Source organism: Cottoperca gobio, chromosome 11 (genome assembly GCF_900634415.1).
Source record: "Cottoperca gobio chromosome 11, fCotGob3.1, whole genome shotgun sequence".
Taxonomy (NCBI): Eukaryota; Metazoa; Chordata; class Actinopteri; order Perciformes; family Bovichtidae; genus Cottoperca; species Cottoperca gobio.
The window spans coordinates 4,745,674-4,974,242 of NC_041365.1; the positions used below are offsets into that span (position 1 = coordinate 4,745,674).

The following is a 228,569-nucleotide window of genomic DNA, read 5'->3' on the forward strand; positions in this document are numbered from 1 at the left end:
TGGCGGAATTGCTGTGAAATTGCTGTGAGGATGAATCCTAATGACTTCCTCTAGCGCCACCAGCGAGTTGGCATATTTGTGGTGTCCCCTGCAGGATGTTTAATCCAGCTACATACTTTGGTATATGACCAAATACCTGACGTTCCCATCAGCTGCACTTTGTTTTAACGCTTATTATCGAATGTTAGCGTGCTAACACGCTAAAATAAGATGGTAAACAATAAACATTGTCATTGTGAGTTGGTTAGCATGCTGAAGTTAGCATTCAGCTGTGACAATCACAGAGTTGTATGCATGTGGCATAGAAGTGTGCTTTCAAACTCACACAGCCCAGGAGGAACCTGCTCAATCCTTACAACAATTATGTCTTTTTTAAAGGTTGATTTACATTTTTGTAATCTGACTGTACTGTTGTGTGTAAACTAATGTTCGAGAGACAGTTTGCACCACTAGAATAAAAGATACATGACCTAAACAGCCTTAATCCTGTTTAGTTAAGTCAGAGCATGTTGGTTGTTGAAGGGTTAAGCTAAGCTCAGTTAGGGTGAGTGGAGGGGAGAGCGCAGAAATCTTTTCCATATTACGGCACACATGAGGAACACATTTAAGTGAGTTCAGCTGTCTGGAGTCTCTCTCTCTCTCTCTCTCTCTCTCTCTCTCTCTCTCTCTCTCTCTCTCTCTCTCTCTCTCTCTCTCTCTCTCTCTCTCTCTCTCTCTCGCTGGTTGGCTGGTTAGGGGCGAGCTCAACACAGCAGTATATCATTACAACATCTGGGAAAATTCTCTCAGAGCCCCGGATGACACACCAGAGAAAAGAGAGACAATGCACTGCATCTGTAACTAACCTCTGTGGTGAAGGATGGAGAGTTTGAAAAGGAAACAAAATGGGCAAAGAGAGTAGATTTACATAATTAAAGGTGAACAAAGGGTCTCTAATAAAACAGCATGCAACATAAAACTACCACTTTGTTCACAAACGAGATGGAACAGAGAACATCAGGGTTATACCCTCAAAGAAAAAGCAGCAAAGCCCTGTGAAAGATGTGAACACGACACACAGTGGCACTGACATTACCACGGATGGATATCTGAGACATTTCTCTCGTCCCGTAACTCCACCTCTCTCAAATTGCTACAGTTCCTGCAATTTTATTTTGGTAAGATGGATGTAGACTGGCCAAGCTTTCGAGAGGGAGGAATCTTACAGTTCTTTTTTTCCAGTATGGAAACTGTTGTTTTCCTTCAGTCCCAGGTCCACATACCACCATAATATCACTTCCATTACTTCAGCTGCCTCTGTGTAGTTCTCTTTGCAGATACTATTTGGTCAAATAAACACAATGTGCTTTCTTCCTGCTTTCTTCTTCTTCTTCTTTCCACCCTGTTTCTGTCTTCCTCTAACACACACAGAGGGTCGGGTCCCTGCAGTGAGAATGATGGGTGGCAAACAAGAGTTATAGAGGTGAGGTCAAAGTTGAGGAGAAAAAAACCCTCCACGCATCACTTAAAGTCCCACATATGCCACCCCCTTCATGCCTGACCTCAACCCTTCCATGTCCTGTAAAGGAACAGGAGGCTTTTCAGGGAACCCAAACTAGAAACACACATTTGTTCATCTTTTGTTACTATTACTTCTTGTTTTCTCTTATCTATCAGTTTTGGATTCCTTCATCAACTATCACAAAACCATTTGGAGTGTTTCAAATGTTATGGAAATCACACACATGTCATAATCAACCTAATTTCAAGGGAAGCAAAACCATTCAACACTTTACATTGAAAAGTCTGCACCTTTTTCCATCACTGTATCCCAGAGTCTGTGAGTTTTTGTCAGGAGAAACTCCAGCGCCCTGGCCTCTCTGGCTTTATGGTTGCAAGTCGGTGTGACAACAAGGAAGTAAAATGACTCCTCCAGACCGCACTTGAATGATTTCACAGATGGGATGGGAAGGAGGGGAACGGTCTAGAAAACCGTTGGATCTTGTAAAGCCAGGCGAGGCTTCTGATGCAGAAAAAAAAAAAGCTTTTACGTGTCTTTACTTTTCTTTCAATCATTTTGCTGTACAAACCTCTAGGTGGGATATTTGAAAACGCCTCTAATAATTACAACTTGATTAGTTTCTTTAAGTCTTACAGTAATGATAAATATCCCAAAAGACTGGAACCATAAAAAATGCTAAACTTCAAAACTTTTGAATGAATATTTCCAATGAGCTGATGAGTGAAGGAGACTTTATCTAACAGTAACACCAACTCTAGAAGAGTAAGTAGACCGGTGCTTGGGGTTAAAGTAGGACAATATGTAAAGGAACTTTCCCTCTAAGAAAGTACAAACTATAAATCACACGTACGGATTTTACTAAAGGCTTCTTCTTTCTATAGTTGAAGGTGTCAACCTAGTATAGTCTTTGGTTGTAATAGAAGTTTGCCTATTCTTCCATGGCACCATTGGACACCAAAAGCTTGGAGGAAGTCGGTTGACATGACAAACACGTGCCTATTTACACACGTGATTTCCTTTCTCTTGTCTCGTTAGCCCTACAGAGATATCAGGTAGATGGGTGTTACGACTGAGAATATAGTGAGAGTTATGAGCCTATATGAAGGTTATTCGGTTTGTTGGTTTGTTTTTTTGTTTGTCAGCAAGATTTTTAGGAAAATACTCCCCCAATTGTCATGAAACTTGGTGGAGAGTGCATCATGGGCCAAAGACAAACCTATTACATTTTGGAGCGGATCTGAATCACGGGACGGATACACGCATTATTTCTCGTAGTTTCAAAATACCTTTGTTTCAAGTTTCTGTCTTGTAACATAACAAAAACGAAAAACCATAACCACAAGTCCAAACTCTCCACACCAGTGGCGGGCCGTGCATGTCACACCTCGGCCTTCAGTGATGTCCTACACAGTCCTACCTGAATTATTCCACCTCTTAATACCATCATTATGACGCCATGGCTTTAGGAACTATACATTTACACAGAAACGCAGTATAACTGGGCGTTGCATCACCCTAACAACAGAGTTATATTAATATTTCCGAAACATTTAGTTGTAAATAGCAGGCATTCCCAGCAGTACAATGTGCAGTGCCTCTCAGGAGGCTGTGAGCCGGGGGTGCCGCTCGTAGTAGATTTGAAAGTGGCGGACAAACCATTTTCCCAGCTGTGATAGGCTCTCTAGCGTCGGGGTTGGCCGTTCTCTTCTCACGATGTCTATCTTTTCTTGAAAATGCCGTTGTAATTATATCTGCGACCAAATCGATCTCTTCTCCTCCTTCAGCCATTGTGGGTTGAAAAAACAGCTTGTAGAAATCTACACAAATTAGCTCGCTCAAAGTTTGCTAGCTCTGCATAGCTCTGCCTCTCAATAGTGCGTATCCAATCAAAAGACGTGGACGTGCTGACGTTATCGTACGCCTGCTAGCTGGCCCCGGTGTCCCCAACTCGAAATCTGATTGGTTAACGCCACAGTTTTGTCTCCGTTCACTTTAAGCGACAGGCGCCTGCACTGTTGATTCTGAAGGCCTCAGGGCAGATCTCTTGGACCCTGGCAACACATGATGGCTGAAATATGATTGGATAAAAGCTCTAACATAAAGGCCAGACCTCCAAATCTCCATCTGAGGCTGGAAGCAGCGCAACCAAGAGGAAAGCTATGACATGAAGAGAATAAACTATGGGGAATAATTTAATACATATTGGTGGAAAAAATATATAAAAATTAAATTTATATTCTGATGATGTTTAGGCCAGCAGAGAAGGCCTTGCTGGCCCTGACGGCCCACCACTGCTCTACACTATATATATATATATATATATATATATATATATATATATATATATATACATATATGTACGACACCAACTCATTGACCCATTTACAACCTTGTAGAATGAAACTCAATGAAACTTATATCTGGACTGAGACCAACTGGATGCACCGTATCGTGCTTCCCTTTGATTCAGTCCACTGTGCAGAGATTTGTTGGTGTTAGTCAACCACTAAATTAGATTGTGCCCTTTTCTGGTTTATGGGCTTAACTGAGCACTTGAACTGTCTGCCACCTGCTACCAATCAAACCTCCACCTGCCACATAAAACACCTGGTGGATGCTCGCTGAGGGCAATCAGCCTCCTAAGCCCCCCCCCCCCCCCCCACCCCAGCTTGTGGTTAAAACGATGTGGCCTGGGGACCGGGAGAGAGCTACTGTCACAGCTGATTTTACATGTTTATCTCGTCAGGTTGAGAAATCGTATAGTTGTTTTACCACATGCTTTGTAATTTCTTTGAAATGTATTTTTGTCTGATGCTTTAAATATTTGTCAAAATTTTGAACATGAAAAGATTGGTTGTAGACTGTTGCGCTAACATGGCTGGCACATGTAATCTGTAAACTTTTAAACTCTTTGAAAGGTTTCGGTTCAGAGCAGAGACTGTGTGAGTGTGTGTGAGTGTGCGTGCGTGTGTGTGTGTGTGTGTGTGTGTGTGTGTGTGTGTGTGTGTGTGTGTGTGTGTTTTTGGGGGGTTGGGAATACCAGCAACATCCGTCTCCACAATTGAACGTGTTCCATATGTTGTTGTCTGTAACTACACACTGTAGATAAACTTCTGTGTTGTACAATGAACAAATTCACTTTCTTCCACATCTTTGATTGGTGTTCATTAGATTAATGTTTCTTTATCCTGAATAAATCCTGCAAAAGTAAGTCAGGTTCTGAGATCTTTATTGTCTCCATTTCATCCCTCTGTCTGGGAGCAGCGTTACCTCTTGCATTTTATTCAGCTGCTGTGTCATTTTTTCCACTCGCTCAGCCAGTGGGAGGAGGGCCGCTGCAGTAAAAAGCTAAAGTGTTGGGTGGAAGACATCTCCTATCGGCAGCAGGAAAACCAGCCAGCGTTAAATCCAAGACCTCGGCAGTGTGTGAGGCAAACCTGCTTATTTGGGGGACGTGTGTAGCTTACTGCTTTTGTTGAAAAACTATTCTACATCAAACTTAGACTGAAACTTTAAAGCACCAAAAGGTTTTTGACTCACTACAGAGGCCGAAAGGACAGACTACGTAGGACTGTTTGCTGGAAATGCCTTATGCTACTGAAGACGAGTGAGGAGTCAGCAGACAACGTCAATAAAATATGTTTTTCAAAAGTGTAGAATCACAGCAACCACGGGAGGTTCTTGAGCATACAGTCATAAATGAGCACAACAAATGTTACGCTGTTGGGTCCAGTAGCATTAGATTAGATTAGCTGCGGACAGGCAGCAGAAAGATACACACGCACTTACACCTGGCGGAGATAACGAATACAAAACGTCACAACTGTAGAAGAAGTACAGTACATGTAGTCCGGACAACAGAAAGAACATCTTTCACACAAAGAGACAGATTAGAAACACTAATACAAGAAATAGACAAACATCATCTCTATGTTAGTGGGTTAAGCATCATGTATGACGTGGAATGGGGAAGGGGACATGTACAATAAGGGACACGGATCTACAAAGAGGGGGATCTTAAAGAAAGCATTATCTTCACATAACGAATCTTTGACTTTCTTGGTATCTTGTACCCGTTTGTTCACATATAACAGATCTCACAGCTCTGATGTTGCACATAGAACATGTATGATTAGTGTTTGGCGTTAATTGTCAAGGTCTTGAGGTCTTGAGGCCTACACTTGGTCACAGCAGGAGGAGCTTTTACATCAAGACCCCCAATGTTATCATGCAAGGAGGAGCTGCGACGAAGAGGATGCTGATGATGAGGAAGCCAGGAGCCCAGCAAAACATATGAAGTCTAAAGGAGAAGCCTGCAGGGAGATAATGAAGAGGAATATAAAAGAGAAAGCGGTACATAAAAGACAACACCTCCGATATCAAACAAGAGTTCGTTAATTGATGTTTAATGTAATTAAGAGACTCTTAATTACATTGATTTAATTAAACTATGTTAGTCAAGCATTATAGTTCATGATGAGGTTTGTGACAATACTAATGAACACATTAATTATTCTTTAAACTGCCTTCTGGTGCGTCTCTATTACTGAAAGACATGAACTCACACACAATGGCGTGCTCATCCCTTTTTCTTCCCTCTCCCTTTTTCAAAAAGAATTCCTCCTCAATCTGACTATATTCTAGTTTCACAAGCTCCACATCATCACTTCTCCTCCTCCTCCTCCTCCTCCTCCTCCTCCCCCAGTGCTCCTCTTGGGCTCTTTTCTTCTCTGCCTGTAGCACAGCTTGTCTGGATCCATGGTTTTGGATCACAGTCCAAATGTTAGGGTTTGCTGTCCAGAGCAAACACAGCGCAGAGCCAAACAAAAGGAGAAAAAAATAAAAGGAAGTTACTGCAGGGAGCAGTTTTCTGTGTCCTGTGATACCGTTAAGAGAGATGTGAAGCTCTGCTGTTTGTATCTGATATGGGTTCACGCTGCTTTCTCTCAAAGCTCGGAAAAAGCGCATGTATGTGCATGTATTTTAAATCAAAGTATATTTTGGAGTAATGTTTCCCTAATAACCAAAAGTGCACGAGGTGTTCAGATATTTTACTTAAGTGCAAGTATTTTACAATGTAAAAAAACTCATTAGATCCACTTAAGATTCATACAGTATATATTATATCACTATATATGTTATTTTGATGTAATAATGTGTACATAATTGATAAAGGTGGGGCTAATTTGAAATACTTTACATACTGCTGGATAGCTACATATATTATATTGTACTTGATTAGTTGAAAAGTAGCTAGTAACTATAAGCTATCAAATAAATGTAGTGCATTAAAAAGTACAATATTACATTGCAGTGGTGTAGAAGTAGAAAGTAGCATGAAATGGAAAAACTCAAGTAAAGTACAAGTACCTCAAAATTGTACTTAAGTGTGTTAAAAAGCCCCCGTTGTTTAACTGACAAAGGTACGTTTCTACAAAATACTCACAGTAAGGTTATTATATCTGAGATGACGGCGCTAGAAGAAAATACTTATGCTATTTTGCTTATTGTATCCCTGCAGTCCCTGGGCAGCAGTATCATTTAAAGAATTATTACTATATAAAACACAGCACAAAATAAAATCAAGATAAGAAAAGATACATCTATGTTGATGCACAGAGGGCACATTTGGTAAAAATAATCAATCTATTAATTAAAAAGCATTTTGAACATTTAGGAGACTTCAGTACACTAATTGGTGAAACTGTGGCTTGCTTCAGGAAATCTCCAGGTGAGTTCCTGCTGAGCAGCTGTAAACTCAGGTACTTTGTTTGGAAGTTAGTGGCCGACCAAGTATGTTTATTACCGTCCTCACAGACAGCCTGGCCTCGTGGTGGCTTTGTGGTTTGTGCAGGTGAGGACGGTCACACGTCACTACAGCACAGCGCTGCCTTCACAACTACACAAATGAAAGAGAGCAGGTATTGCACTGATAATGTAAACATGAGAAAACCACAAGCAGTATTAAATGTCGAGCCTTTAATTATCTCCTTCATGTGTCGCCTCTTATATACTTAAAAAAAAAACCCCACTGAAGTAATTAGAAACATTTATAATGTCCGTCTATATGAATAACAGACCTGCAGGTAAGTCTTTATGAAATGAAGGCACCAGGAACAGCAGGACGTCCATTGAATGGGATCATGTTTAACTTGCTAATTAACAAATTTACAGTTTATGTGAGTTACAGACTGCTCTGCAGGAGCTTGTAGAAATGCTTTATGTTTCCTGTACAGGCCCTAAATGTGTTGCGTTGCACAGCTGTGAAAAACGGTTTACTTTAAATATATTAAATGTATCTGACAAACTCACTGCGTTTGTGTCTGTCTGGCTGTATGCATGTTTGTCGTGGAGACGTGCGACGCAGTGCTGCTGGTCACGGTCGGTAAGGGCCTCGAATAATTGTATCTGTGTGCAGAAGCTTGTGTTTGTTTGTGTATACATGTATGTGTGTGACAGAGCGAACGTATTTGAATATGAACTCAAGTCCCTATGTAAAAAACAAACACACAAACTCTGCCACACCTGGAGTACATTACATCCTTATGGAGCCATGTGGAGGGCACTTGAGCCTTAAAGTGGCAGGGGTAGTCTTTCCCACATTACAGTCATTAGTGAAGTCCGCGCCCCCCCGCCAGCCTGGCCGTTTGGACTGCTCCGAGGAAATTATCACAAGCTGGGTGAGGTGGACGCCTGATTTAATACCTTCAGCTGCCTTTCTGCCCCCAGTTACTGGTTGAGATGTCATCTAAGGAGAAGAAGTGAAACATAAGACACTTGTCTTTATCTTTCTGAATTAGGATTTTTAATCGTGAGAAAGTTCTGATTTTCTCCCAGTGCATATCAAATACAACCAACTCCAGAATTAGCTCAAGTAGTTTTGGTTTTAGGAAGTCGTCGTAATTTAAGTATAGGAGGGGTTTGTGTCGCTCTACAGTGTATATAGGCCACTAGTTCCACCAGACGTTGTGTGTGTGTGTGTGTGTGTGTGTGTGTGTGTGTGTGTGTGTGTGTGTGTGTGTGTGTGTGTGTGTGTCTGTGTGTGTGTGTGTGTGTGTGTGTGTGTGTGTGTGTGTGTGTGTGTGTGTGTGTGTGTGATGACCTCCTCTGCTGGTTACATTTGGAGGTTTGGCTTGCGATGGAAGAAATTCCATTTGAGAATTACAGAGGGTTTTATTTTTTTTTCCAGTTTCTTTTGTCTGGTCCCTCCCTCTCCCTCTCCCTCTCTCTCTCTCTCTCTCTCTCTCTCTCTCTCTCTCTCTCTCTCTCTCTCTCTCTCTCTCTCTCTCTCTCGTTTCTTGAGTGCTCAATGGAAAATCACCATCATAGCAAAAGCTAGCCTGCGCGTCTGTTTAAACTCACTTAGTCAGACAAAAATCTTATACTGTAGCGGGGGTTTCATGGAACCAGTTGTTGCATTTTGAAGCCATGTCCTTTGAATGTGCCACCCTACTTATTACCAAGACTAGACAAAATACATGACCGGCATTTATCACGAAGATACACAGTCCACGTCCCCCCTTTTGTCAGACGTCTGTTTATGCAGTATGTGGATGAGTCACAGCATGAAGGAAAAAAAGGGAGATAAAGAGAGAGAGGGCTTAACATTGGGTTTAGTGAGGTTGAGGGAAGAGGGCTACGTGAGAGAGAGGTTAAAAAAAATAGAGAGAGAGGGAGAAAGTAGAGGAAGGGGGAGGTTTAAGGGTAGAGCAGGCAGCCCATGACATAGCTAAAGCATGAGTACATGCCTGTTGGCTGACGTCCACTGTGAAAGTTCTGCATCTGGTAAAAATCTACTGCCTCTGCTTTCCTCTCTCTACTTCCCTGCTTCTTCTTCTTCTGCTTCTTCTACTGCTTCTTCTTCTGCTGCTTCTTCTTCTTCTTCTGCTTCTTCTACTGCTTCTTCTTCTGCTTCTTCTTCTTCTGCTGCTTCTTCTTCTTCTTCTTCTTCTTCTTCTTCTTCTTCTTCTTCTTCTTCTGCTTCTTCTTCTTCTTCTTCTTCTTCTTCTTCTTCTTCTTCTTCTTCTTCTTCTTTATTGAGAGAAACTGCGGCGTAATTACAACAGCAGCTGCAAAGTAAAGTGTGAATAGTTCATCATTTTTTGCTTTCTTGCTGAAAGATTGATATCAATCTCATGTCTGCAGGCTAAATATGATTCTACCGCCAGCAGCCTGCTAGCTTAGCATAGCACAAAGACTTCACAACAGGGACAAACTCACCAATAGACACAATGCTCACGATATCGTTTGTTTAATCTGTACAAAAAGTGTAAAAACAGAACAGTGCATTAGGGTTAAGACTAAACAGGATTAAGCAAACAAGATTTTAAAAAATGTGTTTGGACAGAGCCAAGCTAGCTTTTCCCCCCAGCCTTTATGCTAAGCTAGGCTTCCTTGCTGCTGTTGGTAGCTTTATATGTACTGTACAATGTGTATGAATATTTCAATCTCACAGTTCTGTGAATTTATTCCACGGTTTCAAAGTATTTCCCAAAATGTTGAACTATTTCTTTAACATGGAAATGGTTATATAAATAATAAATCAGAAATAAATGAGAGGAAGAGCATGAAAATTAGCTTAACCCTGTAAATGTGCAGATACACTCGTCTTTTAAAGCCAATTGTTCCTTATCATCATGTGACCGTATATAAGGAAGTGTCCCTTCCACTATCAGCTGACTAACTCCAGAGTTTTCCTTGTAATGCAGGAAAGTGTTATCTCTTTTGTAGCGTATCTTTCTCAATAGATCATTTACAAAGAAAAGGAGAAAAACACTTGAATTATGCTTGAGAATTTACAAGTTAGCACAAAATGTTCACCATAGCTGACCAAACTTGCATGAATTTTGCCCAATAGTGCAATTTTTAAATGAATCAGTGTCATTTCTTTTATCTACAATAAAGCCTTAAGGTGGACACTACTTACAACAATGAATATTTTCTGCACAGCTCAGCAGGCGCTTTTGCTTTTCGGCCTCCAGATGGTGAATTAATGACATTCAGATTCTGCAGGAAAATTATGTTAATGTGTTTAATTACTTCTCACTACAGGTATTATGGTTCTGCGTCCTGCATCGAGCAAATAGCAAAATAATGAGGTGTTTGGTGAGAATGAGTTGAGCGCTGGTTTTATAACGACAGTAAAGACTAATGGATGGGACCCCTTGTTAAAACAATGTGTGGTCCTGACTCGTAGTGACTCCATTCCAGGGTTTGTGTGGGACAGTGGGACAGGTAGGAGCTCGTCTCACTCTCTCTCACACACACATACACACACTTCTCTACAGCTATCTTGACTCTGACAAGCTAAATGGAAACGGCAAAATAACAAGAATCCTCTATTCTGAATCTTTTAGCTTTTCTTAAGGTTGTTACACATTTTTAATGCTCAATTTTCCCTCTTTGTCATCTCTCTTTTATTATAATCTTTGTTTCTTTTTGCCTGTAATACAAACACACACATGCCACACACACTTCATAGCTTCAGGGCGTGTCTGCACGTCCCCTCTTCACCCAGTTCAGTTTGTAATGTGGAGGCGGAGTCTGCATTGCCATTAAAAAAAAAACCTTTTCTTTTCCCTCCTCTACAGTGCTGCTTTGCCTTTTTTTGTTTTTTTTTCCTGCTGAGCCCAAAACTTCATGATGACCAGAAAATTATTCCACGTGTCCACTGCTGAATTTGGATGGAGGAGGGGAGGAAGCGAACACGTCTGGTTTTCCTGCAGTTTTTTTTATTTCTCCTCTCCATAAATCCAAGTTCTGAAATATTAACAGTTGTGTTTTTGATGCTCGTAGCTAAATATCTATTTAGATGGGATGCACATTTACACACACACACACACACACACACACACACACACACACACACACACACACACACACACACACACACACACACACACACACACACACACACACACACACACACACACACACACTCACACTGCAACTTGCAGAAAGGCAGATAGAAAACACAGCTGACTGGCTGAGAAATAACTGATAAGATTTGTTGGTTTACAACAAAATGAATTTCATGAAACGCAGAAGATAAAAAAGGAAATGAGGTTTGAGTTTACTGTAGGAAAGTGTGAAGGGCGGAGAAAGGGTTGTAATACACATGGGAAACTGCGTGCAATATATCTAAAACAAAACACATCCAATAAGACAAAGCTGGAAAAGTTGTTAAAGGAGCATTCAAACAATTATAATTGTTGCCCAAGTGAAGAACTTTGTCACAAGTCAACCTTTTGTCAGTTTATTAATGTGACAAAGATACCAGATGCTAGTTTCAACTCCACTGTACTGTTGTGTCCTGAGTAACCTGGGCTCTGAGAGTTTGAAGGTGGAGAGAGACTCTGAGCTGAAGAGGACAGGCCCCGACTGGTGAGAGAGAGAGGGAGAGAGAGGGAGAGAGAGAGAGAAAACAGAAACATATTACAAGTAGAAATTGATAAACTCTTGTTTGCATGTGAGAATCCTATTTGTATGCAAATGTGAGATGTATTGTCATATTTGGGATTTGTAAGATGAACCTGAAGTGAGCAGTGCACTTTTATTAACACGATTCTCTTTGATTGCATGTGACTAGTATATAATGTCGTCAACAAAATAAAAGGCACATTTTGTCTAATGAGTTTATGTTCATGCTGTGTCTTTATTTTGGCACTCACAGGTCTGTGTTTGATCAGTTTCCTGTCACTACAGGCGAATAACAACCACACGCTCTCTTCATCACATCTATGAATGGTTACTTTTCAGCAATGGAAGTTTGAATGTGAAAGTCTGTTTTAAGGAATAAAGACTGAAATAAGGAGTTTGTTACGCCTTTGAAATACAACTGCAGTTATTTATCAAAAGGTTCATACCTGTCTGTAATCAGAAATAGCCCCGGGCTCTATTTTCATCTCATCTTCCGATTGGATTAAAAGACAGAGGAAAGGACTTTGAAGGTTTAGAAGAAGAAAAAAAAAACTGTATCTCCAAAAGGATGGCTCTGTATGATGATCTAAATAAGGAAATAATAACACTGTAACTGATGGTGGGCAAAGCTCTACAAAGCTCTGAGCTCAGTCAGGTTGATATTTCTTTGCTAATTTTGAAGTGTAGAGCTACTTAGGTACTGTACACACACACACACACACACACACACACACACACACACACACACACACACACGTATATATATTTAAAAATATATATTTTATAAGGATTTGCAACTTTTAAACTGAAATCTCATCTCCTTTTTTGTAAATTACCCCTATCTCCCATGGATCCCGGACCATCATATGCCCAGTATTCATTTCTTCTTCTGTTACCTTGATGGTTGGCATCCTGACTGATAGCCTGTAACTCCTGACCAGGGTGAGATTAGAGATGTGCTGGGACTTGTTATTTGCTGTGAAATCTGACTCCTTTCCTTCCCTCGGGGATAAAAGCACAAAAAAGGATCAACCATCCTCTTTCCTTCCAAAACATACACACACACCGACGTATCTCATTATATTTCCATCTTTAATTCTAATTGATGAGTACAAGTAGTCAGTAGGACTATCCCACTTAAATACCAATTTAAGCTTTTTCTTTTTGCCACACCAAAGTTTCTAACTCTCAAAGACACATTCAATATTGGTGGCCGTGTGAACACATGTACATAAGTATAATCTATTTCTCAATTTGGAATTAGTTACCTTAATCTGTAGCGATTACTGATCTGCTCTACCACTTGAGCTACAGATGCTGTGTCAAGATATATGAGATAACTTATTTAGAAACTACTCCATGTGCAATATTCATTTAATTATCGTGCACTTTACTTCATACTTCTTTTGCTCTTTTGCTCAAATGTTCTTTGCTGTAACAAGGTAAAGTTCCCCATCGTGGGACTAATAAAGGATTTCTGATTCTCATTTCTCATAATCTTATTTTTGTCGATATTTTCTTCTTCTTTTTTCTTCTCTTTCCTCTTCAAAGTATGTTGACCACTCCCTCTGTGGCAATCATTTTCATCTGAAACAAAGAGCATTCCCCATTAGGATTCAAGGTGTTTTCTGTGCACATTGGTCCTTTTCTCAAGGGAAACTATTAGATGAGCATCCTGCGGATTAACCAGTTATTATAAACTCAAAGTATGTTCAAACCTTTATTTATTTGTTCAAGCTTTATTCCACATTTCAGGACAAATCCCGAAGTTTCCAAAGATACCATATCTGACTGCTGAATGTTGGGGAAATTAGTTATAAGTTATGCACATTTCCATTTGATCGAAGGGTAAAGCCATAAAAAACATGGATTCTTTGGTTTTGATATGATGTGGAACCAGCCAATACTCAACATAAACCGTCACAGAGATGATTTTAATAACCTTAACGGGAAACAAAGGGTTAAGTATGTTAAGGGGTTAAAACAGTCTCGAAAAGGAATGTAGATTCGTTCCTCCTTTGATGAAATAACCTTTTTTTTTTATAATGATGTGATGCACAGTGATCCTTTGCCTTCGCAGATCTGTAGATGACGTGGCTGGGGCTCCTAAAACGGTGTCTGCTGCTCGTGGCGAAAACCGATTTCTAAAAGGGAACATGAAAAAAAATCTTAATGACAAGCCCTAGAGACCAAAGTAAATGAAGAGCTGGCAGCGTTTGCATTTCTCTGCGTCTGCCTGCCTATTGTGGAGAACAGTCAGTGTTTAGGGAGGGACGTCTCCAGCTTAGAATAACATGACATTAAACTTACAATTCACAGTATCATTGTTTTCAGATTTTCTACTCATCTGTCACTGTGCAAACTTTCTGCTCATTTATATTTGCTTCACCTTTCCTATTTCTCATTTATTTTTCATTACTAGTTTATTCTAGAGGCACATGACGTTTCACTCGCTGGGTCACACATTCAAGGTACTTTTCAAACTAGCCCTGTACTCCTTCTAACTGTACTGAAGGAAATGTGTTTTCTGCTCTTTTCTCAAACCTATTCTTCTCTTTTTTCTTCCTAACCAGATGTGTTTCTCCTCTGGATCTCCCCCTGTGCAGGCCCCCATGATTCATTTTCCACAGACATCTTAAAAGGTCCAAAACTATCCCCTCCCCCATGCCTTTTTCCCTCTTCCCTCTCTGTCTTTCCCTGAGCTCAGACTCCCACTGCTGGATTGTTTCAGCCTGCAGTGCTTGTCAGTAACAGTGGAACCAAAACTCAACACAGGGAAGGAATGAAGCTTATGTGGAATCTCCTTAGCCAAAGGGTTTGTGTTTGTCTTTCTCTCCCACCCTGGTGGTCAGAGGGGGGGGGAGGTGGGACGGGCCTGCCCAGGTGCTGCTGTGAGTGTAGGTGGGTGTATTCACTACACCCTTCGGAAGGTAAACCCACCTCCAGTATGAGGTGAAGTGATAAAGTAGGCGGACCGTTGTTCTTCTGGCCTGCATTACTTTCACTGATGGGAGAAAAAAGTGGAGAGGGAGAAACCTGCATGCGCTTGCAGCCACTCCTCATCCTCCTCCCTCGTTCCTTTAGCTGCCCCGCCACATTCCCACCCTTCCCCACTCCTCCCTATCCCACCCAGACACACTCTCTGCTCCCTAGCTCCTCACCCGCTCCCTCTTGCTATTCCTATCACTTCGCAAAGGAGGATTGGTGGAGGGACTTTGCTTGTGATTGGTGGAGGGATATTCTGGCTTGAAGCTGATAGGTTTAACACTTTTTGTCTGGTTGATAATGCACTAAGAAAGTGACACGTTTGGAATATTTGCTTTCTTGCAGAGAGTTTGAGGAGAAAATCGATACGACTCTCACATCATTTGGTTTCATATGAAGGAGACAGTTAACTTAGCTTAGCATAAAACCTGGAATCGTTGGGAAAACAGCTAGCCCTGCTCTGTCCAAAGATAAAAAGAATCACACTAAGCACTAGTTATGTCTCGTGTAAAAATGACAAGTTGTAGTTTTACTGTGCCGGACTATTTCTTGGCCGGTTATATTGAGCTGGTTTCTCCGGCGGCTGCTTGGCAACCTTGTGAGCGATGACAAGACTCCAGGAACAATTAAACAGTATATATATATATATATACATTTAGATATAATGTTTATTAGTGGGCTTTAGAGATGTTGGTTGGTGCATTTAAATACCTTCAGACAGAACCAGGCTAACTGTTTCCCTCTGTTTCTAGTCATCTTGCTAAGCTATGCTAATCGGCTGATGGTTAAAGTATTTCATAATGTAGCACTGTTCCTTTAAATATATGTTTAAAGTGACAATACGCTGAAATGTTAACAGAGGAAAAGAGAGGGGGAGAAAGACACAATTAACTTTTTGTAATTATATAAACACGGTGTTGCTGTTCTTATGATTTACACAAGTACAGCAACTTACATAGGTTGAACTTTCATTGCACCGAAGGGACAGCAGTTACACACACACACACACCTGCAAATCCCAGGTCTGCTTTTTTGAGGTGAAGTGTGTGAAGTGAGTGTGAGAGTGAGGTAGCCATACCTTGTCTTTAAAGGCACGTGGCCTGTGATTGCATGTTAAGAGAATCTCCCCATTTAAACAGCAATAAAGTGTAAACTGAAAGGTGGGCCAGGGAGAGGTGATTACCTGCCGCCCGCTCTGCAGTGCATCTCTATTGCCTCAGTGTCACAAACAGTCACTTTTTCTTTTAAATGTGTTGAGTAGCAAGCGTTTTTACATTTTATAATCGAGTCTTCCCTACATTAGCACCCGGGTGCCCAAAGAATGTGAGTTTTTTAGGCTTTATTCCCTTAAAATATGATTTTATAATGATTTCTCTTCTTGGTATAACCAGGTTTTCTCTCAGGGTGAAAGCCAACATTGATAAAAAGTCGGGAACTATGACCAACAAGAGTCAAACAAGTAATATCGCAGAGGTCAAACTGCTTAAATCAAGCCCTTCTTTCACTTTTTAGCAAATATTGTATACACCATAGAGGCTCCTGATTATTCCACAGCCAAATTGTCCTTTCTTGGGGGTAAACAGGAAGTTCCATTTTAATAGAGCAGCCTGATCATTGTGATAAAGTCTGACTACAAGGAGAAAATACGAAGACGGAAGAGCTTTGGAAACACAATAAGTTTAAGCAAACCAAGCGAGCCTCCTCTATAATACTGCTATTACATAGAGACTATGTTAATGTTGCCCTATATTAAACTGTATTTAATGCTGTGTAGTATAGCACAAATAGATAGTGAAAACTAAATTGCATGATGCAAAAAGTCCCATCAGGCAAAGTGCAAACAGCAGTTAAAGGCGTTTGAAAGTTAATGACTGTTTAGCACACTTATGAATGGGTAGAGCTTTCTTCCAGCGCACATCCTCAGATGAACCCAGAGTCCTATCATCTCATCCAAGGACTACATCGGACGAAACCTCCTGCCACGTTGTCTCTCCTGTTCTCCCCTCCCTGTCTCTCTCTCTCTTCTCTCCCAGTCTCTCCGTCTCTTCCTCATTCCCTCCCTCTACATTTCTCACTGTAATTTTTTCATTTATTTGACCATAGTCTGCTTCTGCTGTTTCTTTCTGCCTCTCTCTCCGTCTTTCACCTTTCTATCCTTCTTTCTTTCTTTCTTTCTTTCTTTCTTTCTTTCTTCTTTCTTTCTTTCTTTCTTTCTTTCTTACTTACCTTCTTTCATATGATGTGGTTCTTGCAGGGACGAAGGGAGGGTCAGTCCAGTCGACTTACTGCACTTCCTGTGCTCTGTGCAGTCTAAATGCCAGCTTGGTGACCACACAGAAATGCATGATGGGTGCAGTGATAGTTCAGCTGCTTCACCTCAGTTACAGGCCATTTTCCCCAAACTGCACTCTCTCATTTTGTCAAGACTCTCAGACTGACACAGAGTTCAATCCCATCAACACAACATTCACGCTGAATGCTTGATAAAGGTGCAGCTGACTTGGAAAAGCAGTCTCGCAGTATTGTGCAGCAACAATCTGCAGTTAGATATTTCATGTATCTATGCACACACTGGGTTGTATCAATATCATATTTCCATGTACAGTGCTTGATTTGATTGGGTTCAAATGAATTATTAATTTCCTGGTGTACAGCTGTGTCGCAGTTTAAGGGCTTGTTCCAAAAAGGTGGCTCCGTCAGAGCACCTGAAGGCCAGACTGAGCCTCCTCCACAGATGAGACAGTGTAGCCTCATACAGACTAAAACTCATAGTTAGATTTGGGCGCTCCACTTTGACTCATACAGTAAAAACTATGTCCAGATTCATCACTAGAGAAGCTATTCTTAAAAAAAAGCAAAGTGAGGTTTGATGTTTGGCTTCAACACATAGTGGAGAACTGGTGCATCGTGTTTATAATACATCAATAAAGTTATTTCCCAACTTATTAAGTAAATGCATAATGACTTGATATACATACACAGCTTTAATAAACTAGTTCATCTCTGTCTCCAGCGTCTGGACTGCAGTCTCTCAGTAAAGCTCCAGCAGGCTACAGTGATCTAAACTGTACTTCTTCCTACTCCTGCTCATTTCAACATTTCAACATATTTTAGAGAATCACCTCAAACGCCTTTGGCAACAATGTGAGAGACGTGAAGCAGTCTGAACGCCTCCTACAATCCTTTCTAGGGGACCGCCCTGATCATCTGCAGAGAGAGAGAGAGAGAAGAGGAAAAATAACTGCTTCTCCCAAAATAAATGGTGGAAAGAAAACAAAAAAAGTGGCAACCATTTGTCCAAGATTTTTAACATCAATATCAACTTTTCTTTTGAAATACCATCCAATAGAAATGTGTTGCTTTAAAAAAAAAAAGCATTATGTTCAACTTCCACTGGATTTCGGCTCATATAAACAGTTCATACTGTGCACCACAATGTTCTCTTTCCCTGCTTGTTTCTGTGACTGTCAGACAAAGACTTTTCTCTTCTGTTAAATCCAGCGTTGGACTTCTACTAGTTTGTTTCCATCTCTTCATGAGTGAGAGAGCAGCATCCTCTTCTGGTTAAAATGCTCAACAAACAAGACACTCCCCATGCTCGGATTTCTCTCCCTCTTTCTTCTTCTGCAGTTTCTACAGAGCTCATTGGAACTGCCACGACGAATGCTGCCGTCATTTGTGCAAATAATATTTTTTGCGTATGATTGCTTCAACTCCTTTAATGCAACATGGATGGAATACCTGTTGCATATGCACATTTTGCAGGAAATATAAAATCAAACTACTGCATGAAGCATTATCTTAGTGTCCTCCTTACACAAAGCAGCCGTGGAACAGCACTGTGACGTTATCCACTGGAGGGTGCTACTGCATCACATTCTGTACCATCAGCTACTGTAATTTCTTCCACTGTCTGATCTGCTGGTCACTATATCTCCGTGGAGCAGCTGGAGATTTAGTATCTTGCTAAAGGATACCAAAGATTTATTCTGCCAATTCAGGGACGGCACTTCATATCTTTCACAACAAACCTGCTGTGATCACATAACAACCTGTATTTACCCACTCCTGTGAGATCTTCTTACGTCTAATCTCCTCTGGGCAGTAGAGTACAGTCATTTTGTTTGAAGGAAAAACAAAACTCTGCCAAGAGTGCTCGATTCATCTTGTTTCTCCACTTTCAACTCAAACGACCCCAGCGTGTTAAAACCCTTCAACGCATTATGCATGATACAAATAATTTTACACCAGAAAATTGTGCAATTCTTTCTGCTGGGTTTGTCTGTTTCCACCTGACTCATCTGCTGACCACGGCTCCACGTTCTGTACCAGATGCAGCATTTTCACTCTCCCCTACTTGCAGTCTCTACTAACAGTCACAGTCACATTTCTCTGCAAGCTTCGTGAACTCTTTGTGACCATCACAAGAAATAAATTAAACTTCTGAGTGCAGGGTGACCTGGCTGACACACAGCCAAATGCATTTTTTTTCAGATTTTCTCCCGCGGCTCTGCATTTCTCTAAAGACGCAGGATGACAGACGGATTGTCGAAACTGTCAGCCCTCGTTTATGAGTAACAATATAGCAGCCATAAATCACAAAAAGCAGTTTGAGATGAATTACTTGAGCAGTCATGCTGCTGTTGACATGCTCAGTCTGTCGAAGCACTTTAAAACATTACGATGGCTACCTGATAAATAAAGCAACATCTGTAAGCGACAGACAGAAGGGGAGTGGAGACGAAGTAAATGAAGCACGGAAACTTATCTTTACAAACACATCAGGGGTAGAAGAAGTATTCAGATTCTTCACTTAAATAAAAGTAGCAACAGTACATTTTCATTTGCATTACAGTGTATTAAATGACAAGGTGAAAAGGGCTTCATGGTGAGTTTCAGCTCGTTGTTTGGCAACTATATCGGTTAACTCTCATCGCTCTATTAATGTCGTTTTCGGAGGCAGCAGGCAGCTGTTTTTCAGCAACAACAAAACAAAAGCTCTAAATACCCCCTGCACACGTCACAAACCCAGTGCCAAGCAGACACAGTTAGTGACTAGCTGGTGAACACAGTGGAGCATTTAGCAGCTGAAGAGACAGATATTTCCCTCAGGAGTTGCTGGAGACCAGAACAGAATCAAAAGAGTGTGAATGTTTGATTCACATTCAGAAACAGCACTCCAAATAATAATGATAATGATAATGTCGCTCCATCACGGCTGCATGTGTAAACAGGCAACTGTTTGCGAACATGTGTTCACACCACTGACACACATTATGGCCTTATGATCATGGCACCTGCTCAATTTAGATTGATTGATATGTACATTCTATTAAATGGATGTTAATAAATAGTACAGCGCAGGGACATGTTGCTTTTTCCATGTCTTACTGAAGCTCTCCTTTCATTACAGCACACTGTGCATCTTACCTGACTCGCTCCCTCTTTTTCTTGGTGTCCATTGTACAGCATGACATTGATTGACACTGGTTTAATGACATCTTCCCTGAAGCAATGCCTCGGAGGGTTCTCTCAGAACTTATTTCTAAGCTTTTTTTTAATAAGTGCAATATTCTGCAATATTCTCACCTAATATCCTAAAACCTCCAAATAATCCTACTGATCGGGCTGCTTCTCTTTGTCGAATAACACTATACCAATATAGAGCAAGTGGCATATCAGTTTATTGATACTGATTCACCAAAAGAAGCCACATGTAGTCTGTGATGTTAGAAGTCTTTTGAAAGCAGAATGAACAGTCTCTGACCTTATTTTAGTTTCACTTCTCTGGAAGAGCTCCTCTCCAGTCTGACATGTGATATGTTTGCTTCTTCTGTCCCGGCTGACGTACCCACTAAAGGTTATGTTCAGTCATTCAAGGGTCACCAGGGGGCTCAATAAGGAAATGAAAGCTCCATCTGCATACATTAGAATTGTAGATGCAGTCAGCTGCTTCCGACAGCATCCATACATAAAGATTAGTTTTGAAAAGTGACGGAACTTCACACACAAGCGTAAGAGAGGAGTAAGGCATAGGTCAATGGAGTAGAGACAGGTGGGCCATCAGGACACTTAGATCATCATGAATATGAAAATTAGCTCTGTTAACTGAAAATGTGCCCTTGAGGAGAAATAAAGAATTGTGAGGCTCTAAAGATTTTATTTAAATTGCTGGGTAATGGGCACTTTAGTAGATGTGTTGCCTAGTTAACAAGCAGGGGAACAGCAGTGCAGCACGGTGTAAAATCTTCTATGTTCAAAGAATATGAATTCATTTTCTGTTACAAACTAATAGTCATTTACAGCATTTTACATTATGTGTGACAGATTATAATTTTGTCTGTTTGATTATCAGCAGTTGGAGATATTATATTGTCGGTACTGTTATTAATGTGGATTAATGTGGGTCTTAGAGAGACATTGTGACTTCTATTACCAATCAAAACATGTCAAACATACGTTTGGGCTGAAAAAGGTTTACATTTTAAAAGCTTTGTGACGTTATCCAACAGTCAGCACAGTTGATTGACAAAATTATGAATGTGAATCTCCTTAAAATATATTATTTCTGCTGACAAAGTTAGCATTAGCTTGCTAATATGAATTTAAGAGTAAAGAGGTCGACATATCTGACCTGAGAGTTTATTTAAATGTTGTGTAATTATGTAAACTGTGAAGATTTCAAATGACATTGTGCTCCAAAACACAACATATAATGGCAGTTATGTTAGCGTAATCACATTTCTCCCACTGGTTTTTAACTTACTCCATGGATGCACATATAGGTAGGGTGCAAACACGTGACAAAACTGTGTGACGTATGCGTGCGACGCCATGTTGGTTGGAAAACAAATCAACAATGCCGTCTAAAGCGAACAACAACAACTCCGACTTCTTTAAAGTATTGTGACTCTCTGGAGTCCTCTGCAAAGGCAAGATTCAGAGAAAAAGTCCAAACTTGCGGCCGTGACCCGTACACGCTAAAGCCGTCGGATTATATTGAGGATTTAGATTCATTACCGCCGATTGAATATCCGGATATTGTGAACTACCTTGTGCTACAAACATCGTGGGCAACCAACGCACAAATGAAGGCATACAAGAGCTTAGATGCTTATAATGTCTTTGTTTCTGGCTGGGTTGGTAGTTCTTACCAAACCACTGAAAGATGACAGGGTGCTCGTCCATGCCCGTGTAAATCACTCTCAAAGATCTCGAGATACACCGCTCAAGCCGTGGTTTGTGAGTGAGAAGAGCGGCGATGTTATCCTCGCACACTGTGATTGTATGGCTGGAGTAAGCGAAGCATGTTCTCACATTGGTGCTTTGCTTTTTGCAAGTGAAGTAGGCTCAAGAATAAGCAAAACAAAAACATGCACAGAAGAAAAGAGCAAATGGCTGCCATCACATGTAAAGAAAGTGCCTTATTTACCAGTCAGCGATATGGAGAAGTAAGGTCTTACAGTGTTCGGGTATATCATAAGCACACATGTTTAATGTAAACATTGAAAACATAGCTTTAGCATGAGCTCTTACCAGATATAAAGTGGACGCCACACACACGGGTGAATTGTGCTTTTTCTTCTGTTAAATCCTTTACGAGTTATGTTGCTAAACCAGCTTACGGCGTTCGGTAGACAGCAATTCATCCCTCTTTTGTGGATCGTTGTTTTTGATGATTGTGGCAGTGGGGTGTGGTTAAGGCGTCTGCTGCTGGGGAGAGACAGGAGTGTCCCAGCTGGAGGCCAGACAGCTGAACAGAATCAGGTAATCAGTCACATAATAAATGCATGGTGATGGCCTGGTTCTGGTCTCTTGCAGTAGGCTGGGTTCCAGAGAAGACGGAGACGCTTCTTCAGCCAGGACGCAGCGCAGCCTGGAGAGCAGCGGAAAGCAGAGCGACCGACAGGATAGCGACCTGTCAGCTGTGCCTGTGATATACGCTTACCTGTGTGTGTGACACTACACGTCCTCTCTGTCATCATTATCCCTGACTGTGGACAAGAGGGTCCACAATGATTGTAGGAAATCTAAAGAACCGTTTCTCTGGGTCTTAGACGATTAAATCCAAAGAAAATTACGGAGCGTTGCAGCAACTCACGCGTGAACGGCCGCCGTCTTGGTTGTGTATTCCAACCAACATGGCTGACTTCCGGGTTGGGAAATAAGCGTGACGTCACATGCACGCGATCTATAGAATATAAAGAAAAGTCAGACCTGCATTTACAATGAGTATAATAAGATAAGATAAGAGAATAAGTTTAATATATTGTTTGGCCTCTTAAAACTGTTATTTTGAAATGAATTGTGATGCTACAGTTACTTCCTGTTTAGACTGTTCATTGCGTTTGATTGGACTGTGCTTCATATGTTCCCTAGCAATTGATTTACACATTTCTTTACTAGTTAACTTACTTCCCAAGTTTTAACGGTGCAACCCCATTTAGTAAAACGCTAGTTTGAAATTGGCTATTAAGAACTTAGTAATTATGAATCTGGCGGACACTCAGATCAGTAGTGTTAATGTTTGCCTCACATTTTTTATTTGTTTTTGAGAACATTTGTGTTTTTCCCCATGTAAATTCACGTCCTAGAGGAAGACATGAAGACCTTGTGTTTTAAACACAGCATGGGGTTAGAAAACATGTACGCAAATGTGTTTGGAAACTGACTCAAGTTAGGTCACCAACTCATTAGAAGCCTCTGCCAACAACATTCATTAAAAGCTTGTAAATGTGTTACGATCATGTGTTCCAACCATCTTCAGCAGTAATACAAACAAAGAGAGACATTCAAATGCTCAATTATTTACCTAACTGAATCAATCATGGGGTTTTACAGTTTCCCCCCCGAAGTCGCTTCATCCTGCAGAGATGATGTTTTTTTCATGAATTTACGAAATCCGGCAACCGACGGTGAACAATCTCAGCCTTCTCTGACATCCGGCACTGACCTGAATACAACCTAAGTAGTGAAGATAAGGAGCCGGTAAATTACCTTCCAAGTGTAGATCAGCACACTATCACAGGAGGAAAATGACGCAGCTACAGTCCATTAAAACAGCTCAAAATCTCAATTAAACGTAAACTATTTACAACTAGGCTTCATATCTTCCCTGGGTTTGGATTGGAGCTCTTGTTATTGTCAGCAAACATTATTATTTCTCTTGATTTGGCTGAAGAGGTTTTTCACGTTGATTGAAAAGCACGTATGACAGATTTGAACAAACCCACAGAATGTTTCACTAATCACTTTAATATCCTTGTTTCTCTGTTTCAGTGATCACAGGATAATCCTGTCAGTCAGAACCAACCTTATAGAGTTTTCCTTTGGCTATATGCAAAAGCTGTGATTGCTGATGATGTCATATTGTGTTTGTATAATAGCTTGCATGTTTCTGTTTTGCTGTTATTCTTCATGTGCATTGTCTTGTGCAGCTGCCTTATATGCAAGATTTAACTTCAAAGCAGGGATTGTGTGCACATTTGAATGAGAATCCATTGACTGAATCCCAGAGACAAGGACATCAGATTAGATACAGTGGCTTTGGTGACAATATATGGAAAAGGCCTTGGATTGAACTGTTTCTCACACTATGGCTTCAGCAGCATCTGCCTGCACCTTGTTTTCTAATGTTATTACCATCAACCTCACTGTGACTCCTCTGACCAGAGCCTCACCTCAACTTCACCATCCGTGCCTTTAAACAAAGCTCTCCTGAGCTCCCGAGCCTGCAGATCTGAACGTTTGAACGTAATGCGACAAAGAAGTTGAGGAAAACCTCCACGGTGGAGAAGAGTGTCGCCAAAATCAGGGGGGAAATTAAATAAGGATGGAAGGTACGAGCGCTGAAGAGAACGTGCGTCTGAATTCAAAGCTTGTGTTTGTGGTGGAACAACTCAAGGCTAAGGGAACAAAGAGAAACCTTTACGTCATCAGTGTCCAAAAACCATGCTGATTGAAATACTCAAACAAGTAATAAGAGAGACAACTCACTAATCTGCCAATAAATAAAAGTCTGGAACTAAATCACTCTCACTTATGCATAAATAGATTGGTGTGCATTTGTTTGGGGGGTCTTCAGGACACACATTAAGCCTGTTTAGTTTGCCTGAGAGTTATTAACAGCTGAAAATGGACCCAGGAGGCCAACGTACACTGTGTGCATGCTGAGAACTGAATGAAACGATTGGACCTGCCTCATTTCACTAGTACTGATTGGAAAATGCATGACTCTGTGGCATTTATTGTCATCATGGAGTTGCATGATAAACGGCACATTGTGTTTTTGTGGTGATGCCAGCTGACATTGACCTTGTTGTTCTTGTTAATCTTCTACAACTTGACTAAAATCTCTCTCTCTTTTGGCATATACAGGACTGTCTCAGAAAATTAGTATATTGTGATAAAGTTCTTTATTTTCTGTAATGCAATTAAAAAAACAAAAATGTCATACATTCTGGATTCATTACAAATCAACTGAAATATTGCAAGCCTTTTATTATTTTAATATTGCTGATTATGGCATTACAGCTTAAGAAAACTCAAATATCCTATCTCAAAAAATTAGAATAGTTCCTCAGACCAAGTAAAAAAAAAGATTTATAACAGCAAAACAAAATCAAACATTTGAAAATGTCCATTAATGCACTCAGTACTTGGTTGGGAATCCTTTTGCACGGATTACTGCATCAATGCGGCGTGGCATGGAGGCAATCAGCCTGTGGCATTGCTGAGGTGTTATGGATGCCCAGGATGCTTCAATAGCGGCCTTTAGCTCATTAGCATTGTTGGGTCTGGTGTCTTTCAGCTTCTTCTTCACAATACCCCACATATTCTCTATAGGGTTCAGGTCAGGGGAATTGGCAGGCCAATCGAGGACAGTAATGCCATGGTCAGTACACCAGTTACTGGTGGTTTTGGCACTGTGGGCAGGTGCCAGATCATGCTGGAAAATGAATTCCTCATCTCCATAGAGCTTTTCAGCAGACGGAAGCATGTAGTGCTCTAAAATCTCTTGGTACACAGCTGCATTTACTCTGGGCTTGATGAAACACAGTGGACCAACACCAGCAGCTGACATGGCTCCCCAAACCATCGCTGACTGTGGGAACTTCACACTGGATTTCAAGCAACTTGGATTTTGCTCCTCTCCAGCCTTTCTCCAGACTCTGGCGCCTTGACTTCCAAATGAAATACAAAACTTGCTTTCGTCTGAAAAGAGGACTTTGGACCACTCTGCAACTGTCCAGTGCTTCTTTTCCATAGCCCAAGTCAGACGTGGCTTGACCATGGGAATACGGCTATTGTAGCCCATTTCCCGGACACGTCTGTGAACAGTGACTTTTGATACCTGGACTCCAGCTTCAGTCCACTGTCTTTGAAGCTCCCCCAAATTCTGGAAGCGACTCTTCTTCACAATGCTGTTAAGGCTGCGGTCATCTCTCTTGGTTGTGCAGCGTTTCCTGCCACATTTCCCCCTTCCAACAGACTTTTTGTGGATGTGCTTTGAAACTTCACTCTGTGAACAGCTTGCTCTTTGAGACATTTCTTTTTGTGTCTTACCCTCCTGATGGAGGGTGTCAATGATGGTCCTCTGGACAGCAGTCAGATCAGCAGTCTTCCCCATACTTGTGATTTAGTTTACTGAACCAAGCTGAGTGTTTTTCAAGGCTCAGGAAACCCTTGCAGGTGTTTCGAGTTAATTAGACGATTCAAGTGATTCGTTGAACACCCTACTAGTATACTTTTTCATGATATTCTAATATTTAGAGATAGGATATTTGAGTTTTCTTAAGCTGTATGCCATAATCAGCAATATTAAAATAATAAAAGGCTTGCAATATTTCAGTTGATTTGTAATGAATCCAGAATGTATGACATTTTTGTTTTTTTAATTGCATTACAGAAAATAAAGAACTTTATCACAATATTCTAATTTTCTGAGACAGTCCTGTACGGGCATTTGTGAGTTAAAACAATGTTATGTATATCAATCAATTTTCCTCTTTGGAGTTCTCTCTTTGAACTAACTGTTCAAACTGTTTCCTTGAAGTGCTTTCAAATATTCATAAATGCTGCATGTGCATTATAAGCAGAAAGAAACTCTCACATTTCAAAGCAAGAATTTCCTCGACAGTAAAATGACTTTCAAAGATGATGGTTCTTGCCGGAAATTATCTTATTTGAAAATGTTCTCCATTTCCCTGGACTGTATAAAAGCCTATCCATGAGGGTTCAGCGTTTTCTTATCTGTTATGTCTTTTAATCTGCGTGGGCCATACTTTCCACTTTAAAATGTTTTAAATAATTCTCTGGGACTTTCTGTGTTGGTTTAATGTTTAAGTCAAAAGATGCAAAAAAAGACTTTGTCTCTGTCGCAGACGAGACAGAAACTAACGACAACATGCAAAACATTTGCTTGAAAAAAATGACATATGATTGTGATTGTGTCATAGGAAGAACAGACCAAGACACACCTGATCTGATACTTAAACAGAGGGAACCCAAACGCAGGACGCAAACTTCACCTGTGGATTGAAAAAGGAAGGTTTTGTAAAGGTGCAAAGAATGAGGATGGTTGTGTGGATGGGAATCCGACTGGGTGAGGCAGAGGTAGAGGGAGCTAGTGAAGGCAAACTGAGGCAGGGTAATGGAGACAGCAGGTTTTGAAGGTGGCCCAACACCAGACGGGAAAGCAGAGATTCTAGAAGACAGAGAAGTAGGTTAGCAGCAAACCAGAATAAACACACCATTCAGCCTCTAAGGACAGACATGCAAAAGATGCCATGTGGACAGATTAACCATGATAATAAAATGACAGTATTAGACAGCAGGATAAAGAGGAAAACAAAAATGAATCCGGGAAAATGTCAAGCAGCTTCAAGGTGTCGACAAACAGCTGGAGCCTAAGCCACAAGCATTTCTGACTGTACGTGTCAGAAGAGCTCAACATGTCAGAAATACACTTAACACACTGCATGAACAGCCAGGAATTAACTTCTAGCCTCTAAATTTCCCATTAGACTCCTTTCACCATGCATAGAAGGAGAATAAATGCCACACTGAAAGCTTCCATCTGAAATGCTGCTATTTGATCCAAAAAGAAACCCCAGACAATATTCTCATCAAACCAGGCTGACTTGTGTTTGTCTTGAATCCCAATGACAGACAAAGTAAAGAGTGAGATTGTTTTTGCCACCGTTCATTTTACTTTGTTTTCCCTCCTGATAGGACTGTGATGACTCATTGTTCGAGGTGAGCGAGGGATGCTGGGAAAACATCATTTGCATGCAATCCGAGGAATTAACAAGCCTGTGAAGAGCTGACCTAAGTCTAATTAGGATGTGTCTGTCTAAATAAAGCCTTTCCATGTGCATGTGTCACACTTTCCACACATATTTATCAGCAAAGAAATATTAGTGAAGGTCACGCCTAATGTATTCCTGACAGCATTATGTTGTTGTGATCTTCTCTGCACTGACACAGCAGGAGCAGACAGACTGAGCCACTCACTCATTATGTCAATCAATCTTAATACACACACTATCTAATTATATGCCTTGCCATTAAGGGGGAATGTTCCTTTAGAGCTTGGACTGTGAAGAAGATCGCTCTCATACATTAAACTAGGGGGCGCTGTTGCTCTTCCTCCAGTCTTGCTACTGTGAGAGAGAGAGAAAGCACCATTGACTTTAATACTACAGCATTGTGAGATCATCTCAAAATCAATCCTGATTAAAGATATCAGAAGCACTAGTGATTTTATAGTGCCGTGACCTTTTCAATAAAAGTAGCGAGTCATTAAACCCTGTGATCTTACACAGTGCTTTACAATAATAGTTGTGTTGCGATTATGCTGCATTAGTTAAAAGATAAATCCTCTTCTGTGTCATGGCTTCCAGCTTTAGATTTCCATCTGAGCTATGACAAATTTCAGAGGTTCACGGTCGCTCTGTTGGGAAAACGCTGGCGCACTAATACCTTTGCTGGTTTTATAATCAGATTACAATTCATATAGTCTGGAAAGTGGGTCAGGGTGTTATAGAATGAAACAGGCAGCATGGGATCTGACTGCTCCTCCCACACGTATTTTCTCTTTTTTGAAGATACCGGGTGTCTTCAGAGGGTCGTGGTGTGAACTCAACGTCACCCGTGTAACTAAAGTGAAACTTCAGAAAACAACAGCTTACCCTCTCCCTTATGAAAGCTGCTACTTTGATAACAGGCTTAGGCTCAGATATGATATGTAAAGCTATTAAAAGAATGAACACCAAGGCTTCATTGAGGGCTGTAATTAACAGCAGAATGCAAGTGTTTAGCTTAGTGCTCAGTGTATAAGTGAGATTAGTGTTTCTGTCCAGTCAATATATCAATAGCTCTGTTCTTTATGTGCAACATGAGTCATCACGCCTGGTTGAAACCCCTCGTTGAGTGTCCAAGCAACATGTTAGCATTAAAGTTGCCGTTGTTATTTATTGATCATCCTTGACTCCAATGAAGTTAGAACATTTAGTGTCATGGTTTTACTCTAGCTGCTCTAAAAAGATAATTACAAATCAACAATGGATATAATTACTGTGTTTAATGTGAAAGGGAAATAAGATCAAATCAGACAAGATTAAATCAAATAAACTCAATTAATCCAGAAGGAAATTAAGACTGATGTGACGTGCAATAAATAACCAGGCTTCCTTGGCTTTGTCTCAGCTGTGTGGCTTGCTCTTTTGAACATAATGGACATTAGCTATTCTAGAGCAGCACTATAATCTGTGGCCGTGTGTCATAAGCAGAACAGTTATGCAGGTCACAGAGCGCCGGGACAATATTAGCACTAGTGTTGCGAGAATAATGTATAATAATAATAATAAACAGGCTGTAGTTTAATCGTTGCAATAGCAAACATTGCCAAATTGAACAGATTGCTATGCTCTTCCCTGTGTGAAATTTGCAAACAAACCTCATTATGTCTACCATATGGTTCCTTCATTGCTATGCACATGTGCTACTGCAGTAATTCAGCGGGGATTCGCTCTCCAAACACTGCCCAAACCCTCTACTGCCTGGACATAAATGCATAAACTGTACCTGGGCCAGACCAGCTTCAGTCACAATAAGTATTCTACAAGCGCAACAAAGCAGGAGGTTTGACAGTATGCCACATCCCTGAAGGGAGATTACCGTATAGTAATTCATAGCACTACTCAGCAAACTATGAATTACTTGTCAAAGCTTGTCATGCCGAGCAGGAGGGTGCTGGAATAGAGCCGCGGTGATACTCAATTATAGCAGGACAAAGGCAAGCAGTGCGGTGACACATTGCAGTAAGGAGAAATGCAGCAGACCAGAGCTTTGGTCACATAAGGCACACAGCAGTGCATACATTTGTGATTCTGTTTTTGGTGTGTTGGAAAGCCTTTTAAATGGAATTCACATCAGGCTAGGCTTTGTCTGGTTTGGTCTGTTGCTGAGAGAAGATAAATCCTATTCATGACAGTTAATAGAAAGCTGTCGGGCCTGTGGTAGCAGCAAATGATTCAGCGGTGTATCAGCACGTCTGTGTGGTCAGTTCCAGGACTTTCACCACCATTAAATTGAGAGTAGGAGACGACCATATGAAATTGAGGCCAGAGCAAAACAAGCTTGCACATTAATGCTCTTCGTCCGACCGCGTTGGAATGAAAGAGCTCAATTTGGCTGCAGGAGCGAAAAGCGATGACAGAAATGTTTTTTTTTCCTCTCAATATGTTCAAAAGACATCAAGTTCAATCTGCTCCTGGCTGGTTTATTACTCACTCAGCTGAGCTGCGCCTCTTCGTCTTGCAAACTTTCATCCTTCAAGTGAACAAACAGGAAAAGTGAATTAGCGCCTTACATGACGTTTCATCATTATGTTTCATTATCTGTGTGTGCCTCCTTGACCCTGAACAGTCTAAACATTTTAGAGGATGGATGGATGGACTCCCACACCTTTATAAGCTGCAAAAAAAACAAAAACGAAACACTTCCTTCCTCCTATTCTGTTTTTCTTGGATGACTCTCAAACAAATGCAATCACCTAGTTTATTGGATTTGCTTAAGTAAGTGAATTTGTTTTTACCCAACCCTGTTCTTTTCTGAGACTTTGTAAACAAGTCAAAGTGAGTTATAAAGCTCCGGGAAACTCAGACCTGCAGTTGTGTGTGTGGGCGTCTTCAAACACCATGCGTGATCCTGCAGACAGGGGAGACCAATCGAAACCAATAAATGCTATAGCTTTTATTGATGCGGCCCACACTGTAGCTGTGCAGCTGAGTTTGTGCTTTGTGTGATGGCTCCGACCTCAATATGTGGGAGCAGTAAAAGAAAGAGAATACAGCAAAGGACACATTTGTATTTTACCAACAAACACAGACAGAGTAGAAAAGGCTGTACCCTTTGTGGGGGGGATGTTGCATTGCTTCGTAGTTAATAATAAACATACAGCTTTAACAGATTTAAAGATTAAATTAAAAAAGCCAAAAGGACAGCTGCACAATAAATATTCTTGGGAGGTCCTGAATGAAAAAACAAATGTTTTTTTAAGAGTTTAGAAAAAGAGTAAAAGAGCAGCAAACATTAGAAGCCCCTGTAACCGAGCACACTCATGCTGTAGTGAGCATTTGTCCCATTATATGCATGTGTATTGATTTTTAAAGAATCAGCTGTTTGTGTACTTTATTAAATATATCAGTTATGTGTATATATTTATATATTTGCAAACATGATTTCAGTGTAGCATCCTCTTTCTGTTTGAGGCAGTGGACCAAAAAGAATTCTTGGACATCACATTTGTTATGTCTACAAATGTTGATGGCTGGAAGTGTTTCCCGAAACAGGCTGTGATAATCAAACATCCCGTTTGGCTGAATCAAGGAAATAACTACTTGTTATGAAAATGACTCACATCAGTGGTAGGATGTAACTAAATACATTTACTGAACTACTTAAGTGCAGTTTGAGCTACTTTATACTTCTACTCCTCTACATTGTTGAATGAATCATTCATTGTTTATTGTATTTATAATTAAATACAAATATATACTTTTAAAAAGTATTTTAAAGTTTATGTGACAAGAATGTACTCCAGTTGTTGACTTGGTTACTTTTCACATCTGCGCTGGAGCAATCAGCTGCTCACTGGATGATGCAAGGTGAGGAGGTATTTCAACCTGATTACCATAATGCAAGATAATTACCACCAGGTGTGGATCTGCTTGCATTCTGTTACATCATGTGTTGAGGTAAACAGCAGCGGGCTTCAATCTCAATGCATCTGTGTTTGGACATACGAGTGTGTCCGGCAAAACACCGTCGGTCGGGGGAGTGCAGTCGCTGACCAAGCGCACTTTGCCAGATGAAGATGTGCAGTAAAAAAGATAGAAGGGCTTAAAACAATATTTACATTTTTTGTATAAAAATGATTTAAATAAGCAATTTTCAAAATGATTGCCGATTACTTTTCTCTGTATCAACTTGCAGCTGTGTTGAAGATAATGCAACTAATACACTAAACAACTAATACGAATGCATTTTTCATTATGTGGCGTCATCGTTTCATTTCATAGCTGAACCATAGCGATGGCCAACATCAGTGTAAACACACAGCTCACGTCTCTTCACTTTGTCTCCCAGCCGCTGTTCATTCAGCACACTGATAACATATTAAATGAAGTGTAGATAGAGAAGGAAAGGTTGACTGTTAGAGGTGTGTGTGTGTGTGTGTGTGTGTGTGTGTGTGTGTGTGTGTGTGTGTGTGTGCGTGCGTGCGTGTGTGTGTGTGTGTGTGTGCACGTTTGAAAGAGAGTGAGAGGATGAAAGGAAAAAACCTGCGAGTCAGATGATGTTACATCAAAGGTCAGATTAGTAGACAGTGATGTAATCTGCCATCAGACTTGTATGACATTCATTGATAACATGGCATGTGTTAGAAAAGGACCAAAGTCTTGTGTAGCCAATATCGTAATATGAATGAAAAACAAAGCCACTTGAGTGGGGTCAGCAAAAATAATCAATATTTAATTTAATTTATAAATGGTGTTGCATCTCTTCTGCCAAGGGAATCAGTGTTAGTGCCACACACACACACACACACACACACACACACACACACACACACACACACACACACACACACACACACACACACACACACACACACACACAGATGAGACGAGTGACTAATAACATGGATCCAACAGGGTGACAACTTACTTTAGTCTGAGTAATAGTCTTGTTCATGAGGAGGGACGTGGGGTCCACTCAAGGAATTCAGCAGCACGGTATATAGCCATGAAGCTAAAAACGTAAGCTTTTAAACAGAAGAATTTGAGAAAGGATCGTCTCTGCGCTGACCCTGCCCCGATGTCAATTTTCTATTTCACTTGTGCTTTATTTGTAGAAATGTTTTTTAGCTAATAATGCAAAAACAATTGACAAATTGTGATGAAACAGAATAATGCTAGATGACAATACACAAGATATACAATGATTAAATGATGAAATGGGGAACCTGAAAAAATACACATTGTATATGCATATATACACACACACAGACACACACATATCTGCAGCTGTTCATAAGATAATGCATTTAGACAAGGTTTAACAGAGAGCTATGTTCTCACAGGCGTGACGGCAGATGTCGTCATGTGTTTTAAAACAGCTTCTCCTTAATCTTTTATTTTCATGGAAAATGAAGAAGTCTGGTATTTATGAAGCTGCAGAACATTTTACCTAATGTGCTTCACACATGTACACAGAATCTACACCGATTCCTCCTAAGTTTCCCAGTGGACACCGGCCTTTCAGATCTCAGGAAAGTCACGATATCCCACTCTCATCTTCATGCTGATCAAGAGTTTGGATAGTTTCTCTCAGATTAGAGCCATGTGGTGTAATCTCCGTCCTTATGTACTCAAAGCTGCATACTTTCCCTCTTCTCACAGCCTTTTTTATTTTAGATTTGGCTTTGACTGTGTGATAAACAAATGCAACTATTTGAATATATACAACCAATAAATTGTGAATAATTGAATATGTTCTTAAAACTCAATTAATTATTTTTGAAAACCAAAGAAATTTGGGATGTTTGGTAATGGCAATTTCCCCATCACATGAGCCCTGAAACTCACCAACTAGCCACTAGCTCCTTTTAGAATGGATCTGGCTGGATTGCAGGCCTGTGGTTGGCCTGCTTGGAGGCTAAGAGTGCAGGTGATTGGCTGAGAGGAGAGGGGGGTGGGCACGGATAACAACTCCACTGTCATGAAAGGCGAGACTAAAATCATTGGGAATAAAGGTATTATGAAAAAATGTATAAGTGAAATAAATAATAATGATAATTATTATTATTATTATTATTATTATTATTATTATTATTAATAATGATAATAATAATAATATTAATAATTCACTGAGGTTTAGTATTTTTTTAAATAATTAAATAATATATATTTTTAAATAGCTAATATTTTTTTTATGTATTAATGTGATTATCTAATTCATAATGCATTATTCATTTATTTAATATTGAACACTTTGGGGCTCCATTGGCTGCTAGTTTTCGCCTCCATCCTCTCTTTCTCAAGTCTCTCACTGTCTTCCACTTCACCCAGAAATCAGAGTTTTATTCTACTCCACATCTCATTAAAACTCATTTAGTAATTCAGGATCCAAATAACGATTTAAAAGCCAGAGAATTTTGAGCATGACTAATGTGCTGCTAGAGTTCTTTTAACTGCGGTTCAAGTGTGGGAATCCAAATAGTTTCTCCTGAGACTAATAGTAGGAAGCACAATAGCATCCTCTTGATCTTTCCTGCGGCACGTCTTCCTCTACACTGCTACTCCTCCGTCATCTGACTCATCTATTGCTCCTTTCTCTGGAGAAATTATGCTAATCAGGACGAGCCAGATATTGTTAAGCATCAGCAGTATGAATAAACATTTCTCATTTCAAACTAATTACAGCCCCCTCTCGCCAAATGGCAGCATACTTTACTGACTGGGGAGCATCTCTTGGCTCCTGATTCATCATAGATCATTTATTGGAACAATATTTTCCAAAGTGTATGTGTAGAGTTGCAACTCCGTAAGTCCTCCATCAATCACTAATCTTTTTCTGACATTTCTTTTGCCGATAGTTATTAAATACAAATCAATGATTCTTGATCATTCAAATGAAAGGAATCATCATTCGACATTTTTGGGAAATAACCTTATTTAATTTCTTATGAGAGTTAGACGAAAAGATTGATACCACTCTTCGTGTTTGTTAAATATAACCAGCAGCACGGTTACCGTAGCTTAGCTTAGCATAAAGACTGGAAACAGCTCCCATATGGTCTAGTGGTTAGGATTCCTGGTATTCACCCAGGTGGCCTGGGTTCGATTCCCGGTATGGGAACAGTAGCTTTAGGGTACAAGTCTACCTGAGATTTAGTCAAGACATTCATAAAAGCAAAGAGATTCTAACAAAACTCTAAACACCTCTTCACAACAGTTGTATGTCTATGAATCCTATGTGTGTAAAATAACAAGATAGTGAATAGAAATGTATTCATATTCTCCAAAGAGTGGTATCAATCCTCTCACTTTCCCCAAATGTCAAACCATTTGTTTAGTTATCCCTAATATAACAAGAAATGGCTCTGAGAAAGTATTGTGTGTCTGGTAAATATAGATAGATCTGGTAGATATATAATTGTCTTCACTGCAGAAAACACATGTTATTGACCACATGAGCTTACTGTGTGTACACAGGACTCCTTAGGCATATGTGCATGTGCGTGCATTGAAGCCAAAGTGTGTGTGTGTGTGTGTGTAGATCATTGCAGCAGGAGTGTTCTGGATACACAAAGTTTCAATGAAGATTAAGATCAGTTTCAAAACGTCCAAATGCCATTCTCCACTCGAAAGACCCATCTGATAAATCCAATTCTCTCACATCCACAAAGGCGGAGATGCACACACAGTTCAATCAATATCCTCTGTTTCTTTGACAGGCCTGTCAAGGTCATGCATACAACAAAGCCTGTGGGAGATACATAAAAAGATGAGAAGCTCAGGCATTGAAATGCATTACGGTAGATAGGAGCTTAAAGTTGTATTTATTTATAAGATATTGAACTGGAATAAATTAACATCATGAAAGTCATTTTAATCTCCTATATCATATTAGCTGTCTCTTGCAATATTGGCACAAAGCTAGGTGAGAGGTGATGTATGAGGAGATAAGGAAAGCTAATCACTGCTAAATAGCACCTCTAGGATTTTGGAAATATTGCAAAACTCTTTTCTATCCTACACAGCAAAGACAGATGTGTCCGTAAGCCCCGTTATTAAATCCAAAAAGGATATTTGTCTCCATTTTGCGGTGGTCACATTTCAAAATGTTCAAAGGGAACAATCTGTCTGTGTCTAAAAAGGAACATCATAGCAATTTTCTCTTTATAATAATATGTTTCTCCCTCTCCCACTGTTTGTCGCTTTGGGATCTGTGTTTCAAAGATGAGAAAATTGATTGTTTTCTTCTTAACTACGGTACTTTGTCTTGTTAATTATATTTGATTGTATATGTAAATCAAGCGTTGGCCCAGTGGTGTTTGAAAAACTGGGCCTGTTTGTTTTGTTAAGGAGGAGCAACTGTTACAAGCCTGGCAACCAGTTGTATGAATGATGTGACCATTATACACCTTTTTTTGGACCAGACAATAGATTGGGTATACCCCTGCATGTGCACACACAAAAACACAATTACATGTTTCAGAAATACATTTGGATATTCTCACCTCAATATGAGGAAACCGTGGAATAGTTATTATATTGAGAAAACAAAAATCTGGCAAATTTAAAAAGAATATTTGGACTTTGTTGACAACTTGTGATATTACTCCCGTAGCACAGAATCTATACTATCTTTTCAGTGATCTGATTTGTCACATTAATTGGAAAAGATTATGCAATGTTTACTGTTGACCCGTAATAATTAGCGTAATATAAATATTAATGTGGAGCCATTAATGTTGTCAGTACAGAATACATATGAGGCACAATCAGTAGGGACTGGTGGGTTTGCTGATGAGTGTAGTTTGTCTCCTCACATGCTAATTTGTTGTGATTTCAAGGTGAATATAGATTGCCCTTTATTCCCTATAGGCATACACACAAACAAGACAATCACAAACTTTTTTTTTTACATTAATATAAGGTAGGTACCCTCCATAGGAACACATTTTTTCTTATAGCAATTAAAATAGGAAATAACATACAACAAGCAATGTTCTTAGTTTGCATGAATGTATCACTTATTGCATTACGCGGTTTTGTCACAGAATGATTGTCCTCGTCGGCCACCGTATGATGTCGTGGCGTTCACTATCTTGTCATAGATACTCGATTATCGTGAGCTGTTGTTTCCAGCTGTTTAGTCTAAATTAGTTTACTGACACGTTACATAAAACACCGGACAGTGTTACCGTCAGTGGTTCAAGATGAGGCGCGCCGGTTTGGGTAAGAGACAGGCGTACATCTTGATTTTAAGCTCATACTTAGCCCGCTTGCTAGCTTGCTAACAGCTAGCTAACGTTAGGTAATGTTGTTACCTAACGCGAATGAATGGTCGTTGTTGTGTTATTGTGCAACATTACACTCGTTCATGTCCAAGTCTTCACAACTCTACAAGCTCTACGGGGCTAACATAACACAGACACAATAGCTAACTAACGGTGTATTAATTATTGTTGTTTCCTAAAGGTGAAGGACCCCCTGGGAACTATGTAGCAAGTGGCTACAGTGTGTATGAAGAAGAAAATGAACACCTACAGGAAGGACTGAGGGCTAAAGTCAGCGCTTTGAAAAGTGTAAGTAACTATTGACGAAATATTGTTGTTAAATGTTATTATTGGTGAATACTACAGATAAATCTGCACAACACGGTTCTGTGTTGTCCGTCTGTCCACTCTGAAATAGGTTTGGCTGATTTAAAATGTAATAAACTAATTGATTTATGGTGTTTTACTTAAATAATGATATTTATACATCGTTGCTTTACATTTACAGCTGTCTATCGACATTGGAACAGAAGTCAAGTACCAGAATAAAATGCTGGACGATATGGTGAGTTACACTTCATAAACACTATTACAATATAACTGGTGGTGGAAGAGGCATTCAGATGCTTTACTTAAAGTAAAAGTAGTCATACCAAAATGTAAGTTTTACAAGTAAAAGACCTGGATTAAGATCCTACATATGGTAAGTACAGAAGTATTGGCAACAAAATGCACTTAAAAGAATAAACATTGCATTTATTATGAATGTTGCAGCTGGAGAGGAGGGAGCTTCTTTTAACTTCTTTATACTGTTGGGTATTTTGATATTTAAAAAACTCATGTCATATTTTATAAGTAAAATCAAACTGTCGAATGAAGTGGATTAAAAATAACTATTTCCCTCTCAAATTTAGGGGAGTAGAATACTTGCATAGTGCCTCGCACTTGTACTTAAACTCAGTATTTGAGTAAATGCATTTGGTTACATTCAACCACCGTCAGATACAATATTATTATCTAGGACCTGTGTATGACAGCATGTTTGTTTCCTGCTGGCCTGGACTTTAAACGTTCTATCCCTCTTTCCCACACTAGGACACAGACTTTGATTCAACAGGCGGCCTGCTTGGTGCCACGATCGGCAGAGTCAAGCAGCTTTCCAGAGGCAGTCAGACCAAACTGCTGTGCTACATGCTGCTCTTCTGCCTTTTCGTCTTCTTCGTCCTGTACTGGTTCATCAAGCTGAGGTGATAGGGACCCCGTTGGACTTGACTTCTTAACGCCACATCCCCAGTCTGCGCAATGCTGATGAGGAAAGGCAGGGATTTTTTTTTCTCAGCTTTACATGTGCCCGTGTCTCTTGAGTATTTCAAAATTCCAAAATGTACTCTTGAAAGTACTCGTGATGGAACCCCCCCCCCAAAAAAAATAAAAGGGGGGGTCTGAGATGAATAATGTGAAGTAGGAATCATGTATGTATAGCTGAAGTAGTCACTACCAGTATGTATGTATTTGCTATGAAGATATTTCCCTGGTTGAGAGATAACACTGAACATGTAACAACTGTATAACATACTGTGTCAAAAGCCTTACTGCAGTCATGGGCACATTAAACATGATGAGATGGCAAATCTGTCCATAAAGCCCCAGTTGTGTTACAAGTGATTTAAATTATAGAATGCTCCTTGAAGCAAATAATCTAGTGCATTTGCTTTTAAGAATAAATACATATATTTGGCATCCATACAAAAATTGATAGCAGTATTATTCATTGTTTTATGTTGTTGTAAAAAATACTTTTTTAATGTAAATAAACACATTTTATGCTCTGAATTGACCATGAATATAAGTGTGTGCTACTTACATGCATAGAGAATGTGCTGAGAACAAAAAAAGATTCATTTAAACTTTATTGTTTTTATAAATGTGTCAATTTTCTTATTTTACATAAGTCATTTTTGTGCACATTATTTAGCTTAGTCTATTCTAAAAAAACAAAAATAGAATTTGAATGAACTCGTTAACAATTATACATTCCAGTACAATTAGGCTGTTCACATTTGTAAGTTCATGAAAAACAAGAACACAGGAGCTTCATAGTTCTGTGTGTTTCAAACCATTACAGTACATTTTAAACAATTAGCTTCCTTGTATATGTCAAGCATTCTAACATACTGCCTAATACAACAGCACTTAGGTGATTGTGTTTAGCAATTCATCCTGAATGATTAGCACATTATTAGCAGCAAACGTCAGACCTCCGGTTCAGGTGGTAACATCACTTCTTGGGGAGTGTGTCCATGTACTTGCAGATGATTCCCAGCATGACCTCATCAGCCCCTCCCCCAATCGAAATTAACCTGGAATCTCTGCGGAAAAGGACGAGATAAATACAAACGCTGTGTGTTGGAAGTGCTGCAGCTCTGAAGGGACTTTTCTTCACCTACTCTTTCCCATGATTCAGAACTACTGGCTAATATATGTTCTCAGTGATCCACAAATGACATCTCACTGTGGAGCCACACACTAGAAAAGTGGGAAAGCAAATTATAATGAGAAACTGGAAGAACCCAGGGGTGCGCTCTTTTCAGGAATGGTTCACAGCTTTGGAAAAAGTGGCATCATAACCTATTTTCTTTCAGCTTGGAGGACAGGACTGACAAATACCTGGCATAGTGGAGAGACTAATTGGACTAATGAATTAATAATTAATGTGCACAGATCTTGTAAAGCACACACCATGTACATATATTTGTTGCTTGTAAATTAGATACGATTATAGTGCGTATTAATGTAGGAGTATACATTGGATTTTTGTGTTTATTTTTATTATTTAGGAGTAATTTGGTTTGTTAACCAAAATGTGATAATATTTATTAAAAAAAAACAATAAAATACTAATTAGCAAAACATTTTTTTGACTAACTTAAATAATGGCAGCAATAATTGTTTTCTCTCACAACTAAAGCAGCCCCTTGTTCAGCTGCATTATTTACTCCATCAGTAGATGTCAGCACAGCATAAAATAAAGGTCAAGAGAATCCGAATCAAACACAGTGTTACTTGATTATTCACTGAATAAATGAGGAGACTTGCAGCCAAACAGTGCACAACAGGAAACCAAGCCTAATTGCGTGCCTTCAAAAAATATTATTACTTGATCACAGGCTATGTTCATGTAGAAGCCATCAATCAATCTGATTCCAACCATCTGGTTCAAGTTCCTTTTAAAAATACATCGACCACAAGCTTTATCTAGCTCCTGCCAACTGGTGAGGCTGCTCTTACCATAGACACATTATACCCTCTCAAAAAGCATTGTTGGCAGCCAAATATAACCAGAAGTTGGACAGCAACTAGTGTTAGTGACTGGTGCTGCTATGTCATGGTTTTGCAGTCAGATATATTATTAGATTTCTTGCAAAAAAAAGTGCACAGGGTGGGGAAAATAATCAAAGATTGTGGTGTACGCTATAAATCACTGTGATGGAGGAAACAGAAAACAAAGTTTCAAAACAAGATCACTGAACAGAACACATTACCAGCCTCACCTGTAAAATCTGCTGACCAGCACATCACTGGTGAAGCCCATTCCTCCCCAATACTGGAGACAGCTGTCGGCCACTTCCCTGGCCAGGCGGCCCCCCTTTAATTTGGCCATGGATGCCAGCTTGGTGACATCATTGCCTTTAATGTACAATGCTGCAAGAAAAAATAAGGAAGGACAGAAGTATTGACACAATCATAGGACATGTGAAAATGTCCAGGTGGATAAAAAGGCATAATAAACATGTCGAGGGGGGGGGAAAGAACGACAACAAACAAATGTGGTTCAGCATCAGAGTCACCGTTGGCTCATCAATAGAGGTGCCCTCCAGAGGAACATGTGTGAGCTGCATGGTTGTTCCTGTTTCAATGTGTAAAGAAGTTTGTGTGTGTGTGTGTGTGTGTGTGTGTGTGTGTGTGTGTGTTTATCTACTTGTGCCAAACAGATGCAAAAGCTTTGATCTGTTTCTGGGCAAGCGAATCGGACCAGCTAGATGAATTCATTCGAAGCTGCTTGCCACTGGTAACAAACACAACAAGAAAATCACTATACCTTGAACACCCGCCTGCCAGATGCAACCACATATTCAAATCATAAACACTGCAGTGTAAAGCACTTGGGATGTATTTTTGAAAGGAGGTGGGTATGTGGCAGTTTGTCAGCTGGGTTTTGAAGTTATGCCAGCACACACACACACACACACACACACACACACACACACACACACACACACACACACACACACACACACACACACACACACACACACACACACACACACAGTAGTGTGGTAAACCCCGGCTCCTCGTGTCCATGATGACAGAAAAGGCAACATAAGCATAGCTCTTGAATGCCGGTGACATATAATTTAAAAAATAAATAAAACCCTTTAAGTAGGACAGAATGTAACTTCAGCCAAACATGGAATGAAGATCATCAGCTTCAGTCAAAGCATTTTGGCGTTAAGCAATCACTGTTCCATCTATAGCCAGCCAACCATATTGTTCACTGCTAACTCATCACTACTAAGCGAGCACATTATTCAGCACTGTGCTCTGTATCTTTTAAAACAACCTGCTGCATTGTACGGGGACAAATGAACAACCCAAGGCTAGTTTGGCATTCACATCATTCTTGCAGAGCGAAGTCAACGGTGGCCTTCGCTACTGAAGCCTCGCTCTTATCTGTGGTAGTGTAAGGACAGCTGCATGCAGCTATTTGGTACGATCGTACTAAAACACTGCACATGCAAATCCAAGCATGTGTGTTCCTAGTTCTGCCGTTGGCTTTAAGGGTATTTTGGATATGCAATATCTGTTAAGTTAAATAATCACATCTAAAAAGGAAACCTCATCTAGAAAAGGTGGATGTTGCATGAGAATACATTTTATTTATACTAAAATAATAATTAGTCAATGTTGTTATGTCATGTCTGGATATAAAGCGACCCCACCTGTAGCACTGTGGAGGAGGGCGCGGAGCAGCTCGATCTCCGTCTGCAGCTCAGCCAACCTGAAGTGAACTGACTGGTGGTAGAGGACAGGCTGCTTGAAGATCTTCCTCTGCCGGGTGTACTGGATGGTCTCCTGAATGATGATGTCCATCGTGGTCAAGACTGGAGGTGGTTACGATAGAGAGACAGAGATGTGACCTTAATACTGCTGCTGCTTCCAGCTGCACTGCATGCTGGTACTGCGAGCGCTTGTCAGTTTACCAGGCCAGACGCCTCAGACTGAGTAATCACATGTCCACTTTCACTTCTCCTAAATAGTTTCTCACAAGTTCTTCCCCTTAAATTAAAAATATTGATGCACTCTTGCTACTCAAAAACACAAAGCAAACAACTACTTGACAGAAGATTAATGGAATGAACTATGTACCTGAACTCCCTAATTCTTGGAAACTGAAACGGAAATGATCCCCTAATACGATAAACTGTGCAATTTACAGTCAGATCTGTGGGAGGAGGGTGACTTTTAGTAGAGTGAAGGATGAAATGAAAAGTAAAGAAAGCTAGGAAAGATGACGTCTGATTACTGGACATTGCTCGGGGAGAGATGAAGAACTTTAAGAAAGGCTCACTTACCATTGGCCACTGCCCAGAGCCTCTCTTCCTGGAACTGAAGCATCTGATAGGTGAAGCCCATGCCTTCCTGGCCGATGATGTTCTTGCAGGGCACACGGACGTCATCGAAAAACACTTCAGCTGTGTCCGATGACCACATACCGAGTTTCTCAATCTTGCGGGCAATTTGTACTCCTACAGTGGGAAAGAGGGGGAAAAATAAATAAATGTCATCATGCATCTGGGCAAAGGCACACTCATATATAAATCCTCATGATAGAACGGATACAGACATTCTGCAGAGAGGGTAATACTCTCATGTGGGAATCAAATCTTACATTTGAAGGCTGTTTTTAGATGTACTTGAATCCCAGATGATGATGCCAAATAATGAATGTTAAAAGGCCTTCTGCTTTCACAGGAAAATCAACACACAAATAATAAACAGACTCCTACCAGGGAGGTTCATGGGCAAACAGATGAGGGATTTGTTCCTGTGTGGGGGCCCGTCGCTTGTGTTAGCGAGGAGACAGATCCAGTCAGCCTGGGTACCGTTGGTGGTCCACATTTTCCCCCCGTTGATCACATATTCATCCCCTTCCCTCACTGCCTTGGTCATGATACCTGAATCGACGTGTGGTGGATGTGTGTAAGTGGATGGAGAGAGGGAGAACATTGGGAGGATAAGTGTCAGGACAGAAGGTTAAATACAAAGTTTCAACGGATAAATAATCCAAGAAATACAATTTTTGGCAGTCAAATGAAAATGACTTAAGAGCACAGAGTTTCACTACAGATATTACTTTAGTGTCAAACTTAAAACGTACTAATCCAGAAAAAAAGAAGCCTAAAAGTGGTGAAATATGATTGGCGGTGAATTTGGCCTATATGCAGTATGTGGCGTTCTGCATCCCACCCTTCTCTCCTGAGTGATACGAGCCAAATAGATTTTAAAAACTGCTGATTTCTGGCTCCTCAATCATCCCTGCAGCGTGAGTTTATTTAAAAATGGTCCGTCAGGAGCTAAAAAGGAAAATGATATGATAAATGACCAGAGGACGATGAGGAGACGTACTTGAGACATCAGAGCCGGCTCCGACTTCACTAACACCGAGGCATGCCACTTTGTCTCCCATGATGGAGGGAAGGAGGAACTCTTTCTTTAGCTCGTCTGAGCCAAACCTGCAGAGACACACATATATAAAAAGATATGTAAACATAATGCTAACTATTTAATTAACTAAAGGCCCTGTCACACATATCCGTATGACAGAAACGTATGACGGCGTATATGAAGATTTGTCGGAGTCCAGATACGTCCAACTTTCCATCGGATCGGAAAAGTGAACATATACAGATACGCATGTCTAACCTGTTGATATCGAATCACTTAGTAATACAAAATGTATCAGACGAATGCCCAACGAATGCATAACGTATACAAAAATATGGGCAATACGCTGGTTTACGTAGATATAAGGTAAGGTACAAGTAGTATTCGTTAAGAGCAGGCGGTGTTACGCTGGGGGGTTACGCTGGGGTACGTTGTTGAACGCTGATGTTTTGAGCATGTTCAAAATTACCGGACGTAACCGACGTGTGCTTCATAAGATATGCAGACGTTACACATAAGTTACGTTACGTTAGACATACGTGAATACGGAATATGTACATACAGTACGTAAATACCTACGTGACTACGTTAGAGGTACGTTAGATATAGGCTACGTCGGCTGACGGTGAATCCTACAGACAATGTATTGATACCGAGTGGATAACCTATTCCTACCCTATGTTAAGATGATGCCTGACGATGGAGTAACTTATTAAACGTGTTTCTACAGTACAGCTAGCGTTCAGCATGTTAGTCGTTCTCTAGCATCAGCATGACGTGAACCAGATGGCACTTTTCCAGCTCCGTTTTCCAGACGCTCTGATACGTTTTGTATAAGTAAGTGATACGCTATCAATGTTTGATATACGTATAAATAATTAGTTATGTGTACGTCAGCTACAACATATTCAACGTATTGCCGATATTTCATATACACCAGCATATGTATATGTGTGACAGGGCCTTAAAAGACAATACAGTACTTTCTATAACTATGGACGTGATTGTCAGGCTACCGTCTAATACAAGTGTGAAACTCTTTGACTGTACTGTGCAACTGTAGAAAACAGAGCTGTAGATTGTGTGCTTTAAAACAACACTGCCATGTTTGAGGCAATTACAGTTGGAGTGAGACAGAGGAGGGAGTCTTATCCTGAAGGTATTTCTTTGCTGCTCTCTTAGCACTTAGACCTCTTTCAAGATAGTGTAGATCCTCTAATTAAGCCTCTGAGACTCAAACAGTCTGTTTCACTGAGCTCTGTCTTGTGTCACCAGCTGTTTCAAAGCAGAATGATATCACACAACAAGCCAAGGACCTACATGGGTGAGACAAAGAACTACCAAACATATGATAAGGGGCTGCACAACAGGCTGTATTTGCAAGCGTAACCATAATAATCCCCACGAAGATACCTGGCGTCACGGTTAAAAAGGGCCTGGAACATAAGAAATGCGGCCAATATATCAGAGGGCTAACATTCTTGGCTTATTTATGAAAGAAACAAGAAAATATTTGACCCATAATGCAATAAAAAGCACATGAGATGACCCTTAGTTTCTGCAGCAGTGAACGTCAGTTTCAATTGTTTATAATACTCTGCAGCTGCTGTGCTGGCAGAACAGCACCGCAGCCACAACTGAGGAATCCTTGTAGAAATGTGTTTCTTTTATTTAGCTGAGGTCAGTATAACCAATACAAACAGTAGGGATGTGGATAATAGTATATCAAAGATTCTAGCTGCATCACATCCATTGCAATCAGTGCAAATCACTACTTTTTAACGAGTGCAGCTGTTAAAGTAATCGTCCACAGGACAATAGAAATGCACCAAAAATAAACATAAGATAAGGAAAGCGAGGGGGGGAAGCAGGAGACAGATATTGCTGCAGATATGGAGCAGATAATAAAGAAAATGTCTGAAATAAAGCTGCTTCTTCCATTGATTAAACATTGGTTTGGTTTGAACTCAAACTGGAACACACTATAATAACTGCAGGTTATTCAGCCGGAGACGGCAAAAGCAACCTTTTATAGCCTCAAAATGAAACACAGCCATGTAGGGAGAATGTACTCCAGCTCTCACACACGTGGCTCTGAGTTGTCACGGATTAGTTGTTGTCCTTTTGATAAGAAAATGCAGAAATGGAGGGACATTAGTAGAGCAAGCAAAATGTGCATTTACATAAAGACATGTGTTTCACTGTCGGGAGCTGCTTTTAGGGAACAGTAAACACTGGATTTAGAGTACGTAATACTAAACTGCAAGACTTTCACGTGAGACAAATATCAACAGATTTATCAATGCATTGAATATCATCGTTTGTGGGGTTGTACCTGGCCAGTGCAGGAGTAGCCATGTCCGTCTGTACACCGATGGCCATGGGGATGCCTCCACAGCGGATGTTGCCGAGCTCCTCTGAAACTGCCACGCTGTAGCTGAAGTCAAGACCCAAGCCTCCATACTCTGCACGGGACAAAAACACACACTCCTTCAACGACTGTTCAATTTACTTTGTGTTGTTATAGTGTTTCTTATGCATGGACATTGTACAATAGATGTGGAACTTTACTGAATTAAAAGAGGAAGAAAGAATGTCCCTTTGGATAAATATACCCCATCACTACATTAGTCCGCTTAAACTAGCTTTGCACCCACCTTCCCTGCTCCCTTCCATCTTCCCCGTTATCTCTGTAATAAAACCACTGCCTAACATGTTTCTGCACACACACACACACACACACACACACACACACACACACACACACACACACACACACACACACACACACACACACACACACACACACACACACACACACACACACACACACACACACACACACACACACACACACACGGGTACATCATATTCTGAACTGATCTGTTGGCACCTGAGCATGCACTCAAATTAATCACAGGATGTTATCATTAATTGCACTCTCTGTAATTAAGTGTAAAAAGCACTGCTGAGAGATCGGCAGCATGGTGCAGATAAGGGTCACTGTCATCGCATCGGTTCTGCTTAGTATATCAAACTTCTGTTCTTTAAACAACCCATTTACTGAAGAAAAGAGTCAGATATGGATGTCTATTTCCTTCATTCTTGCAGTGGAGGCATTTGCAAAGACCTTAGGTCCTTAATGGCGATGACCAGTGCTTTATAAACCGTGTTTAAAACACCACTTTCTGTCAGTTATCCTCACAAAGAGCCATCTTTTCTCCTTTTCCTTTCATCATCAGTCGCAGCATCTATTATGAACTAATATACTTAATGCTAAAGGCCCATTTTGGGCGCTCGCTTTTATACTGCGTTTCTCTTTAAGTAGTTGGTGTCAAACATACACCCATTCAGATCCTTTCTAAGTAAAACAATATGAAAGTGATTTCTCTCTGCAGTGCAAAAAATTGGACATCATCATCCCATGCTGGTCTAGCAAATGTAACGTGACAGTTTTTCATTTAGGACAAACCTCTTGATGATAACGTCCAGTCGGCCGAAAGTAACAAGACGGAGCTTTTTCCATGACTGAATACAGTGTGCCAGCCACTGGATGATGATGGATACGAGAACTGACTGACAATGAGTAATAATCAGCACATTTACCACATGGAGGCTTGCACTCTTGCAAAGTGGTTTACTATCACCTGTCAGACTAGTTATCGAATAATGGAAAGTGTGGCAGACCGTCAGAGAGAGAGACGGGAAGAAAGAAAAAAGAGCTCAATAAATGAGGACAGAGAAAGAGGGAGATATATTAGTGGGACAAGCAAACAAGGGAGTGGGGGAGCCTAAAATAAGAGGAAGCAGGTGCAGCGATAAGTCTCTGCACACTGGAAACCCTGCGGTGGATAATGTGGACTAAGGGAAGCACCAAGGTTTATCCCACTTTAAGCAAAACAGCAGGCCGTCTGGTTGAACAAGCAAGCAGAAGAAAAACAAACACGATTCTGCCACAAATGTCAATCCTATACACATGTCTCTTCTGAACACCAGATGTTCCTCAAGCGTAGGACACATTAAAGGGTAAAGATTAAGAGAATTTAGGTGCGGACACTACAATGTGGAGTAGTTTTGTATTCTATGTGCTCAGCATCACGAGTTACCTGACAATAAAACCCACCTCTCCCTGGAGGACGACAGCATGGCAAAGAGGTCCAATGAATCACTGTCGAAGGCTCAGATCCATGACCATTCTGCAGCAATTACTACAATAGACATACGTGTAATTGCACTATTACTCAACCCCCGAATGCATGCTTCACCATCACGGATGATGTACTATACAGCTGAAAAGTCACTGTTAGTAATGTTTTTGAACAGAAACATAAGTCTTGTGTAATGCATGCATCATACTAAAGTAGTAACTGAAAGGAAACAGCCTGAACACACAAGTCTCTCCAGGAGGTTATTTATCTAAACATTAGTAGCAAAACTATTCAGTTAAAGGAAAAAGTGGTCAAGGCTGCCAGGTTCTATCTGTCAGGCAGGAGACAAGAGGCCATTGCCATGGTGTGCACTGCGGATACTCGTCTCTCGGAGCAGAGGAAAACAGGCAGGGAGCCAAGGGTCATCCCTGTCTTCTCCCTCAACGTGGCTGCCTTAGGAAAACTTCCTGTTCTCGTGTTTTTAAGTTAATAGTGCCTTGTGCATGGAAACAGAGCGGAAAATAAGTGTTGAGTGTTCTTGTCAGTGGATTAAATAAACGGACATGCTGTATCGCTCCAAAAGATGTAAACAGGAGCGTTAAATTTTGTTGCTTGGCATAAATCCATTAAGTCCACTCCCAGTGTTTTCCCGGGTTTTTTAAATCATCGATGCCCGCAGAGGAGCACTAAGGAATAACAAGAATTACCGCCAACCAGTCAAGTTGCAGTGTACATCCATGTCTGTCCTAAAGGTCATTGGGTCTTTGTGTTCCTGGAGACACCTACTGTAGCAGGTTTGAGAACTTTGCGAGGTGTTTATTCTTTTGTCTATGGACGTGGTCCGAGCAAGGGGTTCAAGGGGCCATTGATCCCCCGCACCAATTTACGCCTCTAGCCAGATTTGGTGTTGAGGTTGCTGTGATCCCATCACAAGAGCGTGTCTAGGTTTATCCCAAGAAACTATAAAGTGAGATCTTTTCACTTGTTCCACATGTTTACCCTTTCCCCTGAAACGAGACACAAGAGGTTAGAGAGGGTACACCTCAAGACAATATCACTCTGTTCTGGATCATTCTTGAACTAAGGTTATTTATATTGTGAGATTGTTTTTAGAGTTGAGTTCTTCTCTCATTCAACCCGATTAATCATTTCTCCATTGACCGGACTCTTAAATGGCCATTTCCCAGTCGTGAAATGCAAGCCTATAAATCAATTACCCCCGTGCAGAATGCTTTGAGAGTCTGCTCCATTAGTCAGCACTGCAGTAAAGGGACACGTCTAGTTGTAGTTTCTCCAACTGCACACTTTCTCGAAGACACATAAACCATGGCAACTTCGATTACTCCTAATATTATTACAAATATAAAGCCAAACGTAGCAAGAACGATCAGAAGGAGCCAGAGTCCACAGTGTGGTTACTGAGCAGCAGTCTTTCTGAATACAGAAATATTACCCTTCAGAAGAGGCTTTTCCATTTTCAGTTGTAAAGAATCAGTGACTGTTCTGCAAGTTTGTGAGCTTAATTTAAATACTGAATACTGAAACATGTCAACCGACAGTTGCTTCTATATATTTACCCCAGGTAATCTAACACCTGATAATGCCGTCGTGACACAGTCTTCAGCTGGGCCGCTCCTCCACTCTAATCCTGCCAACTAATGCTTTAGACTTGTGTACTCGGCACATTGTAATTCCCTCGCCCTCCCGTCTATGACCTACAGACCTGTGGTGCAATCGTCTTCTCAGAGCTCAGTGCTCAACATTATTGTTCAAAGATGTGTTCTATAACAGCATCTAACAGTAATCTATTGAATCTATTACTGTGGGAAATGATAACTGAATATGGCACAACTGTGAAACTTAAGATCCTGGCAATTAATTCTCCAACATTTCCCACAAATCTCTTAATATATTCAGAATGAATTCGCAAACCACAACTATTTTCGAGGTCCTGTACTGTGCGGTACTTATTCCGCTCCCTCTTCCACCAAAGCAGTGACACAGCTGGGTACACATCTGGAAATGGGATGTATAATAAAGCAGACAGCTGTTGTGGGATGTTGCTGTGACACCAGCGGCCATCATCACAGTGGGAACATTTTTTTTTAAAGCAGACCGACTGTAATGTATGGCTGTCAAACAAAGAGAAAATGAATGGAAAGAGAATTCAGCTGTGAAAAAGAAATGCCACATGATCTTTGAAGCGGAGATGGTCAGGCGGGACACTCTTTGATCCACATATCCCTTCAGACAAATTCTAACCGCAAGTTAAATTATGATGCTGAGTGACTGTTATTCATGTGTTCTTGGATTAAAAAGTGATCCATAAAAGCAAGGCCTTTTCAATTCACAGATATGTTACTGATTTGCAACGGCAACAGAAACAGCATGTCCCAAAAAAACACATCATTTAGAGTGAGGCACAGACTATCAATCAGTTGTTATATTTGTATTATTTGTACGAAAAAAAGCCCTAGACTACAAATGGAACCAAGAAAGTGCCCTTAAAACACTTCCAGAGCCATTTTTATGTCAAAGATAGAAATTCTGCAAACACAAGCCAAACATCTTTTTCCAACAGTTTTGTGCTCTTGACTTCTCCATTTAAGGTATCATGGTTATCTAAAAAAAGCAGGAAGAAAAGTTAAAAGCAGGGCAATTACTCAAATGGCTTTGGTTTCCAAACAGCACGGAAGGTGCACTGAGTTTGGCATCTTGATATGAAGGTTATTGTCATTTCCCTGCAGGCTTATTATCTCATTTTTCACAGAACTTCACAGAAAACAAACCTCCTCCAAAATAAAAAGGCTTCTGGGTCTCTAAATCAAACACACCTTTTCCCCCAATCGCTGTGCTCCAGATGATGCACCAACACCCACTAGATTCATTGAAAATAAATGTCATTTGTCTCCGATTTAAAAACTCACTCACATTTAGGCAATCCTAAATTCCCTTTCAGAGTCTCATGAGCTGGAACTTATCCCAACATGAACCGTTAGTCAATTACACACCTGACAAAGATACAGGAAGGCACACACACAGTAAATGTCATGCCAAACTCAACAACAAACAGAAGAGAACTTTATCTTGGAGTCACAGTCACTGCATCCCCCGAACGATGTGTGTACGAAAATTAATGTTCAACTTTTGTTGGCTTCTGAATGCGGTAATCTAACACTCGTACCAACTGGTTTGTTGACTCCGAGGAATCCGGCACTTCCTAAAATCTTAAAGACTTTATGGGCTGGAAACGTCCCTTCGGCTTCCCACTGATCCACATGGGGGTTGATCTCCTGATCGATGATCTAGAGCACAAACACAACAGGGGAGAGATATTATATGGTATTGTGCGTTTCTAATAGTGTGCATGAAATCATCATTATGGGGAATTTTAAGCATAACTGTACAAGCACAGATTCTTTACAACAAATGACAGCTTTGCTATTGTATCTCCCGCCACATAACTAACACCAAGCAGATACACATTATGAGTGCACACACACACAATGACTGTTATACATACATGGATTTCCTGCTGTGCGGTGCACATCTCTACTTAAGTCTATGTAATCTATCTCTAGCAGACAGCGAGGTAAGGTATTATTTGTCAATGAATAGAGAGCAGGCTGGAAAAATGTAATACTTGGTGAATCTATAATGATGACAAACATGGCATGCCATTTCCTACATATACATGTTATCAGTCCCATACTGATACGGCTTGGCTTGTGACACAATATTACAGCTGCAGGCTCATAAAACAATGGCAGGGGTTTGGCCTCAGTCTCAATCTATGCATTTGGGAGAAGAAAATGGAGCTAAAAACACAGAATTCAGTGACAATGTTGGTAACACGAGATCCAACAAGGTCCAAATCAACTTCCTGTGCGAATTACACTGAGGGTTTTAAGGGAGGACACTGATGGGGATGACCGAAGAACTTTGCATTCAACCGATCCAAAGCCAATTTTTAAATGACTCAGTTTTTTCCTCCACCATTTTATTCTTGGCAGGGGAGAAAAACCGCAGAAGTAATATTTAGAACAAAATGTAAAAATAAAGTTCCAGCCACTGCATCTATTCAGACACAAAGACCGGGACACACATCTGCCTGAAAAGGAAGGGTGACTTTATTATATGCATCTGACTTTAATAACTTATATATCTCCAAACGTACCAGCTTTGTGCTAATTTGATTCAGAACTAATTACAAAAAAATATTTATTTATAAGGGAGGAACAGATACATTCTGGTAATCTTGTCGCAATCATTTTACAAAACAGTGAGAGGAGCTTTTGTCTCACGACACTAAATTCAATTGCGTTTATCACGAGTGACTGGTTTTGTGAGTCATGTCCGAAATGTCCACAGGAAGTGAGAAGTGTGTTCTCTACAGTCTACGGTCGAAATGACTAATTTCGAGCACCTAGAAGTGGCTCACAGCTGGAGAAGCACTTATGAATCTATTGAGACGGTCATGCGGAGCTATTTGTGCGAGAACTCACAGAGGATATCTAGGATAGATCTATAGTATGGATTACAGTTCATGGTGTATATTGTTGCCAATTATTTTGACCAGTCTAGGCTGAAGAGCAAACATGACGTTTTAGTGCACAGGATTTCAACAACTGTTGTTTCTGCAAAATAGTGTTGGTATTAAGTGCTGTACCTGCCATTTAAACCAAATAAATTAACAAATAAATGTCAAAAATAAAGATATATGAGCAGTGACGTTTCTTGTTTACTTCTTGCTGAATGTTCTTCAATTAAAATTAAAATGTCCTCCGATCAAATGGGTTTGCACTTGTTAACCAGAATATTCTAAACCACGACAACAGCTTTGCTATTCACTTAACATTTTAATGGGCCATGGTTTCCCATAATAATCTGCTCCACAAATGCATTTCTCTGCTCAGTACAATATTCTCTAAACGATGGGTAAAGCCAATGAAAAGTAATGATTAAAACAAAAGAGGTATTTAATGGAAATAGGAAACATCAAATTCAAGACTCGGCCAATGAAAGGAGTTTAATGAGCCATGTGCACTTCAAGTGGATTGTGAAAAATAAAAAGCTATTTGACTATTCATTCATGCAGCTTTGGTTAAATGTCTGCCTGAGAGTAAAAGTACGACCAGCAATAAGTCGCTGTGTTTTACCATTCAAAAAATAAATTGAAAAAAAGCACTGAAGAAGAATTCACAGGTTTTTTTCCAGGATTGCAAAATGTGGTGCACTCTCATTTTGTCCTTCCAAAAAACACACACACACCCACCCAAACCAGCTAACCACTCGACCAGCCAAGAAAAACATATTGGCTGAGGAACATCTGAATACGAGGCAGACAGAAAACATGGACATCATGTTTTTACTGCTCAAAACAGAAAACCGAAACTACTTGCAACAGATATACGAGGCGCATGCATTGGCCTGTCTAAATTTGTGAAAATCAGGATAACTTAACATTAAACACACGACCAAGCAGTCAAAAAAAACCTCAGGTACTGGGTACAGGTCCCCTTTAACCTGCAATAAACTCATCCATGTTCAAAGTTAAAATCCTGAGGAGGGAAAGGGAGGGATGACTAGCTGCTGGAAAGGGAAACAAAAGGGTCATCAGGGAGAGATGTTACATCTCTATTGTGGACTATTTGTGTTGCATACCAGAACAATTTCACATCATCGTGCAGTCAAGTAGTAGGACGGGGTCGAGAACATTGCATAAGGTCATACAACATGTGCCGTCTGGAGTGTTTTTCCCCTGGCACACATTAGGATTGGGCTTCTCTGTCCAAACCTAACGGTTGTGTTAACTTGGGTTTACTTTTTTAATTTTTTAGAATGTTTTTAAATATATATATATTTTAAATAATATACTGTGGTGACCCACTGGGAACATAGACATTCACTGAACACTATGAGAGGAGATACGTCTCCTTTAAGACAGGTAACCCAGGAGCTTGCTGGGAGATGTTAAGAGTTAACGGAAGTGAGAAATGGAGGAGTTGTTATTGTTTTACCTGTCGTGACTGTTGTGGTTGGAGGCTTGACTACTGCCGCTGTATCGCTATTCATGTTGGGAAGCAAACGTTCGACTTGACAACTTGTCTATCGTCTCCTCGTTACTACGCACACCCACATTATCACGTCAGGGTCACCAATCTGAGCGTGAATAGTAACGAGGAGACGATAGACAAGTTGTGGGTTACCTGTCTTAAAGGAGACGTATCTCCTCTCATAGTGTTCAGTGAATATCTATGTTCCCAGTGGGTCACCACAATACTGTATATATTTGTTATTATTATTATAATATATATATATATATATATATATATATATATATATATGATATAGTATTTACTATACTATACGTTGACTGTGACTCACATCTTTACTGAAGATATGATATTAACAACACATTTTGTCATTTAGGTTCGGTAAATATGCAACATTGCCGTATACTGTGAGGTGATAGAAATGCCGAGGTTTTGCTACACCATTTCAATCCCTTTAAAATCTTAAATTGATATCTCTGGTTGTATATTTATATTTTCTAATATCAGGCAATGTTGAAAATTATTAACAGGGCTGCCAAGTTCTGTATTTACAAAATATTGTATTTAATGTGAAGCACATGTTTTTACATATATTGTCATTAATTCGCTAGATTAGCAACAGACCCATCCGGTTATTATATCATGATATGAAATCAATAATAACTGCGGTATTAGCAAGGAGGAAATTCATGCCAAACAGTCAGTCAGTCAGTGTCTAGGATACATCAGAATACATATGTGTAAATGAAGTACAAAAGCATACTTCTAAAGCAGGACTCAAACGCATAATGTATCAAATCACTGCTTGTTAAAGTGTCTGCAGTTTCAGAGCTTTATAGCAGGGATGAAACACAGCGACATCACCGTTTCAATCCAATTTCGTAGGACGAAAACATATAAAGGCCATTTGTTGTTGGTCTCGCACACACACACACACACACACACACACACACACACACACACACACACACACACACACACACACACACACACACACACACACACACACACACACACACACACACACACAACAGTGTGTGTGATCCGAGGCCCCCCACCCATTAACAGAAAATTGGTAGTGGAAACATTGGCACTATGAACGTCTGACCTTGGACAGTCATTAAAGGATTTCCTATAACCCTGTTTGTATACAATCTATAAACACACATTATCCTACAGTGCATTCTTTTAATAAACCAAGCTGCCTCAAGTTCCCTTTCCTGAACTGCCAACATATTGTTCTGCATTTCCTTTTCACATTTTCGTGCTTCCCATTATTCCCAGTGCTCGTTTATTTTCAACCTCCAAGCATCCTTTTGAAGGTTTAGTCACACAACAAGCTTCCCTCAATTTACCGCAACATTTCTGTTTGCTGCCTTAAATTAGGCACTTGTTATTTTTGCAGTCTCTGTCTCCAAAGTCTGTGGAGTAATATGCATCCTAAATGAGTCATACTGATTACTAATGCTTGCTTTGAATTTTGAACTATAATTTGCAGCTGCTGATATTTAGCTTTTCAAATATAAAAGCTCTGCATGTCAGAAATCAGTAACTATAGCAGAAAAAGGCAAAGCAGACTGAGTTTAATTGGAAGAAGCACACAAGTGGGAGACAGAAAACATCTTTCTGAAAGAGGAGTAAGACCTCGAATATTTAAACAGTCTTTGAAACATTTGCTTAAGCAAAGAGCAAATAACCTGCTGTTTAACCCAATTAACAATTACTATATATTACTGCAGAAATCAGAGTAAATACTAAATAAACAATCCTGCCTAGGCTTCCAGAATTTTGAGACAAAATTAGCAAACACATTTTAACACATTAGAATTAAACAGCCATTTCCAATTTGGATAATCACGGTTTTAGTGAGCAATTTTATAAGGAAATTGACATTCCTAAATCATTATGGTGTGTACTGTACGGGAGAAAGTGGAACTCACTTTCCACTTTTTCCCATATTACACCATCTGTTTTCCTACTGAATATTTTTGAATCTGCCAAACTCCATGGCCAGAGGAGGAAAAACAAACTCGCAAATGTGCAAATACAGATATTTGGCTTCTATTTAAGAGAGATGTAAGATACGATTCAGTGACAGATATGCATTTGATACAAATACACATTAGATCTGCTTTGGCTAAACTACATTTGCCAGCCCTACTGGCTTGATAGGCAATTTGATCTGAATGCCACGGCCACCCCTCAGTTGTCGAGCCACCATCAATGTTTAGCTAGTTATTACAAGCAGCCACCAATTAGCAAACACTCTGGTATCAGAAACACATTAATTCTGTACACTGAACTGTCTTACAAAGGAAAACAATGATTTTAACATGGAAGTCTATCACACACATTCAATACTGTCCTCCGAAGCAAGCTAATACTGTTTAGTCTCAGAGACATGTGTTAAAAGCTGATAAATGTCTCTCCACTTAGTGTGTGCATCCAGACCATCATTCACACAATGACTCCTGGCACACAACACCAGATGCTAGAAATCTCAATCTGAATTTACACACGTAACCACAGTTTTAGATAATCTCAGTGCAAGAGCAGAGATACTGCACATGTTGGCAAGAGCAGAGATACTGCACATGTTGGCAAGAGCAGAGATACTGCACATGTTGGCAAGAGCAGAGATACTGCACATGTTGGCAAGAGCAGATCTGACCTCAACCAGGTAGGATGTGTGGGAGTGTAGGACAGGTCATGAAAACACACTTAAGCCAGATGCTGTGTTTGGTATTATAAACCAGTGCACCTGGCGCTCTGCCTTGCTATCCTTATTCACCATAACATAGGACAGAAAGAAAGAAATGTGGGCTTGTGCAGCCTTTTAAAGATGTAAACAGATACATTAGCATAGCTTTCCAGCAGTAGTAGCAACTTGTTATTGGTGAAGCTACAGTACAGAGCCGCTTCTGCAACACAGTTCAGTGTAGGGTAACTATATAACAAGCTAGCAAAGTGACCTCTCACCCACTTTCATTATACTGCCCCTCCGCCGCTTCTTAAAGTTACATTAAACGGAATAACACTGCTGCTTGCTAGCAACACATTTGGGTAGTAACATATCCAACATATTGCCTTGTTTTCATGGTAACGTCAACCTTGCTATGATGTTAGCAGTTATGTTACCTTTCTGAGGGACTCCTTTAATGCAAAGTGCTCTTGTGTGTAGATTAAATGGTCACTCGCGGTCTCTATGGCACTGGACGTTACGGGTTTAGATGACACATTGTTAGACAACGACCGGACACCGACAAATGACGTGAACTTGTAGAAATTACGGTTGTTGGCTAGCAGGTTCAAACGGAGAGCTCCTTCGCGCAGCGCCATCTCTGTTTGACAGCAGCTTGTGTGTGCGCATGCGCGTGACTGTAACCGTAACTCACTCAATGAACTTTTGGGTTTCTCCCCAGATAAAACATTAACCCCAGTGGAAAGATTTTATGTTGATAGTGTTTGATTTCCCGTCGGCTTCAATCATTTGGGGAAATACCACCAAATAGAAATTTAAAATAGAATACAAATAGAAAATAGAAAATGGGTAACCCAGTAGATTTGAAAAAAAAAAGCTTCTACCACTTACAGTATCACCTCTATTGAAGCAGGTTGCCAACACAGGGGTCAGGAACTTTCAAAGGGTCATAATATAAATATTTTGGGTATCAGAATAGGAAAGGAGGGGGAAAAACACAATAAGATATTTGTATTCTTTTCTCTAACCGTTGCTATTTTCTTGTAAAATACTAGAAAGTTTTAAAGTCTTAAAACTACAAAAATGAAATCACTGAATGAATCCCGGTTAAATTAAATAATAATCGAAAATCATTCTTTGATGGAAGTACTTACACTTGCAATGCAATGTGTGACAAAGAGTCACAAATGCTTAATTTCACGGGATCATAAGGCAAAACAGTTGAAAACAATCATCTTAATGGATCATAATAGTGTTTTTTCCCTTTTACAGAAAAAGAATAATGTTCTTTTTCGTTTATTCCTAAAAATGTAACACAGAAGAGGAGCAGAAGAAGAGCTCAAATTACAGACTATGGTCCTTTAAGTATGCCACAAAATGCTAATGATCTTATAAAGATTTATGAGAAAAAGCTGTGTAAACTGTAAAGTGAGTTATGAAGATGTATCTGTTTTTCTACTCTGTCTGAAACCTTCCCACAGTGAATGATGGAGACAGGCGGAGGTATACACAAGCACATTTAATGACAGTTGCTCCTGTATATGAAACAACTCATGGGCCCATTTGCTCAGACTATACACCACATGAAAGAAGCATTACATAAACATGCCAAATACAACTTTTATTTATTGCATCTTTTCAAAGAATAATATTATAAGGCTATACATCTGGCCAGAAGATGGGGAATCGTTTACATGGGAACTCATGAAGTTTTATCATTTGTTTCTTTATTGTGTCCCTCTAGTCTTCTCAGTCTGCAAATCCATTGTATGAGGGGAAGGAGAATGTCGTTGGGTGCTAATCTGAGGTATGAAAAGCTCCTCGGGTTAAGTCTAGCCGATGACACAGCCACCTTTCTCCTTGAAGGGGTTCTTGTCCTCTGAAATGCCTTTGACGAGGGTGTCCGCCTCCTCTACAGACTGAATGTAGTCCTTCATTTCCTCACAGCATTTAGATGTCTAAAGAAATGTATTTCAGTTTTAAGTGACGTTCCCGGTAGAATTAATTCATAAAATATATATTAATTTGTATAATTACATTCAAACAGGTTGACTATTATCATTTTTTGCTTGTCTAGAACAAAAGTTTGAAAATGTGACATGGTATGTTTAAAAACAGTAAAAACATATTCATCACATTATTGGGAGAGAAAAACAACTTACCAACCACCTCTCAAGTTTCACTTCAGTTTTAAGTTGGTTTACTTCCATCACAGCTTTGTCCTTGTCCGTCAGCTCGTCTATGTTTATGTACGGCATTGTCTGTCAAAAAAGGAAACAGTCAGCATTTCTTTGAAAAACATTCACCGCCATTTATATGTCAGATAAAATATCTCAAAGGATTCTAACTCGGACTCCACGTAACTTAATTGAAAGTACTTACGGTTGCTTACAGGGAGCAGTCCTTCACCACCGAAATCCTGTTTAAGAATCCGTCTCCTCTCCCTCAATCTGGGTTATAAAGTAATCCGCAAAAACAATCCTAATCCGCTAATCTCATTAAAACAAGGCTCCACTGATGATCAAGCCAGTATCTGAAGTACGCTATCAAACAGGACGGTGAATCACTCAATGTCCTCAAATGAAATGGGTCAAAGGGTGTTGCTTCATGTATCAGGTCACTTTGATAAAACAGCTAATCCGTATTTAGCCTCCACCTCTCAAGGTGGAGACACACCATTGTTCTTAACATGACTGCACGGCAGTTTTCTAATAACACCCTAGCTGCAACAAACCAGTGGGAAATAACTATATGGATATGCGACACCAAAAGGCTATGTTTTATTCTTCCTAAAATTTCAGATAATGCTGCTTTCACATCTAAGAATGGAGACCTTGAGTGTTTAGTGGTGCAAGACAGTTTTCTTGAAAGAATGTTGGAGGCGGCTGCAATTATTAGGAAAAACAAAAGATAACAGCACAAGGCTGGAAATGTAGGTGACCGTGAGGCTTTCAGGGGAAGTTTGTGTGTGTGTGTGTGTGTGTGTGTGTGTGTGTGTGTGTGTGTGTGTGTGTGTGTGTGTGTGTGTGTCATATCCAGTCAGACAGGTATATGATGGGAACTTGGCAAAAATTGATCAGACAAGTAAAAGGTGTTAATGTTTCACAACAGTGTATGTCGCTTAGAGACAACACAATATTTTGGTTTACAGAACAATTCGTTGTAAAAAAATGCTCTGGGGTTACTGGATCTGTGTACATCATCATCATCGTCACCATCATCCTCATCCTCCGGTCACTTCGTGACCAGTGAAAGCAGAGGGGATTACACTTCCTCCCTTGTTGGGTTGAATATGCCATTAGTCATTAAAATACGCAATATTTCGTCGTACAAACGAACTTCTCTGATGTCATAAATTAATTCATCACCCCTGTAATCTGGTTGCGCTGTAGTTTGAAAATGAGTCATTAGATCCCCGCCCCACAAGTCCCTGGAAATACTTCACTGAGCTATAAAACTGGATGTGCCTGGGATGGTTGGCAAAGCGGAAAAGACCGGAGTTGGAGCAAAAGTCGTAGGCTACAATGGAGTTTTGCATATTAGCGCTGTTTACTCTTTTTTCCTCATTTTACAACGTTTTGGCGTTGTCACCTAAAGGTAACCTGACCGCATGCTTTGAACGTTTTCTTCAGTGTTTTACCGAACTCTTTAAACACTTTAAAGTCTTGTTGTTGTTGGCCATTATATGACCTCCTGCGGACGACATAAATTGCAGGTCGCCAGTTTAGCAGCTGTTACGCGCAGCAATGTTTAAAGCTTCATTACCGTGTTTCCGTGTTTCACTAACAATGTCTTTGCTGCTTTCAGCCGTGTGTCTCCTTCAAGTGGACGAGGGACCTTGCAGAGGAGATATTGAGCGCTACCACTACAACACTATCACCCAAAAGTGCGAGATTTTCTACTATGGAGGGTGCCAAGGGAATGCCAATAACTTCAGGAGTTATCTGGAGTGCCAGAAAACATGTTTCAGAATCCCAAGTAGGTTCTCAACGTGATGAGCATACACTTAAGATGATGGTGACCTGTTCCCACTTCTGAAATGTATTGAATGTGTACTACAGGGTGTGGTTTTACTCTTTGTATTCTCTATCTGAATAATGTACCTCGACTACTAAGAGAAATATATTATATTTGACTATAGACTGGTTAAAGGGAGTTTTTTTTCAGGATGCCACTTCATCTAATCCCAACCTCAAATTCTGTTATTCTTCCCCACAGAGGTTCCCCAAATCTGCAGGTTTCCCAAAGAGGAGGGACCCTGCCGGGCCATGTTTCGCAGCTACTTCTTCAACATGACCACCATGCAGTGTGAGTCCTTTTATTACGGGGGCTGCCAGGGCAATTCCAATCGCTTCCAAGACCTTTCCTCCTGCAAGGAGTACTGCAGTCCACATAAAAGTAAGTTTAAACAAAGGGTCAATTTCGTGGCACCAATGAGAGAGAACGTAATGCATGCAGTATGTGTGAAAATAAGGCTTCGTCATACTGTTGTGATCATGCACAATGGAGAAAGATGTTTCAGTTATAAGGAAATGGTTCAACAGTGATTTTACTTTTGAAAAAAAAGCAATCAAAAACTCTGGTTCTCCTCTTCAAAGATGACGCGGGCTTATTGTGCTTGGTGTCCTATTTTTACAGCTGTCCCCGTGCTCTGCCTGGACCCTCTGGACAAAGGGAGGTGTTCAGCCTCCATTCCTCGTTTTTACTACAACACAGCCAGCAAGATGTGCGAGGAGTTCATCTACTCCGGCTGCGGAGGGAGCAGCAACAACTTTGTCTCGAGGCAGAGCTGCAAGGACGTGTGTGCTAAAGGTGTGTAAGTGTGGACAGTGTCTCTCTGGCCACAATGCCAGTCTGTAACTGAGGGGGATTATTTGAGGAGAATTTCAGTGATGACAGTATTTGGGATTTCAAGTTTGAGCTCAAGAATAAGAATCAGAGCAAAACAAGGAAAATCTAATTTTAGAAAAATATATTTGCTTAATTATGAGTATATTATAGCCATTATCATTATAGGTTATCATACTAATCCGTTGTTTTACACATTTCTTTGTTCCAGGAGGGAAAAAACACACAGGCCAAAGAAAAGGCCGTCGCATGAGACGGAATAGAAATAATCGCATCACTTTCTTGCAGGCGTAGACGTCTGAAACTCAGGGACTCTCGATTGGACAAGCCCTCAATGGAAACTAACATTTATTAAACTGAATTATTTTAATGCCAAAATGACGACTAGCTCTCCTTTGTTGTTACTGGAAGAGTTATAGTGGCACATACACTCATTTACACTGTATTTGTATGCAATGCTTTATGAGCAATTTCAAATGTGATTTCGATGAAGTTTGTTACTACTGCACTTATGTTCCCTGATTGTGTGTTGTGACACTGTACAGTATATATGTTTTGTATGAGTAATACATTGTGACAATGAACATTTCATATTGTTTTATAAGCAGATGTTTTGATAAAAATATACAGATTTCTATGAAGTATTGTGTAATTCTTTTGTACTTGTATGCTGCTCATTGTGTTATTTTAAAAATGTACTCAAAATATGTTTCTTGCAACTTCTTTAACGGCCACAGTTTTTTGCATAAGAACCTCAAGGAGTTCTTTATTAACACTGCAGGGAGAAGAAAAACAGTCTTTGCTGGTTCCTTCACTTTCTCACAGTCACAGTCACTTTATCTCGAGGCTTCTTACATTCTTTATTAATGCTGCTGTCTTCCCTCCTTATCTGGTAATACTTCGCAAGGCACTCAAGCCTATCTCCGTTGCTTCGGCGTAGCCTTGAATCAGGAAGAAAGCAATCAGCGCAGCAAATGTGACCATGGCAGGTTCATTAGAAGGTTTCTCGACAATTATAGTATAATTGTATTGAAATACACACAATTGTAAGTGCAAACGGGAATGCACACATGCACAAAGCATGGTCAACTAATGCATGCACACACGTTTTCTCCAAAGCTCAATTATAGAATAATTACTTATTTTCTTTGATCAATAATAGTTTTCTCAGATATTATACTTTATGTATCACAGGATAAATCAAATTGCTTCACAACCCTATTAAGGGCAAGATGCTATGAAATCAAAGTATTCTGTGTTTGGAGAATATCCTGACTGTCCTAAATCTCCGCTTTGTTCCATCTCCTATAATAGAAACCGTTGAAGCGCTGTGTGATTTTTTTTTTTTCCAGACAATAAATATTTATGGAAGATATCAAAGGAAACGGTTCACCCATCTGGCTTGGCTATAAATAGCAATAAAAAGGTAATACATCTGGCTCAGCCCTTTGCTATTAAGAACCAAAGCTAAATCATCAACTCAATAGCGTCATGAGAGCGGATGTCATTCTGCTTTTGGAGGATTGAGGTTCTTACTGCTCTTTGAGGGAAACTTTCCTTCCCTGCCTGAACTTTTCAATCAATAAATACAAGTAATAGTATATTTAAATATGTTAAAGGGTGTAGAAAGCAGACAAGCACATCTCCACTGGTACAGGTCAGTGATAGTTCATTACATTCAGCATGATGAAGGTCTGCTGCAGAGGATACTAAAACTGACTATTATGATAACAAATCTTTAGTTTTAAGTTCAATTACACCTCGGAGCAACATATTCCTTCGGTTTCTTTTAATCACCAAGATGCATGACAAATGTGTGACATGGACACAGCTGGTTAACTTTTAATTATAACAAAGCTCTGTCTTGGACCATTAATGGGGGAGCATTATAATACTGACTGCAAAAGATCTGGTGTAGTTTAGAGGGCTCGAGATGAATTGATCCTGTTCTGGTTATTTCATTAGCTACAGTGCATTAGGCAGCGTCATTTTGTCTCTCATTTTAAATGGTGATTAATGGATGTTGAAACATGCTTCTCATTTTAAAATTAGATTAATTCCATGTAGGGGATGCTTTGACCTTTTGTCAGACAGCAATATTGTTTTGTATTTGTGATTTTAAAAGTTGTAATCAAATTTAAATACGGATTTTGAAGTAGTTACATGTATAATGTCTGTTTTCTATAAAGTACTAAATACTTTCTGGAGATAAAGTATGCTCATTTAACATTCAAATTAACATACTGCTCTTAAAAGACGTCAACATGATGATGGGGAGTATCTAAGACGCCCCCTGGTGGCAGGTTCACATATCTAACAACAGCCAAAAAAAGCAGCTTTGACACTTCTACTTTGGGGTACAAGCACATGGGCATATCCTCTATTTATAAAAAAAAAAACATGTTCTGATTACATAGTTTTCTGACTGCTTTCATTAAACTAGTAAACTGCAGATTCAACAGATTTTCACTGAATGTTTCAGAATATTGGAGCAGCCCACGCCATGCAGCTCAGGTGTTGACTCAGCAGCATTTTATTCTATTTCAATTTGGTTCTGTGGGTGGATCTGGTTTGCTGAATTGAGCTCCGGCTTCAGAGTGCTCTCACAGCTCGGGCTGTATGGGAGAGTAAAGACCACCGGATGGAGGTCCAGCTTCACAGTTTACACGTTTCCTCAGTTTATTTGGCACAGAACCAACTCATCTTGTGTTTCTCATTTAAGAAAATTGCCATTGGGAGTTTTATTTTAAAGACACAGTTTCTCAGAAGAGAACTATAAGCTGCTTGTTTTTTGCTTTCGACAAACCAATCTTTTTCAATGTGCCACTGTCCCCAAAGCCAAAAACAGGAAATCCATCATAGCTATTTGTGCTTTTACCAGCAAATAAAACAGCTACTGTCTACAGATTGATGGCTAACTGTGTTATTGCTCATGAAAAGTCCTCAGCTAATATAATACGATGTAAGCACCACAGTTTATAAATGTTGTTGCTGAATGGAAACACATGTGTAAATATTCCCTTCTATGTCCTATGAGTCCACTAAATCAGAGGTTCCTCTTCCAGTTTAAACAAAACCTTTTTTCTTTCACAGTTTAAAAAAGTTAATTTACAGGAAAATTCAAAGTATTTTACAAAAGTCTCGCAGAAATATGTTTTTCTGCTTTATTATCAGACTGACCAGATTTACCTTACAATACACTGCTGCATTAAATCAGCAGTAAACGTGCGTTAGAAGACTGCAACTGCTGAACTTGAACTCTGACCACAGGGGTAACAAAATGCACGCACATGGAAGTATTTTAAGGATGTATTTCTTCTCAGAGTTTGGTCTTTGTAAACTGTATACCAATCATGTCCGAGTACCCCCCCCCGGCCCCTCCCTTAACACACCTGAGATTGATGCATCTGGTTGATGTCAATCTGGGCTGTTGATCACTCTCTGGCTGCCAAACACACGTAGCTGATAATTAGCCGGCTTCTCAGATACTCGCCTTCACGGATTATCAATTGATTCCCAGAGAAATGCCAGCAGAACGATGAATCTGTCAACATGTGTGTTGCACGCGTGCACATGCATGTAGTCGAGGTTTCTAAAGTCCTCATGTAATGTCAGCCTGCCATGGCTCTGGTAGTGGTGCAGTAATTGATTTTTTTGAGGTGAATACTAATTCCAACAGTTTCTATGACCTATTGCATAAGAGTTCAACATTCTCTCGTCACAAAATATTCATCCAACCCTCCGTCCACAGGTCTTCACAGTTACAACCACACTGTGCTTCTGTTGTTCAACATTACCATCTATTTCACAACAGATGACTCGTAGATTTAAATAAATCTACTGTTTCCCCCTCCTGCAAATGTGCCAGAATCCATTTTCGTCAAGGTTGGAAAGATTAAAAGCGATTTGAGCAGAACTAACAAATACAGATTCCTATCCCCCCCCCCTTCCGGCACAGTTGAAAAACGCTGAAATAAAAAAATAAAAAAATAAAGATTTCAATCTGTGCAGGAGCTTCTTCCTCTTCGCCTGCATGCTTCAGTCACCAACTTCCCAGAGGTTAAAGACTTTATATCAAGCTCCCTTTCAGCACTTCTCTCACCGTGACACATTGGCACAATTTAATTTGCGTATTAATAATAGGTTTTTAATATTTATCACATTTAGGGAAGCTGATCCACCACATGCTGCCAAAGAGAAGGTCGAGCAGGAGAGCTGGACGTTCCCTGAATACTGAAGACTGGAGGTAAGGAACAATCTGTCTTTTGTGATTCCTGCTGCAAACTTGATATAACGTATCAATTATCAACGTAGTGCTCTCAAACCGATGCTACCTGAAACAATTGCTGACACATGTAAAGTTGAAATGGCAAACTTTAGTAAACTCAGGTACACATCCAGCAGATACAGCAACATCATCATTCATTTGGAGTTGTGTTTCCATCTGTTGAATGTAATTATAATATTCATACTTCTCTTAGTTCTGTTTTGCTATACATCAACCCCTGAGGGAAATATCTGGCTCCACGCTGCACTACTTTGTCTGCTGTTTAGCTGCAGGACAGGTAGCATACGGTGGGTTAATGAGTTAAAAACAGTGAAAGTGGTCATTGTTAAAACTAAAATATTGATTATAGCAGCTTTAATTTTCAAAGAAATGACCCTGCTTCAATAATACTGCTGAACAGCTGAGTCATTCTGTGAATCTAGAGACAAATTGAAAGCAAACATGGTTATTTTACTGGGATGTGGGCACATTTATGGATTCACTGCTGGAAACCTACATAAAAAAGAAGACATTTATGATTGAAAGGTTCCAGACAAACCCACAGATTCAGTCAAGAATTAAGTTTCCCATTAATGAGATGGTTGGAGTTTACATTGTGTGTCTCGTTGGATATTCAGTAATCATTGTTGAAAAGATATAAAAACATGTATAGTTGAAATGTTTAAATAAAGCATTATGAGAAGAAGCGCACCACCGTCTTTAACCTTCAGCGCTAACGATCTTTCCAGCCTTATTTGTTGCTCCTAAGTTTTCCAAAGTTGAACAATAATCACATCCCTTCATGCCAGAATGTGATGCAGTGACATTCTATTAAATTCAGTACACAGCCAACACTGGCACCAAACTCACATGGCCTTCTGCTCTGTCATCATTATCCTCACATCACATCATGACCCACAAAACAGGCGTCCCTCCAGCTCCATTTTCCTCACCCCCAACCCCCCCCCCCCCCCCCCCACCTCAACCTTCCATCACTGACCATAATGAGGGGATTCAGTAAAGAGGACTTGCTTTTTCGTGGAAGTGTCCTCTCACCGCAATACCTTCTGCAGGCCTGACTTCAAATGACTTTAATCCAGGTGTGTGGATGGGTGGAGAGAGAAAAAAAGCACCACATTTATCACTGACAAGCGAGAAATTAATTCTCTTTCTTTCTTCAGAAACGACTACAAAGTCACGTTCTTGGCTGTATCGCAGGATTTAGGGTTAATCTGATATGTGTGTGTGGACGTGCCTGTCAAATGTAGCTGACAAGGGCAACGTTGTTTTCAGCTTGGGAAGATGACTAACATATCCAGCACATTGTCTTTGTCCACTCCTCTCCTCCTCTCCTCCTCTCCTCCTCCCGTCTTTTCTGCTGGTTTGTTTCCAGATCTTCTGGATTTAGAGATGACAGCCTCATCATTTGTTTCACCGTTACCTTGTGCTATAAGTATGCAGCAGCATGTACGGACTTGTCTGTGAGTGTTTGTGTATGCGTGAGATGAAGGACAAATGTGTGTTCAATTTGTGATGGTGAGAACTGTGAACAATCAGCTGACTGGTACTCCCAAAAGTGTTTAGTTACCAGATACCATCTAAATGGAAAGTCTGACGATCAGGACTCAAATTGCCAGGCCACCTGTGAGGTGAGTGCTTTATGCTCTCAGTGGTTTTGATTTCTTTGCCTCATCATACAACATACGTACCTTCTTGATAAAGTAATTATTAGATCCCCACTTCAAGAGTAAATAGACTTGTCCATCTCAACATGTAAAGAGGATTATTGGATATTGGACAACATTGGTCTGAAGCTTTGCTGAATAAAGAAAGAGCATCCATGTTGCTGATATGAATGATCATAAAAAGCAGAAATGAAATAAAGCATGATGAATTTGAGGTTCATTCTTAGATATCACTTATTGTTACAACATTTAAGAAATACTTGTGTAACAATATTTTTGGAGCTGCTTATACAGCTGATTATCCTGCCACTACTCACAGTCATTCACAAAGTCATTCACAAAAGCAGATTGTAAGTATTCAGCGTGTTGTTTAGGGTCACTCTAAGCTGAGTTCAGTCCCCCTCCACTCAAAAACACACAGTTTGACACCAAAGACTTCACTTTGATCTGCAGAAGGGGGAAAGTTCCTCTGTGCTCCCCTTGTAGGTGCCCCTGTGGAGCTTTCCTTTAAAGCAACACAAGTTATGTTTACATTCAGTGTTACTCACCAACATGCATTGTGTGTATCCTTGAGATCTAACATGTCGAGTGCATTTCCTTCCTCATAAAACATTTGAACAGCTGAGTTTGTTTTTACTTTAAATTCAGCATTGTTTACATCCATGTTTAATAGCTTGCGGTCTTCTTCTTCTTCCCCGTCTTTGCTGGTTCACTGCAGCATATCTTGGCGTGTTACTGCCACCTGGTGATCATAGTGTGACTCCATTGGTAGGACTGTATTTTACCTGCGTGGATGCATTTGCATGAGTTAAACAAAATAGGGACCCAGTCATAGAAAAACAGCTCCATAATGCTACTGGATGTCTGAAACTCCACAGGGAACCTTTGAATCTGAGTTTAAGATGTGTGCGAACAAGCATGATGTTGTGACATCACAACTGGAAGCCAATCATGGTCCAATATGCAATTTAGACAAGTGTGATAGGAGAATAGATTATTCAGTGAAGTTGGAGACATCTTGTGAACAAAGCGGAAAAAGTTCACATTTTATTTTGTTGTTTCTTTATGAGGGAAAAGGAGACATTTTAAAGATATGATTTAGCTTTTTAGTGGGAGATAAAAACGTATACCAGACACATTATAATACCATCTTATTATTTTATGTGTCTTAACATATGTCTTGAAGGTTATCTGTAGAGAGACAGAGAGTATCAAGTGACACAATCTAAGGTTTATCACCTGATAGTGTCCCTGCTGGACTAAGTGTGAAGGATGGATTTAATAAGCCTATGGTGATTAAACAATCAGTTTGATCACCACACAATTTATTATGTGATTTTAGACAATTAGTTATAGGCCGTTATATTAATGATAACAACATGTATGATATGAGAAGATGATAAATAATGTACAAAGAGGTCATTTTAAAGTCACTGTTGACCTTCACAAAATTCTAGTCTATAACTTCTCGTTATGATGTTTGTTTATTTTTTAATACCTGTGTCCAGAAGTGTCCAAACCGAGTGCACACACGCTGTGGAGAGGCTGCCTCCCCTCGCTGTACGTGTCTGTAACAAACAGACAGAGATAAGGCGAGGAGGAGCTCCACCGCACACGCTCGTCCGCGTAAACGGGAGGCAGTTAGACGCACTTGGATTACCGGGCAGTCAACTGTCACCGCTCATAACGGCTACAGACCGGCGCCCTGCCCAGCGCTCCTCTACCGCGCGCACCGCCGGTCATTAATTACTCTCATAAAAAGGCAGACACCTGGGCAAACCGTGGCAGTAAGCAGCATTTGATACATTTTTATTATGGGTTTTATCTCCGTGGATGCAAAAAAAAAGTTTTTATTGACGCTGCGTTAAATAGGAGCGCAGAAGCAGCGAGTCAGTCTCCGAGGGAGGACAGCACCGGGCTTCTCTGAACCTCCTCAGCATCTGCTTCTTTCACTGGGGCTGCTGTTTCTAAGATCTGTTGAAGTAAGGTAAGTCACTGACTGAGGTCTAACTTCTTTAAATCACTGCTGGTGTAAAGATTAGTCAGCTAAATCGGGGGATTGCTTTTTCAGCTTTCCTGTCAATCAATTTAAATCCCAATGCTTTATTTTGTGTCACAGTTTTTAGGATTGATGAAGTAGAATGCGCTCCTCTTTGCATGGGATGAGCATTGATCAATGATTATCATTCTGTGTTTATGCTGTAAAATGATTATTAATATTATGTAGCCTGTAAAACAGCTGTTTAAATCTAAACATCAGTTTAGCTCAAGATTATTTTAAGCAAGGGGGAAAATGCAGAATGTGACTCATACTCATGTGCTGTACAGTTGTCTATGATGCTCTATTTATATGGCTGAACATTTTAAATGAAGGCATTCTGGGAAATCCACAGATCCACAGGCTATTTAAAATACACGCATGCTAATCTGCAAATTGTGGCGCAGATTAAATACTTCTTGGTGAATCAATGCACATTTATTGAGGTATTTTCAATAGTGGGGTACAGACTGCGCACACAAGGCAGCTTGGCTTCTTCTAAATGTGTGCTCCTCTTTGCAACCAAAGAGATGCGATTCCTGTACGTCTCACACACACATACACACACTCACGATTTACACGTACACACACACACACACACACACACACACACACACACACACACACACACACACATATATATGCTTGCCGTGTATCAACACAGGCTCCTGCTTGTCTTCAAGAAGAATTAACAGAACAAAAATGGAGAGCCATCTGTTATTTTCCCATCAACAAATATAATTTTACAAGCTAATAAATACACACTAAGACACACACAAACAAGCCATCCCGCAGAATGCAACGCACAGAGGTAGACATGCAGACACAGATTAAAGGTCAATGCATGCAACCTTTCTGCACTCCCTGCATTAATCCTAATACCACATTAAAAGGACGCAGCGTCTGTGTAGAGGTGAGGCTATAGCTGTTTTTTGCTTTGGTCCCAGAAAGAACTGTTGACTTTGCTTAATTTCAACAAGCCAAATCCACCCAAGACTTCTTCTCACTTCTCATCTCCGTGAGAATTTTTGACCCCGCTTTAAACCACCCTCATTCAACCTCATATTGATTATATTAGCACATTTGTGGAAAGGGAAAATAAGCATTCCTTCATGGACCCACTGGCCCGCAAGCCGGAAACGAAATAAGCCAAAATCATCTGCAAATGCTGCGTACTTCTGTTCAGTCTCCAGTTGTGGCAGAAACAGAGCAGAAAGCTGAAGTGTCTGCCTTGAAGATGTCTGCGGCTACATTGGGATTCTTCTTTTGGGGGATTCCTTTGTGTTTAGAGTAATGGCATGTGTCATCTCGGGGTTTGTAAAAGGCAATGGTGAGTGGAGCTGATATTACTGCGAGGAACAACAGCTTCTCAGCCCATACTGATATACACATACTGTGCAAGACAGACAAAGACAAGAATAGCAGCAGACGCTTAGTGAGGCTGTCAAAGAAAGAGAGAGAAACAGAAACAGCACAGCGAAGAAGAAATACGTGCAGACAGGCAGCTTGAGAGGCGTACGGAGCCCTGCAGTGAGTTGGGCTGGGTTGGCATTGCGTTTGGCTGCTTTCTGAGTCTCAGAGATAAGTTTGTCATTCATCATACCACACGCTGTCTGTTGTACTGGTCAGAGACGGCTGAGCGGGCAAGCCAGCAAGCGACACATTTGCACCACGTTTGAAGGGACAGCAGCGAGAGATCTGCATGAGCAGATGAAAAAAGGAAAGACGGGCCTTTAGAGGGACATTGTGCCTCGAATTCAAAAAACATGAATGTGAGATATCAATGGTGTCCAAGTGCTTTTAAAGCTTTGCGGACAACTCAAAGAGAAATGGATGAATGAGGGAGATGCACACTTATGTAGCGTCTTTGTGCTTTTGTACCATTTTTGGGGTTTTGAACCGCCATAGTCCTGCAATTGTGTGCCGCTGAGGCCAATTGCCATGGGAAAACACTGCACAAATGAAAATACACGGCTGTACACACTTGCACACACAGCTTTTGTCTCACTCTCACTCTCACACACACAAACACAAACACACATATGCACACACACACACACACACACACACACACACACACACACACACACACACACACACACACACACACACACACACTCTGAATCAGGGAAGGTCAGCAGACTTCCTTCTGCTTGTTCTTCTGCCTCGATATTAATCACCCCAATGCCCCATGTTTTATTCATAGATACATGCAATGACCCAAAATGTCACTCTCTCTCCGCCTGGTCATTGTAATTGTCGTGTTCATGAACAAGACGCTCAATTAACTCCTCAGGACTGACAGTGATACTTCTGCCTTGCCATATCAGAGCAATCAAAATCATGTGAATTAACATGACTGTGGTTCATTGTTGCCAATGTGCAAAAAGCTCTCTCCTTCGACCCCAAGCTGTCTTAAGCCTGTTTGATGATGTGGACAATTTTGCTGTCACGGCATTAACTACTTACATTGGCCGTGATTCAAACCTTGAAAGACGAGCCATTTGGAAATGTTCAGAGAAACTGCATAATTTGGACTAACGCTGAAATGTCACACTTTAGTGTTCCCATGCTAGCAGGCCATATATCAGGCCCTTGACAGATCCAAGGGTGTGGTTTACCCTTTTCCATTAGGACTGTGTTGTCAGAGCCAGAGGTCAGGCTTTACTTCATCATTAAACACTGCCATAGTAGACGTACAGCAGTGCACAGCTGCGTGAAATAATAAACACAATAAAAAGGAGCAAGAGACACTCAACTGGACTTATTTGAAACTATTGGGCAAGCTGGACTAGTTATAGGCTGCGATTAGAGTTAAGTGTTTCAATATGTGCAGCACAGCTGGAGCCGTTCTGCACAACTCCGTCCATCCTTCACGTTAGGCTCTCAGCATGAGTCAGATATGAACTTTATTCAGGGAAATGCTCTTGTTAATGATTTTCCATGCAGACAAAGCGATCTGCTGTTGTAAAATTCAATTTCACAGTCATCTGTTGCAGTTATCTCTGCCCCGTTAAGCTGTTTACCAAGTGCATGCTGGATGAGCAGTCTAGAGGAATAGAGGATTGCAACATTTTATTTGTGTTCACTGAAGACTCCAGAAAAGAGACGCAGAAGAAATGTGAAAGACGTGTATTTTATGCTGTTTTATGCTCTTGTAAATAATGCTGTATCTGCAACACTTCATTTAGTTCTATCAATAGGTGGTGCTAGAATAGAGTGAATGGCCGATGGCTCAGTTAACAGTCACAACTGAGACGGCGTGTGTGTGTGTGTGTGTGTGTGTGTGTGTGTGTGTGTGTGTGTGTGTGTGTGTGTGTGTGACACAGAGATACACACAGATACATTTCTGAGGGTTTAACATATTCATAAAAATGTCTTTGTGTCTCTGACATGTGATATCTTCCCCTCCTCTAATACCTGAATTAAATTTGCGGCAGCGCTGCTCAAGACGCTTCAGCTGCACAGCTAATGGTCAAACGTGATCCCTTGCCTCCTTGATCGATCGATGTGTTAGCAGAGCCGAGGAGCGTGCAGTCCCATATCACACTTTTATTATGTTACAGGTTTACTTTATGGTCATACAAATCCCATTATAGGTTATGAAACAAAAACGGATATAACTCATTTTGCTGGGGTTATTATAACGTAATTGATTGTTGCTGTTAAATGGTGAGGTAGCGTGTTGTGAAATAGTTGTTAGTCTGTGATAAAGACTGATTAAAGCTTCCTTACAGCTTTTGAATTGGACTCATTCAATTCTACAGATTGTTTTCTTAATTTTCACCAGACTCAGAAAGCAGAAAACCCTCCTACGCATCTAAAATCTTCTATTTAGGCGTAGTGACTTCTTGCAAACAACAATGCTAAATACGCTAAGAGTGAGCTCATTTGCTTTTCAAATGTCTCCATTGAGTATGAAAGCAGAGGTGCGTCACGGCAGCAGCCAAATGTCATTGCAGTTTCCTTTGGGTAAGATCATTAATATACTTTGTCATAGACACATCTACATCCATCTGAATGACATTGACACAAAATAGGACAAACACGTCTGTATAAAAGAACAAGTTAGCACGCTAATGTCCATACACTTCTCACGTCCAACAAGAAATGACGTGCACATGTCTAATTTGTTTCTCTTTATCTCTTTGGTATTTGCTTTCAGGGCAAGTTCCCCCAATATGTACTTTGCTCGTCTGTGCTAGAATTTTTTGTTCAGATGTACTTCCGAGCTCTCTCATTCGTCTTCATAGTGTCTCCTGTCTCATGTCTTAGTTCTTTTTTTTTCTTTTACCATTTCCTAGTTGTTGATGAGAAGCCAGACCGATACACCGGCCTGCCTTCTCCTATTTGATTACATTTTTCGCTGTCTCTGTCTATCTTCTCGTGTCTTCATCTCTGTCCTCTGTTTATGTCCTTTAACTCTACATCTGTCACAGTTAATTGCATTCTCAGTCTCTCCTGTTTTTATGCTCATTTCTCTTTTCCTTCCATCCTCCCACTTTCACTCTCAATCTTTTCACCTTCTCCCTCCCGTGTTTGGTTGGATAACGCTTCCTTGTTCCAGTGTCAATCCCTGATAGCTTTATGTCGCTTGACTCAAAGTCACACAGAGGGCATACCATTTGGACACACTGACACAGGTGTGATGAGGGATGAAATCTTCAAAAAACAAATTCAGCGTTCCATGTCGGTCTGGTTAAAAATTCAACGTCCTACATTTTAGAGCAACGAGGATTCAACCTTTTTATAATGTCCTTATCTCCATTTCGATAAGCTGATGCTTCCCTTCACCTTCACTTTAGAGCTTTCTTGCTGTTATGCCAGCCAGGTGTCCAGATTATTGCTCCAGATATGCCCATGCTTTTTTTTTCTTAAACACTGACATTTAGAGTGACGCACTGGTATATTTTTGGCTCCGGTTCTCCAGATTTGGCGCTCTCGCACAGCGCTGATGCATCTGTCTGCATGCGTGACTGCAATCTGTCACGACGATGGCATGGATAGTGATCTTTTTTAGTAATGAGAACTTGCATTTCTCACTACATACAGTAGAAGATTTAACATGTGAAAACAAACATGGAAAGGTCATCCAAATATATGCCATCACGTCTATTTACGGCTTATTATTAGCATAAAGACTGGAAACAGGGGAAAGTAGCCTGTCCAAAGGTGACACACTTTACTTACTTATCCCTCTAAAGACACATTTTTTTGCTCTTATCGAAGAAATAATAAATAAACAATATATAACGTGTTAATTAGTGAGCTTCAGAGATGCTAGTATGCAGATTTTGACTTAGTGATTGAGAAATCCTTGAGGCCCAGCAAGAGCATTAGAGGCACGCCAGGCCCATCGACAAGACCCCTGCTGTTCAACATCGAAGCCTCACTCTCAACGGGGCTGAAAGCAAAGCCCTGTGTGGTTGGCAGGAATTAATGTAGCTTACTTTTCCCCTCCAAGGGCAGTACCGTGTGTGCTGTGAGACATTGGTGATTCTGACTTATAGCAATATCCCTAGTATACCAGACCACTCATTGATTTCCTTTGCTGTTCAACTCTTTTTCATCCTCATTTTGGGTCCCACTTCAAGCCTCTCTATGACTAACAGGGTCGGCTATAGTACCAGGTGTAATCACCCCCCATTAAGCTTTCCTTGATTGATTGGTGGCTCCCAGGGAAATCCGTTACGCTGACTTTGGAGGTTGTAGCCAATGATTTTCTCCTCTTTCAAACACATTCACTTTCTTTTGGTTGGTTTCTGCATTTTGTCTGGAAATTTGGAGGTGCATTTTCAAGTTGGATGCGACCTTGATGCTGTTGGAAAAGCACCGAAATGTGACTATTTATTTCCATGCCATTTGTCATCACAAGAGGTATTTGCACAATCATACTCTCTGCGTAATGTTTGTGAAACTTCCTCAGCAACAATGTCTTTGGTGTTGGTTATCGTTACACACGGGTGCCCTGTTCTCCTTCATCTATACTGGATTCTTCCTAAACACACAAATGGTATGGTTCTGACGTCCGCAAACTCCAGAGCCAGGTATTGAAATGCAACTCCTGCTGTTTGCCATTAAGGACCCTGCTTTGAGTGGCAAACATGCCCTTTAATGTTACAGTAACAGTGAGTCAGAGCAGTAGAGAGCTGGACTCTTTCTGACGGTCTGAGATGCATTCAGGGGCTTCAGAATGAGGCTCAGGGGCTTGTAGTGCAACGTGAGAGGGAGCTGCAGCACAACCACTTTGTTCTTGTTTTTTTCCTCCTATTTGTTCCTCTCTTATCGCTCCTAATGTTAATAGAATTTTTATTGCATTGTTTATTTCAACTTCATTCAAATTATTTCAATTTTTACCATCTGGTCACAATATTAAAGCTTTCTCTCTCTCTCTCTCTCTCTCTCTCTCTCTCTCTCTCTCTCTCTCTCTCTCTCTCTCTCTCTCTCTCTCTCTCTCTCTCTCTCTCTCTCTCTCTCTCTCTCTCTCTCTCTCTCTCTCTCTCTCTCTCGGCCTGTTTACTGCTTGTAGCACCCAAACACAGCCTGCTCCCTGACCAAACAGAGCGTACTAAGAACACTGTGCCCAGAAGGGAATTGTAGTTAATGCCTTTCGGCTTAAGTCCAGCGACAAAATACTTCTTTAATTGCTTCCCAGTACCCTTAGCTGCAGTGTGCTTCCTCTCCAATTGCCTACTGGTGCAAGCGGGAGTTAGCAATTTAGGACAAAAGGCAGTACCCTGATGGGATTTGGATTGCATGCAGATATCCATCTTTGCAAAGAAGTTTGTTGTGATCTTTAGTAGCATTTTATCAATCTTGGCCTAATCTGATATTCTATTATGATGAGTTAATATCATCTTTTATACTGATTTTATCTATTTTACCTAGAAAGTAATATTTGAAGTATTAAGCAGACTTGATGTAAAGAAAAAACTAATTACAAAAATCTGCAGCCTCCAGTTTGACGCTGCGGCTTTCTGCACGGTTGTTGATACGTTAAATGCCGGCTGCCTTCATTTCTCTTTTTGCTGCTAGGTCGGCTCAGAGACCGACTGATTTAAATTCTTTTGAAAAACACTTGAAGGTTGGGGGGAATGGAAGAACTGTGGAAGAATGTGCACTTTTTCTATTTCTCTGGAGTTGAAAAAGCAAGGTTATCTTTAAGATGTGAATTATGATCTGCAGATGGAGAGGGGGGATGGAGAGTGCTGTAATGTAAGTCACCTAGATGACAGCGCAGGCCTCGGCTCAGCCCATCTGTCCCGCTCTTCACTTCACTTTGAACTGGCTCTTAAGATCTTGAGGGGGGTGTTTTCCTGTTAATGCAAATTCAAAATTCTTAGACATTTGGCATATATTTGAGAAAGTTATCGTCGAATAATCGGAACAACATTAAATTCAGATGACACTAAATGATTTTGAAAATAAGGAGAGGAGTTTAGGAACATTTCTGCTATATTACACTATGAATATGTTTATCATGTCTTAGGACAGCATAAAAGTTCTTATTGTGACTTATTTTGTAGTTTTTTAATTGTATTTGTTCACCCTTATGTATGTTTTTCTGTTAAATAAAAAGTGTCTGTACAACCCACAGTTGTGATATTTATATTAAGATCTATTCATGTGCTTTTGTTTGCCTGTCTGAAATCCCTACTGATTTATAAATGGCTACTTTTAGCTAGTTGAACCATAATAGATATTATATAACAAGTAATTATTTTCAAAAACTTGTTTTAATGTACAAAAGGGGCAATTGGGAGAAGTTTTAATTACACCATAAAGTTTTGAATGTAACCCCAAAAACTGTGGACGTGTTAATATAATTAATTATACTGTATATTGGTTATTTACAGATATATAATGGGCAATTAACAACTTAAAAAAAACAATAACAGGAATCGTTAAGTAATAAAAATAATACTTATACAATAAGTATAATGAATAATGATTAAATAATAAGTTAATTATAAGTCATAAGTCATATAAATTAGAACAAATCAGTAATGTGTAAAATTAGTGGACAGTAAATTCTGTAAGCAAATTGACTGAAATTAATTTATTATACATTTTTATTTTATCTATATATTATAATTATTTATATATTAAGTTATGCTCATAGTTTGTGACAACTACTTGAAGTTTTACTTAAAATATGTATTATGTACACACACAATGTAATTCCCATTTAATTGTATAAAGATTGTATTTTTAAGCTTTATGTCTTTAACATATTATTTCCTCAATTGTAGGAAAATAAGTTAACCTCTTTCCTTAAAATGAACAACAGCGTGTAATACCTCATAAATCACTATTCAACTCAACAAAGAAAAATAACTTCAAGGAAAAGAAATAAAACGCAATATTTCCAAGAATCCACATGTGGCATGTTGGCCCTGAATGAATCTCTATATTAATGATTAAGTACTTATTCAGTCAGTCACATCTTAATTACAGTGAACTGTCTGAACACAAAGCAGTGTGGGGGTGGAAGCACTTTGTACGAGTACGTCTTTATGCCAAAACTCCATTTTGATCGTTCTAATGGGTTAATATGAGGCTGACTGTGATAGTAACGGTGCAGAACATCAGGCGCTTCACTCTACATCTACCCATTGATTAGTTAATCGTGGGGCAATTTGCAGTGTACTTTGCTGCACGGCCAGACTCTTCCTTGCGCTCTAAATGGTTGCCATGAGCATGGCACAGGTAATGGTAATGGTATCAGACAGAGGGAAAATAGGAGAATCTCTGCACCTCTGTTAATATATCTGACCGTGTGTGTGTGTGTGTGTGTGTGTGTGTGTGTGTGTGTGTGTGTGTGTGTGTGTGTTAATACAGGAGCATGTGGATTGGCATGAAGCCAGCAGCACACATTTCCTCTCTACCCACATGTGCGAGTGTATACCGCCAGACGCTGATAAAGTCTTGTGTTTTGATATAAACTACTTTGAACTCTTCAACCAAATGATTGCAGAGGCAGATCAAGTCTATGTTGAAAGATATGAAACAGATCCACCTGCTTTCCATTTTATCAGTCTTGGATATAAAACTCAAAGACAGAATATTGAAGCCAAGCCTGAAATAAAGAGTGATTATCTCATTTTGAGTTATTTTTAGAGCGGGGATGCCAATCCTCAGCAGACGTTTGTATTAATGACCTTTTTAACATACTGCATAACAATGACTTTTGATTAAATGTCGTTTTTCCAGTCCTTACATCCATCACTTCTTGAAGTCTTTAGCTGATACCACGTGTACTAAAATGTCCTCAAAGCAACATGATTGATGAATTTAGATAGTAACGGGCTGCCTGCATGCACCAATCAAAGTTTTGTATTTGTATGATAGGTAGCACACCATCGTCCGAGTGTCATGTGTGACGTGTTTCTTTAAGTTTGGAGTTTAGTATTTCATGTAGCTACAAAGACTTGACTGTTTTTGTTGATTCATTTCATTGTTTAAAGAAAAGCCTTATAGGTTATATACTGTATATACTGTAATGTAACCCCAAAATCTAAATGAATAATTGGCCGTTTTGGGAAATTCACAAAAAAAAAAAGAAGTAAACTTTGTTTTTTGTGGTAAACAAACACTATGTAAGACAATACTGAGCTTCAGAAGGGCTTGTAGGCAGATGTTGTCAGCTTCAGACACAGCCAGGCTAGCTGTCTAATTGAACTATCTCCTGCCTGGAGCTTCACATTTAACATACAGACATGAGAGTGTTATCGACCTTCTCATCTAACTTTTAGCAACATGAAATAAAGAAACATCTTTCCTAAAATGTCTTGCTTTTACTTTAATGCATTGCTACATTCCCAAAACATTTGGAGGTTTGTGCTAAATATCAGCACGGTGTATTATGACCTGCTGTTTTTCTCTTTGAATGTTGAACTTGAATGTAAATCTTTCCTCCCACATGAAAATGTTCCTGAAGTTGAGGAGTCGGCTACTTGCACATGAAACGGAGGAGTTTCGTTATCGCTACTGCTCTGAACTGCAGTCAATAATCCATACTCTGCTGAAGCCAGCTTAATGTGGTTTAGCTGTAGGAGCCAGGGCATGACCAATCACAGGGTGTGCAGGAATTGCAGCAGCCACTTGTCGATTAGGATTTGCAAATGTAGGCAATTCGGGGAAAATATTGCATTTGGCAGAATGCAAGGCATAATTCAAACGGTAAAAAAAAGAATAATTCTCCTTTAATCAATGTTATAGATACATTTTGCAGGCTCTCAACATGAAAGTATGAAGAAAGCCTAGCATGAGGCCACAGCTACAGCAGCGAGGAAACGTGTGTCTTTGTGAGAGAAAAGATCGTCCTCCTCATGTCTGCGAATGATTTGGGAACCTTATCAACTGAGCTTGGTTTCATTCCAGGCAGCACTCAGGCCTGTCGTTATCTGCTGCCACCAATCAAAGAACATTTCCAGCCTTGTTTTTCTCCCCCTTCTCTTGCCAAACAAATACATTCTGACTAAAACATACAGTTAGAAATGTCTCACTGAGGTGGTTGTTACTGCGGGAGACATTTATATGCAGTTGGATACACGCAGTGAAGTCAGTGGAAGTGTGAGCGTGTGTGTGTGTGTGTGTGTGTGTGTGTGTGTGTGTGTGTGTGTGTGTGTGTGTGTGTGTGTGTGTGTGTGTGGCTCGGGTTAGTGCTGCTTTGTGTGAACAATTTGCAGAAGAATAACAGTTAAGAGATCTGCTCTGGTCTTCAACAGATTATTGTTCTTTGGCTGAAAATATCTGGTGGTCTACTGCGAGAGGAAGTTAGAGTGTGTGTGTGTGTGTGTGTGTGTGTGTGTGTGTGTGTGTGTGTGTGTGTGTGTGTGTGTGTGTGTGTGTGTGTGTGTGTGTGTGTGTGTGTGTGAACTCAATAGGGATGAGTTAATTATTTCTCTCTTTTCCTCCAGGTTTCCTAATGTTCCCAAACAGGAAATTAGAGTCTAACCCTTTTGCTGTTATTTTGCTATTACCAGTTTGCATCTGTAAAGGTTATGCTTTGTTTTAGTCAATACTAAATAAAAATAAATCTTTATCTGCTTTATCTATTATAGAATGTGAAAGAAAATGATTTTTCTGTCATGATGACACTTTACCTGTTGATATGTTTCCTGAGTTGTTATTTTCTCCCCCTCTTGTGTTGGATAATAAGAGTTGACATTTCATAATGACACTTTAACAACAGTATTGTTGTCTCTTCATCAATACAAGCAGGATGGAATTGGTCATGGGGATTGGTTACTCATTCATTCAGCATCGACTAAAACAAGATGAGTTTCAGGTCAAAGCAGAAAGCAGTGCTTCACGTTGCGAACATGCCACAACAAAACATGTGTTGTCTCTTTGTGGCAAGTGTTAATTTGCTATGAAGTACCTCGAGGTGCTTCTAGTGTTTAAAGGGTGTCAACGTGTTCAGGTATGATAAAAAGAGAAATCATATATAACAATTACAGAAAGGTCACAGTCTTTAATAGTTGGAAGTCTTCATCAGGACAGGATTAGTGCTAACATTCAATCATATACCAATGTATTTATTCACATGAATTATACATTAAGAAGAAGTTTCTGTAAATCGTACATACTTTTTAAATACTTATATTTTGGCATTTTTAAAAAATTATTTGTATTACTATTTATAATTTCATTTGTCGTGAAGGAACTTTCATGTATGTTGTTTTCATACATGATGTCCTCCATATGCATTATGTTCAGAGTATACACACACACACACACACTCACACACACACGCACGCACACACACGGACACGCACACGCACACACACGCACACACACACACACACGCACACACACACGCACACGCACACACACGCACATGCACACACACGCACACACACACACACACACACGCACACACGCACACACACACGCACACACACACACACACACACACACACACACACACACACACACACACACTGGCAGCACCAATGTGTTTATATGAGTGTTAAGTAGGTTCTAACACTTTGGAATTTAATCACACACAAATGCAGCCAGTAATACATTTAGAAGTGCATAATTATAGATACACTTATGTTTTTACAGCCACATACACACACACACACACACACACACACACACACACACACACACACACACACACACACACACACACACACACACACACACACACACACACACACACACACAGAATATAATCCCTCTCATCATTCACACTCGCTGGAACTTGATAATGCTCCATCGTCCTCCTCCCCTCTCCTGTTTTTCAGCTGCTTCTCTTTCATCTGAAGTCATTTGCATGTAGTTTACGTGAGATGTTTTGCGGTTTGCGTGGGCGTGAACTGTGTATTTTTACAGAGAAATGCTTCCTGGGTTTCTTGTTAAAGTGTTTCCATATCTGTTTAATATTTTCCTACGATGAAAACATGGTTGTAAAAAGGTTACAGAGAGCTACAGTATTGTGTATCCATTAAATGGGATTCTTTCAGTGTGTCTGTGTGCATGCATCCTTATTTTGCAGTCTTGTTGGATCATGCAGGAGTGATATGCCCTCTGAGCCGCGACCGAAATGACTGTGCTGTGTGTCTCTCATGTGCTTTTGCTGTGCCTGCTGAAAAAGGAGCTTATTCTATCAACCTCTTTTTCTAATTTCCTCCCACCTAGTCAGATTTATCGTCAAGAATGGCTGCTCCATTCACATCTCTGAGCTATCAGTTGTTCCAATAGGTGCCAATCAATTTCCTTGGGAATAATCCCCTTTGTCTGTGATGCTTTTTGAACTGTCTTGTTTAAGTTTGAGATTGAGTAGCGGGATTAAGTTGCATCTCTGCCTTCGTTCCTCTGATCTCGTCCTCTGGGATCAATTTTGTGTCGGATTGCGACCCTTGATCCAGAGTGGCTTATCTTCTACTTTTGATTTGTAGCACCTCTTCTCTGCTAATGGTTCTACAAGCCGCTCCCCACAACCATATTATACCCAGTGTCCGCTCTTCTTCCATACAGCCTTCTGCACTTACGGTTGCATTTTGATCCCTTTTTATCATTTAGTAATGCCTTTGATGTGACGCACTAGAGTGAAGATATAACATTTGACCTTCTTCAAGCAAAGAGCCTCTAGAGGGCTTAACTTGCAAAGCCAAGCGTGGGCTTTTAATGTCTCCAATAGGAAGGGGAAACTGTGGGAAAAATTAGCATTCAAAAGAATGTCCAGATGGATATCAAAAGTTTTTCAGTCCATATTCACTTACAATCAGTATGCATATTGATAGAAACATCAGTTCTCCTGAAATATCTTTAAATGTATCAAATTTAAAGACATGTTTTGAAATTTGGGGAGTTACCCCTCTTTATTTCCTTGCCGAGAGTTGCTCCTTTCACGAGCGTATGGTAAATGTAAAGCCACAACCAGCAGCCGGTTAACATAAAGACTGGAAATGGGGAGAACAGCTAGCCCGGCTCTGTCCAAAAGTAACACAACTCAGTAATTAGCACATCATACTTTTTTGCTCCAGCAAGAAAGTTAAAACTAAGATGAACTGAACAAAATGTTTTTGGGGGTATTTGTTGACTTGAAATAAACCTGGGAGAGGTCACACAGCACTCACCATCTGTCCTCTGCGATCTGCTTTTGGGAAATGAGACAAACAAACGTCATTGGTGAGTTGACAGATGAGATGCGCACTCAGTGGAATGTCACGAGGAAAGGAAGAGGCTGAGAGGAGGAAAGGTTGCGAGATGAAAGCACTTTGATCCCTTGAAAAATACCCTCCATTCAGTGGCAGATGTCATTAAGCACCTGAAGCTGTCCACACTGCCTCTGAGAGTATAAAGTGCCCCCTAATCGGTTCAGGAAATAAACAAGAACTTTGTGGGAAGATTTCAGTGTGAGGGAGGAAGCTGCTCAATAGACGGAACAAAGCCTGCACTCGTTAACAGACTCCTTTGTTTTCCGGTATCAGGAGGAGAAAATGTTATTCAGGGGATTATATAACAGCTGAGGGGTCTCTGTACTTATTGGAAATCCTGTCATGTTTAGTGACAGTCTGAACTGTAGGTATTCAGTTGTAAATGAGCTTCATAAATTATGCAGCACAGAAAGTATACTAATACGCTTAAAATATGCAGTTGTATAATGCAGACCTTGTTACTATTGATCTAAGATTTCAATGTGCAGTGTTTCTACAAGTCAAAAAGTTACCTAATACACCTACTAATGCCATTCCGCTCCAGATACAAAGCAAGTAAATTGTCTGAAACTAGATCTTTAACCAAACACTATCTCATTAGCGACCCTTGGGATGCGGTGACATTAGCATGAATTAATCACTTGTATGCAAATCAGCTAAAGCTTTGAAAAGCACCAATCACACAAGTGTTTTTCTTTTGTTAGCCAGGCTGGTAGCGTGGCAGACACTGTTTAACATTTGATTATTATGTTGTGTAATGATGTAGTTCTGTTGATTTGCAGCTTCTGGAATAGTCAAAGCAGGTGAATGTGTCCCAAAATAGAGTAGTAACACGCTTTTCCAAAGCAAAGGAGAATGAGGTTGTGTGAGCCTGAAATAAATCTCTTGTGTGGAAACAGCAGCAGCATCTGAACTAACATTTTTTATTTTGTTGAAAAGTTGCAGATTTAAATTATAAGGTGATTTTTTTAATGCTGTATTTTGTCATAGAGATGTATTTAAATGGTGCACTGTTTTAGTACTGCACTTCCATAAAGTTCCCCAACTTCATGGAAGTGCAGTACTAAAACATGTATGAGCTGCAGTTTAAAGCTGCAATAATTAATCAATTAGCTGATAGGTAAAGCAATTATTTTCAGATTAACTTTAAGCAAAAATACCAAACATTTGCTAGTTATAACTTCTCAAATGTGAGGATCTTTGTCTTATATGTACACTGAATATCTTATCTTATATTTAGACCTCATCTAACTACATTTCCCATAATGCAACCTCAGAGCATCTTTCTTTCAACCCTCCCTGGCTCCTACTGTAAATGCAAACTGAAGTCTCAAACCCGAGCAGAGCACGTCACATATGGAACCTTTATTATTGAATATGGAAAGGTGATTGACCGTATAGTGATATATCTTATTCTTATGTGCACATGTTTGTTTTGTATGGTGCAAAGACCATTGCTTCATGGCTTTTTCCAAAGAGAAAATAAGAAATGTGTGTGAATGAACAAAAGCTGGTCAGACAGTGGGGTGACTGATGTTACATGGTTAGGCTGTAAATTGGTCTGAGGCAGATGGGGAATACTCTGTATCCTGGTGGTCCCTCCACAGATTAATAAAAAGACCACCATGACTGTAACCTTGAAAGACAAACAGAGAAAGAGCAGAGGGTATGAGGAGTGGAAGGCGTTTGCAAAAAGCAGAGAATATAGTGGCAGGGCCTGCCAGGACGCATATGAAGCATGTAATTGAGTGCAGGGAGGAGTTCGCTTTTGGTATGATTCTTCCTCTTTATTATTATTATAACTCGGCTATATTCACTTATTCACAATGGAACACATGGCTACTTGTGTCGGAGATCCTTTCAGCTCTACAGAGTTTTGTTTTTTTTACGTCTTTCAAGTCATTGTTTTGGTTTTACGGTTATTTTACTGATTCTCAACTCTCTAATAGAGTTTTTGGCCGCAACAGGCAGCTGTTTTTTAATGTACGCTACATCAAAACGTCACAAAGCTTGTTGACATAACGGAGCATTTTTCTGGATATTTCCTTCAGTAGTTGGTGGAGACCAAAATCAGAGTAAAAATATTGGCCTTTACTTCCACTGATGAGGTGACCAGAAAGACAGCTCCAAATAAAAGCTGCATCAGCGTCTGCTGGATTTGTAAAGAGGCAACTGTTTGCTAACAAGTTCACTTTATCACCTTAAAATGTTACATGCAAATGCACATCTGTTTCTTTGCAGGAGGAGGACTGCACACAAATGTGTTTGTTCCATCAATATCTCTTCATTTCAGCAACAAAGTGCTGAAACGCAACATTTCGGAGCTACTGTAAACACTGTAGAAATGTAGACTCATTTAGGGAAGTTAGAGAAATGGAAAAACCATGTTCACTTTGGGATGTCACCTCAGAGTAAAAAAAACACAGTTCACCTAAGATGCATGGGCACACCTAAGACTGTTAACCGCAGTTGAATTATTAGCTGTTGGAATTGAAGAGTGGCTCCGAAGGCTCAAACCTGTTTCCATGTAGTCATACTGTAAGTGGAGAGAAGGAAACGGCTCCCATCAGTCTGCCTGGCAAACACTGAATAACACCATTTTAGATATGTATGTTTTCAAGTACTTGAAAGGAGTCCATACCAGTGAGAAGAGAAATGAGGCTAATGTATCTGGATGAAGTCTAGACTATGACGAGACGATATCCACCAGACTTTTGATACCCTGCTATCCACGTTTCCCTTCATTACCCCCCCCCCCCCCTTACGATCCCTGTCTCCCCCATGTCTGCCCCTGCAGCTTCTTTCTGGCGTGCCAGAGGAAGTGTGTGGGATGTCATGGTGTTAGAGATTAGGTATAAATCCACTGAGTCCTCTTATTACAGGAGGCTTGATTTGAACAGTTAGAACACTGGAGCACACAATGCTCTCTGGCTTCAGCGCCCTGAAACATATTCCTGCCACTTCACCGGTGGAAAACAGGCGAGTGTTTGAGAGAGGTGCTTGAGCTCGAATGCTGGAAGGCATTATAGATCCTTTAAGGTGAGCTTTTACAGAGCTTGTATTCAAGGGTGGAAGAAGGTGACCTCTGGCGTAACTTCAGAAGCGACTTAAGAATCAATTTTGTCCTCACCAGAGGGTAATCATTGCTTAAAATTGTGAGAACAATATGGCTTAAGAATGCAAAACATGTAACTAGGAAGAAGGTGTCTGCAATGAAATACTCTGAGGATGAATCACATTGAAGGAGATAACGGTCCAATCAATCCACACTATGAAGGCTTTATGTATTGAGATGCATCTTGATTTGTTTACTCATCATGCAGATGAATTTCCCCGTCATAATCTGTTTAGTCTTCCACTGGTCAACCAGAAACATATTCTTGGACTGTTTGGGATGCCAAGACAGTAACTCAGACTTCAGCAATCCTTCACTGAAAGCAGGTAACCTCGTTGTAATGTTCGCTCCACTCAATGAGCCTCTTCGTCTCGGGCTTTTACAAAGAAAACCAACAGAGACTGCATTAATATCCAATTACTTTCCTCATATTAAAAGCATTAGCAAACAATAACATCGACTGATGGACCGTGAGTGTCGTTGTTTTGTTCCAGTGCTGAGACATTGCGGCGATTTGATGAGCACTTGTTATCGAGGCCTGATAATAGCTCAGACTGAAACGCATCAGCAATTCAACATCCGAAGTAAAAAATAAATGAAGGCAGAAATCAAGTCATAAATTGCCTCAATTGGAAAAAATATGGGGAATTAATTTAGATTTTTTTAGAAGTTGACAAAGCAAAACATGTGTTCTTCTGAATGAACAGATGTTATTTTAACACTTCTAATTCTTTATTTATTTTCACTGTTGAGGGTTTTCAGCCTCCCACAATTTATAATCCTCTGTGTGCGTATTTTCTCTTCAAACACAAATATCTATATATATATCGCATCTATTTTTCTTTTACCAAATCATTATTTCTATTCTTCTCAAATTAGCCACTCGACCATCTTTTGTCAATCTCTCATATTGTCAACTGCACACGACCCTCCTGTAAGTGCCGCTGGTTGGGGATCCACAGATCTCTAACTTTGGACCACACAGTTCGCCATCTTCACATCCCAAGCTGGAGGACTATTACTGTCCAAAAACAATATGAAGCTTAACAATCATATATACTTTGATTTTCTGTTAAGCTGTAATATATTATATATATATATATATATATAATGAGTGTTGTGTCTGCTCTGATTACATATACAGTAGAACAGGGAATGGGACTGCGATACACTAGTGCGATAGATTAGTTGAAAATATGTTGTGTCACCATAATGGGAACCTGTTTAATGTTTAAAGGATGTGCCAGCTGATGAATCTGCTGGGTCTGCCCAGAGAGCCAGAAAGACAGCCTTAAAAATGTATTCTGAGAGGTGGGAAAGAAGCGGCTGGAGAGGGAAGGAGGGCAGAGCTTTTAAAAAGCGGGAGAAAGGAGAGGGGAAGTCCGAGCAAAGATAGGACGGGGAGGGTGCGGGGGGGGGGGGGGGGGGGGTGATCGGATGAGAGAAATGTAGAGAAACGAGGTGAGAGTGGAAATAGATTAAAGGAGCAGAAGATATATGGAAGTGAAAAGAGAAAAGAAGCCAGAGAAGAAATGAAAATGCAGAGAAAAGTGGGATTTGGGTAAGGAGGTAGAGGCGGAGGTTGAGGTAAATGCATGTGAGGAAACGACCCAAGCGTGTTATTTTTACCTTAACTGGAGAGACTGGTATTCTGTATATCTTTAAATGGATCATGAAGCCAAAAAAACACAAAAAAAAACACCAGAAGAAGCGCTGTTTACATGAACAACATGAAAAATGTTTGCTTGAAGACTTGCTGACAACAGACTGACTGATCAGATAAGAAAACTGTCCTCGTTGGTGCTTCAAGCTCCGAAAAACCCCTCGGCTAAATTATTGGATGCAATAAAAAGGATGTGCATGAGGCTTAAGACTTTTAAGAACAGTCCCTGCTTGCAACTGGGCACTATGACGACGTGACTGTCTAATAAGAAAACAATTAAATAAAGATGAAACATCTCTAATGTAATAGGATTGTAGGAGTGGGAACTATGATGTTATATAACATACGATGATGTGTGAGCTGCAGATACATTTAGCTCTACCGTTTATACCGCAGTAGCTTTCCTTTTAATTAATCTGGTTCTATTAGTCAATTGTGGGAAATGATGCAAATCATTTCAGCATGGAAATTGATTTTTCATATGATTTTCCCATCAGTAGCTTGATTTGCCAAGTACTAAATTAGCATAAGAACAGACATTCCTGGCTGTTATTTAATCATTCATTTATTAATGCACTAGAAAGTGTCCCATATAAATATTGATTAATGATATGAATTACATACTCAATAGCAATAACTTTCATAGGACTGAACGTGGTCCCGCCTCAAAGGCTGTATCCCGTTCTCTTTATGGTACACACATCATGATATAATTATTCCTTCATTGTGTGTATTCCCAGAATGCCACATAGATATCCACCTGATGCTTTCCCTGGAGTCTTTGACTGCACAGCCAGGAGGCCATGACTTGTTGTGCATTAAATTACTGAACAGGAAGTGTGATTATGGATGTGTTGCTGTAGAGCAGTTAAACCCTCTGTCATAGTAAGGAGAGTCCTTTAACATTGGTAGTAGATCATGTAGATCAGTAAAAAAATATTTTGCTCTTGTACACTCTTGACTTATATGACTGCCTTGTGCGTAAAGTCCACAGTCTGTCCATTTGTCAAACTAATTCACCTGAGCTTGCATTGTAATCCAGCTCATTTGTCGACGCCAAATCACGTCCGTGTGTCTGCAACCTTTCAGACTGAGTGATGGGCTCTGAAGTGGTGAGACGTTGTGGTGTGGGGGGGCTGCTGCGTCCTCCATCACCTATGTGATGTCAGCGCAGATCTGTGTTGTCACCGTGCCTGAGATCGCTCACTGCAAACGGAAAGAGTAGAGATGGGTGTCACCGTCTGCTGCTGTCAGAGTGATGTAATGATGACGAGAAGAGAAGGAGAATACAGGATGAGGGGTGAACTGAGGAGGGAAGTAAGACAAAGAGCTGGGAGAGAAGAGACTGAGGATCTGATCAAGGACAAAACACAAGATTAATAATACTGATAACATCTGAAAAATAGTATTCAATTATTGTGGAGATTCTGGAAACAACTAAAGAAAGAAAATGAAATGTATAAATTCTTTCAAACTCAAAATTATACATGTTTTGTGTCAGACTTGTCAAAGAGATGAGAGATAATGGAGGCAGATGATGGATGGAATACACAATGAGATCAGATATTGTCAGTTTAAATGTCATCTTAAATGTCAGTACATTTGTAAAGTATAGTTATTCCAGGAAAACAGACGCTTTTCAAACTAAAGCAATGTTTGTTCAAGGGCACTAATTCAAGAGTAAAAACTAACCTTCTTTTCACAGTCAGTGCTTACTTAGTCACCACCACACATGAACAAACGCAGATTCTTTCAAATCCCTATTAACAGATGGACTTTTCACTTGATCTACAAAAGATTTAATGCAAAACAATATTCCTGCAGACCGCTTTACATGTATATTATGCACTCATTCTGTTAGAGCGCTTTTCCATGTCTTCTCTATATGGGGTCTTGTCTCTTTAATGAGCTACACACGCTTCAAGCCTTACTGATCATATCACATTGGAGCTGATTGCCTACAAAACTGCTCTGGGGTCTATGTTTGCAGACGTTTAAAGCGCTAATGGGGAAGGCAGAAAGACATCGTTGTAGAAAAACACCTCCCGCTGCTGGTCATTTTTGAGTTTGCGCTAACTGTCACATTTGCAGAGATATTAAAATGTGAAACTTGCTGTTGGCAAATGTATTATTGATGGACTGAGAGTTATTTATAATGTTGAAATATTCCAGAGAGGTGGCTCAAAATATATCAAATGCTACAACAATGTAACCACACAGACACATTTCCCACCACATGTAAATGACTTGCCAGTGTCGGTGCTTCCAAAAGCATTCATACGAGTGTATTTTTGATCTGCATGAGTCTTGTCGTTACCGTTGGAGGAGGTGTTTCGTTTTTTTTAACCTTTGGACAGAGTCTGGATAGCTGTTCCCCCTTGTGTCCAGTCTTTATGCTAACCTTGTTACAGTTTGGAGTGCAGGTAGCAGGAGAAGGACCCAGCAAGGAGGCAGCTTGAATAATTCAATGGCTTATTTGAAATAGGAGGCAGGGAAACAAAAACAGGCAAGGACAAGGGCAAACAGGTCTGGGCTAGTATAAATAGCGATTGACTGATGGAGGGTTAATGCGGTATCTTTATTCATGCATGGGTAAACGAGCGACAGGTGGAAACTAATCAGGGAGGTGCACACAATGAAAAATTGCGGGAAAACACACAAATGCAGGAAGTTAAGTGATCTAGAATGACAGATGAGTAGCAAAATAAAACAGGAATGAACAAAGAAAGAAAGAAAGAAAGAGGGAAATAAATGGAGCAGGGCAGATATGAAAGAAGCTTTATCTTTAGTGTGCAGACATCAGCGTAGACATCAATCTTCTCATCTAACGCTCGGCAAGGAAGTGAATAAGCACATGTCCCAAGATGTTGAACTGTTCCTTTAAGACCACACACTTTTACTTGTCAGCATTCACCTTCATTCTCCCCGTAACCAACAGTCAGCTAGTGAAATATAGGAAATCTCTAAATTGACAGCCAGTTGTACCAATTGGCCTGATTTGTCTCTACTGTTACTCTATCAGAATGTCACACTTTTAGATAAATCCACACGCTCATGCACACCCAGAGGTGATTAGCTGATAATAGACTGGTGTGAATTCTCTGCTCTGGCATGATGATTCTTTTTATAGATCTTCTCTTCCTAGAGGCCATCTTGGGATCTATTCTTTCCCTCCTCTACCTTCTGTTATCACTTTGTCTTTGAATGGTGTTTTTGTGTGATCCTCTGTGATCCTTCTCTATTTCTTTTCAAAGCAGAGATTTGGAGCAGAGTGTTTACTGTGTCCTTAACTTCCCAGCATGTTGGATCCTCATACATTACAGTTTTTTCCATCCATCCATCGTCTACCGGCTTATCCGGGGTCGGGTCACGGGGGGCAGCAGCAAGGAACCCCAAACTTCCCTTCTCCGGGCCACATCCTCCAGCTTCAACTGGGGGATCTCGAGGCGCTCCCAGGCCAGTGAGGAGATATAATCTCTCCATTGAGTCCTGGGTCTTCCCGGGGGTCTCCTCCCAGCTGAGTTGAGCTGATTGAGTTGAAAATGGCTGAATAGACAGAGATTCAGATTGAATCTGGGGTTTGAGATTTACAGTGAGAAGGAACTAAAGCTGTTGGTGTAACAATGTATCTGTCGATACATCTGTATAGGAAAATGCCAACCATGTCTTCAGATTGATTTTGTCCTACAAACAATATATATTCAGTTTACCATCACGTAATACACATTCCTAACATTAATGGTAATCATCATCCTCATATCTACTGCTAATTATGACATTTGAGGTAAATAAAGGGTCCGAGATCAGAACTCCTAGCCTTAAATTCTTGGCAGATGCAGTTCCAGGTTTATTTGTCATCTTAAAGCTTAGTAGCCTATCATCAGTGGGCGTCTGAAAGCCAAAACAAATAGGCCTACTAGCCACCAACCTTTCATAGTGACAAATTGGATGCATGTCTATCTGCTAAAAAGCCTAAAACCCTGTAGGTCAATCCTAACTGTTTGAACTGCGGAGGGATGGGCTTCCAACAGAGACTCTGTGAGCCAAAGCAAAGAGAACTGAAGTGAATTTTAATCTCACATGCACTCAGTTACTCACCTGGCAGATCTGCTGCTGCCGTCCTGCAGGAGTGGAGGCTCAGCGCAGCATGATTAATGACCATCATCTATTTCTGTCTGACTGTGTCACACAATATAACGTTGCTCTTTCATGTTGTATCACGTATCGACACGGATACACAGGAACATTGTGAAATGCCAGTATTTTGCATTTCAGATGAATGATTGCTGACGCCGGTTCCTCCTGAGAGGACATAATCCTGATAGAAACAGCCATCTGTTTACTCAGTCAGTCACTTTCACGGTAGTCAACTTGTTTTCTGATAGTTGTAACTTGTCGTTCTTTTCTCTCTCTCTCTCTAGGGATTCGCCTGTGAGAGGAAGATATGAAGTTAGCGGGCTCCCTTTGGATCCTTTGCTTTCTCCTTGTGGTAAGCTTTCATTATTTAATTCAAGGAATGCTGTAAGGTAAACACACTCTTCTCTTTTTTGCCCATTATGTATGCTGCACACGTGTGTTTAAACATAGGATTCAATTTTCATTAAATGGACATGTAATGTGTTGTGGTCTAGTGGTTTACTTTTCACCAGCAGAAAATCTGATTAACTTTTCACTTGGCATTTATAATTGATAATTATAGTTTATAGTTAGCTCAGCTTGTTCATTACAAACTTGAATGACCCAAAAGAAAGAAAATGGGATTCATAACTGCACGTGTCTGTATGTTCTCATAACGGAGCCTTTTTATCACACAGTGTCGATGCATTTTACCTGTATCTAAACTTGTTTTGGATATAAACACAAAAGGAAGATGTTATACCTGTAAAGCTCATTGTGCATGTGCAGTGGACCTATAACTCTGAATTGTGTTGTATTGTGGTCAAACTTATCGTTTGCAAGGCATCAGACATGGCAACAGCATAACCTCCCTGCTCTCTGTGCCTGTTAAAACTATTAATAGAGTTGCAAAATGCCCCACGATGGTCACAACAGTGCACTGTAGTGATGCAAGCTAAAAGACAACCCTGCTACACACATACTTTAACAAATGCATGTTCTAATTAATGCCAAAAATGCAAAATGATATGTTTACTTTACACTTGTTTAAAGTATCTTAGCGCCACACATATAGCAACAATTCCAAAATAAACTTTCCTAGAGAAAAGTCCAGAGCATAACATTCATAAAATAAAACAAAAGCTACATTATATATCTACTCCCATAAAAATATATCCAAAAATGTGAAATATTCAAAATAGAAATTGGGAATGTAACACTGACAGTGTTCTGACAGTGTTCATCTGTAGCCTTCAAGACAAAAGTCTCTGCCGAGTCCACGTCAGATGTTAGAGTTTTTTACTGTGCTTCATCACTTATAACAAAAACATATACAGTTCCTCACATTCCTGCGATATTATGCCACAATCCCGCACATAAAGCATACAGCATGTGAGTTTACATAATTTATTCTCGGGGTGTTGAGGGTTGGAGTGGACATCATCCCATTTAAATCAGCTTTAAGAGTCATTTCCACAGTGTGCTCGAGTGTTTGAGAAATGACATCAATGGGCTGAATGGGGGGTGTTGCAATCATCTTTTAAAGATGTCGACGCAAATGTGATAGCTCACATTTTGGCACTATCTTTAAAAATATACTGATTTGCCTAATGAAGGGGTTATAGTTAAATAAATCGAACGTCATAATGTCCTTTTGATGCACTTGCGGTTCTCCTTACAAATTACAGCACCACCAGTTAGCTTAATGAGGGTTGTATGATAAATACATATGGTAGTTTCAACACCATGGCTCTAAACATTGGAAAGCTCGGAGAAGATATTCGTCTTGTTTTAGACAGGCTGAAGCTTTTACTGCAGAAGAATAGAGATCTTTCATGAGTCATTGTCCGCCACTTCTGTGTCAGTGTGAAATGGAAGTTTCCATTTCCTTTGCTGTTTTGCATCAAGCTTGACATTGAGGTCCAGAATAGTATACCTGCCAAATGTTTTATGCCTGATGTACCTACGCTGTTCTGCTTTATGTTTCTCTACTTTCTCTCTTGAGTGGTTTTGTCGTGTTGATTTAGGAAGATGAATGAATTGTATTAGACGATGACATCTTTTTTCTCATCTGTTGATATTGGTGGTGGCCTGGTGGTCGTATGTATGACGTCATTTACTTCAATGTTTGGAGTGACATCATATGTACGGCTGCTAAACTGCTACATGGGACATCGCCATTCTCACAAAAGTCACAGTTTGAGTGTTTTGCCTTTTACAAGCCTTTATCAGACAGGTAAGAATATATTTTGGTCTAATGAGAGTTAATTTTGCCTCCACAAAGACATAGGGTTACGAGGTTTGCATCTCAATTGTGATAAGACATGTGGAGACAATCTCCCAGGCAAAGTCTTAAAGTTCTTTAAATAATTCAGAAAATGCAAGTGCATGAGCCTGGTAGTCTCAGAAGCTTAATTTTCAGTCTCAAAATGTGGGAGATAAATCACACCAAATTGGGCTTTTTATCCTTCAGTAAGCAGCATTTTTAAAATCAGCGTTTCACAGTCCAGGATTCTTCATTTTTAATGCTACGTCCAAAAACGAACAATAGAGCGGAGATAAGATTAATTTGGCGGAAATCAGATGCTTAAATTATCTCCTAAACACACTTTAATGAGTTATATGCATCGTGAGAAGATAGAGCCTCATCAGATCCGCTTTGAAGATACTTCAAACACTTTGCATGCTTATTCTTCCATTTAATTCTTTTTTATCTTTATATAATGATGCGTGTCTCTATCTAAGCATGATAAAACTGTGATGTTTTACAAATTTAGCTAACATCATCATGCAAAATGTTATTTATGTTTTATCTTTGACGGCCGAGGGACTGTAGATCAGAGCAGCAACCAGGAAACAAACACACTAACAACTCCTTTACTGTGTTCCAAGTCAAACATGTTTTCTCCCCCGTTCCTCTCACCCCTTGTGTCGTGTTGTCTCCACAGCGCAGGGTAGCTGGAGGTGCTGAGTCAATCTCAGATCCATCACTCAGGCCTGGACATAGCATGACAGATGGACAGGGCCAGGCGGTGAGCCAGGGTCAATATAAATGTCTTAAGCTGTCCAACAAAGACCACCAAGAAAACAGAACCGGTGAGAGGCCCAAATCATTTTCAGACCTCTTGAGGCCAAATCGATTACCTGTGGGAGAGCATCACAGGTGTAATGATATTGTAAGGTGGTGGATTGGAGCAGATCACAGATGTTATTCTTGTTCAAGGTCGTGGTAGTGTTGCCAGAAGGGGTACAACTGAGGGCTTTTGGAGTGGAAGCTGTAGAGAACTTATGTTACAACTAAAGAATCATTACACTTTTTTCCTTTTCCTTTTCCTTTTCAAGGTGCGTTCTGTGGGCGTATGTGGGATGGCTCTCTGTGCTGGGATGAGACACCGGCTGGGACATCGGTAACACAAAACTGTCCAGATCACCTTGACCTGGATCCGACTGGTAAGAAAGATGTGCACTTCTTACACCAATAGACGACAACAAGATCCTTGAACCTTTTAATCCCAGTTCAGCAGGCAACACAGAAAAGAATCCAATCTTCTGTGGGATTGAGGTCATGGGGCTGATCGAATGACCAAAGGTCCACTGGCCAGCATGGGGCTGATCGAATGACCAAAGGTCCACTGGCCAGCATGGAGCTTCAGGAAGCACAAAGATTTTATTTTTGATTGCATGTGTGCCAGTCAGGGGAAAGTAGGTTTATTATTAGGCTGTGCTCTGACTTTTGAACTCATATTGCAAGAACTACAGGTATAGGTAACAGTAGAATAATATCATATTATGATTTTAAAATGGAAGGAAACTCATTGGCATCAGCTGTTTTAGACATGCTTCGCAATCACTGGCTCATTCGTCAGCTATGTGGCTACCAGCCGATTAGGAACATCCAATGAAATCTTTTCTATATTACTCTAGCTGTTGAGCAGTAAGTAGATATTTAATTTAAAGGATGATGCTGTGATAAATCATTACAGAAAGTGGTAACCTGCTAAATTATCTGTATTTATCAACAACTGTATTTTTTCATCTTTCTCTTTCTGAAGTTACATTTGAACACGTCATGATAACATTATAATGTACCTTTGCCTAATACTAATCTTTACTGAATACTTCTCGTGACACCCTAATAGTGCCTAATATGCTAAACTAAGATTGTGAGCAGAACATGTTAAACATTAAACCCGCAATATTGGCAAGTTAGCATTATCTTTCAGCATGTTAGCAAGCTGACGCTAGCATTTAGCTCAAAGCACTATTGTGCCTGTGATTACAGCCTAACAGAGCCGCTACCATGGCTGTACACTCTAGTCTCCTAACAAAGAAATCACTGTTGCTTCTGTGTGCTTCAATGGAGGAAGACCTCATTTACACAACAGTGAGTGCAAAGGACAGCTTGTATAATATATTGACTGGATACAAGATACATAATTTGCCTATTGTGTTTTATCACTTAGACTGAAGTAAAACAGACGTGTATTTATATTGAAAATGACAGTGGGAATAATATGTAAGCTCTCATACTGTTCGGGTTGCGCTATACTACAGTGTGAACAATCTTTACGTTGTGAGAAAATGCACGGCTCATGTCTAGTTGAAGAAATCCAGAGTAGAGTCACGTCTGATTTAGGAGATGCTATATGATGGAGGGTTGCGGTGGGGGGTGTTGGGGTGAGGAAGAGGACAGAGAGGACTGAAGGGTATATATATAGAGAAAAAGAGAACACCAAGAGAAGAAGGATTACAAGAAAGGACAGAGTCGGAGAGATGGATGGGGAGAGATGATGTGAATGAGAAGAGAGAGAAGGTGTTTTTGTAGGCTCATAAAGGATCTCCCTAAAATGCCTGCGACGTTAAGTGTCCCCTTATGGCTCCTTATTTGAAAGCCGATGCTGCTGATATAAGGCTTCAGGGGGAGACGTACAGTTGGAAGTGGAGGCTGAACAGTTGATGAGCTGTCGGAGAAGACTTAGCACTCAGGCTACGGTTGTTGTTGTCAGGACCAATGTGATCTCATCCTCGGCCCAGTCATGGGTCTACAGTACATGTGGTTTTAAGCCCGACCCGACATTTGAGAATTTGCCATAAAAAGAGTAAATTTTCTGTTTGACATAACGTTTGATGATGCCTGCCAAGTTAAATTAATCGTAGTTGTTCAGCAATGTCAAGATTTAGAGTCCAATTTATGTGTTTGGCTTGATAAAGACAGAACAAAGAACATAAGAGCTTCTCTGCTGGACTTGAACCTCAAACAGAAGCATTAATGTGCCTATTAGTAATTTGATATGGTTTAAGCTTTCAGGATAATCAATGATATATTATTCCAAGGGTGTCAAACTCATTTCAGTTCAGGGGCCACATGCAGCACAATTTGATCTCAAGTGGGACCAGTAAAATCAGAGCATAATAACCTATAAATAACAACAACTCCAAATGTTTCCCTTCGTTTTAGTGCAAAAAACTACAAGTACGTTCTGAAAATGTTCACATTTTATTTTTTTACAAAACATTATGAACAACCTGAAATTTCTTAAGAACAAAAGTTGCAATTTCAACAATATTATGCTTCAGTTTATCATTCACACATGTGCGTTACAACTTACAGATCACAGTGTATCTACAAAAGGCACAAAACATTTTGTCACAGGTATCTGACTGGAACTGGAAGTCATCCTGCGGGCCGGATTGGACCCTCTGGCGGGCTGGTTTTGGCCCCCGGGCCACATGTTTGACACCCCTATATTATTCTGTTGTCAAGCTGCTCTCCAGTCTTTTCATGTTTGTTTTTCTTTACAGAAAAAGTGACCAAATATTGTGCTGAACTGGGTAACTGGGTCCAGACTGCCTTCACTTGTCAACCAGCTTCAGAGAACAAATTAGAGGTATTTGTGTTCTTATCTTTTCCCCTGTAAGTAAAGGAAGAATGAGATGAAGATAGCTTTAGCTCCTCTGTGCACTTATTTTCCCACTGAACTACATTTCTTTTTCTTAGAAGGAAGTTCCCCATTTGTTAAGGGATGCTGCTGGAGAGCCGACAACAGACTCCACAGGGGTTAAATCAGAAAAAGGTGGTGCTGTGGAGAAAATGATCCTCGCAAACCAAAAGAAATGCTTGGAGAAAATAAAGCAAGATCCGCCTTATAACAAAACAGGTAAGCGGTAATGTGTAATCCTCGTTTACCAACAAAATTATTGTCCTTATCAATCAACAAGTTTTGTATGTGATGAGATTTTACATTGGACAAACGTATGAAGTAGCCTGTAAACTCTTCTTTGTTGGTGTTGCAGGGCTGCACTGCAGTCGTAACTGGGACGGCTGGCTGTGCTGGGACAACACTCCGGCGGGAACTTACACTTCTCAAAACTGCCCTAATTACTTTGGCGACTTTGACCCGACGGGTGAGCAGAGAGCGTTTGATATTCTGCTGATATCTTGTTACCCTCACATGACGAATACACCTATAATCCTCTGTTGACTGTATTTAAGAAATTGGACTTAATCCCATAATTGTTCTTTCCAGTAAAGGTAACAAAGTACTGTGCAGAGGATGGCCAGTGGTCTCACCATCCAGAGTCCAGTATGACTTGGACCAACTATACACTCTGTGCAACCACCCATAACAAGAGACTGAGGGTAAAGTATTGTTAAAGAAATAAACTATCCATTGTGTATTTATTGTACAGATTATGCGCACAACTTCAATACTGCTGGGTCTTCCTGCAAGTTCAGGACATGTGGCCCCCTCTGAAATCGTGCGTGTGTGTGTGTGTGTGTGTGTGTGTGTGTGTGTGTGTGTGTGTGTGTGCGTGTGCGTGTGCGTGTGCGTGTGTGTGTGTGTGTGTGTGTCACTAAAATAAAGGCAGCCGCCCAGCTCTCGGGGGACACTGAGGTGCTGCCTGCTGGTGAGGCAACAGTCAGCCCCATGGTTAACCCCCAAGAAGAGGAAATTGTGAGAAAGAAAATCCTCGACAGCCAGTACAAATGCTTTGAGAAAATGAATCGAGATGTATCTTATAACAAATCAGGTAGAGATATTATTTACCGAGACTGATTATGGCTACTTTCTTATCCTCTCCGGATGTTTCACTCTCTCTGTTGCTGTGTTGCAGGGCTGCACTGCAGTCGTAACTGGGACGGCTGGCTGTGCTGGGACGACACTCCAGCGGGAACCATCACATCGCAGAACTGCCCAGATTATCTGTTTGACTTTGACTCCACAGGTGAGCAGTGTGTCTGAAGAATATGTCCCTCTGTTGACCATATTGTCCCGTATGTAAAGAAGATATAAAGGATTCATTAGTACATCTAATGGGACCAAGGTTTATGCACAGATTTATAGAGGGGTGGAATGTTTTGAGGATGTGTAACACTCAGTATATTTATCACATAATTGTTCATTTTAGAAAAGGCAACTAGGTACTGTGGAGAAGATGGGCAGTGGTTTCACCATCCAGAGAGCAACAGGACTTGGACCAACTATACAGTCTGTGCTGTCAGCACTAAGGAGAGGTTGAAGGTAATGGATCCTGATTTACTGTAATAAGCGTTATTGTACAGATTATGCATAGAGATTAATACATTTACCAATACTGGTGTGGTTTTCTGCAAGTTCGGAACAAAATCATACAAATGCAGTGTATAGCCTATATCATAGTCTCGTCATCTTACAGGGTCAACCATACATAAAGGTATTAACGATGTGAAACACAGAGCCTGATAGGAAGATGTGCAAATACTAGCTAAATAATAATAATAAATAAAATATGTCAAAATGTTTTTTTTGTGTATTTCTCTCTTTCTTTCTTAACAAAAGAGACACAGGACAAGCATATTCTTGCACGTAAAAGTATAATTTCTTCTCACTGCTTATTGCTCACTCCTGAATGATCATGACTCTGTGTATGTGTGTGTGTGTGTGTGTGTGTGCGTGCGTAAAGGCAGCTGCCCAGCTCTCGGGGGATACTGAGGTGCTGCCTGCTGGTGAGGCAACAGTCAGCCCCATGGTTAACCCCCAAGAAGAGGAGATTGTGAGAAAGAAAATCCTCGACAGCCAGTACAAATGCTTTGAGAAAATGAATCGAGATGTATCTTATAACAAATCAGGTAGAGATATTATTTACCGAGACTCAGTATGGCTACTTTCTTATCCTCTCTGGATGTTTCACTCTCTCTGTTGCTGTGTTGCAGGGCTGCACTGCAGTCGTAACTGGGACGGCTGGCTGTGCTGGGACGACACTCCAGCGGGAATTTACGCCTCTCATAACTGCCCCAATTATTTTGTCGACTTTGACCCGACAGGTGAGCCGCAAGACTCAAGAGAGTCACTCATTTAAAGGTCCTCTAATGCACGAGGAAATCACCTCTGACACTCTGTTGACTGTTTTTCAGGAACTATAAAATATTAATTGCTATGAGGATGAATTATTCACCAAGGCTATCAGAACCTGAATATATGGACACAACCAATGTGTATGCATTTATTACTTCATTGTTACTTTCAGAAAAGGCAACTAAGTACTGTGGGGACGATGGGCAGTGGTTTCGTCACCCGGATACCAACAGGACTTGGTCCAACTACACACTCTGCAACGAAAACACTAAGGCAAAGTTGAAGGTAATATATTTAAGATGATTTGCTATCATAGATCTACTGCATCACAGTGTGATGGGTCAGCATAATCTTTTCTTTTTTTGTTGTTGCATGGAGTCTTCTGGTATTTAGAGTGTGGGCAGATAATATATAGTCTGACGTAGTTGGCCATAAATATCGTACCAGACACCAATATTAACAGGCGTTTTATTTCCAAAAGACATTACTCACCAAAACTGAGCTCCACAGAAATATTTTAGAGATGAAAAGTAACATGCAAGCCCTCCGTCCCTCAGGCTTAACAGTTGTCATAAAGCAGAGGTGTCTCCCTACGAATAATCACATATTAACTACCTTCTCATCGCCAACAGCACTAAGCCACTAACAACGTTTTCCACATGGAAACCAGATCAGGAAACCACAGAGCTCATTCCAGGATTCTGCTAAAAAGGACATCAGGGACACGTTAATTTACTCACATGCCTTTTAATCTGCACTGCAACTCATTTATACATGCACAGAGTTGTTATACTGTACAACTCAATCGACACTGCTGTAATGTTTGCTAGAGGTTGGTTTGTTCACTGTCATCATGGTACTACAAGTTACTTAATAGTTATTTTAGTTAAACAAGATATTTATAAGATATATATATATAGTTATATAGTTTCTTAGTAATTTATGAAGCTATAATTTGTGTTATTTTAACAGTTTATTGTTGCCCATATATAATTGTATATACGATATTAAGTGATGATCACAAATATTCCTTCTTTTATAGATCATTAATGTAAGATTTAATGAGGCCAAATAAATTTTTCTTTAAGCTTTATAAACCAATCTTTATGTAATTATTATACTCATTAGTTACAACTTTATAATAGCCATTTGAATAATATTTATAGATGATTTACAAACCAATTATTAACTATTAACAAAGTTAAACATATGTATCTATGTAATGTTTAAATATGTTTTACAAACGAATTTAACAAATACTTAATACACTGTAGTATACTAAATGTTATAATGTGTTCAAGAATAAATTGTTAATAAATTGTTTACTAATTATAATTTAATTGTTTTCACCTCTTATACAATATATAACTTATAAACTAATTATTTAATTCATCACAAACTAATGATGAAATATTATAGCATTACTTATAGTAAATTGACATTATTATTTATTATTTTAATGATTTTTCACAGCAAAATGAGTTCTAACTAAAGTTTAATTAACTATCAATTCACCATAAAATTAAAATTAAATCTTAAAAAGAAATAAATAAAATCTTAAAAAGAAATAATAGTCAATATGAAATAACGACATCTTGTAATGAAAACAACAGCAAAAAGCTCTGTCTTGTCTCCCTGCAGGCAGCGTACTGCAGCTGTCCGGCAGAAACCTGGGAGAAAGACTCAAAGACTGCTGATCGATCAGAACCACAGAAACCTGATCTTTGTTGGCTCAGTCTCCCAGCTTTAGGAAACGTCTTTAAACAAACAGCCTCAGCAGGACGATCCCAAAGACAAATAAAGCAAAATAAACTTTCAACGATTATCTGATAAGATTATTTGATGCCAACTTAAGATCTTAATTATTTCTTTCACAAGCAAAGGACGACACGACCAGCTGAGATGTGTAGTTCATAATATAATTTTACGTTCGCCAACAGCAGATTATCAATGTTTCTTTATTCCGTCTCTATTTGTTGTGTCCACCATAAAAATGTCAACATTGATGTCCATTTTGAAGACTTGATTTGGGCGTTCCATCGGCCACACGTGACACTTCACAGGGTTCACATTTCTTCTCTACACGCTACACATGTTTTCTCTATCTTTTTCTCTTTGTTACAGTCAGCGTACATCCTGTTTTACATGGCAATTGTGGGTCACGCTTTATCCATAGCCTCCCTGCTGATCTCTCTGGCCATCTTCTTCTACTTCAGGTAATCAATTCAATGATTATTTAGCTGCAATGGCAGTTTGATGACGCGTACTGTAATGTGAATGAATATTCAGGATGTCTTTACTAAGATGGAAGCTGATACGGTTTGTCAGAATTCTTGGATGACTAACCGACGGTTGCTTTGCCCTTAAAGGTTCAATCATCACAGTCACTATAATCAGTGGATCTGACAGGCACACAGATGGTTTTGAGCTTTTACTACAGCCTCATACAACCATTTCATTACTCATCATGGCCGGTAATTTAGTCTCAATATTATGTGCTGTCAGTGAAATCTCCATTCTGCCTTTGTCCACACCAGCAGAGTGAATTTTACATTTTATAAACACTTGCCCCAGAGCCACACAGAAGATCTCTCAGTGTTAATGAGTTTTGATATCACATTTTATAATATAATCAAAAGTGCTGATTGTTTATTCACTCGTATTGATTCTCTGGGGCAAGTGACATCGAAAAGATCATAAGATCTAAAAGTGTCAAAAAATGAATTAGCACCGTGTTGAATTAAAACTGAAGACTAATTAGAAAAGTATTACTACCTCAGCTGCTGCCACAAATTAATGCAAACTATTGACCTGAAAATACTTCTGCCGCTTCACTGAGTGTAATTTATACGCAACTTAACTGTCACTAATTTCATGCCAACTTGTTCTGCACATTTAGTTCATGGATATTTAGGATTCAAAACCGGAGAGCTGTGACATCCATTGAATGTGTCTTTTATTACAAACATGTGCATTGCTCATTAAGGTTATTCGTCCCGATGAACTGCTTAATCCCAGAGGGAAAAAAGTGCACAATTAAAGGAGATACTGCAGCTTAAATCCAACCAGAGAAGAGTTAAAAATAACAAAGCAGGTAAAGCGAAGGGAGGTATAATATTCAGAGTGGGAAATTTGGAGGTGATGAAGCCTGAGAAAAAGTTAGCAGACTGCACATTGTTGAAACTTTATGATTTATCTTTAGGAAGGAAGGAACTTAATCTGCATTATTTGTAATCATGCACAAAGGTTGATAGTTCTACAGATATCTGTGAAGAGACCTGATTACGAAGCTAGGGGGGGGGGGGGGATTAACTTTATGTTCCGTAACAATATTTGGAAACGTTTATTTGTTGACCCTGTTGTTCATGAACGCTGCAGTTGTAAGAATTGTTGCAGGGTGTTGACGTCTTAAACACAGCTGTTATCCAGAACAGATCTTGTCCCCTCTGTTTGCTGCAATGTTTAGTACACACTCGTAAATCTAGCGGCCATGTTTAGGGCAGGTGCATTGTTGCAAAACACCATGACCCGCTGAGTGTCAAACTCTTAATTCAGCTACACAGAAACAACTCATCAAGATCCAAGTCCTGACCAATTAATATCTCCACAAAGCAATAAAGATATTATCTTTGAAAACATTTTTGTCTTTAACCAAGACTTACACTATTTATAGCCACTTTAAATATCGTATTAGATCCAGATGTGAAGCTTACAGTGGTATGCGATAGTGTACAGCTGCACTCCTCTGTTATTTACAACTTTACATCAACACTGTCAGGATTCCCAGATAAAAATACTCACGATTGCCGGGGGGAAAACAGACGGCCGACCCTGAAGATGTTAAGATCTGTCACAGCCCGAACGTCGCCGCCATAAGGATTCAGCCTGTGTTTTGACCGTGCTTCTAGATAAAACCCCTTGTACATAAGCATTCAGCAGCTTCTGCATTTCCTTTTATGTCTGAAGCCGAAGAGAGATGTTTTTGTGTCGGAGAAAGCCACAGCCTCCAGATAGGACGGTGGAAATGTAGCGTGCTTCTTGTTTCTCATGAGTGTCTGGGGGGTTTTATGGCTCAACAAAGATACATAGCCAATAAAATTATATAACTTCTTAAACGGGAGAGGACATTTTTATAGGAGGCTATAATCTGCAAAAATATATTTGGTGTATTGTTCCATTCAGATTTAAACACTATATGAGCTGCAGCACATTTAATAGCTGCCCTGAAATAAAACAGTACTTAACCATAACCAACTGTAAACCTACTGGATAAAAATAATGTGTAATGATTTTGATTATAATAGATACTGTATTATAACTTTGCCCGGCAAGCATTTCATTATGCTTTTAATGCTACGGTAATGAGGACCACCCTTGGGATCCATTTTGCATTATTTAACAGTGTTTATAGCATGTACAGTACACAGCATTTAAAGGGAATACAGCTCATTTATCCCAGAATATTTAACCAACCACAAGATGTAATATCCCAATTATTTGATAGTTTACAGACTGTAGCAACATCTTACAACAAATTAAATATTAGCCAGTTTAGCCTCTTTTTCTAAATTGTTCATAATTGTGTCTTCTTTAATATTATTTATATATATATATATATGTGTCAGAAGATGACTGTATTCCCACATCAAGTCCTGGTATGTTAGGCTACAAAGTGAATCATGGCATCCTTCTTCACACAGGAGTATGAGCTGCCAAAGGATCACCCTTCACAAGAACCTCTTCTGCTCGTATGTGCTCAATTCAGCCCTCACCATCATCTCCCTCGTAGCGGTGGTCAATAATCCTGAAGTAGTGGGCAGAAACCCGGTGAGTACAGCCTCTGTCACCACCAGGACCACCGCATCTTCCTGTTAGCACTGCCATACATCCACAGTGGGGACGTGTCACTGTCTGTTAGACTAGCTGAATGCTAACATGTTCACAACATCAATGCTAACAGGTAAGTGTACTGTGCAGGCTGCACCACCTGAGTTTAGCATGTCAGCATGCTATAATGTGCTAATTGGCACAAAACACAAATAAAGTTTAATCTTATCTTATCAAAGTATAGTTGAGTCTGACGGGAATGGCATTTTTACAGGTATTTATTATGTTATTATGTTAACATGCTAATATTTACTAATTAGTCAAAATGTAGAGGCCACTCACTAGATTACCATTGTTTTTTTGGAGGGGGAGTAATACAAATCTACTAGCCACTTGCATATTTTACCTGCATTTGACTGATATTGGTGCTAATTTTGTGTCCTGATTACAATTTATCATTGCCAAAACTTAGTCCACAATAGTCCAATATCCGTCAATCTGGACCAAAACGCAGATTCTAGCATGACTTTAAAAAAGAAGACATTTAGCAGGATTCAGTCGTGGGAGGAGGGTTAGTTCCACTGTCTTGAAAGGAGATACAAATGCATTCACAATGTATGCTAAACCAGATACAAATGCAAGAAAGTATTTCCATGAACCTTTTAAAATGATTTGCATATGCAAGGCCAAGCAATGCGGGGAAGCTAAATTCAAATGGAGTTGCTCTATATTTTATAAAAGTGTGTACAACAGTCTTTTAAGTACATCCTAATTAGTATTTAATCTCTCTGTGCCATATCTTGGCAGTGTTACACGTTTTTGCTCTTTTCAACATTCTCCTGTCAAGAGTTTTGGAGCCACACCGAATGCATTATGTGAATTCTTTGAAACCCCGAGGTCTGCTTTGGTAGAGATGATAAATCTGTCTTGTAGGAATGCCTCACTATCAGGACTAAACATAGATTTATGTGTTACTTTTCAAGAAACACTCCTTTTGGAAATAATAACAAAGAAAACTAAAACTAACTCGAAAGTTGTTATTGCAGAGTTTTTATAACTCATATGTTTCCTTTTATGTAGAACTGAATACAATTAAATACGTTCAAAGTGCCATACAGAAACAGCAGATAGGATTGTAGAAGTTGGCTCACAGTGCATACAATCTCATTAGAGCCCAGCCAGCTCTCAGCTGGAGCATCTGCGGCCCGACAGAGAACTAGAAACAACCAGGAGACAGCGGAGGACTTAGCTGGGTTTGTGTTTGATTCTTTATCCTGCTGCTGCTCCTTTTTTTTTATGCATTCACCAAATCTGTCTGGCTCATCCTGAGTGCCGTTTTTTATCCACATCTCATCTCTGAATATATCCAAGAAGCAGCCAGGCATGACTGCCATTATCATCAATGTCAAGCAATATATGTATTTTCGTGCAATGGCCAGCTTTCAAAGCTCTTCCTCCTTGCTATTTGTCAAGAGGGTTTGTGTCGAATCTGCTACTTTCCGACGTAGAACTGTCAAGTTGTGCTAACTCGCGGCAGCATGTCAGGGCAAAATTAGTCAACGTGGCCCCGTTTTTCAAGAGGATGCAGAAAAGTAAATCTCAAGCGCCATTGGTTGGAGTTCACAAGTGTCTGTTGGGAAACATTTTTGAAATTTACAGCTGCCAACGTAAGACTTATAAACCTGTTTTTCTCCACTGGTTAGATAGGAAAGGTGGATCGTGGTGGAGATTTGCTCTCACAGAGAATACAAACTCTTTTAATTCTCTCTAGTGTGGCCATACATAGTCTGGTTTAGCCTGCCAGCAGTGCGGGGGAGTGAATCCCCAAAGCGTATGTCAAACCAGGGAGGAGGCACATTAGAAACATCTACAGGATGTGTAGCAGCTTAATTTGTTAACCAGAACGTCGTCGGTAACTTCAGACAAACCTCTGTTAGCTGCAACGCAAAACACTTGTGAATTAGTGAAAAGTGAGAGACCTAACTCTCTGCATACGAGTCCATGTCTGCTAGAGTGAAATGTCCTCAAGTGGAAAGGGAATTGAAGAAAGTGAGGGAGAGACATATGGCTAAAAGTTTAGGAATGAATGAGTGTTGTGTATTTTGAAGAAGACCCCTGAGAGCAGCAGTTAATAGCAATGCCAGCAACTTTGAATTATACTGTGGCTGCACGCATGCTCTTTTAACACAGGACTACGATCCAGATATCCTGATGTGAATTATTTCTTTCTTGAAAGGTATTTGTGCAAAGGTTTCTTCCATCTATGTTCTCCATATACAGTATTTGTTTCAGGGAAAACAATATAGTACTTGTTTCAAACTTCAAATGTCTCAAACTTTGGTAATATTACATAGTGTTTAATTAAAAAACTATAGTGTGATTTGGTGTCGTGGTTCATCACTTCACACTAAGCAAAGGATTCTAATCTCAGCGATTTAGATTGTAAAGTCTTGTGTTGAAAGGAGAAATAAACTGACATGAGAATCCAATTATCTGTCGTCTTCAAACTATGTTCTGTGCTGTGCTGCATCGATTAGATTTTCATTGATAGTACGGATCAGAGAACGAACGTCAAGAGTTTGTGCTCGTGTGAAATGCGTACATTTTCTCTTTTTTTAATTTAAATGAATGAGAGAGGCACAGAAAATAAGTCTGGTTCGGGGTACAGTCAATGGCATACACAATGATATCGTCAGCATAAAAAAGGACATTACAATGTACAGTTGGAAATGGGGGTATAGTGTTGTGTAGTATTGATCTTTGTGGGATTTAAAACCATCTGCAACAGCAACAACCAGTTGTAAACAGAATCAGCAAAATAAGAAAATAAGATTAATTACCAAAATGTTATTCTGTATGATTTAGTGCTTTACAGTATGATATTGTGCTTTTTGAATAGTAACCATAGACTGAAGAGAAACATTGTTGTTACATTACACACACGTTTCTAGAGAGATTTCTGATTTATTTTTACCACTTGCAGCCATCTTGGATTTTATTGGAGCAACATAATCCAAATATGAGGAAGCCATCTGAGAACGGATGAGCAAGCAGCAGCCAACAATTAAACAGTCCAAATACATGTCTCCTTAACAAATCTCCTAAGCAATGAAACAATAAGTCTAAATATTCCTAGAGGTACACATAAATAATGTGTTATGAACTTATTATGAACTTTAGTGGAAGTATTCAAAAAGTCCCGGCAAAAAAAAAAAAAGAGAAGTTGGAACTTCTTGTCAAGTTCCTTATGGCCAGTGTTCAGCAGGCATGAGCAGAAACACAGCTTATGGCACACCAACAGGCACCTTGGTTATTAGTAATGTAGCAATTGTATTAAGGATTCAATCAAAATAATTTAAAACAATCGCACTATGCTGGATGCATAAATATAAAATTGCATTGTGCTGTATAAGGTACTGAAATGCACTTGCAGAACAAGGTGTTTTCTCACTTCCTTGTTCAAATTGAGACAAACACAATCAAAGAGCACTCAAAATACATCGTTAAAGCATCCCTTCCATCTCAGCTCACCTCCAGAGGGGGTAAACGATCCTCTCTGTCTGCAGAGGGTAATACTGGCTAATGATTTCGTGCCACGCGTGCAGAAACATCCTCTTAGTGTCCTGCTGAGATGATGTCAGGAGTGTTTTAACTGAATCAACGTAATGAGTATTTTTATATTGAAAGTCAAAAACAGACAAAACAATTTATATTGTTTTGGCTCTCCTCTGCAGGTTGGCTGTAAGGTGTTGCAATTCTTCCACATGTACATGCTGGGCTGCAATTATTTCTGGATGCTGTGTGAAGGCATCTACCTGCACACGCTCATCGTGGTGGCTGTTTTTGCAGAAGAGCAGCATCTGCATTGGTACTACCTCCTGGGCTGGGGTGAGTCTGTCTGCATTTGATCCAAAACATATTTGTTGTGTTCTTTTCTATGTATGTATTCTGGGGTTAGGGTTAGGTATTCTATATTGTGCATCTTCAACTTATTTGTTTTATGTCTTTGTTGGACAGCTTAAAAACTCATTTCAACAAGACAGATCACAATCTAGAAGCCACAATTTACTTGTATGCGCCCCATCCTTGCACAGTGTTTCAACCAGGACAGGCTGACAGCTTTATTGGCCCTCCTGTCGCTTAATGTTGTCCTGTTTTTCACCTTGTTCTAAACAGGAATAATGTGTTCAGTCTGTCAAACGAGTAGGCGATGAAACTAAATGGATGGTGATCATTAAAAATTGGAGGACATCCTTGAGTGTGTGTGTGTGTGTGTGTGTGTGTGTGTGTGTGTGTGTGTGTGTGTGTGTGTGTGCGTGTGCGTGTGCGTGTGCGTGGAAGGCAGACAGTTACTCAGGTTCATCTGTGGCCAATATGCTGCAGAGCCTCAATGGTGCCTGAAAATGGACCGTACTTGCATTTATCATGAGTTTCTCTCTAAATAAGTAAAAAGCTAATCTGAGCCCAGCCTCCTATTACACAGGACTGTTACATGAAATGAATCATGTAGTGTTGTTTTTTGGGTTGGAGCAATGCAATTGCAATAGAGTTTCAGCCTTTCCAAGAATATATACACTGATATTTGGAATCGTTTACGTGATGAGGAAGTCTAACAGCAGACCAAGCTAGCCACTCTTTTTACTGTTGCATAAATGACAAATGAATTTCCCTAAATTCACTGAAGACCTCATATGGCTGCCATCTTTTTCCCATCAAAGGCTTTCCTCTAGTGCCTGCATCCATCCACGCCGTGGCAAGGAAAAAGTATTTTGATGACAAGTGAGTAATGTTCCAGAAACTTCTACAAATAAACAGGAGGTGTTTACATACGTGCTCGTCTGTGTATGGCAGAGAGCGAAATCGTGCAGATCCCTACACGTGCATGTTTTTGCATGTGTGTGTGCATGTGTATTTTGGGCCGCAGACGGCACTGACTGATATGTTTTTCCTTGTAGCTGTTGGATGAGTGTGGAAACCCATCTGCTCTACGCGGTCCATGGTCCTATAGTGGCAGCGCTTCTTGTAAGTCTGCTAATCTACTGTTTCCGCACAATATAAGAGAAATTCATGGATCTCAGAGTGAAAGTATTTGGTTTGTTATTTATTTTGGTTGGATTTTTACTTCTTAAAACATAAAAAAAAAAAAAATGTGTTTACTTTCTGCAGGTGAACCTCTTCTTCTTACTAAATATTATAAGAGTGTTGGTGACCAAGTTGAGAGACACTCACCGGGCAGAGTCCAACATGTACATGAAGGCAGTGAGAGCCACCCTGATCCTGGTGCCCCTGCTGGGAATACAGTTTGTTATTTTCCCCTGGAGGCCAGAGAACCGCCTAGCTGGGGAGGTCTACGAGTACATCATGCACATACTCATGCACTACCAGGTAACGACTAAAAATGGCAGTGATGCGCCGAATAATCAGAATTTCTATTAAAGTACCAGCTCAGTTCAAAGGTTAAAAAACTATTCTGTTTCACTGCCATTGTAGGTTGAGGTGTGGTGTGTTGAGGTCTGGGAATAACCCAATCAATAATAAGGGAAAGACAAATATCAGTATCAGTATGCACGCTAAACTGATCCTGAACGCAGCTCACCCTCGAGTCCTGTCACGCTCCAGATTTAGACGTTTAGCGTGCCTGAAAGTTTCCACCATTAAAGACTTGTTTTCTGCTTCATTGTTGAATTACTGCTAAATTACATTTTAAATAATCAGTTAGACACTCCATTAACTTTATTTAACTACCAGTTAGGCACTTAATTAAACAACAGGAAGACAGGCCTTGAAATTCCCTGGTTGGCAGTCAGTTCACTTACTAGATACGGATTACATCGCTTCACTAGATACTCTCTGTGCAGTACTTTTCAAAAAGCATTGGGATTGTGACCTTTCTGCCTTATATCACTCCAAGAAGGTAATACATTTTGATTAAATTCCATTGCTTTTGTAAAAAAAATGCTAATTATGTCTACTTGTTTGCTTTTAAGGGATTACTGGTGGCAACAATATTCTGCTTCTTCAATGGAGAGGTAAGCACTCTTTGTGTATTCACGTGCTGCTGCTGCTGCACAATGTTGTGTAAGTTCAACGTGTAGGTAATTGTGCGTGTATTTGCAGTTTTCTTTTACAAGATTTCTATGAAATGCCCCGCTCTAGTATGAAACTAGAGCCAGGAGACGGTTAGCTTAGCTTAGCATAAGGCTAGAAGCAGCTAGCCTGGCTCTGTCCAAAAGCTAGAACTTTCTACCAGCACTACTAAAGCTCAATATGTTAAAACTTGTTTCTTTAATTAGTGATTTAGAGGTTCTGGTAGCATGAGAGTGGTATAAATCCTCCCATGTATTTTATTTCTCAGCAATAAAGTGATCTCAGTATGTTGAACTTTAAGAATATTGTACCCTGGAAAAGTTCACTATTTGGTGTCATGTGTGATAAAATAAATTTGTAGTTTTGATAGAGCAATTGCCCTTTTACAAAGGTCAACCTGCACATATAACGGTGAGCTGCTCTGCCTTGGAGCAATACGACCTCTCGTTGCTTATGACATTAAGTATGAGACTTCAGACTCCATCAGGCAAAACATTTCATATTTTGTTTTTCAAGGTCAGATCTCAGCATATCAACAAGTGACCCTAACGCAGACTTCAAAGTTGGTTTTTGGCATTGAGCAGTCGAGTACATTTTTTGTAACTTCACATGGATGCCACATCTGTCTTTAGTCCAATTGCAACAGGTTATAAAGCATTGTGCTGCTTGTCTCTTCAGGGACCAATCTAGTGCTGCGCCAGAAAAAGCTGAAGGGTCGTGTCAGGTGAAGAGAAAGACACAGTTTATAAATGACTGTGTGGTTTCCAAGCCCAGCTGGAAATTGACTCTCTTTTCAGGTCCTCCTCAGCCTTTTCTAAGTCTGTCAGCAGCTGTCTGACAGCGAGCATCCTTAACTTGATTCAAACACAAACGAATGAGCTAGGTTTCCATTAAAGCCCAGACCTGGGGTCAACGGTGTTGTGGAGACCTTTCGGCCAACCAGACTCATTGTGTAATGGATTCTTTCAAACTCAAGGTCTCCGCAAAACAAAGCAACATTTATTTTATCAGGTCTCAATGGTGGTGTGAATACTAAAGACTGTATGAAATATGGTCTCTGTGACAGGTGACGTCACAGAGACTACGTGAAGAGATGTTGTGAAGCTAAACGTGGGCGCCTCCAGCCAATAGCCATCTTGGCAGTGAATCCCGGCTAATATAAAAATGGGCATCAGCAGTGAAATATTGTCAGAGCAGAAAGCTAGCAGTTAGCAACTGAGACGGCACCCACCTGTCAATCAAAGCGGCTACGCCACTAATAATGCATAACTTTAAACCATAATATAATTTATACGGATGAGTTATATATACATATATATAATACCAGCTATAGAGAACAAAACGTTTGTGTACCAGGCTGTTGGGCCCCAAGTGGCATCACTTTGTCATGGGCTTCACTGCTCTTCCCTGGAGTTTGCCGATTGGTGAATGCCACAGCCAGGCAATTACAGACTATTTCTGTGAATGTAAAACAACAAGTGAAATTCTCTGTTATCCATAACAATGAGGTTGTTAAGAGGAATGTTTCAGCATGAGAAGAACACTTGGCAGAGATGGATAGACTGACACAGCAGCAGATTTAAATATGCGGCACGAGGATTGTAACAATCTATTGTGGGGTTCAGTCTGGAAAATAGGTCAGGTATATTAGCTCATACATGAGCAGCCAGAACGCAACAACGTCTTCTCGAACAATGCAAACAATGTTTGAGGTATAAACAATATGCAGAGCATGTGTGCTGTATAAAGGACGAGTACACTTTCAGGGTAATTTGGGGTCGACTAACCCTAACCACCACAATGGAATGAAAGGGTTTGAATGCTTCGGGCGCATAAGGACCAATTCAGCTCCCTTAATCAGTACACGGGTTTCTGGGGCCAGTTTCAATTCTGTTCTTTGATTTAAAGGCCAAACTGCACAGACCTGCCTTGTTTCGTCAATGGCCCCATTGTGATGTCAGGTCAGTGAGACAAACAGCTTTTATGCTGTTTTTGTGACATCAAGCAAGACGTTCTACACGCTGTAAGCCGCCTGTCTGCTCTTTTGTCTCATTGTAACAATTACTGTCATTGACATCATTAGACCATCGATATACACGCAATAATTACAGTAGCATTTGGCTGTAACAGAATAAAATGATTAACATCGCACTGCTGGAGGATGGTAGCTGTGGTTTCTGTTTTTTAGGAACTGAAGTTCACAGTTCTTCAATCATAGCGCCGAATTGATTAGTTGTTCAATAGAAAATGAGTCAACAACTTATTTGATAATCAATTAATCATTGATCGAAGAAGAATGTCAAACATTCACCGGTTACAGCTTCTCACATGTGACGTTTCGCTGCTTTTCTTCATTTAATATAACTTTGAAATGAGTTTATTTGTGTTTTTATTGACAAAACAAACCAAAATAACACATTAATTATTGATTAAAGCGAGCCCCACATCCATGTAACAACAATGCACTTTTACATACAACCGAAACATGTGATTGCATTACAGCTGTAGGTTATTGCTCATTTCTTTTTGAAAACTATGAAAGGTTTCTGTCGGTGTGTCAGATTTAAAGAAAAGAAGAACACGTGTAATAAATTAGAATAATGTAATCTCTAGCATTTCTTTAGTTATTGAATCAGCAGGTAGCCAAGAGGAGTTGCTTTTCTTTTGTTCAACTTTTTTGGCACGGTAGGTGAATTGAGGGAGGGCAGTGTAAAAACTGGAACATCGAGTTCTCTGAGGCATTTAGGATTCTGGAGGGTGAAAAGTTTAAGTTTGTTGTTCACTGAACTTCTGAAAGAGAAACCATTTTACAGGGGAATTAAGAAATAGAGTAGTTGGCGCAAATTTAAGATATTTCTTTATTTTCTGATTTAGAAACAAATCATGCAGTCATTGGGGAAAAATTCAAGTTTGGTCGGTCCATTTGAATGCTGCAGATAAAATGCATGATACTTAGTCCTCATACACTTCGTGAGCAGCTGTAGGGGAGAATAGATATGTAACTGTACATTAACTAAAGTTTAATTAGCTGTACATTTAATTACGGTTTTCATAATAAGTGTTACCGCAGATTGCATCTTTCTCCCCTTCTATAACATGATGACCTGGCCATGTGCACGACTCGGCCACAAGAAGAAATGCGACTTGAAATTTCTACTTGTGTTTACATTCTCTGACTGGCATCTGTTAACGTGATTGAAATCTGAGCGATCCACATATGTTGCAGCAATAACGCTCGCATCAGTTAAGATCACCGTCGGGCGGATTGATATTGTCACGAGATGGTGTTTACATGGGCTCGCTCCTTACTTGCACTGTGACCGCGTTTTGATTTGCATGTTAATTCGTCTGGTGGAATCATTTCGTGGTCAAAGTACATCAGAGAAGCAAAACAGAACTAAATGAATGTTTCTGATATGTAACTTTGACAACTAAAAACACAAAACACAGCTGAAAATGACAGCGTGTGCACAGACATGTGGAGCAGTGTGCACAGACAAACTGGTTCTACAGTTACATGAGAGTGATGAAACTACCAAGGAAATGTTGTCCCATGGGCAGATAACAAACCATCTCTTTCCCCCGGTGTGTGTGTGTGTGTGTGTGTGTGTGTGTGTGTGTGTGTGTGTGTGTGTGTGTGTGTGTGTGTGTGTGTGTGTGTGTGTGTGTGTCGTCCAGGTGCAGGCAGCTCTAAAGAGACAGTGGATGCAGTATAAAACCCAGTGGGGTCAGAGAAGAAAGGACCACTGCTCAATGCGCTCCACGTCCTACACGGCCACCTCCATCACAGAGGTGCCCGCTTTCATGTACCACAATGACTCTAACAGCAAACACTTGAACGGGCGGCACGTTGAGGACTCTGAACTGGTGGCACTAAAATCAGGAGAGACGTACGCTTGAGCCACACCGGAGGATAAAGAGTGTAGCGGTGGGACCAGCCGAAGAAGAGCAACTGAGCAACGGAGATGTGCAGTAAGAAAGGAAAATCTGGTTTGCCTGGCTGCATCTCAGTGATTCAATCTCAGAGGCTGATGCTGCTTTGTTCAGCCCGGGACAACGAGGTACGGGATACGGGTTCGGAAAGATGGATCAGCTACAAGGCTGACACTTCGATTCACTTTACATCGCTGTCGCGGCTGCTTTCTGACAAACTCTGATGTCAAGAACTTGTGGCATGAGACAAGAGCTGCTTTTGACACGTGTCACTTCCTAAAGCTGCTAAAAATGTGTGAGTGCTCTCACAGTGACGGAGACTTGTGCTGGTGTGGAGACAGAAATAACTGTGACTGTAATGAAGGTGAGGGGATTTTGTGTTTGAGACGATGGCGCTGAATGTGAAAGGGATCGACATGAGTTGTGTTTGATGGTGTCATGAAGAGGATTTGTAAGTAGAAGAACCAATCCTTCCTCACCTCACCTATACCTAATGGTACTTTATCCTGGTTAAAGCAATGGAAGGGCATCCAGCTCAGCACAGATGGTGGTACCCTGCTCCTAAAGACACACACACACACACACACACACACACACACACACACACACACACAACACAAACAAACTTCACAAACCTGATCATATGTGCCGTGAAAGAGGTCACATTTTAAAGAATCCCTCTGTGCTTGAAGCTCTGGAATTGTGTACATAATGTATGTTCACCATGTTTCACATGAAAAAAGTGTTCAAATGTTTTAAAAAGTGTTTTATTTTTGTTTTATATTAATATTTTATTCTTGCCCATTCTTAAGTATGTGTTAAGTGTGTGTGTGTGTGTGTGTGTGTGTGTGTCCTGTGAGGCTGCACTCCAAACTGCTTTGTCGTTTCTGCAGTTGTTGTATTTGTGCCAATGCCGAACATCACAGGGCGAAGCAAGAATAAGTTAAATGCACAGAAAAAATCGATGAATAAGAGGTTGAACAGACACAAGAGTTGTTTCACTGTGTTGGAGTCGAGTATGCTATCAATTATTCTGACAAACAAGTAGTTTCTCTACAGTGTGGAAGCTGCACGGTCTTATTTTACTCACTAGCATTCGTTGTCCTGCTCACAAAGCCTTTTAATCGATCTCCATAATTGTTCTTTTGTTTTTAAAAAGGGATATTCTGTCCTCGTGTAGCATTTTGTATGAACGTGCATCCAGGGCAAAGGAAAACGTCTTGCTAAAGTTGAAATGATGACAAGAGTCAACACATTAAAGGCATGCTCACATCTTGCTCACAATCTTGCAGCAAACATGAATTATTCCTAACTCTCTGTCCTAAATACGTTCATTATACTCTATTGTCATTTTATTGTTGCTTTGTTATAACTGTGCCATAAGATTCTAAAGGATGAATGTTAAGAGTCTTGATAGTGAATTTAAGAGTGATTACAAACAAAAGAACACAGTTTGCTGTCTATCAGTAGCCCCTGTTTAAAGAAATCACCGGCTTTGTTGGATTCAGTGTCTTGAATTTCACAATAAAAGATACTTTGAGCTTCTAAACTGCATATCATATGGCAGACATTTGAACTCAGCCAGGGAAAATATTACCATCCTCTCGAAAGCGTTCAGCTGGCTCAGGCCGCTGTGTTTTGTTTGTCGCCACTTCCTGTTTGTGTTGGAGAAAAAAAGGTCAGAGAACTTAAATCTTTGCCTTCTTTGAGGATAAAGACTCGGAATATTCTGTATTTCTGTTATTGTCAACAAACCCCTTGAGAAAAAATAATACATTAGTCTGTCTCTCAATACTTCCCGACTTCCCTATCCCGAGTGCGGCACTTAGCATCAAGATGTAAAAACATTTACAAAAAAAAACAAATATGATTATCACAAGAATACTTTTAACCTCCTTTGGCTATCTGAGATGACATGTTGTGTCTACACGGGTGCTACTGTGTTATTATCTGTTGAATGTCTGGTCAATACGTGATGGTTTTAAGTCATTGTCATTGTTAACTGGAATAACAAGATGTGTGTGAAACGTCTGAGATCTTAGAAGGTTATAATGAAGTTGAAGAGTTTGAAATGTATTTTTCCATGGACCTATAATGTGAAGCCGAGACAACATTTGCACATTTAGTCACACAGAATAAGGCTCTGAAGTTGATCTTTACAGAATGTAAGTAAATTCACATTGTAATAATTGGCTTATTAATTACCATTCATATACAATAAAATGTCAAATATAAATTGTGCTTTCTTCTATGTCAATATGACTACATAAATAGGGCCGTAGGAAAAAAACTACCTTCAAATATATAATATTTGGATGTTTATCTGGGAAGAAATGTGAACACTGAAATTGGTCTAATTAGGTTATCAAATCATATCAATGATGCTATTGCAAGCTCTTAACTAGCTGTTAAGTACAGTTTAGCCAACAGAAAATACATTAGCAGTGAGTCCTATGTCGTAGCTTCACTTAAAAAAATCCCCCCCCCCCCCCCCCAGACATGTGGACCTATTGCAATATAATATTTTAAGACTTGTGGCGTGCAAAGAAGGAGCGGAGAGAGACAATCAATCATCACGCTATGATGGAAGAGTGGGTTTCACTGCTAATTTTAAAGTATTTTATTTATTTTAGTAGTAAATTCATCTAACTCTTTGTCACACTGTAAGACGCACTATTACTCTTCTGGGTTTGGGGGACACAGATGCTGTATATTTTGTATGTTCATGCCCATGTAAATAAGAGCAGACACTGTAATATGATCGATTCTTTTTTTTTTACACTGTGAATTACTCTGACAGCTATTTTTGTTATGCTCCTGTCGTTCATTTTGGCTTGTGTTTGTCTTTTTCTCCCTCTCAGCATGGAATGACATCATGTTCAAAGCTGACATAAAAAAAAATGCATTTTGTAAAAGACAAATTGATTGATGTTTTTTTTTTTCTTTACTTTTTAGCACCAGAATACAGACGTAAAAGACTCTTTTGGTGTTGCTCTTCATTTCCTGAGCAAAAAACGCAATCAGAGAAACAAGCTGCAACTTGTGATTGCAAATAATTAAGATTAAAAACAATTTGCTGATAAAAGTTACTTTTCATTCTGTTTTTAAACGATTTAATACGAGTCGACAATGCGTTCTTTTGCCTACGACACCGAGACAAACTTTGTTTTCAAGCTTTTCTGCGACCTTCTCTGATGATTCATGCACATTTTCCTCGCCAACACTATTCTTGTCAATGTCTCAAGGTTGAGAGATTTTGTATAATGAGTGTGCAGGGAAAACAAAAGGAAGTCTTACTCCATTTTTGGTGTCTTTGTTATCTCTTGGGCTTGGCAATGTCATACAGTCCCTTTTAATTCTCAGGGTTCAGCTCAAATTATATTCCAGCACCAGATGTGTGGAACAAGGCGAAATTGACTGACACCATTCGTCTCCAAGATGGTCGGCCCGATGTCAAATTAAGGTTGCTATCAAACTCACAAGGCTGAGCTCTCCTCATTATGTGAAGATGTTTCAGCCTTTTCTATAGGCAGCTTCTGTATAATATATATAATATGCAATTTCAGGCTCTGCTGAACCCTAATGGTACAGCCAAGAAGAAGACGTACTGTCCTCCTGCGAGTCTGTGAGATAATAATAATATGATGATGAAGTTAGACGTGTACGGAGCCGTTTTGTTATTCTTCTGATAAATATTTCCCCCTGCCAAAAGCATAACACCAAATTCATCAAAAAGGAATCTTTAAATGAAAATATGCAATGCAAAGTCTGAAATTGTATACAAACTGCATTGCATATGAAGGCAGAGATTGAGGAGTTGTGCAATAATGATGTTACGATGAGGGTGAAATCTCCATAATTGTCATAAATCCTCCTGTTATGGAGATTCAATGGAACAATAAAGCAGAAAGTGAGAGGAAAGAGCTGTAAATTGCTTTGAACAGCCTCCATCTTGGGAGAATGTCATCCTGGGAAACTTCAGGAAAATGTCAACGGCTGGCTATTTCAGGCATTTGAGAAAAAGTTCCGTGACAGCGACAATCAATCTCACAGGACACTGGACGAAAGCAAGAATGTGCCATGTGTGCTCAGAAATCGGCTGTGAAAGTAATTACGTGTGTGTGGTTTTACTCAGTGGCGTTAAAACAAGAGATGACAGTGCTCCCATCTGATCTTCATCTGTGCGTTAAAGATGTTTCCAGGTCATTTGAAAGCACCACGCCTCCAGCATGTGACCGTTACAAGCTCAGATTACTATTGTTGTGGATGCTTGCTCACTTCGCCACCTTTATGACCCCGTGGCGCACGCGGAAGCTTTCCATTAAAAGAAGTCTGAGGGTGGCACAGAAACAAAAACAAAAAAAGAAATAACTGAATTTGAGGATTTCTATCAGGCTGTTGTAGCATATAGGCTCGTTAAACAATGTCACAATCAGAATCAGAATTTGGTTTATTGCCGGGCAGGTTTTCACATACAAGGAATTTGCTTTGGTGTGTGATGGTGCAGACATAAACACAGAAGGAGAAATACAATAAATAAGAGAAAATACAGAAATATTACAACAACAAAGAATTAACAGTAATATGAGAGTAAGGGAAGTGCATACTGATGGACTATTTTACACTTATGTTACTAATTATCTGATGTTCATAGACTAATACCAGTACAGCTAACATTTTCAGTTCTGCAATCTGGTCTTGACGTGTGTTAAGCGTTCTTCTAATAGGCTAGTAAAAGAAACATACATCTTACATTGAATGTCAGGAATAACACCTTTACTGGGAACAAGCTTACAAACACAGCACACAGGCCCCCCCTGGCCACCTCTTAGCGGCGCCACTGTCTACGCCAGGGACATTTCATTACCCTTTAAGTGTACTGAATGTACAGTGTACCACTTTTACCCAAGGCTTGGAGTGTTTTCAGCTGTGGTAGCCAGAAATCCATTACAACGGAGCCTCGCTGCAGTAGGAACAAGAACAATGGAGAAAGAACACTTTTTTTTTTCTCTGTTTGGTTACCTACAAAGACTCTGCTGTACATCCAGGTGTGGGAAAAGCTCATCTGGTTTTCTACTTGGCAACAGTGCACCGCAGCTCTCGCACACACCAATTCAGCCCACAGTCACAACCCGTGAGCAAACATGCCTGGAGCGCTGAGAGACCAAAGATTGTGGCCACAGATTCTCGTGTTTGACCAGCAGGCCATATACAGAAGCCAGGGAGTCTCAGGGGCAGGAGACTACAATATCAACAAGAGATCGTCTTGTGATGGTGTGTGTGTGTGTGTGTGTGTGTGTGTGTGTGTGTGTGTGTGTGTGTGTGTGTGTGTCAACATGTCAAAACGTTCTCCTGGAGACACCAGTCTGAGTTTTTGGCCAGGTGTTAATATTTATGTCCATTGGTGATGTTGGCACTGTAAATAGAGTGTCAACCGTGCAACATACGGTCACGAGACTTTTCAGATGTGTAGTTGAGATCAAAACGAAGCCTGAGTTAGAAGATGAGTGCGGTCCAAGCGAGGACTCCGAGAAATGGTGGGGAGGAGGTGGGGAAGGGCCATTGGACCCCGCACTTTACGAGTCTGGCCTGATTTGGCGTCACGGCTGGTGTGATCCCGTTGACACAGACAGGCAGACAGACAGGCAGACAGGCAGACAGACAGGCAACAGACAGACAGACAGAATGGCAGACTGACAGACAGGCAGACAGACAGACAGACAGGCAGAGCAACTGGTAAAAACGGCAGACAAAGATGTTATTGCTGAAAAAACATAAAATGTATCACAACTTTATTTAAAAAAAGGAGAGGACAATTTAATTATGTAATGACTCCAATAACCTAATGATATTAAATGTGTGTGTGTGTGTGTGTGTGTGTGTGTGTGTGTGTGTGTGTGTGTGTGTGTGTGTGTGTGTGTATGTGCCAGCTATAGTATTTTGAGCATAATGCGAGAGAAGGAACCCCTACTGTGTTCAGTCCTGCTGCGTCAAAGAAAATAAATCAGACCATCACAATCTGTCCTCACTCAGGGAACTAATCTGCACCATCATCCTGATCTGCTCTTGAGAGATAGAACAGTTGAGTCGTGATGGGATTTAACTGTAGTGGCTACCAGCATTGGAAATTGCAGCACTTTTGCAGCGGGGCGGAACATTGCATGAAAGAAAAGATTAGGAGGAATATAAAATGAAATCTAATTTAGCAGAAGGAAAAATCTGTTTTTTTTAATACTAATTAGTTCGTGATCATCCTCAGAAGCATAAACTGACTCATTTCAGAAAAACCATCATGCCCTCTGTGCTGTGATTTCAACATGTTGCACTCACAGCACCATCATACATTTTAAAGGCCAAGTCAATTTATTCACAAAGCCCAGAACAATACAGTTTTAATTTGCACTTTAGGATTACAATGCAACACTCATAAATTATAATCTTAAATGAGCGTTGTGTTTTCAAACACTTTGATGTATTGTTGGAAGGCAATGCTGTGTGATAATGGTCTAGATTTAAACCCTTTGATATGAAGAACATACATGTCAAAGCAATGCCCTAAAACAGATCACAGATCCACTTGTGTGATGATATTGACTTCCACATTCATCTTAATATCTTATTATTTATAGAAGCAGAGGCGTTGAGTTGGCCATGATTTGTAGGGGGTTACAGAAATGAGAAAAGAAGGGAGAAGGAGCATTTGCCACGTTGACGATGACGGAGGATCATCTGCGTAGGCTGAAGGCTGCTGCGCATTGTGCCACTTAAAATTGTTACAGTTAACAAACTGATTTATGTTGTCTCAACAAAAAACAACTCAAAGAAGCGAGTGGATGTCTGTTCAATCACAGTAGAAACACACCCAACACAACCTGATGTACCTGTAACCTGAAAGAAGGGGTTTCCTTTCTTGTTTGTCCTAAAGGCAGGGGTGAGCCTGTCAGCCTGCACGTGTCTCACTAATACAACTTGTTCTCTCATTATACACTAATAATAATAATAATAATAATAATAATAATAATAATAATAATAATAATAATAATAATTTGTATAGCACCTTTCATACAAGAGTAGCAGCCCAAAGTGCTTCACAGCAAAAACATAACAATTAGTACAAGATTAGACAGAATAAGAGCATTTACAGTACAATAATCACAGTGTTGATGTAAATGAGTCTGAAGTACCATTAAAAATAGTATGAAATAGCAGAATTAAAATAGTATAAAATAACATAATTAAAATTGTATAAAATAGCAGAATTAAAATAGTATAATATAACATAATTAAAATAGTATTAAATAACATAATTAAAATTGTATAATATAGCAGAATTAAAATAGTATTAAATAACATAATTAAAATAGTATTAAATAACATAATTAAAATAGTATAGAATAGCAGAATTAAAATAGTATAAAATAGCAGAATTAAAATTGTATAAAATAGCAGAATTAAAATAGTATAATATAACATAATTAAAATAGTATTAAATAACATAATTAAAATAGTATAATATAGCAAAATTAAAATAGTATTAAATAACATAATTAAAATAGTATAAAATAGCAGAATTAAAATAGTATTAAATAACATAATTAAAATAGTATAAAATAGCAGAATTAAAATAGTATGATATAACATAATTAAAATAGTATTAAATAACATAATTAAAATAGTATAATATAGCAGAATTAAAATAGAAAAAATAGCAGAATTAAAATAGTATAATATAGCAGAATTAAAATAGTATTAAATAACATAATTAAAATAGTATAAAATAGCAGAATTAAAATAGTATAATATAGCAGAATTAAAATAGTATTAAATAACATAATTAAAATAATATAAAATAACATAATTAAAATAGTATAAAATAACATTGGAATTCATATATTCAATATTCGTTAATCTTTCACTTTTCCACTAATTGTGTAAAGAACATGCAAACACATTTATCAGAGGAACTTCCTCTTGTTCCCGTGGTAACACAGTCTCTATTTGATCTCAAGTTTTTCAAAAATACACACTCTGAAAATGTATCGAAGTTATAAATGAATCAATGTTAAACCAGTTATAGCAAAAATGAACATTACAGAATGAAATCATTTAAATTAGTTAAAAGTGGCATTCAAATTGTTATAACAAATCACCATTAAAAGGTTAAAGTAAAGAGATAAATAGCCGAATTAAAATAGTCTTTACAGAATAAAAGCATTTAGTAAAATATATATTACAAGGCTAATAGTAAAGAGACAATGAGATTTGTGAGGGAAATGATTAATTGAGAGGCTTCTCTGTGAAACAACAATGTGTTTCCGTCCTTTGCTGTATTTCTGTGACGGTTCATCTCTGACAGATATTTCAGCACTCGCCAGCAGAAATGCAATTATTCACAGTGTCAAGATAATTTCTCAAACAATGCAATATTCTAGATCCTAGGGAGGCAGAACACATCAGTGCACTTTAAGTTGTTTGTCTGCTTGTATATTGGCAGAGTGTTGAACATATTAACAAATGTATTCCTCGCTGACATTACTGAAAAGTCTCATTCCTCCTGCATATTTTAATCTATCCTCAAATGCTCTTAAAATGCAGGAAGTGTTTAAACATTCGGTTTAAACATTCATATTTACACAAGCCTGCAAAGTGAGGTTTTCAAAGAGTAAAATCAAATTGAAGGACATTGATAAGTATAATCAACCTTCTGTTGAGTGTAATAATAAAGGTCATTTGTAATTTGACAATATTGTCAATCAAATTCCTTCACAATACGACCCGTTGAAGCACGTTGCACAACAATGTGTAATGTGCAGCCATACTGAATATCTGCGCTGGAAAAAGTTGTTGTTTTAGTCAGCCTACAAAAATCTCTGATCCCTCGCGGCTAAAATGCAAGCATGCATTACCTTAGAGCCACATATTTCAACATCTACTGTGTAGAAATTCGGATGTTCACCAGTGTTGTAATTCTTTTACACAGCCGAAAAACCAAAGTGCTTAAAGTTAAGGGACCACGGAGCCTCGTTAAATGCCAGGTTAGCGGCCAAAGCTTCCCTTCCATCCAAAGGCTGTGTACTCGGATTTTCCACGGTGCTCAAACGTTTTATGAGCGGTCCCAGCACAGCAGGAGCAGCACTAACTTATTTCAGTTTTATTACCCCTGCTGTGTGAACTCATGTGAGGTTTGAAGAGACACAGCTTTGACTGGAAATCAGAGACAGAATATCGGTATTCTTACAAATGTTGTATTCTTTTACGTGCGTACGTGAGACACAAAAGAAAAAAAGACAATGAACTTTTTAAAACCTTGGTTACACATGTTTCTCAAATGAACTGAAGGAAATGAAATTGAGAAGAATTGAATAGATATGGATCAAAGATAAACGAGACTTTCTTCCTTATCTGCTTTAAGGGTGTAAGGACACCGGGTGTCATGTGCTGTACAGATGGCACATTTGTGATTTGTGATATTGAGCTATATAGATAAAATAGATTCCTTGATTTAATAGTGTTTTACTATTGTTATTACAGCTTTTCACTCGATTTTATTACATCTGTATTGTCTTGAAATTGTCTTTTTTGTTGTTTTTCTCATACTACCTTATTTTCTGCTTGTCAGTCAACTATATGAAAGGCTCTAAGCTTGATTGATTGATTGAAGCAAGTTTTAAAAACAAGATTAAACAAACAACATTAATTAACTAAAGAGTTCAGCTAAAGCTAATATGAATCGTCAGCCAGTGGTACAGGTTCTATTGTCGGTGTTCTGTTCCTACATGAGAGTGATAGGAGGTAGTAGTAGTAGTAACCCTTTACAAAGAGGGAATTTTGTAATAAAATGACTGTAACTTAACCTGATGAAGCCTCATATTAGCGATGAAACGATGAAAAAACGATGAGAAAAGGTCATAGCAGAGTCATAAAGAAAATCATAAAAAAGGTCATAGCAGAGTATGTCATAAAGAAAGTCATAAAAAACATCATAAAAAAAGTTTAAAAAAAAAGGCATAGCAGAGTATGTCATAAAGAAAGTCATAAAGAAAGTCATAAAGAAAATCATAAAAAAGGTCATAGCAGAGTATGTCATAAAGAAAGTCATATAAAACATCATAAAAAACGTCATAAATAAAGTCATAGCCGACTATGTCATAAAGAAAGTCATAAAAAACGTCATAGTAAAGTATGTCATAAAGAAAGTCATAAAGAAAGTCATAAAAAACGTCATAAAAAAAGTCATAGCCGACTATGTCATAAAGAAAGTCATAAAAAACGTCATAGTAAAGTATGTCATAAAAAGGTCATTGCAGAGTATGTCATAAAGAAAGTCATAAAAAACGTCATAGTAAAGTATGTCATAAAGAAAGTCATAAAGAAAGTCATAAAGAAAGTCATAGTAAAGTATGTCATAAAAAGGTCATAGCAGAGTATGTCATGAAAAAGTGATACAAAGTCATACTGTACGATATGTGATTATTGAAATGTTATCGTATAGTTTGTCATAAAAACGTCTCTAAGCACAAATAGATCCTCAACATAAACAGCCTAAACAGACTATGGTACTTCAAAGCACTTCCTGTAGGCTGTAAGTCACACACTTTAAAGAGAGTGTGTGTTTTCCCCTCCAGTAATATACTGCAGCAAGCTCAAATCAAGTCCAGAGAGCAACAGTATGTCTCACTCCAAATGTCTTTGAAATGTCTGCCGAAGAAAAGATTAGAGATTGACATCAGTGAACAAGAACCCACAACTATGAGAAATAAAACTGGGAAATGATAAACCCAGGCATCCTGAAGTTTACCGACGACGGAGATAGGCATCTGTTCAGAGGAAGCAAACCTACAGAGATTAAGTTACGCAGGATCAGATTTTCATGGGATTTTCCATAATCGTGTGTGCACCTCATGGAAGCAATTCACTTTTTTGAGGAGGAAATTAACACGGCTGCTTTTTGCTGCCCTCAAAAGGTAGAAAAGGCTGCCACGAGGGCAAATATTTAAATAATTGGGGAGCAATCGAGCACATGTACAAGACAGATGCCTAATGCATCCGCTTTAGTGAGTTCACGACGCATACTCCAAGTTAATCCTGCGGTTGATTTGAATATGTAAATAATACTAGCTGAGGCCCACGGGGGATTGGAAGGGATGATTTATTTTTATCATCCTCGGGGTATCCACCGGGAGATCTACAAAAAAACCTGTCAGAGCTCAGTTAGCACAGCACTGAGCTCAGTCTGCATGTAAGTCTCATTCCCCCTGAGCACACACCTGAACCCTCAGGAATACCAACATCAAGATCAAAAATGGTCGATCCTGAACGCCACAGAAAAACAGGCAATCAAGAGGGCTGATGGTCATCTTGCTCAAAGTGCTTCAAGGCAGGTGTAAGTGTGAGAGAAGCGGATGACAGGAGTCTGCAGGGGAACATATCTTCATCTCCTCCAAATCTATCCAGATCTGACAGGATGTTGTTGTTTTGCCAAAAGCAATGTCAGATTGTGTGTTTCTTCAGTAGTGCTGCTGGAAGGGCTGTTTCCAATGTAACCTTTCCGTATTTGATGTTATTAATTAAGGATAATTACATTTCTGTTTACAGCTTGGATCTTATTTTCATAGTTGAGGTTCCAAGTTCATCGATGACCTTTGAAACAACCTCAAAGTCAACATAGATGAGAGTTTCTAGATTAATGGAAACTTTGAACATCTACAGTCCCGTGGCAATTTGGAAAACTAAATTTAGCGAGAGGTAATTGCATCAATAAAGTGGAAGACTTTTATTAGTCACACACATGTAAAGCAATAAAAACCACTTGAGCAATCAGAGAAAACATATTTGGAAGTGGCTGAAAAGGCTGTGCTGTTGCTGGAGCTCTCAATGAATCCGAGCAGCTATGAGATTACTGAGTGGGGAACTAATCCCCTCTTAGTAAACACACATGAACCTTAATTAAAGCTGGAGTGCCGAAATTGCCGGAGCAACAGTTAGGAGTGTGGCGGGAAATCCTAAGAAGCGTTCAAGAAAGGTTCTTGAGTGGATGCTCCAGATGAAAAAATAAAACTCTGCATTCAGAGTCGGATTTAAGTAAAAATAATTTGCACGAGGAAGAGGGGACGAGGACACTGAGACGAGGTAACCTTCAAGCGTACGTGCAGGAAAGTCGCCACGCATCCAGGACACCCGGTGTACTGTGAAATACAGAGTGCTTTCCCCGGCGGTGATAATCAGCGTTGTGTGACCTTGTTTTGGCAAGGGCGTGATGTAAGAGACGTTCATTTTTATGTAAAAGTCCTGCAGTCCAGCTTTCAATCAACAATATGAGAGTTATAGCACACGAGGAGGTTGGTGCGGTGGAGCTGCATTGGGATGAGCTTATCAGTAATAATGAGAAACCACTCTGCCACGCTTTACTGTACACCTTCATTTTGTACTCTCGTATTAGAAAATATATCAGAACATGTACTTTCTGTCTCTCCCCTCACACACATACAAGCTGTCAGTGTGGGAACGAAGCAAAGGCAGTGCGTAATTGCCGTTAAAAGAAAAGCCGTCACGGTTTGAGGTTTGCTCCGGGCCTGTTAAACCTCCATTTGTCGTCGCCTTCACTCCAACTTCTTTAAACTCCCTGATCAGGAGGCCTTTGGCTTTCCTCTCAGTAATGAGAAACACGGAAAGCCAAGAAGCATGCTGGGCCTCATGATGACCAAGTGATTGAAAAGGAAGGTACAGTATACAGATGGTATTACTAAAAGCAATGCGGGGGCAGCTTTTGACAAATTGGTAGGTGAAATATTGGTCTATATGGTAATGGTGGCTGTGGAACACATTTTTAACAGAAAACAGAGAATGTGAGCAGGTCTACTTATACTTTTATGATGAATTGCTTTTATTATTTTGCCATCAAGTGATCATTTCTGGGTCATTGTTTGGCTGCTCTTCTGGCGGCTTTAAGTGTAAAAGTGTAAAGAAGCAAGTGACATTTTTCCTGCTTTGGGATAATGTTAGATTTTTCTTTTCATGCACTGGAAGTTGTAAACACTCTTTGTCAACTATTTCAGCCCTTTACATTATGTTGTCAAAAAGGATCCTGTTAAATATAAGTATATAAAAAATATATAAGAATATATCTGATTCAGAACTAAATGAGTGACCTTTCTCCATAACATGTGCTCCGTTCTGTCAGTACTGGTGTTCCCTGAAGGGTAAAGATCCTCCTGAGCTCAAGATCAATAGATACAATGTTAATGTAATTTAAACGTCCAGTAATGTCTGTCTGTTTCGACCTTAAGGTCAAACATGTTCCTTAATCACACGCAGCAGCTTGTTTGTCTAATGATGAATACGGTCGACCCTGCACATTGTAAATATTGACGCATTTTGTATATTGAATTCTCCTCACGATACAAACATGTGCAGTGCTTAGTGGGTTCATGAGGAGGAAGAGCAATGATAACGCTGCCCCTTTTATTATGTGGCAAGTGGGATTAGCTGAAAGGATTCTAGACAGAAGATAAGTCTCGTTTGGGAGCCCAGTGTGTATGAATACCACTGACAAGGACAAGTGTGTTGTATTGCAATGATAACAACAACAATCGGTCCCTTTCAGATTCTTAGTTTTCAGAGCTCAAGTGGAAAACTAAAAAGTTCAAGTCCAGGCTTAGCTCAGTTAGTGCAGTTCATTCCTACCACACACTGAGGATCGGAGGGGTTGGTTCAGTTGTAATTCAGGGTTCATTCACGGGGATCTCGCCGTTAAAGCAATCAGAATATCTCAGAATATCTTTATTGTCATTATACTCGTGTACAATGAAATTTCGCAGGCTTCTGTCTGTGCGTTTTAAAACGCACAAACAATAAAGAAATAAGAAAACAGTAAATAAAATGTACAAATTTCCATTGTGGATGTAGTCTTTGAAGGTATCCAGGTAGTCCAGGCAAAACCTGACCTATACAAAGGTCACAAGGATTAATTAACATTTCTTATGTTTTTTTCTTTGTTGTACAACATTACAAATTCTCATTGTAAAAAAGTCTAGTTCACATTAATCACAGCTTTTAGTCAACGCTACCCAACAACAAATAATATAATCCAACAATATAAACACAAGACACTCATCAGAAATGTTTGCATGCAGCGAGGCTATGAATACAGCGCAAACACAATTAGATCTGTGAGACAATGTCGCTGATGAAATACACAGACGCTCTCATCACTACTCAAATCCCTTTGTTTGCAGTGTTGTGAAAGGGAGGACAAGAGAGGGCGAGACCCATGAAATTATGTGGAATAATCTTTTTGTTTGTTTGCCAGGATAAATATTCAGCTTATTAATGTGATTCACACTCTTCTACTGTATGAATATGGACCTCATTCGTGGCTCACTTATTAGGAATAGTGGATATGAGTCATTTGTTATCAGGGATGTGAAATTATTCCTATGCAATGTATTAAAACCCCAATGAATATTCTGTGTTTTGCAAAGTGGCCTCGGGGGAACTGATGTTTTCAGTTTCTAGAAGAGAAAGGCCATTAAACAAATACATGAAAGATGAGGAATAAGAAGGACGCACACTGATGCAAAGCTGGACCTGCAGTTCCAGTCGAACATATATGCTATTCTTCAATGTCCGCTCAGTGAAAATGGCACTAGCCATCATTGCAAGTAATGCAACAAGAGGCCGTCGGTTTAAGAATGAGATTAAACAAAGACACAAAGATATTAATAATAATACATTTTATTTATAGAGCGCTTTTAAAGAAGGTACTCAAAGACACTTTACAGGTACATATAACATTATAAATTACATTAAGAAAAACAGGACATCAACATTTAAAATACATGGAAGTAATTATGTCACAAACCACGGCACACAGGATCCAAAATACACAACTCAAATCAAAAGAGCTTCAATCCAAAGTTTATCACTTAACAACAACCATACACTTAATTAATCTTACCAGACTAACTGGCACAAGACAACGGGAGACACGACTATTTATACATGAGGTAAGGGGACACAGGTGACAACAATCAGGGGCAGAGCAGACGAACACAGAAGCGGGAAAACACATAAAGGCAGGAAGTTAAGTGACCTGGAACGAGAAGGGAAGGTGAGTTTCAAAATAAAACAGGAAGTGCAAGATGACTCTAGACAAGCGTGACTGTAACTTAACATAACGTGACCTGAGAGACATTAAACATTGAACATGAACTAAACTATAACATAAATACATAACATTAAATAATCTGACGGGACATGACAAATTACACATTAAAAGCAGATTTAAAGAGGTGGGTTTTGATTTGAGATTTGAACATGGTGAGATCGGTACAGTCACGGATGTGTTTGGGGAGTGAGTTCCAGAGGGAGGGGGGGGCAGCGATGGAGAAGGCTCTGTCACCCCAGGTCCAGAGCTCGGTCCTTTGTGGCAGGGACAGGAGGTTGGCGTCACACCAATGCATAAGTACAGGAGACAATTCAATTGACTTTATGTTTGGTGTGAGGGTATTTCCAGGAGCACAAGGAAATGCTGCTGATATGATGTAAAATATAATATTACATGACGTGAACTGGAACAAAAGGGTTGACTCACCTTGTTGATACATATCTGGAAGGGGAAGATTATGTCTCCTCGCCTTAGTCAATATGTCTTCATTTTTTCTCTCAGTATACAGACGTGCCCTCAAATATCTTTCCATCCTATTAAACTTGAACTTTGAATTGACAACCTTTACCTCCGCTGTCAACTGATGAAAGGTATTCCTGCCCTGCTCATGTATACGACCAGTCACAACATTGGTTTTTCGCTCAAGCACAGCAAGTCAAGCAACAAATGAGCAGCGGCTGGTGGAACAAAATTCTCAGAGGCCCTCGTGAAAGTTCATGCAGTGGAGTCTGACATCCAATTAGTTGCTTTAATCCGCAATACCAGTCAATACGAAGAGAAAATACTGCCATTGTGTTATTAAATAGTGGAAAGCAACTATGTTTATTGAATCAGTGAGGCGTTTGAATTAATAAATGATCCCTTTCATGCAGTCTGCAATATATCTAAAACTATTTCATAACACTGAAAAAACCCTATATTTGCAATTGGCTGGATGTAATATTATTTTGGTCTATAGTATACTTGCACAGTGAAACGAATAGCAATACTCATTCAGAAATGTGATGAATGTTTCGAAAGCAGAGTAAGGTTTGTTTGATGATAGGGCTAAATCAATAAGAGCGCTTTAATGAAAAGCTCTGAGAATGCACCGTGTTGTCATTATGAGGCAGCGCTATGAACCGTGCAGTCCCGTGTCGAACGTCTTCAATTGCACAATATCTGATGTAAAGTGAGATCATATGACATGACATTCATTCGATATTTGGGGTAAATAGAACCCGTCTGTGTACCTGAACATTTCAAATGTCAAGTAGGCAACAAAAAAAAGGAAAGACCGAGAAAGGAGCTGTCGTCATGGTTATGGCTAACAGACAATTTTCTCCTTTGTTGATGGAGAATAGTGCTGCTGGTGCTGGCTCACAGTTACATGGTCATTTGTCTCTAAGAAGAAATAGGCTTTCCAAGAAAGCAAAGCTTGCAATGTAATCATACATTGGTCTTTTGGACAGTAATGTCTTTTTTTTTACCTCATACAGCCTAAAGGTGCTCACACGTGGCTATAAGTACTCAAATGATAAGTAGAGGTTTGGTACCTCTGTAGTCGGTTGTTTGGTACAATCCCAACTGTAGCTGACAGTGACGACAAGATGTACAGTTACTGTAATTACATAGACTTTAGAGAGCAGGTGCAAGTATACCTGTGAATAGAACTGTTGCAGGAAGGGCTTCTTGGCTGCAGGCATCATCGTGTCAAGGTGGGACTGGAGGGATTCAAACTGTTCGGCCAGAAACACGCTGACAAAAAAAGAAACAGAAACAGACGTTTAATTTGGTGTAGCGGTGGAATAATATGGTCTGGAAAATGTTCTGTCGTGGCACATAAAGACAAAATGACTATGTGTTGTTTTTGTATTACTCAAGAGTGAAAGATCTTTTTTTTTCTTCTCCCCCAAATCTGTTTTCTGCAGACATGGCAAAATCTTTACATCAAATGCAGAACATGACAAAGTGTCTGTAACAGAAAAAAACTAAAGGAACTATCCCAAGTTGGTCATGGTCATACACTCAATAAAATACAATTAAATGAAGCATGAAGTGGAATGAGAGGGTGAGGAACTTACCATATTTAATAAATATGAATAACTACAACAAATAACTCATTTGTATGTAAGCAGATATTTCTTACAAATGGAATTTTGGTTAGAGGACCTGAATCACACAAACTCTGTTAATATTACAATGTGACTACATAACTACATAGCTAGATATATTTCTGTACAATCTCATTTATTTCCCTTGATTATAACAGTTTAATGCAATAAATGATTTAGTGGAATAGACTCCACACATAAATGATCCTCCAGTGTCTCAACTCTGCACTCTGTGATAACTACCTCTGATTTCCAGTCTCACCTCGCAAGGCAAAGGATCATTTAGAACCAACAAATCCGGCGGCAGCTTTTCTTTTACAATGATTGGACTCAGGAAAAATTGTGAGAGGAAGTGAAGTAGCAGAAAAATAAATACAGGGCCAAGCGAAATCAATGCGGACAGAACTAATACCACTGTTCCACTGTGACTACATGAAGACCTTTGAGCTCGCGCTAATCGATGCCTTTGAAGTTTTACCGTGCACATAAAAATGTGAGGGAGCTTGTTTGAGTTCAGGAGTTCGGAGAGCAGGACTGCTACAGTACAGCGTGGCTCACGTAGGGATTTCTTTAGAGATCCAGGTCAACGACAACACGACTGATTGGACCGAGCGATTTAAAACAAGAAAACAACTCAACAAGACTTGTGGTCCTCAGAGTCAGACACTACTGTCACTCTGAACATCTTTCTTCTCCTCATAAACAATCTGAGCGGAAGGAGTTTTTCAGATTTATGCAAATGAGAACATTTATGGGGGGTATTTTAATGACGAAAAAGGTGGGGGTATATGTTTTATTTTACTTTTTAATGGCTGATTTATCCAAAAACTCTAAGTTTCAGATCTGATGTGACCAGAGAGACCATCTGTACGGATGTTGCGAGACAGTGAATACTGATAACTTTATATTAAAAGCGATAATAATATTAATAAGTGCTGTCTGGTTATTGCTAAATCTGAAATCACTACATCAAACACACCCAGCCCCCCCATAGATGAGCACAGTGGACATTTATTCTTTTCATGGTGCAGAGCAAAATCACATTAAGGTTACAGGGAACAGCTTGTGTTTACCTTGGGAAAGAAAAAGCCCACCCTGCAGTTCACATCTGATCACATCTGATTATCTGATCGCGCTTATATAAATACGACTGAACAGCAGCTAGAAAGGTGAATAACGGCGAGCGGGGCTCCTCACAGAAGCTCTTATCTTTCATTTTCTGCTCAGATGTCCGTCTTGGTTCGTCCGCGGTTTTATATATGGCATACGCTTAAGATGTCACGGGTGATCACAATACACACTAAGGTTAGCTGCCTCTTCCAAAAACACCTTTTCAGACAGAATACTCCTTTTCCATGTAGTTCTGCCCAGAATAAGTCTGACCCCCCCTCCCCCCCTCCACGGGGATTTTCCCTTTCAAACTTTACCCAAGAAATATCTTCACCTCTGCACTTTAGCTCTTTTACTTTCATTATTCTTCTGAGCTTGTTGGCTGCTCCAGACACATAAAAAAAAAAAAAACGTGTGTGAGAGAGTGTAAGCTTATTCAGCATTTTTGCAGCGGTGTCATCTGGGCCCCTTGGTTTACAGACTTTCATTATGAAGCACTTGTACGCTGCAGACTTTTCAAGGTCCAAGACTTGTCGCACTGATCACAGTTTAACTTCATTATGTATGAAGGCGGCGCTTTACTGTAGTGTGTGTGGATATAATAGATAAAGAGGCAAAAAATAACAACGTGGGCGCAGCTCCAGGGAGAAAATATGTATCAAGTGATTACAAGAGTTCAACAGAAAAAGTTAATTATATGGAGATTTAACAAGCTTTATCCACACACACACACACACACACACACACACACACACACACACTATTTAAGGTTTATGTTAATTGGAGTGTTTCGTAGGGAGTACTCACAGAGACTCAGTGGCCACCACTCTCTGTGCTAGCCCATAAAGAGTCCCACTGTTAGTGAGGACCACCAGTTGGCTGAGGTGGGGGCTCGGCACCTTCTCCTTCCTGTCCTCTGCTGCGCCGTGGACTCCTGCATTCTCCCCCACTGCCTCCTGGAAGACACACAGGTTGAGACAAGTTATCATACAGACTCAAAAATGTCAAACGTGTCATTTCAGTTTCCAGAGACCTAAGTGGAACTTTATAACCAGTGAATGAGGCACACGATGGTAAACCTAGCTTTGCGTAGGGTGCTTGGACCCTGTTATAGAGTTTACATTCGTAACGAACAGTGTTATTCTGTTATGGTTTCTGAGGAGGTGCTGCAGTGGAAGAGTATGTCCCGCTGTTACTCCAACAGTTAACCTGACATAACAGATGTTTCACTCGCAAAGAAATGAAGACTGGTAGGTAAGCATAATCTGAAATTCAATCAACCTTGTGGAACCCAGTTACATCCAAAGCACACACACTCTAAAATTCTGCTGACCAAACACTCCTCAACAGCGAGCATTTATCTTCCTTTTGATATACTCTGCTTCACCTCTCCATCCAGCAACCCTTTTATCCCTTCATTGTAAAAACAATTGAAATAGAAAATATATTTTAACTTAAATCCCTTCCCATCAATCACAGGAATCTATTTCTGCATACAAAGCCAGTGAGATTCCATACAGGAGGGGAGATCATATTATTTTCTGTAAAGGCATGATGAATCACATTGGCATGTAGGGCTTTGCACCTTGCAGCGGCAAAGAAACCCTGAAACGGCCTCTGGGAGAACAATAGCAATCACGCAGGTAAGGAAATAATGGGAGTTATCAGCGCTGTAGCATATCAAACACTTACATACTGTACTCCTTTTGCAATCTGGGTCTAATATTGTGTACGAGCGCCATTATTTCAGACGACCATTGGGACCGCACAGAGTGCAGACAAACTAGAAACTAGAAAGAAAGCAGAAAGCAGGTGTGATGCGCACAGACTTATGCCATCTATTCACTAAAATAAGATGTATAAACAGCCCAGGATACGGGACAAAAGTGCAGAGTTTGCAGCTCCATAGACAATTTATGGTTCTTCTGGACCCAGACCCACGATGTGAAAACTGCAACCTTTCCACAACCTCCGAGTTATCTCTCTGCATTTAATCAAACAGTCAGTGCTGCAAAAAAACATTATCTGTCAGAGATAGAAATGTTATCACATTCCCAAGATTAACACTTCAATTTATATTACTTTTACATTTACAGCTAAAGGTTTCTAATGGCTTCCCTGTGGAGGGTGCAATACATCTCTCTCCCAACTGTGCAAATATAAATGCTGATACTATTTGAAGGTCAGAAGCGTGAATGCAATAATAACAAGTTAATTATGAATACGTTGCTCATAGCGGATATTTCTCATTTTTTAGAACCAGAACACACATGTGATTACACAGTTCGTCTGAATCGCTAGCTGCAAACATCTGACGTATAAGCAACCAGAATGGAAAGGACTTAAAGTATATAGCATTCTTTTGTTCACTGCAGACTTTCTGTCCTTTTGGCCTGCAGGGCATTCACAGCACGACCTCTCACACACACACCAAAGCATCCACACTCTGGCCTTTGCACAGCTCGACTTGCTGAAAGTGTAGTTATTCTGAACTCAAGGCAAAGGGGGAACAACTGGAGCTCCAAATTAAAGATGCACTTTATATATAAAAAAATAAAAGTATTTATTTAATTACTGAAGATGTTTAATTTAGTACTTTTGTTTTTAGGATTTGCACATGCTGCTCATGTTCTAGAGGATGCATTACACATTTTAAGAAGTGTGGGCTGGTTGCCTTAAATTGCCAAAACAATAGAAAAATAAAAAAGATTTATGTTTTTTATATTTTCCCGTATCCCACAACACCAACATCACAACACAGTTCATGTAATTGCCTTCAGTCCTCCAGTCATACTTAATGAATGTGTCAACATATTTCAACAAAGAAGAAGGAACACTGTGATTGAACACATTTGAAACGATGTCAGCTGGGTCACTGTTCACTGTGAGGGTTATAGAAGGACAGCCCTCAACATTTGACAATGGAGTCATGGAGTTAATCCAGAAAAGTCATTAGTACGCACTTTATGCACAAACGATTTAAGATTTGGACTGTGATCAAAGCTGTTGAGCAGCAGCGTCTGGTGGCCAGTTGTATGAATGATGTGCCGGCTCAACAGATACACAAAAACGTGAATACGCAATATATTTTTTGAAACCAGTGCCGATAAATTTCAAAAACGATTGTTTCCGCTCTTCTCCTTTTTTTGCCGTTCGTAAAAACGTTTGGCCACGCAAGATTGGACATATCAGAAGAGTAGCGCTACACTTGTCGCCAAAACAAGCACCTGCACTGCAAATGTATCTCTTTCCTCTTTCTGCAGGTTTACAGTCTTTGAATATTTTCCTCTTTTAGATCTGCTTCTGCTGGGGACACTCACACAATGCACTTCAGAGGAAGGGAGACAAAACTGTGAGTTTTAAAAATACATGGTTGCTTTGGGTGTGTGTTGCATTTGAACACAGGTTACACAGGTTATGTAATAACACACATCTTCAGGTTTAAGAAGCCCTTCACCTTCAACCAGTGTTCTCTTTAACGTTACAACGTGTCGCCTTTAATTCTGCTTTATTAAGCCGACTTCTTTCCTTTAGTTGCACTACGGAAGTGACGCTGGTAGTATATTCTCCTATAAATTAATGCATTTTGGTTGCATTAGTCTGACATTACAGCGAAGTCTAGCTTGGTCTATTTTAAATCTCTAGACAGGAGACATGACCTTTTATTGAATGCGCCCCTGCAGCATAGACACTTATGCAAAAGAGGAAAAGAAGGCTTCTGAAAGACTGTCAGGAGAAATGTCTGGTTTCCTTTCAAACTGCATATTAACTCTGCGGGGATTCTTCAGGTAAAAGCAATTGGCTGGTCTGAATACATAAAGTGGTTTGTTTTTTTAAAAGGAAAAGGAAAAACAAAACAACATCCAGGACATTCGGGATTTAATGCATCTACTTTTCCAATTCTGAGGCGAGAAACACATTTTAAAAAGGTGCTCCAATGCACGATTTCACCTGTTTTGTGTGCACATTGAATGTGATGCACATCCGTTTTGAGTTTTTAAGATGCTTGATCTACTATCATCATCATGGTAAAAACATGATTTGATGTAATTAATAATTTCCCTTTGGTGCCCCGAAATATCAAAATAATATTTTGGGTATAAATATGCAAATCTTTTTTTCCGACGTGTAGCATGTTAATATAAGAGATACAAATACTTGCATGCACTTTGTATGCTTCTGCCTGTTTTAGTCTGCAAATAATTGTAAATGATGCCGAGATGAGGAAGCTTATTTCTTCCCATAAATTAATTCCAACAAATGGGAGATTAAACTTCTCTGTTTAATTGTCTTCTTAATCCTTTGGCAATTGTTACTGGGTTATCTTTGTGGCTGTTGGCAGACATGCACACACATGCACTTGCAGGAATCCTCAGATTTATCAGAAAACTATTTAAAAATAGAATTGAATGATTGAAAATTCTAAAAATAGCGTTACAGAAAAAGATATCAAGTCTCTAGTCATCAGATAACCTACTATAATGAACTGTCGAGTAACTTGTTTTTGGTTTGATATCCTTAAAAGGCACAAAATAATGACTTCACCTTCATGAAGACACTCGATCAAAATGACAAATGACTTCAGCGAGATAAAAGTAAACCAGCTGCATTGCCAAGTGCGTGCAAAGGAATGTCATATTGGACAAATTTAACATCAGTTATGGATTTTTCAAAATCACACAAGGGCCTGAAGAACTGAGGATGAAGAATACCTTTCCATATAGCATGACTTATAGTGAAGAGGTTGATTTACACCCTGCAGCTGCTGAAGATATTTAAGAGGAGTTTTAACCTCAACAGCAGTTTCTCTGCTGTCACTCTGAGATAAATAGTGAAATTACTTTTCCATTGTAGAGTGTAGTACAGTGTTACATTGCAAAAGCAGGCTGATGATTATTGGTCCATGTCATTTCTCTATATCTGGCATCTTGATGGCATACGACATTTTTAAATGTCTCTATGTATGTACAGTATCCATCTGTCGCCATGGTGTGTGGTTGTACTGTACACGGATATTCTAGTAAATCGCAGAGAATTGCATTTACAAGACATATTGCAGCTAGAAGTTGATTCATCTATTAGTTGATGGACAGAAAGATAATAGGCAACTATTTTGATAAAAGAATAATCTTTTTTCTTTCTAGTCATTTTTCAGGCAGAAATAGTGAAATAATCCCAAACATTCTCTGGTTTCACCAAAAACAATTCTAGAAAAAGAAAAAGCTGATTGATTCATAACGCACATAATCCATTGTTGCAGTCCTCGTAAAAGGGTACGGGTAATTGCCTTAAATCTCGCTCATTTAATCTTTTATACACTACCTGCATTCATGCTAAAAACTCATTAGTTTAATATCGACAAGTAGAAAATTCCAGTCATTAGCATGTGACATTAAATCCCTTACTGAGTCGATTCATTGTTATTATCTCAAAGTCAGAGCCAAAGGCTGAGCACACACGCTTCACTCAGCAGATAATCACAAACTACACAACTTTTCAGAAGAACTTTTAACTATACCCAGAGGCGACTTTGATTCTAAACAACAGACACCAATTTGGCAAGTTACAAAGAGGCAAGAGTGAACCCTCTCCTAAAGAAACCCACTCAACCCTTCTGAAGTGAACAACTAAAGACCTGTCTGTCTTCTTCCATTTATTTTCTAAATACTTGAGCGTACTGTCTTCAATCAACTCTCGACCAGCACAACCTTCTTGATACGCACCAGTCTGGTTTCAAGGCAGGCCAGTCAAACTGAGACAACCCCTCCTCTTTTTTTCTGTGCACCACAGAATCACATTTGGCTCTGTCATTCACTCTCATGGCTTCTCCCACCACAGCTACTCAGATGACCTTCAAGTGATTCTGTCTTTTCCCAGGTCTGAAACCCAGGTGGAGGCATGAATCTCTGCTCGTTTGGCTGACATCTGTCAGTGGATGTCCGCACACCACTTGAAACTCAACCTCGAATAGACCAAACTGCTTTTCCTTCCGGGGAAGGGCTCTCCCATCCAAGACCTTACTATCAACATCGGCACCTCAGTTGTTTCCCCAACTTGGACTGCAAGGAATCTGGGCGTGACACTGGATGACCAACTGTCCTTCAATGCCAGCATCGCTGTAACAGCTCGCTCCTGCAGATACACACTTTACAACATCAGGAGGATACATCCCCTACTGACCCAGAAGGCGACGCAAGTTCTGCTCCAGGCTTGACTACTGCAACTCCCTCCTTGCTGGACTACTTACATGTGCCATCCGACCTCTACATCTCATCCAGAATGCAGCAGTTTAATTCTTAATTCCCTTAAAATGATTACACCTATTTGAAGCTAGTGTACTTGTATCGTCATGATTGTTTTCACTTGGAAGTCGTGTTGGACAAAAGAGTCAGCTAAATGTAATGTAAAAGTTATAGGAAGGAAAATATGCCTGTTTTAATTTCCCAGAGTGAAGACAGTTTTCTAAATAACATGATAAAATCTCAATCTGTAAGAAAAAGGGGAGTCCCACTTCTAAAAATCCCACTACTAAATTGAAACCTGCTATCCCCCCCCAATGAACAGGCATTTGTTTTGAAAATGATTTGTTTACTAAGATACAATTCTACAGCTGAAGAGGCTTTATTAAGTCTGTGGTATGAGTGGCATGTCAATCTATTCAGTTACAATGCAATCTGAGAGATTAACCATCACATTCTGTAATAAAAGTGTGACTAAAGAAGGGATGGAATGCAGTAATAGTCTCTTTGCATTCGATTCCATTTGATGAAAAACATGTTTTGAATTGAGGATATTAGGAAAAAGACCAACAGCCACACACAAGCAAGTGAGACCAAAAGCACATTTCAAGCCCTGCAGATAATAAACAAGGTAGGCATCCTCTGAGGCGGACGCACTACAGGATACAATTTGTTCAACACTGGTACAAAAAGACAGAGCACAGTCTGCTGATAAAAGACCTTGAATCGAGTTACTGATACACAAGAACAAATCAGGAGGCCCCAAATGAAACCAGCTACATGTAAGTGGTGCTGGAACGTCCATTAGAGCATATTCTTTAAGAAGTGGTCGCAATTCTGTCCACATTTTCCTCTAATTGCTAAAAGAGACTTATTCAAGTTGCTTTCTACAAGCTCCATTTAATTACCCTACTGTACGGGAGCAGACTGACTTTTAATTAGTGACGTTTAAGTATAGTCATGCAACAGTTTGAGAGTTATCAACAAAATTATTTAATCAGGCCGGAGGTAGTAGGAGGTCTTCACTGATGACACAGTAATTAAGATTTTCTCTAAAGCAAATCTGCTCTAATTTAAATTGTTTGTTCGAGACACCAGTGATGACAGACACTATTAAAGAGTTGACAAAGATCAAGACAATATTTCTCTGAATATGAGAACACTGACATTAGACCATTAGCTATATTTCAGGGGGCCCGCGCCGCAGTGACACTGAAAAGAAAATAGCAAATAAAAACTTGTAACAAAACACTGGTTATGATGTGTTCTGATATAATACACTAATATTACACTTACTTTAAGATGTACTTTTCGACATTACCGTGGCATTTTTTTAGCTAGTGCAGCTACCCAGACTGGTTTCAAATCTAAATAACATAAGTGCATCTTTAAAGATGAACATTTACTAGTCTTCTAATGCATGTAATTGTTAGCTAGCAGAGGTGTCACAGACACAGCATGATTCATTTATTCATGAATGAAATACAGCCTTTTACTACGCTAGCCATTAGCCCTTCGCTAGCATCGTCAAGCAGTAGCTAACGACCCTCAAATGCGCGGGACTAGCAAAAGACTTTACTTGCAAGCAAGTCGACATCAAAGCGTTTTTTCCATCTATATGGACAGCCAACATCCTCTTTGGATACTTCATATGAAACATAATCAACAGTCATTGATGACATTTGAACAAAAACTGCTTCTGCCCATTGTATTAGTTGAAAGGAAATATGCGTGTAGGAGTCTGAATTCTCAGTATAATGTGAATTTGGGGGCCAAAAAGGAGTGGAGGAACAATTATTTTCTTTGTGAGCTCGCCGTGTTTTAATCATCTGTCTGGCGCTGCGCTCAGACAGAAGTGGCCCGTGAGTTAATGAAGCATTTTAAGACCTTCGGTAAAGACGATGAGTAGAAAAGAGGGCTAAAACTTCCCTGTGACAGACAGATCACTTCAGTCTTTTGTCATGATTTCTTTTTTTTGTAATAGAGCCTGTGCCCCCCAGATAGCATTTAACAAACGTAACGCCACTTTAATCACTGCAGTGTACCACGCCGAAGAAGAAGACTTTTGATACTGAACGTGCCAGATATAAGCACGTCCTACACTGAATCAAAACGCTCTTCCGCTGACAACATGATGCTTTGAGGAGATTAAAGACATTGTTAATGAACTCTCGTGGTGTAAGTGACAGCAGAAATGCTCCAGTTAGGATTTACACCATGTTTCTAATGTTGAAAAAAAAGAAAAATGCTAATCTAAGGAAACTCTATATTACAAGGAAATGGGTAAATGAATGGAAAATACATGAATCAAATTAACAGATCCAGTATTTTCTTGCTTTATCACTTCTTTTGGACTGATGCTCATATATTATTTGAGAATAAAACTCTTGATACACACTCAATACTTGACAAAACGTTGGCCTACAATGTTATTAACACTGGCAAGAGACCCTCAAACCAAATGCCTCCAACTTTGAGAAGTTTATTGGTACTTCTGGTCTTCTGTGTGGTCTCCGTTTCAATTCTGACCAAACACATCTTCCGTTCTTTCTGCATCCGCAAAAGCTCCACACTATTCTTTGTTCCCTTGTCCCTTTTAGTGCCCACTTTGCAGTCTCTCAGGCATGCTGCAGTGTCTGTGTCCTTAGCGTCAGCCGCTGATATCTCTTCATCGATGATCAATAATTAATGTGAATGGTACGAAACCGAAGAGAAAGTCAGCATGTGGAAATAATGGCACCTTTCAGCGAGAGTTTATATAAAGAAATATTCCTGGTGTTTATAGAAAAATAAACACGTATATGCCAAAAAACAAATGGGAATGTAAGCGCTTCAAGAGACATTTCACTGCAACTGCATTTATTCAAAGCCAAACCATAATTTGATTAGGAATTTTGGAGAGCAGCACCACCCCAAAGCCTTCGGGAGGAATTTCTTTACTAAATTCTGTCAGCTTTGCTAACATCCAGTAGTTGAGAAAGAACAGCTTGCCTAACAGTGCAAACTTAAGGGCTTTTTGTATAGTGTTGTACATGTGAAAGGGAAAACCAGTATTTGTTTCTATGTGTGGTATTAATGCCGAAATGGTTTCCCCATGTGGACCAACAGCATTGTTAAGACATCAAGCATCAAAGCCAGGGAGCTTATGTACCCTTGTGTAATGCTTAGAAATTAAGCCCTGGAATTCCCAATGAAAAGAAAACATAAAAATGAACGTCCAAGGAGGGATTATAAAATAGATAAGAGCAACGCTTTGAATATAAGACATAGAAACAGGGATATAGCACAGCTTGATGTCTATCAATCCCTGCTGTTTTTCATCCAACAGATCAAAGACGAGAGGCTGAGACATTTAGTTAGCTGAAAATGATTCTTAATGAGGATAGAGGTTTAAAACAGATGTATGCGTGTGGATATATGTACAATATGTGTGTGTGTGTGTGTGTGTGTGTGTGGTAGGACTGAGTATAATGAGATTCTGCTACACTTTATGGTATTCATATGGGACATGTAATCTCTTTCCCATAATGCCTTAGGGATAAAGTGGCACGAAAGTTTTGTATTGATCTGAGTGAAGAGTGCAGGATTTCAGGTCCACAGGGAAAACCCACCAAACCTCTGTAGCCTATTATAGACTTTATTATAGTCCATACTTTTCAACTTAACATAACTTCCTTGCCATTTTCTGAACACAACACCACCCAAACGCTTGGTTCCCATTCACCGCTACTGCAAGTGTGCACTGGGGAAGCAAACTATAGGGATTGGTTCGCTCATTACACTTAAGAAGCTACAGTCTGCATTGCAGGCCATGGGTTTATCTTGGCTAAGTGCTGACTTAGGCCCACCTCTGCTCTGCATCTATTTTATTATTATTGGGGTTTCCCTGCACGTCGACTGGGTGATTTGAGCAACACCCTGAAGGAGGTCTGCTAGCTCCATCATTTAAACTGAGTGAAGTTAAGGTACATACACCTGGAAGGTGGACAAGAAATAGTCCTCAACATAAACCACTGGTATGAGAAAAGATATGCAAATACAATGAAGGTCCTGAAAACCTATTTTCTCAATCAGCTTAAATATGAACATAATATTCTATTAAAGTTCATTTCTTAAGATTAATGGATTGATTATATTGATCATATCAGACTTTCTTTTTTAAGCACTGGTTCTAGCTTCTCAAATGCTTGATCATTTTCTTCTTAATGCTGAATTGAGTGGTTTTGCATTTTGAAACCATAAATCAAGACCAACGTAAAACAGCGAGGGAGCTCTGGCTTAATAGCCCTTCAAAATTAAGGCCTTTCAAAAACCAGTGGCTGCAGAGAAGAAAAAAAACTTAACCAGCAAAACGACTTTTTAAACGTTATTACCCAGCAAAGTAAAAAAATAAACATCCTTAATTTGAAAGGTTCAGTTAACTCTAAGAGCGTGATGATTCTGTAATCGCTCTGTAAGCTTCCAGCTGGGGAGTTGAAAAGTGATCTCTCAATTGAAGTGTCTCACTCTATCGTGATTGACTGCTTACTCCTCTCCGATCCATTCCATAGAGATTTATGGACAAGTCTAGTGGACTGCCTGCCAGGAAATTACTGTCAAGTGGATCATATTACACCTCTTGCTCACTCCAATACTACAAATGTAGTTCTCATTAGATGAATGTCAAATGGAATTAGGGCATTCATTTGTTTTGTGCGACACCGCCTGGCACCTCTCAGCCCGTCTCATAGCAACTTCTTCTCTCGTAGTGGTCCACTCACCTGCTTTGCCACGATACAAGAAGAAAATAACTTGCCTGAAATAAGTTAGGAACATGAATGAGAAAGCAGGATAAAAAGATTTGTATTAAAGGACGTAATTCTGCTTATCACCGTGTCTGTCGCCCCGGGAGATGTGAGACAAGGGGGGGGAGGGGGGAGCATGACCTACAGCTGGGCCCATCAATGAAGTGTGTTTGTTACACTGAAACCCCGACAAAATGTCAATACTTGTGACATCCTCACAACTACAGTATAAACACCACAGAGTTTAATTATGATCTATAATCCCTGTCAAATGCCAATCCCCTCTGGTAGGTTGCACCATTGACAGAGTGAGACAGCAGGCCACAACAGAGAGGCCAGTCTGGACAGTGATGTGCCCTCGTGAGACACAGAACTAATGACTGGATTCAGTGTGCAGTGTGTGTGTGTGTGTGTGTGTGTGTGTGTGTGTGTGTGTGTGTATGTGTGTGTGTGTGTGTGACATTAGCCAGTGCTTCTCATGAGAGGCAGCGTGTCGGTGTGTGTTAGCTGTGCCAAGACTATGTAGCAAACCACAACCACAACACATGCTTAAGGATTATCACCCAGCCACGAACAGAAAGAGAGCATGAAAAGCGCCTTGGACAGCGAGTGTGCAATGTCGTAGTGACCTACAGTGAGACTACGGACCTGTATGTGTGTTAATTTCTCTCTTAAAGTTCCCGTTCTTTTTGTATACATGTGTTTTCTTGTCTGTCAGTGTGTGTGTGCGTGTATGTGCGTGCGTGTGTGTGTGTTTGTGTGCATCTCTGCAAGCGAGCTCACTGCCAGATGACTGCTGCCAACAAAAGAAATTACCCGACTTCTCATTCCCGTTTCAATGCCAGGCATGAAACAGTCCCACTCGAAAACTAAAAGCTAAAACTGAGTAACCAGAAGCGGACAGAATCACACACAAACACACATCTAGTCAACTCAAAACACATTGTGAAGCGACATCATTTCCAGCTGTATGATCTCATTGACTTGTTTAGGCCAATGGTGAAATAAATAAATATACAAACACGGCATTGACAAGAAGATTTAAGAGGCATGTAATCACTGCCACACAGCTGCTAAAGGGGAGACGTCAGGACGAACAGGTAACAACGGAAGGAGGACAACTAAGTTGAGAGATGAGAGAGAAAGAGTTGGAAAAACAAGTGGCTTTTTACTCATCGCAATACTCAATCCACCAATATTTACTCTTTCAGAGGTGGCCTTCATTGCAAATGCTCGCCTGAGGCAGCTCTCTTTACAATGCTGCGTGCAGCAACGGCTCCCAGCAGCTGCCACGGCTGAACTTTCTGGCAGCGACAATACGGTCGCAGATGGGATTCATGGCACCAGTCTAATACGGCACTGTCCTCTAACCTGCCCCAAGCAATATCCCCGAAGGGTTTCAATTGTTCTTCAAGCAAGGATTGCAGGTAAATCATTATTTTAATGCGACAGCTAAATTATTTGTTTAGGTAAAAACAATTCCTTTGGGAGCTTCACATTCAGGTAAAGGAGACACATTGGAACGAGACGCTGTGTGGACGACTGCGCGTGTGATTAAACATGTGAACAAGGCAATTACGTCTCTTGGCACTCTCAGAAGTTTCTGCCCTAACCTCACAACCTTCCAAACACTCGCAATGAAATATTCAAAGTCAAAAGGGAGTGAACTTGAAATGGAAACCGACAAACCCAGAGAAGCGACCGGGTTTCGGCGAGGTAATCAGGAATGACGGAGGCAGAGAAAGAGAACGTAAACGAGGGGATGATCTCTTACTTTTTCCCCCGTGGAGCTCCCAATTTAAGTTGAAGCCACGCCGTACCTGAGACAAGATTCTATCTCATCTCGCTGCCATTCACATGGGACTCTAAGTCATTACCATCACATTGGTTTTGGAATCAAACAGTTGCGTCGGCAAATCAGGGGAACAAAACCGTAAGGATTCGGCTGTTCAATTGAAATGCAGTGTGCAATTAACTTTATAATCTGTTTACAGATGAGGTCTACCCTGCTGCAATCTCTGGAGTGTGTGGGTGTGTGTATTTGTATGCAGGCGGAGTTTGCTTGTGTACTCAACGTGAATACATTCTGACTTTGGAGCCACCTATATTACAAAATGGAGGGATTTATAAAACCGTATGGAAACTGGATATAAAGTGTTATAAATGACAATGTACATTAGCTGTGGGAAGGAGAGCGCCAGACAAAGGGTGAGATGTGTGTGTGTGTGCAGACGATGATGTGAAACAGAAAGCAGAGAGAGAGCGAGACGGGAATGAGAAGAAGAAAAGAAAAAAGGGGGGGGGGGGGGGGGGAGAGAAAAAGGGAGTGCTGTGTAAGTTTGGAAAATAGGGCATTTTTCCAACATTGAATGATTTATTGAAATGAGCTAAAATAGTTTTGCATATGAGAAAGGACAGACTAAAAGCATTGGCCGATACATTAGAGAGAGGATGGGTGTAATTACAAAGCCAGAGTGTCAGAGTCCTGAAGCATTTTGAAATAGATCTAATATCACTCAGCCTGCGATGGCCACAATGTGATATGATTATGCTCATCCAAATGTATGTGTGTGTGTGTGTGTGTGTGTGTGTGTGTGTGTGTGTGTGCGTGTGTGTGTGTGTGTGTGTGTGTGTGTTTGTGTGTGTGTGTGTTTGTGTGTGTGTGTGTGCGCAGGCGTTAAAGTTTAACAGTTTTGTCTCTTGAGAGACTCACTCACAAAACAAACCCACCCGTCTGTTCCTTCTCCATCCAGTCTGTTCATTTGTCCGTCTGTGTTCATTTGAACAGTTTAGATGATAAACGTTCTTCACAGCTGAGCACCGAGCTCGTCCGACATTTGCAATAATGGCTCACAATTTAACCAGGAAATAAATAGGGTATAGTGCCCCCTGAGGGAAGACGAAATGTTGCCGCAGCACACTGCATAATACAATTTAAAGTTTTGATAATGTATCATTCTTTTCTGACTTTTATTGGTTTTCTTCCCTCTGCCTCGCTGTTTTAGTTTGCTTATGTTTCTCTTTTTAGTCCTTGAACTCGGTCCAACCCATTATTGTTAAGCTATACACATCACAGCAAAATGCCATTATTCAAATAAATGCTTTGTTTAAAAATTTAAAAAAGAAGTGCTTTGAATGCTGTGTGCTCCCTCCTGTGTAAAACTGCCGATTCCATCTGCATGCAAAAGAGATGGTTGGAAAACAATTCTCTTCGTTCCCCTTACCGATTGGTTCTCACGGTTGCCATGGCCTCTTGTTATTAGATTGTTATTGCCATTGACAGTCACCTGACAACTAATCACAGTCCAAATCAGTGCCACTTACTTAAAACTGTCAATAACGCATCAGAACCTAAAACAACACTAAACGGCACATTTAATAGTTTCATTCTCAGAACTGATGGAGTATTGCGAGTCATAATTTGCGACCTATGATAGAAAATTCCATTGAACTATGTATAAGCAACGTGGGCCTAAAGCATAGCTAAGTAATAATGTACATGAAAGACATACCTAAATAATAATAAATGAATAAAAGCCTTAGTATCCAGAGTTGAATTCAAGGCATAATAACTGAGATATGAATTCAGTGAGCCATTCACTCACACTTTTACCGTAAGTAAACTCTCGGGACTCGACTCATCTAACAAGTCAAAACGCCAACAGAGTGTCAGACTGAAGTCCACTTGCTTCATCGTGTAACCAGGGTCAGAAATGAAGGGGGGAAATGCCTCAAGACATCTCAGAATGGCACTAAAAACAGTGATTGACGTGCAACAATTGCCCCCGAGACTTACATTTTAAAAATATATATTTTCCAGTTTAGGCCAGTATTTGTACATCATTTACTTGTACGTGCTAATGACCATTTTTGCTCCCAACATCTAGTATATTTCCCAATTTTCTCTTTTTCCTACACAGCATGTAACTGAGGAGATGGACTGTAGAAAGTTACACTATCAGACAAAAGGGTAGAGAGTGTAGTCTGCTCCAGACTAATTGTCACTATGTAGTTTTGCAGAGGGGAGTAGTGATTGAGAGCCCTAATGGGACAACACACACATCCACCCTGGCGTGGCCACTTAAACAGAGGGAGATGTGTGTATGCGTGAGTGACCACTGGCCAGATAATGATGACCCATAATGCATTTTGTGGCAATACGAGCTGTGAGATCAGGCATATGGTCGGGGTGGATAGAGTAGATTGGTAAAAAAAAATACAGGTAGAGGCATAAAGAGGAGAGAGGCAAGGAAAGGGGAGTGGAGAGAGCGTGTTTGTGTCAGAAAATGAGACAGGCGATGAGCGACATAACGAGTGCTGGTAAAAGAGAAAAAAAAGAGAGTGAGTAGAAGGGAAAGTTTTACCATGTCAATGAGGCTCTCCTGGATCCGGTTCAGTGTGGTTCTCAGTCTGCTGCTGATAAGGCCCAGACCCGATGACTCATACTGTAGAATACACACATATGTACACACGCACAGTTAATTTCAGCACCCTTCACAAACACCTTCCTCTACAAGTACACACACTTCAGCTGAATGTTAAAGCACAAACACGCACACACGCACACACACACACACACACACACACACACACACACACACACCGAGGCAACATCTGCTTTCATCTCATGTAGTCGGAGACAAAAGAATCTTTACTCTCGGCTTCTAGTCGAGTCCAATCCAAAGAAAGGGAGGAGTTACTGGGAGGAACAGGCTTCAAAATCACACAATCACACCGGCTACAGTAGATGACAGACGAGGAGCGTGGAGAGGGAGGAAGCACAGTAAAATCTAAATGCATCTAAATGCTTCTGAAATCTCTTTCAGATGCGTTTGATGTCACTTGAGAAAGCACATCACGCACACCTTCAGGGCTTCAAAATCAACCACACCAAAAGAGTTGACTAGTATTTTTGGGATGGCAAGGCTTCCAGATATCTATTCTTACCAAACAAGCAGGGCCCACCACCCTGGCAGGGCCCGCATCTCTGCCACCATGATTTGGCAAAGACGGGCTTGGGACAGGCTATGGATGACGAATGGGCAGCAGAAAGGAAAAACAAGAAGCAAAATCTCAAATTTAAGGACACTGCGGAGAACAGAATGGGGAAAATGTATAAACAAAGAAGCAAACAAAGACACAGAATTACATTAATGGAAGTAATGGGTGGAATTACTCTTGACACATTAACACATTAACAACTCTGTTCTAACAGATACTCCTGACTAACTGAGGAGATGTACTGGTTTGTTTTTCTTTTTTCCATGTATCCTAGTAACAAGGTTCCTTCACTTAATGAAGGAAACATTGCTGAACCTTGTTACTAGGATACATGGAAGCTTTCTACATTGTGTTCACACATGAACTTTTACTGAAACTGAAACACACTGTACTTTTCACATCTCTCAGAGGTTCTAGAAAGTGTTTGAGAATGTCCTTGAGAACTTCATCACCCTTAGTACTTCACAGCTTGTGAAAACAGTCTTCTGCGTCTTTCCAAGCTATGAATTATTTTAATGTCCTCATGTTATCTCGGCGTGGGCTTAAACTGAAAACTTTTTTTTAACACAAGGCTTAGAAGCCGGGAGAGTCGAATAAAAAGATGCCACAGAGTTGCATTATGGGAAATGTAGGATCAAACGATTTTGGAGCATGACCCATTCTAAAGACTAAAAGTCCAGATAGCTCAACCTCTGCTGCAATATGTTTCTTTAGACTCTTTTGGGAGTGCAATACTTAAATGTTGAAGTGCTTCTTAATTACTTGGCCCTCATTCTAAAAGGAGTTAAATAGCGTTAGAGAAAATTGTAGCGACCAGTGAAAAACCAATATCTTAGGAAATTAATTCAGGCTTGTTTACAATTATCTAAATTAGATAGAAAGCAATCGTGAAAGTGGTGGGGATCGTTTTCTTCTGTTTGTAACTGTGTCACAGGAGCCTCTAATGGTGTAAACACTTGGAACATGCACATGAAAGATGAGTATCATCCATTGTGAGGAACTGTCTGTGGGAGTCAGTAGTCGAGAATGAAGAAGAACCATTTCTATCTAGAACTATTTATTGCTAAGTTTTCAGAAAAGACATTTATTCAAGCGTCAGATACTTTCCTGATCTGTGCTATCTCTCTTTGTGCATTCTCAACACATCTTTACTACGTCATCATTTTGGTGTGCAGCCTCACACCTCTTTTCTTTCTGCCATCATGTGGCAAAACAGAGAGACGAAGTACAGTCTTCTTATGTTCCCTGTGTCTTCTTTTGTCTTCTCTTAGAATAGACAGGTGAAATATCAAGGTTTTCCTACGGGACAAACTTTCCATAATTATGAAACATTAATCACTTTTCCAAAACCCTGTTTGTAACTCTGCCTCTCTCAGTCCATTGAAAGCCCGGTTATTAATAGCTATGGAGAATATGTAAAGCATGGCACATAATGCATCTTTATCATATGTGTGACAGAGTCAATGGTGCAGCTTGACAGGGTTAATATACACAGATAATGGGGTATTTACCCTTTTGAATATTAATGTGACCCATTACTCTTCAAGCGGAGGAGTCATGCTCCATCTCGATTCCAGCGGTGTAAAGAGAGCAAAGCCTACGTCAAAAATACCAGCATATGTGCATAGCAATTTTCCAGAAGCTTTTTAAAGATTTATAGGGGCATTAGCATTTTACTATAGGTGCTTCTTTGAGTAAGACTATTAATGATATGGGTCGGTTCATGATATGACATTCAATGAAGACTAGAAGTAAGAAAAAAGAGAAAGTTAGAGTTTAGGGAAGAATGCAGACAGAGAGATAAAAAGTGGCACGGGAACAGTGCGAGGAAAAATGACCACGATGCTATGTGAAAGGATAAAAAGATGAAACAGAAAGAAGATGAAACAGAAAGAAGTCAGAGAAGAAATGTCATACAGTATGTGCAGAGAAGGAAAAGAGAGTTTAAGACGAGGTGAGAAAGAGTGATGTGAATAAAAGCATCCGACAGAGAGAATGTGACAGAAACACACTCACACATGCTGCACCATTGGTCAGATGAAGACACATGAGAAAAAGCAACCTCTTGGCAAGTTGTCAATTCACAAGTGTGTCACCTTGCCTCATCTCCCCGTGACACATAAACAAGTCAATAATGTGTAGTGGAGCGGCCCCTGCGGAGCGTTCATCCTCTTTATCTCTTCTCCCTCGCTAGGACAGAAGTCATTTTGTTGCCATCATTAGCACTTTCCCCGGGGGGGAATGGTGTTTTCTTTCATTGTGAGGCACAGTATAAATGATATTATGGTCTTTAGATGGAGCGGGGGAAACCGGGCTTGCAGACTGTAACCTATCGTTCAACTTAAATGGGTACTGAGACAGAGAGCAATGAGAAAAGATGGAAACAGTGGTTATTGTCTCACTGTATATCATCTAATAAACATGGAAATTCAAAAATCCATCTCTAGAAATAAATGCAGGCAACTCATCTCAACGCACCACACCACTGATGTAGCAGAGGTAATATTATGTACCTGCGGGCATTGCGCAAAAAAAACAAAAACTCTTGATTACTTGGTGTAGCTCACATCTCTTTATTTTTAGAAGCACGGTAGGGGACGGCGCACACACCGGCCAGATTAAAATCAGATGTCGAGGTTCAGTGTTGGAACCGTAAACCTCAAAGACATCAAAGCACCCCAAATTGTTTCTGATGTGAGCCCGAACAAACGGAAGGCATCTTGTCGCACATAAATGCATCAGGATACAACCCTATCCTCGTTCCCTTCGTCTTTTAGGGCAGCACGATACTGGAGGAAAAAAATTAATGTGTACGATTTATATTGGATATGAAATAAATACAGGAATTTTCCCCAGATGAAGACAAAGTATCTGTTTTTGGTCAACATCATCCTTACTGTAGCCCAAATATCTTCATACAACTGACCTTGCATTTATTTTCGCCCACTAATCTTCGTCTTTTTGGGGTTGTTTGATAAATTGATCAAGAATGATCGTGATTGGTGGTTTGCTGTGAATGCAGAGCCTGGGAACAAACTCTGTGCATCCGAGAACCCTTAAATCGGAGTGAATTATATTTTAGACAGACTGCGCCGGTAGATTAGTCATGGAAAATGAGAACAGTGCAAGTTTTGCTTTTGTATAAAGCAGCAAAGAAAAGTTGTAGCATGACAACTTGCTTTGCTTGAAATCGCACGTCCTTCGATGTAATTATTGCGCATGCGTACATTGCAATGCCGGTGCAGAAAGCAATATCGTGCAGCCCTAGCGTCAATGCATGTCAACTCTCTAGGAAATGTATCAGGATCCCCAGATCGCCACATTGTGTCCACAACAGTAGAGGTCAACTGAAGCACATGAAAGGACCCAACACTACATATCGTGGTGAGTGAGTGTTGAACTCAAAGTTATGACTTCTTTCTATTTTATAGTATGGTGACAGTGTAAAGCGTAACATTGTAAATATGCAGTGTGTAATCATACAGTAGCGTAGTGCTTCAGAAATACCGTACCATGTCATTGCGTCCAAAGAAGGTGTATACAGCGTACAGGTAGTAGTCGAAGAGCTGCGACACACAGTGGATGACATCGAAGGCGATCGGCTTCAGAATGTTCATCATCTGCATATACTTCCCTGTTCAGAGATGACAGAAAGTTACCAGAAGTTTAATCTCTGTCAACAGAATCTGCATTAGCATAAAGAATCTGGAGGCAACGGGACAAGACTTTGGTGTCAGAAGCATTCTGGTTTACGTTGGTAGTCCAAGTGGTATTGACCAATCCCGATGGAGCAGGGTTGAATGCGGGTAAACAGGAAATCTTGGTACCCATCGACTAACGTCTGGCGATGATTTCGCTTTTTATTAACTTAAAATTAAACTGGGAAACAATCCGGTCATAGATGTCGTCTCTCAACCCCAACTGAAGTTGCTAATCGGACTGTAAACAATGAGCGACGCCGATTGGACTGCAATATTGCCAGAAGTTTATTAGACAAGCTTTATGTGTTCCTGGTTCCTGGTGGACAAGTTTACAATTAATGAAATGCTTCTGTTCTTAAGTACATCTTATAGGAGATTAAAAGATTTAGACTACAGGAAGTTAATCATGGTGGAACCTTTAGGGAAGAACTTCAGCGGGAACACGGAGCATTTGCATAAACTCGAGGGGAAGGATTCAATCTAGCAGGAAGGTACTAAAAGCAATAAGTACAGAGCAACAGGGGTGTAACAAGGTTACCATTGACTCAGAACTGATGAATGGGGGGTGGGGGGAGAAGAAATAAGCTCAATCTAGAGAGACAGCACTATTTCTGTCACACTCTCTTTCTACACGCCCTTTCTAGACCAAGAACTCAGGGAGCAATCTGTCTCCATCAAAGAGCTGCACAGACTGAATTAGAAGTGATTTCTTGGAATCAAAGCTTGGCTTTTCACTCAGTTTGCCGCACAGCTCTAAATTAAAATTACCCATTTTCTGAAAATTAAAAAAACAAAAAGACAAAAGAAAGCAAGTATTCTATTGTGTACTCAATGTGCAGGAAGGTTTTGAAAAGAAGAGGGACGATGACTGAATGAGAACAACTGGCAGGACCAGATTTCTTTTTGTTTGAAACGCTAACAGAATAACAGCAAATATGTAGCAGCAAAGTCATTAAATTAAAGATTTATTCAGCCATACAACCACGCAGGAAAAATAACCGCCAGGTTTAATTCCATTTCACACATGAAAATCACATCATGAAGGTCACGCTTTGCCAAGGAAGAGTCCAGATGTCTTCAAAGACCTGTTGCAAAGACGTTTTATCACCTCTTTGGAAATGTACGGTCAAAGCTTAGAGTTAAGGCTAACAGTTGTTAGCGCAGCCCAGTCACACAGGGAGCAGAGGAGACCTGAGTGTAAGAATCACAATGAGCTGTTGGCTTCATTGAGGGGAAAAAAAGAAATCTCAGCCGGCTATAGAAGACTCCCACTCTGCTCCGCTCTCAAGGAGGGTGGAGTGTGGAGGTGGAGTGTGCACTGTATGTGTGTGACTCACCGACAAGACGGATGACGTTGAGGGTGGTGTTGGTGAGGATCGGCGCATTGGTCTTATTAAGGTTGTAGTCAGACTTTTTCTTGCTTCTGATGGTCTCTCGGGACGCACTGATGCGTGCCGGATGTGGGGATAAGAGAGAAAGTAGGGCAGAGTCATGAGAAGAGCAGAGACTCGGTAATATATGGAAACATCACTCATCCTCAGCAATGATCGACCGGGTTCAAAAACCATAGCGTGGGTCAGTCTTCTAATTGATCAATCAGAACACAATGCAGGAGCAACAGAGGGACCCCGGTGGTGATGTCTGTGAACTGGTGATCCTGGGGGAGCAGACCTCCGACACCGCTCCTTGAGCCATATTAGCCAGCAATCATTACATGGGAATTCTAATTATTGGACAATGCGACCCATTCAATAATTAACCATTAGTGATTCCTGCTTATAAGAACGGGACATTAGCATATTTGTGACTAAAGGTTAATGTCGGGTCAAGACGCGTACTGAATATGTAATCGAAGTTGGAGCGAGTTAAAACAAAAATATGAGGCATGTCAGATCTATGAAATAACGAGACGCAATGCTGAGCACGAACATCACGATACCATTAATAAGCCATTGTACATTACATGACAGGAAGTTATTATTATCACGATGCTTCTGTAATGAGGAGCTCCTGAATAAGTAAAGGTATTGTATGTCTTTCTTCCAGAGCAAATCCTGTGTGAAATGTAATGTCAGCTCTCAGATATACACAAACACACACACACACACGCAATCCTAAGTTCTTAATAATTCAGTCCACGTCATGCACACGCAGTCATTTCATTTAGTCAGCTTACTGAAAAAGAAATATAATTAATAATTGAACAAGGAGGGTTATAAAATCTAAAACTCCATCACGCTGCAACAAACGTGATGAAGACATAAATATTTACGTCTAAGATGGTAATTGTTTGCATTGATTATACATCCCTTAGAATTCAACACACCCTGATAATAAAACAAGCAAAGATACTAAACTTTCCTTATCTGCATTTACATTTCTCATTCAAATGAAAATGAATCATTTCACACAGTGCAGAGGAGCATGGTCGCCTCCGCTTTTATTAAACAGCGACTAATCTTTCAATAGTCACCAATCACGTAGGCGGAGGTGGGAAGAAAGAGAATTTTTCATGTATAGACAAAAAGCTTCATACAAGCTTTTCGCCTACTTAACAGGGTTAGGCCGAGGGGAGCTAAAATTATCATTGCTAAATGCATAAAAAGTGGTGTAATGCTCGACTTCACATCCTTTTAGAAACTCCTTTAAAAAAGAACATCACAGCATTGTTTTATTTTGTGATTTGAAATAGACAGGAGAAGAAATAGATATACCGTGTAACGTCATGTCATACCCTGAGCAGTGTGATAAGTGGCGTAAAACAATTTGACTTGGAACTGACCTCTTGAGGGGGGCATCGCCCGTCTGCTCGTCAACGAAGTCCTGCTTGAGCTCCTCGGGGTCGCTGTCGCTGTCGTAATCTTGATACACACTCTTCTCCAGCTCGTCTGACTCGTACTTGAGAATTGTGAAAACAAAAAAGTGTTCAAAGGGCCAGTGTAAAGAAGATATGCAGAAGCTATTAAGTGAGTAAAAAGGGATAAAAGCAAGTCCAACACTGTTAACATGCTGTGAAACTTTGCTGACACATCAGCAGTTGTTAAAGACAAGTGTGAAACAAAAGATGCCATGCGGAAATCGTGTCACTAGAAAACGCTGTGAAACCAAATTGCATTAAAGGGCTGTGATTAAATTATATAAAAGAATAATTGAAAAGAAAGTATAACATCCCCATCTTTTAGCTCCAATGGGTGCATAACCATGAAATGACTGTCTTGTGGACGAAAAGCAGAAAATGAATTCACATCCCAGAGGAGAGTCTGGTTAAAGCTCCCCTGAAATAGGACAATATATTCATTGTCCTTAACGGCAAGCTCAAGCAGCACAACATGCATATGGAAAGGATTACAAGCTTAAGAGTGAGCCAAGCTAGGGCTTCAGTAAGCCTGTCATGTTAGATAATGCAATATTGCTTTTATTGTTGAGCCTGGAGAGAAAACATATCATTATATTAAAAAGAAAAAGTGGTTGATGTGTCAAGGTGTCCGGAGGCACCTGTGTAATTTATTCGCCCCATTCTTAAAGAGAAATACTGTTTTGTACGGCAAAAATAGAAAGAACTGATTTTGGTCTTTATACTTTAGATATAAGGAGGAGCACATGTGTAGAACATCCACAGAACTAGGCAATATTCTCTGGATCTCTGGATCCGTGTTATAGATATCTGGTTGAACCCTATAGAAGCCTTGACATAGATTAGGTTTGTTTTCTTCTCTCCTCGGTCTGTAACAAAGAGAGGCAGACGTTCAGGCTGCTAGCTGCTTAGCAAGAAGCTAACCTGTCATGCTAGCAGCGACCCTGCCCTAAAGAAGCAGTGTAGCTAACCAAAAACCATAAAGACAGCTTGAGTGTTTGTGCTCCACCGTTTTCGCATACTTTTGATTCTGCCTTACTAAACCCCATTACGAAATGTTTAGCATGACAATGTTTGGTATTTGTTTTATTCACCTATATAACCAGTGTTCATGCGAGTGTGTCTACGTGCTCTATGCGGTCAGCAACATGAGAGCTTCTGTTTCCTTGGAGGGGTCGGCGTGGGGTGCAGAATAAGCGGGATGCTACATTTGCATGCGCAAAAATATTTTTGTAGCAACTTTATATCATCGTATCTCCGTTTTCACTGGGTCTATTTGCATGAAACAAAGACGGGCATAGAGTTTCAAGCCAGTACTTTTGACAGAAGCAGCAATGTTGGCCGGACCGTTGTTTTCTTTTTATGTGGAGCCGACTTGAACGGGTGATCTGATCACGCCGGCGTGACGGTCGACTCCTACGGGTTAATGAGGTACCAGAGAGTTTAATCAATTAATCAACTTGGCTCTTTATTAACTTGTTCGGGGATGTACCTCAACAGGTAGCTTTTTTTAATTAGACATACTTATGATAAGTGGGTGTATTTAACTGGTGAACAACTTGACTTATCATTATATAAGCTCTGTTCACGCTCCACATAAGGAAAGACAAGACAATTAACCAATATCTGAGCACAAGTACTACCGTGTCTCATGTATAACTATAAACTGTTTTTGCAGGCCTTTTGACCAACTGGGTAACCCATATTTCACACTAATATAACTCATTCTAAACATTTAAACAGGCACCAATTGGAAACATGTGTTTGCAGTTTCCCCTTACCCCGTTAGATGCCAGCACGTCCTCTGTCTCGTCCTCTTTTTGCTCAGTATGCATCTCAAAGGGGTTTCCTTCCTGAAGGTACTGCTGGAACAGAGACAGCTCCTCTTGAGTCTGCCTGGTCGAGGACGCGGCCTGTCTGCTCGGGGAAACGGACGGAGAACGACACTGGCCCATGAACTTAAACTCCTGGATTGGGGATGAAGATGGGGAAAGAGACAGATTGTTCAGTATGCTCACGTTTGGTATGAAGTTAGTTATGAGGCACATATGAGAAACTAAGGTTTAGAAACTTGAGCATTTTAGAACTCAACCCATTATTATCTTACAGAAAGGTCTACAGTATAACATCTTGCCAATTATTAATGGCTGCATTTGCAAATCAGCTATCGTGATAAGGCAGATAACAGTGGTAGGAAATGGAGAATGCACTGGAGATCTATGAACATCACAACCAGACAGGTCATGTAAGTTTTCAGGTGCATGTTCTCATGGATATCTTGGCCCAAAGGCAAAGAAACATAACGGCCTGCTTGCAAGACAGCATGCTTGTTCTTGCATGATTTTTCTTGTTTGTTCCCTTTCAAGTTATTGACCTTCAACAATGGGCTCTCCTTAGGCAGTAGATGGTATTAAGTATCAAACCTTCCTGTTTTAATTATTAATTAGGGAACGCTCCGAGTTTATGAACTGAAATAATTTCAAACGGATCCTTTGTAGTCAAAAATGTTATGTAGTGCTTGAGAACAACTTTAGAGATAAAAACAGGTGCCAAAGATGAGCAAAACAATCACAATGTGGGCATGATTGTAACAATTCAGAACATAAATCAACCAAATATGTGGAATATTACAAAGATAAGAATTTCAGTGCACTGATACCATCAAGTTTTTCACATTTTCAGTTGTATATTGTTCAGGATACCTTGAATTCTTTTCCAGCAGGGCATTATTTAAAAAAATGTCCACAGTGACTTTAAAGATATGAGTGTAATCTAACAATACATATGTTACATGATCATATTTACGCATATTTTCATAGTACTAGCAGTCTGTTGAAACACAACGTTAGTGCACAGCAGGGTTTACAGGGTTAAAGGACATTGCCTGTTTACAGAGGTGGCTGTCCTGTCCTTCCCAGGCTGTGTGCTTAACATGTGTTTCAGGAGGTTGATTGGTGGAGCTGAGACCTCGTCATCTCCTCGTCACTGATGCAGTACACCTGAGCAGGCTGGGCCTGCTGCCTGCTATTATTATTGTGCTTTGTGTATCATGTACTTAATTAAACCATAGCCCAAAGTTATTTGATTGTGTGGTCTCCCTCCTTGTCACCTCCTCTCGAGCCAGCGATGCGATTGATTCTTACTCACATGGAGCTGGGAGATGTTGAAGTTAGACTTGACTGGGCAGAGTTCCCACGTCTCATTTTCCAGAAACATCCTGAGCTCTTCCAGTCGTGCCCTGAGGGGATGAGAAGAAAGACAAAAGGAACGGGGATGGAGGAAGACAAGAGGAATAAAAAGTCAAAAAGGAGAAGTCAACAAGTCCATTACTGACCTTATGCCAGCAGCATGTTTAAGTCTGTTTATATGCGGCCTGAGATTAAATGTGCCGACATAAAAAAGCCTACAAAGGTCACTGATGCACAGTGAAAAGGAAGAGGGGTGTGTGTGAGGTGTGAGTGCGTGTGCCAGATGTTTCCATGTTAACTGTCATGACGGCTCCAGGATGGTCACCAGCTAGGTCAATATTAAGTCTTTCTGTGTGACATGTCGGAGCAGTGTTGACGTCAAACACTGCAGCAGCCCGTGTGACTTGTCTTAAAGGTGTTTGAAGTACAAGAAGTGAAGGAACATGGAGCAGCGGCAAGAGACAATGAAACCTTGTGATACAGAAATAAAAAACAGGGATATCAATTGCATTTTAATATTATTTTCCTCAAATGTAATGCATTGAGAATTTAAGGGACATTAAAAGAGAGTTCACACTGCACACGGCAACGAGTGAGCACGAGCCTCTCGTCCACGAGTAGATGCACGCTTCCTTCTGTGCGGTTAGACGGTTGTAGTTGGGTAGAAAGAAACTAGTTCCTACGTGAAACTGCTCACAACAAGGTCAAGGTCATGACAAAGTGACATTGCTGTTGAGTTATTCAAATGTATGTTTTTGGCGCCACCCCGATGACTGAGTGTGTTACTGCAGGCAGCCGACGGACAAATACCGGCATCAGCCAGTCAGAGTTCACTGATGCATAATCTCTTTGGTAATGACACAAACCTAACGTAAAGAAAGATGCAGATGAAGCCTCCTGGCCGCCAGTGCAGCAGTGCGAGTATGTAAGAGAATGTGTGCACATGGACACACTGGAAGGGTTGATTATGTGCCTTTATAATGCCTCCGCTTCTTCTTATCTCACCTCTACCGCTCACCTCTTTTAATTTTCTAATTAGAATTTCACACCGAGATCATCTCTAACCTTAAGATGCATCCCTTCATGCCTCTGTGTCTGCCTGCTGTGTCACAGGAATGAAGCTTTTCAATAATCCTATCAATGATTCCTGACAGGTAATCACAAGACTGATCAATGCAAATCACACGTGATGATGTGGCGCCGTCTGTGTGAAAGCATACATATTCATGCGGTTGGCAGGGGGTGACGTAATCAAGAGGTAAACGCGCTTCCAGCTCAGTGAGTGTTACCGTGTAATTACACATCTACCCCCCTAAGAGGGTTGCGCTGGGAATAGAGCATGATCAAGGCAGCCAATGGTTGTGATTGTGTATAAAAGTTTCTGAGAATCAGTTTCATTTACGATAGTCTCAACAACCTTCTTTTAACTCATGTGGAACGGGGGGACTGCACGTCAGATTCATGCATTCTACGTCTAATTGTTCAGACACGATCAATCCTATCAGTTCAGTGAATGAGCAGAAGGAGTGTGTAATTGTGATGATCCAGAAGCAATGGAGACATCTTACCTGTGATAGTTTTTAAAGTAGTTGACACTCTGCCGTTTGATAGATTCCTGCAGGACCTCTGACTTACTGCTGCAGAACTCCTCACCCACCTGCATCAGCCTGGAAGAGAGGTTTGAAAGAAGGAATAAATAAAGGAGGAAAAAGTAGAAATGGAAGACATGAGACAAAGGGATTTGTCTCTGGTGAAGTTATCTGATGCACTAGAGAGACGACGCGTAGAAGGCGAACAATTGGACTTGTTTATGGTTGTCTAATGAGGAATATTATACCATTTATACTATTAGGTAAAGAGAGGTAAAGTGTGCACACGAGAGCAATAAAAAGTATATTGTTTTACTTTCAAGAAACCAATGAGGTTTTCTAGAATAAAACAACACCACAAAATCTGGTCGTAAGGGTCTAACACATTTAACACACTTTTTTGGAAGACGAAGAGAAATGTGAATGGGAAAGTAAAAAAAAACTTTTTTAATTGCTTTATCTACAAACAATTTTGCGACCCCCCTGCAGTACCACCGCGGACCCCCTGGTGAAGACCTATGCTTTAAAGAATCTTCTAAATGCTCTTTTGTTCAAAGCCTCTGGAGGAAGAGCGCTGTGCGTGTTGGACTGACAGCAGAGGCAGCAGAAGCACAGAGACACCATGTAAACAGCCAGTCAAGGGACAGACCATGTGCTGATTGCAGTGGTATTGAAGAAAAAGGACCACAAAAGCCGGCATCTAAAGTAAGCGATCTAAAAAAATAACCAATTGATATTTCTTTTTTAGGAATCTGACTAGGCAAACAGCTGTTTCAGAACATCTCATCTACAGCATGTACACACATAAGAACAGTGGACAAAGGAGCATGTTGTGTTTGTGTGTAATTATGTCAGTTAGTGAGTAAGTGACTCAAAAGAACAGAAAGACTGCATGGGAAAATATATCAACCTGAAAAAAAAGAAAAGGCATGACGGAGAAAGGGACAGCGATAGCGAGATAATGATGGCCAATTAGCGGAAACAAGGACGAGCTGACTTCTCTGGTTCTGCGGCGTACCTGCTAATGACGTCAAGCACCACAATGAAATCGTCGTATTTGAAGTTAGACATGTCTGTCCCCAAGATGTAGGCCTTCGCTTTCAACTGGACGTCCTGAGGAGACAAAAGAGAAGGAAATGGTGATTAGTGAACTTGTGATTGAGCAACTCTGTTGAACAGAACTCTGGGGGAAAGAATAAAGGAGGACGAGGAGAGAGGGAGGACGAGTCACGGCAGCTTTAGGAAGGACCACAGTCGAGGCGGTAAGAACATGTACACATGAAACAGAACAAAGACCTCGTTGCATTCATATCCGTGGTGGAGAACAACACGAGGGAAGATAAGAAAATACACTATTTTTTCCAACCTGCCAGATCCGTGTCAGTCCATGCTCCAGCTTTTTCTTCACATAGCTGCGGTCCACCACCGACTCGTCAGACTCTGCTGCTGCGTCACCTGGGGGTATTCAAGCAAAAGCACACAGACAGATTAAAAACTAATAACGAGACTGATACAATTACTTTTCCCCCTTATCTACTTTATTTATCTATTCGTTGTCTTGTCAGCACGACTGAAAAGGATTTCATTTACTTCTTTTCAATGGACATCTGCACAAATGATACGTGAGCAGACTGGATAACAATCCACGCAAGAGTAAAAAGAACAGACTCTTCTTATGGTTGATGAAGAAGCAAATGAAAAAACTTTCCTTTGATAATGATAAGAAATGAAGTTCATTCTAATATGAACAGAGAAATGTGGCGTAGTTGTGCGTGGGAGTATTGTCCTTCATTGTTACTTTGACCATGTAGACAGCAGGGATTTTAGCTGAAGACTTTCTGTACAGTAGTGTACGTCAGTCAGCATTTGACAACATTTGACAGCTTAGGTCACAGAGTCCCTCAAGAGAGCGAAGACTGACAGCAACCTAGAACCCAATATGACACTCCTGACACTTTTAATGTGCCGAGGACCTGGTCACAGTCAGGCAGACAGAGAATTAAACCAACATCTCTAGTGAGCGTAGTTCCACCTCTATCGGCTCTCTTTTTGTGCGTGTGCTTTAAGTGTTTTTCTTCTCATCGATCGGATAGAGAACCATGTGAAGCAGACGCTGAAGAGGCTACAATGTCACAGTGGCTGCACTACTTTCCATCTGTCTGAAAAGTGCTCCAATCAACTTCCATTTCCAAGCTGCTTGCTCTGCTTGGAAGTGAATCTCACGGAAAAGCCGGCAGCAGCCCTGCGAGTCAACAAGCAGGGGGCTGAACATCCCACATTACAGTAAATCCCTTTATCTTATTGGGAAGACTTATCTTTTATGGCTTATCTTGTCTTTTGATCATGGGCATAATATACCTAGACACACCCTCTTTTACACATTAAATATATACTTTTAAAAATCTACAATAAGGCCAGATGTCAGGGTCGGCTGTAGAGCTACCCCTCCTCTAATGGATTTAGTGTGATTTTACGGGGAATATGCTTGTGGACACGGGAAGGAACAATTTGGTCAATCCACACAGTGAAGCCGTCTCCATGTGCGCCAATCAGAGGCAGGGGAACAGATTAAGCAAACATTTCCAAGACTTTCGACTTCAGTTTAAGAGCACTGAAGGAGACATAAATGTGTCACCGACAGAATACGTGTGGATCTCGATGTGATTGACGTCGCACACGCTGCCCTTCATTAACTATTAAACCAGATGATGGTCGGACACATTAGTCAGAGAAAACAAGGGAGACAGGCATGAATCACGGGGGAGTGTTTTTCTTATTCTGAAGCAGTGAGATGGTTGAAAGACCAAAAGCCTTAAACATACAAACAGATCATTTAACTCAGCTTGACTCCAAACTGTAGTCAAAACACAGCCACTGTACACGGAACCTGCTGGGTGAGGTGTTTGTCTTCTGAGCAAGACGATATCTCTTGCCATTTGGCGGGTCCTTACAACAAACAGAGTTACACTTAGAGTCACATTTATAGGAAAAATTGGTACTCAATAGAAAAATTGCTTATCAAACATATCCTTACCTTAGACACCAGAACAAAAAGCCCATTCATTACAAACATCAATTTAATTACACCTACACACAGTGTATACTGTATTGAATTAAATAAATGACAGTGTAATGACAGAGAGCAAGAGAAAGGGCAGGAAGAGTTGAAGAAGATGTGGAGAGTGAGGAGTTATTGAGCACCTTAAAGGAATAAAGAAACACCATCAAAAGGGACCTCAAGAGGTTAAAAGACATGAAAAACCTAAACCAAAAGACAGAAGTGTGTGGGGGGGGGGGGGGGGGGGGGGATCAGTGAACCTGGATTAATCAAAGCTCCTCAGAAACCTCTCAGTCTGTGATGGTATTATTATTTCATTCACCAACACGAGGTGTTTAAAAATGAACGCTTAAGCTGTAAAGAGCAGTGGATTTATTCAGGTGTGACTCTATAGATATTGAAGGGTAACCCTGGGACAATAGCATATATTACCCGCTAACTCTAAAGAAACTAAATCAGTTACCATGATGCTTTTAACATGGAAAACCGATGGAGCCAATGCCCAGGGAATGCCGACTATATCCGTTTTCAATCACATACTTAAAGGGGAACTCCACCTATTGTCCACATCAAAGTCTGTGTACAGGTCTTGGGGGAGCACTACTGCATGTGAGAAAAAGGTTGTGTAAAGCTTTTTAGTGGCTCCAGAGGGAGCTGAGTGAAGTCTGATAGATTGACTCGAGTCAGCGGTGGTTGGGGTTGGAATAAAAAAAAAGCCCGCCCCTCATCTCTGATTGTGGCTTCTGCTGCATTAACTTGTAACACTCTTATTTCTTCAAACTGTCCATTGGGAGACTGAAAATATTACAGAACTGCAATGCTAAATTGGTGAAGTAGTCTTAGCCATGATTCATCAATCATAAGTTAATCATTAACTTCTCTATTCGCTGATCACCTCTCTGAGAAACCAAGCGGAAGAAGAACACCTCACAAGCTTTTCAGAAATTATTTTTCATCAGTCTGTATGTAGACCATCACTGTACCCACAGGACCTGTGCTAATCGTACACTGAGGCATACAATTAGCAGAAGAGGGGATCTGCCCGGCCTTATTATAGATTCTGACAGGAGGCTCAATACACCAAAGAGGAGAAGAATCCTCCAGAGGAATTCATGTCAAGTTAAATTTGTTGCAATTGCTTGGAACAAGGCACTTTCCCTTAAACATCTTTATAGGGTAAGCCAATGTCTCTGAATATCCACTGCAATAATTGTCCATCTTAACAAAAGGTTTAGCTTTAGCATTAAGTTCAAACAATGCATCTTATTAAAACAAGTGGAAAAAAACTTTGAGAAGTTTTCTAGAATAGTGTTTTCCTTCAACCGCTATCTTCATTATCTGCATCTTCCACTAACACTCGTCTCACTCAATTTCTACCTGTTCTCTCAAAACTATAATGGGAATCTTAAAAGCTATAACTTGACATGGTCAGGTGTATCTTATCCCTCTGGAGAGGGAAAGCTTCGCACCAGACCAGAACGATTATTGGTTGGACGAGAAGATAGCACTTTCACAACAGTAGATCAAATTTAACTATCTTTAAATTAGCTTTATCATGGACGCTTATCTTCTCCTGCCACAGACAGATTGCAATCATCAGACTCAGAAATGGATGTGACACTTCATGTTTTCCCATGGTATTTGGATTTATTTGAAATACGTGCTGTTCCAATTCACTTCAGATTCTGACCTTCACTGGGAGTGTACTCATGACGCATTTTAAATTCAATCCGTTGGCATCCTTTCCTTTCACATTACCTCCACAGCCAATAATATCATGTTGGAGTAACACTAGTCATGATATCTTATAAAGACATTGTGGCAGGGTTTAATCAAACATGCCTTGGCATTTCAAAGGATGTCCTAAACTGGTGGGTTTCAAACATCGTCCTTGAGACCCCAATAACATTGGCTGTAATATGAATCATTAATAAAGACAGAACTAGTTTAAACAATTGCATCATTCGCAGAGGGCTTGGGAGACATGGTGATGAGGCAACTTGACATAACTGGGTTTCCTTTAATGAGCACAAGGACGGTAGTGGGAGTGAGAAATAAAGAGCAAACACAGACAAAGTGAAACTGAGGTTGTGAAATCAAAGCCCCGACTAAGGTGAGAGAGGTATTAGGTGTGCCACACAGAGTAAGGCTGTGTCAAAGGAAAAAGATCCAAAACTAATTGCAATACTTTGAAATAGTATTAAGTAACTAATATTTCTAAAAGCTGTACTCAATACTTCTAATTAAAAATGAGAATTCCCTTGTCTATAAAAACTTTGTTTCAGACTCTAAATGTAATCCCACTTTAAATGAGGTGGAAACAAAGTCACATCATTATATAAGACTCCAGTTTGAGGATCAGTGGTCTTGTATATAACACCTGGCTAAATTTAAAACCTCATAAAATCTTATAGTGACAATTGAGCTGGCAGTCTGCCATTAACAGGTTTCTATGTATGAAGCCACCAAAGTAGTAACAAAAACTCAATAAAAGAAAAAGTGTTTATTGATGCTTTATATGTGATTTCTAAAGCCATAATGTTTTTATTCCATAGAATAAAGTATTATTTTCCATCCATTTTTTAAAATCCCTATATCCCCATTAATGGCCCATACTTGGTTGCTGTCCAGGTTATCTACTTAGAAAGCTTCAATCCTGGTCCTTAAAAGTGTTACTACAGAGAGGGAGGAAAGGTGAATGATGGGGAAAGCCATCTTGTGCCAATCAGTAGGCGTTAACCAGTGTTTGACCTTTGGTGGCATTGTGGGTGACGGAGTTCTTGGTACCTCACAGGACACCCACAGGGGGCTAAGCTCCCTACTGGTTTCAAACTATGACTCATCGAACAGGAGCATTTGCATGTAGCAAAGCAAAAGTGAAAACAAGGCTTATGGTTTCATAATAACATAACAACACAATCAAAATGGAAACAATTAGTAATTGTGAGAAACTGGAAAAAGAAGTATGATACCTCTGCACTAGGATACAGCTGGGTAGCATTGGCCTGTGGCTTTGTACCACATAGTTAATAAACCTCACTTAATATCCTATATCTTTTTATTTATTTATTCAACGCTGATTTGGTGCAGTATGAGCCAAACAAATGTTCTTTTTTTAATTGACATGCACAGCTTAATGTGTTGAAAGGCTTGGTCGCAATGCTGTATGCAACTTCCAACCAGGAAGTCCTTTAAAGGAGATGCATTTGACGGACCTATAAGCAGAAACCTATAAAGAGAAACGTATTTGATTACATTGTTGCTAACTTGACTCAGAGAAGGTCTGCATGAACAGAGAAGTAAGATGAAATGGGTCAATCAAAGAAATAATTGTACCGTTAGAGGGGAGTAAAGTTATTTCACATAGCATGCTCCGTAGTTTAGTGTATATGCCATGTTAAAGCCGAACATTAATGAGGTGTGAAGGCCAACTCTCACCACGACAGCGGAAAACTGATCCTTTTCTTTATCGTAGCAGAGCAGAGAGCCGCCTTACGTTTCAATATTAGCCAACATGCCCTGTATCAACACGTTACAAACTGGCCATGGTTATTGGATTTCACACACTCAAGTGCTCTCACCACCCCCCCCCCTCCGTGAGATAGGGATACCACACCGGCATATGTGACTTCCTGAAACAACCTTTTCTTTTTCATCAAGTGGCAAGATTAATTACTGAAAGATTACACTGAACAGCTCAATATGTGGCAACAGGCTTAAATGCAATGGGATGCTCTTCTTGAGCATTTCTATGGAGGTGTGTGTGTGTGTGTGTGTGTGTGTGTGTGACAGAAGAGGAGCAATCTTCAGTGGGTCTGGCCTCTTTGTGTGAGGTCAGTGTCTGCGGAGGTCATGTTCTTCGACAAATGAGACAAAGCCTGTACAGTAAATCATTACTCTGAAGGACCCCACACACACACACACACACACACACACACACACACACACACACACACACACACACACACACACACACACACACACACACACACACACACACACACACACACACACACACACACACACTGGGGTAAAAATAAGAGAGAAAGGTGAAAGCCAGGACAAAGCCAGGGTTGGGGACACCTTTACACAGAGGATATAGGTGACAGCTAATCAAATAGTGAGATGATAGATGGGCTTCACGAAAGGGAATGTGGTGGATGTCCTTTCCCCTGCGAAGAAGATCGCATCTAATGAGGATTCTGAGGACTTAGCATGACACCGGACATCTTTGTGTCCTCATCCATTTGCCTAATGAATTCTGCAGAGAAATGGAAATGAGCTACCTTTTGATTCGCAGCAGGAAGGTAGCAGATCATTTGACAGTTCTGTATTTGCAGCTACTTAACAGTCCTTGGGAAAGACAAATAATATAAACAGGGATGAGCTGCAAAAAAGCGCTACAGACCAAATTCAGTCCGGTTTCTTTTCTGACACTGGTAAGAGCTTCTCGAGGCTGATGTTTTCACAACTGGCTCACTGTAGGCAGGGTGGATAGAAGCTGCGACACAAGCAAGACGTTTCTTGTTGATCCAGACATAAGCTTTGGGTTTGGACAGATGTGGAGTTCAGTCGTCTTGCTGTTCTAAATGGGCCGTAACAGGAGTGCAGCTTTACGGAGTTTCCAGTGGAGAGTCGTCGTACTTTACACTGTTATCGTCACAAAATGTACAAAAATAACTTTTCTTTTCTAAATAAATTGATAAAACAGGTAGAATGTTTGGTACTAAATGATATCGGGAGGTCAAGAATGTCACTGAGGACGACATGAAAAACAACCCCATGAGGAAAAAGTCATACTTTTATCTGTTAATAGTACGATCCTGAACTGAAACAGCTGGAAATATAAGTCCTGTTTGTATAAGCTTGGAGTCATGACGCATTTCCAAAAGAAGAAATGCATCATTCATGCTTCATCACCTGAGCATATATTCATCCCTGAACATATTCATTTTGATATGTTCATATGATATGTACTACGAGTACATTTAATTTATAATCCATGTAATTGAGAAAGATCGTCGAACCAATTTATATTTGATAATGCTACAAAAATAAACCCTATCATTGCACCACAGAGACACTGTACAACTGAATAACTATAATTCACATCACTTTGTATTGTTGCAAAGAGGAGGTGTTTTACAAAGGACAGTGTAATCAAAAGTAATTATTCCACTACCGACTCATTCAATGACCTCTACACTGAAAGATAACTCTGAAATATATGTGCCACTTCAGAACCCGTACCACTTCACCGCATGCTGCTCTGTAACCACGGCACACATTTAATACTCCCTTTTCTTTTCATACAGCAAGATGTAATCATTCCTTTCTGTCAGATCTAAAGCTGATAAACCTAATGCATGTTGAAATCAAACAACCACGGACAAGTGGCACTCCTGAGCTTGTGGAGGAAGCTGACCCCATTTTCACCAAGTCTTTGTATACTGAGCTATTTCAGCTTAGGGTAGAGGGCGCAGATTTGATAGTTTATGAGTAAGTCTAAATGAAAAACTGAAGAGAGAAAAAAGCAGGTGACAAAGAGACTTTAGAGTTAAAATAAAATAAAAATGAAGGAGAGTTGGAGGCACCAAATATTAGCTAGTGCAAGACATAAGGTCAAGAGGTCGTTAGTGTATCTGATATTCCTGAATGTGTATGCTTCTACAGGGAAATGTGCAAGAGTTTGTTGTCACAGGTCAGAACAAATAGAAAAATCATTGTCATTGGGTTTTAACAGGTATAGACTCTCACCTGGAGCGGTCGTGGTCTCCTGTTTGTCATGCTCCTCGTGCCACTGAATGGTGCGGTGGTAACTCACCATCACCTCCCACAATGCCTTGCACAGATCCGTCAGGCAGGGGATGTAGCTGTCCATGGTGATATGCTGCCAACAGAGAAGAGATGAAAACAAGGTCACTGATGCTCTTTTTCTACAGTATAGGAATTCAGTGTTGTATTTTGTTTATTTCCCATATGCATTTACCTCAAAGAAAAAACACATAATTCTGGAAGATGAAACAGCACTGGACTACTTTAAAATAAATTACAGGATTTAGCAGGAGACTCAGACAAAAAGAAATATCACATCTAATTAAAGCCTGCTTATACTCATCATTCAAGGTCTTCGTGTTGGAAGACATTGGATTTTTTGTGGCACAAGAAACGCTTTCATCTTATGTACGAGCTAATTAATGTAAGTAATGATTAAAACAATGATGTTATTAAGAGGGTGTCAAATATCTTTGATGTGCACATTAAGTTATATCATACGATGATGACTTGAGTTTATAAATAACATGCACAGATAACTCAAAGATGGATCTCAGACAGTAATGTACATATATAATAATAATAATAATAATAATAATAATAACAATAATAATAATAAGTCTATCAAAGATGGATCTCAGACAGTAATGTACATATATAATAATAATAATAATAATAATATTAATAATAATATGTCTATCAAAGATGGATCTCAGACAGTAATGTACATACATAATAATAATAATAATAATAATAATAATAATAATAATAATAATAATAATAATAATAATATGTCTATGCAGGTGGATAATCTACCACCGTCTGTGCATCAGAAATTGCTTTCAGAAAATGGAATCATTTATTAAGTACTACGTAAAAAAATAAAAGTAACATAATATATGTAATGATGTATTTATATTTAAAAAATTAAAAAATTCTACACCTACATACCCAAGAATAACCACTACTGCATTGAGCTTTGTAAAATATCACAGGGGTGCTGAATCAAAAACAAGACAGCTGAACATGTATGATAGAAAGCACACATCCAACAGATGAACATTTCTGATTCTAAGCTCTTAGGAAGCCAGACGGTCTGGAAAAATGTGAGTGTTAATTATATATTTGGCCCTCCAAAGAAAAGTGCAGCTGGCACAATAGTAGCCACTGACACAGTTCAAGGCTGCGCCGAAAAACTCGCCAATAGAGTCCTGTCAACATGTCCGGAGACAAATTAATCACTGTCAGATGAAACGGTGCTGTCGACAGCAGCCGCACTTCAGTTTTGTTTGCTAAACCACGATAATGAATAAGTGGTTCCAGAACTCCGCTTCATCGCGAAAGCATTGGAAATATAAACAACACAAGCCTCGCACGCTGTTGATAGCTGAAGGAGAAAACAGCGCATTGCAATAAAGACCGCAACTGTGCACAAACTAACATAAGTAAAGTCCTGCTGCTTTTTCTGACTTCTCCCTCTGGCATGTCCGAGTGCCTGAGTGACAAACCACAAGTTGGCAGGAAATCTCTCAACAGAACTGTTCTTAGTGAGACATGTGAGGTACATTCCCCACTGTAAGCAATCAGCAAGAAATTCCGTAATGACCGCCATCTGAAAAGATGTCAATGACAGAGCTGTTGCCCGAGGCAGCTACATTGCAGAACAGCCTCCCCTGCTGTCAACCACTGTTATTATGTTGAATTGGTATGAGCTTGGTTTGCTGAACACTAAAGTTCAACAGGTAATCATACATTTACAGCACTTCAAATTAAAAGTGTGAAAAGTGTAATAGTCAAAAATATTATAAAAAAATAAAGAAGTTGGTGTTATGCTGTGTTGCAATAGAATAGAATATTTAACAGTTGAATGCACATCACACGTTCAGCCATCCATCTTTCAATAGCACATTAACATCCGGCAAAGTCTCCAATGACGACAGTCACTTACCGGTGTAATAAATCCTCATTTGAATTTGTTTTTATTTGAATTTTTAATACCGTTGCTACATTAGACATTACTCACTGTTTATTTGTTGAGGATTTTTCCATAACCACAACAGTGGCAACTCATCTCCAACATGTCAACAACAAACTCAGTGACTAGTGCACTTCACAATCATACAACTTGTGGAATTTGTAATTAGCAACAGTGGGATGTGCAGTCAGGTGTGTACGAAGAGGCGCAGACCTCCAGTCCTACACACAAACAGTGGCCGTCTTTTATGATTTTTATGAGCCGTGTTGACTTTGCATTACCTGATATCCGTAGGGAGTATAAGCAGCACGGTACACCACAAACCACAAAAACAACGTATTAACCAGCCATCTGGTAAGACGGGGAATAATGTGGATATTTAACATTTTTAAAGCAAAATGAAAGCATTTAATTATGACATATAAAATCTATAAACCTGCCGAAGCGCTGCAGGTCCAATGTAGAATGACAGAATTGTAGTATATAAAAAAAAAGTAATCCTGGCTCTCCTTAAGCCTGAAGAAACAATATCAATCATTACACTGGACTTCTGAATAAATAAACATTAATTATCCATAGTGCTTGTACTAGAATATTAAAGTACTCTGGATATACTATACACTTTTAAATATGACATAAAATACTAGCACCAACAGACACAGCCATTATATAATAACACAAATAATAATGATAATAAATGTATTACTACTGTTTACTTTGTATTATAGGTGCTATACTAGAATTATAATTTGCATGGGAAGTCAACCTGAAATAAACAAATAGAGATTTAAAAAAAACAAGGTTTACGTTTGACAACCCATGTTTCCAACAGTCAACCATATCCCAGCAACATGTTGCCAGGCAACTGAGGTGAGGGGAGATGGTGTGTGTGTGTGTGTGTGTGTGTGTGTGTGTGTGTGTGTGTGTGTGTGTGTGTGTGTGTGTGTGTGTGTGTGTGTGTGTGTGTGTGTGTGTGTGTGTGTAGAGCTTCAGGAGAAGTACACCTACACAGAGCTGCTGTATTGTCCAGTGTGCGTGTGCATGTTCAAATGGACATAAGAGTGTTTGTAAGTCACACCTGCAGTAAGGTTACACAGGAAAATTATTTAAATAAAAACAACGTATGTCATCCACCTAGCTGGCCTTTTAAACAAGTACAGTGATGAGACTTCAGAGGAGGCAGGCTTGGGATCTATTTTCAGCCAGGTTTTCTGAAGACAGTTACGCATTTTTATGCACATATCATTTTGTATGTCAAGCTGTGTCAGAGAGGTTTCTTTTTATTATTATTATGTGTGTGGAAGAGTGTGCATGAAAGAAATGCCACACATTGTACAAAGAGTACAAAGTGCAAGTGAGGACAGGTAACCTTGAATTAGTTGATTCACACCCTGCACCATTAAAAAAAAGAATAAATAAACAGATCAACGAGCAAGAGATCAAACGCATATTCAACAATCTGTAGACGCCGCATCCGCACTTGGAAAATAAAAGTGCGGGTATAAATCAAAGTCATGCTAAATGTCCGAGGGGTGTAATGTGTCACAGAGAAAGTTATGCCAATGTAAAGCAGACGGTATATTTCGCTCATCCTCCAAGATATGCCACCTTTTCAAAACGATGCCAACCGCTATTTTACGGAGGACTTTACACAACTACGGGTTAGTAAGATTTATTTTGTAACTTATGCCTAAGTTGGACTATTTCAGCTGATGGAAATCTTGAAAAAATGTTAGTGGTGCCTAAATTAAAATTCTGTTCAAACTAATCTACGTATGAATTTCTGCATAGCTGGTGCAACCCCAGTGCAGATTAGCATTCTGAATAATCCTCTACATAAAAGTGGACAAAGCTATTTCTTATGTATACTGTAAAAAGCAAAGGGCTCCATATAGTACCGTGTGGGACACCATTAAAGAGGAAGAAACTGGAATGCTGCTTCTGCTCGAGAAACCACTGACTGATGCTTTCGTCAAAGCCATCGTCCTTTAAACCTTTTACGAAAAATAATAATGGTTTAAGGCAATGCGTCTTATTATCATCATCACTTTACATTCAGATGTCAAGTACTTTCATCCAGACCGGGGTATGAGATTGAGATTCCACACAGGGACATGTTTCCGATCATTGGCTCCCTGTTTCATGTTGTACTTTAATGAGCTTCATCACTAAAGCAAAGTTCATTGCACATATCAACTGTATCAAAGGCGTTGCCTGAGTCTCCATGGTGTTCAGAGGGAGTCGTTTTTGTTGCTCTTCAAAACACAATTTCCCCAGAAACACATAAGAATGATCCAAGCAACAGAAAAACAAAAAACAAACAAAAAAACTAATGGGGCATCCTAGCCTGAGAATCAAAAATCAAACAAATCATTCCTCTGGGGGAAAGAAAGAAAGAAACAAAAACACTTCATGATAAACAGCTGCCGTCTTTAGAAGTCTATCACTACTGTGACAGAGTAGTAACAACATGAGAACAATTTCTATTCATAAGAGCTGGGATAATAAGATGCGTTCGGCGGTTGATAGTTGCATTCGGTTATGAAGCGGTTATCAGCGGCCATGATTAACTAAACACAAAAAGGCGGCGTAGGATCATGGCACTACTTAACATGAAAAAGCCACAGTGTCTGCTTCCACTCCACAGCCTTGCAAAATGGTCCATCCTTCAGATATACAACTGCACTGAAGGTCAGTCTATATCAAAATAATGGGACACTGCACAATAGACAGTGGGATGGATCACTATAGGTTACTGAGCAGTTATGATAATATTGGAGAGATTGGTCTAGTAGCGCTAATGGCATTGTGTAACAATATAAAGCCCCAAGAGCAGCTTCTAGAGGCTGCCTTGTTCATTACAGGCTTACAATATGATTTAGTGGAATTGCCAGAAACAATAGCGTATTCCGATAAATATCTATAACTACTGAGGTAAATACAATATGAAAACGCAGTACAGTATATGGTTCACCTCCTCTTCTATGAGAACCTACTAGGATTCTTGGAGTGAGCTGGGGGGATTGATAAGGAATGAGCCTGGCCAATAAGGATGAGATGTTGATGTAAAATTAATAAGACCCTTTCACAATCTGAACTGACCTTTGTGTGTTTCCCTTTCCCTTGAATTTTAAGTTGCACAACTAAGATGCAAGTTCAGAAGGTCTAATGTGGCTCGAACATTTTCCTAACCTTTATGTATCGGGGGGAACAGCAGCCGAATACGTTCGCTCTGTGTCGTACTGATACAGTTTGACAACAGTAACACATCCTCTGCCGAGGAGCTCCACTGGTGCAGGTTGAGGGTCCAACGAGTTGCGGGGGAGCAAACAAATGGCATTTGTTGAAAGAGCTTGGAAAGCTTTGCTTAGCTGATTTCCCCGACCACATTCTGTGTTGATTTGAAAAGGAGAACGTGCCATCATCTTTTCATCGGAGAGACCTTGGAAACTACTCATGAATGTCATTATGCTGCAAAGTCCCGACCAACTTCAGACAGGAAACCTGAAGGGCATTTCAAATACTCGGAAACCTCAAAAAAGGACAAACCCATCTTCACATTTTCAGAATCTCCTCAAAACCAGTGTCCAGTGTGTGTGTGTGCGCCACATTAGCTACATAGACACTTATTTCACATGGGTTAGTTCCCCTGTTGACATTGTAAAGGCAAGTACATGAGTGCCTCTGATAAAATAACCTACTGTGAGGAGTAAAAGGAATAAAAAAAACACTCTCTCCCCAGAGAAGTCACTGCAGACAGGCTGTAAATGCTGTCAGAACAACAATGTTTACTGTGTGTACTTGTTCACATACCTCTTCATTTGAGTATGCGCCTGCGTGTGGATGTGCTGCCCTATCAATCATGATCACACAGCCGAGAGTGTAATGACACATCCCATCAATCTTGCGTTCGTAAGAGTGTTTCTACACTACGTGTGTCTGTGTTTGAGGTATGTGTGGGATCATCCAGGCAACACGGCGTGCTGACAGGGTATCTATCAAACAGGAAACCTTAGGATGCGTCTGTAACTACTGTACAGTTGCATTGACGCAGTATTTCCAGTAAGCGTGATGACACTTAAAACAACAAAGCTAATTCACATTTTTTGAAATCCCACCAAACATTTTTGACAACTTTCTATGGTGACAATAAAAATGTGCTCAACCGCAGAGAATCTGATATTTAAATCTTTTACTCAGCTCCTACAATAAAAACATCCTGCCAGCCAGCTCGAATGCAGACGACCATTGATCCCTCTGGATTTAAATTGGGTCCAACCAACAGAAGCCCTTGACCGTCGCTGGCTCTCACGGTGGTGTCCAGATAATGATGTGGGCTTCGTAGACAATTGGCGGACTTTCTGGGGAAGGCCTGGTCTGATTAGGAGTGACGGCATCCATCCTACTTTGGCTGGAGCAGATCTCATATCCAATAATATTACACAGTCTATTAGTGGACCTAATCCATGACAACCCAGAGTTGAGACCAGGACAAAGAGTTGTAGTCTTACACACTTCTCTGTGCTTCTTTCCGGGCAGTCACCCACTCAAATCCCCATAGTGACTGTGTCTGCCCCACGACCACTGAAACTAATCAAGTCTATGGTTAACAGAAGAGGAGTTATACATGAAAACCTAATTAAAATAAACACCACCGCTGCAAAAGTGCAACTAAATCAAAAAATTAAATGTGGGCTCTTAAACATCAGATCTTTATCAACGAAAGCTGGATTGGTAAATGATTTAATATCAGATAATAAGATTGATTTATTTTGTCTCACTGAAACCTGGCTGAGACATGAAGAATATGTCAGTCTAAATGAATCTACTCCACCTGGTCATATTAATACTCACATTCCTCGAGGTACTGGCCGAGGAGGTGGAGTTGGGGCCATATTTGACTCAAACCTCTTGATCAATCCTAAGCCTAAACTAAAATATAACTCTTTTGAAAGCCTTGTTCTTACGCTCTCAAACCCAACATGGAAAACAATAAAGCCAGTTTTATTTGTTACTGTGTACCGCCCTCCTGGTCCGTACTCTGAATTTCTATCTGAATTCTCAGAATTTTTATCAAATTTAGTCCTTAAAACAGATAAAGTAATTATTGTAGGTGACTTTAATATTCATGTGGATGTTGATAGTGACAGCCTTAATAATGCATTTATCTCAATATTAGATTCAATTGGGTTCAGTCAAAATGTACATGAACCAACTCACTGTTTAAACCACACTCTGGACCTTGTTCTGGGATATGGTGTTGAAATTGAAAGTTTATCAGTGTGTCCACATAATCCTCTTTTATCAGACCATTTTTTAATAACTTTTGAAGTCCTGTTACTGGACTACAAGCCAGTAGGCAAAATATCCTACGCTCGATGTTTATCTGAAAGTGCTGTGACTAAATTTAAGGAAGTGATTCCATCAGCACTTGATTCAATACCAGGACTCAATATCAATATAACAGAGGACTCCAATGCTAACTTTAGTCCCTCCCAAATTAATCATCTTGTTGATAGCGCTGCAGCCTCACTGCGAATAACACTCGACTCTGTCGCTCCTCTTAAGAAGAAGATCATAAAACAGAAAAAGAAAGCTCCATGGCTTAATTTGCAAATCCGCAAACTAAAACAAAAGTCGAGAAATCTTGAAAGTAAATGGCGTTCCACTAAATTGGAAGAATCTCGTTTAGTCTGGTTAGATCATCTTAAAACGTATAAGAAGGCTCTCCGTAATGCCAGAGCAGCTTATTACTCTTCCTTAATAGAAGAAAATAAGAACAACCACAGGTTTCTTTTCAGCACTGTAGCCAGGCTGACAGAGAGCCACAGCTCTACAGAGCCTTCTGTTCCTATATCTCTCAGTAGTGACGACTTTATGAGTTTCTTTAACGATAAAATTATAATTATTAGAGACAAAATTAATCTCCTCCTGACCTCAATTGGTAATGACTTAACTTCAACTGTTGGAATTTTAAAAACATCTGTAACTCCTGAAATATATCTAGACTGTTTTACTCCAATCAACCTTAACCAACTAACTTCAACAATCTCATCGTCTAAACCATCAACCTGTCTTTTAGACCCGATTCCAACTAAACTGTTTAAAGAAGTTTTACCCTTAATTAACACCTCGTTATTAAATATGATCAACCTGTCTCTATTATCTGGCTACGTACCAAAATCCTTTAAAGTAGCTGTAATAAAACCACTTCTTAAAAAGCCTGGTCTTGATCCAGAGGTTTTAGCCAACTATAGGCCGATATCTAACCTTCCCTTTCTCGCTAAAATCCTTGAGAAAGCAGTCGCAAAACAGTTGTGTGACTTTTTACATAATAATAGTTTATTTGAGGTTTTTCAATCTGGATTTAGAGTTCATCATAGCACAGAGACGGCACTGGTGAAAGTTACCAATGACCTTCTATTGGCTTCAGACAAAGGACTCGTCTCTGTTCTTGTCTTGTTAGACCTCAGTGCTGCTTTCGACACTGTTGATCATGACATTCTACTACAGAGACTGGAACATTGTGTTGGCATAAAAGGAACCGCACTAAGCTGGTTCAAGTCCTATTTATCTGAGCGATCTCAATTTGTACTTGTTAACGATAAATCCTCCATGACAGCCAAAGTCAGTCTTGGAGTTCCGCAGGGTTCTGTACTTGGACCGATTCTATTCACCTTATATATGCTTCCTTTGGGCAATATTATAAGGAACCACTCTATAAACTTTCATTGTTATGCGGATGATACCCAATTATATCTATCAATTAAACCAGATGAAACCAATCAATTGGCTAAACTTCAAGCATGCCTTAAGGACATAAAAACTTGGATGTCTAGCAACTTTTTGATGTTAAACACAGACAAAACTGAAGTTATTATACTTGGCCCTAAACGCCTCCGAAACGCATTTTCTAATGACATAGAAGCTCTGGATGGCATTAACTTGGCCTCCAGCACCACTGTAAGGAATCTTGGCGTCATCTTTGATCAAGATCTGTCGTTTAACTCCCACATAAAACAAATCTCAAGGACTGCCTTCTTTCATCTACGTAACATTGCAAAAATAAGACACATCCTGTCTCAAAATGATGCAGAAAAACTAGTCCATGCATTTGTTACTTCAAGGCTGGATTACTGCAACTCATTGTTATCAGGTTGTCCAAAAAAGTCGGTTAAGACTCTTCAGTTGATCCAAAATGCAGCGGCACGTGTATTGACTAGAACAAGGAAATGGGATCATATTACTCCTGTATTAGCTGCTCTGCACTGGCTCCCGGTAAAATACAGAATAGAATTCAAAATCCTTCTCCTGACTTACAAATCAATTAAAGGTCAGGCTCCAGCATATCTTAAAGATCTCATAGTACCTTATAAACCAACTAGAGCATTACGCTCCCAGACTGCAGGGTTACTTGTAGTTCCTAGAGTCTCTAAGAGTACAATGGGAGCCAGAGCCTTCAGCTATCAAGCTCCTTTCCAGTGGAACCAGCTTCCAGGTTGTGTTCGGGAGGCAGACACACTCTCCACATTTAAGAGTAGGCTAAAGACTTTCCTTTTTGATAAAGCTTATAGTTAGGGCTGGCTCAGGTTTGCCCTGGATCAGCCCCTAGTTATGCTGCTATAGGCTTAGACTGCCGGGGGACACCTCCCTGCTCTCTTCCTTTTCTCCCTCTCTCTTCTTCTCCCTCTCTATCTATATGCATTTATGTAAATGTATGTTACTAACTCACCATCCGGGGTATCATCCCCGGAGTGTCTGTCTCTCATGTGGCAGGTTGCCACTGATAAAGTTTACGTCAGGATCATGAATCGTGACAGCGCCTGCTGACCTGGTCCTGCTGGACACCGGGAAGCCTTATTGACATTTTCCTGGATTCATCCAAACTTTCTATTTCTTTTTTTTTCCAACACAACATAATTTCTGTCAAATGTTGTATTTGTACTATGTTGTTTATCCTGTACACACGACATCTATTGCACGTCTGTCCGTCCTGGGAGAGGGATCCCTCCTCAGTTGCTCTCCCTGAGGTTTCTTCCATTTTTTCCCCTTTAATTTTGGGGTTTCTTTTAGGAAGTTTTTCCTTGTGCGATGCGAGGGTCTAAGGACAGAGGATGTTGTAACCTGTACAGTCTGTAAAGCACACTGAGACAAATGTATAATTTGTGATATTGGGCTATACAAATAAATTTGATTTGATTTGATTTGACCTAGAAGCCCAAACCTTTATAAACTGAATATTGCTCCTTCCGTGCCTCCTAACAACTGGAGGAAGGAAAACATGCATGAATAGAGAAGAAAAGGATGAAGCAGGAAGCAAGGGAAGTAGAGATGGGGAGTGAAGAGGAGGAGAGGTAGCACATAAGAGGTAAAGGGCAGCGGATTGTAGGTGTGAGCACAGCTGGCAAAGTCGTGCAATCAAACAGCAAGGCCACACGTGGAACTAGAGGATCAGGGAGGAAAAACACTGACAGCTGACATGTCGGGAGAGACCGTAAAGAAACAAATTGCACCCTCCACTCTGGCAGGGATAACCTATACCTCTATACCCCTGCACACTGTAGGTCAGACTGTAACACAGTCCCTAGGGGAAGGAAACTCACTCCCAGCAAGGTAATGATGAATTGACCAAGTTGCGGCTTGCTGGCCATGCAAATGTGATTTATTTTGATCTGGAGGGAAAGAAAAAGACAGAGGGGGAACTGAGGGGGGCCGGTATGGAGAGCCCAATCAAAAAGTGCTGCTGCTGCATTGGTTCTGTTTTTAGATTAATTATTTCATAGTGAACGACTTCGATATACTTTACTTTCCCTTCTCTGAAACCCTTTCTGCTCTACTCCTTCTTTGCACTCTATTATGGAGAATCTGTAGAATCGCTTGTCATGAAATAAAGCATTTTTTGTTTGGCTACAAGGGAATAAGAAAGCTGAGAAAGTGTGCGAGCGTGTCATATGTCCTTTCATCACAGCCCTCTGCAGGTGGTGTTTTCTGTTCTGTATTAAGTTTTCGCTTAACTAAGTAAAGAAGGTGTTAGTTTTCACATTGGAATCTAACAAAAGGGAACTGAACCGTCTTCTGGCCAAGAAGCTTACAGTAGCAGAAGAAGACAGAATGGGGGGGGGGGGGGGAATAGCAGGGGAATAAATTGACCACCCACACACCCACACACACACCTCCTTACCGTGCACAGGTCTTTATACTGCATCTTCTGGAACTTGGTATCAGCGTTGCCAGCACACAGCTCCACATATCCCAGCACCACTTGGAACACTGTGTTGTGGATCGCCTGGGTGAAGTGCATGTGCAGCTGGTCCATAGCAGTCTGCAGAGAGAGCCAAACCCACTGTTATGAAAAACTGTTTTGTTAAGATGTCACTGTCATCTGCCAATGTGGATGTGTGAAAAGGCAGGGAAAATACAAATCAAACTTCTTGGAGACACATGCTGTATACTTGATATTTTTAATTATTTGCAGACATATTATGTTAGCTACACAATATGGCATGAGGGAAAATGGGCATAGCTGACTCCTGGGAACTGCAATGTTCAAGTCCAAGTGAAAATGGACAATTTTGCCTCCAGTTTTTCTATTATTCACATCTCTGACACCGGCTCAGTTCGCTGTGGAAAGTGTCGTTAATGAATCGATAACGGCAATGAACAAAAATACAAATGGCAGAAGTATATTAGTGACATGTATGGCAGCACAGCTTGTGGAACCATTCCTCTCATCAGTTACTCTGAGCCATTTCACCATAATGAGTTATTACCATAGGGCCATGATTCTGATGAGAACATTGCCACGAAACAAAAGAGTAAAGTTGTCGGCTTTAAAACCAAAACAATGAGTGAACAGACGCTTAAATGTTTCATAAAGCTGAGGGGAGCCGGGGAGTCCGCTGATCTGATTTTCTGTGGGTAATCATTTGATGATCCATCGTTTTCATAAAAAATTTAATTAAATAAAACACACACACAACTTATCAATGGCAGAGTGGGTTTTCTTCATTGCTTCCTTTATCATTAATTATCATGATTTCATTAAAAAAACAAACATCTGCAGTAGAATCTTGCTTCTGTAGTCTTGCTTCACTTATTCTCTTCCATTTTACCATCGTTTTCTGTTTTGCAGCTCCCACGCACACTCTCGCTACGAGACCCTCGTGAATTGAGGACAACAGTCGCAGGATATGTAGGCACAAAGGCCTATAGGTAATGGGTGTTGCAGTGCAATTAAATGTTCTTACTGCAAGCTCACCACTACTGGTGTTGCCCACATCCATTCTTGACTGCCTGCGGCCTCAAAAGTGATTCAAACATTACTTCCCTTTTTTCTGAGGGAGTTTATAACTTTTTATGCCAAAATAAAAACACAAACAAATCGCTGGCTGTACAAAGCATGGACTGGGGGGCATCTATAATGACTCACATCATACCGATCGTCATCTTTAGACATAATTATCAATCAAAAACAAAAGCAAACACACTCATTCTACTGCAAGCAAATGTTTCATTCAGACAAATGTTGGAAAAAGCAAACTGTGTGTCAGGCTCGTTAGGCTATGAGTCAGGTAATGAGAGCCGAGAGAGACCAGCGTAACGAAAATACAAATGGTTTGACTTGGTATGCTACTCAAGAGTGTCGGATAAATAGTGTTAGATTGTGCATGTGTGTGCACTGCAGCAAAGATCGTAGCTGAATCTAGTCTCCGTCTGTCCTTCATACCGTCGACTGAGCGGTTCTCCAGGAAGCTGCAGGCAACAATATCGGAGGCCAAGCTAGCACCGCACAAGTGTGAGAAACACAGATGCCGAGAGGAGTGTGACAAACCAATTCAGTCCAAGCAAAAGAAAAAAAGAAGGAGAAGAAAAGGAGCAGTGGCAAGAGGCAGTCAAGAAACAACTCCTTAGCTTTTCAGTCTGAAAATGCTCATTATCACAGTAATAAGAAAAGCACTAGTCATTCTCAACAAGCATCTCCACCTCAAGGATGGCTGTTTATGCCAAGAGGCATACAGCACATTTATCAGCATCAACATTAGCTCACGTTGGGAAAATAACAATGACGGAATATGTTTGTTGCTGTTTGAGTGCCAGAATGAGAGTGAGGCTCTTTTTTGGTTGCTCCGGTGACGCATCCATTCAACAAGTTATTTTTCAACTGTCACGCACTAGTCCTGCCAAGTGCAATGTGGAAAAGGTGAACTTTATTTTAGAATGTCTATGCCATTAATTCACAGAATGTACACTGGCGATATGTTGTACAGTAAAATGTCATGTTTTCAGAACAGTCATTTACCCAGCGTAAGTCAATTAAGCAAAGTATCTCCATCCATTTTCTCGCAGGCTTTAATCACCATCACCTATAGGCTCAGCGGAAATGTGCGAGTGCAGGACGTGCAAGGGCTGAAAATGCTGGATGAGGAATGGAACGACATTTGTGGAATTACAGAGTCCATTTAAAATTGGCCGAAGGTGTTATTTTCAGACATGGCAGCCTCATCATCATTTAAAATCACAGTGCACAGCTTAATGGCTACTCGTTGCAGCCGTTACTGGACCACCAATGCCCCTACTTGTTGGCGTAGGAAAGTAACAAATATTTCAAGGACGACACTAAGATTATGTAAGCACAAAGTTTGTCATTATCGCCGACAACTCGAGCCATTGACTGATTAGCTAGACCAGAGAGAAAGAAAAAGAAAAGTTTTACACCTAGGCAGAAAGCTTAAGATCAGGGGAGAAGAAATGTAATTTAAAATCGAAGAAGGAGATTAGGGAATAAAATGATGAAGGAGTGCAAGGGTTACTAAAAAAAGAAAAGGTGCGAGCATTCGAGATCAATACTTTTTGATAAAACAAATATGTGGGCTGGAATGAGCTATGAAGAGTAAGGAGGAGAGTAAGTAAAGAAGGACGCTCGTGAAAAGATAATATCTGTGTCATTTAAGGTTATGGTCTATTTATATTTCTACGCAGGCATTTTTAACAGAAACTACAGTATTTTCCTTTTTGTGGATGGTTTCTGTTGGTGTCGGTTGATTGACAGTAAGCCGAGCATAACGTTATCACAAAGGATGACACGCGCGCCCTGTGACCCAAAAATATTCTCTACTCCAATGAGAAAACCCTGAATTCACTCATTGCCGTGAAAACACTCGACTGAGGCAAGAAGGAATAATAATGACAAAGGGACAACTAGAATAAACCAAATTACATTTTCATGATTTCTATTATCTCGTCTGTGGAGGATTTCTTTTTTGGTGGCAAAAGGTTGTGAAAGTTAAGGGAACAACCATGTCTACTGAATGCACACGACATAATTAACGGAACAGCCGAGATGAACAACACAATCTTTATTTTATTTTTATTTTATTATCACATTCAAACCCCCGCCCAAAAGAAATCTCAAATAAGAGAAAGACAGAGAGTCAAACAAATGCAGTAGATGAGTCAAACCACTGACCTGTGTCTTGCCCAGCAAAGTGTAGGCCAGCTGGACCTTGGTGTAGTGCGAAACATCAAAGTGCTTACAAGTCTTCGACAGGGCGACATCGAGCTGCTCCTGGAGGCAGAAATAGATGGATGACAAAGGAAAAGAGAGGGATTATCATCGTTAAGACCCGGGATTTAGATATAGATGTGCAGATGTACAGCTACCACGCAAGGCCACATGGTCAATTTGGTTCTGGGTGTAGATATGCAAGTGTTTAAGTGTGTGTGTGTGTGTGTGTGTGTGTGTGTGTGTGTGTGTGTGTGTGTGTGTGTGTGTGTCTAAGTAAGAAAGTAAATCAAGGTTAGCAGAAGGTTATAATGTCCAGGATGTACATGTGTGAAAACCCTGACACAATAAGCCGTCCTCGAAGAATATAGCGCTGACAAAAGGCCATGTGCAATTAATATGCCTTTCATCACTATAAACGTTCTCACGCTTTATGTTTAAAGCAGCACTTATACACCATAAGTAACGCTGACACACCTTGTGTAACTATCTGAGAAGAAGTAACCCATAGTCAGTAATTGTTTAAACCAAATTCAATTTCCAAAGCACTTTCAAAGTCCAGCTAGTGCCACTGTGAAAGGGTCTATATATTGTGGAATCTTAACGTTTTGTCAACGTTTTACTTTATGTGATGCCCACTGCCAAGTATATCACACACTGTACAAGAGCAAACCTCCCTGATAATACAGTGAATTATAATAATGATAATAATAATAATAATAATTCCCCACGACGGGAGGAGATGTGCGCATGTGTGTGTGTGTGTGTGTGTGTGGCACGTTTTTCAAGAAGAAAACATTTAGGAAACGAGGGATGTTAAACGCTAGGCTGACAACTTTATTGTGTAAAGCATAGCATTCTTAAGATGTGATTTTATAGGGTTTGGCTTTGCTTATTCACAAACTCACGCTGACAGGTAAACAAACGGACACCTTGCCGCGTGGCTATGTATGTGTGTGCACACGCACGCCTCTTTCGTGCGTACAGACAAAACTGTCAGTAATTAATCTACTCAAGCGCAGCAGCAGCAGCAGCAGCAGCGGTGCAGAGAAAATTGCTTTGCATAACATTTATCACACATAAATATCACGACACAGCTAGAGATGAAACAGAGATAATTTACTGTGCTTGCACACTGACAATAATGACTTTCTGAATGTGTCAATATTTGGCAGACCCAGAATGAGAAAGGCAAACTATCAAAATGAAGTATAAATTGCTTCTTTCAGATGAGTGCTTCAGGAAAATTACAAGGTTAGAGCAAAATCTTATTCACTGCTTAAAGTCTCTTTAATGATGATATTGCTCACAAATAACGGAATTCGAGATCAAGCAGGAAGGCACGTACCTCGATTTGCTCCAGAGTGTCTTGTAGTTTGGAATTCAATTCGCTGTGAGTGGAAAACGAGAGATTGTTGATGGTTAGTTCTTCAATTCTGAAGCAGAACATGGTGTCACATACTAACTTTCTTATATCAATTATTAATCAATGTTCAAGATTTGTGTGGTTGTCAATCATTTGTATTGTCATGCAAAGTCTGAGCAAATTCATAAAATGTCTTTGTTTGTCGTTTGACAATTTGCAATATGAAGAAAATTATATATTCTGACATTCAATAATAAAAATTGACATTAATTAATCTTCTTTGATTAATTGAGTTTACTATTATTGGAACCACAATATGGCTCGGTTTATAATTGCACATGAACAAAGTCGCCTGAAAGAGAAATCCTTTATCAACGAGCTGTAGCCATGTGTCTCACAATTCTCCTCCTTCAAACAAACAGGGCGAAAACAAAAAAAGGAGACAAAGTATGTATGTCCGACTAATATCTTAGGAAGATGAGTTTTTTTGTGTTTCAAGTGTTTGTACTTTTTCAATTTCTAGAGTGAAATCCGCTGCATAATTGCGAGCGTCTGTCTGTGTATTCTGTGCACGTAGCAGACTATCACGAATACAAACCGCCTACGCATGCTTGGAGTTTGCCTCATCCGGGGAAATGCTTTCAACTCAAAAGCTGCAAAGTAGCAAGAGAAATCACGACTATTTTGCCCATCCCAAGACACAGATTCAATTCCCATGTGACTCCCCCTGCACAGCGCCCATTCATAATTATCCTCTGTTCCACTGTTCCCCTGCCTCTGTCCCTGCTTTGCTTGAGGTCTTTTTCAGGTCAGCCCGTACTTGTGTTGTGCCTTGTGAGCCCGCAGTCGCCCAAGGGAGAGGGTGTCCTTAATAAATTGCTAATTAAGTGTCTTAGGTTCAGTTGGGTATCGAGTGAGGGAGCAGAGAAACTGAGAGAAGACTGCAGATTGAATCTCGCAGGTCGTTTTGCGAAACGGGGAGCAAAATGAACATGCCTTTTCAAAACTTGATACATTGTAACCCTTCCTGCCTGTTTGTGTGTGTGTGTGTGTGTGTGTGTGTGTGTGTGTGTGTGTGTGTGTGTGTGTGTGTGTGTGTGTGTGAGAAATATTATAGATGAGTGCTAAACATGAATTCACATGGTCTCATGGATCTTGCGATGGGATCACACCAACTGCAAAGCCAAAATCGGGCCAGGGGTGGTAAAGTCAGGGGGGTCAATAGCCCCTTCCCCTCTTCCTACACCCCTACTTACGGCGCCCCTTGCTCGGACTACACCCGTCATCAAACTCAGTTTTCATTTTGATCTCAACTACACACCTGTAAAGTATGGTTACGCCAAATTGGGCCAGGGGCGTAAAGTGGGGAGGAAAGTTGCGAGCCCAATGGCCCCTTTGCCCCCCTTGTTATGGCCAAGCCCCTCTTCAAACTTGACCTCAACCCGATTGAAACGCTATCGCAGAAATCTGTCCACAGACAAAAATATAAACAGCAGACAAATTACTCAAAACAGCTTCTGAGGTAGTTTCCGCTACAGTATTAGTCTCCAGGAGCACATTTTGACTGATGACACAACAGAAGACTGATGGAGACTCAAAGGAGCTTCTTACTCTCAGTATCTGAACTATGATGATTGAGAATTTTCCATAAAACAGTGTGACATAGCAAATGCCAATGGAGTGCTACTCACAATCTCTATTACTAATAACACACTGTAACACAATCCAATGAGTTGGTATGCACCACAGCAATGATAACACCAGACACACTCAGCTACAATCTCAACCTAAGGTAAGTCATTGCCCAAAGTATCCCTAAAGCGGGACTGGAAGCCAATATAATGAAAAGGCACAGAGTAAGTAAGCTGGCTCAACTACAAAGTGGTGAACGGATCAATGTCAGGTCTTTGCTGCTAAAGAAAAGCGTCTGACTGTCCATATGCAAGGCCCAGGAGAGTGCTAAACAAAGGCGTTCAGCTCTGGCAGCAACACTAAGGAGATACACCAGAGGAGCAGAGGGCAACAGGATAAATGCCCTGTTCACCACATAACTTTATTCTGTACTCCCACGTTGCAGAGTGGTAAAGGAACAGAAGCTAAACCGCAAACTGAACAGTGTTGAAAGAGCATTTAAGAGAAAAATAATCCTAGCCACAACACCAGCGCTGAAGGGGGGGATTATTAAACACCTGAGTGTAAGCGAGACAACTGCAGTTTCCCAGAACAAGAACCAGTCACCATCCCAGCATGGCAGACATCCAACAATGGTTGACAAACATTAAGAAAACTGGGCAGCAACAGGGCCTGACATACTTACTGGTTAAAGGAACTAAGATGCAAATATGCTTATCCATTTTTTTGTTGTTGCCAAGAGTTAGATGAGAAGATGGATACCTCATATCAGTACAGTCAATATAAAGCTAGAGTCAGCAGGTAATAATGTTTGCTTAGAATAGCATAGAGACTTGAAAACAGGTTGGAAACAGCTAGCCTGGCGGTTTAAAGTTCAAAACGACACCGACCAGCAACTCTAAACTCACTAATTAACATATGATATCTTGTTTGTTCAAGCCAAGTCAGTGACTTCCTGACTGGCCTCGCCAAGAAAAGGTTAGAGAACATAACTTCCCATAAAACAGCAAATTGTTTTTACATTTCTGTTTTTATGTGGACGAGATATTACATACTAACTGGTGAGAGACTTTTGGACAGAGCCAGGCTAACTCTTTCCACCTGCTTCCAGTCTTTTTGCTAAGCTAAGCTAACCATTAGCTGGCTCTGAGATCCATATGTAGCAGACACTCTTAGAAAGAAAGCATAAACAAACCACCTTCATCTTCTTAAAGAACTCTCTGGGCTTTTGAAGAACGCCACATGGGTCAGCTCAAAGTCAATAACCCATGTGACCACATTGTCCGGTCCTCCTGTTATTGTGTTCATCCCATGAATATATTGCCAAACTACTCAGTGTCCAGTGAGTGTTCATGCGTGTGGAAGATGTTGCTCTTCCCCACACACTGGCACGCTTCCATGATCAGACAGAATGCATAAATAACAGATGAGGAGAGAAACCTAATTAACAACTTGTTCCCTGCAGGGAATATACAATATTGAAATGGAGATCACGATGAAATCAGGGAGGCTTTTCTTTTTACCCTGTTTTCAATTATCACTGGCAATAGGTGTCCACAGGGCCTCGAGGCAAGCCCTTCATTGTGACTGCTGACTTGCCAATTTGGCAAAGGGTGGACTCCTGTGCCTCAAAGTGTCCTGCAGGATGTTCAGATTCTTTCTGAAAAATGCCAATTATGCTGTAGTCATGTTACAAGTTAGGCGGAGAGGCAACAACGTGGCAGAGGAAGGGTTTCAAAGAGTGAAACATTGCGGGACGTTGACCATATTTATGCACGCGAGAAAGTAGAGGAGGTTGGGGGGTAAAGATAAAAGAAGGTTAAGAAGCAAAAAAGAGTCAAGAAGGAATAAAAATGTATTGCATCAGACCAGAGGAATGTGCACTGAATGTTTTCTTCAAGTGCAAGATTTGATGCAATATTTAGATATGTAGCTCCAGAACCTGGAGTGGGGTTGTGGACCGGTATCCATGGGTACATTTTCTGACTCCAAGGTCAGATGGACCACGTCCATGTAAAACGTCGATGCAGTTTAGAAAAGTGAAATGGGTTTCACATGACAATAGTATTACTGTTGTCTGCTTCATGCCAACTCCATTGAGATGTATGGCCGATGTGAATATTTAAGCTTATTATTTTACTCTAGATATACAGCAAGGTGCATGCCGAGTGTGACACTGTTAGTTTAGCCCAATAATATAAGAAGTTGTAATTGGTCTGAATGTTATACTGACTATTCTGTCCAGTAGCTTACAAACACAAGTAATTAAATCCAAACATTTGGGAACATGTCTGACTAAAACAGATTTGATGGAGTAATTACTGTCACTTAGTAAATTGGCTCCGATCATGAAAAGGACTGTGGCTGCAAATAAAAACAAAAAATTGAAATCTTCCTTCTCCCAAGCATACAAGCGTAACTGCAAAAGTGATGTTGGTTACAAATAAAGACAGGCTAATGCACTGTGGTTCAGCTGAAATTGTATGTGTGAAACTAAAGCCGTCAGAGTGAGGGGGGGGGGAACAAAAACAACATGTCGTTCAGGCCAAAGTAACGGACCCGACTTTGAACGCATCTTTAGATCCTGCTGTTGTTGCGAGTGCTGGGAGGCCGTCGTCGTGATCTGTAAAGCGCTACACACTACTACAGCTGATACTGGCACACACACACACGTGCAGCCTTCAAAAGAAAACACACTGCAGCCACAACGAGGAGTTGCTGTGGCTCTGAATAAATCGATGAACTGCTGTAGTGCTTGCAGTGTCATGTTTGGCAGCCTGCACTAATTATTTTGTGTGTCTCAAAAATGAACATGCCTGAACAAACCACATCCCTCAATACTAAGACGGCAATTAGCTGAAGCTCGGATCCGGAGGAGCTTCAGCTAGAATACATATACAGTTTGTATGACGACTGGTATAAAATAACTAGCATGTTCTGAGTCAGGGTAAAATTAACAACCCAAAACTTACATGTATGCATGCATCTCTATTTATCACTGCCATACGGTACAAAAATGAAATTATTTTTCTTATTTGGTCTTCTTCTGTGAAGTCCACAATAGATGCTGTAGGCAAAATTACAGGGACAAAGGAAGGGCAGACTTGAAACAAAGCCTCCATGTAAGGCATTGAGAAAGAATAGCTAAAAGGTCAAATTTGCAGCAGACCAGCAACTAGCTGCTTGGAGAAGGGCGATGCTACAGGCAGAGCTCTAGCAATTTTGGGCAGAGAGCCTAAGTACAATGTGCATCTTAATGCAAAGCGTGACAGAAAAAGAGCTACAACATCAAATAACCAGTATTAGCATATTGCAACGGTAAGCAAAGGTGAAGAGGGGCAATCGAAGTTCAATTGAGCTGCAACAGACACGTTTGATTAGACATCTGGCCCGTGTCAATACAGTGATGCGAACGGTTCTAAAAAATAAAAGTGCTTCTTTTTATGATGATCACAATCACATTCCCTCATTGACAGGCCGGCTGCAATGGTTGGTCTCATTGCTGGATGATGGTGAAGGACTCTACTCTGCACACCATCGTTCAGCGCAGTCACAGAAGTGATACGCACACAAATGAACAGCAGCTGCAAGAGACAGAGAACATTGCGCACCACAACAATCCTCTGTGCATAATGTCACCATATTGATCACCATTCAGTAATTTAAACGGCATCGTCTCAGCCAGGTGAAGCGGTTATTAAATGCAGAGGTGCAGATGTTCAGGTTTGTTTGAAAGGTCTGTATCTGCAGAGCTCACTATTTTGTGATGACAGCGCTCGCTCCATAAATAGAACAACTTTTCCGTCCATTACAAAATAGAGAAAATGACAGCAGGAACACCATGTATTTGTGTAACGGTGGCAAAGTCAATTGTTCACACACACTCTCTCTCTCACACACACACACACACACACACACACACACACACACACACACACACACACACACACACACACACACACACACACATACACCTCATCACAAAATACTCTGTACAGACGTGTAGTCACAGGAAGAGGGAGAAAGGCGGCAATGACGTGCAGCCCTGATCAATCCTTAGTCAATACACACAAAGGAGCACTGTGGCACCCACCTACTGCCACACATTGAGCACAGTTACACACAAAAGAAATCAAAGGGACAGAGATGATTGCCTGTCTGATATTCGATATTTGAGTTTCTTTTGTTGAGTATAGTTTACCAAAATGTTGAATATATCTTTAGGAATATCCAGAAGGTTGTGGCAGTGCACTACGACATATTTGATGTAATTTATTTTTATATATTGAATATTTACATATAGTAATTTAGGTTGAGGAAGTTACACACTACAACTTAGTTAATCTTGTTAATTTTTATTTAACTGATTTGTATCCATTAGTTTTATATTATTTTTTTAAATGTGTGTATGTGTATATATATATATATATATATATATATATATATACATATATATATACACATACATATACATATACACATACATATCTCTCACCTACCTTCAAAAAGTCTCTTTTTTTGTCTCTCTTTATCTTGTAACTGGAAACCTTTCAATCCAACAACTATATTTGAAAGGAATGGTTTCACAATATGTGATATTATTATATGCTTCAATCTATAAAAAGGATCAGAAACTTTCCATCCACCCATAGAAAATTAAGTCCATGCCTGCTCCCATTTGGATACAACTAAATATCACTCTATCAATCTGTCCATACTGTACCTGATGCAGCTGTAGTGTTTGAAGGTGCTGGCAGCCTTCTGACATTCCAGACAAAGCTGAATTGCACCTGGATAGTCTTCCTCCTAAAAGGAACAGAGAAGTGAGGTCATTTAATGTGGGAAAAGCAGTACAGTATAGTCTGAAACCATTTAAGAAATACTATATATATATATATATATATATATATCATGAGTAAACTCTGAATCATATTTTGGATTATGACAGTGATAAATGCGACTTCTTCTGTGCATCAGTTCCGTTTGATCTTCTTAAAAAATGGTTGTTATGGCAGATACTCGGCGGCTAACCAAGGATTACACAGAGTGGAAGTCAAATCCATTCCATGTGCTACAGCTGACCTTCACAATAGATGGGCATTTGTGGGAGCGTCTTGTGTTTGTGTGGATTTAGCTTTCAATGCAGAATCCTTTGGAGCTAAATTCTAGCCAAAAGTTTAGATCATTTGAAAAAAATAAAAATATTTAAACTGAAAGTTCAAGTTTTGATCTTGAACTTTGAAAAATACAATAATATATTCAAACTGAAAATAAGTGTATGATAGGTTTTTTCAGGTTGATTATTATTTTGATTCAGTTCTGTAATTATTTCATATATATTCTGAGTATATACGAGTATATTTGAGTTCTTGTTTGTTATTTGCAGATTGTATGTTTCAGATTTTTTTTGTCTTGGACTTTTGGCCCTGATCTGGCGTGGGGGCGTGGCTTCAACTGAGAGGGGCGTTGAAATGTGAGTGACAGCAAAACAAAGAAGGCTGAAATAAAAGTTTATTTATTTATTTATAAAAAAATATATATATATATATATATATATATATATATATTATTATATATATTTAGGCAATATACCTCGAAGGTATGAGTGGCCCAGCCCTTTGTATATTTTTCTGTATGTTACTTGTGTGACTGACATTGAAATAACTTCTTGTATATTGATACAGCCCAAAAGTTCTAGAACATAGCTGAAGTACTGAACATGCATGCCGCAAGTCGTTTTTAATTTTAAAGGGGCACTTTATACATCAAAATGAATGTGCCACAATATATACAATCAATATGGCACAGACAGATTAGTGTGTGTGTGTGTGTGTGTGTGTGTGTGTGTGTGTGTGGCTATGATTCATTCCATTGTACCACTAAAAGCAAGGGGTCGTACTGATCTCATGACTGTGCTTGATGCCATTAGCAGGGAACATGGTCTTTAGATGATTACAATTTCTGTGTGACTGTAGATTGGAAGAAAGAAATACAATACCTCAAGCATCTCACTGAGTCTTACATCTGTTCTTTGCTGGGAGGGGAAGAATGAGAAAAAGAAGACATGAATACAGCACAAAATCACTAACAGGCCACAATAATAAGCGATAACTAGTTACATGCTTTCCTGAGGCCATGTTGGTAAAAATCTGTTTTAATGATTACAGACGGACGAGTAAAAGGCAACAGGCACACCATGTGCTTTGTTTCCTTTTTGGTGCAGGGAATAAATTCCCCCCAAGATCCGGTTCTAAAGAAAAAAGTCGATTCCAACACACACGCGCACGCACACACACACACACACACACACACACACACACACACACACACACACACACACACACACACACACACACACACACACACACACACACACACACACACACACACACACACACACACACACACACACACACACGTCGTTGATTTATTTTAAAAGAGTCAACCTTTCAGTCACAGGGACTTTTCTCAAGACATATCACAAAGTCAAACAGTGTTTAATTACAGCCCATAATTGCATAATAGTCCACTTCTGTGTTTGGAGGTGTATCAATAATCACATACAAAAGGAAGTAGTTAAGAGTGAAGGATCAAAACAGGGTATTTTTATTTAACTTTTGTGTAGTCTACATCAATTAATTTCACAACAGTGACATGTTTTTAATGGTATTTCAGACAGAAACCGCTCAGGGTAGTGTTGCAGAAGGGAGGTCGGATTCCCAAGGTGATCCAAAATACTCATAGGGAAATCAAGAATTTTGTTACAGGTCATAATATATATTTTAAATCAACCATAACACTACAAAAAAACTATGAAATAGTAAAAAATAATATGTGTTAATTACCATAAGTATCCAAGTATTACACAAAAAATCCAAAGTATAGTTTGTGGGCAGCCGAGTGTTTCATTTAATCAAACAGGCGTCACACTGGATGCATGAGAGCATGGCACTCACTCACATGCTGGAAGGTATTCATTTTGTTTTGAAAACCAAATGCGAATAACAATCCATGCAGCGCTCAAGGACTCAAACAAAAGGCAGCCAAGTTACTTGGGACAAAGGGAGAACTTTGAACAGCTATCTGGTCTATGTGGCAAAACGCTGCTCTCCCCTTAGGACTATAGCTAGATGCAGTTTGTAGGTCAACTATGTGTGTAAACCTTACCAGCGTCTTGATGGTCCTCAGTGACTTAAGCAGGCCTGTCAGCAGTTGCCGCCTCCTCTGATTGGCCAATAGACCCAAACTGGCTTCTGTGAATTCTTCCTTCGACACGCTCAGTTGCCTTTACACAAGATGTCACGGTACAGGGAGAATATAGCATCAATACTAATATGTTTAGCAGGCATTGCTCGTTCAGTACTGAGTAGAGAATGGTGGTCTGTAACTGTAATAAAATACACACAAACATATATTGTCTTGGTGTCATTATTGCAGTTGTATGAATAGTTTAAGATGTGCATATTACAGGCTCACCAACATGTCTACCTGAGCATTCTGAATTAATAACACCAGAGACATGAATCATAATTCCTGTTTTTAAAATGTACAAAATGTAATGTATGTAACAATATACAGTGTGCTATTAACACGCAAACTTTTAGAAAGACTTCCAATAAACCACAACTACATTCAACAAGGCTCATAACCAAATAAATAACATATTGTAGTAAAGAGCATCATTTACGGTGGCATGCTTTTGATTCATACTTTATTTCAAGGGCAAAAAAAGACTACATTTATTGTCCATATTAACTGTCGGAATATATGAAGGGAAGGATGGTTTATAGTCACGATTATGAGGAAAGCACTCAGTATTCAGATGCAGTTTGAATGGGCTGTTTCAGCAGCTTCTGCATTCAGTGAATAGTATGTAAAAGGATGCTTACCTCCTTGCATTAGTGCAAATGACAGCTGCCAGCTGCAGGTTGGTCTGTAAAGCAGTCACTCGCTCCAGTTCCTGTGAACAAGAAAGAAGTTAGTGGTAAAAAAAAAATGACAGCAAATAAGACAAAGCAGCATTGGAACATTTCAAAGCTAATGTTTTAGATCCAAAGGAGTTATGCATTACTAATATACACTAAAACTGCTGAAATATCTATCTAGTGCCAAGAAACAGCCTCATAGCCTATTATAATGCTGAGAGCTTGTAAAAAATCTGATATGCTGGTTCATTTACAGAGCTGTCAGTATCATATGCCAGTAATAATGCCATTAACCCAGCAAATCACTTCCCCCACACAAGTACGGCGCAGACATGAACAGCAATGCTCACACACAAACACACATACTGTATACGAGAACACTCAGTGGGAAGCATTCTGCTGTTGACATTTTATGAAGATATATATTATAAATGATATGATTATGGTAAAGCATGCATAATCGGTCCAAAAGTGTAATGTAGTTCAGGAGAACGCAGAAAATCAGAGATAAACTTGCTTTCTTCAGAGGTTTGACATTTGGAAAAGGATCAGAGCACTCTGCTCTGAGAGTTCGGTTATTACGGCACTTCATTGACCTCTGCGGAGAACAAACACTCCCTAAGCAATCATGTAATACTGAGGAACAAATAGCATTGCGGTTATATTTTTTTGACTTGATCTGCCAGATGTCATTCCTGAGGAGATGCTTGTTTTGTTTCTTTATCTTGTTTTTGTCAATGCTGAATCAACCCTATGCAAGGTCAAGTGTTCACAAAAATGTCCTCATCACACCGTCGGACATAAAAAAAGAAAATAGTCGAGGGAAATTAATTTTCAGCGGTCATAAAAACAATAACAGCATGAAGTGGCACTTCAGCTGTGTGTACGAGATCATTGATCTCATTAAAACCAATCTGACCTCATGATCTCATGATGAGTGTTGACAAAAACCTTGACAAGTCCTAAGAACTGTTTTACAAAGGTTGGTTCAATAGACAAGGGTTTTCTCTGAGGGGACATGCACCATGTGACTCATGTGCGTTTCTGCTCAGGGCCTATGAAATTGGGGCTGTTAGACAACATCAGCTTGTCATGGTACTAATTCTTACAATTGGTTTCATGAAAATGTTTTAAAAAGCTCAAACTTAACTGGCAGAGATAACAATTAACTGTTACACAGATTCTTTCCGCATTATGCTTGTGTTAATTTTGAATTGTAAAATTCAGACAAAAACCAAAGTAACCCCATAAAACAACAACTTGTAATGTTTACAGCTGTCACAGTTTTTACACTTGTAACCTGTGGACAGAGCCAGGCCAGCTGTTTCCAATTGTTATGCTAAGCTAGCCAGCAGCTGGCGGCAGCTTCATATTTAGCGTACATATATGAGAGTGGTATCAATATGTTCATCTAAATCTTGTCAAGAAAGGAAAGGCAAGTATGGACATGAAAAATAAATCAATAATTGTGGACATGGTATGATGCTTACTTTGATGTGTTTGGCAAAATCAAATATTACCCAAACATCTAAGAGCAACTGTCCAAAGAGCCTTCACATATCTAGAACATCTCTTTAATACGTTTAAAAAGCACTGGTTAGAACGGTTCATTAATACACGAGGGTACCATGTGTCCTCAAAACATGTCCTTACCCTCTAAGCAGTGGGAACTGGGCTCACTGACCAGGTCTAGCTAGAATCCAGCAGACTGATTCACATACTGGGAGCAGTGCAGCCGCACCACTACAACTGTAAAACACCATGTCTAGACTATGAAATGCATTAAAGCCAGCCTCAGGTTTTAATCACCCCTGGAGAATAAATGACTTCTTATCTCATAATCAGCTTGAGCATGACATTGAGTGGTTTCCTGCAATAACAGGTTTTAACGATTATTTTCATTATTGATTAATCTGACCAATATTTTTACTAGATTAATAGATGAGTCCAAGGAAAAATATCCAAGGTAATGTTTTCAAATGTCTTGTGTCAGTCCAAAACCAAAATATATTCACTTTGATATGGTTTAAATCTGCATATTTGAGAGGCTTACTTTAACGATAAATCGATTATATTAAGATCAACTTATCTGATTAGTTGACTAATTATTGCAGATTTGGTAACAACAGAATTGTATATTGTGTACACCAATGATACAATTTATTATTTATTATATCATTAAAATAATATCTGTGTTATCCATCATGAGCCCATATTCGCTGTATATTTTGCCAAAAAAATCACCAAAAAAAAAAACACCAAGCACAAGCTCTATCTTTGACAAAAACTAATTATTGTTGTGCATAATCTTTCAAAAGAGACACACCCTAGACGCTGCTCTGCCTTATTGTTTTCTCATGACAATACTTTTGAAATAAACAACATGATTGAAAGAAATTTGCCAAAACTCTCTCATCTTCATCCATCGCAACTCTCATAGATTAATTGACAAAACAGCACTTCCTTTTGGTCTTACGTTTGGCTGGGTTTCTTTAACCTTGGCAGATAATACTCAAATTGTATATCAGCAAAGCACACCATGAAGAAAGTTCCTCTCACATGAAGGCCAAACTACAACAAGAATCAAAACAATGTCAGGCGTTGAAAGCCGAGTCTTTAGAAGGAGAGAAATTAAACGTCTGGTTGAATCGACCCAGCTGATATCACCCTGCACTGTGAATAAATAGAGTTGGTCACCTTCCAAATTGTACGCCGCCACATTAACAGAAGGTCATCGCTCCAAAAGGCAAAGTCAAAGCAAAGCCAGCAAGTAGCAGTGCATTGAGTTGTAAGCGAGTAAGTGAGTATACATTATATAGAGCCACTCGGCGGCTTGATTCTGTCGGCTCTTGGCAAATTGAATGTGTACAAGTGGATAGTGGCAAATGCTTCCTGCGTCTAAGCATGACTGATTGCACACTCCTGGCATTAAGATTGATATGAAGTGTGTCCTTAAGTGAAGTAAATGGCAGTAATCAGTCTCTTTACATTACTGTCTAGAAAACCCAGTATGTGTGATGTAACTGAGGTCACTTGCAGGAAGCAGTTCAGTCTATAATGTAATATAAAAACACTCATGCATTCAGTAATGTGCCCAAATCCACACAGGAAAAGATCAAAACAGAAGCTGAATATACACGTTCAGCTTCAAATAGAACCACACACACACACTCAGACACACGCTCTCAACATGCTGAACCCTCAGCGTGTAGCCCGGGGCTCCAATTGGTTGTTATAGCACTGCTCTGAGATGTCCATCCTGTCTTCAAGGTACGGTTAACCCGAGCGATAGAGAGCTATGTCAGCTCAGATTGTCTAACGGGAAATACAGTAACTGTGCACAGCGACAATTGCTCACTCAATTTTTAGTACATGAATAAAAGCTTTAAGAGTTTGTCCCAAATGACTGTAATGAGCTTAAAAAACGATATATGGAATAAAGCTTAAAAGTAAAGAGAGGCTGCATTCCACTAAATAACACACCAATTCCGTAGATCTGTATGTGCTGAACATATACAGGAAAGGTTAGCTTACTCAAGCGCAATTAAGTAGTGTAATACAGTACATGGTGGACAAAGCTCTGTCTGACATATAAATTATACAATAGGTCTGGTTGAAACCTAAAACCATCCTGACACATTCAATCTTGTTGTATAAGTACTATCAATATAACGGCTTCTGTGTTAGATTGGACTTGGCATCTATAAATAATATGCAGTCAAGTTGCCCAATACAGTTATGTTGTACACGCACAGTTGACAGTTAAAAAGCACATGTATGATAAAGAAGATTTTGTTGAACTAAAGAACAGCAGCACTTTTTCAGTTGTCAACAAAACTCGTACAAGAAGCATTCAACTACTCATACCATACTACGCAATGAAAACACAGGACATGCGGTAGAGAGACAGACGGACGGACGCACAGACAGACAGACAGACAGACAGACAGACAGACAGACAGACAGACAGACAGACAGACAGATCTAGGGCTGGGCGATTCAATTCTTTCGAATTAATCATGTCGTTATGAAATCATATATCTAGATAGTGTGATAAACAATTACGTTGTGTAAATTCATAATAAAAAGCGCATACTTACTCAAATTTCTCAGAAAATCTAATGAGAAATATTATTTGAAGATTGCGGTGCTTTTTTTAAATCACACTTTACATTAGCACTGAGGTCAATGGGATTAACAAACAGTGTATACAAGTATTTGTTTTTCTCTATAGTTTTACTTGAACTGTTATGTTCATTTTGTCAAGTATTTAAGTATAATGTCTTTACCCTGTGGTTATTTCACATTAACTATTTATTTATTAACTTACCAGAAAACATGCTATGTTGTAATAGACATCGTTTTATGGAGATATGAAATGACCTGAATCATGAGGGAAGATTTTGGTCATATTGCCCAGCCCTAGATTTAAACACACACACACACACACACACATTATCTATCTATTATCTATTACTAGCTATCTACTATTAGCTACATTATGTGTGGTCAACTTCTCTTATGATGAGAGATGTTAATTATAATAGAATATGCATTTTGTTCACTTTCACTGTGTATTAAAAAGAATGAAAGAACAGCAGCATATATTTTTTTTTCAGTTGTCAACAAAACTCTGATAGGAAGCATTCATATCATATATTCATATCTTACTACACATTGTTAAGGTAGCTGTCTACCATTGACTACTATTATTAATACTATAAAGATGTTGATTTGATAGAATAAGCAACTCAAATGCATCAATCACAACAACAAAACTCAGAGCTACAGCTTCAGGCTTGTCATGAAGTTTACCTTGCTTGGGATCCTCAGGTTCTCAACAGGACTGAGGTCTGCCATGCTTTCTTGGGGGCTTTTCAGGCCCTGTCAAAATAAGAGTCACAGTTAAGAATCCAAAAGCCCAACAATGTGAAGTTACCTTAACATTGTTTACAGTTATAAACTGTATAAATAGCTTCCTATTCATCAGCACTCTACTGCAAAAAGTAGAACAGATTTCGCAAATTGATATGCTCTGTTGTGTAGGGGTGAACAAACGAATCTAACATTACTGCAGTGCAAACTGAGAACTTCCCTAACCGCCCAGTTTCAACTGTTGTGCCCTGTTGCAATGCTTGGCTAATGGTCAAACTCTTACAACTGGGTCGCGGGTATAACTGCCAAAACACGTGTATGTTCTCCATGTGGGGTAAATTGTTCGTTGCTGTGATGCAGTCGTTTAATAAGAAGCTGTTATTCGGGCTGAATTTGCCCTTTAATGAGCCACACGATGAGCTGTCAAATTAGCCAGTTAGCTTAGCTAGCTGTCATGCTAGCTACCTACAACTGTCAGACACTAACGGCCAGCAGTTCGGATTCTGTAGACCTGCTTTGCTCACCTGCCGGCCCATAAGAGACTTGATCTTTTGCATTGTAAATCCAACTTGTGTCAGTGGACAGATAGATTAATAAAGTTACAGTTTCGTTTTGTTGTCAACGATGCGCCTCCATCACTACGAGAGGGTCGCCATAGTAGACCGTCACGTGACTGGTACAGCAGGAACCTAACAATTCCAAAGCATGCTGGGTAACGTAGTTTTTTATTCAAATTGAATTTAACTGTCAAAATATTACCAGTGTGTGTAAAATATTTTGGATTCAATTGAAAGTGTATGTTGTTATTAAAATTAAAATTACATTAAAAAGAGGTGTGAAGCATTAACATTATGATACATGTATTGCTGCCTTACACCACTGGATGGTAGTAATTTAACATTGAAGAATATTATATTAGACAGCAATGTTTATTTTCCGCCTTAAAAAATATCCCTCTACTCCTCTGTTCTTTCATTCACCTGCAGGTGTCAGGCGAGACATTTTGACATGTCACAGAAGAAAAAGCGCAAGTGTGAACAAAAAATGAATGATGGCTGTGGGTATGGTGCATGCTGAGACCCCTGTCACACTGTCATGGCTTACTGGGACACTTGAATAGAATATATCGTTAATGTTATGAGCAACACCTGTGCAAGATGTCCGCTGAAGTTACCTTGATTGATGTCATTACATGGCTGTATATAATGTTTGTCTAAATTGAGTTAATTTATTTTCCATAAAGTAAATGAATAGCTCCCATATAATCTTCAGTACAATGTTGACATGATCATCTATGATACATGGTTATAGATAAACTTCACAACAATATAATGTAGATCAAATGTGCTTCTCTTGTACCTGCTTCAATATCAAAATGCTGCTGACATATTAGTGCATTAATTATAATAATGTAATAGTATATACTGTATGTAATACTATAACACTGCCAAGGGCCATCTGCATAATCAGTATTTAACCTTTGTTGATATACTTTTAATGGAGTATATAGCTTCTTGTATCTAAGTTAAGGACATGAATACAACTACCACAACTGTATGTAGCTTTCAGTACATGACACTTTTTGTTGTATACAGAGGCTACTGTAATTTAATACATATAATTAATTCTCAAACAGATTATGGTTAACAATATATAACTTTGTTTTATTTTTGTTTTTTGCTGCATTATTTAGAAAACCACATTTCACCATGGCATGACATGCCATCATGACTCAGTGCCATGTAAGTTATTTCTGCCAAGTAATTAGACCTGGCTCTGCATTGTAAACTGTTCAAAATAATTACAAAAACAGTGCATGCAGACCCATTCAGCCTGTTTTTTAATTTCCCCCTTTGGTGTTATTTTGAGCAGCGCTTGGTTAAAAGCAGGCAGCATGCAGCAGACAGAAGGCACGGTGAGCTATAGTTCCTGGTTAATGATGCCTCAGGCTATTTCCCAGTCAAATGAAGGTAGGGCCACTCTCCTTAGGTGAATTTACTCCAGTGTTGTTTGTTAGTCAGTCATCCACAGTGTGGAGCCTCCCTTTAAGCATACACTGAGACGGAACAGATGGCAACCCCTACCCGGAGATGCCACCACAAAGACACCGCACACTCAGTCGGTCAGTTCGTCAGCTATGATTAGAGCTAGATTCAATAAAGTGCTTGTTGTCATGCAGGGAAGCATCATGATAAGTAACACTTGACTCAGTATGAGGTTCAGATCTTGAACATTTATTATCCTTAAGCAGTGAATAAGAAGAATTATACTGGTGTTTAGAGGTATACAGAGACGTCATTATCTATATCTGTATCTGTTCAACCAACAAAAGATCCGTCTCTGTATCTGTATTCGGGTGGAAGAAGATGTGGTTTATTCCAGAAGTCGTGTTAAATCGGGAAAATGTTGTATTTCCTAACCTTATATTCATTGGCGATGCAATTTGTTATGCCTTTCAAAGCTTCAAATAAATGTTATATTGGCAGTAATTAATAATAAAATACATTTCATACTGTAATGTTCATCTCCCTCTCGTTCTTGAACTAAAAAAGGTTGTTGAATTGACTGAACACCCAAATGACCATTGTTCCGAAAGTACTCCCTGCAACTAACAGAAGCACATGGCTAATTATTATGCAGAATTATATAATCGGACCTTGACTACAGAGAGGTCACTTTTCAACAATGTGTAGAAACGACTGGTTATGATGCAAAAGCATTCCAATCATGGCTTTTTGTTCCCCCGAATAATGACGAGAAACTTCAGGTAGAAGAAATATCTGTTTCCATCTCATTGTTTGTTATTTCCCGATTAACGCATTTGGATATGGGTCAGCTACTGTATATCCCTTTTAGTATTATAATTTGTCGTGTATACTGTACATTGGCAATATTCAAAGTTTTATTCAACAATACGCTACGTGCCAACTCATTTGAAATATTTCCATTTGAAAAGTTTCAATACTAGATCAACCACACAATAGTTTTGTGCGACAACATTTGACATGAAGTTCAATGGAAGCACAGCAGTGACACAATGGGTACAACACAATGTTCTGGTAATAAGCTGAATCATAGCAGAAAGCAGAATGCTGCATTTAAGTGACACATTGTTCAAGTTAGAGAAAAATACAGAAAACTATGTGCAGGGGTCTAATAGTTTGTAAGTTGCATATACAGTTTGACCATATTTTCTTAACAAAACACCTTTAAGTCTGGCCTGTATCTCTTTCCTCCCTCATCCCTTTAACTCTCTGTATCATACACACACGCAGACAAGTAAGCACACACATTTTTATCTACTCGTAACAAGGTGTTAGGAGGAGCAGGTGGAGGGCATTCTGCCACATGCTGAACCATCCGTCTGTTGCTGCCTGTCTCAATATCACGCTAGGTACACAGCATACAAATGCAACAAAGCTGAGCGAAACAAGCACTCTGCAGCAATTTGGAGACAACAAATACGACTCAAACACTTGTGAGAGAAGAGATCACAGCCAAGATATCAGACAAAGACTGACTGTGAGGCAGCAGAACAGCGGACATCTTTGCTGGCTTCAGCTATTTGTTTTGTCTTTTTCTCTCAGGATCTGTGACTGAGAAAGTGTTCATTTCAAGCCCTGGCTTCTACTGCCATTCTATAAAAAAGAAATATAAAGAAGTGCAAAATATAAATGCAGAGATGGCAGAATGAAGTACGTTTTGTATATTTAAAAATGAAATTAGAATAGTAAGCAGTTATATATTTAATAAAGTACAAAACAAACATGTGAATGCAAACTGTACAATCATTTATGAATCATTAATCCTTTTCCTTGTTTCAGCATTTCATTATATCCATGTTGAGCAGAAAGAAATGCTACATTTGTGGAAACAGGGTTAAGTGTTTCTATTGGAATAAATAGATTGGAGCAAAACATAGAAATAGAATAATATGTATAAAGAATCTACAGTATAATCTATGTACAATATTTACATTATTAACCTAAAAATATTTCATTCAAGAAAATGTATTCATTATAACACTTGTCTTGTCACAAAACAAACTCTCATTGGCGGGTTAACTTAAAAAGATATTATTGAAATGTCAAATAAAACCTTAGTATTTAAAATTTAACATATAAATAGTTTGGGTACCTTGTAGGTACCTCATAAAATATTCAACTAACTTGCTTGGTTTTATATGACCTGAAGTAATCTTCATTTTTTGAACGAAAAAGGCAAAACTGTATTAACTTCAGTCAAAAAAAACATGTACATTTCAAGGCATTCTTACACTTTCATATCGCAAAAGAATGTCAGCAAAAGTCAATTAACATCTGTCCCAAAGTCAGATAGAAACAGTGCACGATCAGGTTGTGTACTCACACAAGTTTCCTTTATCCCTTGTGCAAAGAAATGGGCGACCAAAACCAGTGATTCAGGCTTTGATAAAAGAGAGCAAAGCCACACAGGAGTCTTCAAGTGAAATGAGTTCCATCTCAACTCTCCAGTTTATCTCAGCAAACCAAACTGTCACTGGGGGTATCAGGAACTTGTCTAATCACATCGTAGATGGTGGTGTGCATATCCTGAACTGACTCGAGGCGAGCCAAAGATCTGCATGATGCCTGCAAGACAGTTGCATAGGGAAATTTAAAAACTACACACAACTTTTCAACAATAGACAAAGGCTTAAAATCTTCCTGCGTTATCACTGAATCCATGGCGATGTACAACATGTTAAACATACCTGTGCAGATTCCATTTTCCCCGGTATGGAGACAAACTCGTAGATGCCAAAGTCTTCTGTTGCATCTTCATGACCTGTTGATACACAGGCTTTAATGTCAGGCCAGTGCATTAGTATCTATTTTGAGTCAAACTTTCCAGTTACATGATGAATTTACTGGCACCATAAAACTGCTTTTCAGTTGGAATCAATGAGACATCCTGACCTTGTTTACTTTTCTGCTTTAAACTCCTCCTGTCTCAAAGCTGTTTTTAAGCAACGACTTTCAGTTTAATGGAAGACCATATAATCACCTTCAAAATACGATGTAAGATATTTACATTTACATCTAAATTTGATGTAGGCATACCCTATAATGGGATCGTCCTTGATAAACTGGTTAAAAAAAAACATGCAGTGGCTTACCTGAACGATGTGGTCGTTTCTGCTCTGAAAGCGGTCTGCCAAGGAAAATAAAACTGTTAGTTGCTAATACACTTTGTATGATAGAAGTACTATTGTTAATATCTGTATTCATTTTATATTCACAGTTCTTACCTGTTGTATATGCTCATCAGAACTGTTGATAATGGACAGAAAGAGACAGAGGGAAATAATTAGTCACAGATTATTAATATATCTTTGACTTATTCAAATGCAGTAGATACTTTGCCCTGGTTACCTTCAGTTTTACTGACATCTACAAGTTATTTACATTCATGATTAATCTCAACATGTAAGATCTCAAAGCAGCAAGCTGTTAGTGTTCTCTTACAACTCTCAGCATGTAGACAGGCAGATTTTAAACAGACAAACAGGTTGCAATTCTTACTGCTAAAACAACCTCTGTCAAAGCAGCAGAATAAGCCATGGTCTTACCTCTCTTAGGATGGCAGGTTCTCCTGAGGAAGAACAGCAGCATACAGCCGATGGCGAACAAAGAGCAGACGATAATGGCTGCCAGAGGGGATACAGGGCTGCCCTTCTGGCTGTGCTTCTCTTTCCCTATAGACAAATACATGAGACAATGATATTAGCCAAGCTGATTAGAGGGATGGCAATGTCGAAAGATTGGTCCACCACCTTGGTTCAGACTGAAAGAACTCAGCAACTATTAGGATTCTCTTAGGATACTTTTCCTCCAGCACAACAATGAGGTTTTTGGGTAAAATCTTGACACCTGTTAGATGGATTGATGCAGAATGTGGTAGTAATATTCAGGGTCTCTACTCTAGAAGATGCATATGAATAACTTTGGTGATAACTTTTCTGCTAATGCTATCATCAAGTCAAATTTTGGATTTGCCCAATAGGCCTAGCTTACTTGGGTTTATGACCAAATCCCTGCACTAATGATATTCCCATCAGTCTTAGCTGTGCATTGCTAATTACCGAATATTAGCATGCTACTAGGCTATACTCAAATAGAACCTGTTAGACATTAGCATGTTGGTATTGTCACTGTTAGCCTGCTCATGTTAGCATTTAGCTTAAAGCACCAGTGCTGGACACAGAGACTCCTGGAAGGCATGAGCGATGCGGCCTCATGATTTCCAGGCGATAAAAGACGCGCCATGTGTCCCAGGCCTCATTCAGCGGCTAGCATGGCTAATCTTGATAAAAAGGTTTGTCATCAGAGGCTTCTTTGGTGAAGTTTGATCAACACAAATGGATGCTGGTCATGAATTATGTTAACTCAATAAAGAGCATTTTAAATCGAAGCAAGTATCAACAGTAGCCACCAGGGAGCCTTTCCCAGTATCACCACAACAACATATCAATGTTGCATTCGGCACACAGAAACTCCACATGCCATAAAACTTAGTCAACAAATACAACAGCTGTTATCCTCTGTTGACTTTCCCAGCCACTGAACTTTAATACAGGCTGAGGGCACTGACACCTAGCAACAGAGATAAAACAGCAGTTTCATAATAGCCATATATATTTCATGTTATATCCATAACCTGGTTTCACTTTTCACCTGTTGTGCACACACTGCTTCATCTACAGTATTTTATCCACCCGCATGTTCCCAAAGCTGGCCATGGTGTTTGTCATTGTCAATATATATCTCTCATAGCTCATAAACCTCTTCTGCTTTTTGGCACGACACATTGTTTACAGAGTGTTTATCTCAAAGGATTCCCAAAACCTACCCACGCTCTGCTCTTTCCTGCCATGTTCCACCCTCTACCCACCTGTTCCAAAGCTGGCCACCACCAGAGTAAATTGGGCCTCGTCCTGCTTCTGCGTCTTGTTGTTGAAGGCGCGGCACAGGTACTCTTCAGTCTGGGCCAATCTATAGGAGAGAACCTCCAGCCGCGGGCCCACAGTGATGACCTGGGTGGTGTTGCGGCTCTTAGACATCCAGACGTAGCTGTTGGGTGGGTTGGAGTCAGCCTGGCATTCAAAGAAGACCAGCTCTCCAGGATTGATAGTGAACACTTCTCCTGTTCGCAGGCCCTGGCCTGAGTTCACCTCCAGGTTGTAGGGGCCATCTGCAGGGGCAAGAGTGGGTCAGAGAAACATGACAGTTTGCTGCTGATCATTATACGGAATGGTTACTTTTCTATTAATCGTGTATCATGGGGCAGCAGCAGCAGCCAAAATATTGTGTATGCAGGGTCATAGGTTCAATCAACAGTCCAGCTGGGGAAATGAAAGAGCAGTGCTTGCCCTAGAACAAGAACACCAACAAAACAGCTCCAGTGAAAATGTTATGAGAAGCCATCTTGCTTATTAATCCAGAACAGTTTCTTGCTAGTCGTTTGATTTGTGTTATAATGTAAATGTTGTGAAAAGATTTAATGGAAAGAAATAATGTCACAAGATTGTATTAGGACCACAAAAGATTGATGTTTTGTTATTTTAAATGATGACAACAGCAGTGTCTCCCTACAGCATCTCTAAGGAAGGTAGTTTAACAAGATCTCGGTTTAAAGTCTGATAGACTTCACTGTAACACAACATAAGTTAGTGGCAACCCAAACATTGCAGATCTAGTGTGTTGCATCTAAACTGAACACTGTTAGTTATTTGAGTGTCATATAGTATTTGTAGGTAATACATTAACATGAATACAAATAGAACAGAAGCTGGACATAAAACTGAAGGAGGTATTTTAACAGTGCAGTGTACCTGCTTTCTGTAGTATGCTACTGAATGCTAACACAAACATGCTCTGTCTATGCAAACAGAGATTATAGCAACTCAAGACTTACTCGTTCTGCATGTTTGAGCAAACTGACTGAAGGGATAGAAAACATGATGTCGCTCAATTGTACTGCAACCTTTTACATAGCATCATTACATAAACATCAGTTTTGTGAAACGTAAAACACATTCAAATGAATTCATTGAATGATTATACATGTATTTATTTCTGGGTGCAAAGTCACAAAACGAGGTCATTTTATCAGCTTATCTATGCACTTTATGGAGAGAAGCTCTGTGAGATAAGTCTGCTCATATGCAAATACAGTCTTATGTTTTCAGGTGTCAGAAAGAAGTTTGATCTCACATGCATGTGACCTCATACAGTGAAAAGAGAGAGCAAAAACAAGCTTAGACGTATCCAATGTATTGGTTGTAGTACTGGAGCTTTGCCACAAATACATCCTACAGTCAAATGTTTTTAAAGAACAATTGTACAAGATAATTAAACTGAACTACACAGGTTATTCTGACCTTGTAAAGTTTATAGATCTGGTGTGTGGCCATTTAAAAAGACTTAATGGTATTTCACTATTTGGTACATTTAGGTTTATCCTGCCTAATTACAAGTTAGCAACAGCTTGTATAATGAAGATCACACCTGCCATGTTAGAGATTTTGGCAACCAGGGAGGTAAAACAAAATCTGATGCAGTCCCTGTAATATTAGCCTGGCATTACGGACCTCTTTTTGCTGTAATTTATCATTTCTGGTGCTCACAGCAGCCATTTTCTCATGAAAAATATGATCAAAGTGAGCACCACATCAACATCCATCTCCCTATATTATAAATCACTGAATATTACGCTCTTAAATGAACCACATTGCCATTCTCTGGGAACTAATTGGGAACTAGATTTGCATTTCCAGGTGGTCTTGGTGCAGAGACAGCAGTAGAAAGAAAAGAAGAAAACAAATATCTACTCACAATAGACATTGAGTTCCACGGCCCTGCTGTGCAGGCCCTGGCTGACAGCGTTGCTGGCCACACAGTGGTAAGTTCCCTTGTCCTCTTTTCTCACCGGACTGATTAACAATGTAGAGTTGTCTTGGGTGAAGTGGTATCTGTCACTGGCCCCAAGTGCGACATTGTTCCTCAGCCACTGGAACACAACTCTCGTTCCTGTCTCGACGGAACACGTCCAGGTTACGTTTGCCTTGTCCTCAACAACTGCATATGATGGGCTCTTCTCAACGACTGGACTGGACACAGGGACTGAGGAATAACCAAATATGTTAGGGCTGAGTCCAGAGATGACACTCAAATGGTCATTATGACATGTGATAGGAAAACACTCACCATCCACTGTTACGTGCACAGTCCTCCCCTCCTTGATAAACCGTCCTGTCTCGTTATGAAACGCTATGTTGAGGTTCAGGTGGTAATCCCCCTCATATTCCTGGTTTAACTTCTGGATTAGCAAAGAAACATTGGGTTCTTTAAAGAGGAGGTGGTTGTGGTGCATCATGTCAGTGATTCTGGCCTCTTTGGTAAACGTCACCAACGTGGTTCTGATGCCGCTCGGAGTGGTGTGGGACCAAGTTCCCTGGATCTCAACATCATCCAGCGGGAAGCGAGTCTCAACGGACAGCAGCACGGACTTCCCTTCAATGCCATGATGGACCAATGAAGGGATGTGGATGAACTCAGAGCTGACTTCTGAGTTGGTGAAGTTGGCAGGAAATGGAAGAGGAGGAGAAACAAAGAAACAAAGAGAGTTACTACACAAAGACATCGGGCTTCATACAGTACACATAACTAATGTAAAGCTTGTTTCAGAAAGAAGGTATAGATTTATAATCATTAGGTTATTTTAGGATGAACACACTGATTGTGTTTTTATTTCCATGTCCCTTTTCCCCTGTAAATCAAGTGCATATATGCTATATCATTAATGATATCTTGGAATAACATTGTTATTCATATTGTGCTATTGACTAAATGGCTTGATGGTGACAATGTGAAAGCAAAAGTGGGCTGTTTTCATTTAGAGATGAACCCAGTTCTGTTTGGTCGGCCTGATCTCATAATCTATATCCTAGTCTTCAAATTGTCCAGGTCCTGAAACTGTAGTGAGTTAGTATTGAGCAAGCTCATTACAGAGCCTCATTGAAGTCAGACAAGGATGAGTTACGTCTCTTAGATCCCAACTTGTCCCAAAACAAACACTCGGGCTGTCTGAAGTAACCACATAATCGTTGATCTATTGCATCTCGCTGTCTGTTAAACACCGGCTGGTTACCAGGGCAGTTTATTAACCAGAAAACAACTTGGAATACAAACACCAAGAATATTAGCTGTTTCAGCTGTTATTGTCATTTGAACTGTACGTTTTGATTTGATATATAACTATAAATAAGCGTACTCAGTATGCTGTACAGTTGAAATCATCTTTTTTCCCCTCCGTCTTCTCATCAACATCACATTCCTGAGATCAAGGATCATTAATATCATATCAGAGCTACGACCTGATGGTTTCATTTGACAACTTCAAACTTCACTATCTGTGTATTTTTTTGACAGTTTGAAGTGAGAAAAAAGTGAGGGACTGTGTTTGGATGCCAGGTTGAGTTAGGCGGCAGCATGTGAGTAGGCAGTTACTGTGAAGAAACTCACTAAAAAACCTCTCACTTTCCTCTAACTTGTGTCCCTTTGTCTCACTTCTGTCTGTCTATCTTCTCTTTCTTCCTCTTCAGCTTTCAGCTCAGTTTCAGAACTTGGAGGAGGTGGAAAATATTCATGAAGGACTGTTCGTTTGCTTTCTGATTTGACATCATTTAAGTGTGTTAAATCTCATGCAATGAAGTCTTGAATGAAACTCGGAAAAGTGAGTTTGTTCTCACCTTCTAAAGCAGGGGTCGGGAACCTATGGCTCACGAGACATACAGGACTGTCTCAGAAAATTAGAATATTGTGATAAAGTTCTTTATTTTCTGTAATGCAATTAAAAAAACAAAAATGTCATACATTCTGGATTCATTACAAATCAACTGAAATATTGCAAGCCTTTTATTATTTTAATATTGCTGATTATGGCATACAGCTTAAGAAAACTCAAATATCCTATCTCTAAATATTAGAATATCATGAAAAAGTATACTAGTAGGGTGTTCAACGAATCACTTGAATCGTCTAATTAACTCGAAACACCTGCAAGGGTTTCCTGAGCCTTGAAAAACACTCAGCTTGGTTCAGTAAACTAAATCACAAGTATGGGGAAGACTGCTGATCTGACTGCTGTCCAGAGGACCATCATTGACACCCTCCATCAGGAGGGTAAGACACAAAAAGAAATGTCTCAAAGAGCAAGCTGTTCACAGAGTGCAGTTTCAAAGCACATCCACAAAAAGTCTGTTGGAAGGGGGAAATGTGGCAGGAAACGCTGCACAACCAAGAGAGATGACCGCAGCCTTAACAGCATTGTGAAGAAGAGTCGCTTCCAGAATTTGGGGGAGCTTCAAAGACAGTGGACTGAAGCTGGAGTCCAGGTATCAAAAGCCACTGTTCACAGACGTGTCCGGGAAATGGGCTACAATAGCCGTATTCCCATGGTCAAGCCACTTCTGAACTCAAGACAACGGAAGAAGCGTCTGACTTGGGCTATGGAAAAGAAGCACTGGACAGTTGCAGAGTGGTCCAAAGTCCTCTTTTCAGACGAAAGCAAGTTTTGTATTTAATTTGGAAGTCAAGGCGCCAGAGTCTGGAGAAAGGCTGGAGAGGAGCAAAATCCAAGTTGCTTGAAATCCAGTGTGAAGTTCCCACAGTCAGCGATGGTTTGGGGAGCCATGTCAGCTGCTGGTGTTGGTCCACTGTGTTTAATCAAGCCCAGAGTAAATGCAGCTGTGTACCAAGAGATGTTAGAGCACTACATGCTTCCGTCTGCTGAAAAGCTCTATGGAGATGAGGAATTCATTTTCCAGCATGATCTGGCACCTGCCCACAGTGCCAAAACCACCAGTAACTGGTGTACTGACCATGGCATTACTGTCCTCGATTGGCCTGCCAATTCCCCTGACCTGAACCCCATAGAGAATATGTGGGGTATTGTGAAGAAGAAGCTGAAAGACACCAGACCCAACAATGCTAATGAGCTAAAGGCCGCTATTGAAGCATCCTGGGCATCCATAACACCTCAGCAATGCCACAGGCTGATTGCCTCCATGCCACGCCGCATTGATGTAGTAATCCGTGCAAAAGGATTCCCAACCAAGTACTGAGTGCATTAATGGACATTTTCAAATGTTTGATTTTGTTTTGCTGTTATAAATCTTTTTTTTTACTTGGTCTGAGGAACTATTCTAATTTTTTGAGATAGGATTTTTGAGTTTTCTTAAGCTGTAAGCCATAATCAGCAATATTAAAATAATAAAAGGCTTGCAATATTTCAGTTGATTTGTAATGAATCCAGAATGCATGACATTTTTGTTTTTTTAATTGCATTACAGAAAATAAAGAACTTTATCACAATATACTAATTTTCTGAGACAGTCCTGTACATGGCTCTTTCGATGACGCCATATGGCTTGCAGACAAGCTCTTCGCAGGCCTTTTTCCTGCTGTACCCAGCTGGATATTTCGATGCAAATGAAGCATGGTGTGTGTGTGTCAAAGTGTCACTTTACATTTGTCAGTTTCATCGATACAATTTTATCATTGCACATCAAACATACTGCAGATCCTGATCTCTCCACAAAGGCAAATTCCTCCGTCCACGTACGATAATCCTTTTTTGACATCTTTTCTGTCTTAAGGGTCTTAAGGGCAGATAAACTAGCTGGCTACCTGACCAAAAGGAGGAGTTTATTTCTTGACCTTTCAATGACCCGTGTCGTTCCGCATTATTCAATTAAATATGAGTTTTGGTGTCGACAGATTAAAATACATCGGACTATTATTTTTTTAATTTCAAAACTAATTTCTGCTAAATGTTTTACTTTAAAATAACATTATTTATTACTTGTTAATCGTGTTAAAACATGTCAGCGAGCCATATGGCGTCATCGAAAGAGCCATATATGGTTCCCAACCCCTGATTAATGCAGGCGTCCCATCGACACATTCCACTCTTACAGGCCTGTGTGTGTGTGTGTGTGTGTGTGTGTGTGTGTGTGTGTGTGTGTGTGTGTGTGTGTGTGTGTGTGTGTGTGTGTGTCTGTGTGTGTGTGTGTGTGTGTGTCTGTGTGTGTGTGTGTGTGTGTGTGTCTGTGTGTCTGTGTGTGTCTGTGTGTCTGTGTCTGTGTGTGTGTCTGTGTGGTCAGTAGCAGGAGTGTGTGTTTGTGTGTGTGTGTGTATGTGTGTGTGTGTGTGTGTGTGTGTGTGTGTGTGTGTGTGTGTGTGTGTGTGTGTGTCTGTGTGTCTGTGTGTGTGTCTGTGTGTGTGTCTGTGTGGTCAGTAGCAGGAGTGTGCCTGTGTTTACACCAGTTGAGTTCGAGCATAAAGGCAGAATGAGGAGGAGTGTGCCGAGCCCGCTCCCTCACTGTTGTCCCCAAACAACACGGATATTGTTGTGGTGATAGCGAGGAGATTAAAGTGACAATGACTTCTGAGGTGACAGGATATCTTCATTTAGTGGACACACACACACACACACACATTCAAACAACTATTGTGTGGAGACCCACAAGCACCTGCCTCTTATCACCCTCACACACATATTGGAGTTGTTTGGATACTAAATAAAGTCTCCCTGTGCGTGTCCAAACGCCACCATCTTCTGTCCTCTTTCAGATAAGACAAATGCTGCTCCTCAAGGTAGGGTTGATGATACAAACATGGAAGCAGGTGTGAGAGATCTTGTTTTAGGGTCTTTTCTGTTAGATTCATCTGGTCATGTGAGGAATGCTGGTCCATGTCTGTTATCAATGAGTCACAGAGCTGTGGCCTAGGTCACTTCTGCTTTCCACTAACAGCCTCCTTATGTCTTTACTTACAGCCGACAAGAGGAGAAAATCTAATTCTGTCAAGTCACACAGTGATGACTATGGAAAGGACATGCAAAACAAACCAAGATAGACTCCAAAAGGAACGCTTTAAACTTGGACTTACATTGCAAAAGCCAGGAAAAGATTGAGATACTTCAGTGTAAAGAACTTGTAATTTTGCCACAAATGTTACAATATTATTACGCCAAGTTTAACTTTTTTTAAAATAAAGTGATTGTCCTTGAATTCCCTTCACAGTTTTTTTTAATTTTGCAACCCAGTTTTATTACCACTTCTCTGACCTGAACCTTTTAAAGACAGAAGGTATTTACGAGTAAACATTTTGTTACTGGGCACCACAATTAAACTTCCTCAACTCACCCTCAGTTTTACCCTGCCAACCGAGCAAACACTGCAACCACAGTAACAGCTATAGCTGCATCAACGCAACGCTGACAACTCAAGCAAAACATCCCTCTACGGCAACTCACCTGTTAAGATGAAGAGAACAGAGCAGACAGAAAGCGCTGTTCTTCCTGTAGCCTCCATGGCATCTTATCCTCTAGGGATATGTGGGACTTCTGACAGGCAGGAAGGGAATGAGGGATGTAGGAAGAAGGAGAGTAGTGGAAGAGAAAAAGGTGGAGGAGGAGGAGGAAGAAGAGGAGGAGAGAAATGTGACTGGTTGTGGTGACAACATTTGCCAGGGAAATTAGAGGAGCTAGCTTTAGCCTGCATGCAGCCAGGCCCCTCCCCATGTGACACCAGGAGGAAGAAGAGGTCTACCTGGCAGAGAGATAGCATGATCCTTACATACACGCATAGCTGCCCTAAGGCTGAGGGTTTCACTCCTTCAAAGAGAAACTGAGACTTGAAACTGTAAAAGGATAGTTGGGTCTTTATATTATAATACACCAGCTGCTTGCTGCTTCAGTCCCTCAGGTTGTGAAACAAAGAAGAAGCAGGCAGACAGAGAGCTTTTAACCACCAACGGCTCTCAGTTTGGTTAAGTTACAGAGACGTCAGTAGACACAACAGTCAGCTATTCCGCGAGTAATCATTTTGTAGTCTAGAAATTAGAGGAGAAGAAGACAAAGAGACAGATACTGGGGTAAAACTGACTGGGGAATGTCAACGCATGTATCACTGACCTTTCAAATGCCTTCAAGATACAGACTCTGATCAAGCCCAGAGAGACGAACATCATTTTGAAATTATTCCTCAGCTCTCTGGGAGACATTGTGGAGCAAAAATGACTCCATGACTGAGAAGTAAAGGGAAATCTGTTGTTAATTCTTGTCCGGCAACTTGTTTTCAATGCTACAAAACAAAGACTTGTTTGTCCCACAACCAATGTCTGTTTTACTCAAGGCATGTGCATAAAAGACTTTTCAATTCATGAAGAAACTGGGGTCTTCAAATTATTTCATGTTGTAATCTGCGCTAGCAATAGATGTTTTTAATGAGTCAAATGTTAGTCTCAATGTACAAACAACAAAACACTAAATAGTCACATGTTTAACACTCACTATGTCTCCCCAGTGACTTGTTCAGTACAATTATTTTTCTGTATGGTTATCCTCTGAAAGGATGTGGTGAAACTTGGGACCGGACTGCACGGTGAATGAATTAGGCCATTGTAGGTTGTGTAAATGAGTGCCTAGTTTAGTGGTGGTACCATTAAATACACTGATTATTTTATCTGCCATCAAGTACTCCATGGGATGTGCATTTGCTGAGAAACCTGATAAAACGGAGGGTTTGTCACATCAATACAGCGTTTGTTAGCCAGAACACATGATTTGCCAAATTGGGACTCATCTATTCATGTTGAGGGAAGCACATTTTAATCTACATTTACCAAATTCTAGAACATTATTGTAAATGTTTGAAACAATATTGAATATAAAATCAAAGTTAAAGTGAATATTCTTCATAATATTCTCTTGTACCAACACTTCAAGAAGCGGGCTCTCTCCACAAAAGCTGCAAGTTTCCTCTTCACCTTTAGATGGAGTCAGTGCATCATCTATGAGACAAAGCCGCTCCATGGATTTATAAACTCAACTGTATAACGTGTTATAGTAGGTTTAAGGTTAGTTTGTACTTTTGTAGATTTCCTTTTTGTTCGCTCTGGCATTGCATGGCTCTGTGGCAATGAAATAATGTCAGAAAAATAATCAGACAGAGTATTGACCTTGTACTTCTCTGTCAAATACAGTATTATTATGCATTATTATGATTATGCTTCCTCCACTTGAAATTCAATGAATTGATCCTGTTGAATGCCTTTAAATCCGAAATGAAAAAGACTTGGAGGCAGATTACTTAAGATGTCAATGTGTTTTAATGTACCTGGTCAGGAAACTGACTACTTTATATTTCTCTTTTGAAATGTCCCTGTGCTTGAGTTCCTTTTAATATTTGGTTCCCTTTTTGTTTTTTCTGTCTGTAACTATGTGTCTTTATTTGTCCTGATGCCTGTCTTGGCCAGGTCTGCCTTGTAAAAGAGATTCTTAATCTCAATGGGACTCTCCTGGTTAAATAAAGGTTAAATAAATTAATAATAATAATAATAATATTTTAAAAAGGCTGTTGTTGATGACAAATTTAGTGATTTCAAATAAACTAAATAATTAAGTGTTTGTTTGTAGTTTGAGAAGACTAACTAACTAACTTAATTTAAATAAATCATTAAACAAAAACATTGTAGCTGAATTGTCACGAAGCTATAGACTGCTGCTGAAAACACAAAGTTTGGAGAAAGATGTTTTTTTACAGTTTTTGACAGTATCATAACATAATATGTAATTCAACTTGAGCCGCTGAATAATAACAAATATGTATGTGTATTTTAATTTAAAAAGGGAACCACATATCACCACAAGACTGGGTGATATTGCGAAAGACAAACAGAGCTTAGCTAATGGCTTTGTTAGGATGTTATGGCTTACACTGTGACCTTTGACTCACTGTGCTGAATGATAAGTTAGAAAAGTACATCCACCCTTGAGCTGAGACATATTTAAAAAGGCCGAGAGGATATCAATACACAAGTGTCCTTGACAGCAGTTTGAATGTTCAGTTATGACACAAGGTTTCACATGTCTACTCAGTGAGATCTTTTCTTGCGCTAACATTATAAATGAAACAATCAACAGGAGGTATCTGGTAATACTTTATTAATCTGGTGTGGCCTGGCACTGTATGTGCAGTGTGTGATGTTACAGTATGGCCTGGTGTGGCCTTTTTGGAACGCCCAACCAAAAACCAGTGACACACCCACACGCGCTCACACACACACACACACACACACACACACACACACCCGTACACACGCACCCGCTCACGCAACCTCAAATGGGGGCCCTCTTGCTGTGCTATAACATGTCACATTTTCCATTTTCAGCCTCCCAGCCCATGTCTGTGACTGTTGCCACACTTCACCACAACTTTTTGGACTGTTTGCCTTCCGCCGCCTCCCATTCTTCCTTCTCATCCTCATCATAGTGTCTTCTTTTCCTTATTCTTGTAGAACGAAATAATTTTCCTACTGATGATTTATTCCAAGATAAACTCCTCATTCTTTTTCACGTTGCCTTTGCTCCTCTTAACCCTTGTATCTGTCTCCTCCTCTACTCCAATATATTCTTCTTCTTCTTCTTCTTCTTCTTCTTCTTCTTCTTCACCTTCTTCTCATTTTAAACCTTCCTCTTCTCCTCTTTCCTTCCTCCTCTCCTCTCGCAGCCTTGGCCTCCAGCTGCAGACACTCAGAGCAGACACAGCACACCAGCCCACATCAAGGCCACACTATTGGCACACGTGTGTGCATGTGTGTGTGTGTGTGTGTGTGTGTGTGTGTGTGTGTGTGTGTGTGTGTGTGTGTGTGTGTGTGTGTGTCTGGAGCAGTCGTTACAGTGGGGCCACTGAGGGTGTCAGCGGCCTACTGTGATATACTTTTGGCTCCCATACATATTTTGTCTTAATCCACTGAAATGTGGAATAAAATACAGGCTAACTAAAAAGTTTAAGGTCCGTTGATTTCGTCAGCAAGAGTGCAGGATGAACACATCTGTGACAGTTAGCTCTATGTAACACCAGTTCAAGTTATGTTAAAGAACTAGAAAGCACACATGCAATCTATTACTGTGCAACCAAAATGAGAAGCGGTCTCGTACAGTTATGCCTCAGAGGTTGTTGATAAGAGGATGTCGCTCCTTGAATGACAACTTGAAATTATTATATGTAAAAATGTTAGCCTATGGCTGGTAGAGAAGAAGAGACAGAGAGAGAGAGAGTGGGGTTAAGAGAAGCACTGAGGGAGCAAAGAAAAGGGGCGGGGATGTCTGCACGCCCTTGATTGGATGACAAACTTTCATTCACACACAAAGATTTATAACAGTGGGAAACAGAATTTGGACACACACGCTGCACAGTGTGTGTGCGTGCCCGTGTGTGGGTGGATGCAGGCGCATGTTTTTCCCTCATGCTCGCATGTGAACGCCACTTTCTTTCTTTTTTTCTTTTTCTTTTACTGCTGCACCGTTGAACCCTTCTATCTCTCTCTGGATCTGAGTGTTGTTGCCTATAGCACCTTGACTTCATCAACTGAGTGTTTGACCCAGGGCACGTGGGTCGAGTCAATGTGAATCTTTCAAAGAGCGGCTCGTCATTATCCACCCTGAACTTTCAACATCAGTCAAAACAATGTGTGTCAGTGTGTGTATTTAATGCAACTCTGTCCCAAAGCAAACACGTCTACAAGCTATATGTGTATGTCTTCCTCTAAGTTGCTAGTAATGCCGTGTTTGTTTGTGTGACCATGTCTGATGGTAAGAGCCTCACCCCTTTAATGCATTCCACTATCTCGCGCCCACGCACTCGCCATGTGACCCACAGTCAATGACAGGAAATAAGCCGATGTCAAATCCTGCTGCCTGCAACCCAGATCCTCTTCTGCTTCCAGTCAAAGACTTTGTGTGCTCAAAAACTAACACACCCACAGCTGCAGAGCTCTGTGTAAATCTAGGAGCTGCATTCTTACCCAGTCTGTGTGCACTTTTCCCCCCCAACTGTCATTGCTTCACCTCGGTTGAGTAATTGGTTTCTTAATTCAAAAGACGTAGCGTGAATATGATTTAGCACATACTTTATTCAAATTCCTTACTTTCTAAATAACTCTCAGCATAAAGTGTGCATTCACTGCAGCACGTGTGACATGGTATCTGTCAATGGCAGGTGTAGCGCTGATAAAAAACTTTCCTCAACAGTTGTGTTTGCATAGTTGACACCCACATTCACACACTGATATCTTGTTTCCTGTTCTCCAGTGTAAAGTTCCTTAGAGAGATTAAAAAAATCAAAGATTCTTACTCTGAATGGGCGCCTTTTCTTTGAGACGTATGTCATTCTCGGGGGGGAAATAGATACTAGACTTAAAGTATGCAAAGTGTCTACTCCAGACATGACTAAGTTAAACGTCTCTGCACTACAAAGTGTATATTTACTAGAACAGAGAAATTAAAGTTATTCCATTGCAGTAATGACTTTAATTAGTTCCCCTGCAGCGTTTAGTCCAACACACACACACACACACATCTATGAAAAATGTGTGTTTATATCGCACATGCCACAAACCAAACTGGTGTGTGTTTTTATTTTAGGGTGGGTGCACGTGCATGCATACAGAGTTGAATGGACACAGCCACCTCTATGTTCTCTCCAGCAGTAAACTGTTGGCTGTTAAAACAGACCACAATCCCAGGCTGAAAGGCAGTACTCCCTTTGCTCAGGTCTGTGCTTGTCGTCTCCGCTTCACACAGTCGTAAAGCGCAGGAAAACAACCCTACAATTGCCCCGATAAGAGGTAAAAGGGTATATATTAACCTTATTTGACCAGCCTAACTGGCTCAGTGACAGCCTCAAGTAACCTGAGAGGAAAAAGGTGACATTGGGTGACATAATGTCAGACACAAGCACCAAGTATACTTTTCATTTCCTGAAAGCAAAGTTTTGTATTTTGGAATTGCCATGGGATGGTAGGAGTCAAAACAACCGGGCCCCAACACACGTGCTCTCACACACACACACACACACACACACACACACACACACACACACACACACACACACACACACACACACACACCTTTGGCTGTAACAGAGACCATCTCATTGGCCTCTTTCCTGTCATTGAAAGTGTTAATGTTTATCGTCCCTCCACACAAACTAGGTGGTGGCTGCTCATGTTTACCTACGGGACTTCGTCATTTATCAAAAAATATTTAACGTAATGCAGCATCCTGCATCCCCGCTGCGATGCCCAACATCTGGTGGTCTCTCCCTCCCTCCCCGGAGGTGTCACGGTAAAATATTTCCCACCGGTGCATAGTAGAAGTGTGAGATTACATAGTTCCTGTCAAAAAAGAGAGATGTATTGATAAGGGTTGTTGAACAGCTGGTTGGGGCTTATCACACACCAAGTATCTTAAATGGAGGCATTGCTTTGTTTGAAGGTATTTATATGCGTTCACCCGTAGCCACTCAGATGTAATCAGCAAGAGGTGTTAAGGAAAATGAGGCCAAGTTTACATGTTGGTTGGTTTTTTCAGGAAACTCTTTTGTTCTGTTCGAGAGCTTGCATTGTTTGTGTGCTTTCAAACTCACAAATGCCGTGTACACAGACGCAGAAATACCTGTTCTCTCGCCCAAATATGACACCAGTCTTCCACCAAACCACCGCAGCTTCAAACACACACACATTTTTATACTTTTAAGAGTGCCCACAGCCCCCTCCCCTAGTATCTTTGTGTGTGTGTCTTATTTTACTATTTCATTTGTTATCTATTTGTGTTTTACTTATTCATATGTTATGATGCTATGTAAAGGGATAGGCAGAGGGTTTTTATATATTTATATATATATATATATATATATATATATAGAAAACAACAGAAAATATCTGTTATAATAGGAACATTAAATATCAATTTCATCATCATAGATAAAGATGGACAACTTTTTCCATGATTGTCAAAGGTGTTGGTCATTTTGAGCCATAGTTTCCTTAATCTGTAGGTAAATACCCTGTTAGTTGTCTTTCAATCAGACTTCATGAAGGTCTAATCGAGATGAAATAACTATCTCTCTTTCTCACAGCAGGTTTGCCACATTTACATAACTTTGCAGAGTTTGAAACTGATGCATCAGCAGTGCACTTCGGTAAATCACACATAAAAAGGCACACATGAGTCATATAATGCTGCACCAATAAGAAGCATGCGACAGCTTTAACAGAGCTCTGACAATCACAAGATGAGATTTAAAGGAAAGTTTAGTCGTGACAGGTAGTGCATCGGTCACAAAGGTTCGTAATGTGGCAAGAGGAAAAGTCTCAAACTTTGTGTCGACATACTGCAAATACAGTAAAGAGGAACAGTGCTCACAAGTAGACCCTCACCCACAGTGACTGTAGGAGAGAAGAAGTGCGTGGCAACTCAAGAATAACCACTGCGTTGTTTCAACATCTCCAACAGGCTGAGCAGAAACTAGTAATTAGAAGCTTTAACCCTTTGGTATTTACTCCAAAGCTATTGTTTTATGTTTTCAGGTGTTTCTGCTATTTTGTCCATTCCTCTTTACATCCAGGAACACACAAACTGGAATGTAAAGTATGTGTTGACTTGTGCAACAACCATAAACAAAGACTAAAAAGGAGACCCACTAATTGAAAGTGATGTGGAAAACAACCATCATGTTACCAGTAATTAGATCCCACCTGTCTCCAGGGAGTTTCGGTACAAATAAAAGGAAACGGGACAGTAAGACCAGATGCTGTTCAGTAACACGGCCCTACACTCCCACAGCATGCACATACAGTATCTGTGACCACTCAACTGATTACAGACAAGATGGCATAATTGTTCCCAGGTGAAACAATAACAATTCTTCACAATGTAAGATGGCAGTGAAACTCCCACGATGCCTTTTAAGGTCCAATTAAAGTCCTCTCTCTGCGGAAAGATAAACCAACTTTGATTTCTTTACTACAGATGTTATAAAACAATAAAGGATGATACAGCTTCCGATTGCTCATATTGTTCATTGTATTGTTCTTTGTATTGTTCATTGTATTGTTCTTTGTATTGTTCAAATGCCGGTGGCTGATGACTAAATATATGACTCCAAATGTTTTGCTTTTTAACGGTTGTCAACATCAAGTTGCATGGAGCACATGTGTTGCATTCAGTGTGTCCATTTGACATCGTACAAACAATAAATATTAGGAGGAATATGAATTGTCTTTTTGTAATTTGATTATTTTGGCAGCTCTCAAGAGCCAGTCAAAGTCCTTTGCAACCTTCATGTCTTGATAACAATCAGATAAATTATATGCCACTAGAAATTATATCAAAGGCAACATTTTAATACGATTACATCCTTAAAGAAGTTGAATGGGTGACAAAATAACTCACCCCATTGTGATTGTGATTTCACATACTGTATACAGATTGTTTGATGGCTTTCATCTCAGCAATAAAGTTACTGAGTTCTCCCCCCCCCCCCATCTTCCGCTTCTTTAACTATTACCGCACAGGCTGGAAATAATCCTTCCGATCCACCCTTTAATCGCCAATTCATCCCTTTAGAAAAAAAAAAAAAACAATCTGTCAAATATTTTTCATTTGCTCCCAGCTTGGTTTTTTTTCCTGCGTCTGCAGTTAATTTTCTGCGGAATGTGAGGAGCAGCTGTCACTTTAGCACATGAATGGAGCCAGTTTAGTGGCCCAGAGGCATCGGAGTGGATCAACGTCGCAGGAGGGACAGCTGGGCCCGAGGGGACAATAGCACTCTCAGTTAATCATTAATACTCTTAATGAACAGCAGCCAGGCACCAGAGGTTCACTCAGTCTCTCCAGAATATTCCGCCTGCAGCAGGAGGACGCATGCAGCCTCGGCTTGCCGGCTGACCCCAAAATGACACTTGTTGATTTGGGCCTTTAAAGGGGCTGCGGGAGCTTTAAACTGCTGTCTGTTTGATGGAGTTTTACCCGTCGCCCTTGAGAAAAATGACAACTGACTAACATGAGCTTGATTTATAATATTGTGGACACATAAGGGCTGGGCTAATTACATTGTGTTTGTCTACCAACTGCCCAAATGAAAATGCCATTTGATTGGTTAGAAGGCATGAGAGCAGGTAGGGGAAATGTAACAAATGAAAGGTTTATGTTTAAAGCAATACAGTCAATGAAGCAAAGATTTCATGCTAACACAGGTTTCAGCATTTCGCTGTTTAGTACCTTTAGAGGTTCTCTGTGCAGAGTCAGGCTAGCTGTTTCCCTCCGTTTCCAGTCTTTATGCTAAGCTAAACGTATTGCATACCGGCTCTAGCTCCATTCAGAATGATTTATAGACATTAATTACATAATTGTATTACTTACTTTATAGGCTGTAAAATTCTATTTTTATTCTATTTTATTGTTATTTTATTATTTTATTATTTCACACAGTTTCCCTACTATTACTGTTATTATAGCTTTTAAATCTAGGCTATTTTATAACATTTAAAAAACCTTCTGTTGCCTCGCGTGACATTAAATAGTGTGTAATTGTTTTTGTCTTTTCTGTCGTTTCAATCTGTGTACATGAGCTCACTAATTACACGTTAAACCTTGTTTATTTCAACAGTTTATTAAAAAGATACAATGAGTTAATAAGTGAGCTTTAGAGGCGCTGGCAGAAGATACTTTCCTCTGTATTCAGGGAGTGTCTGAGGTGCAGGTGAGGTTATCTAACCAAGCAAGACTCACCTCGTGAGGTTACAGGTACAGTTGTTATTGTATGGGCAAGCTGAGCATGGGCCTGGTGGTCCTTCAGCATTACAAGTAATTTCACTAACCATTGGTATAAAAAGGACTGTACTAAGATGTAAAAGTAAGGAAAACGTGTGTCTTAGTCTGTAACCATAAACCTTATGAATAATGGATTCTTGTTTTTGCTAGAACATGAGTTCAGAAAGAAACAACCTGAGATGTTATTGGAAGATAAATGGGATTCTAAAGGGGAGCAGATGTTAGCTAAAGGTCTCATTTGAATGTTACACTGATCCTCTGTTTATGTGTGTGTGTCAGAGAGAGCGAGAGAGAGAGAGCGAGAGAGAGAGAGAGAGAGAGAGAGAGAGAGAGTGTATTTGTAGCCACATGAATTTGTATGTAAGTGTGTGTCTGCTCGTGGCTAGGCGTCCAGCCCAGCCCTCCCCATCTGCGGAGGTGGCAGGTGTTCCTGTGTCCCCTAAAAGAGAAGGTTTTTATGTCGCCTCCTCAAGTTAGTGGCTTGGTTGCCATGGCGATGCCCCAACAGAAAGAGGCTTGTGTCTGGGGGCCGGTGCCGGGGAGAAGAGGAGGGCAAGCGAAGAGTAGAGAAGGGGCTTTACTTGCACCGTACACTCTGGACTTCAGTCTGGCTTGACAAGAAAGAGGACGAGAGGAAATCAAGTCAGAGACACAAAACAGGCTAGGACTGTCTGCCGGCACCATGGCGGGTTCTGTCTCAAAATGTCGCTTAAATATTAAGCTGCTGATAAGTGGATAAGACCTGACTCACACTGCGGACTAAGTGATGCTTGTAAATCCTGACAATAGGATTGGGAACTTAAAAAGGAACCCAATATCACACATCCTATCAGACTTGACGTTATTATCACTGTACCCTATGCCTTGTGACATGGACTTTCCCCTGTATTTAGGTGGGACGTGGAAGACAGGCCCACAATCAATCTCTCCCTCTCTGTGTATGCGTATGTGGGTGGGTGTAAGGAGATCTGGGAGAGACTGGGAGTCACCTGTCCCTTGTTGGCCTCTCTCTCTCGTCCCACTCAGGAGGGCCGTAATTCTCTCTTGGCTGGACTGATCAGCAGCTGCCACACACACGCACACACACACACACATAGATACACACATGTAGGGATAACACAGTCAGACACACAAACGTAATACATTTTCTTTCACATCTCAGAGTGAGAGTGAAAGATGGGCTGGTCTTTTTGAGTGCTCAAAAGAAGCGGCACATTATGACTCAAGTGACCCGCCTTAGTGAATAAATGACTCCATGTTATTACTGTACTGGCTTCTAGTTCCATTTTGGTCAAGTGAAAAAATTAAAGCTGCACTAATCAATGCTTTTTTATTAACTATTTGCCAAATGACTGTGTGTAACGTGGAAGGAGCTGCTCAGAGTGACAAACCCACAGAGTATCTTCACCTGTAGTTTCTCTCTGCTCCACAGAGCGTTTTAGTGTCTTTTAGTGCATTGTCTTGGTTTTTCTGGTCAGTTTACTCCCAGTCTTATAAACAATGTGTTGTTATATTGTATTGTTATAAATATGAACTGTGTTTACTGAGCTTTAAAACAATTCAGGTTCTATCATGATATATATATATATATATATATATATATATATATATATATATATATATATATATATATATATATATATATATAATATCATCAAGGCATGTAGATTTAGAATATTATCTGTTTCTGTCTGCTCAACAAACTTCTTTTTATATTTTTTATGCGAGGTGTGTATAAAGTGTCTACTACTGATATACAGGAAATTACTTAATGACTGCCAATAAGCGTATTGACAGTTTGAGAGTTTCTGTCGGCATACAATCCCACACAATGCCAAAACAAAAGCTCAGTCTTGTTTCGCCTGTGACTCACAAAACCCTACGTCGTACGTGCGCTACAAGTGAAATCCAACAAAAGATCATTTCCACAGCAGATCTGCTCCAAACCAGACATTATGACCGGAGAGATTTAAATATTCAACAGATTTTCCCTGGTAAATAAACCCAATGGACAATGAAAACCATGATCCATCTACAGCAGGTAACTGTTAGCAACTAGCTGTTGAACATAGTGACGCCTCTAACAGATAAATATCCAGATATTTCCCTGAAAAGTAGATGTAAACTAAAACCGAGCTTAAAGAGTGCATATTGGATGAATATTAATGTTGCTCTGTGTCTGCTGGATGTGTAAATAACGGTAACTTTTAATGTAATGTGTCAATGTTGAGTTTACAGTTTGTTCCGCTGCCCCAAGTGGCCAGAAATATAATTAATGCAGCTTTAAGTTGTAGATAGTGAGTTTTTTGTTACCGGTGTTACTTAAACAGATTTGATAAGAGATTTAAAATGTTTTGCCTTTGATTACCTAGACTTCAACCAAACTCTGAGAGGCAAATAAAGAAAAAAGCCCATGAAAGCAAGCAGCACTGTCCTCACTATTAAAATGTTTTATATCTACCTTTTCCCCTGATGTTTTACTGAAGAATGAACAGTTCTGCCCCAAACCACCTTGCACTGTCTTATCACAGCAACATCCAAGTATGTAGAACAAAGTTATTTCTGGAGCTGTACATACCTGAAGAACTGTCTCAACAACCTGACATACATTTGACCATAGTGTTAAAGGCACAGTGAGTATTTCCTAAAAAACAATGTTTTGTCTCATATCTCAATCATCGCTCACTAGAAGGTGTTGCCTGTATTTTATCTTTTCTTTTCATTTTGCTGTGTTTGGGACAATTCTTTTCATTAACCTCTATAAAAAACGACCTGTTGCCTGATCGTAAGCATGCATCCAAGACAAAGCTACGACAATGACAAATACAACATGATTTTCACAATCAAATAGAAAGGAGAGGCTCTGTGAATCAGCATTGCTTCAAGCTTTGGAAACCAGCAGCAGATTCTGCAATATTGAATATTGAGCTGAAATGCCAGTTGGGGCATTTGTCAGCCACTTGTGTTGTGTTTCCTAACTATCATGTGTTTTGATAAGGAGTGACCATAAGTAAATTAAACCAGCTGTGGAAAGTAACTAAGTACATTTACTCAAGTAGGCGACTACTTATTTAAGTTATGTTTAATATACTTTGGTATTTTCATTTTTGTACACTACTTAGCTGCATTTCAGCCCTTTTTTACTGCACTATATTTATCTGACAAGTTTTGTTATTTTATAAAAAAAAACATTTTATTCGACACATTTATAAAACATCAATACATTATTTCAAATGTAAACACTGCTTTTCAGCCTTTTCGTCTTACAAAATCTTCCCAGATGGTTTCATTTAGATATTGTTGAAAGAGATATAATTATCCAATATTTCAATTGTGTGTTTCCCATTTGTGAAGCATTATTTTTGTTTTTTCTCCCATTAATCATCTCACAACCTCCCAGATTTATCGTGTGACCCTGGAGAGGGGTCCCTGACCCCTAGGTTGGAAACCACTCAGAATGCATATTTTTACTTTACAGTGTTTTTACTAAAGCAGCATTTTGAATGCAAACTATTTTGTTTCACTATTATTTCTGAAGGGTGAGTACCGAACGACACAGCAACCATGGCTGTATGAAAACCCAACATTAAATACCAAATAAATGAAAATTAGAAATGCCCTGATAGAGTAACACTCTGGTAAATGTGCCGTAAGTCACCAAATCCACATAAGCACATCTTAGGCAACTATGTGTGTCGGATCAAGATGAACCGGTTGCTGTTCTCACCCTGTTGATATTGTGACTTCACAAGAATTCAAGAAAAGCTCAAGATTAAACATATATGCTGAACATATTGTTCCCATAACAGGGTGTTCTTAATTGGACCATCATGTCCCATCAAGGTAAACACATGACAAATACCAACGGTGGAAACCTTTTTTTTTTTTTTTTTAAGTTTATGTCTTGACTAATCAATGACTGTGTGCGAGTCTGTCTCGTTTCTATACCGCACACAACGGGTCTAATTGGTTTGTTCTTCAGCCAGATAAAAAGTATGCATGCTAATGCATTCAATCTGGGCGATGGCTCTCAGAGCTGATTTCACTTGAACAATGATGATGAAAAAAATGTAAATACCCACATTTACAGTAATTGGTCTGGGAATGTTGGTCTGCATTGTGTGTTTTGTGATGCAAATGTTTTAAATGTGGGGTTGTCTATAAAGTTGGGCAGGAGAGATTGTCATACATACTTCCATGTAATTATCTCCCCCAACTTTACCTTTTTCAATTTAAATCAGTGGATTCTACAAGCAGCATGCAAGAAAAGTTTGCATGTAAATAAATGCACCGGGGGAATGTCCTTCCTCTGATCTTCTGTGCGTCTCTAAAACAG

The 228,569-nt window shown here is 39.9% G+C and overlaps 7 protein-coding genes and 1 non-coding gene across 8 annotated transcripts; 4 read left to right on the forward strand and 4 right to left on the reverse strand.

Annotated features, from left to right (window-relative positions):
• Window positions 1-35,257: 35,257 nt before the first annotated feature.
• trnae-uuc (transfer RNA glutamic acid (anticodon UUC)) lies at window positions 35,258-35,329 on the forward strand. Its single transcript has one exon. It is a non-coding gene; the product is annotated as a tRNA-Glu (tRNA).
• Window positions 35,330-37,259: 1,930 nt separating this feature from the next.
• On the forward strand, window positions 37,260-39,308 carry bet1 (Bet1 golgi vesicular membrane trafficking protein). The gene is made up of 4 exons (XM_029443378.1): window positions 37,260-37,434; window positions 37,678-37,784; window positions 37,984-38,040; window positions 38,571-39,308. The coding sequence occupies exons 1-4, from the start codon at window positions 37,416-37,418 to the stop codon at window positions 38,724-38,726; spliced, it is 339 nt and encodes a 112-aa protein (XP_029299238.1). The 5' UTR covers window positions 37,260-37,415; the 3' UTR covers window positions 38,727-39,308.
• A 59-nt stretch (window positions 39,309-39,367) lies between these two features.
• LOC115015808 (probable acyl-CoA dehydrogenase 6) lies at window positions 39,368-57,782 on the reverse strand. The gene is made up of 9 exons (XM_029443376.1): window positions 57,544-57,782; window positions 51,534-51,654; window positions 46,537-46,666; window positions 44,163-44,269; window positions 43,544-43,711; window positions 43,109-43,282; window positions 42,476-42,637; window positions 41,027-41,177; window positions 39,368-39,844 (listed from the first exon to the last, which is right to left on the reverse strand). Exons 1-9 carry the CDS (start codon window positions 57,742-57,744, stop codon window positions 39,754-39,756), a joined length of 1,305 nt encoding a protein of 434 aa, XP_029299236.1. The 5' UTR covers window positions 57,745-57,782; the 3' UTR covers window positions 39,368-39,753.
• Window positions 57,783-58,615: 833 nt separating this feature from the next.
• On the reverse strand, window positions 58,616-59,914 carry gngt1 (guanine nucleotide binding protein (G protein), gamma transducing activity polypeptide 1). Its single transcript, XM_029443440.1, has 3 exons — window positions 59,489-59,914; window positions 59,269-59,367; window positions 58,616-59,064 (listed from the first exon to the last, which is right to left on the reverse strand). Exons 2-3 carry the CDS (start codon window positions 59,362-59,364, stop codon window positions 58,939-58,941), a joined length of 222 nt encoding a protein of 73 aa, XP_029299300.1. The 5' UTR covers window positions 59,365-59,367; window positions 59,489-59,914; the 3' UTR covers window positions 58,616-58,938.
• Window positions 59,915-60,543: 629 nt separating this feature from the next.
• On the forward strand, window positions 60,544-62,661 carry tfpi2 (tissue factor pathway inhibitor 2). The gene is made up of 5 exons (XM_029443185.1): window positions 60,544-60,703; window positions 60,914-61,084; window positions 61,325-61,504; window positions 61,745-61,918; window positions 62,166-62,661. The coding sequence occupies exons 1-5, from the start codon at window positions 60,631-60,633 to the stop codon at window positions 62,246-62,248; spliced, it is 681 nt and encodes a 226-aa protein (XP_029299045.1). The 5' UTR covers window positions 60,544-60,630; the 3' UTR covers window positions 62,249-62,661.
• Window positions 62,662-69,777: 7,116 nt separating this feature from the next.
• On the forward strand, window positions 69,778-118,618 carry calcr (calcitonin receptor). The gene is made up of 22 exons (XM_029443620.1): window positions 69,778-69,893; window positions 92,820-92,887; window positions 95,463-95,610; window positions 95,857-95,964; window positions 98,317-98,402; window positions 98,513-98,672; window positions 98,809-98,919; window positions 99,042-99,154; window positions 99,381-99,546; window positions 99,631-99,741; window positions 99,925-100,037; window positions 100,459-100,624; window positions 100,709-100,819; window positions 101,023-101,135; window positions 102,975-103,066; window positions 105,551-105,677; window positions 109,412-109,565; window positions 110,396-110,456; window positions 110,633-110,699; window positions 110,844-111,062; window positions 111,665-111,706; window positions 115,443-118,618. The coding sequence occupies exons 2-22, from the start codon at window positions 92,843-92,845 to the stop codon at window positions 115,662-115,664; spliced, it is 2,535 nt and encodes an 844-aa protein (XP_029299480.1). The 5' UTR covers window positions 69,778-69,893; window positions 92,820-92,842; the 3' UTR covers window positions 115,665-118,618.
• A 12,475-nt stretch (window positions 118,619-131,093) lies between these two features.
• Window positions 131,094-201,187, reverse strand: vps50 (VPS50 subunit of EARP/GARPII complex). Its single transcript, XM_029443697.1, has 23 exons — window positions 201,055-201,187; window positions 200,471-200,539; window positions 195,620-195,690; window positions 194,898-195,015; window positions 193,729-193,764; window positions 192,454-192,536; window positions 186,081-186,123; window positions 184,697-184,795; window positions 181,412-181,552; window positions 170,238-170,370; window positions 162,789-162,877; window positions 162,441-162,535; window positions 161,402-161,500; window positions 159,793-159,883; window positions 158,427-158,612; window positions 156,574-156,689; window positions 155,129-155,235; window positions 153,603-153,724; window positions 150,037-150,114; window positions 149,454-149,534; window positions 134,874-135,022; window positions 132,504-132,600; window positions 131,094-131,117 (listed from the first exon to the last, which is right to left on the reverse strand). Exons 1-23 carry the CDS (start codon window positions 201,085-201,087, stop codon window positions 131,094-131,096), a joined length of 2,160 nt encoding a protein of 719 aa, XP_029299557.1. The 5' UTR covers window positions 201,088-201,187.
• A 3,048-nt stretch (window positions 201,188-204,235) lies between these two features.
• Window positions 204,236-214,966, reverse strand: hepacam2 (HEPACAM family member 2). The gene is made up of 9 exons (XM_029443363.1): window positions 214,871-214,966; window positions 209,758-210,117; window positions 209,386-209,673; window positions 207,443-207,742; window positions 206,121-206,246; window positions 205,800-205,821; window positions 205,668-205,702; window positions 205,263-205,336; window positions 204,236-205,140 (listed from the first exon to the last, which is right to left on the reverse strand). The coding sequence occupies exons 1-9, from the start codon at window positions 214,926-214,928 to the stop codon at window positions 205,030-205,032; spliced, it is 1,374 nt and encodes a 457-aa protein (XP_029299223.1). The 5' UTR covers window positions 214,929-214,966; the 3' UTR covers window positions 204,236-205,029.
• Between the last annotated feature and the right edge of the window lie 13,603 nt (window positions 214,967-228,569).

Coding starts and splice junctions, on each gene's coding strand:
- bet1 (XM_029443378.1), top strand. Junction 37,785..37,983: donor AAGTCAGCGCTTTGAAAAGT/GTAAGTAACTAT, acceptor TTACATTTACAG/CTGTCTATCGACATTGGAAC. Junction 38,041..38,570: donor ATAAAATGCTGGACGATATG/GTGAGTTACACT, acceptor TTCCCACACTAG/GACACAGACTTTGATTCAAC.
- calcr (XM_029443620.1), top strand. CDS start 92,843: ATGAAGTTAGCGGGCTCCCTTTGGATCCTTTGCTTTCTCCTTGTG. Junction 101,136..102,974: donor ACACTAAGGCAAAGTTGAAG/GTAATATATTTA, acceptor TCTTTGTTACAG/TCAGCGTACATCCTGTTTTA. Junction 109,566..110,395: donor GTACTACCTCCTGGGCTGGG/GTGAGTCTGTCT, acceptor TTCCCATCAAAG/GCTTTCCTCTAGTGCCTGCA.
- tfpi2 (XM_029443185.1), top strand. CDS start 60,631: ATGGAGTTTTGCATATTAGCGCTGTTTACTCTTTTTTCCTCATTTTAC. Junction 60,704..60,913: donor TTTGGCGTTGTCACCTAAAG/GTAACCTGACCG, acceptor TGCTGCTTTCAG/CCGTGTGTCTCCTTCAAGTG. Junction 61,919..62,165: donor CAAGGACGTGTGTGCTAAAG/GTGTGTAAGTGT, acceptor TCTTTGTTCCAG/GAGGGAAAAAACACACAGGC.
- hepacam2 (XM_029443363.1), bottom strand. CDS start 214,928: ATGGAGGCTACAGGAAGAACAGCGCTTTCTGTCTGCTCTGTTCTCTTC. Junction 210,118..214,870: donor TGTTCTCTTCATCTTAACAG/GTGAGTTGCCGT, acceptor TCACCAACTCAG/AAGTCAGCTCTGAGTTCATC. Junction 205,822..206,120: donor AACCTGCCATCCTAAGAGAG/GTAAGACCATGG, acceptor CATTATCAACAG/TTCTGATGAGCATATACAAC.
- vps50 (XM_029443697.1), bottom strand. CDS start 201,087: ATGCAAAAGATCAAGTCTCTTATGGGCCGGCAG. Junction 200,540..201,054: donor AGTCTCTTATGGGCCGGCAG/GTGAGCAAAGCA, acceptor TTATTTTGACAG/GGCCTGAAAAGCCCCCAAGA. Junction 150,115..153,602: donor TCTTTGGACGCAATGACATG/GTACGGTATTTC, acceptor CGTCATCCATAG/CCTGTCCCAAGCCCGTCTTT.
- gngt1 (XM_029443440.1), bottom strand. CDS start 59,364: ATGCCGTACATAAACATAGACGAGCTGACGGACAAGGACAAAGCTGTG. Junction 59,065..59,268: donor TGAAACTTGAGAGGTGGTTG/GTAAGTTGTTTT, acceptor ACATTTCTTTAG/ACATCTAAATGCTGTGAGGA.
- LOC115015808 (XM_029443376.1), bottom strand. CDS start 57,744: ATGGCGCTGCGCGAAGGAGCTCTCCGTTTGAACCTGCTAGCCAACAAC. Junction 44,270..46,536: donor GCTACTCCTGCACTGGCCAG/GTACAACCCCAC, acceptor GTGTCTCTGCAG/GTTTGGCTCAGACGAGCTAA. Junction 43,712..44,162: donor AGCCGGCTCTGATGTCTCAA/GTACGTCTCCTC, acceptor ACGTCGATTCAG/GTATCATGACCAAGGCAGTG.